General features: G+C 45.4%; 4 protein-coding genes across 27 annotated transcripts; 2 read left to right on the top strand and 2 right to left on the bottom strand.

Moving 5' to 3' along the window:
- Nucleotides 1-13204: 13204 nt before the first annotated feature.
- Nucleotides 13205-66154, bottom strand: RAB22A (RAB22A, member RAS oncogene family). Of its 13 annotated transcripts, none has more exons than XR_004969868.1 (9): nt 65866-66148; nt 64900-64979; nt 34681-34762; nt 25943-26014; nt 25749-25855; nt 25085-25194; nt 20006-20133; nt 15900-15991; nt 13205-15142 (listed from the first exon to the last, which is right to left on the bottom strand). XR_004969868.1 is itself a non-coding variant. In XM_036321499.1 (8 exons), the coding sequence occupies exons 1-7, from the start codon at nt 65899-65901 to the stop codon at nt 20036-20038; spliced, it is 585 nt and encodes a 194-aa protein (XP_036177392.1). In that variant the 5' UTR covers nt 65902-66148; the 3' UTR covers nt 13205-15991; nt 20006-20035. The 13 variants fall into 13 exon arrangements, 7 of the variants coding, with proteins under 7 accessions (XP_036177392.1, XP_036177393.1, XP_036177396.1 ...); XR_004969867.1 differs by having other exon boundaries at nt 13207-15142; nt 16486-20133; nt 65866-66147; XR_004969870.1 differs by lacking the exon at nt 25085-25194 and having other exon boundaries at nt 65866-66154.
- On the top strand, nt 65395-147643 carry LOC118662733 (putative serine/threonine-protein phosphatase 4 regulatory subunit 1-like). Of its 12 annotated transcripts, none has more exons than XM_036321491.1 (20): nt 65395-65467; nt 66473-66517; nt 93205-93337; nt 106186-106292; nt 107546-107688; nt 118040-118186; nt 126504-126611; nt 127407-127472; nt 129582-129740; nt 130237-130421; nt 131473-131915; nt 133838-134031; nt 137136-137231; nt 138057-138242; nt 138481-138642; nt 139474-139574; nt 141721-141841; nt 142625-142759; nt 145779-145920; nt 146618-147643. In XM_036321491.1, exons 3-20 carry the CDS (start codon nt 93240-93242, stop codon nt 146773-146775), a joined length of 2751 nt encoding a protein of 916 aa, XP_036177384.1. In that variant the 5' UTR covers nt 65395-65467; nt 66473-66517; nt 93205-93239; the 3' UTR covers nt 146776-147643. The 12 variants fall into 12 exon arrangements, 9 of the variants coding, with proteins under 9 accessions (XP_036177384.1, XP_036177382.1, XP_036177387.1 ...); XR_004969862.1 differs by lacking the exons at nt 65395-65467; nt 146618-147643 and adding exons at nt 66200-66340; nt 144807-145209 and having other exon boundaries at nt 145779-145911; XM_036321489.1 differs by lacking the exon at nt 65395-65467 and adding an exon at nt 66200-66340.
- A 2880-nt stretch (nt 147644-150523) lies between these two features.
- ANKRD60 (ankyrin repeat domain 60) lies at nt 150524-158953 on the top strand. The gene is made up of 5 exons (XM_036320979.1): nt 150524-150528; nt 150740-150951; nt 155252-155382; nt 156001-156166; nt 158182-158953. Exons 1-5 carry the CDS (start codon nt 150524-150526, stop codon nt 158418-158420), a joined length of 753 nt encoding a protein of 250 aa, XP_036176872.1. The 3' UTR covers nt 158421-158953.
- A 37625-nt stretch (nt 158954-196578) lies between these two features.
- On the bottom strand, nt 196579-213995 carry CUNH20orf85 (chromosome unknown C20orf85 homolog). Its single transcript, XM_036321175.1, has 4 exons — nt 213832-213995; nt 200944-201025; nt 199357-199458; nt 196579-196860 (listed from the first exon to the last, which is right to left on the bottom strand). The coding sequence occupies exons 1-4, from the start codon at nt 213897-213899 to the stop codon at nt 196699-196701; spliced, it is 414 nt and encodes a 137-aa protein (XP_036177068.1). The 5' UTR covers nt 213900-213995; the 3' UTR covers nt 196579-196698.
- Between the last annotated feature and the right edge of the window lie 27170 nt (nt 213996-241165).

Below are 241165 nucleotides of genomic sequence, written 5' to 3'. Positions count from 1 at the left end.
TGAACGCTTTTGATAACAGCAACAGCAAAATAAAAGCTATGCTACATGACGTGTTTACTATGTAACAAGCACTGTACTGAATCCTTTACTAATAGATGCAACAAACATTTAGAAATGCAATGATCAGAAAAGTTGACCTGGTTCCTACCCTCTCACTAGAATCCATTGGAGAAACAGCCTTTGAATAAAAAAACACACAAGTAAGTTACGTAACTAAAAACTACTGGGACCTTGATCGGCTTGGCCTTGAAAATGAACACTACCTCATTATTGCCATCTAAATGTTACTTCACTATGTAAGGTTTACCATGTAAAATATGTGTTAATAGTCTCCTAAATATCATAAATGAAACAAACACAAGTAGCTAACAATGCTGACTCTACATGGCAGGCACATGTTCTCTCTACTGTTCTTCCCCCTTTTCTGTATATTTGAAATTTTTCATAATAAAAAGTGATTGTTTTAGCCCTGGCTGGTTTAGGTCAGCCTCGGCCTGTGGACTCCCGGGTTTGACTCCGGTCACGTGCGGTCACGAGCCCGGGGTTGCGGGCTCATCCCCAGTGTGGGGCGTGCAGGAGGCAGCCGATCAATGATTCCCTCTCATCATTGACATTTCCATCTCTCTCTCCCTCTCCCTTCCTCTCTGAAATCAATAAAAATATGTATTTTTAAAAAGTGGTTGTTTTAAGATAATCTTTGTCTTTTAACTAGATCATCTGGTCCATTTATACTTACTATATTTACTGATATATCTGATTTATTTCTGTCATCTTATTTTGTGCTTCCTATTTGTGATGCCCTTTTTTTTTTTCTTTTCCCACCCCTTTCTTGTTTTCATTAGGGCTGATTTTTTCCCCCCATTCCATTTTTCTTCCTAATTTATATACTCTATTTCTATTGTTTTAGTGATTACCCTAGAAATGTTGACATGGATACTTACAAAGTCAGTTTTTAAAATATTTTTACTTTGCTTTCTTAAAATATAAGGACTTTGGGATACTTTAATCACCCATATTCTCAATTATATGCTTTAGTCATAGTGTATTTTAAGTTTAATCTTTTCCTTTTTCACCCCATGAGTCATTACTAAATTGTTTTAGAACAGTCAATATAACTTTAGACTCAAACAGTTACCAATTTCTTTGCTCATCTTTTCTTCTTGCATCTCAGAACTTACAGCTAGAATAATTTTCCTTGTTCCTGAAGTGCACCCTTTAGATTCTATTTCAGTGAGGGCTTGTTGGAACAATTTGAGCAATGACAATAAATAATATAGTTTTGAATTATAACCAAAAGTAGAAAATAAGCCGAAACCGGTTTGGCTCAGTGGATAGAGCGTCGGCCTGCGGACTGAAGGGTCCCAGGTTCGATTCCGGTCAAGGGCATGTACCTGGGTTGCAGGCACATCCCCAGTCGGGGATGTGCAGGAGGCGGCTAATCGATGTTTCTCTCTCATCGATGTTTCTGACTCTCTGTCTCTCTCCCTTCCTCTCTGTGAAAAATCAATAAAATATATATTTTTTTAAAAAAGTAGAATATAAATATCCATGAGTCCATACTGATATAAATAAATGATTGAATAAATAACTAGAAAAGATAAAATAATTCCAAGTAATTTACCTTAGCCATTCCTCCCTCAAGGAGGGGGTACATAACTCCCCTTAAGTGAGGATTATACTTAGTGACTTTCTTCCAAAGAGTACAGTATGGAAAGTAGAATGGAGAGACCTGGCAAATAGTACCTCTGCATGAAGTAAGTAATGTCACATTGAGAGCACGGATCCTACTATGATGTGATGAGAAGGGCATTTCACCTCTTGGTATTCCCCCTCCCCCCTCCAAAATCCCACAACCCCACTCTAATTATAGGGAAAACTTTGGAAAAACCCAAACGGAAGGACATCCTACAAAATGCCTGAGGACTCCTCAAATGTTAAGGTCATCTAAAACAAGGAAAGTCTGAGAAATTCACAATCCAGAGAGTCCTGAATGGGGTCTTGGAACAGAAAAAGGGCATCAGGGGAATACCAAGGAAATCTCTATAAAATATGTTCTTTAGTTAAAAAAAAGCATATTAATATATGAAGAGTGTGATTCATTAGTTGTGACAAATGTACTAATGTGAGACATTAAAAGTTGAGGAAACTCTACTATCTTTGCAACTTTTCTGTAACTCCCAAACTATTCTAAATTAGAAGTTCATTTAACATATTTTATTAGCTTTTCAACCTCCTCTATTGGTGTTCTCTGTAGTGCAAACTCTCCGGCTGTCAACCCCTTGGATAACCAGAGTGTGCAACATGCAACGCTTAACCACGGTGAGGAAATGGATGATTTTGTGGAATTTGTGTCATGGTCTCACCCCATTTCTGGCTTTGGAATGCTGCCACCCCTGGCTTTCCAAATCCCACCCATCCTTCATGGCCTCAATCACTCACTCACTCACTCTTTCTCTCATTCATTTACTCATCCAAGCAGAATAGCTGCCTGAGTATCCTGCAGTGGATGCATTTAGCTTGAGCTACAAAGAATCTCACTGTCTAGTGATGGAGTTGAGGAAAAAAATCACCAAAATAAATACAATCTGTGATAAATGTGAAAATAGATGAAAAGAAAGCTATGAAGAGACACTCTCAGGGCTGGGAGAAAACTTAAAAGCTCCAAGGTATTAGAGAATAGTCTTGTAAAAATAGTAAGGAAGATTTTACCAGACAGAAAGAAAAGGAAGGGTTCTCCAAGTGGAGGAATAGCATATGCAAAGGTCCTGGGGTACATGGCCTTCCAGGGCCTGCTTGAGGAAAGGCTAGGAGTAAAAATAGTTTCTCAAATTTATTTAGTTTCTGCTCTGTAGCAGGCAGTATATTAGCATATGTATCAGTTTCCTGTGTTGCTATAACAAATGACCAAAAAATCCATTAAATTACAGTTTTGGGGGTTAGAAATCCAAAATTGGGTTTTATAAGGCTAAAATCTGTCTGCGTTCTATTTGGAGGCTCCTTGTCCTTTGATTCTGGAGATTGGCCATATTCCTTGGCTCATGGCCCCTTTCTCATCTTCAAAGCCAGCTTCTTCAGTCTTCTCTCTCAGATCTGTGTTTTCATCGTACTGAATGTGGACCTGTGGGCCAGGTACTGCGGTAAGTGCTTTGTTCCTATTAACTCATTTAGTCCTCACAATATCGAGGTGGATCATTTATTCCCCACGGTGAGGATTTACAGATGAGGAAACCAAGGCCCTGAGAAGTGTAGCCAGCAAGGATGGGGGATGAAGGGTCTCCTGTTATGCTAGAGAGTCTACATTTTATCCTTTGATATCCTTGGCTATCCCAGTGTTGTTATACAGAGAAGTAACATGATCAACTATATATATTTAAAACTATTTTCTTGTTTGTTTTTAAATATAAAAGTTGTTATATATTGTTTTTAAATAAAAATATATTGCAATAATTTGAGGTTTGCAGAGAAGCTGCAAAAGTTGTGCAGAGTTCTATCTGCCACCTCACACTTACCCCAAGGTCATCCTTTTACTTCACTTTACATGACCATGGTAGCAACACCGAAACGTTATAATTAACTAACCCAGACTGTTCTGGTTGTCACAGTTTTCCCACTAATGTCGTTTTCCCACTCTAGGATTCAATCCAGGCCATCACATTGTGTTTTGCAAACTTATTTTTCACAGAGATTCTTGGGCAGCAGATTGGAGGATGGACTGGTAACAACAGCCGAGCCAGCAATGACCGAGTGCCACGAGCCAGGCACTGTTCTGGCAGCCTCATGGGTATCACTCACATCCTCGCCACCACAAGGTGATAACATCATTGTCTCTGGTTCACACAGGAGGAAAGGGGCACAGGGAGGTTTAGAAACTTACCTATGAAGAGTTAGAAAGGAGATGGAGAATAAGGACTTGGATGAAACAGACCACAGGGATAGGGTAGGGGCACAATTCTCAGAAGTGGGGCCCATAGTGAGGATGTAGAGGACACCCTGGAGAATCCCAGTGGCTCTGCCACAGGCCCTTTGCACTCACCATTCCCTCTCTTACATTGCCCTTCCCTTGGCTACCTCTACATTGTTATCATCATTGGACAACTTCTTGGAATGCCTGCTGCATGTCAGGCACCGTACTAGGTGCTGGGGTGTATGAAGGCTGCTTCCAGGTGGTGGGGGCACACGAGGTACATCTACACAGGTGTAAACAAACCTCGGGAAAGGAGTTCTATGAAAAGGTGACTGAATGGGTGTGAGCTGAGCTGGACGCTGTTCTGGAAGGCTTCCCTGATGCCAGTGACCAACGCCAGCTTCCACGTCAGTCACAGTTTCCTTCCCCACATTTTGCCAACGTGGAGTTACTTATTTATTTATCTGTTGTCTGTCTCTCCATTCGGAAGCAAATTTAGTGAGTGATCCATCTCTGATTTAAAACCCTACCTCCAGTGGATAGAGTGTTGGCCTGTGGACCAAAGGGTCCTGGGTTCGATTCCAGTTGAGGGCACATACCACAGTGGCAGGCTCCTTCCTGGCCCTGGTTGGGTTCGTGCAGGAGGCAACCAATGGATGGATGTGTTTCTCTCACATTGATATTTCTCTCTGTCTTTCCCTCTCTCTTCCACTCTCTCTAAAAATCAATGGAAAAATATCCTCGGGTGAGGATTTAAACCAAACCAAACCAAACCAAACAAAAACAACCCGACCTCCAGCACCTAGCAAGGGCTTGAAGCACAACAGTTAATAGAGGAGAATTAAGTAGTGAAGGGAGGGAAGGAAGGAAGGAAGGGAGGGAGGGAGGGAGGGAGGGAGGGAGGGAGGGAGGGAGGGAGGGAGGGAGGAAGGAAGGGAGGGAGGGAGGGAGGGGGGTAGAGAAAGGAAGAAAGGGAGGGGACCCAGGGTCATCTGGCTTTGAAGATTTGGAACTAGCTTGTATACAAAACTTTTTAAAAACCCAAGCAGACATAGCAGTTCAGAATCAGACTGGATGGGGGTTGGGGAGGTCATAGAATCAGACCTACACCACAAAGAGGGGTGCAGTCCTATGGCCTAAACCTTGCCTGGAGAGGGGGCCCCCCTCCAGTCTCAGGCAGGAGAACTTGGGAGGGGCTGCCGGCTCAGTTGAGGGTTTCAATGAATGAGGTGGATGTTGGGAGGTTTCCGGGGCTGAATAAAAAGACCAACGCTTTCCCCTTCTCCCCAGAAGCACGTTTTCTCCACTCCCTGATCTCCCTTAGTTCTTTAGTCCTGAAGGTGGATTCCTGGTCCCCATCTCTGTACCTGGCACAGACATCAGTAAATGATGCATGAAGTAAGTAATGTAAGTAAGAATTAGAGGAGTGGTATGCGGGAGATCCTTAGGACTCTTCCCCGAGCACCCAGAGGCCACATTTGCATACAAATAATGGATATTCTAATTACAAATCATTGGTATTGATTTATTAAGCAGATCCCCAAAGGATCTCTGGGAGATAATTACATTCCAAGCTCCTTAGAGGTAAGGCAGGCATATTTACCTCCATGTTCCCCCAGGGCAGTGGGAGGCAGAGCTCCGAGTAGATGTTTGATGAGGCAGGGTGTGAGAGTGTGTGGGAGTTTCCGGGGTCCCCACAGATCATCCCGGTGTATTGGGATGGGGGTGGGGAACAGGGATACATGTGTGTGGGGGTAAAACTTGTGAACCTCTTTTCCCAAGCCCTAGTGCTTTTCCACTGTGTGGGCTTCATTCACGGAGATGTGCACTGGCTGAGCCTGGGGACCAAGATACAAAAGACACGCAGCCCCCTCTGTCCCTGTTCAGCCAGGAGACAAAGCAAAGCAAGGTGGCGTCCAGCGGCCCCACCTGGGAGTGTCTGGGGGCAAGGGCTGTTAGACCTCTCCTCATCACCTCCATCAGCATCTCCCCCAGCCACCGAAATTAAATGACCCAGGAGGTAAAAGTTTAAAAAATGAAAAAGATTATGCAACCAGTGAGGAAAGGCATCAATCGGAAACACTGATCTAATTTAAAAAACGGGCTTGCTTTGCGAATACAGCTTTGAGTCCTCCCACCTCCACTGTCTGTCTGACCCTTCGGCCACTGCCAGGCCCTCTAAGAGAGATTCCGCAGCAGCCTCCAGTCCTCAGGGTCAGAAGAGGAGGTGTCCCTGCCACCTGACCTCGGAGCTCAGAGGCTGACACAGGGAGGGAGGGAGGAGGGAGAGGTATGACAGGTGGAGGCAGTTTAAGATTTCCCCATTTCCATTTTCCTGTGCCCCACTCCCAGGAACACTTAGGGCCACAGATTCTCAAGTGACTGTCATCACGTTGCTTTTCTATCCGGGGAAAAACAAAAACAAACCATGACACGATGTAGATTATACTATGCAAAGCAAAAGCTGTGTTCTCACAAAATCCAAATTGTTGCCATGGGCCCCGTCGCTTCCTGCTGGTGCAGTCTGGGCCACCTGTGACCTGGGAGTGAAGGTGAATGAACACCTGTTGGCAAGGACACCCTCCAGCCCAAGCAAGGCCCTGGGCCACACCTGTAGCTGACCCAGTTGGGGTTCTCACTGCAGCAGGGAGGCGGGAGGGAGGCGGGAGGGGGGAGGGAGGGGGGAGGGAGGCGGGAGGAGGGAGGGAGATGGGAGGAGGCAAGCTCACCCAGGGAAGTGATGCAGGGGTGGGTTACGAAGAGGGGCTTTGCTCCTGGTTAGATGCTGCCAGATGGAGGTAATCGTATGATGGGGTGGCTAGAAAGGGAGGGCAGACTCCAGCCAAACCTAACCCTCCTTCAGATCAATGGGGAGGCAGGATGGCTGATCCATTGGGGGGATGTGGACAATGCTCTTTTTGGTCGGGGCTCAGAATGGTAACAGAGGGGCCTTGTTTGTGTCTCCGCCCACCATAGTCACGGAGTGGCCATGTGTTCTGTGGAACTGCTTATGTTCAGGGAGAGAGAGCACCAGGCCAGCTGTGAGTGCCAGGCCAGCACATGCTGTTAGGGCCTGATTTTCTCCTTCTCAATGACTGTGCCTCCGTTTCCTTATCCATAAGGTGGGGAATAATGAAGGTTCCTACCTCTCAGGTTCAGAGAGGATTCAATGAATAAACACAAGTTAAGTTCATCCCATAGTGTAATCATGGGTTCATCATACAGTGAAACGCCCCTCACCCCAAACACAACACATGCAGGGGCAGAGCCTTAGGTGGTAACCCGGTGATGACATCCCATCTCCCAGATCTTTAAATGTTTTAAATCAAAGCAAATGATTCTTAAATTGTGGCAATTAGAAAAAGGAACATTGAATAAATACTGTTATTTCCTCCTATGGGAAAGGTATCACAAAAGTACCGTCTTTATCTCTCAGAAGATGAATTCCCTCATGGGGTCCTAATTTATTTGTGCTGTGATAATGCATGGTATCTGAAAGGAGTCCTAAAACCCCGCCCTGGTTTTTTCTTTTTATTTATTTTTTCGAGTCCAAGATGGTGGGCTTTGCAGTGGAAGGAGTATGCTAACATTCTACAGTGTGAATAATAAATGATGACAGACCAGCCTCCCCAAGCTGGTCCCTGGAAGGGATGGGGCTGCACTAATCTCTGGGTGGCGGTCAGCTGCAGGCCCGTCTGCACTGTTTCCAGGCCCCCGCCTCTTGAGCTGTCCTCTCCTTCACTTTCCTCCCCTGCTCAAACCCCTCTGATCCTGTTATTCTCCTGCAGCCAGAGCTACAAGGAACCTTTTGTCTTTTTCTCATTTGACTTTGCAATTTAAGTAATTTGTCTTCTCTTCATTTTGTATTTTGTGCGTAATCACAGGCATGTGTGGATGTGTTTTTTAAACTACAGCGTATGGAAAATAAAGGCAAACTTCTATATTTTTATGCTGTAATAGAGAAACAATAAAGAAATCCCTCACAGACCTGTGGGGGAAATAGTGGGCCCTCAATGTTCGTCGTTGTGCCACAGGCGTCAGATGCTAGGGCTAATCATGGAATTTAAGTATTTATTATTGGTGTGATTAAAAATATTGATTTATATAGCTTGACTACTTGTCTCCATCAGCTATTCGTAGTAGCCCCGTAAAAATCTGCACCGTTATCATTTAGCAACTAAAATCACACCCCACTCACAGAGGAGGTAGCCAAAGGTTAAGCATAGCCACTGAGTCAGCAAACTACATGTCTTCTGGCTGGACTTGAAGTCCCCTTTGAAAAATGAGCTTCAAGTCATCATTTCAGAGACTATCCCAAGTAATCGTAATGTCAGTCCACTTCTTGAGACGCGCTCTTGTAGATTGCTGGGTCACCAAACCTGCGCTCCATCTCAGTCCAGTTCAGGCCAAGGAGCCTCTCCTGGTTGGCCACAGGACTCTTCTTCCTCTAGAGGTTGCTGAGCTGGTTTTGGAGGGAAGGGGTAATCTGATACCCACATCAGCACCTCCATTTGCTGTACTCTAAGAGGCTTCAAACTTGCTGTCTTTCCAGCATCCCCATGTCATCAGCAGGCCATTTATAAAAACTGCCCCTTGGCCACCATGCTCTCATCTCCTATTACATTTGGGAGGCTAGCTTGGGGAGAAGAAATTTAAGAACAACCCTACAGGGATCCTGCTTCTCTAACATGGGAAATATGAAATGTAAAAATAAATTCAAGCATAACATTTCTGGTGGGCTATTTTATGATCCAAGGGCCCGGTTGTTAACTGGTTCAGGCTGAAAATCTCCCTGTTGACAAAGTCTCCCCTGCCCTCATCCTCCCCCCGCCATTGCTATAATGTCTGCTTGTTTTTTTGTGAGTTATTTTTTTCATTTTAAAAACAACAACAAACTGTGTTGTTCTCATTTCTATGCAAAGAAGACAAGGCCTGACCCCATGGCTAGAGCAGCTGATTGAAATGCTAATGTTAATGATAGTATACCACACCCGCCCACGCTGTGCATTAACCTTGCATTTCCATCATTCATAACCTAACACTTTTCTTCTAAAAAATGCCCTTTCTCTAATAGAGTGGAGCCTTTGTAGCTTTCCCACAAAATTCTCCACATCGTTTATTTAACAGAGGCCTGAAGGTAACATTCACACTGAGCATTAAACACAGAGAATTCTGATCCTCTGGTTGTCCTGCTTTCTGCCCCTTTAACAGTGATCTCTGTGGCTGTATCACCTTTACACAAATTTCTTAAACAGTGGTCTTTGCATTCTTACGTCGTTTCTTGGAAGATGTTCAAAGGTTGTGCTGAAAATAAAACATTGAAATGATCACAGGTCCGACGAAAATCATATTTGACAAAGTGATGCATTCTGACAAGCTGCGTCTGTTGTCCTGCTTCTCTGTCTTGCAACCTCCAGCAGTGGCCTCTGAAAGGGATGCTTTCATACTCATGATGGGTACATTCTAGAAGGCTGATGATGCTTGACTTCCAACCAACATTTCCAGTAGAGAACCCTATTTTCAGCTAGTATTATTACAAGCCAAACAACTAAACATTTTAAAAGACTCAATTTTATTTTGTAATTTACCATCTTAATGCAAATCTTGTTCTTAAGTCCGAATGGAAAAAAATCTGCCATAAAATTAAGGTTGCTTAGAAACCTGGGTCCATGGTTTATACGCTCTGCAGTGGTTGGCAAACTGCGGCTTGTGAGCCACATGCGGCTCTTTGGCCCCTTGAGTGTGGCTCTTCCACAAAATACCGGCTCTTCTACAAAGTACCGACTGCTGAGCATGGGCCACGAAGTTTCAATCACACTGTACGTGCACACCCGCACGTGGTATTTTGTGGAAGAGCCACACTCAAGGGAAGTGGTTCTCAACCTGTGGGTCGCGACCCCTTTGGTGGTCGAACGACCCTTTCACAGGGGTCGCCTAAGACCATCCTGCATATCAGATATTTACATTACAATTCTTAACAGTAGCAACATTACAGTTATGAAGTAGCCACGAAAATAATTTTATGGTTGGGTCACAACATGAGGAACTGTATTTAAAGGGCCAGAAGGTTGAGAACCACTGCTCAAGGGGCCAAAGAGCCGCATGTGGCTCTCGAGCTGCGGTTTGCCGACCACGGCAAGCAAGCAGACGGTGGCTTGTAGGAAAATAAAGCAGTTGTTTTGTGTGTGCATTTAAAATACCCCTGTTTGTGCTAACTTGTTTCTTCCTTTGGGCATAGAGTCATTCTATTTCTTAGCGTGGCTTTCGCCATAGTGTTATTTTGACAGGCTATAGATTAATATTCTCCTTCATAACATATACAGGGTGCCCCCAAAATGTATACACACTTTAACAGCTGATAACATTTAATTTTCACTCCTTTTCAGGTTTAACTGATTTGAAATAATGGATGAAGCCAGACTAAGCTTTGGACAAAGAAAATTTATTGTAAAGTGCCACTAGACTATTTTTTTTTATGGGAATACATAAAAGATAAAGTTTACGGTACAAAACTGGCAACAGTTGATGAATTGAGGGCATATAAGTACCGAACAAAATGATTCTTGATGTTTGCAGTTCCACTGCTTTGCATTATCAGCAATGCCTGAACCAGAACAGTCATCGTTTGAAAATAGGCATTGACAAAAATTATTCATTTCTGTATTCTTTTAAATTGAAAATAAACTGCATGTTAATAAACACTGACTTTATAATCATTCAAAGTGTGTATATATTTTTTGGGAGACCCTGTATTTATTTATACTCCCCCTTCTAAGAGGATTTAGGACAGCTTGAAAAAAGATGGGTCAAATATGAAAATGAAATTTAAAAGTATAGAAATACATCTAAAACAGAAAGTGGAAAAAGGTGATAGTAATGTCACTCAAGCCTTTCTCCTCAGAGTAAGCACCGCGAGCATCTTGGAGTGCATGTTCCCAGATTTAGAAGGCACGCACCGTGCAGGTGCGTCATCTGTCCTGTGTGATGGAGTCACACTCTGCACAGACTCTGAAATGTTGCCTCCTTTTCTCATTTAGCTGTATACTGGGCACAGCCTGCCATGTAAATGTGTTTGCAGCTGTTTAGGTTCCGTTTCCAAAAGTTATAAACAAGGATGCTGCCTGTGCTCATCCAGGCAGTTTGTTTACAACTCTACGGCCTGGCTTCTCCGGGTTGATGATTGTCGCTGTGGACCAAGGGCAGGGTCTTGTCCGAAGCAGGATGCACTCCAGCCACCCACCCACCCGCCGCAAAGGGGTTTTAGGTGAGGGTTCCTCTCCTTGCACCGGCACCAACAGGCCAAAGGTGAGTTCATTGCTGCTTGGACGGGCATTCATGTGCTTTAGCCTCTGTTATTTACTCATTTACTATATGTTCTTTTTCGGGAATTGCCTTTTCATGTAATGGGTCTTTTTATTTTCCTTTTGAAGGCTCTTCTTTTTGCTTTGTAGACATTCTCAGTAGATTAGAGGAACCTATTCTGTTATCAATGTAGCAAAAACGTCTTCCCCAGTGTTTGGTTCACCTTTCAACTTTGTTTATAGCTTTCTCTGATCTATCTGGTCAAGTAGCCTGATGGAGGGCTGGGGGCCCATGGCTCTGCACCAGCCCTGCCCCCTCCTCCTCCATCTCCTCCCTCCCCCACAGCACAGCTCCAGCTATGGGTGTGGGTACTATACGCAACAACAGAAGAGAGGTACTAAGAAATATACTCCCTTTGAGGCACAATTTAAAAGCCCTGCAGAAGAACATCCATCAAATAGGAAAATAAAAATCCCACTAAAAGATACCACTGCAAAAATAAATAAAATAAAAAATCAATAAATAAAAATTTCTAAATTATGAAAAAAAGAAGAAGATACCACCACACACCTGCCAGCATGGCTGAAATGGAGTACCAGGTGTTGGTAAGGATGCCAAGCAACTGGGAATCTTGTTATATTGCTATGCCACTTTAGAAAACTGTTATCTACTAAAGCAAAAACCAACCAACCAACCAACGAACCAACCTACAGATACAGTGCTCTCCCATGACCCAGTAATTCCACTCCCAGGTATATGTCCAATAGAAATCTGTATTTGGGCACCAAAGACATGTAAGAATGTTCATTGTAGTACATTCATAACAGCAAAAAGCTGGAGAAAATGCCATGCCTATCAACTTAGAATGGCTATTAGTGGAATACAACATAGCAGTAAGAATGAGCGCGAATACTATATGCCATGTTGAATGAAGCCCAACCCTAGTCCATACAGTGACTATATCAAGTTCAAAACTAATCTGTGGTGTTTGAAAACAGGGTAGTGAAGGGAAGGGGACACAGGAAAGGGCTTCTGGGATGTTGGTGATGTCCCATTTTTTGATGTGGGGGTGGTTATGTGGATAGAAAAATGTATTGAGGTGGGCACAAGATGTATGGCATTTTCTATACATGTTATACTTCAAAAACTGCAAAAAACAAGTAAAATACCAAACTCATAACAAATAGTTATTTTAACTGAATCAGCTATGGATTATCAGGGAGATAGCTTTTAAAAACTAATAATATGTAAGTGCTTACTCTTTATCCATGCTGTGATAAAATGCCGGTTATATAGATATCTTGCCAAAGTATGTAACTGCATGGGGTATGCTCTCTTATCTTCCCACTTTATAGATAAAGGCAAGGAAACTCAGAGAGGCCAAGGACTTTGTCTAGAACTGCACAGTCCAGAAAGGGGCTAGGCTGAGACTCAAACCCAAGTCTGTCTGTCTTACGTCCTCTCTGGGTCTCTCAACACAACCACAAAACATAGCCAGACGTGCTCCTATGTAAGAGGGATCTCACAGGAACAGGAGTGTGTGATGTCCTTCTGCTGGCAGTGAGTGGCCCTGGGGGATTCCAGGATTCAAGTCAACACCAGAATGGAAATTTACTGGCTCCTTTGATGAAATCCCCCAATAACAGATGATGGCCTAAAGCTTTTCTCCCATGAACCAAGCAAGGAACCTCACTGTTCCTTACCTGGAAGGGAAGCAGAATTTCCTCCCACACTGCAGGCTGCCAGAACCATACCCCATCATAGCCTCGGAAGCACGCAGGGAAGCGGAGTGGGAGGGGGGTTGTATGCGAAGATGCAGGACGCCAGGCAGATGGATCAGTTCATATGCTTAGTTTGCTGCTCACCACACGCCAGAACTATCAGAGTTCTGCTATTTCGGTTTTCAAACATAATTTTAAAGGGACTTCAGAATATTTCGTTAAGACAAATGTGTGATGTATACTATTACAAAGAAAAACAATTTGAAAGGCAAACGCATATATTTATAAACATAGTATTTTATTAAGAAAATGTTTACAACCTTCTTACAATACAACAAATTTTGTTGTGATTTAGCACGTTATCCTCTATAAAAGTTGATGATATAATATTCAAGCTAAAACAATAGTTTAAAAGTGTGCCAAATCAACCACCATCTGCAAACTATCTACCACTGGCTAAGTAAAAACAGAAAAATCTTACAACAAAAATCCAAAGATCTAGTTTCCTTTTGTCAGCATCTACAACAACACAGATATTATATGGTTTACCTATAGACTCAGGTCCAGCCCAAGGTTAAGACTGCAAAAATAAAGTCTTTAAACATCCATATAAGCTTGGCAAGTCATCATTACAATAGTTCATCACAGGTAATCAAGCAATGCGTCATGCAGGGAAGCCACGGCTATAAATCTGGGCTCTTTATAGTGCTACCAAGTGGCCTAAACTGGAAGCAAATTCATTTTATTTTTTTCATAATAGATGTTATTATAAAAGGCACAAGTATCTTACTCCTTGAATCAGGTCTTGAAAAGGCATGACATTCTTAGGAGAAATAAGAATTGCTGGTATGAGGGCTTAGCTTTTAAAAAAATTAATGTCTAGGCTCACTTCCACACTCCATATCTGCTTCCCTTCAAGACTGGACTTGGATTGTCACATCCGTTGACAAATGCTCTATTACACACTAAGCGAAGTTCTGACACTCACACTATCTCATCACCAGTGCTAGAAAACATTTTGTCACTCAAGTCATGTTGCCACTTAAGTTAGTGCTGCCCACTGCCTCTCTCAAAATATGGGAGTTCTTCACCTAAAATTAGCCTTGTTTTCTGACGGCACTGGTTATGTCTTGCCTCTCTTGTTGGATGTGGAGAGCAAGCCCTACAGTGCTTGTGGGAGGCAGCACAGAACTGTCACGTGCATTAAGGAGGTGGATGGTGCCCTGTGACTTTAAGGGACAGCCCACTGCAAAATGAGAAGAAGAGAAATAAGGTAAGCAGTCCGCTTCGATCACAGAGAAGGCAAGACATCAATTCTTAAGAAGGTCAGAGGCATGATTGACAACTACGTGAGTGACTCATAAAGTGAGATGATAGAAAGACGGAGCTGGAGGAGAGTGAAAAAGAAAATCTTTCCCAGAGCAATAAAGCTCTGTCCACACAACACGACAAATGGTTTAAAAACAGAGCTACCAATCAGCTGTTCTGACTGGCTAGCTACCCATAATTTTTCCTGCACTGAATCGACCGGTCGTTCTGACATCATGGGTATGATCCATATTAAGGAAAAGTTTCATCAATTATGTCATAACCTCATACGTAAAGTAAAAGGAGGTACACAAATTCAAGCCCTGTTTTTGAAATTTCTCAGGGAGTAAACTTGATTATTCCAGGGTAAATTTAATGAAAATATTCATAAAGGACAAACGAGATTAAGATGAAGCCCCAAAGTGAAGTCATCACTGCTGTGGGCTGACAATGTTCCAAGTAGGGGTGCGCTGCCTGTCCACCTGGGACGGCCCCACGCTCCTGCCATTTCTACAACATGACGTGGCTTTGGGGGACAATTTCAGTTCTGAGTAAAGATAAATGGCCCTATGTGCGGAATGCTACTTTAAAAATGACTTCCTCTAAGGGAGCACTGATAGTAAATAATTTGCTTCTGGAAGCACTGAAAAGTTCCTAAATTAAGACGTGGCATGAAGACTGGCATGTTTTATTTCTGTTGCATGATTAAGAACATTAAAGTCTACCATTTAAAACTGCCAATTAAAAGAGGCGCTTTCAAAAAAAATCATTGCTGTCTTAGGATTTGCCATTAATTGGCTGAATTCTTGGCACTTGAATTCCTGTTCAGGGAAGGTTATCTTGAATTTTGTTTCAATTATGAAGCATTTTGATGAGGCACTGGGCACCATGCAGATCCGAAAATGAACTGGCAATAAATGAAAACATTTTCTTGTTAAATTTAAGGCTCTATGATTTTAATTCAGTATCTACTAATGACACATTCTAATATTACTATCTAAAATGTTCAATGTAATCAAAGGAAAAGATGAAAGGTTTTTCTTTTCATTAAACTTCTGAATCCTTTTGTTTGGAAGACCCAAATATTCTAGCATATCTCTAATTGATTATACTCTATAAAGAACATAGATATTAGTTATTCCTGATGGTACAGACCCTCAAATTAAAGTTGATCTATGCTAGTAGAAGCCCTTCTTGATTTGGGAAGTAAATCATTTTCCTATATGCTAAGAAAAGAATTCTGAAGGACAAACTGAGAAATATAGACATTCTTGGTTCTATTTTTTCACTTTCTTCATTATGTCTAATGAAACTTCATCACCACAGATCTCTCACTTATCATTCTCTTGGATTGAAAAAGTGGAGGCTACTGAGAAATGTAACACCCTCCTAATATTTTTTTAGAATTTCATTTGCACAAAGAACAGGACAAATGCCCCAGCATTCCATTAATGTTTCTTGCAAATCAGATAATCAAATTGCCTGGATTTCTATTACTGGAAGTCAAGACCAGTAACTCTGCTGTCAAGAGAAATTGGCAAAGGCTGTTTCTTTCAGTTCGGGGCTGAATCCCACCCACCTCCCTCTTCTAAAACTACACAGTATAAGGTCTATCTCCTAGAAGAATCATTGCTTAGACTATTTATTTTTCTCCTATACCTTACCTTGCATCATTTTAAAATTGTTGATGGACCATGCTAATTGAAGTCAGGTATGCAGTAACAACTTGATCCTTAAAGGTACACTCCACTTCTTCCTTTAAAAAATATGAACTGTCAAGAGGTAGACCACCTCCTGGAGTGACTAATTAACAGAAGTCATGCTGCTAGTCCTAAGACAAATGTAAATAACAAAGATTGTTGACAGGGCTACACTATCTGGCTCATCACTGTCTTTTAGTTTTTACTAGAGGGTTAGGAGGAATATTTACAGCCAAGTGAGTTTGGAGAGGGAAGACAGCCTGAGTCTGGGTGTTGTCATTTCCACCCAATGTTCTAAAGTAGATCAGAGTTAAGGGACTTCCAGCAACATTCCCCCAGAAAGAAAGGATTCTCTCATTACCTATGCAGGTTCCTGTAAACACATCTGTTGTGCACGTAATATACTCTGTGCCTCTATCTTACACACCAAGGGGCCGTGGATCATGTTTTCAGTTTTAAAACGAGTGAAAAATGCTTATAAGAATTAATACAACCTCTTTTGCCATTCATTCTCAGACTATTACAGATGCCCATGACCATGAAGAAATACCTTTTCAAGCTCTGAGGCTGACCTGCCAATTAGTGCCTCGCCATCTGCATCAGACCTGCCCTTGCTGACACAGCCCGAGAAGTGCAGGCCTTCTGGTTCCATGTCCCCAGGGGAGCCAGGGAATGGTTCTCTAATGGACGTTTTCATTACTGTAGCTTCCCGTTTAATTTAGAAGGCCTCCTAGAACCTGTTTTCCTTCTTGAGGACCGAAAAGAATACAAGACTTAAAGAGAAGCAGAGAAATTAAATGTGATTTTCTTTATACATTTAAAAATGATAATTAATGACCTCAAGGAGGACCCCAGCCCACTTAGAAGAGATCAAGCTTCTCAGGCAAAAGACTTGACCCTTTCAAATTGGGGGAGGCAGGCACTTCAAACATAATCATACATGGGCAGCACAGAAGTATGTTATTCTAAAGGAACTAAATCTTCCTGTTGCTATGTGTGGAACTTATCCTGCCTGTGGCTGAGAAGCAGGTGATGGAGGGTTCATTTGGAAACTGAAGGGCCTGTATCCAGGTACTTCTCCCCAATCACTTCTTAAAGAGAAATTGAAATGAAGGGCACTTGATCATACTCTTACTTTGTTCTTTTAATCACCAAATGATAGTTAATTAGTTATCAGAGGATCAGAAAAACACTTATGTGGAAGGAGACTTCTGGAGACCAATGGTGACTAGGATTAGACACCTGCAAAGAGCTTATTTCAATTTCTCTGAGAGGAATCAATATACACTTGCAGCTAATTAATGATTTTTCTCTTTTCAGTCCCTAAAGTTTTTTTAAAAAATGCCCTGTGTCATAAGGGAACCAAAAGGTTTTTATGGATGGATTAGACCTCAATTCCTTTGAAATTTGGCCTTTTCTCTTAAGAAATAAGAACAAAGAATGTATGAAATGTGTATCAGATCATTGCTCAGTCAGGTTAACATCCAAAGTGTGTTCAAAATGAAACACTGCTTCTGACTTTAATATTCATCTTTGCATTTCATAAGCAAACAAAATAAATGAAAACCCTTTTCTCCGTTTCATTGTGTGTGAATTGTGGATCTGAGAGAGCAATCTGCTGCTGTTGTTAAGGATTAAAAAGATATTGCACAAGAATGGTGCCATGTCAATTTCTGAGATGACTGATGGAAATGAGGGGAGGAGAGGCCCAGAAACGCGTGAAGAATAGCGGCTAGTGCTGCACATGCCATACGCCATTCATTCTGTGCATAAAATATGTGGCTACAGTCAAAGAGAATCCCTCGCTACATGCTGGAAGGTGTCTGAGAAATGGCAGAGAACCGCTGCAGGGCTACCGGGATGGACCCGTTTGGGGCTGAAAACAGTCAAGGTCAAAACAGGATCAGAGGCATTTACTCACTGCACCAGTAAGGTGAAGCAAGCAAGCACTTTGTTTTTCCCTGTGCACTCAGACACCATGAAATCGTAAACACTGACAGGTTTGGTGGCAATATTGTGAAGGTCACAGATTTGCACCATCTTTTGGTAAAATAGGAAAGAAGGGGCCACACAAGCATTGCCTCTTCGGGAAGAAGTCAAGCAACCTTTGTTTTTATTTTGTTGTCGTGGAGACAGAGGCCCAGAGTGGGAATGCTAGGGATGGACCAGGGCAGTGGCCAAGTACCCCCATCCACCTGGATGTACCAGTATAGGAAATAAAGTGAAGCCACCTTCAGGCGCAAAGAGCCCAGTCTTTACAATTATTTGTTTTCTCTGAAAGCAAGATGCTGGGGCGGGGTGGGTGGGTGGGGGGGAGGTGGGGGGGCACCTATAGAGTCTACATGTATTTTAAACAAAACGATGTTAGAATTTTCACTAACTACATTCCTTCTATCGGATTTTAATAAAAAACAAGCAATTTCAAATGCTTGAGATATTCACCAGGGAGAAGGGAATCGTTTTGTACTTCATTTGAGTTATAATTTTCTCATTAAAATCTACCCATATCAAGTGGGGTGCACAAAGAAATAACAATTATTTTTAAAAGTTTTGACTGTTCAGTTTAAGGAGAGCTCTGAAAACACAATTTAGTTTGAAATTCAAGCTGTTTCATTTCCTATATAATCTTGTAAATTTCCTTCCCTTACAATACTCAAGTTGGAAGGGTGCCAAATTAGACCAGGGACAAATTTTCACCAACTTCACTTCAGTGCTTTATTTTTAGATTATATTAAAAACCTCATTAGGCTCCCTGAGGGAAAAGAGTGTTAACCACTAACAGAGGCAGGGGGGAAAAGGGAACCGGAAAGATAAGCTAAATTGTTAACAAGGAAAGCTCTCTTCAAACAGTTGGTCTGAGGCTGATGTTAAAAGTGAAAAGAAACTTATTACCAAGACCAGGTAAATGACCTGAGCTTGGAGCTTTTTTTTTTTTTTACCCCAAGGCTAGAAAGGGCTAGTCGGGCTTGTCCAAGTGGCATATGTCTATGTTATGATTTCCAGATGGGCTTCGGAAGGGGGACGGAAGGAAAGAAAGGCAGGGAAATCTTTGAAGACTTATAAGCTAAGGCTCTATGCTTTCGCACAACATAAATGTGCTTTGAAGAGTCTCCCGTGGACAGGCTGAAAATAGGGTTGGCACATGCAAGATGGGGCAAGATTAAATGGAATGAAACACAGAATTTATTACCATATTTACATAATTTATACTTTTTAAGCAATGGTCTCATAAATATGGACTATAACTTTACATAGGCTAAGCAACAGATAATTGTTTCCCCCACCAAAATATTTGGGTTAAATAAAAAATTGACAGTATTTACACTACTTTCTTTTTCCTCCTTTTAAAACCAGTTAGTCAGTTTAAACATATGCAATTTGATTTACTCCAGTCAGCTTCTCTACCACCACTACCCTGATCCTTAGAGCTTATTACAGGAGCCAATAATGAGTTTGGTGACACATACAGGACAGGGTCAGAATGCAAACGGAGGCTGAGCTGCAGGCTATTGTTGTTGTTGTGAATTTACTGTATGTATCCTGGGCTAATGTATGCAATGGAAAATGCTCTGGAGATGGATGCAATCATTTCCATCAGTCCGATAAAGAACCCATTTTACCTTCAGATAATAATCGCCATCCCTCCACTTAACGATGCTACCACATTTTAAATTATACAACTCCCTAGAACAGGGGTAATGTGAAACCAAGGAAATTATAATCTCCACGAGGTCTTCTTTTCCTCAAGAATGATGAAAGTGCTCATTTCCCTTTACAAATGTTACATAAAATCTTGATTACAAAACGACTCAACAAGTGGATCCTACGATCCATACAATTACATGTTCCTTTTCAACAAGGTCAAAAGCCAGTGATGGAGTCCCTTTGTCCCCCAGAGTCTTTACATAACACAAGTCCGAAGACTGAAACCGCACTGCTACAGTCTTCAAAGAGGAAACAGACTGGTCAATTTCTGCGACTCTTTTTTGCATGAAGCAGACCCCAGACCAGCGAGGCTCAGTCTGGCAGCAGGGCCCCCAGCCCTCCTGTTAGCTTTCAGGACCACCTACTTCATCACTGAGTCCGAGGCTGAGGCTCAGTCAGCAGCAGCTTCGCCTGGGCTCTGAAGGCTGTCTCCGGAGTTTGAAGCCCTTCCCGCCACACGGCGGGTTGGTGTCGGTGGATGGAATTCTTCGACCTAAACCAAGAGGACAGGAGGGAAGGGAATGAACCTTAACTTTCTAAATCTGCTCATTCTCAGACACAATTTTGTAGATATAACTTGGCAGGTTTCATTAAAAAAAGTTTAATAAATTTTTAATTTTGTAATGATTTTAGATTTACAGAAAAGTTGCAAAGATAATATAGAGTTGTTGATACTCCTCACCCAGTGTCCCCTAATGTTACTATCTTACACTGCTACAAGACATCTGTTGAAATGAAAAATTCAACATGAGCATATCACTAGTAGCTGAACTCCACTTTTTTCAGATGCCAGCAGTTTTCCATTGATGTTGTGTTTTGTTTCAGGGTCCAAGCAAAGATAGCACGTGGCATTTAGTAACACTTTCTTAAATAAAAATAAAAAAATTACCTGTTAATAACATCTTGTTTTGAGTACGTAACGCATGCACGTGATATAAAAAATTAATCAGAACAGATCCATCCCTCTGTCCAGGAATAGGTGTGGATAGACATATACAACACACACATCTTAACCTGTCCCCATTCCTAAACTGGGACAGGAGCAACCAGAGTGCACGGCTCTCCACCTCATTGTCTTCACGGTGTGCCCTGGGACGGTCCCAGCACAGTGCCTGGAGAGCTGCCACCTTCTAGGTGATAGCTCTGTGACACTTCAGTGTATTACGGATGTACTGTAATTAAAGCGCTCCCTTGTTGACAGATATTTAGTTTGTTTACAATATTCTGATGCTACTAACAACGATGCAAGAATATCTTTATGAACCTGAGTGCATGTGTTGGATAAACTAACAGAGTTGAAGAGCCAGGTCACGCTATTCTACTTCTGGGTGTTGACCTCGATATAGCCCCTGTAGCCCAGTGTCTGTCTAGTCCAGATGCGGAAAGGACGTGCAATTTAAATTGTGACAGATGCTGCCAAATTGTTCTCTGAAGAGGCTGTGCCACGTTGTTCTGCTACCAACCATGTATGAGAATGAACAGGTTTCACTTTACTGCTCCATGAAGCATGTCGATTTTGAGGGAAACCTGGTATCACCCATCCATCCACCCACCCCACTGATAACTTCAGGGCTGCTTCTATACAAGGCTTTCTTGACGCCTCCCACTTCCTAACTCTCCAACATCTTAGGCACTGGAATCCATCAGGACTTTGGAGGCACGCTGTCATATATTTGTTTATGCAAAGAGCTCCCTCAACTTGGATCCTCAGCCCTTCTAAGGGGAAATCCTGTTTGTCCATCTTTGTTTCCAGGGTCATTAGCACAGTTCCAGGCACTGAAGTATTCTGAAGACATGAGATGAACTGGGTGCGTGCATTCTGGGCATGGACAGACTGAGATGGAATATGCCAGCTCCTGGGTCCTTGGTTGCCATGCCTGGAGCCTCCAGCACGTCGAGCAGCCTTCAAATCAGGTGGGTAGTACCCAGCATGTGTCCACATGACTGGAAGGTATTCCCCAGTATGTCCTACCTCTACTTTTCAAATGCCTGTACATGCTGTTGTGAATAAACTGTGAATTAGTTCAAAACCTTTACTAAAGTTTCTGGCCATCACACATTTCTCACTAAATAGGTCCTGGAAGTACAGCTGGGATAACAGTCATCTCTGAAGCACATTTAGAAGGAGGCAGAGGAGAGCATCTTCCTAACCTGGGAATAGGCAGTGACTTCTCATACCAGAGCCAGAAAGTGTCAACCATAAAGGAAAACAAGGGCCAATGGGATTCTACTAAGGTTAAAAACTCCAGTTCATCAAAGGAGTGGATTCAGACATGGAAGTCAAGCCATGGACAGAGCAGAAGATTTGTCCAACACACATGATCACCAGTATGATCAATGAACACTCAGGAAAAGGAAGGCAACTGAACAGAAAAACACAGAACTTCACAAAGGAGGACATCCTGAGAGTATGTAAACATAAATAAATACCTGGAAAGGTGCTCAACTTCATTAACTGTCATAGAAATGCAAATCACTACCTGCCCACCGGGGATGAAGAGTACTCCCATTCCCCTGGTGTAAGGTCAGCAAGGTATGCATGCATACTGAACACATGCATACCCAGGACTGTTACTCTTCTCCTGGTATAAAATACACCTATCAAAATGTGTGCCTATTGTGTATATACGGGACAGGAAGCAGAATACTCACAGCGGTACCATTTGTAATAGCTCTACATTGGAAACAACCACTCAGATGCCTATCAACAGGATGGATAACCACCGTGGGCATCCTCCTGCTCTGACTCTGAGGCTGACAGATGCACCACGGAAACAAGAATGGATCATGCAATGATACAGATGAACCTAAACATGTATGAACCTAAAAGAGATAAGGAAGTCAGACACAAGAGTAAATACAGTATGTTTCAAAAAACATAAAGTATGAAAACAGGCAAAACAGATCTGAAGAGTCAGTAGTCAGGACGATGGTTCCCTTTGGGAGGTGCCCCTGGGTCTAGCTCTGGGTGCAGATGACAGGAGTATACTTTGCTTGTGAAAATTCCTTGAGCGCTGTACATCTGATGTGAGCACTTACATTTCAGGAAGAAGCAAGTATGCCAGCTACTGTGCTAACACAACTTTGTAACACCCAGTAAGCATTAACCTCAATTTATATCTGACTCAGTTTTTCTAATCTTTGTGAACATATATTTTTTATTTTTCATAGTTAAGATGAGTATGTACATGCTTGTTTTTATTTAAGGATTTTCATTGTTGGTATAATTCACTGCCTTCCTGTTTCAAATACTGTTAAGAGTAAAGAATACTTAAAAATAGTAATAATTTCAGCCCTACCCAGTGTGACTCAATGGTTAGAGCATTGGCCCTTGCACTGAAGGGTCTCGGGTTCGATTCCCGGCCCCAGTCGGGATGTGTGCAGGAGACAATCAATCGATGTGTCTCTCTCATATTGACATTTCTCTCTCTCTCCCTCCTTCCCTGCCTTCTACTCTCTCTAAAAATCAATGGAAAAAAATATCCTTGGGTGAGGATTAACAAAAAAATAATTTTAGAAAAAGTAATAATTTCAATACACATCTGACACCATACTTAGAGTTTTTAGCCTGAATTGTGAAAAACTTCTGACTGGCCTCCAGTTGTCTTTTAAGAATGCCTTTGGGTACCTGCTATTTACAATCCAGGAAGACAATAATCATCATTACTTTTTTTTTTTTAATTCTCACCTGAGGAAATTTTTCCATTGGTCTTCAGAGTGGAAGAGGGAAAGAGAGACAGAAACATTGATGCGAGAGACACATTGACTGGTTACCTCCCCAACTCGCCCCCACCGAGGCTGGGGATCAAACCTGCAACTGAGGTACATGCCCTTGACTGGGAATTGAACCTGAGACCCTTTGGTCCGTGGGCTGACGCTCTAACCACTGAACCAACCGTCCAGGGCACGTCATGACTTTTTAATGTTGACATGAAGGGACTGGACTAGAGGTTGCAAACCAGCAGCCCACAGGCGTTCTCTGCCATAGATGGGGTTGGTAGGTCTGTACAGTACTCTACAAACATTTGAGTTAGTGGCCAAATCTCAGCAGTGAAACATGTTACATAAAATTCAGATCTCTGGTTCTCTGAACTAAAAACATCAAAAAATAAAAATAAAAAAAAAGCAACCCAAGCAATTGGGAGACCAGAGGCTTACACTCTAGTGTGGCCACACTGTTGGAGTTGGGCCCTCACCACCAGCTGTGAGGCTTTCTGCCACCCGAGTCCCAGCACTCGCCCTGGGCCAGCTCCACTGGTGGGCTGTCACTGGTGGGTCCTGGTGGGCACTGAGCGCCTTCCAGCTTCAGCAATCTCGTATCTCACCAGACAATGGATCGTAATGAGTAAGCTCATGATGCCTGACAGCTGTCCCCTGCTCTCCAGCTGGAGTCTGACATGCTCAGTTAACGTGAATTCAGGTCCTGGCACGGGCTGCTCTGTCACATCTCAGCTCCAACATCACCTGCTCAGGAAAGGCCTTTCCCTGAACACCTGCAGGCACTCTTTCACTTCATCCTGTATTACTATCTTGCCATCCATGCTTATCATCTGAGAGGATCTCACTATTGCTGTGCTGTCTGTCCCTGCAGGGCAGCCTACGCTCCAGCAGCGCAGGGGCTGTGCCTGTCTCATTCTCCACTGTCTCCCCTGAGCCTGGAACAGTTCTCAATAAACATTTTGATGAACTTGAATGAAATGAATAAACATAGATACAATCTGTAGAGGGTCCCAAAGGTATGCAGCAGCCTCTCCATCTAGTGTCATCATATTAACACTAGATAGGGGGAGGGAAAGGAAGACAGGTCTTACCTTTTACTTGCCTAGTAGTAATTTTTGAGGGTTTCCTTACAGTGGAATTCTACATGCATTTCCCTTCCCCTTATTTATTTTATTCATTCTCAATGACTTTAGACGACTCACTGGAACATACAAAGAGAGAAAGAGGGAGAGGCAAGTTTCCAGGCCCTCCAGGCCCTGTGCATAATTTATTAGTAGCAACGATCTTTTTTTTTTTTTTTTTAAATATATTTTATTGATTTTTTACAGAGAGGAAGGGGAGAGGGATAGAGAGTTAGAAACATCAATGAGAGAGAAACATCGATCAGCTGCCTCCTGCACACTCCCCACTGCGGATGTGCCCGCAACCAAGGTACATGCCCTTGACTGGAATCGAACCCGGGACCCTTGAGTCCGCAGGCTGACGCTCTATCCACTGAGCCAAACCAGTCAGGGCAGTAGCAACGATCTTAATAGAAGGGTCAGTCGTCAGGCAGCAGCTCTCCAGCAATTACATGACATGAAAACCGCTGTCACTCTTACCCTCTCAACTCTCATTCCACTGAGAACCGTACCAGAAACGAAGAAGGAATTCCACCCAGAAAGACAATTCTGTTTTTCAGTTGCCCTGCACAGGAAAAAGCCGTACGGCACAGAGATACTCACTAATTTCTATAAAGAGTTCATTGATGTTTATCGCATTTTTTGCACTGGTCTCTACAAAAATCGCATGGATGGAGTCGGCGTAATCCTTAGCATCTCTCTCCATGACTTCTCTGAAAGGCAACGATTGCAAATCAGAAATGTGACCCATCAGTGCTTCATGTTATCCCACCTACCCAGTAATTCAGCAGACTGATGATGACAAAGGATGCCACAAATGGCTCATGTCTATGGTTAAACAAAACAAAAATGTACTGCTAGCAATGCATGCAGTGGAATGATCAGAGAATGGCCCCGCCCGCCAAAGTAATGCCCCTGCGTTGGGAATTATAGAAGCGGTCCACAGAAACTTCTAACAAATGTGCTTTCCTGAAAACCTGCTTCCCCTGTTCCAGTATACTATTTCATGGGAGCTAAGCTCAGATCATGTCAAGCCTGATGCAACCAACATTAAATAAATTACATACCTGTCTACATACATAACCTAATTGGCTCCAAATGCCTGAACTCTTAATTTTACTTTGAAACTTGAGGAGTCCAGCCACACAACGAAAAGGGATTTTTCAATGCCAGAGATAAAGTAAAAGCAAGATTCTTGAACTGGATATTGCTCGGTAAGAAAAGGAACACATGATCAGCATTGTAATCTCCTGTTCTAATAACTTACCTTACATCGATAAGATCACACTTATTTCCTGCAATGGCAACTACAATATTAGGTGGACCGTGTTGTCGAAGCTCCTTTACCCAATTCTTTAATGTTGAAAAGGTCTCCTGTAACACACAAGGGGAAAGCAACTGGAGAGCTAAGCAACCAAGAGGGTTTTCAAAGCAGTCTGGAAAACACAATACAGGTCTTACTTCTTTTGTGATGTCATAAACAATTATAGCTGCAGCCGACCCTCGATAGTACATGGGCGCTAAGGCACGGAACTGCAGAGAAAAAGAAACAACAAAATTGGGAAAACTGGTTAATGTTTTTTACTAGACTCTTAAACCCATTATCCCTACACAAAAGGTAATCTTTCTTCTAAGCCCAAGATGATATGATGCTTTAAAGCAAATGAGGCAGTGATTACCAAAGGCAACAACTCTAATGTAACACTGAAATGTCTCTCAGAAGATAGTTTAGAATACAGTTTTATAGGAATTAAATATAGTGCTATAAACAATTGTTTCAGCTAAAAAGGCTTTTTAATTGAACTCAATGTTATAGTTCCCAAATTCACTTATTCAATAGTCCTTTAAACTTCGACTCCTCAAACGATCAAGGAGATAAAAATCATGCTGCAAATAGCTCTCCAGAGAAGCGGCTGCACTGGGGTGTCATGAAGAAGACCCTGTCATATGAATGCTGATGGTACCCCAGAAATGAGGACAGGTCGACCCTCCATACTGGGATGAGTCTGTAACTCCATTTCTGCCTAATTCCATGCAGGTGGCAATTCCCAAATGTGGGTAAGTATATAATTTCATTTACATGAAATTAACTCTGTATACGCAGCTTCCTTCCACTCATCACCCGCTCTCTCATCCTGCATACAACAGGAAAGGAAAGGAAGGAGGGGAGAGAAATAACAGGGAAGGAAAGAAAGGAGGGGAGGAATGACAGGGAAGGAAAGGGGAGGGGAGGGGAGGGGAGGGGAGGGAAGGGGGACAGAAATGACAGAGAAGGGAAGGAAGGAGGAATGACAGGGAAGGGAAGGAAAGAGGAGCAGAAGAACAATTTAAAGGGCTAGGCTGAGTAGCTGGCCATGTCTCTCAACCAGTGTGAGACATTATGCTGTTGCTCTCTGCCCAGTCACCTGGGCTCTCTGGCCATGTGGATGTGCTGGTTTGAGTACCTCACTCAGCGACTGTGATGCCAAAATTTAAAGAGAAGATTTTACCTGTAATTGATCTTTGCCTTACACCTCAAGTTTGAAACCGGATCCGACATAGAACGGGCTCCCACTGTCCTCCCCACCTTACTCTCTGCCCTGGTGGCTAGCCCACCTCAGGTAAGAACTGTCCGCAGAGCTTAACATCTGCTGCACAGCTCACATACAGTCTGCAACTTCTCACCTAATGAGCTTGATCTCTGGCTTTTAAACTTCCATGTTCACTTGAGTTTTACAAAAGAAAGCGAAATTTTGACTGTAAACTCCATGAGGGAAGGTAGCCTGTCTGTTTACATGGTTTTCTCTCTGGGGCCTTGCGCTTGCACATTGTAGAAAAGCCAGAATTGGTGAAAACACAAGTAAGAACTGTTAAGTATGGGGTGATATCAAACTAAAGCCAGACCCCAACCTCAGTGTCATAGGAAGTTTCACTTCCTATGTGAGAAAGACCCCTGCTTCTGGACGGAAGCCTGATAACTCCTAATAAAATATGTTGTTTTACAGAGAAAAAAAACAACAACAAAAAATACAGGTTAGGAGCAAGAAAGCACTACATAGAGGGAACTGCATTCCTGGGTGGGGAAGATGGGCTGACTTCCAAGGAGAGCATGAGGGGAGCAGGAGTGTACAGGCAAGACAAAGGGATGGCATTAGCTTTCATTTCTGATGTACCACACCGCAACATCTTTACAAGGCTGTTGTTGCTTTTACCTTCAAATTTGGAAGGTAAAATTCATATAGAAAAGTACAAAGATCTTAAGTTTGATAAAAGATCTTAAGTTTTGATAAAATGACATATGTGGATGCACCCACGTAAACATCCCACCAAGATAGTAAACATTTCTACCAACACAGAAAGTTCCCTGATGCTCTTTAACCTTGACAATAACCCTTGTCTTCAAATCTACGCCATTGATATTGATATAAGCACAATGGTTTTCTTTTGCTTTTAACGGGCATAGACTATCCTTTTCCATTCTTTTATTTTCAAGCTATCTCTGTTTGTATTTAAGGCAGTCCTCTGCCAGCCAGCACATGGATGATCCTGCCTTTTGACCCATGCTGCTAAACTCTGCCTTTTAAGTGAAATGCTCAGTTCCTTTACATTTATTTTTTTTTTATTTTTTATTTTTTAAATATATTTTATTGATTTTTCACAGAGAGGAAGGGAGAGAGATAGAGAGCCAGAAACATCGATGAGAGAGAAACATCGATCAGCTGCCTCCTGCACATCCCCCACTGGGGATATGCCCGCAACCCAGGTACATGCCCTTGACCGGAATCGAACCCGGGACCCTTCAGTCCGCAGGCCGACGCTCTATCCACTGAGCCAAACCGGTTTCGGCAGTTCCTTTACATTTAATGTACTTACTGATATATTTGGTCTTACTGATATTATGTCACCATTTTGCTTTTTGTTTTATATTTGTTCCATTTCAAAAATCCTATTCTTTACCTCCCTCTTTTGCATTAACTGAATATTTTTAGTATTTAATTTTAATAATCTGTCCATTGGCTTTTTATCTATACCTCTTGTATTACTTTTTATGTGGTATGCTTGTATAACTACAATATACATTCCCCCCACACCCCCACAGTTGACTTAGAGTTTAAAAATGTACTACCTCATGTACAATACCAGAAACTTGCAAAAGTCTCATTCTTTTTATCCCACTGTCCTATGTGCTGTTGTAAAATACTAGTATTTTCAATCTACATACACTACAAACTATACAATCCAATGCTGTAATTTTTGCAGTAAATAGCCAGTAGCCTTTAAATCAGCTGAGAAAAGGGATTTTTATATATTGTTTTCTATGGGTCCGAGTTACCACTTTGTGTCACCCGTCAGCCGGAAACCCTTCTGGGGCTGCTGCTGCATCCTCCCAGCACTTACTTTTCTAAAACTGTCATTACTTTGACTCCATATTTGAAAGATAATTTGGCAGGGTGACTTTTTTGCTTTCAGCACTTTAGAGATGCTGTTCTACGGTCTTCTAGCCTGTTTGTGTGGGACGTTAGCCATCATTCATACTGTCCCCCTGTACATAACGTGTTTATTATCTCTGCCTGCTTTCACAAGCTTTTCCTCTTTAACTCTGGTTTTCAGCATTTTGACTATGATGCACCTTAAGGTAGTTTTCTTTGTACTAATGGGTATGCTGAACTGCTTGGATTTGTGAGTTGATATGTTTCACCAGATTTGGGAAATTTTCAGCCATTATTTCTTGAAATATCCCTTTTCTTCTGTCCCCGCTCCCCACTCCGGGGTCTCAGTTATACAAATGTTAGACTGTGTGGATTTGTCCCTATGGTACTGAGATTATGCTCATTATTTTCCCACTCTTCCCCTGTTCTTCTGATTGACTCATTTTTGTCACCCATCCAGCAGATTTTTCATTTCGATGTTACAGTTTTCAGTTTTACCATTTCCATATGGTTATTAGTTTTCATTCTGTGCAAGCTTCCCCATCTGTACAAAGTAGATAAGACTACTTTTCCTTAAATCTTTGAACAACTTAAACTATCTTTACCTTCTCCGAGGAGTGTGAAATTGCTGACTACTCATCGTGAGATTGGTTTTGCCGGTGGTTAGGGTAAGTCTGCCTGGGTCTGTCTTTAGTCCTTGGACATGGTGTCTGCTCCTGAGGCCTGATCCTTCTGAGGTTTCAATGGAAGCCCAAGGTGTTTACCAATCCCTCCAACACGGCAGGATTGGACTCAAACTCCAAACTCGATGTTTCCTGCGACAGACGAGCAGCAGCCCAATCTCTGCTCAGTCTTGTGGTCTCTCTAGCTGTGCCTTCTGCTGGGGGCCTCAGTGTCTTCCCCATTCATTCACAATTGGGGGTCAGGCAAAGCCTTGATGGGAATTTATAAGCAGATTTTAGGGCTTCCCTTCTTGTTGGTCCCCCTTTTCTGGGACTTGCCTCTTCTTTCCTAGGTTGCTCTAGCAGCCCTAAAGTCTGTCCTCAGAAGCCACAAGCTAAACAGACAGGCTTTCTACTCGAGTCCTAGCTACCCTGTCCCACATGGACTGGGACTGCCCTCCTGGGAAAAACTGTAAAAATGTGGCTTTCCCCCAGTGGAGTCTCTGGCTGCATCTGGTAGTACCTTCTGATAGATGCTGTTTAATGTGTTGTCCAGTTTCCAGAGAACTGTTGTCTGTGGGAGGGTGACTCCATTACAAGCCACTCCGCCATTACTGACATTGAAACTCTTTCATGTCCTTCTGTATAAAGGAAGGTGGCAGCTTAAATAGAGACTCAAAGGATGTCCGCACATCTCTGCTCCAAATCTGGCTCCAGATAAGGGTTCAGCAAACTTTTTCTGGAAAGGGCCAGGTATTAAATATTTCAGGCTTTGCGGTTCACTTGATCTTTGGTACAACTTCTCAACTGTACTACTGAAGAATGAAAGTAGTCGAGGACAATATGTAAACAAGTAAGTGTGCGGCTGTGTTCAATAAAACTTTATTTACAGAAACAAGCAGCTAGCAAGACTTAGCCCACAGGCCATAGTGTCGACTTTAGCTCTGATGATAGTAGGCTACTGCACTTTTTCCTGATTTGAAACCCAAAAACAGTTCCTTCCATGACTACGGAGACAATAAGCGAGCCTTCCTGGTGTCACCTCCGGAAAGCGTCATCCGAGTAGCATGTGAGGATTCAGGAGCTTAAACCTTTAGACTGGATGCAGTGTCTACTAGACTTTGGTTAAGCAGCTTTCTTTTATATGATCACAGGCAACAAGTACTTGAAATGTTGCGACACTTATGGCATATTTATGATACGTGTTTGTGGTGCTTTGTGCACAGCCCCCAGAATACTGTACGAATCCTTGTTAGTGAAGGATGACTGAAAAGATGTCACCTAAAACGAAGTCATTAAGGACAGAAAATAGGGACAAAAAGGTCTGGCAGGCTCTGTCTTGAGAAAATAAATTTTAAGTTATAAAAACAAGTGTCATTTAATCTGACATTTGAAAAAAAACTCAGGTTTATTACTGTACCCAGAAGCTAGTTTGCTGAATGAATGAGCCAAGCTGACTGGTTCTTCTGATGAAACTGCTTGCTGGTGCAAGGTGACAGCTTCCATTTCATTTCGGCTCTCCTGGTCCAACTTAAAAAGGATAATTTTTACAAAACTACTTGAGAATTCCACCAGTTTTCCTTAGGGCTCTCAACCCTTCTACATACAAATCATTATCTTCTGAAGCACCTGTATCATCATCACTTCATTTAAGAAGATCCGACCATCACTGGCTTTACACAACACCTGTAAAGTTCTCCAGAACCTCTTTCACTGACTTAATGAATCACTCGGCAGTCCACTGCAACTGGCCCATCAAACTAATAGACAGTTGCAAGGGTCAAAACAGGGTTCACCCAAAAGGGTTTTTATTTTACAATGACTCTGGTTCCACAATGAATCTCATTACTACAGAAAACAGAGGATAAGTAAGGAAACAGGTACAATCCATGGATAAGGGCAATCAAAGACTGTTCAGACTACAGAGATGTGCTGAAGAGTTTATCTAATGACTGGTGACCAGTATTGCACATCAGCTCTAGGTCAGGCACTGTTCGAGCAGTGGGAATATAGCAGTGAGTGAGCGAGACACAGGTCCCAGCTCTCCCAAGCTTACAGTCTGGGGGAGAGACTGCCACCAAAGGTGACTAGACAGAATCTACTTATAACTTAGAATGAGGGTCCTAAGGAGAATAAATCAAGGACACTGATGGAGAATGAACTGGGGCCCTATTAGCTGTGGGGTCTGAGGGCATAACAGTTAACTTGAAACCAAAAGATTAGTAAGGAGACCTGGCCAGGCACCCAGTGGAGGAAAGAGGAAGTTCCCGCAGAAGACTCGCTGTGTGTAAAGGCATGGTGGGCAGAGTCTGAGGAACTGAATGGAGACCAGTGGGCTGCAACTCAGTGGGTGAGAGGAGGATGGGCGAAGAGAGAAGGTAGAGCAGGCCATGCCAGGCTTTGTAGGCCACTGGTCCTAGGTTGGCTATTGGAGGTGAACTACAGGAAGATAGTGAAGGGTATTAAGCAAGAAGATAATAGGTCTGGTCTGATTTATGCTTCCAAAAGACTCCTCTGAGTCCTGTGAGAAATGATACAGTGTGGTGGGGGCTGGAAAGAGTGATAGCAGGGAGGAACACCTGGCTGAGAGCTAGAGGTGTCTGAGAGCATGGTGCTGGCAGTGGAGGAGAGAAGTGAATGATTTGAGATCTATTTGGAGCAAATGTGAGGGGGAGGTTGGAGTCAAAGATGACCTCTGGATTCAGGTTGGGGCAACATAGGTGTACGGCATTGTGGGTACTTATCTGAGAACAGCAGGACAGGAAGGAAAATCCCCCCTCCCCTGAGGTGACATGAGAGGCGAGTTTTCTAGGTTAAGGTGGGAGCGGGTATTCAAAGTATAGGAAACAATAGTTCATGGGTTTGAGGGTATGAAATTGTAGGGTACATTGGTTGGGTCCTAGAGGGTAACTGGTTGGAGGAGGTGCAAATGGAAACTCTGGCCAAGGCTGGCATATTCAGGGATTTGGGTGGCCTTGCCCAGGACACACTGCCATCAGAATAAGCTCACAGATATGTCCTGGATGAAGCTCACAGTACTTCAAACCATTTGTGATTCACTGTTACATGTTTAACTTTTCTGAAATGCAGTGGCTTGGCAACCATAGGCTGGATCCCCTCTCAGGTCTCCCAATGGGGTCTGGGTCCTACCAGCCAGTTCTCTTGACCTCTCTCTGCCTGCTGCCTCATTTACATTACCTGAGCAAGCCCCTGGCTAAGAGATGTAGCTTCAGGTAGGGGTGAGGCAGCCTTATACCTCAGAGCAACTATTCCTGGTGCAGAATCAATGAGAAGGAAGGGAAAGAAAAGGCAGGCAAACCAGCTAACTATAAAACTTAAACCCTGGAAAAAAAACAGAAAACTTAAACCCTGGCCAGTCTGGCTCAGTGGTTGGATCGTCGCTGTGGACCAAAGTATCACAGCTTTGATTCCTGGTCAAGGGCATGAACCTGGATTGCAGGTTCAATCCTAGACTCCAGTCAGGGCATGTGTGGGAGGCAAACAATCAATGTATCTCTCACATTGATCTCTCTCTCTCTCTCTCTCTCTCTCTCTCTCTCTCTCTCTCTTCCTCCCTCCCTCCCTCCCCCCTCCCTTCCACTCTCTAAAAATCAATGGGAAAATATCCTCAGGTGAGGATTAACAAAAACAAAAAAACAAAGAACATCTTAATAGGATTCTGCTATTATGGCAACAGCAAGGGAGGCATAAACACTATTAACTCTTTTTTTTGTGGTTAGAAAAAAGAGATGCTCCACATCACAGTGCGTACGGACTCAAAGCCTCGTGAACTCTATATCATAGCATGATTCTTTATGATGAGGGTGTTGCTGTATCATCAACTATATGGGAGGGGTAAACTGAAACTTGGGGTTCAGTGAAAGGGCACATATGTTATCAGTCTGAAGAGCCACATGAGTTTTTGGCTAATAGGACAGACACCACAACTGTGCCTACAGATATGTTAAGGAAGGCTCTGTGGAAGCAACACTTGGGAAGGATGGAAGAGTGATGGCTAGCAAAGGCCTAGCTGTCCTAAATACTCCATGCAGATACAGAGTACAAGGCATGGGAGATGGAGACTAGGGGCTGGATCTCAGATGAGCAATCGACACAGGGTATGACATCCAGCATTAAAACCAACAGAAGCAAGCTAACAGACAAACTTAGGACATTAAATCGGTACAGATGCATGGTGTCTACGTCCGGGACAACAGTAAGGCTGTTTTGTTTCCTCTGTTTGTTTGTGATGATTCTGTCAGGTTTTATACCACACACAGTATCTCTGCTGTCTTAGAGAAGACCGTGATGACAGACTATTTCTTCCGATTACTTCTGGTACACTTTTAAGAGCTTAAGATAGCACTGTGCATCCATCAGATGTTCTATTTGATAGTACTGTTTGAAAACAAAATTAAACAGCAGCTGAATAATGGGGTGGCTGCCAGATACCCCTTGACAGGAAAATCAGACTTAGGGCCCAGAGTAAAATAAGGCAGCAGGTAGGTGTGTGTTCTCCCACCCACCTCCCCACTCCTGTATGACTTGGGTGGGCTTCACCCCATCCCCACTCTGCACTGTGATGCCTCAGCCCAGTTCCCACGTCTGGTTCAGGCTCTTCCTTAAGCAGATAACCATCTTGGACAATTTTATCATCAGGCATTTACTAAGTACCTATTGCAAAGCACTGTGTTAGCTCATCCATTTCACTTAAATCTCAAACTTTATATGCTGTAAAGTTCCCTCTTTAGCTTTTAAAAGGCAGCTATAAATGAGATGTGCTTAGCTATCCCTTTCTACCACTAATTCTCTTCTATCTTTGTGGGAGGACGGAGCCCCAAATTACACACAATGCTCTAAGCGGGGTTTTATCAAGACCGTTAGTCAGCATTTACTTTAAGACACTAAAAAGTATAAAAATGCCCTCAGTACCCATTACCACTTTCTCCACCAGTGGACTTTGTGGTTCTAATTGAAAAGAAAAAGGCTGTCCTATGCAAATAGGAATAAATGTATCTCAGGCGCGCAGAAGAGGAGTGGGTAATGTGAAACGACAGGGACATCAATGGTTTAGTTGGAGATTTATTTGGGCCTCAGAAAAACACATAGTAAATTAAAGAGTACTTACTCGTTCTTGTCCAGCTGTATCCCAGATTAGGAATTTATGTAGCTCATTTTGGTACTGGACAGTCTTGGTCATAAAGGATGCCCTATAAAGAGAGACCTAAATGATCAGAATATAATTATTTAAAGCATGTTGCCAGCCCCAGTCGGAAACATCATTTAGACTTAACGCTCAGGCTCCTGCTCCACACTCTGTTCTCATTGTGGTTCCCTCTGGAGTATTTATGAGATGATCAGATACTGGCTGCATAGTCTGTGTCAAAATAAAGCATTACGCACATCTGCCCAACACAAAAAAGAAAGCGTTCTTTGGCTTGTGTCTGCCTAAGCTCTGTATAACTTCGTAATCCAGACAATACTCTCCCTTGTAAAGAACAGAAATTGTTATTTTAAAAGATGGTAACATGGAAGAGCTTTCTATAATAGAATTTAGTACTCTATTAAAAAATATTAGGCCATTTGGATTTGTGCTCTCCCATTCCCAAACCACATGGCCATATGTACAGCCAAATAAGAGCTAGTGTAAGACAATATTCAAGGAGCAGGAAGATAGCTGAAGAAGCCACATCCTGGTGATCACCTCTGTTTCAGTAGCAAAACAGCCCTTCAGCTGACCTAATGGGCCACATCTGAGCCTGACCTAGTCTTTGATGGGAAAGGAATGACGGTGTGCAGGCCATATCACTCATTCTGAGGGACCATTCTGCCCAGGGGCCTATGAAGTAGGAATCCTATTATTTGGAGGGGGGTGTCTCATACCTTTTGGAAAATCTCTGAGGTGCCATGGTGGCCCAGAGCACATGCTTGGACACCCTAGGGGCTCCTGGACACAGGTTTAGTCCTGCTCTGGGGCTAGGCCTGGCTCTAATACTATCTTCTACCCCCCAATGCACCCAGATAGTTCCATCTTGGGAGTCCTTTGTCCCCCAGGCTCAAAACATCAAAGACCCTGGAGATGACTGTCTCTCCTTTTCTACTGGATATTAAGCCCTTGGGGCCAAGGGCCCTGCTGCACTGTTGGAACCATACCCTGAACATCCCATTCAAACACTTCCAAATACACTGGATGTTTGAAATACTTCTGAGATTCGTGTAATAGCTACATAAACTTTAAGACAGTACAAGATGAAATCGATAGAATGGCTCTCTGAAGAATCACTGAGCTCAGCTAAGTATCAGAATCCTTAGTTTTAAAAAACTTAAATTCTGCTACAATTGAATTCCTGGCAATATTTATATAAATTATGGTTTAGCAAGCAGCCTCCCAAACAGTGACTGTGATGAGGAAGGGAAAGGAAGTTAGAAAGCAAGATCACATTTTTGGATAGGTACTATTTACTGGATATTTATTTACTGGAAATGTACCCCTAGGTATCCTAAGTAAAGTGCTTTATGCATAGAAGGTGCTCAATAAATGGTTATTGTTTTGAGAACTTCTGGCAACTCACCATGATTAAATCAGGACGTGCAGCACGATTTCTCAGCAGAGATCTAAGCATTCAATCAGACTCGTTTATTGTAAAAATTAAATGATATGATGTCATGAAAGTACTCTGTAAGTTGTAAAGCACTATACCTACACAAGGTATATTATTATTATTATTTTTTTTTTTTTTAAGGCAGCTCCAGGAAACATTTTAGTTTAGACTTTACAATTAGTCCTAAAAGCTTGCAACTCAACTCTCCATCAATTATGGCTGTGGTGTTCCATTTAAGAGTGACAACGGGTGTCCAATAGAGGCCTATTAACAGAGCCCAGGCATCCAACACATCCATTATGGTTGTGCAAATAACAAGAGAAGAAATATACTTTCAGTAGACAAAAGGCTGAGAAAGGTATATGTAACAATTAAAAGGAAACGTTTCATTATATGGTTAAAATTCACTGAAGTTCAACCTACCTGCCAACCATTTCCCCCTCAATGAAAGTACAGATTCATTAATCAGGGGAAAGACAGAATGGCAGCTGTCAAATAAGTAAAGTATCTGAAAGGATTAAACCCAACTTCCTGTCTCTGACCCCAGGCCATCCTTTCAGCTCCTCCCATGGTCACCTCAACACACCCTTCCTCTCTACACCAATGTCTTCTTGTGTCCAAAGCTCTCCACTTGGGTTTTCTTGGGTCTACATCGTTGGCTTCTTGTCCTTTGATTATCAGCATCATTCACCCACACTGCCAGTTCTTCAGGAATCTTGTCTGCCCTGTCTCAACCACCCAGAATAGCCCCAAACAGCCTCTCCTCTGACTTCTTCCACCCAGTGTGGGTGGGGATGGATGTTTTGCTTGAGGAAAGTCACATAGCTGTGTGGGCCAGTGTGAGATGATCCTATTTCCACTGGGCCACCTCTTAGGCCCCTCATCCCATACAGCAATTATTCCACATTCTTATGACTGCTTTTCAACTCTCTACCACTTTCTGCTACCCTCCTTTTCAGGACAAAAGCTCCTTTCTGCCTCTGCAGAGAAAATAGAGGTTAGAAACCCTAAATCCTCCAAAATATTCCCCAGTCAACCCTTACAACTTAAGAAGAAACAAATTTCCATTCACACTGACTGTGATTTCCTTTTCTGACTTTAGCTGAATCCGACATGTCTTTTCTTTAATTCACTCATCACCCTTCCCCTGGATCATGATCCCAGCACATCCTGCCATGGCCACTGTAGTCATAAATTAGTCACCTCCCCACAGTCTAAAATCCTTCTAATTGTTTCTGTTTCTGCCTTCACACAGACTTTTCCTTAATTCGTTTCCACCAGTTCTCCTGTGGCAAGATGCTCCTCATTCTTTAGGTCTCAGGTCAATTGCCAAAGATTACAGAAAGCTGTGTGGTCCACCCAAATGAGGCAGCTTCCCACTCCAACTTCACTCTGCAATACACACATCACCCCTTTTGTCTTCAGGGCACTACTACACTGTCTGATCAGCTTATTTATGTTTTTTTTTTTTTTTTTTTAATTTATTTGTTCAAGCTCTCACTCACCCAGGAGAAATGTAAGCTCCATGAGGGCAGGGATCTTGCTATACTTTTTTCTCATCTCCCTCCTTCATGCTATCCTAGAGTTCTGACAGAGTATTTGCTGTGTTGCTGTCCTTACTCTCACAACTCTAAGATGTTCTGGCTATGCCCTTCTTGGAGCATCGCCTATGAAGTGCAGACAGAGCTGAGATTGGAGGTGACCGTGGCTCTCTAACTGCAGCTGGCTTTGTGGCTGACTATACCCAGGGAAGTCTTTCCTGCCTGCTGGACCATCAGTTCTATCCCCTATGGTAGGCAATAGGCAAAACACAGGAGCTAGAGGGAAGAATTACCAGTCCTTCCATCACTCTTGGATTTTGCTAAGGAAGAAGCAATGCTACTAGATGGGGTTTCTTTGCTGGTGGCTCATGTGTAGAATCAGGTCTCACCTCCAGGATCCAGCCAGGTGGCTATGGTGAGATGACCACACCTCCCTCACTTTGCCACCACTGAGCTCCACCAAAGCCTCCTTACAGCAATAGACATCTCTGCTAATTTTTGAGACTCTGAAATCTTGGTCTGTCATACCTGTAGAAACCATTTCATCCTTCTTAACATTTGGATTCAGTTTGTCTATGTAGTGGTACCGCCAGGATGCAGGGTCACATATGAGATAGGGTGTTGCCTAGTTGTTTCTTCCAAATGGTCCCTAGGGAGCTCTGGGCTAGCCCTGGGGCAGAATGACTCACTTGAATTCCCTCCCATAGCCTCACATTTTTATCTGCTGAGGACAGCACTATTCTAAATCTGATTGAATTTAGCTTAGCTGTACCATCTAAACTCTCACCACCTCCTCATACTGAACGTGATAAAGACAGGGCTTACTTATTTCCACCCCACCCCCACAAAAGTCCCAAATTCCAAGTTCTCAATCAGTACATGCGGTCTGCTTTCCACAGAACTGAAACTGGTCTGCAACAACAGTTTATGTCCTTTGTTACTTGCATCCAATTTTGTAGAACTGTCTGGTTCTTCATTTTATATTTAATCTACACTTGAACCTCAATCCCTGATATAAGTTCAAAAATTGGACCCTAATCTTTAAGTGAGACTACTACAATTTTTCCCTCCCACTGTCACTTGAACTCTAGGATCACTCCTTTACCATTCAAGTTAAATGATGGGGAGGGTATGATAACTTCCCTATCTTGCTTTCTGAAAAACGGGCAATGGCTTCCTGCCATCCCAATGACATATTTTTGTTTTCCAGCCTGCCATTTACTTGTCTGATAACCTTATTTTTCACTACTCAACCATCGCTCTTCACTCTGCCTAGGCAGATCTTATTACCTCTTTAATCTAAAATCCCTACTAGCATTATTTCCTAAAGCTAGAGTGCCTTTCATAGACTTCTCCATTTTTCATGACATTCTCAAAATATAACTTTCATGCACACCAAGTAGTCATGATCTCCGGTCACAGTACGTGTTCCCAATGAAAATACTTGCCACAAAATGTTTTAAAATTTATTTTCTTTGACTACAGTGGACTTGTTTGGCTCTCTCAGAACAAGGTATGCCCTGCCCTCACATTCTAGGACCTCTCTTGACTGCAAGCCCTTTTCTTGGAGTGGCACATGGGATGCTGTCATCCCCAAAATGACATATGGTGCCTTTTAAGGATGAACAACTCAGCACATTTAAAAATTAAGAAAAGATTGAAACTTCTAAACAACTCTAAATCTCATGCAAACAATGCCTGGATCTCTAGGTTATATACAGTGATAGAAACACCATTGAGTACACCAAGATGGAGATAAAAGGTACGTGGAATCTAGTAGTTCCTTTACTGAACACACCAAGGGGCCTTCAGGAGAATTCAGGGTGGTGCCAGGAATTTACCAGGTGCTCAGTGAGAATTAGCTGAATATAAAGGCACATCTGTCTTATGTTAGAGTGGCTTCAAAAAACCAGAAGTCTTATGAGGATCCGTAAATTCAGTTACTTAATGTGGGTTCCACAGTCATGCTTATTTTTAACCCTTCCTTTAAACTCTACCATCTCTCTTAAGCTAACGAGATCTAAGGGTTAAGGTCTCACTCTGCACAATGCTTCCTAGTAATCAGTCACCACCCACTCAAACCAGAGCATTGCACAACAGGTAAGGTGGCTTGCTCCACAAGTTCATGTGCTCCCAAGCACATCCTGTAGTAGGTTCTACATTTTTGTCATTCTAAAACTTTGGGGAAAATATTTAAAATCACAAAACATTTCTTTAAATATAAATATATATATTTATATTCTTTAAATATATATATGTAAAGATAAATGTAAATGTTTAATAATGTAGAATTAGCCTCCTCTTTCCTAAGTTTGTGAATAATAACATAATATATAACCTTTTACATCATAAACAAAATCAACAGAACCGATGATGAAACTAGCTGCCTCAACTAAGTGGTCATTACTCTCAGGTACTCTTCTCTTACTTTTATACATGACCCATTTAGACCTTCTTACTGGAAGCCTTTGGTTGAGTTCCACTGTTCTTCCAACAATCACCATTCTGCACTCGTTGGTCTACTTCCTCAAACATGTGGCCTTCTACTTGACTACACGAACACAGGCAGCCAAGATGAGTACAACCCCATTCCTGCCCTTGGGAGGCTCACAGTGGGAGGACTGTTCAGGTAGCAGACATTCAATGAGACACCAAACGATAGACAGAGTTGAGGGAGCACAGAGGTAAAGCCCAATGTTAGTACCCAAGAGAGTGGGAATGCCAGGTGCAGGAGGCTCAATAACGGCTCTTCCTCCATAGACATTCATACCCCGATGCAAGAACCTATGGCTACATTACCTTCTGTGGCAAAAGGAAGCTTGCAGATGTTATTAGGCTAAGAATCTTTTGATGGATAAGGAGCCTGATTTATCCAGTGGGCCTAATATAATCACAAGGGTCCTTATAAGAGGGCCCAGGGGCAGTTAGAGCCAGAGAGAAGGGGATGTAAGATGGAAGTGGAGACTGCAATGATGTGCTGTGAAGATGGATAAAAGGACCACTAGCTAAGGGAGCCACCAGAAGCTAAAAAAGGTAAGGAAACAAAGTCTCCCCTCAGAACCTCTGGAAGGAACCAGCTTGAAGTCAACATCTTGACTAAGCCAGTGAAACTGATTTCAGACTTCTGACTTCCACTATTATCCTATACGAGAGGCCCAGTACACAAAAATTTGTGCACTCGGGGTGGGGTGGGGGTGGGGGTGTCCCTCAGCCTGGCCTGTGCCCTCTCGCAGTCTGGGACCCCTCAGGGGATGACCACCTGCTGGCTTAGGACCGCTCCCTGGGGGATTGGGCCTAAGCTGGCAGTCAGACATCCCTCTGGCAGCCTGGGAGCCCTGGGGGGATGTCCACTTGACAGCGAGGAGCAGGCCTAAGCTGCAGTCAGACATCCTTAGCGCTGCTGAGGAGGCGGGAGAGACTCCCACCACCACCGCTGTACTGGCAGCCGTCAGCCTGGCTTGTGGCTGAGCAGAGCTCCCCCTGTGGGAGCGCACTGACCACCAGGGGGCAGCTCCTGCATTGAGCATCTGCCCCCTGGTCGTCAGTGTGTGTCATAGTGACCCATCATTCCCAGTCGTTCTACTGTTAGGGTCAATTTGCATATTACCCTTTTATTATATAGGATAGAGGCCTGGTGCACAGGTGGGGGCCAGCTGGTTTGCCCTGAAGGGTGTCCTGGATTAAGGTGGGGGGTCCTGCTGGGGTGCCTGGCTAGCCTGGGTGAGGGGCTGAGGGCCATTTGCAGGCTGGCCACAGCCCCTTCAGGGTGGGGGGTTCCTGCTGGGGTCCCTGGCTGGTCTGGGTGAGGGGCTGAGGGCTGTTTTCAGGCTGGCCAAGCCCCCCAGCAGGGACCCTCACCCCATGAGGGTGTGGCCAGCCTGAGTGAGGGGGTAATGGCTGTTTGCAGGCTGGCTAAGCCCCCCAGCAGGGACCCTCACCCCATGAGGGTGTGGCCAGTCTGGGTGAGGGGCTGATGGCTGTTTTCAGGCTGGCCAAGCCCCCCAGCGGGGACCCTCACCCCATGAGTGTGTGGCCATCTTGGGGGAGGGGCTGATGGCTGTTTGCAGGATGGCCACAGCCCCCAGCCACCCAAGCTCCCAGTGGAGGCTGGCTTGAAGCAGGTATCTGGGATTTATTTGTCTTCTACAATTGAAACTGTGCTGCCATGAGCAGAGGCCACAGCCGGCTCAGGGCAGGCGGGAAGCTTGTTTCCTCCATCGCCTGGGCAACGAAGCCTCCTGCTTGCTCCAGCTCCGTGGCTGCCGGCCGCCATCTTGGTTGGGTTAATTTGCATATAGTCACTCTGATTGGCTGGTGGACGTGGCTTGGGGTGTAGCGAAGGTACGGTCAATTAGCATCTTTGTCTTTTATTAGTGTAGAACTGGTCACTATGACACACACTGACCACCAGGGGGCAGATGCTCAACGCAGGAGCTGCCCCCTGCTGGTCAATGCTCTCCCACAGGGGGAGCCTGCTCAGCTAGAAGCTGGGCTCACGGTTGGTGAGCACAGCGGCAGTGGCGGGAGCCTCTCCTGACTCTGCTGCTGACGGGCAGTAAAGAGCGAACAGTCCTGGACTGAAAGAACCCCAGACTGTGAGAGGGATGTCTGACTGCCGGCAGTCGGACATCCCCTGAGGGGTCCCGGACTGGGAGAAGGCACAGGTCAGGCTGAGGGACCCCCCCACCACATTCCAGTGCATGAATTTCATGCACCGGGCCTCTAATAAAATATATCTGTGTTCCTGTGAGCCATTAAATTTGCTATAATTTGCTACAGCAGCACTAGGAAACTAATACACTAGGGAGGATTTCAGTGAAAAGGTCAAGTTTGAGCTAAACCAGGGGTGGGCAAACTTTTTGACTCGAGGGCCACAATGGGTTCTTAAACTGGACCGGAGGGCCGGAACAAAAGCATGGATGGAGTGTTTGTGTGAACTAATATAAATTCAAAGTAAACATCATTACATAAAAGGGTACGGTCTTTTTTTTTTTTCTTTAGTTTTATTCATTTCAAACGGGCCGTAGTTTGCCCACGGATGACTAAACCCAGAAGTTAAGGAGGGAGCAGATGGGGACAAGACAGGGTTGGGGTGGGGTGGAGTGGTGAGTGCAATTAGGTGACCACAAAAGAGTCTCCAGGCATCCAGGGACAGATAGTCGATGAAAGGCAGCAAGCCACTGCACTCTAGCACTGATGAACGTGTATTCTCTGCGAGGCCCTGTTCCCCAAAGGCCAGGGCTCCACAGGCACCGTGCCTGCTGTATCAGTGTTCCATCTGAATTATTTACTACTGAATATTGTAAAAAAAATCACTCTTTTTAAAAACTTAGCCTTGTCTAAACAATAACATTAATAAAATTTTAAAAAGCCACAGGTTTTGCGGACTAGTTTTATTTTTCCTAGCAGACCACAAAATACTTAGCAATGGAAATTTATTTATTTATTTATTTTTTTTTAATTAAATCTTTATTGTTCAGATTATTACATTTGTTCCTCTTTTTTTTCCCCCCATAACTCCCCTCCTCCCAGTTCCCGCCCCACCCTCCGCCCTCACTCCCCACCCACTGTCCTCATCCATAGGTGCACGATTTTTGTCCAGTCTCTTCCCGCATCTCCCACACCCCTTTCCCCCCCAGGAATAGTCAGTCCATTCCCTTTCTATGTCCCTGATTCTATTATAATCAACAGTTCATTCTGTTCATCAGATTATTTATTCACTTGATTCTTAGATTCACTTGTTGATAGATGCATATTTGTTGTTCATAATTTGTATCTTTACCTTTTTCTTCCTCTTCCCCTTCTTAAAGGATACCTTTCAGCATTTCATATAATCCTGGTTTGGTGGTGATGAACTCCTTTAGCTTTTCCTTATCTGTGAAGCTCTTTATCTGACCTTCAATTCTGAATGATAGCTTTGCTGGATAAAGTAATCTTGGTTGTAGGTTCTTGGTATTCATCACTTTGAATATTTCTTGCCACTCCCTTCTGGCCTGCGAAGTTTCTGTTGAGAAATCAGCTGACAGTCGTATGGGTATTCCCTTGTAGGTAACTGAGTTTCTTTCTCTTGCTGTTTTTAAGATTCTCTCTTTATCTTTTGCTCTTGGCATTTTAATTATGATGTGTCTTAGTGTGGTCCTCTTTGGATTCCTTTTGTTTGGGGTTCTCCGCGCTTCTTGGACCTGTAAGTCCATTTCTTTCACCAGGTGGGGGAAGTTTTCTGTCATTATTTCTTCAAATAGGTTTTCAATATCTTGCTCTCTCTCATCTTCTGGCACCCCTATAATTCTGATGTTGGTACGCTTGAAGCTGTCCCAGAGGCTCCTTACACTATCCTCGCATTTTTGGATTCTTTTTTCATTTTGCTTTTCCGGTTGGGTGTTTTTTGCTTCCTCGCATTTCAAATCATTGACTTGATTCTTGCGCTCCTCTGGTCTGCTGTCGGGAGTCTGTATAATATTCGTTATTTCAGTCCGTGTATGCTTAATTTCTAGTTGGTTCCCCAATATAAGATCGAGGGTCTTATTAGTTTTCTTGTAGATCTAATTAAGTTTATCGGCGGCTTCTAAACAGTTCTTGAGAGACCTTAAAAGTGTGGTTCTGAACTCTATATCTTCCATTGACAATTTTGTCCTGTTTCTTTGTCTCCGCATTTTGTTATGCTTCCTTGGTGCACCCCCTAGTGGTCTTTGTTCGCAGTCTTATAGTTAAATCTTGATTGTTGTAGCTAATTCCAGGGAGGGTTTGACCTCCAGGCCAAGTGGCTATGAGAATCAGCTGTGTCAGCAGTGAGAGAACTTCTGTCCTCTAGGGAGGTGCTAATCTGGCGTTTGCCTGAGGCTATCCGGCAAATGCCTGTGTGCAGGGCTTGGGCGGGGCGGGTCGCACAGGATCAACAGGGTGGGCCAAAGAGAGCAGTTATGGCGGCTCTCAGTCCTGTCCCCAGGGGCTCTGCCTCTCTGAGTCCCAGCACCCGCTGCAAAGCTCAGAGAGAAAGCTGCACTCGCTCTGATGCCAGACAGTCCCGCTTCTCCCGTTTGAGTCTGGGACCCTAAAGACTCGCCCGGATCTGGAGCTCAGAGTCTGCGACTCCCTCCCGATTGAAAACGCCAACCGCGCCCTCCGCCGCCAGCCCGCTCCGAGCACTCCGCACCTCAGAATTTGACTTCAGCACTGCGCCTCCTCTGAGTGTCCGTATGCGTTTCTCTTTCCTCCTAGTTGTAGGACTTCCACTCAGCCAGCGTTCCTGTGGTTCTGGGTGATGTCCCTTCCGTTTTTTGGTTTCACTTTTGAAGTAGTTGTTCAAAGCAGCAAACTCCGGCGTTAACCTATGCCGCCATCTTGGTTCTCTCGCAATGGAAATTTAAATGTTCATCTGTGCACTATCTAAAGTCATCTCACAGGTGATGATATGGAAAGACAGCTAAAAGTGAGAGGGAAGGAAGGGATGAAGTTATCACTCCTGTTTTAGAGGTGAATTCTGGAAGCAGGCTGTTGGAGCCCTTCTGCTAGACACCAGGCCCTTAGCAACCAGTTCATGAAGGAGATGGATCTGTATTTTTAAGGACATTACGGGGTGGAAGTGAAAACAGATAGATAGGCAAAAACTGGGGAATACTAAGGACGGTAAGAGCAAGGACAGCCAGCAGGAACTGGACAGAAAAGGAAAGAAGGAAGAAAGATGGGGTAGGTTTGATGAGCAAGAAGGGACACTGAGGCTGGCACACACAAGCACCAGGTATTGACTGGTATAAGGGGAGGGAGAGTTCTGAAAGTCTGAGGCAGGCTTCTGTCAGCTCAGGCAACTGTGTGTGTGATGAGCTATTTCAGTTATTTCCAAATTATAATTGTATTCATTAATTTTTTGAATAGGTAATACATTCACATGCTTCATTACCCAAAATGTACAAAATGGATATATACTGAAGTGTTCCCCTCCTATCCCATTCAATTCCTCACCTTGGAAACGGATCTTTTCAGCTTCTTACGTCTCCTTTCAAAAATACTTCAGGTTTATATAAGCACATGTATATACAGTTTCCCCTGAATTCTCCTTTATTTATTTTTTTAACACAGATGGTAGCATTTACTACATATCTTTAATTTTTTTTTTACTCTATACTATACTGAGATCATTCAACATAAGTATATAAAATTTCTCAAGCTGTTTTTTCCTTTATCATATTATACTGAATGACTACATTACAATTTATATAATCAGACCTCCACTAATCAACAATATTGCAATTATTAACTCTGTACAATTATTAACCTCATGGTTTGGAAAGTATGTGAGTTTATCTGTAGGCTAAAGTTCTAGAAGTACACTTGCTGAGCCCCAGTGTATGAGACAAGAGCAGTATACTGACTGAGGGTGCAGACTTTTAAGCCAGACTGTTCAACTTTGCTTATTAGTTTTGCCACCAACTGCATATTACTAGACAAGTCAATTAACCTCTCTTTGCCTCAGTTCTCTCATTTGAAAACCAGGAATAATTTCAGTGTTTATAACACAGGGCTTTAACACTTCAGTAACACATTTACTGAAGTATAACTAACATAAAATAAAGTATACGGTGTAGGTTTTCAGTTCAATACATTCTGACATTTCACATTCTAGTGTAACTACTGCCCAAAAGAAGATAAAGAATATTTCCATAGTCCCAGAGATCCCCTTGTGTACATTTCCAGTTATTCTTGCATCTATCCCAGGCAAGCCCTTTTTGACTTCTACATCATGGGTCAGTTTTGATTGTCTTCGGATTACATGCATGTGGAACCAAAAACTATACACTCGATTGTTTCTAGCTTTTTCCACTGAACAGTATTTCTGAAATTCATCTATACAGGTGTGGGCAAGAGTAGGTTTACAGTTGTTCATATGGGAAATAATACAATAATGAATAAATAATAATACAAGAATAAACTTTCACATATTCACAACTGTATACCTACTTTTGCCCACTGCTGTATTTGGTAGTTAATTCTCTCTTATTGTGATGTGGTATTCCATTATATGACTACATCATACTTTGTCAATTACAATTTTTAAAAAAATAGTTACTGATTTTTAGAGAGAGAGGAAGGGACAGGGAGAGAGAAACATCGATGTGAGAGCGCAACATAGATAGGCTGCCTCCTGCATGCCCCCTACCAGGGATTAAGCCCACAGCCTGGCATGTGCCCTGACCTGGAATCAATCCAGTAACCTCCTGGTACAAGGAACAATGCCCAACTATTGAGACACACAGGCCAAGGCTGCCCATTCTTGGGTTGAAAAATATTTGGGTGACTTTTAAAGTTTTTGGTTGTTATGCATAAAACTGTAGTAAACACTTTTTCACAAGTTTTCTTGTAAAAATGTATTTTCATTTCTCTTGGGCAAACAACTAGGGGTAGAATTGCTGGGTCATAGGGTAGGTTTATGTTTAACTCAATATGAGGGGTCCTCCAAAGAAGTCCAATATTTTATACTCCCGAAAGAAATGTATAAATATCTAAATCCTCCACATTCTCACAAACATTTTGGTTGTCATTACTTAATTTTAGTAATTACCTAAGAACAAGGTGTGGAAGTCCACTTTATTTTAATTATTATTTTTATATTTTTGGCTGTCCACTCTTAACACTTCTTTTTCTACACTGTACTGGAGAGTCTAGCTAATACCCTAAGTAAAAAACAAAAAAAACAACAACAAAAAGGCACAAAAATTGTAAACACAGGTTTAGGGTAAAGGCAGTATGAGGTGTTAGACTACTGGGTGGACACAGATCTAAACTAGAAAAGATAGTTTAGATTTTTACTCACAAGTATCACAAGTTAGTGGTAGGGGATTGGGTTTGTGTATGTGAAGGATAACATGTAGAGCAGGCATTGGAGAACATTTTCTGAAAGGGGCCACACAGTAAATATCTGTAGGTCTGCATGTCAAGGTCTCTCTCATCTTTGCTGCTATAGCATGAAAGCAGCCATACTACAATAAGTAAATAAGTAAATAAACAGCCACAATAAGTAAATAAACGGGCATGGCTGGATTTGGCTCCTGGGTTGCAGGTTTGCTGACTCTGAATTAGACCCACAAATTATTTATAGTACTTCACTAAACAATATTTAGAATGCAATAAAACATAAACTATGTACGCAAGGTGACAAGTCAGTGTTACCAACCATCAAGCTAAAAGACAATGAAGAGAAATGCAGGTGCTCCAGGGAATGTTTATCAGACAGCTTTCTTTTTAACTTTATTATGAAATGTTTCACTTATACACAAAAGTAGAATCTATTATCCAACTCCAATAATCATCCACTTTCCACTCTGTTATTGTCATTAAAAGTGGACTTTAAAATAACTACGTCTCATCAGTTTAAGAAAATAAAAAATAAACCTAACATTTTCAGCATAGAAAAAAGAAAGAAAAACAAACAAAACCTATTGGTAATCAATGAACTCAAGAACTTAACGGATATATTTACAATCAGATTAGAATTAGTTAGAAAAAAATATATTAAAGATATGAATGAAGGACTAGAAGAAAATACCTAGACTGAAGCATGGGGAAAAATGATGGAAAATACAGTAAAGCATATGAGAGACAGAAAAAAACAAACCTACACTACAAGGACCAGTAGTCTGAGAATGTGAGAAGAGAAAATGGAGCAAAAGCAATATTGATGAGATAATTATTGAAAAATATCAAACCACAGATGCAAAGAATACTATGAGCCCAACAGGATAAATCCAATGAAAACTTCACCTACGCATGTCAAAAAGTGCTGAAACTCAAAGACAAGAAATCCTGAAGGCACTCAGAGGAAAAAAATGACACACTATCAAGAGAGCAACGCAACTGACACTGACTTCAATAAAAACAGATGAAGCCAGAAGAAAATTGGATATATTTTTTTCAAAGGTCTGAAAAACAATAACTGAAAACCAAGAATTCTATATCCAATGAAAATAGACCTGGAAAATGATTATGACCTGCCAAAATAGCTAAAATTAAAAATAACTGTGGGTGGCCGAAACCGGTTTGGCTCGGTGGATAGAGCGTCAGCCTGCGGACTGAAGGGTCCCAGGTTCGATTCCGGTCAAGGGCATGTACCTGGGTTGTGGGCACATCCCCAGTGGGGGATGTGCAGGAGGCAGCTGATCGATGTTTCTCTCTCATCGATGTTTCTAACTCTCTATCCCTCTCCCTTCCTCTCTGTAAAAAATCAATAAAATATATATTAAAAAAAAAAATAACTGTGGGTGAAGATGTGGAGCAAATGGCCCTTCCATGTATTGCTGGTGGGAATGAAAAAGAATATGCAACCACTTTGGAAAAGAGCAGTTTCTTACAGAGTTAAATATGCCTTTACACCAACTGTGGTAGCCAGGACCCAAGATGGCCCTACAGATCCTCCCACTGTGAATGGGGCTGATGCTGTAATCAACAGGCTATCAGGAAAGGACAGATAGGGTCATAAAGACATTGGGGCTTACATCTTGGGCTCATTATGAGGAAGACAGTTCCCATGTTGTGAAGACACTCAAGAGCTTTAACCCAGCTATAAACTGGATTTCTAAGTCCCCAAAACTGTGAGGTAATACATGTTCATTCTGTCTTAAGGTACTGTTACACAATGATAAATAATAAACATTAACCAGAAATTTCACCCTCAGGTATATGTACACAAGAGTAACATGTGTATGTGTCCACAAAAAGAACTGTATACAAATTCATAACAGCATTATTCATTACAATTCAAAACTAGACTCCATTTAAATATCCATTAATAAGAGGTTGGATAAAGAAATCATGGTATATTAACACAATGGAATACTACTCAGAAATCAAAACATGAATGAATCTGAAAAAGAGTATTTTGAGTAAAAGAAAGCAGCATAAATGAGTATATATGACTCCATTTATATCCAGTTTAAAATCACAGAAAGAGGGGTATGTTGGTGAGGTGAGAGTGGATACACTAGGAAAGGAGCTTTCAGCGATAATGGAAATGTTCTTTATCTTGACAACTTCAACACGTACAAGCTAAAAAATCATTGAACTACACTTTTTATTATATTTAAATAAAAGCTCAATTAAGAAAAGATGATATTAAGACATTTTCAAACACATAACTGAGCACCAGAAGAGTATATTAAAAGAAATACAAAATAGTGTTCTTCAGAACGGAGTAAATAATCCCAGATGAAAAGTCAGAAATGCAGGCAGAATATAAAGCAAGGAAAAGATTAAACATGTGGAGGAAATTGACAGGACTGTTGACTGTATACCAATAATAAATGTCCTATGAGGTCTAAGTTACAAAATTAAAATACACTATAGGAGCATAAAAGGCAGGAAGCAGAGAAATTGAATTTGAGATCCTTGAATTGCTGGAACATGATAAAAGTAATACCTTATATTAGACTTGAATAAGTCAAGGATGTTAAAGGTAATTTCTAGAGTAAACACTTAAAGAATAATAAAAGAAAGTAAGTGAGATAAACAAAGGGGAAAATATGGCATTAAAAACAAAGTTCAATCCAAAAGAACATAGAACAGACAGGGTAATTAAAAAGCCAAGTGTAAAATTATAGGTTTAAACATAAATACATTGCCAATTATATTAAAGGTGAAATTATTAAATACTCAGATTAAAAGTAAGAGGAGTTAGGAGTCCAGTAATGGTGGTGGCAGCTTGTACTGAAATAGCCCTCACAGACTTGTCAGTACTACTGGCTGGAGGACAAGGGTCAGGGCTACCAGTGTGGTTGGAAATGAAGAGAGGTCATAGAAAGGAAGATGCTGCTGAGGAAAGAGCTGCAAATCTATACACCAATTCCTCTCAAATCCACAGCTGACTCTTAAACCACACATACAATAGGGGAGCCTTCAAGGACAGCAATAGCTGGAAGGCTAACAAAAGCAACCAGCATGATTCAGTGGTTAAGTGTTAACATATGAACCCAGAGGTCACGGTTTGATTACTGGAAAGGGCACATGCCTGAGTTGTGGCTTGATCCCCAGTGTGGGGCATGAAGGAGGCAACCAATCATTGATTCTCTCTCATCATTGATGTTTCTCTCTCTCTCTCTCCCTCTTGCCGAAATCAATAAAAATGTATTAAAAAAAAAAAAAAAAGCTGAACAGAGAGTTAGCTGCTGCTGACTGCAAGAAAAGAAGAGTTGGGAGTTTGAATCCTGCCAAGTTAATAGGCCATACCTTAGAAGTAAAGAAAAAATCCCAGGAATAAGGCTAAAGGCAACACTCCAAAAGAACCATCCTAACAAAGTGTAAAAGCAAGTGTAAAAGCTTCCACAACTTCAAAGTGACTAGCCTATACTTTGACCTTCTACTAAAACAAAATGCAACACCCCTTAACAGAATATAAGAGAATCTAAAATCTCTGCAACATATCTCCTGTAGTGGATGGTATACAATAAAATAAAATAAAGTAAGATTACTGGATATGCAAAAATAATGTGACCTAAGGTCAAGAGAAAAAAGTAAATAGCAACAGATCCTGAGCTGATCCAGATGTTGGCATTAGCAGAATTGTACTTTAAAAGTGCCTCTTATACTAGTAAATATAATTAGGGCTCAAAGCAAAAGAGCCATATTGAGTGAACAGAAGGGGAATCTAAACATATAAAATATAAAAAAGAACCAAATGTAAATTCTAGAATTAAGGACAATATCTGAAGGAAAAAGATATATTAGATGTACAGTACAGACAGTAGAAGAAGGGAGAAACTGAACTTAAAGACAGATCATATAGAAATAATGTGATCCTAAGAACTGAAAGAAAAAGATGGGGGGAAAAACATCCAGGCCTCAGTCACTTGTGAGATAGTATATAACATTTATTTAACACCAGAGGCCTGGCCTGTGCCCTCTCGTAATCCGGGATCCCTCGGGGGATGTTGGGAAGCCCAGTGCTCAGATTCGGCCTGATCCCCATAGGCCAGGCTGAGGGACTCCACCAATGCACGAATCCGTGCACCAGGCCAGTTTAGGCCCGATCCCTGCAGGCCAGGCCAAGGGACCCCACCGGTGCACAAATCTGTACACTGGGCCTCTAGTATGCATATAAGATCTTTGGTTAATGTCTTCTTGCCCTCGCCGCCCCCTCCCCCCCCTTCTGAGATTCAGCAGTCTGTTCCATGTTTCCATGCCTGTGTGTTGAGCGTCTGCCCCCTCGTGGTCAGTGCGCATCATGGCTACTAGTCGAATGGTCCGACACTTAGCATATTAGCCTTTTAAATATATACTAGAGGCCCGCTGCAGGAAGATTCCTGCAAGAATAGGGCTTCCTGAGGCTGAAGCAAAGCAGAGAAGGGAGCGAAACCCGCCAAGGTGGGCTTCGCTGCCACCTCCGCCACCCCGCTTGCTTCTCTCCCGCCTCTGCCACCCCGCTTGCTTCTCTGCAGCTTCGCTCCCTTCTACGTTGTCTTCAGTCTTCGCTCCGCGCCTGTGTATGCAAATTAACCGCCATCTTTGTTGGGTTAATTTGCATACTCATCTGATTGGCTGGTGGGCATAATGGAGTGACAACAATTTGCATGTTTCTCTTTTATTAGTGTAGATATAGATGTGTGAAATTAGAATCCCATAGGTGAAGTAAGAGAACTGTTAGACAAACTATTTCAAGAAATAATAGCTGACAATGTCCCAAATAATAGAATTTCTGATCCAAGAAACTCAGTGAACCCAAAGTACAGTGGGGCCTTGACTTACGAGTTTAATTCGTTCCATGATGGAGCTCGTAACTCAAATTACTCGTATGTCAAATCAAAAAGTGAATGAGTGAGACACGTGATGCTGGGCTGATGTTGTGGCGTTCACTGTGACGTTCGCTACGCCAGCTAGTGGTGGGGTATCTGAAGCTGGTTCGTAACCCGAATTTTAGCTCGCAACTCAAAGGAAAGAATTGGCCAAGAGATGGCTCGTATCTCGAAAAACTCGTTAGTTGGGACACTCGTAAGTCAAGGCCCCACTGTATATCATGCACCTAGATATTACAGTAAATTGGTGAAAACAAAAGATAAAGAGCAGATCCTAAAACCAGCCAGATAATAAAGACACTCTTACCTATGTGCTAAGGATGATGCTAGGCCACTGAGTAGAAACCACAATACAGAAAAATTAATGTAGATGGCTCAAAGAACTAAATGCAAAGCTAATGCCACAAGAAACACATAGGAGACTATCTTTGAGACCTTATTGCAGGCAGAGCTTACTTAGAGAGGGCCAAAAAGGTATAAGCCAAAAAAGACAAAACTGATAACATAGACTTCATTAAAATGAACGCTCCTCTTCAACAGCAGACACCATTTAAAAAAATGAAAAGGCAAACCATGGAATGAAGGAAAACATTTGCAATAAATATACTTGCGAACATATTTGCAATAAATACACCTTGCAAAGGAGTTGTATTTGTAATATATAAAGAATTTAAACAAATCTGTAATAAGACAAAAAAACACATAAAAATGGACAAAAGACTTAAATAGTGACTTCATAAAAGATATGTGAATGACAAATAGGCCCAGAAAAAGATGCTTAATGTTATTAGCCATCTAGGAAATACAGATTAAAAGCCCAATGAAATACCATTTTACACCCACTAGGATAACTCACGTGAAAAAGACACATAATGGTAAGGCTATAGAACAGTGATGGCGAACCTTTTGAGCTCAGCGTGTCAGCATTTTGAAAAACCCTAACTTAACTCTGGTGCTGTGTCACATATAGAAATTTTTTGATATTTGCAATCATAGTAAAACAAAGACTTATATTTTTGATATTTATTTTATATATTTAAATGTCATTTAACAAAGAAAAATCAACCAAAAAAATGAGTTCGTGTGTCACCTCAGACACACATGTCATAGATTCGCCATCACTGCTATAGAATGACTGGAATTCTATACATTGCTGGTTGGAGGGTAAAAGGATACCAGCACTTGGACAACTGTTTGACAACTTAAGTTATTTATATATGAACTGGAAATTCTACTCCTAGTTATTTACTCAAAGGAAATGAATGCCTATGTCTACAAAAAGAGCTGTAAAAGAATTTTCATACCATCGATATTTGTAATAGCCAAAAGCTGAAAATGACCTAGATGTCCATAACCAGGAGAATGGATAAACCAATTATTATCTATTCATATAAGAGAATATACTCACCAATTTTTAAAAAAGGCCTATGCTGCATGCAACAGTATGGCTGAAGCTCCAAAACATTATTTTATGGAGAAGAAATCAAACACCAAATAGTACATTCTGTAATATTTCACATTCTGAATTTATGTGAAATTCAAGAATAGACAAATTAATCTCTAGTGACCGAGATCACATAATGGTTGCTTATTGGAGTGAGATTCACATAAGGAACTTGCTGAGGTGATGGAAATTTCTGGTGATGGTTATATGGATTATACTTTATCAAAATGAGGTCATAAGCTGCTTAAAAGATCCACCTAAATTATACAGATAGAGAAAGGTTAAAAACAAAAGGATGAGAAAAAGATGCACTATTCAAATACTGACCAAAGTTATTAGTGACCTTAAATTAATAACAAATTAGGCTTCAAGACAAAATCCATTTCTAGAGCTAAAGAGTACATTTCAGAATATTAGGTTTGCATTATTAGTAAGATATCAAATTCTAAATTTGCAGATACTTAATGTAGCTGCAAAATCGATAAAGCAAAATTGAGATGAAAAAGATAAATAGACAAATATACAAGCATAGTGGGAAATTTTAACCCACTTCTCTTAGGATTCAGGTAGTCCAAAAAACCCCCAGCAACTCTAAAAGGAAAAATAAACAACAGGATTAATAAACTTGACCTAATTCCATTCTTAGGACACACCACCTAATGGTTGTAGAGTACACAATCTTTTTAAACATATATGGAACATTTACCAAAATCAACATATGCTGGGCCACATAGAATATTCTATGAGATTTTTTAAGGATTTAAATAATATCAACTATGTTCTCTTACTTCAATATGTTATGCCAGTAATCATTAATAAAGTTAACCAGAAAATTTCCCTATGTTTGGAAATTGAGAAACACACATCAAAATGACACCTGGATCAAAGATGAAATCATATTAGAAACTGGAAAATACAATAAAGGCCAAATATGACAAACCTATAACTAACATCACACTCAATGGACAAAAACTTTAAAACCATTTCCCCTAAGAACAGGAACAAGACAGGAATGTCTGCTTTCACCCCGTTTATTCAACACTGTATTGGATGTCCTAGCTGCAGTTATTAAACAAGAAGAAAAAATAAAAGGCATCCAAATTGGAAAGGAGAAAGTAAAACTCTCATTATTCGCAGATGACATGATACTATATAGAAAACCCTAAAGACTCCACCAAAAAACTACTAGATTTAATAAATGAGTTTGGCAATGTAGCAGGATACAATATTAACACTCAGAAATTGATGGCATTTTTATACACCAATAACGAACTCTCAGAAAGAGAAACAAACAAGCAAAAAACAATCACATTTACCATTGCAATAACAAAAAAATTAAGATACTTAGGAATAAACTTAACCAAGGAGGTAAAAGACCTGTACTCAGAAAACTACAGAACGTTTTACAATGAGATAGAAGGTATAAACAAGTGGAAGAATATACTGTATTCATGGATTGGTAAAATTAACATCCTTAAAATGTCCAAATTACCCAAAGCAATCTATAGATTCAATGCAATCCCTAGTGAAATACCAATGGCATAGGAAATACCAAATGGGCAAAGGACCTAGTTAGATACTTCACAGATACTCCAAAACTTTATATGGAACCAAAAAAGACCCCGAATAGCTGCAACAATCTTGAGAAACAAGAACAAAGTTGGAGGAATCATAATACCAGATTTCAAGTTATACTACAAAGCCTCTGTAATCAAAACAGCCTGGCATTGGCACAAGTACAGGCATATACATCAATAAAACAGAACAGAGAACCCCAAAACCGACCCAAACCATTATGTTCAATTAATATTTGACAAAGGAGGCAAGAGCATACAATGGAGTCAAGACAGTCTCTTCAATAAATGGTGTTGGGAAAATTGGACAGATATGCAAAAGAATGAATCTAGACCACAACTTACACTATACACAAGAATAAACTCAAAGTAGATAAAAAAAATGTAAGTCATGAAACCATAAAAATTCTAGAAGAAAATGTAGGCAGCCAAGTATCAGACAGCTCATGTAGCAGAATTTTCACTGATAACATTGCCTAGGGCAAGAGAAATAAAGGAAAAAAATAAACAAATCGGACTACATCAAAATAAAAAGCTTCTGCACAAAAGAATCCAGCATCAAAACGAAAAGGGAACCCACTGTATGGGAGAACATATTTGCCAATGATACACTGATAAGGAGTTAATTTTTAAAAAATATAAAGTGCTCATACAACTAAACAAAAGGAAGACGAACAATCCAATTAAAAAGTGGGCTAAGGACCTAGATCAGCAGTTGCCAACTGGTGTTCTGCGGATCACTGGTGGTCCGTGAGGTCTGAAAGGTTGGCGACTGCTGAGTCCTAGATAGACACTTCTCCAAAGAGGACATACAAATGGCCAAGAGACATATGAAAAAATGCTCAATGTCACTAATCAACAGAGAGATGCAAATTAAAGAGACAATGAGGTACCACCTCACACCTGCCAGAATGGCTACCATCAATAGATCAACCAACAAGTGCTGACCAGGATGTGGAGAAAAAGGAACCCTAGCACACTGCTGGTGAGAATGCAGACTGGTGCAGCCATTATGGAAAACAGTATGTACTTTCCTCAAAAAATTAAAAATGTAACTGCTATTTGACCCAGTGTTCCCACGTCTAGGAATATATCCTAAGAAGCTTGAAATACCAATCAGAAAGAATATATGCATCCCTATGTTCATAGCAGCACAATTTACAATAGCTAAGATCTGGAAATAACTCAAGTGCCCATCAATAGATGAGTAGATAAAAAAAAAACTGTAGTACATTTACACTCTGGAATACTATGCAGCTGTAAAAAAGGATCTCTTACCCTTGAGACAACATGGAGGGACCTGGAGATTATTATGCTAAGTGAAATAAGCCAGTCAGAGAAAGACAAATATCACATGATCTCATTTATATGTGAAATCTAATGAACAAAATAAACTGACAAAACAGATCAAGAGACATGGCAGCATGCAACAGACTGATAATTCTGTTGGGGGGGAGGGGGGAGGTGAGGAAGAGATTAACCAAAGAACTTATATGTATATATGCATAATCCATGGACACAGACAATAGTATGGTAAAGAACTGGGAGTGGGAAGGGGACATCTGTAACACTTTCAACAATAAAGATAAATTTTTAAAAAGAAATTGGAAATATTTTGAATGATAATGAAATTATGATATATAAGAACTTATCAGATTTAGCAAAAACCATGGTTAAGGTTTTAAAATATAAGGAGTATAACTGAAAAGAATAAAGACTAAAAATCAGTGAGATAATTTTGCATATCAAGAAGTTAGAAAAAAACCCAGCACACTGAACAGGACAGAAACAGTAAATCAGAGTAGAAATTAATGAAATAGAGAGCAGACAAACTCCAGAGTTGATCAAAGGCAAAACTAATGCCAGAAATGTAAAATAAAAGGGCTATCAGTGTAGAATCTTAACGTTTTTATGCCAATAAATTAGAAAAAGTCAAAATTCCTAAAGAAACAAAAACAAAACCCAATCAAAACCAGTACAAGAAACCTGAATATGGATAATCTTACACCTATCAAAGAAATTGACTATTTAAACTCTATTAGATAAAGACAACTCATAGCTCAGATGGCATCACTGATGAATTTTTCTAAATATTTAAGGAAGATATAAGAGCAATTTTATACAGATCCTTCCACAGAAAGTTTCCCACCTAGTGTTATAAGGCCAACATAACCTTGATACCAAATCTGGCATGTACATTACAGAAAGGAGTTATTATTATATGACAATCTCACTTATAAACATACACAAAAATCTTAAAAAGTGATAGGAAACTAAAGCCAATGATATGTAAAAAGAACACTATCATGATTGCACTGGATTTATTCCATGAAAATTCACAATGTAACATTAACATGTGTTCAACCCAACAGGTTAGAAAAATCTTTTGATAAAACCATTATTCATGTAAAAATAATCCCAGCAAATGATGAAAAGACAGACACTTCTGTAATGTGGTAAGAGGTATGTACAAAAACCCACAATAAGCATATTTAGTAGTATGATAGTGAAAGCTTTCCCTCCTAGAGTAAAATAGGATAAAAATACCCAGTAACACCATTTCAATTCAACATTGCACTGGAGATCATACCTGATTCAATAAAATAAGAAGTAAAAAGTTAAAAAAAAAAAAGAAGTAAAAAGTTTAAGGATAAGAAAAAAAGATATTTCACAGCAATACTACTTAGCACATTAACAGCATAAAACTATATTAAAACATCAAATCCCTTGAAGTCTAATGAAAGATGTGCAAGCACACTACACAGAGAAGCAGAAAAGTTACTAAGAGAAAATAATGAAGCCTAATGAATGAAAGCATAATCTATGTTCATACATTAGAAGATTCAATATCATAAATATGTCACTTCTTTCCAAACCAATCTAAATTCAATGGAATGCCAATCAAAATTTACAGTGGCTCCTGGCCGGCATAGCTAGGTGGCTGAGCGTCAACCTATGAACCAGGAGGTCATGGTTCAATTCCTGGTCAGGGCAAATGTCCGGGTTGTGGGTTCGATCCCCGGTGTGGGGTGTGCAGGAGGGAACCAATCAATAATTCTCTCTCATCGATGTTTCTCTCCCTCTCTCCCTCTCCATTCCTCTCTGAAATAAATAAAAATATATTTTTAAAAATACAGTGGGGACGAGTGGTTGGTGTGTGTGTGAAACAGACAGGATGTTTTTTAATGCATATATGGAAATGTTACAGGTTAGAAACAGTCAAGACATTGTTTTGTTTTGTTTTAATCCTCACCTGAGGATATTTTTTCCATTGATTTTTAGAGAGTGGAAGGGAAGGAGAGAAGGGATGGGAGAGGGAGAGAGGGAAGAGGAAGAGAGATCAATTGGTTGCCATCCGCACCACCCCATTTGGGGCTGGGGATCAAACCTGCAACCCAGATACATGCCCTTGACAGGGAATCAAACCCAAGATCCTTCAGTGCGTAAGCCAACGCTCCAACCACCTAGCCACATTGACCAGGGTGAGACATTCTTGAAAAATAACACAAAAGACTCACATTATTAGACATCAGGACTTATTACAAAGATACAGAAATTAAGAAACGATGATACTGGTAGATGTACAGAGATAAAAAAAAACTAATAGTCTCTTTAAAAGATCACTGACTGTCCAGACCAGGGGTCCTCAAACTATGGCCCGCGGGCCACATGCAAATACAAATATTGTATTTGTTCCCGTTTTGTTTCTTTACTTCAAAATAAGGTATGTGCAGTGTGCATAGGAATTTGTTCATAGTTTGTTTTTTTTAAACTATAGTCCGGCCCTCCAACGGTCTGAGGGACAGTGAACTGGCCCCCTGTTTAAAAAGTTTGAGGACCCCTGGTCCAGACCATGGTGGCTCAGGGGTTGAGCTTTGACCTATGAACCAGGAGGTAACAGTTTGATTTCTGGCTTGATACCTGATCTTGCAGGAGGTAGCTGATCAATAATTCTCTCTCATCATTGATGTTTCTATATCTCTTTCCCTCTCCCTTCCTCTTTGAAATCAATAGATATATTTACAAAAAAAAAAAAAAAAAAAAAAATCACTAAGGAATAAAAAGTGCATTGGGCTCAGCCTGATTGCTGGTTGGAGCATCTTCCCGTACACCAAAAAGATTTTGAGTTCAATTCCTGGTCAATAAAACACCACGGCTTTATTCTAATAGATTAAAAAATACATAGCCTGGCTGGCTCAGTGGTTGAGCATTGACCTATGAACCAGGAGATCACAGTTCAACTCCCAGTCAGGGCATATGCCCGGGTTATGGGCTCAATCCCCAGTGTGGGGCGTGCAGGAGGCAGCTGATCAATGATTCTCTCTCATCACTGATGTTTCATCTCTCTCTCCATCTCCCTTCCTCTCTGAAACAAATAAAAATATATTTTAAAAACAAACATAGACACAAAGGAAAAATTCCTTGAAAGACATAAACTACTAAAGGATACTCAGGAAGAAGTGAATAGGCCTATATATAGTAAGGAAATTGAATCTGTAATTTTTCTGACAAAGAAAACTCCTTGCTCAGATGGCTTCACTGCTGAATACCAAACCTTTAAGGGAGAAATAACACCAATTCTACATAAACTCTTGCAATAGAGTAGAAGAGAAGGAAACACATCCATCTTCTTTTATGATGCCCTGATACCAAATCTAGAGAAAGATATTACAGAAAACTACAGATCAATATCCATCATGAACATGGAGGCAAAAATCCTTAGCAAAATTTTAGTAAATCAAATCCAATAATGTATTAAAATAATAATAATCAAGTAACATTTATCCTAGGAACATAACATTGGTTTAATATTTCAGTATTGATTATTGTAATTTACTATTTTAAGACTAAAAAAGAAAAAGCATAAAACAATTCAAAAGATGTAATTCAACACAATTCATGATAAAAAATCTCATTGTTTGAGGGGTAGGTAAGAACATTCACCACCTGATAGTGTGGGTACCTATAAAAAAAACCTGGAGTCTAGCCATCCCACTTACTGATAAAATACTGGATGCTTTCCCCCACAAGACTGGGAATAAGGAAAGGCTGACTTTCCCTACCACTCCAAAACAAAGTGGCAGAGGCCCTGGCTAATGTAGTAAGACAAGTAAAAGAAATAAAAGGCATATAGATTGCAAAGGAAGAAGTAAAATCTTTGATAATTCTCAACTGGTTTTCCACCCAGTACACTTGAGGAACACAATATGCTCCTCCCATTGGTGACTGCAATTCATTACCAAGGTGATTTTATTTTATTTTTTTAAAAATATATTTTATTGATTTTTTACAGAGAGGAAGGGAGAGGGGTAGAGATTTAGAAACATCGATGAGAGAGAAACATCCATCAGCTGCCTCCTGCACACCTCCTATTGGAGATGTGCCCGCAACCAAGGTACATGCCCTTGACCGGAATCGAACCTGGGACCTTTCAGTCCGCAGGCCAACACTCTATCCACTGAGCCAAACCGGCCAGGGCACCAAGGTGATTTTAATGGGGGCCATGTCTTACCTAGTACATGTGTATTGTGGGGGGAGGGGCCATAGACATGTATATACATACATCTGAAAAAAAAGCCTCGGCTGTGAAAATCCCTGCTAAGGATGCAACCTAAAGCTACAAAATGAATTAGGTCATCAAGCAAGAATTTGCAGTCAAGGGGGTCTACCTGGGAATCATACAACATAAAAAGGGAGGATTCAGAGGATGAGTAACCAGAGGAGACTGAAGGAAAGTCTCTATAGAGGTAAGAAGATAAGGGGAGTATGGTGCAGGGAAGGCAGAAAATTGGGGCAGTTCACACTTGAGACCCTCAAGTTCTTCCATCTGGGCCATCTCACTCATTTACATTCTTGCCAGGCCCCTGTTGACATTGGAGTTTGCAACTTTTAGAGGGGCTAACAGCAGTACTTGAAGCTTAACAAATCAACAGGCACTACCAAGGGGACAAAGAAGAGAAAAGCTCCCCCGTCCAGGGAAATTGCATATGTAAAGTACACGTGTGTGAAAGGGTATTATTTGGTGTGTGTGTGTGTGTGTGTGTGCATGGGAAGGAGGGAGAAGTGAGCAAGAAGAGCATGAAGGAAGCAAATGAGATGAGGCTGGGTCTTGCCATCGTCTTGAGCACGGGAAAATCAGACTTGTTTTTAAAGAGGCTCAGACAACAGCAATGAGAACTGGCTGGAAGTGGGAGAGCAGACCTCACAACGGTCTAGGCCAGTGGTCGGCAAACTCATTAGTCAACAGAGCCAAATATCAACAGTACAGACCTCACAACGGTCTAGGCCAATGGTCGGCAAACTCATTAGTCAACAGAGCCAAATATCAACAGTACAACGACTGAAATTTCTTTTGAGAGCCAAATTTTTTAAACTTAAACTATATAGGTAGGTACATTGTTATTAACTTAATTAGGGTACTCCTAAGGCTTAGGAAGAGCCACACTCAAGGGGCCAAAGAGCTGCATGTGGCTCGCGAGCCGCAGTTTGCTGACCATGGGTCCAGGCAAGGCAGGATGAGGGCGTCCAGCTGTGGGATGGGGAGGAGAGGCCTGGTCTCAGTGACTGGTCAGAGGAAGCACAAACAGGGCTGGGGAAGTAGAATGGGTGGGTGGAGAACGGTGTGGTGACAAATGGCATCTGATCACAGTATTACCACCAGCCACCAACATTCACTACACACTTCCTGTGCACATCCAGCATGTCACCAAATTCTCCCAACAAACCCAGGAGGCAGGCATGACTATCATCTCCCTATCCCCAATAGGAAGGCTCGGTCAGTTGTCCAGAAGTTCTCCCAGCTGGCACAAGATTGAGGCCCTGATTTAAGTCCAGGAAGGATGGTTCTTCAGGGCCATGCTCTTCCCGATTTGGCCCATTAGGGAAGACCATGAACATGGGAGTGAGGGATGAAGGACCCGAGGAGGAATACTGAGTTTTGCAGGGGATCAGGTCCTAAGGGGAAAGTTCTTTTCTTCAGGCTGGAGAAGTTAACTTTGAGTCTAACTACACAGGTGGAGCTGAGCCGTGGAAGGGAATGAGAGCAGGACACAGCTTGGGGAAGACCACTATGTACGAAGTAAGTGGGAGGAGAGGCAGGAGTGAACAAGGTTATGAACATAGGAAGAGAACTAGGAAAGACACAGAAGTTTTAATTCTAAGACATCCTGTGATGTGGGAGCCTTCCCAGATCTCCAGGGGCTGCCTCACCAGCCTCCTGGCTACCCCTCCAACATGCCCTCCCCGATGCTACTCACCACCCTTGATACCAGCTAGTTAACTTCTGCTCTTCAAAAACTATTTTTCCTTAAACTTTCTATTGAAGTATTATCCACTCATTTTTTCAATATTTAAATGTAAGAGTTGCCAAGTGTTCAATACCTTCACTGTTCCACTAAGAAATCAGTTATTCCTTAAGCCTAGGTTAGGCCCCTTATATGCTCTCACTCATTCCACACTTTCTTGTAGCACAGAAAGTGGTCAAATAAATCACTTCCTGTATACAAGTTACAGACTGTTTCTCCTACTTACAAGTCCATGAAGGCAAGCACCAAGTTTATCTACACCAGGGGTTGGCAAACTTTTTCTGAAAAGGGCAAAATAGTAAATATTTTCAGCTTTTCGGACCATAGGGTCTTAGTCACAACTATTCAGCTCTGCCACGGAAGTCCCAAAGCAGTGGAGACAGTATGTGAATGAATGGGTGTAACTGTGTGAAAGCTTTATTTACAAAAACAGGAGGTGGGCCAAAGGGCCATGGTTTGTTGATCCCAGGTCTGTCATCAGCAGCCAGTTTAGCATCTGACATATACTGGTAATAGGCACTTAGTGAACGAATAAAGAAAAAAAAAACACTTAGTGAATGAAAAAAGAAAGAAAAGCCATTATGGTAGTTAGACAGGAAAGAGTCGGTACTCAGGGAATGTGGTTTTAGTGGAATGGTGGAGGTGGAATTGAGATAGCAGTGGTTTGAGGAGTGAGCAGCAGTTGCGGAAGTAGTAACTTCTCTTTCAAGAGCTCCACAATTTGAGCGATAGGCTTGGGTACTTATACTATCTTCATAGAGCAGGCACATTAGGAGCGTGTTTGCATGCTACGAGAAAGCAGGGCTGGGAGAGAACTGATGAATAGGGGGACTTCGGGGCGCAGGTGTGTGGGCGGTTGGTCATGAAGGAGGAAGACACCTCCTGAGGCTGAGGAAACAAGGAAAGGTGGAAGGAAATAAGGGGAAAGCCTTGTACAGTATTCCCTTCTCCTGTGAAATGTGAGCCAGGACCATTTGGTGAGGAGAGGGGATTGAGGAGGTTAGGAACCCCACACTCGTCAGACTGGGAGGGCTGCAAACAGAGAGGAGTGGAGGCCCAGGACAGGGCTTCGAGCTGCACAACTACTGGAAACACACCCTTTATTTTTCTCATTTGAAGGAGCTCTCGGGTACTTCAGACCTGTGTTCGCAGGTCTGACTAGGTGTCAGGTGTGTCACTCACTGAGTCACCAGCTCTCCTTGCTATCACTTCCTGTCCCTTCACTGTCCCATGCAGGTAGCAACAGGCAGGCCCTGAGGACAATGAGGTCATGCTTTAAACATGCTGTAAACAGTTCTTTTCTGAAGGATACTGAAAGGCATTTGAATTTTGGAGAGTTGGTGGTGGTTTCATCTCCAGGCCTTCATATGTGTATGTACATGTAGTAAGATATTTCTCTACCGGGCAGATCAGCCTTTCTCTTTAAACGGAAGAAACCATTTGATGGGGGATTTGCAGTAAAAATAGCATAACAGCTCTTTAGTTTCCCAAGCCTCACATAGTACTAAAACCTATAAAACACAACTCACAGAGACAGTATTAATAGTATGATATCTGAATACCCTGAGAAGTTTTCTCTAAGTCAAACACCAATCGCTAGTCAGTGTCACTTATCCAAAGAATCAGATACCCTAAAAAAACCTTACATTTCAACATTCGTTTATCAATTCAGTAATACTACTAGAGCAAGAACGCATGAGTAGGGTTCGAGCCCCATTCTCCTACTTTTCAGGAAGTATGAAAATCATCTAAATACCTGTTGGTTGACATGCCTGAAAAGACAGTATCAGAAACCAGACCCATTTTCACCTGCCCTATTTCAAGGTGTAACTGCCGCTGAGATATAGACTGAAGGTTCTACGTGTATTCGGAACGTTAATTCATACTTTCGCTTTTAAGCCTTCACTCCTCACAAGCCAAAAGGTAATTTTCTTTAAACACAGCAATCCTCACTGTATCTTTTCCAAGACCTTCCTGAGACGACGGAACCAACGTCTCTGAGTTTGCTAGTGCGGGCAATCGAGAGGCCCGCGCCTGGGGCGCACGCTTTATGCGGAAGGGCTTCTGACACATGGCGAGATGCATATTCAATAAACTTCATCTCTTACCCTATAGTTGGGTTGATGTTCGGATCAAAGCTGTCTTCCACGAACCGCCATACGATACTTGATTTGCCCACACCTGTGTCCTGGAAGAGAGGGAGACGGGTGAGTGCGGTTTGCCTGCCGGCAGACCTGAACACGACCTTGTGTCCTAAGTTCGGGATTTCAGAAAATGCACCCCGGACACGTTTCAGAAGTTAGGGGACCCAAAGGGGAGGCTTCCATAAAGATTCACTGGGAGCCATGAAGGGATCTCAAACGTGTTGCAGGAGAGGGGTTTTGCAGTTGTTAAGGCTTTAGGACCTTTCGAAAGACCCCAAATTTCTGATTCTTGTGAACAGCGACGAACTCACTGGCTTTTTAAGTGTAGAAAGTAAACGGGGAACTCTGGCATGACTTCTGGGTCGTCCCGGACAGGTCCCGGTCCCGCCCCGCCCGCTGCCGGGGAGGGGAAGGCTCTTTGGGGAACCCTCGGGGGTGTGCAGGGGAGCAACCCCGGAAAGCGCGCTCGGAGGCGGCGCCGCTGCCCAGACGGGACGGGGAGCGGCCGCTTCACGGTCCCGCAGGCAAGGAGGTGCGGGCAGTGTCAGGGCGAGCCCGCAGGTCCCCCAACACCGCACGGCCGGCGGGGCTGCTCCCGCGGCGCCAGGACCCCGCGGGCCGGCTGCGGGCTGGACTGGAGGAGACTTGGCCAACTTTAACTGGCACCTGAGCGGGAAACGTCTTAACCAGGGGCGACGGGGCGGGAAGAGACCTCGGGCTCCAGCACGGACGGAGGGGGGGGGGGTCCCTCCGGCCAGCAGGACCCTCAGCACTGGGTGCAGGGAGGGTCCCGGCAGGAAGGCGGTGTCCCGCGCGGAGGCGGAGGGCAGGGGCGGACGGGACGTGGGCGCGCCGGGTCCCCGGCCCTCCCGGCCTCCCGCGGCCCTCCCGGCTTCCCGCGGCCCTCCCGGCCAGCTCGCCGCTACTCACCCCCAGCAGACACACTTTGAGCTCCCGCAGCGCCATGGCCCCGGAGCCTGGGCGCGGGCCCGCCGCCGCCCTAAGTTGAGGAGGGCCAGGCCAGGGCCCGCACGGGCATTCCCCGGCGCCGCCGCCGCTCGGCCCAGCCCCGGCCGCCGGGCGTGCTGACGCAGCGGCCGCCCGTTCGCCGGCCCTCGACCCCGGCCCGTCCGCCGCCAGCCGCGCGAAACCCGCTTCAGCAGCCGGGACGGTGCCTCGGCCTCCCGGGCGCCGCCGCCGCCGCCATCTTGGGACGCCGGCCGGGTCACCTGACCTCCCCGCCCACCTCGGCAGCCACCTTCGCCGCGAGGGCGGGGCCCGTCCGGCGCCGCGAGGCTCGTGGGGAGCGGCGGCCCTGGGGGCGTGGCCGGCGGCAAGGGGCGTGGCTAGGACCGTGGGCCCCGCCCCCCCGGACCACGCCTCTAGGCCCATCCCAAGATGGCGGGTAAGTGGGGTCAAGCTCTGGGGGCGCCGGGGCACCCCTTCCTCCTCAGCGGCGCCCACCGGGGGGCCCGAGACCCGCCAGCCGCTGCGCCCGCCGTGCCGCTCCCGCTAACCCCGTGTCTCTTGTTTGCAGAGGTCCCCCTGTACTTTGTGGACTTGCAGGATGACTTAGACGACTGTAAGTAACAGTTGGGGCGCCCCCGCTCCTCCCGGGCAGCGTCTCTCAGAATTCGGGGCGCACAGAGTGCGTGCAGGGTGCTACAGGCCGGACCCTTTCTGTGGGGCCCTAGGAGTGGGACCCCCAACTGTCTTGATCCGCTGGTGGCGGCCCCTCCTCACTGGGCGGGGCGGCCGAGGATGGGGAGCCTTCCCCTCGCGGGTAGGAGTTTGGTTGTTGGGAAATTTCTAACTTCCTGTCACTTTCTTTCTCTTCTTCTTCCTCCTCCTCCTCCTCCTCCCCCTCCCCTTTCTCCCGCCTCCTTTGCTCTCCCTCCCCCTCCTCCCCCTCCTCTTCCTCCCCCTCCTCCCCCTCCTTTCCTTCCCCTCCGCCTCCTCCTGTGGCTGCTGCCAGGGATGGGCGGGAAGAGGGTGTGTCCCCCCCCCCCCCCCCCCCGGGGTCTCCACTTCCTACGTGGGACTCCTCAGTGCCGGGGAGCTGAGAGGTCCCGCTCTGCGGGTGGCCCCGCGGAGTTGCGCCGGCTTCGCAGGTGTCCTGGGCACCGGCCCGCCTCCTCTCTGGTCCCTCATTGATCACTGGCGCCTGCGTCCTGCCCCCACCTGTCCTCTCATTTCCTCTCGCATCCCTGTGAGGGCTGATGGCTGGGGGAGAGGCCATCCTGGAAGGGCAAGCTCACCTGTGTGGGAAGGCAGCTTTCCTCTCCGTTCAGCAAACGTTTCTTGAGCACCTGCTTGTTCTGGACCTACATAGATGAACCAGAACAGGAGAGCTCTCAGGAAGCCCCCAGTCCAGTGGGAGAGCAGAAAATCAACTCATTCGGGCGCTCCCTGGTGAAGGGGGCCTGTGCAAATTGCCAAAGCAGCTAACCTGCTCTTCCCTTTCCATCTCCAAGGTTCCTGATAATAAGAGTTGGTGTTTATGGTTTAAATGGTTTCGGCAAGTTATCTCTTTTAGAGGGAGGCAAGTTTTAAAAAGTACAGTGCTACTCGAAGGGGCACAGAAGGCCGTGGTTAGGAGCATGGCTTCTGGAGTCAGATGCCAGAGGGGGAAATCCTGTTCCACTCTGAGCCTCAGTGGCCTCATCTATAAAATGAGCATATTAGTGATCCAAAAGGGCTTTTGTAAAGGTTAAATTAATAAAAGGTTTAGTGTGAAGCCTTGTAAGTAACACTTGGTAAATATTAGCCGCCATTATTACTATCATTACTATAGTTGTTCATATTATTTTTAGTAATTCTTCATTGTTGAAAGTATTACATATGTCCCCATTTCTTCCCCATGTGCTCCCTCCAGCCTTCCTCTGCCCCAACCCCAGACAATCATCACCCATTGTGTCCATGGGCCATGAATATATTCACACAGATTCCTTGGTTGATTGCCTCCCACCCTCCCCCGCCTCCCCTCTGAGATTCCGCACTCTGTTCCATGATTCCATGTCTCTGGATCCATTCCGTTCATCAGTTTATTTTGTTACTTAGGTTCCACATATGAGTGAGATCATGTGATACTTGTCTTTCTCTGACCGACTTATTTCACTTAGCATGATACTCTCAGGTCCCTCCATGCTGTCTCAAAAGGTAAGAGATCCTTCTTTGTTACTGTTGCATAATACTCCGTGCTATAAATGTACCACAGCTTTTTTATCCACTCATCTACTAATGGGGCACTTGGGCTGTTTCCAGATCTTAGCTATTGTAAATTGTGCTGCTATGAACATATGGATGCTTAGATTCTTTCTGATCGGTGTTTCAGGTTTCTTAGGATATATTCCTAGAAGTGGGATCACTGGGTCAAATGGCAGATCCATATTTAATTTTTTGAGGAAACTCCATTACTGTTTTCCATAATGGCTGCACCAGTCTGCATTCCCACCAGCAGTGTACTAGGGTTCCCTTTTCTCCACATCCTTGACAGCACTTGTCATTTGTTTATTTGTTGGTGGTAGCCATTCTGATAGGTGTGAGGTGATACCTTATTATTGTTTTAATTTGCATCTCTCTTATAATCAGTGATCTTGAGCATTTTTTCATGTCTCTTTGCCATCTCTATGTCCACTTTGGAGAAGTGTCTAATTAGATCCTTTGCCCATTTTTTAATTGGATTGTTTGTCTTCCTTCTGTTAAGTTGTATGAGTTCCTTATATATTTTGGATACTAACCCCTTTATCAGATGTGTGGTTGCAGTGGGCTCCCTTTTTGTTTTGTTGATGGTTTCTTTTGCTGCACAGAAGCTTTTTATTTTGATGTGGTCCCATTTGTTTATTTCTTCTCAGTTTCCTTTGCCCTAGGTCACAGTGGTTCTCAACCTTCTGGCCCTTTAAATACAGTTCCTCATTGTTGTGGTGACCCCCAACCATAACATCATTTTCGTTGCTACTTCATAACTGTAATGTTGCCACTGTTATGAATCGTAATGTAAATATCTGATATGCAGGATGGTCTTAGGCGATCCCTGTGAAAGGGTCATTCGACCGCCAAAGGGGTCACAACCCACAGGTTGAGAACCGCTGCAGGAGATGTATCCATAAATATATTGTTACTAGAGGCCCGGTGCACAAAAATTTGTGCACTCGGGGTGGGGGGGAGGGAGGGTCCCTCAGCCTGGCCTGTGCCCTCTCGCAGTCTGGGACCCCTCGGGAGATAACGACCTGCTGGCTTAGCCCTGCTCCTGGGTGGCAGAGGGCAGGCCCAATCCCTAGGTGCAGCCGCTGGTCGGGTTCAGAGCAGGGCCGATTGGGGAGTTGGGGCGCCGCCCCCTGTCATGCACAGAGCAGGGCGGATCGGGAGGTTGCGATGCCACCCTCAGTCACACTCAGGGTAGGGCCGATTGGGGGTTGGGGCACCTCCCACTGTCACATTCAAGGCTGGGTCGATGGGGAGGTTGTGGCGCCACCCGCTGTCACGCACAGAGCAGGGCCAATCAGGGGGTTGGGGAGCTCCCCCCTATCAGGCACAGAGCAGGGCTGATCAGGGGGTTGGGGCGCCTTCCCCTGTCACGAACAGCAGGGCGGATAGGGAGGTTGTGGCCCCGCCCCCTGTCACACACAGAGCTGCAGGGCGATCAGGGGGTTTGGGCGCTGCCCCCTGTCACACTGATCCCGGTGCCGGGAGGCCTCTCGGCTCCGCTTATCCCAGTGCTGGGAGGCCTCGCAGCTCCACTGATCCCGGTGCTGGGAGGCATATTACCCTTTTACTATATAGGATAGAGGCCTGGTGCACGGGTGGGGGCCGGCTGGTTTGCCCTGAAGGGTGTCCTGGATCAGGGTGGGGGTCCCCGCTGGGGTGCCTGGCCAGCCTGGGTGAGGGGATGATGGCTGTTTGCAGCTGGTCACACACCCTTCAGGGTGGGGTCCCCACTGGGGTCCCTGGCCAGTCTGGGTGAGGGGCTGAGGGCTGTTTTCAGGCTGACTGGTGACTGAAGCTCCCAACTGCTCCTTTCTTTCTTTTCTTTTTTTTTTTTTTATTCTGGGCCAGCTTTAGCTCTGGCTCCAGCTCTGAGGCCTCTGCTGCTGAAAGTAGGTATCTGGTTTTTTTGAGTTCTATAATCGAAACACTGTATCAACTCCAGCTCTGAGATCCCTGCGGGCTGAAAGCAGGTTTCTGGGGTTTTGTTTAGCTTCTATATTTGTAACAATGTTTCAAACTGCAAGCTCAGAGGCCGGCAAGGCAGGCGGGGAACGTTGGGGTCCTCCGTCACTGAAGCAAGCCAGCCTCATGTTCGCTTCAAGCTGCCTGGCTGCCAGCCGCCATCTTGGCTGGCAGTTAATTTGCATATCTCGCTGATTAGCCAATGGGAAGGGTAGCGGACGTACGCTAATTACCATGTTTCTCTTTTATTAGATAGGATGAGAGATGTCTGAGATTTTGATTCCTATGGTTTCTTCTAGAATTTTTATGATTTCACGACTTACATTTAAGCTTTTTATCCATTTTGATTTATTCTTGTGTATGGTGTAAGTTGGTGGTCTAGTTTCATTTTTTTGCACATATCTGTCCAATTTTCCCAACACCATTTATTGAAGAGACTGTCTTGACTCCATTGTATGCTCTTGCCTCCTTTGTCAAATATTAATTGAGCGTAATGGCTTGTGTCAATTTCTGGGTCCTCTGTTCTGTTCCATTGCTTTGTATGCCTGTTCTTGTGCCAGTATCAGGCTGTTTTGATTATGGTTGCTTCGTAGTATAACTTGAAATCTGGTATTGTAATTCCTCTAACTTTGTTCTTCATTCTCAAGATTGCTGTGGCTATTCAGGGTCTTTTTTGGTTCCATATAAATTTTTGGAATATTTGTTCTAGATCTGTGAAATATGCCATTGGTATTTTAATAGGGATTGCATTGAATCTGTAGATTGCCTGTAGATTGGACAGTATGTACATTTTAATGATGGTGATTCTATGAATCCATGAACATGGTATATTCTTCCACTTGTTTATATCTTCTTCTATCTCTTTTTTCAAGTCCTGTGGTTTTCCAAGTACAGGTCTTTTGCCTACTTAGCTAAGTTTATTCCTAAGTATTTTAATTTTTTGTTTCAATGATAAACGGGATTGCTTGTTTAGTTTCTCTTTCTGAGAATTCATTAGTGATGTTTAAAAAAGCATTCGATTATTGGGTGTTGATTTTGTATCCTACTACATAGTCAAATCCATTTACTAAATCTAGTAGTTTTTTGTTGGAGTCTTTAGGACTTTTTATGTACAATATCATGTCATCTGCAAATAATGAGACTTTTACTTCCTCCTTTCCAATTTGGATGCCTTTTATTTTTTCTTCTTGTCTGATCTCTGTGGCTAGGACGTCCAGTGCTATGTTCAATAAAAGTGTAAGTGCCCATCAGCAGATGAGTGAATAAAAAAACTGGTACATCTACACAATGGAATACTACGCTGCAGTAAAAAAGAAGGAATTCATACCATTTGCAACAGCATGGATGGAACTGGAAAGCATTATGCTAAGCGAAATAAAACAGTCAGAGAAAGATAAATATGACATGATCTCACACATTTGTGGAATATAATGGACAACATAAACTGATGAACAAAAACAGATCCAGAGATAGAGAAGCATCGATCAGACTGTCAAACCTCAGAGGGAAGGTAAGGGAGGGCGGGGATAGGGGGGAGAGATCAACCAAAGGACTTGTATGCATGCATACAAGCCTAACCAATGGACACAGACACCAAGGGGGTGAGGGCGTGAGGGGGGTGGGGAGATAAGGATACATATGTAATACCTTAATCAATAAAAACAAAAAGTGGTGAAAGCAGACATATCTGTCTTGTTCCTGTTCTTTGGTTTTACCCATTGAGTATGATGTTGGCTGTAGGTTTGTCATATATGGCCTTTATCATGTTGAGATATGCTCCCTCTATTCCCACTTTGCTGAGAATTTTTATCAAAAATGGGTGTTAGATTTTGTCAAATGCTTTCTCTGCATCTACTGATATGATCATGTGATTTTTGTCTTTCAAATTGTTTATGTGATATATCACATTTATTGATTTGTGAATACTGTACTGGCCTTGCATCCCTGGAATAAATCCCACTTGGTCATGGTGTATGATCTTTTTAATATATTGCTGGATGCAATTTGCTAATATTTTGTTGAGGATTTTAGCATCTATTTTCATCAGGGATATTGGCCTGTAATTCTCTTTCTTTGTAGTGTCTTTATATGCTTTTGGAATTAGGGTAATGCTGGCGTCAAAGTTTCTAATAATAAGAGTTGTTTATAGTTTAAATCATTTAGGCAAGTTATCTCTTTTAGAGGGAGGCAGTTTTTAAACAGTAGAATAGTACTGGAAGAGGCACTGAAGGCGATGGTTAGGACATGGCTTCTGGAGTCAGATGGCCAGAGGGTGATCACTAATATGCCCATTTTGTAGATGGGCATATTAGTGTTCCAAAAAGGCTTTTGTGAAGGTTAAATTAATAAAAGGTTTAGTGTGAAGCCTTATAAGAAGTAATACTTGGTAAATATTAGCTGCTATTATTACTGTCATTACTATGATTGTTCATATTATTTGACACTGTTGACCGAGGTACAGTGTAGGTACTGGGTTTACTGAGCCGAATGTTTCAGCCAATGGGCATCCTTGAATGGAAGGAATGTAGCATTTCTGTTGATAAACCACGGTGAGCTACTATGGTGAAGGTACCTCTCACCCAGATGTGATATTCATTCTGGCTGGAAAAGTGGATTTCTCGCTGTTTAGTTATCTACCAAACCACCCCAAAACATGGTGGCTTAAACCAACAGCATTTTATTATTTCTTATAGTTCAGGGGGTTGACTGGGTGAAATCTGAGGAGGTAAGAGGTTCAAATTGGCTTCACTGCCATGGCTGTGGGCCAGAGGTCTGCTGGGACTGTTTCCCAGGTCCTCAGTCCTCCAGTTGCCTTTTCCACTTAGCTAGGGTGAGCTTCTCAAAGCATGGTGGCTGCAGGCAATTGGCGCTCTTTCCTGGTGGCTAGCTACCTTCAGTCTTTTTTGTATACAATAGCCATACAAAAAGGAAGTAAGAGATTATATAGAAAAAAATTATGATGTTTTTACTTTGGTCCTGTTTCAACAAATATTGGGTTTTAGAGACTTGTAATAAAAATGGCCTTAAATCCTCTTTAGCAAACAGCTGAAGATTTGCCCCAGTTAGGAAGGAAACTACCGTTATGGCTCTGAACATACCCATGCCTTGAGTAGGGCAACTCTGGGAGCCTTCTGGAGCTTCCTGTTTGAGCAGGAGTTTGGGTTGTGGGGTGCTGTACCTTATGATCTTACAATATAATTGCTTTAATAGCCATAAAAGGAGGGCCTGTGCCCCAATCCCCCAATAATTTATGCTGCCCTGGGTCCCATCTTTACACTTTATTGTGTTGGTGTTTGGGAGGCATTATGCTGCCATGATTGACAGCAGGAACCCTGAGGCCCTGTGACCCACTTCCTTCCTTTGGCTGTGTCAGCTTGGACAGATCACTCACTCTGTTCAATTTCTACATCTGGAAAATGACATGAGAATAGGGATATGACTCATAGGAATGATGTGAGGATTAGATGAGATATAGTACACATAAAACGTTTTAGCCCAGTGCCTGGCATAATGAGTATTATATTCAGTGATGTTATTATTATTTTAATAATCATTTTTGCTAGACTTCCATATAAGATTTTCTGACTCATTGTTAACAGCTGGTGCTCAGTGAGGTAGGTGATGATGAAACTGAGAGTCAGAGAGCTTAAGTAACTTATCCCATGTGGCATAATTCACACATGGTAGAACTAGCCATCAGACTCTGTCCTTCTGACTCTTGTTCATCTTATTCCATCACACAGACCTCACAAATAGTGTCAACCTGATGGCAAGGGCATGGGTGTTGGGTTGTGTTGTGTTGTTCTATGCCTCTTGTCATTCTTGGGCGTGTTTATCTGAATGATGCCATAACCATTCCATTTTGGCCATATGTGGCTTTGGGCAGGGACACAGGTCATCCTTTTTATAACCCAATGTTCTGCATGATCTAGGTGTTCAATTAATGTTGTTACCGGTGACAGTAACGGATTAGAAGGCTTGTCTGATTTACTTTGTGATTCTTGATTAAATTTGGGTATCTTAAAAAAGAAGCCATAATGAATGGATGCCTTGTTTCTTTAAATCATTCTGAGTCTTCAGGCCATTGCAACATAGAAAAGATTTAATTTTAGAGAATTAGGTTGCTGAAGCAATCTAACTTCCTTCTCTTGAGAGCAGTGTGTGTGGATGGCCTGGTGTAGTGGTCCCGGTGGTGGACTGCATGTGGAAGGTGGAGCTGTGTGAACCCGTGCCTATGGGCATAAGGGCTTGTGAATGTCTGGGTGTGCTCACAAACATGTGGAGGTTGATGAGGAATTACTCTTGGTAAGGTTTACTTGGCCAGTTAGAATTAAGTATATGCCAGTAGTGGGTGAAAAAAAATTGAGGGGAAACTTTTAGAGATATAAAGAAACCTAGCAACAAAATATAGTTTGTGGTAAAATTTGGATCCCTGGTTGAACACACCAGTTATAAAAAGATGTTATTGAGACAGTTGGGGAGAACTGAATTTGGACTAGGTATTAGATTATGTTAAGAATTACTTACAAGAATTATTGTTGCCCTAACGGGTTTGGCTCAGTGGATAGAGTGTTGGCCTGTGGACTGAAAGGTCCCAGGTTTGATTCCGGTCAAGGGCATGTACCTTGGTTGCGGGCACATCCCAGTAGGAGGTGTGCAGGAGGCAGCTGATTGATGTTTCTCTCTCATCGATGTTTCTAACTCTCTATCCCTCTCCCTTCCTCTGTAAAAAATCAATAAAGTATATATTTTTAAAAAGAATTATTGTTAATTTTGTTGGATATAATATTGGTGTCACAGTTTTGTTCAAAGGAGAAGGGTCTTATCAAACAGAAACAAATATTTATGGATGAAATGATTTGATGCATGAGGTCTGTTTTCAAATACTGCAACAAACAATAAACAAGCAAAAAGTTGGGGAGAAGGATAACGGGAAAAATAGTAGAATACCGATACTTAAGCTGATTGTTGGGGTTTATTATACTGTTCTATTTTTGCATACATTTGAAAGTTTCCATAATACAAAGTTGGTTTTTTTTTTAAATATATTTTATTGATTTTTTACAGAGAGGAAGGGAGAGAGATAGAGAGCTAGAAACATCGATGAGAGAGAAACATCGATCAGCTGCCTCCTGCACATCTCCCACTGGGGATGTGCCCGCAACCCAGGTACATGCCCCTGACCGGAATCGAACCTGGGACCCTTCAGTCCGCAAGCCGACACTCTATCCACTGAGCCAAACCGGTTTCGGCCATAATACAAAGTTTTAAAAAAGTTTTCCATAGTACAAATTTTTAAAATCTGCACAAAGAGTTGGAAACCTGGATTGCAATTCTGAAGTTGGCTGCAGTTATTGTTGGATGCATTTAGCTTCAAAAGACAGACTCATAGAATATGTTAGTATTAGGGGAACACTGTATTTCTTTTCAAATGTTTAGTTTTTAAGAGCTATCTGTGAAAGAAGTTGGAAGTAGGTGTGAACAAATGATATCGGACCTTTGTTGAGACTAGGATTAGCTAAGTCAGAGGAATAAAGATAGACTCTTTCAATCTTAGTGCTGGAAGGAGCAGTGCATGTTTGAGCTGGAATAAAAGGCATCCTCCCAAGCAAGAAGAGTTACGTTGCAGCTGCTCACGTTGTCCCAGGTTGTGAAAATGCTCTGCTCAAGGACCACAATCAAGCTGCGTACCCCCAAAGCAGAGAAACTCTACTAATTTGAGCCTAAAACCAAGCCACTGAACTTTTTTTTCTCCTGTAAACTTGAATCAAGAGTTAATTAAAAAAACAAAAAAAAAACAGAACAAAAACCTCCCATTAAGTGAAATAGTTTGAACAGGAACAGAAACTTGAATTTGTTAATCTTGGGAAAGAGAACAAAATCTAGACATAAACTATTTTCTAAATCAAAGATGGGCAAACATTTTCTTTTATGTAAAGGATGAGATAGTAAATATTTTAGGCTTTTCGAGCCAGAAGTTCTGATGTCACCACTGAAGATGTGATAGCCTGGAGGCACCCACTGACAGAACATAAACAAATGGGCATGGCTGTTTCCTAATAAAACTTTATTTACAAACACAGGCAGTGGGCTGGATCTGGCCCACAGGGTGTAGTTTGCCAACCCCTGTTTTAAATCAAGCTGATTTCATTCTATCAGAGCCCATAGGTCTGTCAATTAGCTGAGCCAGCCTACTAGGCTGTCTTTCCTACTAGTTTCAGTTTGAAGAGCTGAGCTTTTTGCTAGCTCAGCCTCTGCTTTGTTGAGTAACCCTTGACCAGTTGCTCAAACTTCACGTCTCATTTTTCCTGTTGCTGTGTTGAGGATAAAAACATGTACCTGTTTTCTCCCAGCAGGATGAGGGTGGCAAGGAACAAAAGAGTCAGCGCAGTGGAAGCAGAATCAACTTTTGCTTCCCTTCTGAGAAATCGCAATGCATTTCACTTTTGTTGTCTGTATTTTCCATTTCCTGTGAGGCAAACAGATGATCAGAGATTCCCTGAACTGGTCTCTGTTTAAAAAGAATTTAAATGGCTTTCTACATCACAAATTTAAGGTATTTTAAACAGAAAATCTGCAACAAAACCCAGCTAATGAAAGAGAAAGTGGTTTTGACCTTTAAAACACCACTTAGTCTTAACCCTGATGGGGGGAAAAAAAAGAGATGAGGGCAGGTGGTTGCTTTCCACGTGGGAAGTGAGTCATCCATGTAACACATGTTTCTCCATGCCCTCCAGAGTGCCAGCCTGCGGAGGGCACTGGGGGTAGAAGTATGAAGAAGCCTTGGGTTCCACCTTAGAGATGCTCTTGACTGGAGGGGAGGTGACTGTGTAGAGATAGTGCAGAGCCAGTCTGTCAGAAGTGTGGACAGAGTTGGGCGTTAAGAAATAGTGACTCCATCTGCCAGGAGTAGGGAGGGGGGTGCCCTTTGAGTGGGTGATGGACATTTCAGACAGAGAGAGGTAGAGTCATAGTGAGGTCAGACACTGGGGAACAAGGGGTGTCTCCGAAGGGAAGAGTGGGATGAGACTGGGGAGATGGGGTTGGGGGCGTCCAGGGAAGAATGCCTCATCAGCCACAGGGCTTAGACTTGACCTGAGAGGCAGTAGGGCATCCGGGGATGTTTTGCTGGGATTTCTGTTTTAGGAAGTAACGCAGGCAGTGGTACAAAAACCACCACTGCTCTTGGGAGCTGACAGCCTGGCAGGGGATGCTGCTTTTCAAGAATCAGTGGCTGGAAGGGCTGGAAAGGTTGAGGTCAGTTGCTTTTGTTCTTGGGTACAAGAGCCCAGAACACATTTGCATTATTTCTATCTACTCTGAAAATGTTTTGTTTTGTTTTTTAAAAGAAGGATTTGAATGGCCCAACAATTCCATTCCTAGTTATATGCCCAACAAAACATGACATATGCTCTCAAAAAGACATGGTTATGGGAGCACTATTCTTAATAGTCAAAGGCTAAAACCCACCCAGATGTCCATCATGAGCACAACGGGTTATAAATTGTGGTTGTGTTTACACAGTGGAAAACTACGCAGTTGTAAGAGCGAGTGATCTCCAGCTGTAGGCGAGAATGTGGATGAACTTCACCAACGTAACGATGAGTGAAAGAAACCAGACAGAGAAGGGTACAAACTACATGATTTTGTGGATACAAAGGACAAGACAAGCAAAGCTAATCTAGGTGGTAAAGAGGCAGGAGAGTGGTCATTCTGGGGGTGAAGTGAGTGGAGGGAGCACGAGGGGTTTTAGAAAATGCTGCTAGTAGTTTTTCTTGAGCTGAATGCTGGTTACTCGAATGTGTTTAGTTTGTGAAAATTCATTATTTGTACCCTTTTCTGTATGAATGTTATACTTCATCCTCCCCTCCCCCAAATATTGATTTTTTAAAATCAAGGTATGAGGGAGCATAACTGAACTGTGGGGAATGAGTGAGTGAAAAGGGAAGGGTGGCAGAGAGCAGAACGGAGGCGGATGAGTGCGGGGCGTAAGGTGTAGGACAGGAGTGGGACTGGCTGCATCCAGGGCGGACCTGGCTGCTTTCCAGGAGGACAAAGGCCACCTTCCCAGCAGTTTAGTTAAGGGGTCAGTAGAGAGGTGACTTCATGCTGGTCAGCATTACTTGATAGTTTCAAATATATTGAACAGTCTGAAGATAGAGACCCACATGCACATATAGGTTGTTTTCTTTTATAACCTTCTTTTCTTTTCCAGTCTATCTTGAGGCAGCCTAGAGAAGTCGCTGCATTTTTAAGTAATATTGTTCCACTCATTAGTACAATGTAGACTCTAGCACTCCAGACTCCTCCAACTCTGTTCCCAGTCCGGTGAGTTGGCAGGAAAACCGGTGTGCAATAACAAAATGGAGCACACGATGTGCCTGGACCGCAGAGTTCCTTCCTATCAGGTAACTGGAGTAAATGTTTCCCATTGACCGTCAGTATAAAAGTCAGACTCATAAATAATGACAGGTTTTGGAAACTGTGATTAAAGCCACAAATCAAAGAGGAATTTCCATGTATGCACGGTGTAGAAAGGATGGCTGCTCATGAATTAAGTTGGTCTTTCCAGCCAGCTATTGTGTAGTGCTGGTAATAACCATCGGTGGCCCTCAGAGGTTTGCAATATGAAGCGTTATGCATTGGCCAGATTTGCTTATACAAGAGCTGATAAATCAGCCTGGGTCTTGTTAGAGAATGGCATTTCTATGGAGAAAGTTTGCCTGTGCAACTTGCTGTTGAAATTTAGTTAAGTCAACAAGGACCTGCACTGTTGCCGGCATCAGTTTTCCTCAAAGCCAGTGAAGAATCAGAAGTGTTCTTTATCTTTTAGATGGGTCAGGTTGGTCTACCCTGTTAGAGGTAGTCCCAACTAAGGAATCTGCATTTGTATTTATAAGCCTGTTAGCAAGAACAATGAGACCACTTTAAATAACACATTAATGAATGATTTACTCTGGTTCCCCCCAAATCATTTTCGTGCAGAGACTGGGTTATTGTTCATTGAAGAGTGGCTAATGAGAAGCTCTAAGAAATGATCAATTATGTAAGTTCTACATTAACACATTCCTCTGTGGTTGTTTTTAAGTACAAATTTTGCAAATAGACTAAATAACCTCCTTCTTGATGGTGACCCACTAATCCCCTAACATTTTAAGACGGACAGAGTGGGCCACATCTATCATGTTCTTCCAACCAATGTCCCCCAGTGCCGTGTCAGAGACAGATACTGGATCGAATGGATAATTGGGCTGGCTCAGGGTGGCATATCTCACCTAGAGTTATAGTGACAGAGTGACATGTTGAATGGAGAATCGTAAATATTGGGAATGCCTGGAGAAGGGATTCTTAATGAAAATGCTTGCCGGGTTAGACTCGCTGTAACATTCTGCCTCTGTCTCTACCTCTGTTCACATCTGGGCCAATAAAGGTATCTCACTGGGTATGTTTTATTGTGTTTATTTTTTCTCACCTTTTGGCTTAAAACCAGTTCTAGTGAGGCTACTTAGTCAGGGCTCGGTGGCTCATGGGAAATCTCTGACTTCCTGGAAGGAAGGGGATGCTCAGTGCACTTTGCTCCACCCTGTTCTCTCCTTCATCTGGAATGTTCTTTGTCCCTAGCCCACATCCTCTTTCTTTCCAAGATCAAGATTCCTACTTGATTTTCAGAACCTAACTCAAATGTCACTTCTAGCGAAGCATCTCCTTCTCCCTTTTCTTAGTGGGCCTGGCTACCTCCCCAGTTTATTTATACCTTTATCCTGTGGCTCTTGCTTTGGAGAATTGTGGGTTGTTATGTGTATGACAATCGTGTTCCCTTGGGAGCTTTTGGAGTCGGGGGACCATGTCATTTTCATCTCTGATCACTAGTCCTCTATTGAATATTGAGTTACGGTTTACTGTTGTCACATGAAGTTAGCCATGCAGAAGATAGTATATTTGAGGTGAGTTCGCTCTTAATAATCTTTCTATTTTTGTACTAGATCTTTGGTCCTTTTCTTGATGCAAAATGACCTATACAATTTATTTTCTTTCTTTTTACTAGATTGTGTCTGCTGTACTTTGAACCTGTAAACACATTCACTTAGCATTGTACTTAAAACATTAATTCGTACTTAGTGTTTTAAAACAGATTAGAGTTTTGTGAAAACCACTGACACATAGGCAGGTGCTCCTGGGCCCATTGTGTGTTTTCACTGGAGCATCCTCATCCAGTTTATTTTATGCCCAGTCTGCTTTAAATGATGAATATACTGACAGTGTTCATTATTTTTAGAAGGTAACCCTTGAGTAACTAGTTAGCATAGAGGAGGGTAAATCTTTGTTTTCCCTGAGTTGTAGGTCCCAGAAATTGTTTTTCTGGTGAGATTGTTGATCAGGGAAGAGCCTTTTTCCCCCTTAGTTATCTAACATCAGGGTCAAAGGATGCTAGACTCTGTTATTCTTTGCAAACTGATCAGGACCCCATTGAAGAAGATTCAGTCTTGTCTTTGGTTATGTAAGCTCAAGACTACTGCTTCAGGACCACCTGGTTTTGGTTGGACAGTAGAGGTGAGCTGTATATCTCTTAGATGGTTAGCTGGGTTTCTAAACTTGGACTGTCCCCTGGAGGGAAGATGGCAGCTATAGCTGCTGAGTGTGATGCAACAGAGTCGCTGGGATATGGGCCATTCGGCTCAAGGAAACATGGTGGCAGGTGGTGTGGGCAGGGGACAGGGTGCTGAGCATAAGGTGTGATGGAGAGGCTACCCACCCTGTGAATCAAACTGATAGTTCTTGCAAGCTTTTCTCCTGATGGTCTCTGTTGGCTTTAAATTACTAATCATTTTTGGTAAAAGGTTAGTGATGTCCTGTATAAACTTGCCAATGAACCTAACATGGGGTAGAAACTGTGAAAGCAGCTTTTACTCAAAAGTTCGTCATGGCATGGAAAGCACATAAGGGCAATCACAGTCAATGTTTCTTTTTTCTTTTTCGTATTTTAAACAATACACAAGAGGGCGCAGGGGCAGAGGTGGGGGAGTGGACCAGCTGGTAAACAGTGAACATAGGAAGTAAACATTCTGTGTGTTAGAAGGTGATGAGTTCTCTGGAAAAATAGAATGTAGATCAGGGTAAGGCGGGGGGTAGTGTGGGTGGGAGGCTTGCAGTTTCAAAATAAGGTGGTCAGGGAGGACCACGCTGAGAGAATGAATGGGCAAAGATTCTAAAGAGGAGAAGGAAGTTATCAGAGAGGATGTCTTGGGGAGAAGTCTAGGCAGTGGGAGACACCAGGCAGGGCAACAGCCCTTAGCCAAGAAAGTGACTGAATCGTTTGGGAGATAACAAAGAGCCTCATGGCCAGAGAAAGGGCATGACCGGCAAAAGGAAGAATGGGAGCTGAGGTCAGAGAGGCAAAGGTGGGTCAGGTCGTTCCTGCTGACCCGAAACCTCTCTCTGTGGGACCATCACTCACCAGGGGCTGCTCAGGCAACTGTGTAGGTCTAGATTTTAACACCTGGTGTGTCTTTCTCTCTAACAGTAGTTCTCAGCTAGGGACACAGGGCAATGTCTGGAGACATTTTTGTTGTTGTTAATCCTCACCTGAGGATATTTTTCCATTGATTTTTAGCGAGAGTGGAAGGGAGAGGGAGAGACAGAGAGAGAGAAACATCAATGTGAGAGAGACATCTATGGGTTGCCTCTGCACAGCCCCGTGATCAGGGCCAGATATGGAGCCTGCAATCGAGGTATATACGCTTGGCCTGAATTGAACCCAGGACTCTTCGGTCTGTGAGCAGGTTCTCTATTCACTGAGCCAAATCATCTAGGGCATGGAGACATTTTTGATAGTGATAACTTGGGGAGAGTGTGGGTGCTCTTGGTATCTAGTGAACTGAACACCCTACAGTGTACCAGCCCCACATAGAGAATAATCGCTTCAATAGTGATGAGGCTGAGAAATCTTGCTATCCTATATAATTAAAGGCAAATTGTCCCCTCAGGAGTTCGACTGGCAGACCAGGAGTTCGATCACTCGCTATGACATGTGCTTACCACCTGGGGGTGGTGTGGTACATGGCAGGACATGACCACCAGGTGGTGGCGGGGTGCTGAGGGAGCGAGAGATGGAGGAGTTCTGGAGGCAGAGGGGAGGTCTGGAGGCGGGGAACCTGATCTGCCCTGATCGCTGGCCAGGCCTAGGGACCCTACCTGTGCACGAATTTCATGCACCGGGCTTCTAGTATTATTATATAGTTCATCAGCTGTTGATGAATTTAGTTTGTCTTTGAAGACTTTATAAAAGGAAAATACTAAAACATCTTGGGAAGAGGTTGTTAATCTCAGTACCTGGTCAGAATGCCTTCAAAATTGCCTTAAAGATAATGCTGGCTCCGGTCACTCACTTGGTGGCCGGCAAACCCAAATATCTCTTGCATGTCCATTTTAGTAAACTCTGGCCCTTTTATTTGTAGTTCAAAAAAATTCAGTACATTGTTTCCAGGTAAATAGTAATAATATTACAGATAATCTTATGAATGTGGACTCATGTAGGATTTTTTCATTTTGAAAGGGGCTATGATGGTGAGTGACACAAGAGGAAATGATTACCTGTATATTAAAAAAGCAAGTTGATTTTCAGTACTTGGAATAAAAGGCACTGCTGTTCGCATATGAACATGATGTTATTGATGGGAATGTTTTTCTTGGATTCCGTGAATGCAGTGTTTTTCAGAAGCCAGCCATTTGTGTCCTGCTGTTCCTATTTCTGCTTTATCTATATACCACCTATATTCTTCTTTATGTCAGATAATTTTTTAATTTAAACACATTTTACAAGACTTGTGTCAGTTGTTTGACACGAAATTTCACAAAAATAAAAGACAAAAATAAAATAACATAATTAAAATCTAGACTGACCACAGTTGCTTGCAAAGATTGCAAACCTGAGACCTGCTCTGTGTTAGAAGGAGATTCACCAGTGTCCGGGAAGTGCTCATCCACCAGTGCCAAGAGCAGCTTCCTCTGATTTAATCAGAATGAACCAGGGATAATTTTCCCACTGTGTGATTTAGTGACATTGAGTAGACCTTCCATGTGTCACATGTGGGGATGTGCTGTCCCAAGCTGTCTATCCTCGGAGGCCAGGTGACAGGCTGTAGATTTGCAGCCTGGCTGGCTGGGGGCTGAGCTGCAGTCTGAGTGTGGGGCCCATCAGTGATAGCACGGAGGCTGGTTCTCTTTGTTCTGGAGGGGATTAAAGCTGCAATTCCACTTCTTAAAATAAAACAAATCCCCATAATTCAGATTTCTTACTATTTCAGATGAATTTTACATCTCTTTCCTCTCTGCCCCTCCTTCTGTACGTAATATGTATTACCAAAATTTAATTCTACTATATTCATTAGGATGATTGGATATTTTTGAATAAGTCATGTACTTTATATTGAATGTTAGAATTCATTATTTTATTTTAGCAGTTATATTATAGTCTTTGATCTGCCTTCTCTCTTTTCTGAAGCTCAGCTCTCTCATTTTTGCAAGCAGAACTGAATGAATTAATGTCTCGGCTGCTTTATAACTCACGTGGGTGCAGCTGCAGGCAGCTTGAGGCTACTTGCTGCACCTCATTTTTGTGGAAACTAGGTTTTCTCAGCTTTCTCAGGGGCTGCTAGACTCTCATGAATTGAATCTTGGTAATCAAAGTCTCCGGAGACTGATTTCTATAGAAACCAGTATTTATTAAGTGTCTGCTGTGTTCCAGGCTCATATGACACAGTCCCAGGGTTTAAAGGGCCTCCGAGTTTAGCTGCAGAGATAGAAACAGTCTACTTAGAGTTAATAATGCGCCACTTTATGTAAAACGTTGAAACCTGACAACTGTATAGTTCCAATTATTCCCCTCCGACTTTGTGTTATACCTTTTATTATATAGTACATCTGCAAGGTTATAAATTCCACAATATGAAGTTATAATTTCTGCTTTGTACTGCTTTAAGCATCATATATGTTTTGAGGAAATTAAGAGGAAAAATATTTTTTAAAAAAATTTACCCACATATTTGCCGTTTCCAATGCTCTTGATTTCATTTGAAGATAACACTTCCAAATGGTGTCATTCCTTTTCATTCTGCAGAATTTCTTTTAGCATTTCTGTAGATTACATTGACTGGCTGCGTTTAAAGGGTGCGCTAACAAGTAAATTCTTGAAATTTACATAGTGTTATTAGCCAGTGTTACCTCAATAAAAAAAATAGATAAATAAAAAATTTAAAAAGTACCCCACCAGTGGTTGAGCATCGACCCCTACACCAAGAGGTGACTGGTTCAGTCCCAGTCAGGGCACATGCCTGGGTTGTGGGCTCGATCCCTAGTGGAGGGTATGCAGGAGGCAGCCGATCAATGTTGATATTTCTCTCTCATCAGTGTTTCTATTTCTCTTTCTCTCTTCCTCCCTCTCGAAAAATTAATAAAAACATATTAAAATTGTTTTAAATAAAAACAATTTAGGATTTTTGTTTTTGTTCTTTTTAAATTTACAGTGTTTTTATTTCATCTTAATTCTGGAAGGACCTTTCACTGGATTTGAAGTTGCGGATTGACAGTTTTTTCTTTCAGTCCTTTAAATATGTGTTTCCAAGGTCTTCTGCCTCCATTGTTTCTGGTGAGGAGGCAGAGATCATGCGAATCATTACTCCTTGTATGTAATGGCTGTTTTCTGCTGCTGCTTTCAAGATTATCATCTTCGGTTAGCAGCAGTTTGACTAGGATTATCTATGTGTGGTTTTCTGTGTGTTTATCTTGGGATTTGTTGAGATCCTTGATTATGTACATTTATTTCTTTTTCCAAATATGGGGAGTTTGGGGCATTATTTTATTATCTGTGTTCTGGTACATCCATGCAATGAATTTTTGAGTTTCATTTGATGTGTTTTTATAGTTAACATTTCTCTTCTGAGATTCCTTATGTTTTCATTCATTTTAGGCATATTTTTCCTTTACATCCATAAGCATTTTTATAATAGTGGCTTTAAAATCATTGTCTGAAATTCCAACATTTAGGTTCTTTTAGGGTCAGTCTGTTTTGATTTTTTTTTTCTATTTTACCTAGTTCATGTTTTCCTGTTTTTTAATTTTGTTTATTGAGAAAGGTTGGATTGTAACCTGGATATTGTGACTATTATGTGCTATAAAATCTCTGAATTCTCCAGTATGCATTCAAAGAGTATTGATTTGTTTTGTTTTGTTTGAGTAGGTGCTTAAATTGATGGAGGTTAAATTGTTACCTTTGTCTCTCCTGTAGGGGATGGTATCCCAAATCTCAGTCCAGTTCTCTCAGCCTTAGCTGTGCTGTGGAGTTTTCCACACAAATGCATGATTAGGAGACAAGACAGAGTCTGGACTGAATTAACATAGAGGTGTCTCCTCACTGATGTTTTCTTTCCGGGAGGTCCCCTTCTTCCCATTCCCCACACATGCACACTTTCTAGTGGTTGTGGTAAACAATATCAATAATTTAATTATAATACTAGCAGCTGATGTTTTCAGAGTGCTTATGTGTGTCACATGCTATATAACTATGTCTGTGTGACTGTTGTTCTGTCTGATGTCATTTAACCTACACTACACCAATCATCTGAGGTAGGCATTCATTTTAGGGTGAGACAACAAAATCAGAGATGAGATATTTGTCCAAGAGACAGAGCTGGCTTTCACAATCAGGTATTTTGACTCAAGATCCCACACTCCTACTGATTGTATGTTTGTCTCTAACATCGTGTAAGTGAGAGATCTGGGATATACTCTTTAATTTTTCTGTTTTCTTTAGATGCTTATTTTTGCCATTGGTGTTCTACAATCTAAGCATTGATTTATTATTAATCATTCAGTTCAGAATTTGTAATTCTTCAAATTGGACAGTCATACTTTTTTTTTTTTCCATTCTGACAAATTCTTAGTCATAATCTCTTTAAGTATTGCCTCTTCCTATTTTCACTAACCCCTCTTTCTGTAATTTATATTGAATTTATTTTAGACCTTAGCATTCCATTTTTCATGTGCTTTAATTGTTGTCGAGTACTTTCCAACTCTTTATTTCTCTGTGCAGTGTTCTGGGTGATTTGTCAGATCAGTCTTCCATCTCACTAACTCCCTCTTGAACTGTGTCTAAACTGCTATTTAAGCCAGCTACTGAATTTTTTATTAAATTGTTTCTGTTTTTCATTTCTACTTGGTTCTTTCTCAAATGTGCCTGTTCCTCCCAACCCCACACTCTCCTCTTTTTTTTATTATATACTAGAGGCCCAGTGCATGAAATTCGTGCACTGGGGGCGGGGGGAGAGGTGTCCCTCAGCCCAGCCTGCACCCTCTCCAATCTGGGACCCCTTGAGGGATGTCTGACTACCCGTTTAGACAGTTTAAACGGGCAGTTCGTCATCCCTCTCACAATTCAGGACTGCTGGCTCCCAGCTGCTCGCCTGCCTGCCTGATTGCCCCTAACTGCTTCTGCCTGCGAGCCTGATCACCCCCTAACCACTCCCCTGCCAGCCTGATTGAAGACTAACTGTTCCCCTGCCAGCCCTATCACCCTCAACTGCCCTCCCCTGCCGGCCCGATCGCCCCCCAACTGCCCTCCCCTGCTGGCCTGGTCACCCCCAACTGCCCTCCCCTGCCGGCTTGGTCGCCCCCAGCGGCCCTCCCTTGCAGGGCTGGTCTCCCGCAACTGCCCTCCCCTGCTGGCCCGGTTGCCCCCAACTGCCCTCCCCTGCCAGCCCAGTCACCCCCAACTGCCCTCCCCTGCTGGCCTGGTCACCCCCCAACTGCCCTCCCCTGCTGGCCTGGTCGCCCCTAACTGCCCTCCCATGCAGGCCCGGTCGCCCCCAACTGCCATCCCCTGCTGGCCTGATCGCCCACAACTGCCCTCCCCTGAAGGCCATCTTGTGGCCACATGGGGGAGGCCATCTTGTGTGTTGGAGTGATGGTTAATTTGCATGCTGGTTGTGACTAATTAGCATATCAGGGCTAATTAGCATATCCCTCTTATTATGTTGGAATGATGGTCAATTTGCATACTGGTCATAACTAATTAGCATATCTGGTCATGACTAATTAGCATATCCTGTAATGACTGTGAGGGTGTCATGACCAATTTGCATATTACCCTTTTATTAGTATAGACTAGAGGCCCAGTGCACAAAAATTTGTGCACTCGGGGGGGGGGAGGGGGGTCCCTCAGCCCGGCCTGTGCCCTCTCGCAGTCTGGGACCCCTCGGGAGATAACGACCTGATGGCTTAGGCCTGCTCCCGGGTGGCAGAGGGCAGGCCCAATCCCTAGGTGCAGCCCCTGGTCGGGCTCAGAGCAGGGCCGATTGGGGAGTTGGGGCGCCGCCCCCTGTCATGCACAGAGCAGGGTGGATCGGGAGGTTGCGATGCCACCCTCAGTCATGCTCAGGGTAGGGCCGACTGGGGGGTTGGGGCACCGCCCCCTGTCACACTCAAGGCAGGGTCGATGGGGCGGTTGCGGCACCACCCCCTGTCACGCACAGAGCAGGGCCAATCGGGGTTGGGGCGCTGCCCCCTGTCACTCACAGAGTAGGGCCGATAGGGGAGTTGGGGCACCGCCCCCTGTCACACACAGAGCAGGGCGGATCAGGGGGTTGGGGCGCCGCCACTGTCACACTCAGGGCAGGGCTAATGGGGAGGTTATGGCTCTACTCCGTCACACACAGAGCAGGGCTGATCAGGGGGTTGGGGTGCTGCCCCCTGTCACACACAGAGCAGGGCCGATCAGGGGGTTGGGGCGCCGCACCCTGTCACACACAGAGCCGCAGGGCGATCAGGGGGTTGGGGAGCTCCCCCCTATCAGGCATAGAGCAGGGCTGATCAGGGGGTTGGGGCGCCTTCCCCTGTCAGGAACAGAGCAGGGCGGATAGGGAGGTTGTGGCCCCGCCCCCTGTCACACACAGAGCCGCAGGGCGATCAGGGGGTTTGGGCACTGCCCCCTGTCACACTGATCCTGGTGCTGGGAGGCCTCTTGGCTCTGCTGATCCTGGTGCTGGGAGGCATATTACCCTTTTACTATATAGGATAGAGGCCTGGTGCACGGGTGGGTGCCGGCTGGTTTGCCCTGAAGGGTGTCCTGGGTCAGGGTGGGGGTCCCCACTGGGGTGCCTGGCCAGCCTGGGTGAGGGGATGATGGCTGTTTGCAGCTGGTCACACACCCTTCAGGGTGGAGTTCCCCACTGGGGTTCCTGGCCAGTCTGGGTGAGGGGCTGAGGGCTGTTTTCAGGCTGGCGGGTGACTGAAGCTCCCAACTGCTCCTTTTTTTCTTTTCTTTTTTTTAAATTCTGGGCCAGCTTTAGCTTTGAGGCTTGGCTCCAGCTGTTAGGCCTCCCCTGCTGAAAGCAGGTTTCTGGCCTTTGTTTACCTTCTGTATTTGAAACAATGTTGCGATCCTGCTGGCTGAAGCCCGGCGGACTAAAGCAGGTTTCTGGGGTTTTGTTTAGCTTCTATATTTGTAATATAGTTCCTTAGAGTTGCAGCTCAGAGGCCGGCAGCGGCAGGCAGGGAACGTTGGAGTCCTCTGTCACTGAAGCAAACAAGCCTCATGTTAGTTTCAAGCTGCCTGGCTGCTGGCCGCCATCTCGGCTGGCAGTTAATTTGCATATCGCCCTGATTAGCCAATGGGAAGGGTAGCGGTCGTATGCTAATTACCACGTTTCTCTTTTATTAGCTAGGACTAGGAGCCCAGTGCATGAATTCGTGCACCTTGAAAGGAACTGTGGGCCGCAAGGCTGTGGTGGGCATGGGGTGGCTCTTGGACCATCCTCCGCACCCCCACCTGGCCCCTCCCACCACAGCCCGCAGACCCCCTGCCTGCCAGCAGCCCTGCTCCCGCTGCTGCTGCTCCCATGCGCTGATGGCACCGGGCCTGCTTGCACCCACTGACAGTGTGGAGCAATTGGGGCTGGCGCCACTGGGTGTGAGCAGGGCCGGCGCCATCAGCCGGTGTCAGCAGCGGATGCTGACCTGATTGCCCCTCAGGAGCAGGGAGGGGGTAGAGAAGCCCTTAGGGGTGATCGGGGCCGGCAGCTGCCGTTCGCACCCACTGATGGCACCGAGCAATTGGGACTGGTGCTGGGCGCTGGCAGTGGGTGCGAATGGTGGCTCCAGCAGCGGGTGCGAATGGGACCGGCGCCGGCAGTAGGTGTGAGCGCTGGGCTCAACTGTGGCGTGTGGGAGCAAAGAATTTTTAGTAACCACCAGAGGCTTGCAGTGATGACAGCAACCGGTGCCCCACCTTGGTCTGGCGCCCCCACTCACCTGCTCCACCATCCCGCTGTGGCCGACACCTGCCATGTTCTGCGCGTGCCCCCTGGTAGTCAGCGCACATCATAATGACTGGTTATTCAGTTCTTCCACCGTTCGGTCTATTTGCATATTAGGGTTTGATATAAATACTAGAGGCCCAGTGCACAAAAATTTGTGCACTTGGGCAGGGGGTCCCTTAGCCTGGCTTGTGCCCTCTCCCAGCCTGGGAACCCTCAGGGGATGACCACCTGCTGGTTTAGGCCCGCTCCCTGGGGGATTGGGCCTAAGCTGGCAATCAGACATCCCATCCCTCTGGCAGCCCGGGAGCCCTTGGGGGATGTCCACTTGCCAACGGGGAGCAGGCCTAAGCTGCAGTCAGACATCCTTAGTGCTGCTGAGGAAGCGGGATAGGCTCCCACCACCACCGCTGTGCTGGCAGCCGTCAGCCTGGCTTGTGGCTGAGCAGAGCTCCCCCTGTGGGAGTGCACTGACCACCAGGGGGCAGCTCCTGCATTGAGCGTCTGCCCTTGGGTGATCAGTGTTTGTCATAGTGACCCGTCATTCCCAGTCGTTCTGCTGTTAGGGTCAATTTGCATATTACCCTTTTATTATATAGGATAGAGGCCTGGTGCACGGGTGGGGGCCGGCTGGTTTGCCCTGAAGGGTGTCCCGGATCAGGGTGAGGGTCCCGCTTAGGTGCCTGGCCAGCCTGAGTGAGGGGCTGATGGCTGTTTTCAGGCTGGCCACACCCCCGTTAGGGTGGGGGGTCCCCACTGGGTTGCCTGGCCAGTCTGGGTAAGGGGCTGAGGGCCGTTTTCAGGCTGGCCAAGCACCCTGGCGACAGAAGCTCCCAGCCTCTCCTTTTTTTCTTTTTTCTTTTTATTCTGAGATTTATTTACCTTCTATAATTGAAACTTTGTAGTCTTGAGTGGAGCTCAGAGCCGGCCAGGGCAGGAGGGAAGCTTGGCTTCCTCCATCGCCAGGGGCAACCCAAGCCTCCTGCTCGCTCCAGCTCTGTGTCCACGGCCGGCAGAAAGCAGGTATCTGGGGTTTATTTATCTTCTATAATTGAAACTTTGTTGCCTTGAGTGGAGCTCAAAGCCGGCCATGGTAGGCGGGAAGCTTGGCTTCCTCCATCACTGGAGCAACCAAGCCTCCTCCTCTCTCCAGCTCTGTGGCTGCTGGCCACCATCTTGGTTGGGTTAATTTGCATATAGTCGCTCTGATTGGCTGGTGGGTGTGGCTTAAGGTGTAGCGAAGGTACGGTCAATTTGCATGTTTGTCTTTTATTAGATTAGATAGATAGATATACTAGAGGGCGAGTGCATGAAATTTGTGCGTGGGTTGGGTCCCCAGGCCTGGCCGGTGATCAGGGCTGATTGGGGCCTTCTGGCTGCCTGCCGGGGCCTTCCTTCCCCTGGCTGCCGGCTGCTGGCCAGGGCCTTCCTTCGTTTTGCGCTGCCCCCTGATGGTCAGTGCGTGTTATTGCCGGCAGTCGAACTCCAGGTTGGTCAAACTCCCAAGGTGACAATTTGCATATTAACCTTTTATTATATAGAATATTTTTTAAATCCTCACCCAAGGATATTTTTTCATTGATTTTTTTTTTTCTTTTAAGAGAGAGTGGAAGGTGAGGAGGAGAGACAGAGAGAGAGAGAAACATCGATGTGAGAGAGTCACATGGATTGGTTGCCTCCTGCATGCACCCCAACCAGGGCCGGGGATTGAGCAAACTGAGGTACATGCCCTTGACCAGGAATTGAACCCAGGATCCTTCAGTCCTCAGGCTGATGCTCTGTCCACTGAGCCAAACTGGCTAGGACATTATGATATCTTATTTTTTGGTCTTACTGATTCTAGGCATAATTATTTGGTAATCTATTTCCGGTTTTTCTAATATTTGTAATCTTGAGGTGCAAATTCTCATTTATTGTGTCTGCTAACTCTTCCTCTTCTTGATGGTTTGGAACCATGTATTGTTTGAAAAATTTTATTGCCTATTTATCTTCAGCAGGATTGTTTCATGAAATTTCATGCTTATTGGGTTGTTACAGTCTCTTTAGAATAGCTTCTTTTTTTTGCTTGCTAGGATGCTGACATTGGAGTAAATCTGGACAGTGACCTTCCCAGTAGCTCAGTGGGGCTCCTGCACTTTGCAGGTGGTGTAAGTCTGGACTCTACAGTCATAGGTCATGCAGGCCTGTAGGTTGTTGTTGTTGTTTTAAATCCTCACCTGAGGATATTTTTTTCATTGCTTTTTCAGAGAGAGTGGAAGGGAAGTTTGGGGAAGGGAGAGATAGAGAGAAACATCAATTGCAGAGACATATCAACTGGTTGCCTCCCACACGCACCCCATGAAGAGCGAACCTGAAACACAGGTCCGTGCCCTTGACCAGGAATTGAATCCATGACCCTACGGTGTGTGGACCGACACTCTAACCACTGAGAAACACCAGCCAGGGAAGGCTTGTGGTTTTGATTTTTCAAGAGTGACTACCCCTCCTCCCACTCCCATCATAACTGAAGGCCCCTTTCCACAACTGTTTTTCCCACATGAACTCATTTTCCCAACATCCTGATGGGGTGAGGGTGAGGTTTTATAGCCAGCCTCCATAGGACAACATGGATGCGTGGAGAGGTTAAGTCACTTCCTCTGGTCACACAGCTGGTAAGTAGTAGTTGGGGGCTCGATCCAATTCAGTAGTAGTTGAGCACTCCATTGGATGGAAGGAGGTGCCTGTTCTTAGCTGGGGATGAAGGAAAGCCCGGGCTTGAGGAGGAAGAATCTGTGTGACTAGTGCTCATTGTTGGCTAGAGGCAGTCAGAGGAGCTTGCAGACATCCATGTGGGGGTCTGGTTGGGTGTTGCCAAGCCAGGGGTGTGGGTCCCTGGGCATTGAGTTATGGAGTGGATGAAGCTGTATGGCAGGCACTTTTAAGACAAGACAAGACATGGGCATGCTTTCTGTCAGATTCTTGCTTATGGGCTCAAACTTGTTTTTCTTTTGACAATTTTAAACCTGTTTGCACAGAACTCCATGGCCGTTTTCATAGGTGAGCTTCTTTGGTCACTTGCTTCCAAGTTCCCTAGTAGAGGGGTGCCCCATCCGCAAGGAGAGGTGACTAGGGCATTGGACCAATGACACTAGAAGGGCATTCTGTTTTCTTTATGACTCTGGTCTCATCACCTTCTCCTGGATGATGAGCCCGCCCTTTGTTTTAGATCAGTGGTTCTCAACCTTCTGGCCCTTTAAATACAGTTCCTCATGTTGTGACCCAACCATAAAATTATTTTTGTTGCTACTTCATAACTGTAATGTTGCTACTGTTATGAGTCGTCATGTAAATATCTGATATGCAGGATGGTCTTAGGTGATCCCTGTGAAAGGGTCGTTCGACCGCCAAAGGGGTCGCGACCCACAGCTTGAGAACCGCTGCCTTTGGCGGTCGAACGACCCTTTCACAGGGGTCACCTAAGACCATCCTGCAATCAGATATTTACATTATGATTCATAATAGTAGCAACATTACAGTTGTGAAGTAGCAACGAAAATAATTTTATGGTTGGGTCACAACATGAGGAACTGTATTCAAAGGGCCAGAAGGTTGAGAACCACTGGCCAAAGGTGTCGCGACCCACAGGTTGAGAACCGCTGTTTTAGATGATGGTCAACTTTGCAGTCCTCAGAGACTTCAGCTGGAGAGGGCTGTGGAAGTGCACAGCAGGCTGCAAGGCCATGCCTCTGCCCAGGTGTGACTTGTCACTGTAAATGCACACTTAGGAGTGTGTTTTTCCCCTCTTCTCCTTTAGTTGGATTTGAAGACTATGGCCCAGACTGTGACAGCATGAGGGTGACAGCCTTCTTGGACATCCCAGGCCAGGATAACCTGCCCCCCCTCACTCGCCTGGAGAAGTATGCTTTCAGCGATAACGTCTTCGACCGGTAAGCTCCACTTGTCCTTCGCATGTTCACACCCTTGTTGTGTCTGGTTTAGGCTGACACTGGTGATCACTTCTCTGTAACAGTTTTGTGGGGACTCATGGATCAGGTGGCCTACGGGCTGTCTCCAGGATGCTGGGGTTCATTTATATTAGGCTTTTCCATTATTCTCATTATTGTTTTACTGACCACCTGGTAAGTCAGGAAGGGAGTGTAGGTGAAATTTCATGGTGTTTAGATAATGAGGATTGTAACTGGGCTTCTCTCCCATGTGCAGTACCCGGAGAGGGAGAGTGCATGGGTGACTGGGACACACCCCTTGGAGTCTTGCTGGCTCATCCTATTCACTGCGCTGTGCTTCAGGGACTTTGCTGCAGCTTGCCCTGCCCCATCTGATGTCACCCCTTGTGGTGCTGACTGGAATCTACTCCAGGCTCAGATTATGCCTCCTACTCTCAGCAGATGACCTTGACTCTTGTTTCACAAAGAAAGCAGAAACTTAGGCATGTCTTTCGATTTCCGATCTGCCCCAATCTGTATCTGAAAGCATCCTTCCCTCCTGTCTCAGAGAGAGTGTCTCTCTTCTTGTCCACTCCCTCCATCAGATATGCCTCTGTCTGTATCTTCCTTCCCACCCATTACACACACCCTTTCCTTCCCCTTACAGACCATTGCATGTCTCCTGTTCTGGACTCCTCTCCCTGCCACCTTCCTTCGTGCCTTCCCCCGAGGACACCATTCTGAATCTGTAAAGACTGGATGCCACTCAGAGTCTCTTTTCTTACCGTCCATTCACTCTAACTTTAAAAAATTATATTCCATGTCTTTACATCTATTAAATCATCACAGGCTCGCAGCAATTGCTACTGAATGAGTCCAGTTATTATCCCAATTTTGCAGATCGGAAAATGATGGTACTCTGAACGGCGTCTTTTGATGAGCAATTCTTAATTTAAATGTAGTTCACGATCTATCCATTTTTTCTTTTATGGTTAGTGCTTTTCATGTCATGTATAAGAAACATTTGTCTCCCCCAAGGCCACCAAGATATTTTCTTATATTGCTTTCTTGAAGTTTTATTTGTTTTACCTTCCACATTCGGATTGATGGTCCACCTGGAATTGCTTTCTGTGTTTGTGTATAATGCGAGGTAGCAGTCCAGTTTCATTTCCGTTCATGTGGTATCCAGTGGACCCAGCGCCATTTATTGAAAATGCTATCTGTTATCTGAGCTCTGAATTGCCACCTTTGTCTTAAAGGTGTCAGGTAGAGTAAGTCCTCCCCCCTTGTTCTACACGCGCCTGGACTGGGGATTGAACCCACCACCCAGGCATGTGCCCTGACTGGGAATCAAACCCGTGACCTTTCCGTGCATGGGACAACGCTCCAGCCAACTGAGCCACACTGGCCAGGGCTAAGAGATTATTTTTAGACTTTTAGAAATAATTTCACACAGAAAAGTTTCAAGAATAGAAACAATTATGGTATGTCTTTTACTCAGATTCATCAATTGTTAACATTTTGCCACATTTGAATTTTCATTCTCTCTATAGTTTTACTTTTTTTTTGAGAGTAAGTTGTAGATACTATGTTGCCTTTCCTCTAAATACTTCATTGTGCATTTTTCTAAGAACAAGGACATTCACCGTTCACTTGTATAATCACAGTACAATGATAAAAATGAGGAAATTTAACTTTGACCCAATACTATTGTCTAATATAAAGATTTCAATCAAAATTTTCCAGTTGTCCTAATAGTGTCCTTTATATCAGATTTAAAAAATATTTTTTTATTGATTTCAGAGAGGAAGGGAGGCGAGTGATAGAAACATCAATGATGAGAGGGAATCATTGACCAACTGCCTCCTGAATACCCACTACTGGGGATTGAGCCCACAACCCAGGCATGTGCCCTGACCAGGAATCGAGCCATGACCTGGTTCATAGATCAACACTCAACCACTGAGCCACACTGGTTGGGATATATATATCAGATTTTTTGTTTGGGTTTTAGGTCCAAAATCCAATCCAGCATCACATATTGCATTTAATTTTTATGTTTCTTTAGTCTCCTTGAATCTCTAATAGTTCCCAGTCTTTGCCTTTTATGATATAGTTGACATCTGTGAAGAGTACAGGTAATTTATTTTATAGAATAAACTTACTAAGAGTTTTAAAAATCCTCAATGAGGTCTGAATTTTATATAATGCTTCTTTCACATCGATAGAGATTATCAGATGATTTTTCTTCTTTAATTTTTTTTTTTTAAATATATTTCTTTATTGATTTCGGAGAGGAAGCGAGAAGGAGAGAGATAGAAACATCAGTGATGAGAGAGAATCATTTATTGGCTGCCTCCTGCACACCCCACACTGGGGATGGACCCTGCAACCCAGGCATATGCCCTTGGCCGAAATCGAATCTTGGACCCTTCAGTCTATAGGCCGGCTAGGGCTTTAATCTTTCTTTAATTTTCTGTAAAACTTCTGTTATTGTGAAATATGACACAGAGATATTGGATAAAATATACATGCAAAGTGTAAGGCATTTTTATGAAGCAAGTACCGATGTAGCCATTACTCAAGTCATCCTAGAAGTCTGCCCCCCATTCCTGACCATCACTTCCTCCTGCCCAGCAGTACCCACCATCTGACTTTATCTTCATCACATCCTTAATTTTCTTTAACTTTTAGCACCTAAATATATACCTTCAGATAATATAATTTTATTTTATTGTTTCTGAACTTGACATATATGAAATCCTGTAGGATATGTTACTTTGTGGTTTTGCATGTAGTTTGAGTTAATTCTTTTACAACAGTGTTCTGACGTTTTTCCATCTACTGTTGTTTTCTCACTATTATGAACAGTTTTGTGTCTAGGTGCACATAGTAGGCATTTCTGTATACCCAGGAGAGAACTACTGTGTGATGAGCACCCTAACCTACTTTAGTGACAGTGCCAGTTTTCCAAAGTGGGTGCATCAGCTTACAGTCCTACCTTTGTCCCACAATTTATCTGCCAGTTGGTAATGTCAGCTTTAAAATTTTCAGCCAATCTGGCAGTGTGTTTGTGTATATATAACAATATCGCTTTGTGATTTTAATTTACGTTTTTCTTACTTAGAAGTTTGAACATCTTTTCATATGTTTGTTGGACTTTTATATTTCTTTATTTTTCTTTTTTGTGACGTGTTTAAATTTTTTGTTGGGGGTGGGGAGGTAGATTGTCTGTCTTTTTCCTGTTGATTTGTACAGATTCTTTGTGTATTCTAGATTTCAAACCTTTGTCAGTTCTGTATGGTAACCATCTACCCTCACCCTGTAGCTTGAGTTTCAGCTCTCCTTGTGGTGTCCTTTTAGTGACCAGAGCTATTCATTTCCACGTAGTTACATTTATCCACATTTTCCTTGATCCTTAGCACATTTTGAAGCTTTTAAAAAATGTTGCCGAAACCGGTTTGGCTCAGTGGATAGAGCGTCGGCCTGCGGACTGAAGGGTCCCGGGTTCGATTCCGGTCGGGGGCATGTACCTGGGTTGCGGGCACATCCCCAGTGGGGGGTGTGCAGGAGGCAGCTGATCGATGTCTCTCTCTCATCGATGTTTCTGGCTCTCTATCTCTCTCCCTTTCTCTCTGTGAAAAAATCAATAAAATATATTTAAAAAAAAAATGTCTTCCTCCACCCCAATACCATAAACATATTCTTTTATATTGCTCTAAAGACTTTAGTTTTTATTCTTTCACATTTAGGCCTATAATCTATCTGATTTTAATTTTGGTTCAGTGTGTGAAAGTGGTGTCCAGCTTCATTTCTGTAATTGTCATAATACCACTTATCAAAAATGCACTCTTTTCCCAGTGTTCTAGGGTGCCTCCCCTGTTATAATCCAGTACCTGTTTATGACAGTCTTTGGACTGACCCCTCTTCTAGTGGTCTGTCTCTCCTCAGCCAACACCATACCATCTTGATTACTTTAGATTTGTAGTAAGTCTTGATATTTGATTGAGCAAGACTTCCCACCTTGTTTTTCTTCTTTGATGTGACTTGTTATTTTTTAAAAAACTTTTTTATTCATTTTAGAGAGGGAGAAAGAGAGAGGGGGAAAGAGAGAAACATCAGTATGGGAGAGAAACATTGATCAGCTGCCTCCTGCATGCCCTTGCTGGGGATTGAGCCTGAAACCCAACCATGTGCCCTGACTGGTAATCGAACCGGTAACCTTTCAGTGCATGGAATGAGCCAATTGAGCCACACTGGCCAGGGCATGACTTGTTATTCTCGAGCATTTCCATATGTTTCAAAATAGGCTCATCAGATCCTCATAAAACAAAACATCTACTAGGATTTTGATTGGGTTTGCATAGAACCTGTAGGTCAATTTGGAGACAGTTGCCCTCTTAACAATATTTAGACTTCCAATCCATAAACATGTTATATTTTTCCATTTATGTAGGTTATCTTAAAACCCTAATAAAATGTGACCATTTTCTCTGTAGAAGTTTTGTGCATTTATGCTGGTGTATTGTAAAGGAAATCGGAGACATTATATCATTCTATCCAGTTAGACTTAAACCTAATTGCAGTGTTATTATCACACTCAGCCAAATTAGCAGCAATGCCAGCTAGTCCACCAGTCCATGTTCAGTTTTCCCTGGCTGTCTCAAACTGTCTTTTTATGGTTGGTTGGTTTGTATCATGATCCAAATAAGGTCCGCACATTTCATTAGGTGGATGTGTCTCTGAAGTGAGTTTTTTGTTTTTTTTTTTTAAAATATATTTCACTGATTTTTTACAGAGAGGAAGGGAGAGAGATAGAGAGCCAGAAACATCGATGGGAGAGAAACATCGATCAGCCGCCTCCTGCACATCTCCCACTGGGGATGTGCCCGCAACCCAGGCACATGCCCCTGACCGGAATCGAGCCTGGGACCCCTCAGTCCACAGGCCGACGCTCTATCCACTGAGCCAAACCGGTTTCGGCTTTTGTGTGTTTTTTTACAGTTTTCTCCTTTTGATCTTAAACCTCTTTAAATCTCTAATTGGTTATCCCTCTCTTCTTCTTCCTACATCATTTATTTATTGAAGGGATCATTAGTCTTGTAGAGTTTTCCACAATTTGGATTTGTTGGTCATTATTCTCACAGTGTAATTTAACATGTTCCTTTGTTTTCTATAAACTGAAAAGTACATTTGGAGACTTGATTAGATTCTGCTTCAAATCTTGTTTTTCTTTATTTATTTAATTTTTTAATTTATATTTTTTCCTTTTTATTGAATTTATTAGGGTGACACTGGCTAACACAATTATACAGTGGTCAGGTGCACTATCTACACCTGTACAGATCTGTACACTGTATCATATGTTCATCACCCCAAGTCAAGTCTATGTACATACCCTTCTCCACTTTCCTCAGCTCCCCTCCCCCCAGCAATCACACCACTGTTGTCTGTGTCCATGGCTTTTTCTCTTTTTTTTCTTTTTGTGCTCAATCCCTCTACCGCCCCCACACTGCCTCCTCTGCCCTTCGACAGCTGTCTACCTCCTCTCTATGAGTCTGTCTCTATTTTGCTTGTTAGTTCATTTTGTTCATTAGATTCCACATATGAGTGAAATTCTATGGTACTTGTCTTTCTCTGACTGGTTTATTTCACTTAGTATAATGCTCTTCATCAAATTTTGTTTTTAAACACTACTTCATATGTTGTTTTATGTACTTATTACAGAATATCAGGAAACAACGTCTGGCTGCCCCACTTTTAGAGATGTTACTATTGAGCTGTGGGCACAGGTGTTGGATGCTTTCATTGTAAAATTCCTCACCAACCTTCCTCTAATGATGTTAGTGGTCTCGAATAATCACTGCTTAGGTCTGTTATTTCATTATGTGTTGGAAAGTGGTAATTTTCTCTCTATTGTCCATGATATCTGTAGTATGGCCCCATTTCCCAACCTGTTATTGGTTATTGTTGCCTTTCTTATTTTTTCCCCCTAGATAATTCTTATCAGAGGAATATTAACTTTATTAGTTATTTCATAGCATCAAGTTTTGGCTTTGATAGTCTCTATTGTATACTTATTTTCTAGTTAAATAATTTCTGCTCTAATCTACATCATTTTTTTCCTTGGAGATTTTTTTTGGGCAATTTAATTGCTGTTCTTTTTTCTTCTTGTGAGGGATGCTTAACTTTTTATTTATTTTTTGCCTTTCTTTTGTAACACCTGAATTTTACATTGTAAGATTGCTATTAAATATAAGTACTTAAGTATTATATTATTTTCATCCTTAAGTTCTGATATGTCATATTTCATTACCTTTCAGTATAAAGTATTTTAAGTGCCCATAATGATTTTCCCTTTAACCAGTGAGTTATTTAGAAGTGTTGTTTAATTTCTAAATATTTGAGGGTTTTCCAGGAATTTTTCTGTTATTTGATTCTTAGTTTAAGTCTTTTTTTAAATTATTATTATCAGAGAACATACTTTGTATTATTTCTCTTTTTAAAAGTTGTTACGGGTTTTTTTTTAATCCTCACTTGAAGATATTTTTTCCCATTGATTTTTTTTTAGGGAGAGTGGAGGAGAAGGCAAGAGGAGTGGGGGGAGAAAGAGAGAGAAACATTGATGTGAGAGAGACACATTAATTGGTTGCCTCCTGCACATGTCTTGATAGGGCTGAGAATCGAGCCTACAACTGAGGTATGTGCCCTTGACTCGGAATCGAACCATGACCCTTTGGTCTGATGCTCTAACCACTGAGAAAAACTGGCCAGGGCAAATTTGTTGAAATTTATTTTATGGTTCCGTATGCCCTAATTTGGTCAATGTTCCATGTGCACTTAGAAAGAATGTGAATTCCCATGGTTTTGAGTGGAATATCTTATAAAAATATCCATTAGATCAAGCTGTTTGAAAACTGTTCATGTCTTCTATTTTTTTTATTTATGTTCTATGTTCTGTTAACTACTGAGAGGAATGTTGGAATCTGCACCTATGATTATGGATATATCTATTTTTCTTTCAATTAAAGCAGTTTTTACTTTGTGTATTTTGAAACTTTGTTATTGAGTGCATACACATTGAGTATTGCTCTGTTTTCTTGAATAAATTGCTCTCTTTATCACTGTGTAATGCCCCTCTTTATCCCTGGTAATACTCCTTTTTCTGATTCTAATATATACATTCCAGCTTGGTTTATTGTACGTATGGTGCATTTCTGTCCACTTATTTTTAACCTATTTATGCCTTATCTTTAAAGTGTGATTATTGTAGTTGGCTGGGTATTGCTTTTAAAAAAAATGCAATTTAACAATTTCTGCCTTTTAGTTTGAATGTTTAGATCATTTACACTTGATGTTACTGTTGATATGGCTTGATTTAAATATGTCATCTTGCTATTTGTTTTCTATTTGTCTCACTGTATTCTTCTTGCTGTTTTCCTCTTTTCCTCCCTTTTTTAAGAAAAACAAATTTTCAAAAATAATTTCAGTTGATATCCATGATTGACTTATTAGTTATACCTCTTCTAAAAATATTATTGACTGTTCTAGGAATTATAATATACTTCTTTTTAAAATATATACATTTTTATTGATTTCAGAGAGAAAGGGAGAGGGAGAGATATAAACCTCAATGATGAGAGAGGATCATTGATTGGCTGCCTCCTGCATGCCCCACACTGGGGATCGAGCCTGCAACCAAGGCATGTTCCCTGACCAGGAATTGAACCACGAACTCCTGGTTCACAAGCTGATGTTCAACCACTGAGCCATGCCAGCTGGCTTATAATATACTTCTTTAACTTATCACAACATGTTCAGATAAAATTATACACTTTGCATATAGTGCAAGAAACAGTGTAAGAACCTTACAGCAGTATATTTTTACTTCCTCTCTCCATCTTTTCTGCTGTTGTTTTCCTGCATTTTACTTCTACACATGTCATAAACCCTACAATACTTTGTCCTATATTTGCTTTGGATAGTCAACCCTCTTTTAAAGCAATTAAAATGAGAAAAAATATTATCTTTGCCTTTATTTTTACCATTTTCATACTTTTTATTTCTTTTTGTAAAATGCCCATTTCCATCAGGTATCTTTTTGCCTCCAGAACTTTCTTTAACAGTTCTTATTAGTACAAGGCTGCTGCCAGTGAATTCTCACAGCTTGTTTGTCTGAAAAAGTCTTCATTTCACTTTCTTTTTTCTCTCTTTTATAGACTTTATTTTGTGAGCAGTTTTAGGTTTATAGAAAAATTGAGCAGAAAGTACAGAGTTCCTGTATTCCTTAACTATCCAAGCATGTCTAAGCCAAACAGTAGACCTTCAGCATATTAACCACACTTACCTTTTCTTTGTTGTTAGTCCTCACCCGGGCATATTTTTCCATTGATTTTTAGAGACAGAAAGAGAAACATTGATGTGAGGGAGACACATCGATTAGTTGTCTCCCACACGAGCCTGCAACCGAGGTATGTGCCCTTGACTGGAATCGAACCCAGACCCTTCAGTCCATGGGCCAATGCTCTATCCACTGAGCCAAACCAGCTGGGGATAACCACACTTAAAGTCCTAGTCTGAGGTGTTCAACATTTGGACCCCATGTCCTTACCCTTCCTTGTCTCTCTGGAAGCCCAACTCCTGCTCATCCTCAGTCTCGTCTTTCCAGCTCCCCTCCATGTTCTTCTCTGTCTTAAGGACCTTGTCACTGTTCATCACCCTTGGTGTTCTGATCTACTTATGGGCCTCGACTGTGAGCTCCTTCAGGCAGGGCCTGGAACCTTCTTGTCTCTTTCCCCCAAGCTTCTTGCCCTGAGTCTGGAGCCAGTTGGGCTGAACTCATGAATGTAACTGCATGAGTGGGTGAGGGAAAGAAGGGACAAAGACAGGAAGGCTTACTTGCACGGTTACATTTCCAGGGGACATTGTCATGTAAAGTTAAGCCATCATTTTTCTTTATAATTTAAAAAAAATCCGTGAAAATAATACTTGTTGAAACATTTTGCAATTTTAGGTGTTCAATAGTGAGAGTCCCCTCTCCTCACTAGCCTTAGGTAATGACTGGGAACAGTTCAGTGTGTATTCTTCTACATTTTTTTCTAAATGAGTGTGTGTATATATACAGAGTGGCCAGATTATTATGACCATCTGACGTTTATAGGCAAATTTCGTTCTGAAGTTGCTAGAGGGCCAGACCATTATAAATAGGGAAGCAGGTTGTTTACCACGACAGTAGAAGTGATTTTTTTCTGAAGATATGGGTAAACAGCGTGATTTAACAGCCTTTGAACGTGGGATACACACACACACACACACACACACACTGAGTGGCCAGATTATTATGACCACCCCATCTGTACTTCGTTGGGCCACCTTTTGCCTTCAGCACTGCGGCAATTCTTCTTGGCATTGACTCCACGAGATGTTGAAAGGCGATGCGAGGAATCTGACATCATGCCTGATGAATAGCACTGTCCAGTTCTGTGAGATTTGATGGTTGTGGAACCAGCTGCCTGATGACTCTTTTAACTTCGTTCCACAAATGCTCAATTGGATTGAGATCTGGTGATCGTGGGGGCCACCTGAGCAAGGTAAAGTCTCTCTCATGTTCTTGAAACCTCTCCTGCACAATATGAGCACCGTGGCATGGCGCATTGTCTTGTTGGAAGAAGCCGTCTCCATTGGGATACGCCATCAACATGATAGGATGAACCTGATCAGCAACGATACTTAGGTATGTTGTGCTATTCAGACGTTGTTCCACACGAATTAAAGGGCCCAAATCATGCCAGGAAAACATGCCCCAAACCATAACACTGCCCCCACCAGCTTGAAGGATTGTACTCATGCATGTGGGGTGCATGCTTTCATGCTGTTTCCGCCAAATTCTCTGCCATCTGCATGATGCAACTGGAAATGTGATTCATTGGGCCACATGACTTTTTTCCAATGCTCGACTGTCCAATCCTTGTGTTCCTGTGCGAACTGGAGACGTTTTATCTTGGTAACTGCAGACAGCAAAGGTGTTCGAACAGGCCTTCGGCTTCCATATCCCATACGATGCAGTGTACGGCTAATTTGCCTACGTCAGGTGGTCATAATAATCTGGTCACTCGGTGTGTATATATATGTATATGTGTATATGTATATATATGTGTATATATGTCTTTGTGTACATGTTTTGCACATATTATGTACATAAATATAATTTGTGTTAAGAAATGGACTTACATCATATGTAAAATTCCTTACCTTGCCTTTTCATTTATTGTATCCTGGCATCTCTTTAACTCAGTGCATATCCAGGGCACCTTTAAAAATGGTTGTATAGCCCAGTTGGAGTGCCTGAGTTGGTTGAGCATCGTCCTGTGCACTGAAAGGTTCCTGGTTCGATTCCCTGTCAGAGCACATGCCTGGATTGTGGGCTTGATCCCCCAGTTGGGGCATGTGTGTGAGGCAACTGATTCTCTCACAAAGATGTTTCTCTCTCTCACTTCCTCTCTCTAAGTATGTCCTCAGGTGAGAATTTAAAATAATAATAAAAATAAATAAAAATGGTTGTATAGTATGTCAAGGCATAGATATATCATAATTCATTTAAGCTTCCTTCTTTTGATAGACATTTTGATTGCAATTCTTTGCTTATATTGTAATACTGATGGCTGACACCCTCGAGGGCTTATCATGCGCTTAGTACCATGCTATGAGCTTCCCACGCATACTCTCATTTACTCTTCATGACACTTTTCTGAAGCATGCAAGGTTGTCCCTCTCTTCTCACCTCATTAGCATTGCTGACAGGAGAAGTATTGAGGCTGATGCTTCTGGCCTCTGCTCCTCTACTCTGACCTCTCCAGGTCACGGCAACATAAAGAAGCCAAATTTTCCAAAGCTTTGGTGCCCAAAGCAACAATTGCTTTGTGTCTTTAGTTCCCTCCCATCTGCAGTCACTGTGGTAGATTTGTCCCTGTTCAGGGCTCTCCCTCACTCTTTCCTTGCTTCCTTAAGAGGGCAGGTCCCCTGTGACCACTTGAGGCTGGATGCAGATCTGTCTATCTGTGCTATGGCCCTAGAAGCAGATTGGGGATCTTGGTTGCTTGATTTCCCAGGGGAGGCTGACATGAATGTGGTCCAGTGAAATGTAATTAGGGACTTTATAGTGTCTGTTTCGACTTTCCCAAACCTCCTGGCTGCCAGATCTCGACCTTTCATCCCAGGGGTGGTATAAGTCTCTCTACGGACAGGCTGGAGTTGATGGATTTCTTCCTTGTAGTATGTGGGCCAAGACTGCCTCTTTGAATTCCACATTTCTAGCCTTTTCCTAAAAATCAAGGTGGGTTTTCACCTTTAGCTAGTTCTCCAGATGAACAACCAGAAGTGATGTTTGTTGATCCTGGATTGTCAGGTAGACAGAGGACAGAGATAGGCAAGCAGGGGCCCCTTTCCATTTGCTAGTCCCTCTTCTCGCTCACCGAGTCCTCCAGGTCACTGTAAGCCACTGCTGATTGCACTGAATGTCCTTCCTCCATGTCTTTATATAAAACAGCTTTATTGAGGCATATTTTTCATGCAATAAATTTCACCCACTTAAAGCGTCCAGTGAGACGAGTTTGGGTAAATGTACACAGTCATGCAGCCATCAACGTGGTCAAGTTTGAACATTTCCATCACCCTCTTTTTCCCCCCTTTGTGGTCAGCCCCTCCCTCCCTCACCACAATTGGCCCAGGCAACCACTGACTTGTTTCTGGACACTAAGGTTTTTAGAATTTCATATATATGAAATCATGTAGTATGTAGTCTTTTCTGTATGGCTGCTTTTTTTTTACTTAGCAAAATGCATTTGTTATTTGTGCCTTTGGTTACCAGCAGTTCATACCTTTTTATTGCTGAGTCATATTCCATTGTGTGGATAGCCCTTGTTGACAAGCATTGGAGCTTTCCATTGTGTGGCTATTACAAAAAAATGCTAATATGGACATTTGTGCACAAGTTTTTGTGTGGATGCACCTTTCATTTCATTTGGGTAAATAAATACCCAGGAGCGAATTGTTGGGTTGAGTAATAAATGTATGTTTGACTTTTTGAGGAACTCTCAAATTGTTTTCCAGATCATATGTGCTGTTTTGCATTCTCTCTGACGATGTCAGTGTGTTCCTGTTGCTTTATATCTTTATATCTAGTACCAGCACCAGGTACTCTCACAATTTGAGTTCTTGTAGTGGGTGTAGTGTTACCTCATTGTGGCTTTTTTTGGTCTTTGTGTTTTGTTATGTCTTTACCTTAATTTTGAAATATTTTCAGAAGATCTGCAGGATAGTGCAGAGAGTTTCTGTGTAGCTTTTGCCCGGCGCCCTCTAATGTGTTGGTTCTCAACCAGCGGGGATTTTGCTCCACTGCCCTGCAGACATTTTTGGTTGTCACATCATGGGGTGAGGATGCTGCTGGCACCTAGTGGGTAGAGAGCATTTCAGACTGAGGTGGCCATCAATGTCTCTTTGGGCTTTTCCTTCTGCATTTATTGGTCACTTAATCCCCTCCCATGTCATGGGGCCTGTCTCCCAAGTCTGTCTAGGTCTGAAGAATCAGTCAGAAAAGGAGTAGAGGGTTTCCCTTGTCCCAAGTGGACAGTTTGGACCTCCAGTGACCACCAGATTAGAAGACACGGTCCCGTCCCTGTAGGCTATTGACCCACATTGGAATGATCATATTTGGACGTTCCTGGACACTTCCTCCCCTCCGGATGGAGGTCACAGACTTTCCTTCGCTCCCTGGTTGTATGATCTGCCTGTAGCCCGCACCCTAGCAGTCAGTGTTGTCCATGTAACTGTTGTATCATTTCTCGTCTCTACAGTCAGATTATTGCCAGAGGGCTACTTGATATCTTCAGGGACTTCGGTAATGATGAAGAAGACTTCTTAACGGTCATGGCAATTGTGGTCAGATTGTCAGAAGATGCAGGTTTGTACAAAGAGTATATACTTTTGTGTTTTACTTGCTCATTTCCAAGAAATTGTTTATAACCAATGATAGCTGACATAAAAAATAAAAAACCCTGTTTATTAATCAATAAATTTAAAGCAATGTCTACCCATGAATGGATTTTGTCATGAAGAATGGGTGTCTTGTTTGGCATCAGATGATCCTTATTTTCAGAAAATGAGAATGACTAACGGCTATGAATGCTCTTTGCCCTGGCAGTTAGGCCTTTTGTATTTCACGAGTTCTGCCAGACTATTGGTTGCTAAGAAATAGCCAATCAAAAGAAGGATTACAACAATCCAGTCATTACTCTCCCTCACCTCTGATCTTTGTAGACTAATCTTGATTTTTCTTTCTCTTTCTACCTCCACGATTGCTATTGTGGAAGAAAAGCACACTGCTGTATGGTAGACACTGAGATCTAACCCTCGCCTCGAACAGATGAGTCAGATGACTGAGTAGTGGGTTTGCCAGTACTGACGACTAAACCCCCCATTTATAATGACTGGTGGACAGCTTCAGAAAGTTTTAGAAATCTTAGATTTGCTTTAGGTTTTGATCATTTTAACTGAAAATGGCAAAATAAGCCTTCCATGTAGTTCCCATATTAGTTTAAAATATTCATAAGACTATGACACAATGTTTTTAAAAAGGCCCAAGTGGATGTTTTGAGTCGTTAAATGGATTCTCTTTATAAATGAGTCACCATTTACAGCACTGAAGCAATTATATATTTGTGTTAAATTTAATGTGGTATATTGGCGCTCAAGCTGCTCTTTTGTTTAATGTTTTGCCTTAGAAATAATTGGGATGCGTGGATTGTGGGGGAGTGCATTTATGAAAGAATTATTTATAATGTATACATTCTGGCTGGAATTTAAATAAGCACAACCCATAGGTCTGGCATATATGCCATTAGTTGTAATGGCTTTTGGACGCTGGCCCAGGATGCAGACTTCTTGCACCCTCCTCGATTTATATATGGCTTGTTATAATAGAGTTGTCATTCTCTCTTCTTTTTATGTTTTTATATTGCCATATAGCTTATTAGCTTTTTAAGCCTGTCTGTAGCATAAATACTCTGAATGGGAAATGATCTTTAAACTGCATTTGTCTAATTTTTTTGATAAAGTATTTTAGTAAGAAAAGCTAGAAACTATCAGTATGTACTAAATAAGATGCTTGGTGTAGTCTTATATAATTCTTTTCTTTGTTGTTTTTTATTGCTGCAGAGCCCACAGTGCGGACTGAGCTGATGGAACAGATTCCTCCTATTGCCATTTTTTTACAAGAAAACAGGTCAAATTTTTCAAAGGTGTTCTCCGAATATCTCATACCTATTGTAGTGCAGTACCTCACTGATCGAAACAATCAGGTATGAAAAATTGTAACCTTAAGATCTCGATAGCAGATTCTCTCTTGTCTTACTTAACTGATCTTCGTCATTCAGAAAACAGCTTCTTAGAGTGAGGTGATTTGGGCACAAAATATCTGTTTGTGCCCTGTCCCTCTAATCACCTAGGAAGGTAGACGACACCTGTTATTATTATTATGAGATGCTTCTTTTATTTTTTTTACTTTTTATTATGGAAATTTCCAAACACACATAGCAGTAGAGAGAATATTAAAATGAATGCTCATGTACTGTTCCCCAGCTTCACTATCATTAGCATTTGACCAGTCTTTTTTCATTTCGCTTACCAACATAAATCCAACCCAGATAAAAGCAGTTCCCAGACACTGTATCATTTCAGCTATGAATGCTTTAGTATTACACTCTGAGAAATATAGACACTTTAAAAACATAATGACAGTGCCATTATCACAAGTGTAAAAATTATCAGTAGTTTCTTAATATCATCTGTTATCTAGTCATTGTTCAAATTTCCCCAGTTTTCTCATAAATCTGGTTTTGCAGATAGACTGTTCAAATCAGACAACACACACGTTCATACTTGGATTTGGTTGACATGTCTTTAAATCTCTTTTCATTTATAAAGGTCTCCCTCCCTGTTTCCCTCTGCTATTTGTTTGTTGAAGAAACTGGGCCATTAGTCCTGTCAGATTTCCCGCACTTGGGATCTGGCTGATCTTGTCCCCATCGTGTTGTTCGAGATGTTCCTCCATTCTCAGTATTTCCCACACTGTAGGCAGTTTACAGGCTCTGTCAGACTTCCTTATCGTACAGTGAGCACATGTTCTGGATGCTGCTGTGTTTCCTCCAGCATCAAGTCAGGGAGCAGAGAGCTGTGTAGTCGCTGGGTGCAGGTGTTGTCAGCCTTCCCTGTTCATTATGAAATCCCCATCAACCAGGAGCAGTCATGGGTGATCATTGCCACATCCAGGATTTCATTAGAGGCTGTAAACTTGTGATGCTCAAATCCCATCATTTCTTCTTCATTTCATAGCTGGGTTTCTTCTATAAAGAATTTCTCCCTCAGCTATTTGGTAACCCTGAAAATCAGTTTGTCCAGGGAAAACAGTATAAATGCTTTATTTCCCCCTTTATTTATCAGTTTGTAGAATAATTAGTTGGTGTCCTAATAATCTACAAAGGTTACCAATTAGGTTTTAAAAATTTGTTTGATTATTGTTATGAACCTGTGAATTTTAGCATATTAGATGTTTCCATCCATTGCAGCCATCCTTTTTGATGACCAAATTATCCTAGCTTTTTAAGAAAATAATATGTTTTCATTGATTTCAGAGAGGGAAAGGGGGAGAGAGATAGAAACATCAATGATAAGAAAGAATCATGGATTGGTTGCCTTCTGCACGCCCCACACTGGGGATCAAGCCAGGCATGCTCCCTGACTGGGAATTGAACCATGACCTCCTGGTTCATAGGTTGACACTCAACCACTGAGCCATACCAGCCAGGCAAATTATCCTAAGTTTGATCAGAGGGAGCTCTGTAAGGTAGCCCCTGAATCTTCTTGACGTGACAGGGCAGACTTGGATAGCTCACTTTTACCTGCAACTGGCCATTTCTCCAAGATGCCCTGGTTCCTTTAAGAGGGAAATGATAAATCCCATTTACCATGGTAACAAAAAAATTAAGATACCTAGGAATAAACTTAATTAAGGAGGTAAAAGACCTGTACTCAGAAAACCATACGATGTTGGAAAAAAGAGATAGAGGAGGACATAAACAAATGGAAGAATATACCGTGTTCACGGATCAGTAGAATCAACATCATTAAAATGTCCATACTACCCAAAGCAATCTATAGATTCAATGCAATCACCATTAAAATACCAACGGCATATTTCACAGACCTAGAATAAACTCTCCAAAAATTCATATGGAATAAAAAAAGACTCTGAATAGCCACAGCAATCCTGAGAAAGAAGAACAAAGTTGGAGGGGTCACAATATCAGATACCAAGCTATATTACAAAGCCACTGTTCTCAAAACTGCCTGGTACTGGCACAAGAACAGACATATAGGCCAATGGAACAGAACAGAGAACCAAGAAATCAACCCAAGCCATTATGCTCAATTAATATTTGATAAAGGAGGCAAGAGCATACAATGGAGTCAAGACAGTCTCTTCAGTAAATGGTGTTGGGAAAATTGGACAGATGCATGCAAAAAAAATAAAGCTAGACCACCAACTTACACCATACCCAAGAATAAACTCAAATGGATAAAGGACTTAAACATAAGACAGGAAACCATAAAAATCTTAGAAGAATCCATAGGCAGCAAAATATCAGACATATGTTGTAGCAATATCTTTACCAATATAGCTGCTAGGACAATGGAAACTTAGGACAAAATAAACAAATTTTACATCAAAATAAAAAGCTTCTCTACAGCAAAAGAAACCAACAAAAGGACAAAGTCCACTGCATGGGAGAACATATTTACCAATGTTATCTCTGATAAGGCTTTAATCTCCAAAATTTACAGGGAACTCATACAACTTAACAAAAGGAAGATAAACAATCCTATCAGAAAATGCGCAAAGGACCTAAATAGACACTTTTCAAAAGAGGACATACAGAAGGCCAAGAGACATATGAAAGCATGCTCAGAGTCACTAATAACCTGGAAAATGCAAATCAAAAGGGCAATAGGGTATTATCTCACACCTGTCAGAATGACAAATCAACAAACGACAAGTGCTGGAGAGGATGTAGAGAAAAAAGGAACCCTCGTGCACTGCTGGTGGGAATGCAGACTGATGCAGTCTCAGTGGAAAACAGTATGGAGTTTCCTCAAAAAATTAAAAATGGAACTCCCATTTGACTCAGTAATCCCACTTCTAGGAATATATCCCAAGAAATCAGAAAGGATATATGGATCCCTATGTTCATAGCAGCACAATTTACAAAAGCTAAGATTTGGAAACAGCCTAAGTGCCCATCAGCACGTGAGTGGATTAAGAAACAGTGGTACATCTGCCCAGTAAAATACTACGCTGCTGTGAAAAAGGAGGAATTCTTACCATTTGCAGCAGCAGGGTTGGACCTGGAGAGCATTATGCTAAGTGAAATAAGCCAGTCAGAGAAAGACAAATATCACATGATCTCACTCATTTGTGGAATATAATGGACAACATAAATTGATGAACAAAAATAGAGTCAGAGTCATAGAAGCATCGAACAGACTGTCCAACCTATGAGGGAAGACAGGAGATGGGGCGGGGGGGGGGGGGGGGGGAGGGGCGGGGGGAGTAATTCTAGTTTCACAAAACTAGAATTCTAACTATATATCTTTTCATTTGCCATTTGGCAAATAAAAAGATATATAGTTAGAATTCTAGTTTTGTGAAACTCTTATAAAAATACTATATCCTCCTCCCCTACCCCCCAAAAGAGGGATATGATAATAGGAAGCCAGAGTATGGATACTGGGATGCTCATTGCTATGAGATTAGTCATTGCTTCTAGTGACAGAGCAATTGATTTTTTAAAAAAATGAAAATTCCTCCTAAGGCTATATTGATATTTCCAGTTCAAAATGTAAATGTAAGCAAAAACTCTAGGTTTATAGAGTTTTTACTTATTTGATTATATATGTGTGTGCATATATTATTTTTTACACAGTACGAATCTTGCTTCCTAATGGTATTAACATGTATGTGTGTGTGTATCTAGAAGGAAAGTACTTGTGTTATTACTAAGCCTACGGTAGAATTACTGGCTGTAGTTTAAGATTTACTTGTTCTCAGGCCATCTGCCCTGGAGACACAGTCATGTGAGTAGTCCCACATTTTCAAGTCACTTGCATCAACCCTTCTCGTGGTGAATCTGATATGCATTTAGGCTCATTTGTTTTCATTTTTTTATTTGTAGGAATTGCTTTAGCATTTACATTTTGATTTAATTTAGACTTATAATTAGTTAAAATGTTTTTATGTGATTCCACAGGAAAAGCTGTAAAACAGACTCAGTATATTCAGAGAAACCTGACTTCCATTCTGATCTCCCTGCCTGTCTCTCCTGCCCCTGTAAATGTCTTAGGAGTGTCTGATAAACCATTTTCAGTAGGTTTTGGTTTATTCTTACCTTTATCAAACACACACACATAACTGTAAGCAAATTCACATATGTCCTTGTCTTCTGCCCCATCTTGTTCCTCCTCTCAGCTGCAAGGTGGTTGCTGTGTTTGCTGCTCCGTTCCTTGCTTTTCCCACTAGGGTGTCCTGGGGGTCAGCCCATAGCAGTCCAGGGAAAGCCTCCTTATTCCTTTGCTCTGGCTGCATAGCACTCCAATGAGCACATGTACCATTGTTTATCAACAGACATTTGGGTCATCTCTCCTTTTTGCCACTTTAAAATTATTGCAACAAATAGCCTTACATCATTTCTATCTTTCAGTTTATTGTGGGAGTGGGTTTCCACAAAGGCTAAATATATTTATAGTTTTTTTTATGATATGCTACGTTTTCATTATTGTTATTTTCAAGAAATTCTACAGTGTGGACTTGTATTTCTTCCTTGAGCCAAGCATTTTAAAAAGAGTAAATATTTACTTTTAAATGTTGAACAGTGTGACAGGATTAAATGTAGTTTCAAAGAAGGAAAAAGTCTCCCTATTTCCACTCTCCTAACATCAGTATTTTGATTAGTTTTGCATTTTCTTCTCTAGGTGCTTACATTTCCCCCACACAGGTCTCATCTGATGATTTCTTCCATTCATTCATTTCTTCAGACAGGTTCTGAGTGCCCATAAGGAGCAAGGCGCGAGACTTCATACTGGGGATAAAGAGAGGAGTAGGGTATCCCCTCTTCTCCATTCCTGTCATCTTTAGACCCAGAAATGTGATGAAATCATCTCCCTGAACATGCCTCAGACTCTTTACAGCTCTTGGGCACAGCCCACACTCCTTCATGGCTCACCTGTCCGCATCCTGCCACTGATGCCACATGCACCTACCAGTCCCTTCATTCTCCTTGATCCTCCCAAATGCCCCTCCACTCCTACTCTCACCAGTCTCTGCCTCACTTTCAAAGAGACTGGCCCTTCCAGATGTCCACAGTGTGGGCCACTGGGAGTACCTGAGGGTCCCTGATGAGTTAGGGTTCTCACTTCAGCAAAGATGCACATTTTTTTACATGGGGGAGTGGGTATTCCAGGTCCCACCCAGCATCAGATCTCAGGCCAGCTTGTCTCTCTGTTCATCCTCAGGTATCTTTCTTTTTTTTTTTTTTTAAATATATTTTATTGATTTTTTACAGAGAGGAAGGGAGAGAGATAGAGAGTTAGAAACATCGATGAGAGAGAAACATCGATCAGCTGCCTCCTGCACATCTCCTACTGGGGATATGCCCGCAACCCAGGTACATGCCCTTGACCGGAATCGAACCTGGGACCTTTCAGTCCGCAGGCCGACGCTCTATCCACTGAGCCAAACCGGTTTGGCAATCCTCAGGTATCTTTCATTGCCATTGAACATGCAGTGACTCGTGTAAGGCATGAAATTAACAAAATTGGGCATATTATCAATATTATCACCTTGACTGCTGCTATTTAACAACTCCCATTGCTGGACTCCCCCTGTCACACACCATGCTCCAGGATTAGCCAGGATTCTTGTTTACTCTTCTGAACCTCCCTGTGAAGTGTGGGTACCCTTGCTAATTCATCCTTGCTGTAGAGGTGAGGAACCTGAGGTACAGAAGTGTGCTTGTGTGTGTTGGGGAGCAGCGAGCTGGAGGAGGAGCCCAGGGTTTCGCGTCAATCTCACTAGGCTCATCTGTTGTGTGTTTTAGGATTGGCCAGATTCCACTGGGTATTGTAACCGATACTTTCTCTCCCATTTTAGATTCTGAGCCCCTGACTGTACAGCTAGGTCTTACTTATCTCCGGGGCCTAGCTTAGGGTCTGCTACCTGCAGATATTTTCAGTAAAGAATCATAGGACTGAATCAGCTGTAAACACTCCACATTTCTTCAGCTGTCATGAGTTACTTGCCTTGTGTCTCGGGGGCAATGGATGTTCCATTCCCTGCTCAAGTCTGATGTCTTCATTTCCTCTTTGCTTCCATCTTCTGTCTCATAAGCTTGCTTATTTTTCCAGGCTCTCTCATTGGCTTTTCTCTTCTGATTATTATTATTTTTAATATATTTTTATTGATTTCAGAGAGGAAGGGAGAGGGAGAGAAACATCAGTGATGTGAGAGAATCATTGATCAGCTGCTCCCTGCCCGCCTCCTACTGGGAATCGAGCCCATGCCCACAACCCAGGCATGTGCCCTTTACTGGAATCAAACCCGGGACCCTTCAGTTCGTAGGCTGACACTCTGTCCACTGATCCAAACTGGCTAGGGCTCTTTTGATTATAATCATGCCTAAGTCTCCTTCATCTTTTCATCCTTTGGCCTTGACCCTGGATGCACTATCACTACTTTCCCTCCTGCAAGCTTCTCAAACGAGGAGCCTCAGCAGCCCCTACCCCTGAATGGGCTCACAGTCGGGCCTCAGCTACTACACTGCAGATGCTCCCAAAAGCCACAGACTCAGCTCACCTCATTGTGAAATCCAGTGTTTTTGTTTTTTTCAAAAATAGTTTCATTTTCTAAAATATCATGAAATATTTTAATCACATGAGAGGTTTGTATAATAAACACCCATATGCCCACTGCTGTTATTTGACAAGTATTAACATTTTGCAATTTTGCTTCCAACCCTTCTGTTTATAGGTTACAGATATGGTTAAGACTGCTTTTTGCCCCTGACTCCCACTCGTCTCCCTCCCTCCCCTTCAGTAGAAGAACTGCCATCCTGAGCTCAGGGTGACCCTTCCTCCCGGGATTTTAGAATCTCACTGCTGTGTAAGCGGCCCTGATGAGACAGTGCCTTGTTTGGGGTGCCTTAAAGCCTGACCTAAGTGGCATCAGGCTGCACTCTCTATTCTGCCACTTGCTGGTTGGTATTTCTCCATGTTTAAGATCTATCCACATTGATCCAAAAGCTCTTGGTTATTCATTTTAACTATGTTATGGAATTACATTTGTCTTTTTCCCCACAATTTATTTTCTCTTGGCTTGATATGTTTGTACCATTTGTCACTGTTAGGCACTTTGGGGTTTTGAAGACCCCTTTCTTGGATGCCCACCAGGCATTTCATGGCTCTGCCCTGACAATGGGTGAAAAGTGACCAGGACGTGGACTCTGTTCCTCCTGGGCTGGGATCGTCCTGACTCTTGCCTCTCTGGGCTCTGACACTGGTCCCTGAGAAATCCTAGCCAGCACTCATCTGGGGCACACTCACCCGAACCCTGGTCTGAGTCCTTCTGCCTGTTCAGTCATTCACCACACGGCCACCCTGCAACATGGCACTGTTACGGTCCACTGTGATGGAGGCCAGAGCAAGGCCCCAAGGTGGTAATTCCTGCACCCAGATGCCCATCTAGTAATGGCAGAGTGCTGGTTGGGATGCAGTGTTTACACACACCACTGTCATCTGTTGGGCTCTTAGCTGCCCTTCCTCCTTGCCTGCGTCGTCCCCAGTCTCTGCCCTGGCCTCCCCGACCTTCCAGGGTGCTTTCTCGTCTTTTTCTCACAGTGCCAGGATTCCCTCTGTCTCAACTGCTTCTGTGGGCCTAGAGCAGTGATGGCAAACCTATGACACGCTTGTCAGAGGTGACACGCGAACTCATTTTTTTGGTTGATTTTTCTTTGTTAAATGGCATTTAAATATATAAAATAAATATCAAAAATATAAGTCTTTGTTTTACTATGGTTGCAAATATCAAAAAATTTCTATATGTGACATGGCACCAGAGTTAAGTTAGGGTTTTTCAAAATGCTGACATGCCGAGCTCAAAAGGTTTGCCATCACTGGCCTAGAGAGACCCATCTGCGGTGGCAACCTGACTGCTGTCCCTTACCCATGTCCCTGGGGTGCGTGCGTCCTGACCTCCATCTCCATAGCCCACTGGATGGCTCTCCCCGGAGATCCATTGCACCACGTGGAGCTCAAGACTCCAGCACCTGCACCTTTTTCTTTCCCCTCAGTCTTGGTTCCTCCCTTATTTCTATTTTGGTTACTGGTGGCCTAAGGTAAAAACTCCAGAGTCACCTTAGATTTTCTGTGATCATCTTCAGTGATGACTCAGCTCTTTTCGCTGTGTCTCTCACACCTATCCTCTCCTTTTTGCCCCTGGCCCCTGGATCCAGAGCTGGGAGCATCCCTGCCTGGGAGCCCCTCACCTGCTCCCAGCTTTCAGAACCCCTTGAGGTTTCTAAACTGTTATACTCACTGAAGCTGAGTCTGACCTTATTCCTCCTCTGCCAGCTCTCGGGGCTCCATGTGGCACCAGAATAATCACCAGGAGTCTTAGTGGGATACTGAAACCTTTTCCACTCTGACCTCAGCTGACGCTTCTGCCTCCCGCTCTGCCACTTCACCCAGGCCACCTCACTGCTCTCATCTGGGACGTCTCACACATCTGCAGAGGTCCTGTCTATACCTTTGAGCACACTGTTCTCTCCGCTTTCCTTGCTTGTGTATGAGTGCCCTGGGGCAGCCGCAGCCACAGGCTGGATGTTAAAACCACAGGCGTTGGTCCTTTCACGGCTCTGGGGATCTGAGTCCAAACCGCACTTGCTTTGGAGGCTCCAGGGGAGGATCCTTCCTGCCTTGTCCGGTTTCTGGCGGCGGCTGGCTTCCTTGGCTTGTGGCTGTATCAGTCCCATCTCTGCCTCCATCTTCACATGGCCTTATTCCCTCTTTTGTCTGTCTTCTCCTCTTGCCTTTCCCTTGTAAGGACCCTTGTGATTGCATTTAGGGTCCACCCCAATAATCCTGGATGACCTCAAGATCCTGAACTTAATCACATCTGCAAAGACTTTTTCTCCAAATAAGATCCCATACAGAGATTGCAAGGATTTGACATGGATATAACTTTTTGGGGCCACCCTTGACCCTTGGCAGGCTTTGAACTGCCTTTGCCATCTGGCTCCATGTCCACTTACGGCTCCCCCTCATGGTCTGGCGTGTCCTCCCAGCTGCCCTCTTGCCTTTTGAGCCATCACCTGGGATTGTGTCCCACAGGGAGGCAGCTGACAGGTCTGACTCCTCTGCTCTGTGGTCCTCTCTTGTTCTCTGCTCCTGGCATAGACACTCACCAAGTGCTCGACACCTCAGAGTTATTGGGGGCATCACTGTCACTGTCACTGTCTCTAGTTGGACATGCGGTCCCGTCACCTTGCCCGGTGATATTGCCTTTTCTCTGTTCTCCCCCACCACGATCACTGCAATCACTTCCTCACTGACCTCTCTGCCCTCAGTCTGTCATCGCCTCCAATTTTCTTGGTACACACACTGCTGGAAAGATCTTCCAAAATACTTTTTCATCCTGCCACCTGTTCAGAAAGTTAATGCTGTGGCTTTAGTCTCAGAGGCTGGCTCTCTGTAACCGCTCTCTGTTCCTCATCTGTTACTCCTTATATTTCTGGTCCTATCGCTGTTCTTCTGCCTCAACATAGGCCTGGAGCAGCATATTCTGTGACTGGCTCTATCAATTGGAATTTTCTCTGCTTTCATTTCCCCAAAAATATCATCTCTCCAGCATCCTAGGTTCCCTCCGAGTTCTCGTGCTTGCTCACCCCAGGCCGACTATGAAGTATAGCCTTCTGCCTTCCTCTTCTCTGCACTGAGTCCTCCTGTTCCTGTCCTCCTCTGAGACCTGCCTCCTGTTGCAGCTGACATGATTCACACCCGGGTGTGGTGTCCTAGGGTTTTGCAAAGCAGTGGGAAGCTGCACTCCATGTCATCAACCTGCTGCCAGGTCCTGAGGGTACACAGGAGGACAGAGGACAAGTCAGACATGGCCCCCAGCCATGTCTGGGTGGGAAAGACAGACGGCATTGTGTCATAATACAGAAAAATGTGTGTATCTGTGTGTGTGTGCATGTGTGCACGTATGTGCATGTGTGTGCATGTGAGTGTGCACATGCACAAGTGCACATCTATATAGTGCAGATCTGGGACATGAGCCATGAGAGGAAAGTGTGAGGTGCTGTTAGGGTACAGATGAGGCCTGACCTGATGGGAAGGACGTTGGCCTGAGAATATCGAATGGCAGGAGCCAGTCGGGCTGAAGGAGTACATGTTCTAAGGTCTCAGGAAGGAAGTATGCCTGAAGGTTCCAGAACCATGGTGGAGGGGAGGCAGGGCCAGCTGGGTGCTCTGCTGAGAAAGCTTGGTCTTCATCCTGAGAGCACTTGGGCTCACTCTGTGATTCCCTTTGCCTTTTTCCTCTTCTAGGTTAGAAAGTCAAGCCAGGAAGTGCTCTTGATTCTTCTGGAGCAGGATCTGATTTTCCAGCACGATATTGAAAACAAAGTGTGTCCAATCCTGCTGGCGCTCTCTGCCCCAGACAGTGACGACGAATGCAAAGCAGAAGCCGTGAACGTAAGTCTGTCTGGGGAACGACAGACCCATGCCTGGTGGCTGTCCAGTGGCTGGGCGTGTGTGTGACTTGAAGTGTCCCATGTGTTCACTGTTGGCCAGCCCTGTTCTCATAAACAAGGTGGCTGGTGGTTTGGCCTCGCTCAGAAAGTTCACCGTTCAGATCTGAGTGGTTTGAAAGTGACTATGTCACCAATTGCTTTAAGAAGGCAAAGCATGGGATGTTAGTGATTTGGGCAGAGTTGGGGCAGCTGGCTTCACTTTCTGCTGGGCAGGATGCTGAGATTTGTAGGTGAATTCTTAAACCTGCTTGGATCATGGACCTGGTCTCCCAAAGTAAGGAACCCGGTGTGACATGGGAGATGATTTTAGGTGGTATCAGGACAATTAAAACCTAGTAGGTATGTGTGACTATTTTATTGATTAGGCAAGACAAAAGTGGGATTGTCACTAGGTAAGAAAGAGGCACTCTGAAGAATGCAGTTTGGGGAATGCTGTGTTAAGTGTTTGTGCTGATACCAGGTAAAGGTGTTCAATTAAAGGACTAGGAAGTTAATTTTGTAGTATCCTTGGGTTTGTAGGATTCTGTATGCATTGTGAAGTGATTGTCAATCAGGGGCTTTCTGCTGGCTTCTGGAACCCTTATTCATACACAGGCTATTGAGGAGTCAGTACCAGTGGTCATGGATTGCCTGAGACCAAGACTCCCCAAGGAAGGTCACCCAAAGCCATCGTGTTTTCTTAGCTCCTGTCCCCACCGCTGCCCCCTGACCCATGCAGGAGGTGCTGCCCAGCATGGCCTTTCTATTTGTGTCCTAGAAGTAAACAGCTCCAGCATTTTAGAAAACATCCTACCCAAGGAGGTAAAATCAGAAGCCTCGGTTCCGAGTGCAGTAAGGTATAGAAGGTAGCTGTTTTCTTGGTTGGAAAAGAATGACGTTAGAGAAAGGAACTCTTCTCTTTGTCACAGTGTGGAAGCATTGTACACCATGGAGCCAAAAAATTGTATTAGAGCATCAAAACATCTGGCAGTTATTCTTCATTTATGTAAAAGTTTTCCTCAACTCTGAGTTAGAGGTCTGGCTTTTTAAACTAATTTAATATTTTGCATATCCCATATGTTTATAAGATGAATCAGGCTGAAGAATAATTGATTATTAAAATTCAAATTCTCCAGGGTTTTCTTATAAATTTCAAGTTTCTCTCTAAGAAATTAAATTTGTTGTGCGAAACGAACCTGGATAATATCATTAGTTGGGGTATTTGGCAGTTGAGTAGTGAACTTTGCCAACTCAATCTTCTTTTTTGTTTGAAAGTTGGTTAGGCGAGTTTCCAAGGTTACGACTGACAACCAAATATCTTATCCCTAAAGACTGATAATACCATGAAAAATAATGCTAAAGGCATTTTTGCATGAGTTTTATTTTGTTTTGTTTCCAACCATTCCATTCTTGTCAGCAATATTGTTCTTCTTTTTTTGTGTGGTGAAAATATTTGGAAAATATAACAAGCCTTCAAAAAGCTATCTCCACAAATCACTTGCAGAACAAATTAGTTCACATAAATTGTATTTTTCATTCCAACTGAGTTGCTGATATCATTATTTGAATGTCTAAGCATTCAGATGTGGCTGCAGAGAACAAAAGCGGTCTTGAGCCCTTGGCAGGCCAGACACATCTGTGATTCGAGTACTTGGGGTGGGGGCGGGGGGGACTGCACTTCGCTCCCCATGCCGCCCTGTGAGGTGGCCTGGGTCTGGTCTGGCCCATGCCTGCTTTGGTCACATTCAAAAGCTGTTCTGTCTTCCTTTCCTGGAGCCCCGAGGCACAGGAGTCTTGGAGGGGCTCACTCTTTGGACACCCAGAGTTGTGGAGCACATTTGGGCACTGTTTCTTTTGACTAGAAAAGTGTGTTCAATCTTTGGACCTTTGGGTGGAGAGTAGATTTCATTCTTCAAGGAAAAGAAGACCATGTGTGATTCACAGAGCCCTCAAGGCAGGCAGGGTTTTTAGTTAGCTGCCCGGTGAGTCAAATGCCAAGCACTGTGGGCACTGATGTGTGCTTGTGAAGAGGTGACATGTGGGAAGAGAAGCGAATGGGACTGCTCTGATGCCCTTGTGTTTTAGGGCTCTCTCTGCACCATGTAGTGTGAGTGATGCTGTGTCCATGTACATAAACACACTCTCAGGTCAGTGCCGTTTTACAGGAAGTGCTGTTCGCTCCCAGGAAACATCAGGCCTCCATAGGTAAGTGTGTGCTTCTGTCCATTAGACTTTTCATTCTCATTGGAAGTTGCACTCTGGATTCTAATGCCAGCAACCCCAGTGCATACGTGATTAGGAAAATCAGAGCAGCCAACTAGATGCCTCCTGGGCATTCTTGAGTTGTACAGAACAAATGACATGTTTCCTACCTCCTGGCTTCTCACACATGCATGCATTTTGTCTTGTGAAGTCTTTTTAGCTTTGCCAGGACATGGTAGTGATGCCCCCCTTCATGTGTTTGGAAGGCTTGCTTCATATCTGTCTTCTCCCACCCAGCAGCTGAATTGTGAACTTCCTTTGTTTGTTTATTTCCCCTTCCAAATGGTGAACTTCTTAAACACAGGTGTCTTTCCACCATCGGCACCCAGCACAGTGCTGGGCCCAGAGTCAGTACTAAGTAAATTTTAAAAAAGTGATTTCAGAGAAGAAGGGAGAGGGGGAAATAGGAACATCAATGATGAGAGAGAAACATTGATTGGCTGCCTCCTGCACGCCCCACACTGAGGATCGAGCCCGCAACCGGGGCATGTGCCCTGATCGGACATCAAACCTTGATTCATAGGTCGACACTCAACCACTAAGCCACACCAGCCAGGCAGTAAATGTTTTTAAATGAATGGATCGGTATAAACTGGAAGCACTGTATCCTGTAATTACATCTAGACAGCACAAACAGGCCACCAGAGACCAATTATAATTCCTCATGCTTGCAAGAAGGCCATTAGCATTCTGAGATTATAACTAATTGTCAGAAGCCTATTTTTCTCTCCCAACACGTTTTCACATTAAAGCTTCCTCATTTTTTGTCGTCATTCCTATTTTTAAGCTCATTTTTATTTGCGCATTTACTTAAAAAGAATGTTGTGGTTATGTGCTGTAAAGAATAGTTGGCTCCAAGCAACTAAGTAAAGATCGTCATTCCATACAAGTGGTTCCCAAGGCCACAGGACTATCATTTCTGGTCACTCAGTGTGCTGACTTTTAATGATTCAGGATCGGTTTTGTACAGGTAGTAATAGGTCATGTGGGCGGGGTAGATGGGCACGGTGGAGAGACATACTGGGCCCCCTTGAGTTGCCCGTTACCCTGGATACAGAAGCCTGGTGTTCGGCAGCTCTGCTTTGCGTCAGATGAGAGACACGTGTCCTCTGATTCGGGAAGACACAGTCTTTTCCTCATTTGTGTTGTGGGGACAGTTTCTCCTTCTCCACCTTCCCCTCTTGTCTGCTGGGTACAGATTCCAAAGCCAGTGGGCTGCCAAGTGTGGCCTTCAGAGACAAAGTCCTCCGCCCCCTGCCTGCTGCCTCCCATCTTCCCTTCATTCCTTCCTTCTTCCTTCTTTTTCTTGGGGGAGTGGAAGATTTCTTAAAAGTTTTTTGGGGGAAGGTAGTTTTTAATTTTGTTTTAATTTCAGACTGGCAGAAAAGTTGCAGGAATGAACTCCTGTATACCGGTTATCCACCTTCTCCGCGGGTTATGTGCAGCGCCATTTGTTTTATCGTGTTCTCTCTCTCTTTACACATGCAGCCACAATACACACACGTAGATGAATACATACACAGGTGTATGTATTTTTTTCAGCCATTTGAGAGTAAATTGGAGACATTGTGCCCCTTTCCTCCTCAATACTTCAGTGCATACTCCTAAAAATAAGAACATTCTCTCTTTTACAACCATAGTGCATTGATCACAATCAGGACAGTTCATGTTCAGATGTCATTTGTCCAGGATCCAGTCCAGGGTCCCACAGTGCAAGCGTTTCTTTGGTCTCCTTTAATCTGGAACAGATCCTGCGTCTGTCTTTGAATTTCATAACATTAACCTGTTGGAAGAGTACAGGCCAATTCTCTGGTAGAATGTCTCCCAATTTGAGTTTGTCTGATGTTTCGTCATGAGTAGATCCAGGGTCTGCATTTCTGGCTGGATATTATGGGAGCGATGTGTACGCATGTGTAACATCAGGAGGCCCAAGACTTCAGTTTGTCCCGATTTTGATGATATTAACTCTGGTGACTTAATAGATAGAGGTGGTGTCTGCCAAGTTTCTCCCATGTACTACTTTCCACTCTAGAAATAATGAGAGTTACTTTGAAGCTATGTAAGTATGCTTTTCATCAACCCTCACCCCCTAGTACTAGCACCCAATGATGGTTCTAGTTGACATTCTACTATGAAGCGTGTTCCCTTCTCCATTATTTGCTAACATTTTGTTGAGGATTTTCACATCTATATTCAAGAGGACTATTGTAGGCAATTTTCTTTTCCTATTATGTTTTTGTCAGGTTTAGAATCAGGGTTATCGTGGCCTCAAAAATTGAGTTGGGAAGTATTTCTGTTCTCCTATTTCCTGAAAGATATTGTTTAAGATTGGTGTTATTTTTCCCTTAAATATTTGTTAGAATTCATGGGTAAAACCTTTGTGAGATGGTTTTGATAATAGACTCAGTTCTTTATGTGGGGCTATTGAGATTTGTCATTACATCCGTGTCATTGGGTAAGTTGTATATCTTAGGGAATTTAATTTTATCTAAGTTGTTAAATTTATTGGGGTAAAGTTGTTTACAGTATTTCCTTATCTCTCTAATGCCTGTAAGATCTGTAGTGTTATTCCTTTCATTTATGATATTGATAATTTGTGTTTTCTCAATTTTTTTTTCTTGATCATCTTGCTAGGGATTTATCAATTTTATTAATACTCTCAAAGAGCCAGTTTTTGGCTTTGTCAATTTCTTTATTGCTTATTTTCTTTTTAATTGATTTCTACTGTTTATTATTTCCTTTCTTCTAATTACTTGAGTTCAGTTTGTCAGCATTTTTCTAGCTTCTTAAGGAGGATACAGTAATTTTAAGCCTACCTATTCCATTTAAAGCTACACATTTAATGTTTATATTTTTGTGGTATATTGACCCTTTAATTAAGACATGACTTTTAAAAAATCTCTGATAGTAATCAGTATCTTGTAGTCTACTGTGATATTACTATCACCTCTCCATCATTGTTATGCTTACTATTTGTCATTGTATGTTTATGTTCTTTTTTTGCTCCCAACCTGAAATGTTTTACATTTAAAGTGTTCCTGCTTTCATTAGCATATAGTTGAGGCTTGCTTTTATATCTAGTCTGACAGTTTCTGTCTTTTAATTGGAGTGTTTAGTCCATTTATGTTTAATGTAATTATTGGTTATATTTGGATTTAATTCTGCCATTTTGTTATTTTTTTTCCATTTATCTCCTCCATTTTTGTCCCTCTTTTAATTCTTTCCTGCCTTCTTTTGGAGTAGAGTATCTTTTTAGTACTGTGTTTTAATTTCTCTATTGGAGATTAAAAAAAATATATAGTACATTGTAATAATGTAGTTCCAGCCATTTTCTTTCCTCCTCTGCTCTTTTTTTTTTTCATGTATACTATAACATATATATTACATTATGAACCTGATATCATGGTATCATAATTTCGGATTTAAACAATTATATCTTTTGAAGAAATTACAAAAAGAGAAAAAATGTATAGCCTTTTATCCTCACATTTTTATCATTTTTTGTGCTTTTTCTTCCTTTTCTGGATCTGAGTTTCCATCTGGTGTCATTTCCTTTTGGCCTAAAGAACTTCTTCGAGTACTTTTTTAAGTTTGTTTGGCTGATGATAATAAATCTTGTTTTTACCAGAAAATGTCTTAATTTTGCCTTCATTTTTGAATGATAGTTGTACTGGATATAGAATTCTGGGCTGGCAGGTTGTTTTTGTTTTTTCTTGCAGAACTTTACAGACCTCCTGTTGTTTTCTAGAGAAGTCAGCTCCCATCCACACTGTTCTCCTACATTTAAAGTGTCCTTTTTCTCTGGTTGCTCTTGAGATTTTTCTCTCTTTTTTTGCAAAGTGAATGCTTATCCTGCTTTGTGTGCGTTGATGCCTTCACCTAATTTGGGACGTTTTTGATTCAAGTACATTTTTTCTGTGCCTTTTTTCTGTTTGTCCTTTCAGTCTGGGGCTTAGATTATACCAAGTTGGGGTGCTTAATATCATTCTATAGGTCTTTGTGGGTCTCTTTTTTCCCCCTATCATTTTTCTCTCTGATGTTCAGATTTCATCATTTTTATCAACCTATCTTTAAATTCAGTGACTCTTTTTGTCCTGTGCAGTCTGCTGGTAGGTCCATCTATTACATTTTTTATATCAGTTTGTTGTGCTTTCCAGCTCTAGAATTTCCATTTTGACCTTTTTTATAGTTTCTAATTCTCTGTGATATAGAGATTCCCTATATTTTCTTTCTTGTGCATGTGTGTTCCTTTTACGTGTTGAACATATTTATAATAGCTCCTTTTAAATCCTTACCTGGTGGTTGAGACACTGGGATCATCTTAGTGTTGATAATGTAAAGTTCCCATTAACTGCTTTAAAAAAATTATGAATCACTTTTTACTATCAATACATAGGAAGTTATTTTTAATTGAACACTAAACAGTATAAATGACACACTGCAGGGGCTCTGGATTCCCTTTTATTTCTCCAAGGTGGTTTTTTATGTAGTAAGCAGTTACCTTGTCTGATCTCCAGCTCCCAACTGTCTCCTCTGAGCAGCACTAAACTCTCTGCTCAGTTTGTTTAGTTTCTTGCTGCTGCTTTTTTGCCGGTTCCTCTGGGAACTACATGTGTAGTTTAGTAGTCAGCCACAGAACTTACTTGCAGATCTTTCCCATTGCAGTTCACCTTTAAATGGTAGCCTCCCCTCCATTTTCTGCCTTTTGGTTGCTTTCCAGTGGTTTTTTTTTTTTTTTTTTTTTTTTAATGTTTTTTTTCTTTCTTTATGGTTCTGTAATTGTTATCTGCAAAAATTTTATGTCTGACCAACCTACTGTGTTATTACCAGAAGTCTTGATTTTTTTTCTAGTTTTCATTTCTTTGATTAATTTTCCTATCTTTTCATTCATTATGGCCTTGTTTTCATTTTAGTCCTTGTGTGTTTTTACAATAGCTGTTTTCAAGTCCTTTTCATGTCGGCTAGTTCTAACATCTGGTCTTCGTTGGGTTTGTTTCTACTAACTGATATTTATCATGAATATGGGTCACATTTCCCCATTGTTTCTCATGTCTATGAATCTTTTATTGCCTATAGTATGTTCTTGATGAAACATTGTAGAAATCTGGATTCTGTTATTTTTCTCTGAAGAGTGTTAACTTTATTCTAGCAAACAGTTTAGATTCTGTTCCCCCTGCAGCATTCAGCAGCTGAAACTACTTAGTTCCTTTTGCCTTCAGGCTACTGCTTTTCTTTGTGAATCTGACCATCTCCCCTGTGCCTGCACAGAATAGAGTAGGATTTAATCACAGATTTGGGGGGCTTTCCCTTTCTTAGTTCTCTCATTCCTTCTTCCCAAGATTTCAAACCTCATGTGTCAGCTGCTTTGGCAACCTCGGTCTCTGTTCTCTGACTTATTAAACCAGTTATACTGTAGCTTTTGCTTGAGGTCCAGCTACTCTGCATAGCTATGCAGAATGAGGATGCCCCAGGCAAAAAAAAGCAACAGCAATGCACATCTTACCCAGGATGGTTCCCTTCTCTCAGGGGTCTGCTCTCCTTTAGTTTCCACCAACATTTGATCACTCTCCAGTGCCTACAGGTCACTTTTGTACTGTGTCCAGCTACTACTGTATGTCCCTCCTCACCACTGTTTGGTTTTGGTCACATTACTTAACATCTTTGAGTGTTAATTTCCTCATTTGAAAAAATGAGGCTAAATAATACCTTGTCATAGGGCTTGGGGAAGGTAAAACGAGTTATTGCACATAAATTGTTCACTTTTGTGTTGGGAACACAGTGGGTCCCTCTGATGGTAACCCTTGAGCTTTAGACAAACTCTTATCTGAGTAAAACTTGAGAGATATTTAGCCTTTTATTAATCATAGAACTTGACGGAACCCAAAAGAAGGTGTTTTCTGTTTTAACTTCTTGGTTATTTTGGTAATATTTTGAATACTAGCTTTTGGAACCTAAGTCGTGATGTGCAACACATAAGCTTTGGTATTTCAAGTGACTGATTTTCTTATTTTTTATAGATCATCTGCAAACTGGCTTCAGTGCTGAGCAAGAGCACAGTGGAACGCCTGCTGCTCCCTCGATTCTGTGAATTATGTGGTGATGGGAAGCTCTTTCAAGTTCGAAAGGTGAGCACATATTAGTTTCAAAACTTGAAAAATTCAAAACGTTAAAAAATTCAAAATCCATGCTTGTAAAGTTTCTGGACTTCCTCAGTAGACATGGTCTGGAAGGAAAACATGGCCAGTGTGAACTGTGTGAGGAAAACATCTGAACAGCGTTGCCAGTTTTTACTGCAATTAGGGAATGCAGAGCGCCGGGGGATGAGATTGTGTCTGAGTACGCCTGTTGTTCGCCTGTTGTTCTCAGGAGCAGGGAAGTGTGAGGGGACCTTGCTGACAGTGACCCAATGCCTTTGCCTCGGCGAGCAGAGCCTTTCATTTTCTTGGGTGACTTGCCCTACCTTCCAACTCCTATCCTACCCCGCCCTCTTCCCTTTTCTTCGCTTGTCACTTGGTTGTCAAATTCTTCCTTTTGAAGGCCAATGCTCCCCTCACTGCACAGCCTCATCTTCCCTCTGGTCTCTCCTCATGACTCATCAACAAGAAGATCGGTCTCATTTGGTCTTATTTACCATGCGGAGAATATGAAGGGTCTCTTTTGCTCTCTCCTAACCAAATGCATTATGTATTGAGATCAATTAGGAGCCAGAAAGTGCTAGAATTTGGTACTCTGTTGTAAATCTTCAGTTTCCAATGCATCGTAGGCACCTGGGCGGTGCTATGTGGGCGATGGGCTTAGTGAGTGCTTGTTAGCTGCCTCACTAGAGGAGTAATTGCTCTCAAGGTCCCTGCATGTTAGTCTGCACAATTTGTTAAAACAAAAAAGATGAGAATAATGGGTATGCCTTTTGCCTTTTTAAGGTATGTGCTACAAATTTTGGTGATATTTGTCACGCCGTTGGACAAGAAGCAACTGAGAAATTTTTGGTACGTGAAGTTTTGCCAATTGTAATTGCTGATGCACTTGTTAAGGCACTTTTAAAATCCATCATAGTTTTGTGTCTATGAGTCTTTTTCTTTGGAATGGCAGCTTAATTTTGCATTCATCAATTTCAAAATTCTTGACTTCTGAAGCTAATGTTTTTCATAAGCACAAGGCAGCTGGTCTGTGGAACAGAGTGGAAGCACCCCTTCCTCCTTCCTGTGGGCCTCTTCTGTTCCTCCTCCCTGCTCTTTCTCGAATGTTGCTCTACCACGTCACTCCTCGGCTTCAAAACCCATGAGATTGTTTCTTGGTTTCCATGGTAACATCCAGACCCTTCTTGGCCTTTCAGGTCCCTTTACAAGTAGCTTTCCTGCCTTACCTCCAGTCACCTTCCTCAGGCCTGAACACTGCCCTGGCCTGGGTGCTGCTCCCCCTGGGCCACGCATCTGAGTCATGGGGAGGGCAGGAACGGGGAGGACCCAAGGGTTCATATTTTTTATAAATTCCCTCACGATTCTGAGACACAGTGGGGTAAAGCGCCACTTCATGAGCCAGCCAATGACTCTTCTGCTTGTTACTGCCCCTCTTCCAGCATCGTTCCTACCTGGTGGGACCCTGCTCCCACGGCAGACGGCAGACCCAGCTTGAATATGCATATGTCTCAGTCAGGTCCTTTCTGACCTAGACTCACCTGCCCCCCCCTGTGTCAGAGAGTTCATTCCTCCCTTTTCAGCACCCCCAGGACAATGAGTTCCGAGGACTTGTGTGTTCCTCTCCACACCCATTCTGGTCTGGCTGGTTCGGGATCTTCACCCTATCACGTTCGCCCTTCTTGCTTCCAGGTGCCTGCCTAGGCCCTGGCCCCTGGAGAATGCTGCGCAGCACATGCTTGCCTCTGTATTTGACAGGATATACTAACTAAGAGCTGAAACTTAATCTCAGAAAGTATAATCTTTAAATTGATTTGTAAATTTAAGTTCAGAAGCTCATTTTATTTTATTTAAAGTATAAGCCATGTCTCCCTGGCCAGTGTGGCTCAGTTGGTTGTGTGTCATCCCATACATTCAATTCCCCTGGGAGATCAGGACATATGCCCAGGTTGTGGGTTTGGTCCCTGGTTGGAGTGTGTATGGAAGGCAACGGATCAGTATTTCTCACATCAATGTTTCTCTCCCTCTCCCTCTCCCTTCCCCTCTCTCTAAAATAAATAAGAACACATTTAAAAAAGTATAAGCCATGCCAACATAGTTCTGACCCCAAAATAATTCTTAGTGGGCTGTCGCTTTGAGTCCATAGGGAGTGTTGCCCTGCACTTGGTGTGTGTGAGGGAAGCAGCGCACTCCTCTTCCAGAGGCGGGTGTTTCTGGGCTCGCTTATGCACGTTGTGGAGCTTTTTGCGGATTGTTTTATGTTGAGATATTAAAAACAAATCGTATTTTTAGACAAGATCGGCACGTTCAGGATGGTATGGCTATAGACCAAAGCCTTATTTTTAAAGGCAAAATTTTAAAAGAGGATATAATCATGACCTTCATACAGATATAAAATGAAGATGTGTCAGTGGTTTTATTAAACTCATGTGTTGATGAGGGAACCAGTAAGATACGACAAGTGGTTTCATGGAAAAGTTAAAGTGCCACACATGGCCAGACCCTGGAACCCTGAAGTGACCTTACAAACTGGTCGTATCCAGGGAGGTAAGGTTTGCATGTCTCTGGACAGTTTTTAACAATTTATCTTCTATCACTAAATACCTCAGTCAGAGACCATGTGCCTGGATGGGTGAGCTTGTTGGGATAGCCACTGAATTTCAAAGTCGTTCCTAGTATTTCTTTATAATCACATATCGAAGATCACTTGTTCTGCCTCTAGGGTTTTTTCCTCCATTACCTTGTTAAATTTAACAAGTCCTTTACTGGAATTAAGAGGTAAAGGAAATGTTGCTTTATTCTGCTTGTCATAATTTCTATTGGTTTCAAATGATTCCTTTTACATTAGTATATATTTCATTTTTCTTTGTCATTAATTTATGGATATGCCTTAGCTGCATCAATAAAACAGGCTCTCTGGGTAACCAGATTTGAGTAGCATGATTTTATTTGCTTTGGTAGATCCCAAAGTTCTTTGAGCTCTGCTCAGATAATGTGTGGGGGATGCGAAAGGCCTGTGCGGAGTGCTTCATGGCGGTGTCCTACAACACATCCCCCGCGGTGCGCAGAGCCCAGCTGTCCCCGCTCTTCATCCGCCTGGTCAGCGACCCCTGTCGATGGGTAAGCATGGGCCTTGTCTTGGCATCTGGACTTGTGACTTTTCAGTCATTGATTGTCACATTTAGACCTTGTGAGGCTTAGGGCACCTGATATCTCAAAAGTTTTGGTGATGTTAAGAAAGTGCTCCCTCTGTCACATTATATTGAACAAATCTCATAGAAATGAGAACTGAGAAGGGAAAGAGCAGAACTGTGAATTGTTACTTCTGTTCTGAGCTTAACTATGCTGCAATGATTAAGAAGGTCTGTTCAGATGCTTTATAAAGTCCAGAATTATTTGATGTGGGATTAATTGCCTGGAAGGTTAAAAACTACATGATAGTGCCAAATTTTTCCTTATTTTCTGTTGCAAATTGTTTGTTTGGAATTTAAGGAAAGCAGTAAATCCGCTCAGGCATACTTTGGCAGACAGTGAGTGGCCTGGTGATCTGCCCCCGCTCAGCCTGAAGTCAGACCTCTCAAGTGCCACATTCATGCGCTGTTCTTTCTGGTTTCAGGTACGCCAGGCTGCCTTTCAGTCCCTGGGCCCCTTCATTTCCACCTTTGCAAACCCCTCCAGGGCTGGCCTCTATATTCGAGAGGATGGCACCTTGAGCATCAGGTCATCAGCTCAGAGTGCGGGGTCCAGCTTCATGTGCAGGTCAGCTGGTGCCCGCAACTGTGTTGATGCCACCTCAGCCTGGTAAGCTCCAACCCAATAATTACTAGGATCCCGCTTCACCTTAAGCGTCCACCTAAAATTCTAGCAATTATCTCCTCTGGAGTTTCAGTAACAGTGACCTTCTGGGCAAGATGGAATATTAGAGCTTTAATTATGTAAAGAAGGAAAAAGTAATTGCAATAATGGTTTTGAAACATGACTACTGGGTTATAAATAATGAAGCTACTGTGTCTCCTAAATTTAGATAAAATATTCATTGAGAGCAGTGATTAAATAACCTATAAAGAAAATTTTCTCTTACTTTTTGATTAATGAAGTTCTTTGGATAATGTACATGGGAAAAATGTACTTTTGTGCCATAGAATATTACATGCCCATAACGGTGAGATTCCTGACCCACTATCAGTAGACTCTATACTGTTTTTCTAGTAAATTCTAGTGATTGATCTTGGATTTGTTAAATGTCTTTTCTCCAAGGATGGTGGGTGCATACTAACAAATCATTGGAGGTAATAACAGGAGTCTCTCCATTGGTAACATTACACGGAGTGTGAGAGCAGGTAGTTCACATCCCAGTACCCATTCTTTGTGAGATGGGTCACCCTCCTCCACCAAGACTCAAGGAGTCCCTGTTGTAAGGCCTGGGGCAGGGCTTCCTCATCTAGACTTTCCAGTGGTTAACCACCAGCCAGCACTTGCCCACTTCAGCCCGGTTCATTTTCTCATGCCTGCCCCCTGGTGGAGGTCCTAAGAAGCAGTGAGCGCAGGTCTTGCTTCTGAAGGTGTGCCAGCAGAAGCTGGGCTCTTCCCCACCGGCGTATACGCGTAGTGGAGGGATTGGCTGCGATTGCATGTGGCATTTTCAGTGAACATCATTCTTGCAGTGGGGCAGAGGGGACTGCTTGGACATCTCATCCTCTTGTGACACTGTTATCTTCTGGGAGACACAGCAGGCTGGGCGGCCAGGTCAGGAGGAGGACCGGGCTTGTGAGCATGTGGATCCTGTGTTTGCCTACTTCACTTTCAATCTATTACTTGGTGCTAAAAGTTTGCCTTCCTCAATTTAACCCAGTTCAACACAGCCAGGGCAGATAGAGCCACATCCGCCCATGGGAGGCCCATCAGGGGGCACCAGTGGTTTCCTGCACGTCAAGAGCTCCTGTGATGGCCCGATGGAAAACCCAATGGAGGACTCCGGCCTGACTGGAGCTGAGGTGACCAGTGCCTTCTCGAAGCTCCCTGATATTAACAACCTCCCCATCAGCAGTCACCCTGCACCTGATTCCTGGGCCTGCCCAGGGAGTCCTGAGGATGCATTCGGTAATTTCCTTTATTGGCGAACTCCTCTCCCTGACATAAGCCAGGACTTGGAGTTGCTTCTGAGTGCAGCTGGGCCGCAGGAAGAAGGCCGCTGTAGATCTGAGCCTGTGTGTGGCAGCTATGTGGCCAGGAGTGAGATTCAGAAAGTCCTCGACAGTTTGCAGGAGCACATGATGAACGATCCAGATGTTCAAGGTCAGTGTTGTCCACAGTGAAAGGGGAGACGGCTGGCGCATTTCTGGGGTGTGCGTCACATGGGCCTGTGTCTTGTTGCATTGTGCATGTACTTATCTTTGGTGACATTGTACACACATCTCACTACAGCCAGAACCTCAGCATCTCCCTGCAGGTAGCCGCAGGGGTCCTGCCTCCTTGCAAGCAGCGTGCAGGTCTGACGTCAGTTCTAACAGGAGCGAGAGCTCTTGGGCATATCTGTAGCAGTGGGGATTTTATTAGCTCCTCGGCCACTTTTACATCCTTTGCTGTGTTATAATGCCTTCTAGTTATGAACAGTTATGGCTGCTGCTCCTCTTGGGGCGTTAACTCAGTCCTTAGCTAAACTTTGAGGTCTGTCTCAGCAAGGAAAAGGACAGCTTCTTCTTTGGGGTATTTTTCATTTTATGACTAGTACTCCCACTGAGCGTCGAATCAGGGAGCCAGGCCCTGCAATCCATATCCATTATCACGCCTCTTCTTTCTTGAAACATTGCTATATTTGTATTCTTCCCTGAGTTGGGGAAATTGGAAAAAAACAACACTTGCTGCTGTTGCCGGGCAAAGATTTGTGACGCTTTCGGGAAAGGAAATGTGAAAATCCAGTTAGCCCTATGATTATTCTTTGTCTTTAAATTGATAAAGGAAATTAAGTCAGTGTTTGCTAAAGGAATGAGCACATGTTACATATCACTTCTAATAGCCGTAGACAGAAGTCTGCATTTGGAAAACGTATTTCTAAAACTCCATTAAACTCCGTGCTGGGACCTGGCTGGGTGCTGGGGCAGCAGTGAGGACACTTGAGGCCCTCATGGTCAGGTGGAAGGGACTGTAAACAACCTCCTTCCATGGCAGGGGCTGGGCCAGGAATTTAGGGCAGGAAGCTGGTTATTCTTGGGGACAGAGGAAATGTCTGGGAGGAGACCTTGCAGAGCAGTTGACATTTAACAAGGGCTTTAAAGGGCGGCTAGGAATCCACCATACAGAGAAGCTGAGTGATGAGTCTCTAGGTTCCTTCAGGTCCCTGGAATTATTTTGTAAAATCTTACATGTACATGCATACTTAATTTCTTTATAAAAAGGACCCATAAGCTGCTTTAGTGCGCAGAGGGATCTGTGACCCCCAAAAATTGAGAAATAAGCGGCACCTTAGGTATTTGTAATTGGAGATGTGGCTCGGGCCATGGGGAGGGCCTGGTGGGTGGCACTAAGGAGGTGGGTCCTTGTTCTGGGCACGGCAGGGAGCCAGCTACATGCTCTAAGCATTTTAATGAATCTTGGGGTCTGTTGAATTTAACCAGTAGAAAACAGAATGCAGGAAGTCTTGTGTGTGCATGTTTTGTGACATGGAAACAATTGTGTTTACAGAAAGGTATGTGGATATGTCATCTTGACTGTTATGGGACCTCAGACAGTCATGCTGTGGACAGAAAGCATGAGCCGAGCAGGGTGAGCAGGACCTTGACTCGCGTGTGGGCACATAGCCGGATGGATCCTGCACGTGTGTGCGCTTGTGTGCACCTGTGTATGTGTGGCGGGGACGGCAACCACCCTGCTTTATAAATGAGGGTGCAGAACCCCCCTCCCTGAGTCAGTGGGCCTCTCAGACATCGGCATTCAGTAACATTGTATTGTCTTCCTGTGAAAGACGATGGAGTCGAGCTCTGATTTCCCAATTGAGGCACTTCAGGTTCAGATTTGATGCTGTGTGTGTGGCTGACATTTAGTTGGAGTCGTTAAGGTTAATGGTGGTAAACATCACAGCCTGACTGAGTGCTCATTCTGGGACCCCAGAGCATGGTTATTGTAGGGACAGATGTGGGGAAAGTGAGTGCATGTGTGGTGTGCCCACATCCACAAATCAGATAAAGTTGCTGAAATTCTCAAAACTTCTCTCCTTGCAGCTCAAGTTCAGGTGCTATCAGCTGCACTGAGGGCCACACAGCTGGACTCTGTGAGTGAGCCCGAGCACCCGCTGGCAGACAGTCTGAGTGCAGTGTCCCTTTCAGATCCCAGGCCGGCCTCTGACAGCTGGCTGGCTCCGTCGGCCTCATCCCTGCAGAGTGAGCCCTCTGTGGCCAGGATATTACCAAGCACAGTAAGTCTCTGGCCTCTCCCTCAGCCACTGAGGATGTGACAGAAATCTCAAAGCTGCTGTCTCTCTTATTAGTAGGTCCTGGTGGAGATGATAAATGGCAGGTTTAATTTTATTCTTAAGGTCATCTTTTGGATAACTAGACAACCAATCAATCAGGTGATTGATAACCCTGACTCTCCTCCACAGAGACAAGGTGGGGGACCAAAAGGACCTTCCCTCTTCTCCAAAGATGATGAGACCTGCTTCTTGGGGGAGGGGTTAACCAGATCATGGCTCTGTTTCACTGCCCACCAGCGGTTAGATGTTTGAGTAGGAGTGGAAAGTGAATTCCTACAGCCTCTCTAGGTTGAAGTTGACAGAGGCCTTAGAAGTTGATCACAGCCTTCAACCCTCACCTTAGAGACACTCTCTCAACACACAGTCACTCCTGCAGTGGCACCAGCATGCTGTGTCTGCTGGAGAGGTTTGGGTGAGCCCACAGACCCCACCTCTCTTCCCTGTAGTCTGGAACCAGCCCTGCGAGACAACTCCCATCCTGGGAGAGTGCCTCGTTTCTTAGTTCCATCTCTCCAGAAGCTTCCTAGCTGCTTTTGGTGGGAGGCTCCAGTACCTCCCTAATTCCCACTAAACTTACACTTGGACCACCTAGAACTGGGGTCCTTCACAGGTCAGGTAAGACTAAAGAACTAAAATTAGGGAGGGGCCCATGATCAGTGTCATGGGCACGTTGGCACCTTCTCATTTTCATGCGCCTTAATGGAGGCCGGAGGCCAGAATACCAGTTGTTTCTCATTTCACATAGTTTGTAACTTGATTTTAGCGATTCTACTAACGTATCACCTCCCTTACCCACTAGGCCTGCTCCAGTAAAAGCAAGACAATAGACAAATTTAAATAGCTTAAATATAAAATGTTTAAGAGTTTTGTTAAGGTTACCCCTGATTAGTAAGAAATAAGGTGATATCCTATTTTGCTGGTTTGTTTAGAAAAACAGGCAAGAAAACTCATGTTACCCTTATTGAAATCAGATGTGTTAGGTAGATAGGAACGTGTGGTCCTGTTTGCCTTGGTGGGACTGTGACAGTCTTCAGGCTTCCCTGTCATATATGGAAGTGCACAAAAGAAAAAAGAACCAGTTCCTTACCCTGGCCGGTGTTGCTCAGTTGTCAGAGTGTTGGCCCCACACTGAAGGGCCTTGGGTTCAATTTCTGGTCAAGGGTATGTACCTGGGTTGTGGGTACACTTCCTGCCCAGGTCAGGGCATGTGGGGAGGCAACCAGTTGATGTGTCTCTTTCACATCAATGTTTCTTTTTCTCCTTTTTCCTCCTTCCCTCTTCCCCCTTCCTCCCTCCTTCCTCCCTTTTACTCTCTGAAAAAGCAATGGAAAAAATATCCTTAGGTGAGGATTAACAACAAAAAAAGGAATTTGTTCCTCCATGTTGGCCCTTTTGTGAGGAGGGTTTTAAAGGGCCCCTGTCTTTGGTCCTTGGTTTGTGATGTGGAACATCAGGAGTCTTGAATTTGCAGGTTGACTCTTAGGTTCCAGTGGGATCTGTCAGGATGTTTCCAGTTGTAAAATAAGGAAAAGGAAGTGAAAAATGCAAAAAGCTTACCCAGTCAGGGCTGTGTTCTTTCGAACAGTGAACTGGAGAGGAGCTGAGGCTGGGGGCTGGCACCTCAGCTCCAAAACTTGACCTTATTCCACGTGTCCACTCTGCCACCTTGGCTCGCCAACTTAGTCCCCAAATGCCCAGTGGGAGGAGGGGCCTCCTTTTTCTGACCTGTCACTTGACTGTGAGGCGGTTTTCCTGGGGAAATGACCTCTCAGCACCTCTGGGGGCTGCCTGGACTTGTGGTGGTTACGGAAACCTAAGCTTGGCTCCTGAAATAAGTACCGTACTTACAATTCCAAATGAAGACTTTGGAATAAAATTAATTCCTGAAAGAAGAAAAATGATTTATTATTTATTAATCTATGTGAATTTATTAAGTTGGAGAAATTGAGGTCTTAGGTTATCATACCAAAGTGTTTCTGTTTTATCACGCCCTTTATTAAATAAGCAGTATATTTCAGTGGAGACCTTGGGGATTGAAGGTTCTGGTAGCGTGTCTCAGCCAACAAAGCGTCTATCGGTATATTAATCGACTCTCCTGGATCATATATTGAGCTGATTTGTCAAAACCTATTAAGCTGGCAGGCAGGGTGACATTTCCATGCAAGAAGGGAACCCATGTTATGGTTGGAGCAGAAGGTCAGGCCCATCTCAGTTAACGTTAGTCAATGATCAGAGACCAATATGTCACCATTGAATGTTCTTGCACATCTTAATTGTTAACCTAATGTAAGGGTTCACCAGTGTTTGTACATGTGAAAATCCAGAACAGCTCTCCGAGTACACGCTCCTCATCAGTCACATTTTCACTCAGATTAAATGAGGCTACCCAGTGCCTCTCCATCCTCTCAGGCCCAGCACCGACGCACTCTCCAGTTCCTGGGCAGTGCTGGATGTGTGTGCTTCACCGTTTCCTGAAAACCTCGCCCCGCTTTCAGGAGTGGTCCATGACTTAAATGTGCAATTGTTCCTTAAGGGCTGTGGGTAACCACACTGGAGGTCCTGGGGCTTGAAGAATGATAAACACAGCCTCCAGTTGGTGCATGCTAGTGTTAGCCTGTCTTCTGTAAGGGCCTCAAGCAGTTTTGTTTTTTAAAAATATATTTTTATTGATTTCAGAGTAGAAGGGAGAGGGAAAAGAGATAGAAACATCAGTGATGAGAGAGCATCATTGATTGGCTTCCTCCTGCATGCCCCACACTGGAGATGGAGTCCACAACCCAGGCATGTGCCCTGACTGGGAATCGAACTGTGACCTCCTGGTTCATAGGTCAACACTCAACTACCAAGCCACACTGGCCTACCCAACATCATATAGAACTATGCAAATGTATTTTTTTTAACACCTGAGAGAGAGCTTGACCTAAAGGGAAGCTCTGGTCTTGGTTTGCATAAGTCATTCCTGCCATTGAAAGAGGGTTCCTTGAAGCGGGCAGTAGGGCAGCTTCCTCCACAGGGCCAGTTGGTAACATGCCCTGTCCCTTTTGCAGAATCCAGGCGAGCCCTGCCATGGAACCCGTGACCATCTGGGGACCCAGCAGAGGCATGACCCTGTCCCACTTGAGGAGAATAAATCTAAACTACAGGTTTGTTCCTTGAAAAGAAAGCAGCTTAAAACTTTACATTTCTCCGGGAGTTAAATTTAAGAATGAACACTGGAAGCAAATATTTTTCTTCCATCAATATTCATGACATATCTTAGTTTACAATCTGTGGTGCTAATATTTCCTCTCATGTAAAAAAAATAGTAAACTCCAAAGTAGTGTTTAAAATCTTGTGAGTAATCTAGAATAGTATTTTAAAGTAAATCAAACAAAGAAAAATTTTGACATCTCTGTGCTAATATTTAATGTCTGTTTATACAAGTCATTTTGTTTCTTCGTGTGTGAAAAGTTTTTGATGGCTTTTTTTTATCAAACTGTGTTTGGCTTTGTTCTGTCTTGTGGATTGGCTTCTTGTGCCATGTGAGTTCTCTTAAATGCTTCTAATTTTTGTATCCCACTGCCCTTTACAGAGATAAAGGTAAGTGGGCGCTGTCTCATGAAGGCAGTATTCCATCAGTTGGAAAGAAGTAGTAATGATTGAGTATAGGGGCTCAGGCCCAATGTGCTGGGGGCAGTTATAAGAAAAGATAGTTTCTGTTCTCAAGAGCCATGTGCACCAGACAAACCAACATTCACTGTTCTTTATGACATCAAACATTGGCTGAGTTTAGCAAAGGTGAGTGTGGACATTAACTTCAGTCCAAGTAGAAAACTGAGAACAAGAAGTTCACCAACTTGAAGCTTCAGGAAGGCCTCTTGCGTTTTCTGATTTTCTGTTTTTACCTTCAAGTTCCAAACTCCTTGCTTTTCGTGTCTTCTCTTTCTTTCCAGCAAGCATGATGGTTTCCTTTCTCTCCTGTTTCCCAGGATATTATTCCTCAGCCCCTATTGGATGAGTATGTGTCGATGACCGACCCAGCTCGAGCCCAGACTGTCGATAGCGACATAGCCAAGCACTGTGCATACAGCCTCCCAGGGGTGGCGCTTACGCTGGGCAGGCAGAATTGGCACTGCCTGAAGGATACATATGCAACGCTCGCTTCAGACGTGAAGGTAAGAGTTGCCCGGGAGCACAAGTGAGTCATCTGACGAGGAAGAGGCGGGAAGCTGCAGCTGGGCTCACGGCCTGAATTTACATGGTCGTGGCTGCCACATTTACAGATCTCGGAGGAAAGAAAGCTTTAAGTGGCCAACACCTGGCAGCATCAGTTTTACTCCAGAAATAGCCCTCACCTTTTGGTAACGTGGCGCTCTGCTTGCTTTCTGTGGCTTCTGTCTGCTGTGCACCCAGTGGAAGGTACGTCGGACCCTGGCCTTCTCCATCCATGAGCTGGCTGTGATTCTCGGGGATCAGTTAACAGCTGCTGACCTGGTACCCATCTTCAATGGATTTTTAAAAGACCTGGACGAAGTACGAATAGGAGTTCTTAAACACCTGTATGATTTCCTAAAGGTAGGAAGAAGGATTAAAGAAACACAAAACAAACCTCCCCTCTTCAAAACAGTTTTTTAAACCCTGCATGTGTAGAGTACCAGAGGAAAAACAACAGCACAGGTGTCGGGGTTTTCAGTTCAAACATCCTGTCCAAAATCTTACAGTGGGTGTTCTTTCAGTGATGGGTAGGTGTTTTTATAGCTCTCCTCCTAGCTCCCTGCACCTCAGAGGTCCAGTTCTGCGAGGGGTGTGGACAGGTAGGCCAGCGTGCTCCCTGAGTCAGTGGGGGTCTTGCCCAGCTCTAAGCCTGGCTGGAATCAAGCTCACTCTGCATGCAGGGCTTTTCTGCAAGACGTTGCTGCTTCCCTGCTTTTTCCCCCCTAAAGGAATGATGAGTGCAAAAATAAGAATTTAAAATGGCCCAGAGAAACGAATTACTTTCATCCCCGAGATGAGTTGCCTGGAAGGACTTTGGTGCCCAGCTTAGGGTTTCCTGTGGCACAGGAGCCAGCGAGCAGGGCCCACTCCCGGGAAGCAGCCATGGTGCTACTTCATGAACACACACAGATGGGGCTCCTCGAGGCAGGAGTCCTGCAGGAGTAAGAGCTAGGAGTACTGAGGACACCCAGGTCATGCAGGAGCCCAGGGAGAAGGCTGGAGGCACTCAGGGCTGCATGGCGTCTGTTCACAGCAGCGTCCACACAGCCCCACTGGGTGGTCCAGGCAGCAGGGGAAGGCACAGTTCTTGCTGGTGACAAGCGTATAATCTGAAGTAAAATAAAACAGTATATGTGGGCTCATGTTGAGAGATTATATATTTTTATTTATATATACATTTTTAAAAAATAGTTGCTTCATGAAGACAAGAGGAGAGAATATCTTTATCAGCTTCAAGAATTTGTAGTGACCGATAACAGCAGGAATTGGAGGTTTCGATATGAACTAGCAGAGTAAGTAAAACCTGTGTGGGGCTATGAGAAGGCAATTAGATGGAATAAGTCTTCATTTTCCTACCTTGTAATTGATTTCTAAACTAGCAGTAATAGTGTTCTTTGGGATAAAGAGATTATGTTTTTATTAAGGGATAAACCAAACTCCAAAGCTCTAAGTTACAAATACCTCTGTCTCCGGGGAGACATTCATTTTCAGATGAAGACAGGGCCCGAGTCACTTTGGAATTAAAGTGTTCTGCTGTTCTATAAAGCAATTTATTCGAACCAAATAAAAGATGAATCACCCACTCTTCAGTATTTTCCTATTAATCGGAGCAGTTTTTTGCCAGCGCTTTCTTGAACATTCTGAGTGTAGCCCTCTCTGCAGGGCACAGTGTGGTTTAGGCACTTCAGCTTCCAAAGAACATGACGCTGCAGTGAGAGATATGAAAAGGTCTAGCGCAGATGAGACGATTATTAAATAAAACTGTCCCCCAAGGTGGCTCAGATCTGTACCTCATTTTGTGTGTGAAGGAGTTATTTAATTCCGTCTGTGCTGGCGAAGGGAAAGGGAAAGGTTTTAGCGATTCTAATAGAGTGAAAGCATCACTTTAAATAATTCTCCTTCCCGAGGTGCATAATGTGATTTCCGCAGTATCGAGTGGATTTGTTTGTGGTGGTGGTTGTTTGAGTTTTAGTTTTCACCTTGTCGAGATTTATTTCAGTATCTTTAGTTTTCATTTTCCTTCCTCTCAACTAGAAATCTCTCAAATAATTATCTTCCCTGTAGAAACCCATCAAGCTTTTGCAGCTATTCAGGATATGATTTGGCCGATGCCGGGGGCAAACTGAAAGATTTTCTCTTTGCTGTGATCTTTAATCATTATGCTTAATTTGAGCGATTGAGGTTTTAGTCATTATGCTATGTTCCCGGCCTATGTTCTAAGAGAACAGAGACAAAAATAGGCCCAAGTTTTTCATGAAAGCATTGTGCCCTCTAGCGGCAGTGTGCGGAAACTCCGCCAGGTCCGTCTGGGGGCGGGCTGACCGGCTTTCCAGGGCTGGGGCTGGGGCTGGGAACTGGGTGGGGGCCGGAGAAGGGGGCGCGGCTGGGGATGGGGACGGGCTGGCGTGCTTCCCGGGGACGGGGACGGGGTCAGGGGACCGAGGATGGGCTGACCTGCTTCCCGGGGCTGGGTACCGGGGCCAGGGGACCCGGACCCGGACAAGACCGGTTTGGGGATGGAGCTGAGGTGTGGTGTGGCTCGGCTAGCATGGCCAGACACCATTATCTCTTGAGCGCTGTCTCCCATATCTGCCTTGGTTATTGAAGCCAAAGCCACTGATAAGAATTCTGTGCTTCTGTGCCCATGATACTGGTATCATTTTCCTGAAAATAGTGCTTTTTGATATGAAAATATTCACCAGCACTCCTGGCTTCTGGTTCTGACTTCCTTCAATCTCTTTTTCATTTCCTTTTGTTGCCAGTGTGGAAATAATGCCATTTATTTTCATAACCTTCTCCCCATCCCCGTGTGGAAAACAGTGAGAGCTCTGCAGTAGATTTCCCCACCAGCCCGAGGATGAATTCCCCCCTTCGAGTAAATCGCTGTTATTTCTCTCCAAGCGGACCGGCTGCGTTTGAAAAGCTCTGCAGAGCCGGAGCCGGCCAGCAAAAACAGAAATTTAATGTGCAGCTCCAGGATCACTGTGGAGGCAGTGAAATCTCATCAGAGTGTTCCTTCGTCTGTTGATCTTTGGGAATTTCAGTGTTCTGGCTATTTTTAGGTTATCTGATTTTTAAAGTTTTATGTGCTTTCCAACTGATAACCTAAAATTGAAATAGTAAATCCCTATTCATAAATTTCTCAACCCCTGTTTTACCAACTGTAATTTATGTCCTTTTTATTTGATTTGTTTGTGTGTGTGAGATGAGGAATTCAGGTTTTTCCCCACTGTTCTTTGCGTGGCCATTTCACTCAGTGCTCTGCGTTCGGCATTTCCTTCACCGGAAGACTCCCTCGGTCTTCATTGCCCTTCCTCCCAGAATGGCTGTTTTTTGGGTTTTTTTTTTTTTAATGTATAAGATGAAGTAAGAATAAAAAGAAAGAAATAAGATGAGGTTTTGCCTCCCAAAACAATTTCTTTTTCTTTTAAATTTCAGGCAGCTGATACTAATTTTGGAACTCTATAATCCCAATGAGGTTTATGATTATTTAATGCATATTGCCTTAAAGCTGTGTGCAGATAAAGTTTCCGAAGTGCGGTGGATCTCCTTCAGACTAGTAAGGAATCATGGCTTTTTCTGTTTATGATTTTTGGAAATACTAATATGTATGTTTCTTCCATTTTTAACTCCTTTATTTTTTTTCTGGGCTTAATTTGTCAGTTTACCTGTGAAACCAGCTTTTATATTTTAGAATTAGGAACTGTATGATAGTTTTATCAGTTTGTAAGATAGCCTTTTTGTTAAGCTGTAAGTTTCAGGGATGGAAATTGTGGGTAAGTCATTTTATAAATGAAACCCTTTAAATAGTGGCTTAGTGTTTCTTTTAAACCCGGGTTTGGTTTAATCTACAGCATGAATTTATAGAAAAGTAATTAGTAAACAAAGTAGATCCTATTTGATATGGGTTTACACCAGCTGAAGACTGGGGTAAAGGGGGAGAATCTCATTGGAAAATATTATTGATTTACTAATGGTATTAAAATTTCATAAAAATGACATGTTCTGAAAGGTAATGATTTAGCTATTAGGCAAGGGTACATTTTCTCAAGTTTGGAATTTTAAGATTAATAATGTATTTTTTCAATGCCAGTCCCTTGTTAAATTTTATTTTAACGAAGGGCTTTATGTGTGTGTGTGTCTGTGTATTTCTATATATTTAAACATCTTTTATCCGCTGTGTTCTAATGATTACTATAACAAAAATTACTTTCTCCCATGCTTATAAATTTATTTTAAAGATGGAAGGGTACATAAAAATGTCTAGTTTCCATTTAAAGTAGTATTCATAATTCAAATAGATGGCAGTATTTTATATTTGCTCTTCTGATTTTTTTCACAGGTTGTGGCAATTCTGCAGAAATTCTATTCAAACAGTGAAAGTGCTTTGGGGGTAAATTTCATCAATGAACTCATCCTAAGGTTCCGGCACTGTTCGAAGTGGGTTGGAAGGCAAGCTTTCGCTTTCATTTGCCAGGTGAGCCTGGCCTGGGGGGAATTGCCCTGGGCACACAGTTGCCATGTGTTGCTATCAGGTGCCCCAGACGAAGAATCCAGGCCTGAACTTGGGGATCAGTGGACCAAACCCCCTTATCTCACAGCAGATTGGAACCAGCCCAGTCAGGCACAGTGACTCAGGGTTTCCCAACCTGGACATGTACTTGTCTTGTAGATATTGATTGAGCACCTACTATTTGCCAGACATGCTCTTGATGCTGGAGACAAGCTCCTGTCCTCCCAGCACCTTCCATCGTGAGGTGAGGGCCAGACCCAGAGCTCTGCTCCTGCCATGTCCAGTCCAGGGCTGTGTGCATCTCTGCCCTCACCGTGGCCAGCTGCCTTGGAAGGAAGGGGGGTAGTGAAGGACAGAGCAGCAGGTTAGGGCAGAGACTATTTAATATTGTTTGTGTGAAGTTCATGTCAGCCTGTCCAGCTCCTCAACTCCCCCTCTCTGCTTAGCCTCTTGGACATGAGGGTGTGATTCACGTTTGGCTGGGGCAGGTGGCTGCCGTTTCTTGAACGCCTCTGTGTGCCAGGTGTCTAATCCTCAGGAATAAGATCTACTGTGTGTTGAGTTTGGTACATCCATTTAAGACCGATTTTTAGATGAAGCAGTTGAAGCCCAGAGAGGGTAAGTAACTCGCTCAAGATCACACAGGAAGTATTTTCAGCTAACGTGTTATTTTAAAAGTCTTAACCTTTCTTTATGCACATTTTCGAGCATGTATGAAGGTAGAGGGACTAGTGCAGTGATGGCGAACCTATGACACGCGTGTCAGAGGTGACACGCGAACTCATTTTTTTGGTTGATTTTTCTTTGTTAAATGGTATTTAAATATATAAAGTAAATATCAAAAATATAAGTCTTTGTTTTACTATGGTTGCAAATATCAAAAAATTTCTATATGTGACATGGCACCAGAGTTAAGTTAGGGTTTTTCAAAATGCTGACACGCCGAGCTCAAAAGGTTCGCCATCACTGGACTATGTAATGAATCTTGGGAACCCGCCACCCAGCTTTGTCAGCAATACAGGAAAACCATGATTGGACTCCACCTGACCTCAGGCCCCAAAGCCCCCTTCTTGCCCTCCTGACTTCTCCCACTGAAGGACTCACCAGGGCCCCTGTTGGGCTGGAGGGGCATCATAGGGGTACTTTGGCCATCACTTTGAGAAATGCCAAATTCATAGGCTTGTAAAGAAGTTGGAGCTCCAAATCATTTTTGGAGAAAGGGTGAATGAGGTATTTTTGCTTTTATCTTTAAACTCGTGACCCAGTGCATGGATTTGTGCACATTGAAAGGGAATTAATTAGAAGGTGGCCGGCGGGGTGGGACTGGGTGAGACAGGCTGGACACGCCCTGGAGCCAACCTCCCGTGGCCCCTCCCCGGTGTCTGCGGAGTCAGCGGGGTCTCTCCGGCCAGTGGGGTCCCTCAGCATGGCCTGGCCTGTGGGGATCAGGCTGAATCCAGCTCTCCAACATCCCCCGAGGGGTCCTAATGTGCGAGAGGGCACTCTGCAAAGTTGCTGTTGTACAGGGTGTGGAACACAAACACCAGTGCGCAGTGAACCAGATTCGGGGCCGATGGTGCCCCAGCAGCAACATAGCCCACGGCCGAAGGTGGAGTCACGCAGCCCTGTGAGGAACTGGGCTCCCTCCTCTCTGGTTTTGGGGTGCGTCACCCAAGAACCGCTGCTGCCAAGTCACTGCAGCTTGGCAGCTCCTGCATTGAGTGTCTGCCCCCTGGTGGTCAGTGCACGTCATAGCAACCAGTCGGACAGGCGGAGAGACACTTAGCATGTTAACCTTTTATATACATAGATTCTTCATCTCAGATTTAGAAACTGCATGATGAAACAAAGTAAAAGATGCCAAAACAATTTTGTTCAAGAACAAATTTTTTTTGCACTTTCATTAAATTCATCATTAAACATTTAGAAAACCCACAGTAATAGCAGCACAAGGAAGGGGTTCAGCCAAGACGCCTTGCTAAGGGTCATGTTGATTATTACTAAATTTCAGCCCCAGGGAGAGAGCACCATCTGGAGGTTGAGGGCCGACTTAGAGCCAAACCACCAGCTGGAAGCCTTGGGCCAAGCAGCCTCTCTGCATCGCCTTTGCACCGGTGAAATGGGGGAGCAGCTTCCGTGCCTGCCTCCTGGTGTGGTCCCGAGGCTTTGATGAGCCGCTGCTTCTGAGTCACCGTGCATGTGCCAGCACCTGGAGGACACTCAGTACGTGGTAGCTGCTGCAGTTCCCAGCAGTGGGAAGATCTGTAGGAGACAGATCTATAGATTCCGCACATCTGGTTTGGAATCTCCACCCTGCTGCTGCTTGCTGGTCACTACCACATTGGACCAGAATGTCCTCATCTATAAAACTAGGCCGCCAGGGCTGGCTGTGAGAATTAAACGCGCGAACACTGGTAAGACTTCTTAGGTGGAGAAGCAGGGAGCAGATGCTGGTGGTGGTACAGGAGCCTTGTTTACAGAAGCCAGGTACTGGATGGGGTCGGTGGTCTGGCTGTCACTTGACAGGCTTGGCCCCTGCCCTCAGCGCTTGGGCTCCAGTGAGTGATGGAGGTGAGGACTCTTCACCCTTACTGGTGGTCACTGTGCTAGCCTCTGCAAGAAGGATCTGCCATCCCCACCACCTTGCCATTGTACAGATGAGAAAATGGCCCGGGAAGGTGAAGCAAGGCCACAAAGGCAGTAAATGACCAAGTCAGGTTTTGAACCTGGACCTGACTGACTCAAAGCCTTTGCTTTCTCCTCCAGATATTGTACCACTTGTACCTCCGTGCTTGGTGAGGAGTTACAAAATGTTAACTGTGTTTCTGACCAGATCAGTGGTTGAGAGTTTTAAGTTAAGACACACATGCCCCTCAGACCCACAGGTTCTGAAACTGCTTCTTTGGGATTACAGAAGTGGGTGTTTTGAGGAGAACCGTGCTGATCACCATTGAAATGTCAGTTCTTTATCTTTTCATCGCAGGCCGTGGTGAGTGAGGAGTGTATCCCTGTGGACCAGTTTGTTGAACACCTACTCCCCAGCCTTCTAAGCCTTGCCTCAGACCCTGTGCCCAATGTCAGGGTGCTGCTCGCCAAAGCTCTGAGGCAGACACTCTTGGACAAGGGTACGTGCACCCGCTTTCTGAGCTTATACATCTTAAACTCGATCAGGTAGCAATGAGGTTTCCTCTCTAGGAAATCGTGGCAAGTCATGTGATAGCACACTTCCGATTTATGATATAAGTTAATACATTCACTTTCATGTATATTTTATGTTATTCACAAAAGGACTGAGGAAATCAACGTGGTTCAGTTTTTACATTTAATCAACATGCTAAAATGCAAAATATTACATAATCTAGAAAGGAAGGAAACTGCAAATTTTGAGTTGTGATATACAGATTATGAAAGGTAGCAAATTTAAGCCTGAACTACAGTTAGGTTTTAACGGTCTGGTCTTGTAGTCAGTAAGAAAAAATATATTGCTCAGCCTGGTCAGTTATTTTCACCTGAACAGGACTTAGTGTAAGATAGGGGCCTTGGATAGTTCACTTCTACTGGAGGGAAGAAAAAATAATAGTGAAAGTTTTTTAGTTATAATTTTCTAAATATGCCTACCAATTCTTAGGAGCATATCTTTAAAATTTAGTATATAATCTTTGATTAAAGCAATTTGATCACTTTAAAGGACTTATTTATATGATAATTCTTTGAAAAATGATGTATTGTCCTAAGATTTGGTTTAAGAACCCCCAAAGTAGAAGATGTTTTAGAACACAATTCATGGCACACGTGATTCAAACTCATGGTTTCTCTCTCTAGCGTACTTTAGAAATGCCGGCCACCCTCATCTTGAACTCGTTGAAGAGACCATCTTAGCTTTGCAGTCAGACCGGGACCAAGATGTCTCCTTTTTTGCCACGCTGGAGCCAAAGCGGGGGAATCTTGTGGACACTACCATGCTAGAGAAACAGAACTGAGCTCTGGGATCGCTCACAACCGCTCCTTCTGTACTTGGGGCACATCTCTTATGTAATCAGACCTGCTGAGGGAGGGAAACTTCTGAAACTCTGACACCACACAGTCAAATGACCCCTTTCCCACATGCAGTCATGGGACTGCACCTGGGACCGGTCTGTGCCATGCTTCTGCGCCCCACCTACCTGATCCAGGGTCTGAAAGGTTCTAGAACCAGGTGGTTAACTGGGTGTGGGGGCCTCCACAGCCTCAGGTTACTTGTAAGCAGTTGTTTTCTCTATGATAGACTATATTATTTAAAGCCTCCCCAAATAAAGTAGTTTATTAGAAGTTTTTCAGTCTTTAAAGACTTGCACATTTGGCTGCCTTATGCTTTCCTATAAAATGTAGTTTATGGTATTATATTTTATTTTTAACTGAAATACTATACATATGTAAATAACTCTTGACAGGAAGAAAAGATATTAATGTAACATTAGCCTCCTATCATTGAAGAAAACAAATACATCATTTAAATTTATGCTCTACTTTGAGTTGTGGCAAATATAGCCCAATTTGTTTACTTTTGAAAAATGTGATAGTGAAAGAAATCTACTAAAGGATGATTTGTGGCAGGCAATCTTTTGTATGTTTGTTATAAACTTCTGTTTGGAACTTTTTTTCATCCCCTCCCCTTCTTGCAGGACTGTAGCCATAAAGCAATGTGTTGGTCTTTGATAGAGGCATGTTGCAGAAGGAATTCATTTTTAGGTGGATATAGTATTATATGCTTAAGAACTCAGGAAGGAAATTGGTCATTGAGATGCATGGACATTGCCTTTATACTTAATGCTTTAGAATCTTAACAAAAAAAAAATAGGAAACCAGTTCTGATCAGTCCATATACTTGCCCACAAATGCCAGTGGTTTGGGGTGTTAAATGATGATACTCTAATACTTTCAACAATAAAGATAAATTTAAAAAAATAAAAAATTATGATACTCTTCAAATTGATCTAAGTATACAGAACTTAGATTTCATGCTTTTACAATTTGAACCAAGAAAGATGCTCTAGAATTTAAATAGGTTTTCTTATTAGTAATTCAAGGTTCTATAAACATTAAATTAAATAATGTATGCTCATGTTACTGTGTTTCCATGTGTATCTTCTCAAAGGTGGGCATAAGGGAAGGAAGGGGCTGCCAGAGAGGTCCAAGGGCAGCTGCCAAGGGCACATCAGCTGTGTCCATGCTTCCCTTGGAGCTGTCTTTTCTTTGTTTTAAATAAAATATCTGGAACCACATATTGAATTTCCAGGTGTCCAGGATCCTCTCCCCTTCCCCAGTTCCATGGAGCTGCTGCTTTGAACAGAAGGGGAGGCATTTCTGGCACCAAAGAAAACAGGATGCACTTGTGGGAGTCTCAAAGTGTAACCGGGGTTGCGTTTTGGCAACTTCAGCAAAAAGTGGGTTAATAAATCAGAGGCTACATATTAAGAAAAACAAATAACTTCATTTTGTGTTCAATTCTTGCCTACAGTAAGTAGATGGAGGTAGTGTTTTGCTTCAGTAACAAGCGATTTTTTTTTATTGCCTAGAAATTGAGATTGCTATGTTGTTCAAATTTGTTGATATAGAAGCCAGAGTAGAATTATTCAAGTGGAATCTTGTATTCTGTGAAGAGCTTAATTTTCCATTAAGGAAAAAAGATTAGCTTCTGTTTGTGTTGTGATGTGTGGAATTCGCACGCTGAATCAAATGTGCTGGTAGACATTCTAGAGACTCTGTAAATAATTCAGCCTTTAATGTGTCAGTTTATATGTTAACAGTTTTCTATGATGTGACTGTCTTTCCAAGGCAAAGATTTTTGTGTGTGTGACTAATTTCGCTGCAAAAAGTATGCTTAAAGCTTATATTTTATTCTTTTTAATTTCATTTTTATAACCATTGAGCTTTCACTATGATTGTTCTGGTTCCTGTGCCTTCTGTTTTTCCCCATCATTAGTTTTTTTAAATCCTCACCTGAGGATATTTTTTCCATTGATTTTTAGAGAGAGTGGAAGGGAGGGGGAAAGACAGAGAAAAACATCAATGTGAGAGAAACACATAGATTGGTTGCCTCCTATATGAGCCCAGTCCACAGCCTGGGCCAGGGAGGAGCCTGCAACCAGTATGTCCCCTTGACAGGCATCAAACCCGGGACCAGCTGACACTCTACCACTGAGCAAACTGGCTAGGGCCCCCATCACTCTAGCTCAGGGGTGGGCAACCTTTTTGTGAGTGTGTGCCAAAACCAGCAAAATCTCTGATTCAAAATTCTGCGTGCCAACCCTAATTTTTTGAGAACATGTTACGCCTACTTGATATCTCTTAAGGTGTACGTATGTGAAGAACCTTGAAGAAATAATAAAATTATTCGAGCGACAAAAACACAGTATATGATGATGAAAAATACATTTATTTTTAATGTATACATGTACACTGATAGTCCGACAGAAAACTTTATGACTCAGTTTGATATTATCAGTGGGACTTTTGCTGCTGCATCACTGATGACAGAGATTTTACATCAGGTTTATATTTCGTGACCTTCAGAGATATGCACGAGCTACTACTTTCATCCGTCAGGCTACTCCTATTATGGGACTTAAAATGCATCACTGAGAACAAAGATTCACAAGCGTATGTGGATGAAACCAAAACACTGGTCGGATCTAGGAAGGCAGGGAGAGTTTAAGGCAGAGGCATAGAAATTGCTCTTCCCCTTTCTCGTCAATCCATGTCTATGGTCTTTATGATAACTTGCTATGTAAAATTATTTATCTAAGATGCACCTACACTGAATTTATCTGAAAAATAAAGTCGATATTAAGAAAAAATTGTAAATGGAAGATTATAAGAGAGGGTTTCGCGTGCCAGCAAAAGTTACTGGAGTGCCATGTTTGGTACGCGTGCCGGGGTTGCCCACCTCTGCTCTAGCTCTTCGTGTATGAACTGTTCATGGGCCCAGGGGTGGAGTGCTTGGGATTTGACCATCACAAGTGAGCTTCCTATTTACTTGAATGCTGGGCCTCCTCTCTGGTGAATTAATGGAAAAGCACAAGATGGTTTCATAAGATCGAGCTCCCTTGAAAGCTATTCTAACAACAGAGCCTTTGCCACATGGACAGTGCCCCTTGTTGAGTGTTTTTATCAGCACCTTTCTCACTCCAATAATTCCAGAACATTTCAGAATTGGTGGGTTTTGATGCAGCTTTGCGAACTCATGAAGGTCTGTCTGTCTCCCACTTCCGGAGTGGCCACGTGCTCCCCTACTCTCGCCCCCTAAATCTGCTGAAAGGGGTCATATTTCTGCAATGTTTTTGTTTTTTTATTTATGCTAGAAATACGGTTTTTAAGCAGGACTAAAGACTGCCTGAAGCTTGATTTAGAGCCTTGTTCAGCATAATTCCTCCGGGTAGTTGGTCCCCAATTAGCAAAGATTGTATTTTACAGAGATAGAGAGGCCACAGTTCCTAGCAGCGGTCAGAAGCTGCCTCGTTTTCCAGGTGAAAGGAACTGACACTAAGAGCAGCTTGCAAGCTTGGCGATGGAGTGGGGACTTGGTGGGAGCTGGGGGGCGGGGGCGTGGCGATGCCTCTGTGTTGATGTCAGTAAAGCTTCCCATTGTCGTAGGGAGCGCCTGTGCCCTCCGCTGACTTAAGATCGTCACGGCCACGTGAGCTGCGCCGCTGTTTACTGCGGGGCCTCAGGCCCACAGAGGGGGCGGCGATGACGCGCGGCCTCTGAGCTAAGCGGTGACGCACGGCGGGGACCGGGCGGGCGGCAGAGGGGGCGGCGGGCGTTGGGGGAGAGCGGACGGCGAAGCCGCAGGGGGGCGCCCTTCGCCCGGACTCTGCCGCGGGCCAGCGGGGCGGGCGGGGGCCGGGCTCCGTGGGCCCGCGGCATCTCCCCCTCGAAACCCCTCGTCTGGGGCCGCACCCACAGCCTGAGCCACAGCGGGGACCCGCAGGCCGTGAACATGGCGCTGGACTTGGCCCCAGACGTCTTTGTCATGCGGGTGCTGCTGGAGGAGACTGGGGAGATGTTCACAGTGACAGACTGCCATGGCGACATGACGGTGCAGGAGCTCAAGGAGCAGCTGGACCTGGCAGCCGGCATCCCCTTGAACCTCCAGCTGCTCCAGTACCTGGACCAAGGTGGCCCCTTCTCAACCCCTCCCCTAGCCTTGCATACTCCCTGGCCCCGGACGCCCAGTCCCCTCTGAACCTGCTGACCCCAAAGGGAAGCAGCCCAGTGAGGACCCCCAGGTGTCATAACACACCCAGCCCCCTGGAACCCGCAGGTGGAAGAGCAGTCCCTGGCCACACTGGTTCTCCCAGTCCCAGACAAAGTCACATCAGACCTCAAATCTCAAGACAAAGCTTGTCCACAGGACGACCCCACTCCACCAACAGCCCTATCTCTTAGGGTTCCAATCCCAAAGCAAATCCTGCCCATGCCAGGAACCCAATCCCAAACCGTCTGCCACAGCAGGACCCCCAGCAGCTCAGGCCCTCAAGCTCCCCAAGTCTTCATCAGGGACCCAAATCCCAAAGCCAACAGTGTCCACACAAGACTGCAAGCCCTAAAAGAGCCTTCCACAGTGGAACCCCATAACCCAGGGCAGACCTGCTCGCAGCAGGACCCCAAACTCAAAGCAAACTCCAAGTCCCTGTGCTGGACACATGGACATAAGAATCCCAATCCTCCAGCCAGCCATGTCCACACAAGGACACCAAAGGCCAAAACAAACCTGCCCCCAAGCCCAGAACAAACCTGTCTGAGACAGCCCCAAACCTCCAGGCTCACCACAGATGCCTCAGAACCCCACATCCTTCGGAAACTGTTCATGCAAGGACACTAAAGAGCGAAACAGCCCCTGTTCACCTCAGCACCCCAAATCCAGAACAGACCTGCCCAAGCCGGAACCCCAAATTTTCAGGGTAACCATGACTGCCTTAGAACCTTGAATCCTCTGGCCACTGAGTCCACACAAGGACACTAAAGCTCAGAACAAGCCCTGCCCACATTGGGACCCAAAACCAAGAAACTTGGCCAAGACTGAACCCCAGACCCCAGGCTATCCAAGTGGCCATCAGAACCCCGAATCCTCCAGCGACCGTGTTCACTGGTGAGCGCTGAAGCCTGAGACAAACTGCCCCCTTGAGGACCCATATCTGTGGGCAAACCATGCCCACGTTTGAACCTCAAATAAAGTCCCTAAGCTGCCCCTGCCTGCAACAGACTCTACCCAGATCACGACCCTAAGTCAGAGCAGACATGCCCAATTCTGAGCCCCCAATCTCTAATCAATCATTTGTGCATCAGAACCCCAATCCATCAGCCATTACTGTGTTTGTAAGGATGCCAGACCCTAAAACAAACTTCCCACATCTGGACCCCAAATTCAAAGCCAACTCTGCCCACAGCTGAAGCAAATCCCAAGTTCACCATGGCTGAGTACACCAGAATCCAACCCCAAGCAAGTGTCCTCATAGGGCTCCAAAGCATGAGACAAACTCTGACCATAATAGCACCCCAAAATCAAGTCAAATCTACCCATATTTGCACCCCAACTCTCCATGGGAACCATGTCTATATCAGCACTCCAAGATTTAAGCCAACCATACCCATGTAAGGAAGCTGAGGTTCAAAATAAACCTCGCCTACTGTATATGAGGACCCCAAATCTTAAAGCCAACTCTGCTTGTACTAGTATGTGAAACCCAAATCCCTTAGCCAACCTAATCTACATCAGAACCCCAAATTCTAGACCAAATCCTGTCTGTGTCAGACCCCCAAATTTCAGGGAAGACCTGTTCAATTCATCACCCCCAGTTGCCACACTACCCAGGGCTACATCAGAACCCCCAAATCTTGGGACAAGTCCTACAGATGCAAGGACTGCACATCCCAGAGCAGATCCTTCCTAAAATAGAAAGTAAACCTTGCCTTCATCAGAACCCCAGATCTCAAAGCAAACCCTGTCCACCTTTGAACCCCGAGCACTGGCACTAACCCAGTTCGTATCCAAACCCCAATCTCAAGCTGTGTCCTTGTCCCCATCAGGAGCTCAGAGCTAGCCCAACAGGAATCAACCAGCATCCGAAGCTCCCTGTCCAGACACATCCACGTGAGAGGCACCCAGTGGAGGGGAAATGCCTGTGCCCAGTCTCTTCCTCTCCACCAGCCTCCTTCTGTCAGCCTGAGGACCTGGCTGGCCTGTCCCCATCCCTACGATATCTAGGATAAGAGGATCAAAGCCCCCGGCCTCCGTCATCTCCCCACCAGTGGAGATCAACGCAAAAACTCTTGAAGAAAGGGAAGATCTGAAAAGCTCTGTGGCTGCAGCACAGAGGGTGTGAGTGGGACACTGCAGGCACACTGCAGTGACGCTGCAGAGGCCAGGACGATGGAGACAGATCAGAAGCAGCCCGGGTGCAGCTCCAGGGCAGCTCTCATCTTCATCTGTGCTCTGAGCCCTCTCAGCCAGAGACTTCTCGGAGCCATGTCCCTCCCTCGACAGAACGACTCGGAAAGGCGCTGTGGGTGCTGAGGTGCCTTCCTGTGTATCAGTTGTACTAGAAGAGTATCGGGCAGATGCTTTGGGGCATTTCTGAGGCTTTATTCAGAGGGATAGAGCTCAGACCCCGTCTGTATTTAACATGTTAAAAATGAGGTGAACTCTTGAAGGACTTCGAGTTCCAAAACAAGTAATCCGAAAATTACGTCTCCTGAACTACCAATGTCTGGCCCCCTTCTGTGAATTTATTTCTGCTGATGAGCTATGCTGAGCAGTAAATTCAAGAAAGCGAAGTCACAGGATTGTGACTTACCGCCGATGTCACAATCCTGTCCCTCAACCAGCACTTAGCGAGTGTCAGCAGCTTGACCTCTCCCTCGGTTGTGGTCCTTCCTGTGGACGGCCAACAGGAAAGAGAGAAGGTGGGACCGCGCTGATGGATGAAATGTGGGCCCCTGCCTCTATGTAACCAGCCGATACCTCTGTGCCCACCTCCAAGGTTGCCAAGGGGTCAGATGAGCTAATGTATGTGAAAACCTTGAGAGACACAAATCTGAAAGGGGTGAGCAAATCCGCAGACCAGGGTCGCCCTGACGGGTCTGCCGTCAGCTCTAATAATTTATTTAAGCGGGTGATAATTAGTGTTTGTGTAAGCTGGAGTCGCTGCCTGCCTGCGAGGAAGAATGTGCTCTGATTTCTTCCCGAGGAGCTGCTCAGCATGTGTGACTCGCACACTTGTCGTTCGCAGGGAAACACAGCTTTACTCAATTTCTTCAAGGTTGATGGGAAGACAGGTTGTCTTGCTTAGTCTAATTACTGATTATCCTCTGTGTTGGAACCACAAACAAGACCCTAATTAACAGATTTGCCAGCCACCACTTCCTGTTTACATCCACCATCCGGAGTCGCTGGGAACCAGAGATGCCGGCAGAGCCCAGAGGGACGGCGCCCAGAGCTGGAAGGGGGCAGGTCTGGTTGGAGTCCTGGCTTTGCCATGCACTGGGGGCCTGAGTTTGCTTATCAGCAAACGAAGGTGACAGGCCTCACTTGCCAGGAGGATTACATAATGTGGGCACTTCTGCCCTGGCCAATTGAGCCAATTGGTTGGAGAGTTGTCCCATACACCAAAAGGTTTCAGGTTCGATTCCTGGTCTAGGCACATACTTAGGTTGTAGGTTCGATCCCCCCGGTCTGGGTGCGTACGTAAGGCAATCAATTGATGTTTCTCTTTCCCATCAGTGTCCCCCCCGCCCCCTTCTCTCTAAAATCAATAAAAACATATCCATGGGTGAGAACTAAAAATAATAATAATAATAATGTAGGTACTTCTTACAGGTGTGTAGTAATGACTTGATCATGAAACCAAAAAAAACCCAAACACTGGTGAATTCCAGCAGGAGTAAATGATAATCCAGTCCAAGTAGAGATGAGACCAATGTGTGGCATTGCTTATGGAGAAAGCAAAGATCCAACAATGTTTGCCATTGCTGCTACTTACCCAGCGATGACAACAGTCTCCAGGGTGTCTTAGTTTGACGTCTGTAACTGGTATGACTGCACTGTGCTGTGCTATATGTAAAGGATAACCTAGTTACTTCAAGTTTTCACTCTGTTTGTAGAGTTTGTGACTCGTGTTTTTTGCAACAGGATGAGTTATAATTACAGAATTTTATAAATAGTTGCCTTGTGGTTTTTTAAAAATATTGTTTGTTTTTTTTTGTTTGGCTTCTCTTTGAGCTGAGCCACATTAATTTCCTGAAAGCATTAGAGGCCACAAACAGGTTTGTGTGGAGCCATCCCATGAGATTAGTGCTCAAGGTTCTGAAGTTATCTTAGTGATACCCAAGTTCAGATCACCTCTTAACTAAACTAACGTAATAGTTTATCTTGAATACCCATTTTTTTTTAAGAAAAGAAAAACTGATTCTTCGCAGGAATTTTGATGGATGACACTACCCTGAGGTTTCACGATGTCGTCCCTGGCGGAATTATTTCATTACATGTCTGGCGTTATGATGGATGGACGGACCTGGTTCAGGCGGCTGTGGAAGGGGATATCAGTAAGGTGTTTTCATGATTCTTTAAATGGATATTACACTTCATGAAGCAGTTGTAAATAGTGTGTGTGCGGGGGGGGGGGGGGTGGCTAAGGGGGAGTCACCCAGTCTTTAATGTGAGTATCTGAGTAGAAGTTTCAGAGCAGGGAGAAAAGATAACAAGGACTTACGTCCTAATGATCAAATCCTGGATCAAGTGTTCCACTCACTCGCTGGGTTTGTGATTTCACTGTGTTCACTCACTTTTGACTTATAACCCACTCGTGCCCCCAAAAGAATCTGGACAATGTGTTCTCTAGTCACGTGTGTACTTTGTAAAGTTGGAAACCTAATTAACCGCCAGTGCAGCACCCCGGGTGCCCTGGAGGTTCTCGGCCTGGCACACGGGCAGGTGCCCTGTCCTGGCGGATCTGCCTTTCTCTGGTACACAGCAGGCGCCTACTGTTTGCCAAGCCATGGGGGGGGTGGTGGTGGTGGAAACCAGCTTGTCCACCCAACGGTGAAGATGAATCACTCAGACACAAGGGGGCAAGTGTGTGTTCTTTCTAGAAAATAAGCTCGATGAATAGGGATGAGCTGTGCTGGGCGGCCACCCACGCTCACGCCACTCCGTGCGTCTTGCCTAGCTGTCTTGCCTTGGAGTGAGTGAGGATTCTCCGTACCGACCCCCAACTTTGCACTACCTGGGAGAGAAGCAGTGGAAGAAGTGGATAGCTCAGAGGGCCTTCGTGGCCTTGTACATTGCCTCGCACAGAGGCCACGTGGAAGCGGTGCAGTATCTTCTAGAAAAAGGTAATTGTGAGACACAGCGGAGTATGTTCAAGAGCTGGAATCCTTTGTGAGGAGGGAGGACAGAGTGGTTTGTCTTCCTGGTTCCTTCAGCAATGGTTTCCTGGTCTCAGGTCTTGTCAACCATCCATCACGGTCCCTGACCGAGGTGTCTTAGGACATGTTAACCAGAGGCTGGTCCCCTCTCTCGGCCAGGTCTCCAGGGAATCCTTTCTGCTGTGGGAGAGCAGCAGAAGGGGCTTCCTGGCTCCATGTCCAACCAGACACCCTGGGGCGTCCCCAATGCCGGTGTGATTCGCACCCCAGCTGAGGTTGGGTTTCTGCCATGGACTAGGGGCCCCAAGCTGGCACCGTTCTCTTGGTGGTTGGCAGTCCCTTTCCTCCAAGCCTTGAGCTAATCACCCCAAACCCTCTTTCCCTCTTTCCTGCTCTCTCTCCCCACCCCCAGCCTTAGCCTGCATTGTCTCTGAATTAAGGGCTTCTTAGGAGATTCTGCAAGAGTGGGCTTCATCTCCCTGGATGTAGGACATTTTTGAGGAAAGAGGCCCACAGATTGAGGTGTCGCCCATTAAAGAACAATGCACAGTAGTTGCAGCCAGGCCAGGCCAGGCCAGGCTTCCTTGGGAAAGGGAAGCGTGTGACAGGCAGGGTCGTTGGTCAATGGTTGGAAGCTCAGAAGGGGGCCTCATCCAAGGGTCTCCCCTGTCAACGCCCCCAGATTAGACCCTTTCTTTCCCACCTGTGGCCTTGACCCAGCCTCCCTCCACTCAGTCTGCTTCCTCCCACCTCCAGCAAGCAGGGCAGGCAAGCACCCGGATGGAGAGAGCTTCCGGGCTGTGTCCCCCTCCCCTGCCTTCTGCACTCCGCCTGTTGTGAGATGAAATATGGGCTTTTCACAGCCCAGCAGTCCTTTAAGCTCATAAAACGTCATTCTCCCTCTGATGGAACTGTGATGTATTTGAAAGCGCCAGTTAAAAAATTACAGCCAGCTTCGCAACGTTCTCTGTCCTTTGCAGACGGCCGTTGGGGAGAGGCGATCTGGCCCAGGCTGGGCGTTAGGAGAATTTGTTTAATGAACCCTTTACCTCACTGACCAGCATGGCTCATAGAAATGGGCTCCCCACATGTCAGTTGCATGGAATTAAAGTGCCTGGTTTTCTGTGTCACGACATTTGTTACCCAGAGTTTGATTCCATTCAACAAGTCCACGTTGGACACCCGTCACTAGCCCATCCACCTGCAGGGGGCAGTGAGGGGTGTGGTCAAAGCCAAGTCTGTCTATGAGTCAAGCCCATCGTCCGTCTGTCATCGCCTGGCCGATTGGCTTCCCCAGGCATTGCTCTAGGTGCTGGGGAGGAAAACAGAACCACTGTGTCTTCTGCCCTCGTGGAGCTTATGAAGGGAAGTCAGCACATGAGTACAAGCAATGAATTCCATGGTTGGTGTGCACAGTGTGTCTTATACACAGGAGCTCGGGGTGCTGGGGAGGGAGGGGTTTCCCGGCGGAGTGAATGAGACCTAAGGAAGGGTACTGTGAGCCCAGGGGCGAGGAAGAAGGCTGAGAGTGTTGTTGGCAAAGGGCACAGCACATGCAAAGGGCCAGGGGCAGGATGGGGGAGCAGGGTATATTTAAGGGGTGAAGATGCAAGGCTGGTATGATCCGAGCGTGCAGGGTGGGGAGGAAGAACATTGTGGGGGTGTTGCTGGAGTGATAAGGGGGATGGGAGGGGAGGGGAGATAGAGCAGTAAAGACCTAGAACACTACCCCAAGGGCAGTGGATGTCAGCAACGGGATTGGAGGAGGGTGATTGGCTTTTTGAAAGGTCATTGGCTGCGGTGGAGGAGCAGCGTGGAGTTGAGGCCATGCTGGGTGCTGGGGGTGCATTGCCCCCTCCCTGAGACCTGGTGCTGAGCATGGGAGCAGTTGTTAATTTCCCTAATATTCCTTTCATAGCCTCAGCCCCTCCATGCTTCTCTTCCTGGATGTGCCTCCCTCAGGCAGCTTTCTTATTTTACAGGAGCCAGCTGTCTGAGCCGCTCCCCCATGGGCAGGACACCCCTGCACGTGGCTGCGTTCATGGGCCATTCGGAATGTATAGGCCTCCTGCTCCAACACGGGGCCCCCGTCTACGCCAAAGATGCCAAGGGGATGACCCCCAAGGACATCGCCCACCAGCTGAACCGCAGGCAGGATGAGCAGCAAATGTTCCTGTCCACCCAGCTGCCCAAGCCAGGGGCGAAGGGCCCGAAGACCTGAGCCAGGCTCGTCAGGGAGGCGAGTCTGGGTCTGGCCCCAAGGAGAAGAACACGGCGGAGCTCCCACGGGATGTTTTCTGGGCAAAGCTGAGCTGGGCCACGTTTGCAGAGCTCGGGTCCACGGCGACCCTTGGTGAGCAGGAAGGCAGGAAAACATGGCAATTAATCTGAATCAGATAGTAAATTATCTGTCCTGGTTGCAGATGACCTGCGGAAGGAGTGATAGAAATAGGTGAGCTGTGTTCATTTTGTAACCCATTACGGCCCTAATAGGCTCCATGCCAGCCTTTAATTTTAGGCTGTTTGTACGCGGTGCCTGATAACGCCACTCAGGGTGATGAGGGCCAATTACCTTGTCCCGCGTCCGGAGGCTGTCTAATGCACCGGTGGCCGGAGTCCCAACAATCAGCAGAGCAGCTCAGCTGTTAGGCTACAAACGCGTGTTGGCAAATGCCGGCAGGCCCTGTGCAGTGAGCTTCAGTTTGTAAAGCTCACAGAACCGAAGGCTCCCACAGCTAGTAATGTTCCAGAAGTTTCCCTGAGCCCTCCTTGAGGGGTCTGAGGCTTGAGTCGGGGCGGGGTGGGGTCGGGGGAGAACTTGGTTCTCCAAACATGTTCTCCACAGGGCGCCTGATTTGTTGAAAGGCAGCACATTGGCATTGAATGTGGAGGTGGTGGTGTGAAAGACGGTGACGAGCTGGTAGAAGGAGCTGGCACCTTCTTTCCGTGTGTCCCATCCCCAATGGCCCCAGCACCACCTCCCACCAGCTTTCTCCTTTCTTGCTGGAACCCAACTCACTGCAGGACCTTATGGGGCAGCGTCTATGCTTAATTCTAGGTTCTGTGCCTCACACAAGATACAGACCTGCTGTGTGGGTGAGGGAGCTGCGTGGGGGAGACTATAGGGAAAGGTGAGGTCTGAGGCAAACTGACACACACTCCCCTGTCTGAAGAGGGCGCCATGGCTCAGCTCCGACAGAAATGTGGGTCAAAGGCAGCCAGAGCTTTCCAAGCTGTCTAGAGCTGGAAATCTGACTTTTTGATATAACTTCTGGTTTTGAGTGTTGACTTGAATTTTTTGAGGCTTGCGATATGGTACAAGGGGAGAAGAAGAATTGAGGCACACCCATAAGACTGCCCTCTGTTGTGAAACCAAGTCGTTTCACAGAGGAAAGTGGTAGAAACAACGGGAGACTCATTGGGACAGTCCTGGCTCTGAAGCCACAGGGCGGGTGGCCCTGGTCCTGCCGTGCATGTTTCTCTAAGGCCCTAGATTCTGCTGCAACTTCTGGAATCCCTCTCGGGCGCCTGAGTTGTGTTTTTAAAGTGATGGAGATGGCATGGAGTCCTGGCGCCCTTCCTTCTGACTTAGGTCCCAACAACGGGATTCAGCTTTTAAGTTAATTGGCCACATTTCCTGCTGTCATAGCGAGTAAGAGCTGTGTTGATGGGGCCCTACACTCCGCAGACGGGGCTGTACCCAGCTCAGCAATCTGTTTGACAAATAATAGTCAGGAAAAAAATAGAGTTTAGCGTCAACTATGTCAAAACCGAGATTTCGTTTTTGGCAGGCTTTCTCCAAAGTCATAGGCAGATATTAAATAACCCCATTGAGCAGGTCAATTCATTTAGCTAATGAGGTGTGTTGTGTGTTTGGCAGGGAGTGGGGGGGGGGGGGGACTTGAGCACCCTTTTAACTTAACAAGTGGCATTACTCAAAGTCACGTTTGCCTGGAGCTTTGCTCTATTGTCTTTGTTTTAGGAGAGCCAAGCGCCTGACAATTGTCCCCAGAACTTTGGAGGCAAGCACTCTATCTTCCTACGGCCCCAATTCAATTAAACGCTCGGCCAGAAATTGGGCAAATTCTCAACTCTCAGGTGACCTTTTGCTCCGTCGGTGGCAGGGTCATTTGAGCACGCCTGTAGGTCCTAAGGACTCTTCATTTGAGACAATCTCAACATCCTCTCTCATATTCAAACAAGCCTCATCACAGATAAATAAAGTATGTCCATCCCATAGAAGAGTTGATTTGCCATTGACCACAGTCATGTCACATTTGTAGCTATTTCATTAAACATTTTTTTTGAAGGTGTTTTCTGGTCATTCTTTGGAGCCAACAGAAAAAACATTTGGGGCTGGGGCATCTCAAACACTTGTGTAGGACTCTAGAATCCATTTAGGCCCAAGGCCGTGGGGACGGTGGTTAGCGGTGAAACAGCGGGGGTTTGCAGGGGCCAGGTGGGCCTCACGGCTCCGAGGAGAGAATGGGCTTCCTTTGGGAAAGGAGCTGGGCCAGGCTTCTGGGTATAAAATCCAGCCCCCTCCCTTTATCTTGTATTTCCTGTAAGCCTGGGCTCTCAGTCACTAGAGCAAGAAACTGGGGGGCTAGTGTGGAGATGCAGAGTTTGGGGTCAGTGTGGACCCCAGATCACATCTTGCTGGCTCTGCCCTGTGGATAGAAGATGGAGGGTAGTCATGGTGCCTGGTCCCTAAGAGTGCTGGGAGGGCCTAGGACAGTGATGGTGAACCTATGGCACGCATGTCAGAGGTGACACGCGAACTCATTTTTTTGGTTGATTTTTCTTTGTTAAATGGCATTTAAATATATAAAATAAATATCAAAAATATAAATCTTTGTTTTACTATGGTTGCAAATATCAAAAAATTTCTATATGCGACACGGCACCAGAGTTAAGTTAGGGTTTTTCAAAATGCTGACACGCCGAGCTCAAAAGGTTCGCCATCACTGGCCCAGGAAGTAGGACGTGCTCAATAGGTGCGAGTTGTGACCATCCGAGAGTTTGGTGGGATAACCTTGCTGAAGTCAAAGGCTAAATTCTTGGTGTTGGAGAGAGAGGGAAGATAGGAGAACCACTTGGTGCCTTTCTTGGACTCTCTTGTTCCTGTCACCACAGAACGGATGACCTGACACTTTGAGGCCAGTGCCCCCATGAGAATGCCATGGAGTGCCCGGGATTGCTTGGTGGCCACAGGAAGGCGGCTTCCTCAGCATCTCTGCCGTCAGGGACATGGCTCATGAGTGTGCCCGACGTCAGCCTGGAAACAGTCCTTGGAACTAGGAGCCCCTCTGGAGGGATGAACCACTCACTCTAAGCAGGTGCAGCTGTGTTTCTGCTCGCCTTGGCCGCCAGGATGCTCAGAGCCACGATCAGGCCCCACCTGGAGCAAATGCCCACTCCCCCTTGAGTGCGTTGTAATGAGTCACTCTTCTTGTACGTGTTTAGTTATAAGTTGCCCCCAATCCTCCTGAGGTCAGTGTGAATTAGGAAGAGGTGACACCAACTGTGGTTCAGAGGGAGCTTTGAACATCTTTCCCACATCTGGTTTGGCTGACCCAGCTTCCAGGCCATCAAGCCTCTGGTCCCCCCCCCTCCACCCCCCCCGCCCATTGTCTCAGGGGCAGCTAAACACAGATCCTGAGCCTTATTCTGCATCCTAGCTATTGGCCTGGTCTCCAGCATCCTTCAGGCCCTGGATGCGGGTGCCTTGGCTGTCCCTCTGGACCTCGGGCCTCCTCCACGAGGTGTGAGCTGAGCTTGGGCTCTGACCTCCAATTCTGCCCTCTGCCCCAGACCTGGACCCTCTCCCTGAAGCACAGTCACCAGCCAGCGTTTCCTGGAGAGGTGGAAGGGCTTCCCATGGCATCTCAGGGGACTTAGGTGGCTCCTGACACCCATAAGTGACACAGAAACCTAGGGTGAGAAAGTCCTCTCCTTTTCTTTCTTTTTTTAAAAAAATATATTTTTATTGATTTCAGAGAGGAAGGAAGAGGGAGAGAAAGACAGAAACAGCCATGATGAGAGAGAGTCATTGATTGGCTGCCTCCTGCAAGTCCCCCACTGGGGATCGAGCCCACAACCCGGGCATATGCCCTTGACCGGAATCGAACCTGGGACTCTTCAGTTCGCAGGCCGACGCTCTGTCCACTGAGCCAAACCGGCCAGGGCGAAAGTCCTCTCCTTTTCAAACCGCTCCCAGTTCCTTTAATTCCAACAAGAAGAAAGTTCTCCATTTGGAACTGGTATGCTAGACCCGCGCCAGTCTCTCTTTTAAAAATACACAAATAGAGCCAACTGCAGGCAGCTGTGTTTTGCTGGGAGTTAGTCCCATTGCCTTGCGTCCGGTATATCTGTGGTCCAGAAGTCTACTCCTTTCTTCACTCCTAACCAGTGTGTGACTTCTGGGCAAATGGTCGCCTCCCAGGACCTCAGCTTCTTTGTCTATCACGGGCCCCATCACCTCCCTGCCAACCTGGCTGTTGGTGAAATAAGACAACCAAGGTGAGCTGTGCCCTCTGGACCTGAAGCCCCGACGGTGGCCCCCCGACCTCCCGGGAGGGCCGGGCCCTGCCAGCTGCTAGATCCGTTTGGAATTGTCCGTTGCCACCGGCTGTGCGGCTCTGGGCCAAGCAGCTGTATTTCTCAGAGCCTCCCTTTCCTCACTGGTCACACTGGTAATAAGACCTGCCCCTGTCGTTGCTGGAGGGACCCAGTGCCTGGCACAGAGCAGACGCTTGACAAACAGCAGGCATTGCTATTATTATTATCACTACGGCCACTTAATTTGCTTCCAGTGTTTACTCGCCGGGAATCAATAGTCTCCCGGTTCGCAGAGAGCCTCATCCATCCTCAGCAAACCTTGTACCATAGGCGTCTCCATCCAGAACGGCTCATTCCCAGCTTGGGGGATAAGTAATGTCCCTGACACTTGCTGATTTTTTGCTATTAAGTACAGAGCTTCCTCGGCAGCTTTAGAAAGTCGTTTTGAACTTCAGACGCCAGGGTCAGCTCTGCAGGAGAGGGAAGAAAACCTCTCAGGCGAGAGGAAAGTTCCAGGCCCTGGGCTGTGCCTCTGCAGGGCGCGCCCAGTTCGCAAGCACCCGGCAGAGGGCAGAGAAACCCATTAACATTTAGAAAAGGCCGGTGTTTGTGTTCATCGCAAATGTCACGGATGCCGCAGTCTGCGTCACAGTCAGCGCCCACCAGGCGCCCCCGCCTGGACCCCTGAAATGGTCTGGAGACATGCGTGCTGCACGCACTCTTTTTCTGGGAGGACTTTCCAGCGCTCCTCACATCCTGAGAAGGTCTGCAGCGCCCCCTGCCTGACGTTCGCGAACCTGGCTCAGCACAGGGAGGCCAACCTCACCAGCTGTCAAGCCGAATAAATAAACCCGTGCAATGTCACCTACGCATGGGGTCGTGTGCATTGTCTGTGTGCGATCGGAAAAATGATAAATACTGATAACCCAGGCGCCGGGGAATCGGCCCTGTCCCACACCGGGGGAGGCGTAGACGCCTTTCTGGATGACGGCCCCGCAATAAGGCTGCCTTTGTAAAGCCGCGCCGCAGAGACAAAGCCCCAGCACATAACGAGCCGGCGCGGATGTTCACGACAGCTGCTCATGGCGGCAAGTGCCTGGCAACACGCCAATGCCGCCGCGGGAGGATGCTGGACATTCTGCAGTTATTACACACTGGCGTGGTTTGTGTGTATCGGCCAAGGGACGGCTACCAGGGCTGTCTGTGATGTGTCAGCAAGTGAAAAACAGCAAGTTGCCCAGGAAATGTGTGTGAGCTCATTGAGTTACAGTTTTAACATGGAGGCAAACCTCATAGATGTGCATCGAAATTTATTGGAGCAAAAACAGAATAATATCAAAGATTTTCAAACTCTCAGCAATGCTGACTTCAGGGCGGGAGGTTGCTAGAATGGTTGGTCACAGCTAGTGTCTTATTATTATTATTATTTATTGTGGTAAAATACCCACCCGTATAACATAAATTTGCCACTAATGGCGTTTAGTACATTCACAATGTTGTGCAATCCCCACTACTGTCTAGTTCCAGAACATTTTTATCCCCTAAAAAGAAACCCTGGGCCCTCTATTCCCCTTAATCCTGGACAACCACTCATCTACTTCCTGTCCCTATGGGTCTGCCCACTTGGGATATCTCATGTCAATCAGGTCCTGCAATGTTTATCCTTTTGTATCTGGCTTCTTAGCATAATGTTGTTCTGGTTCATCGTGTTGCAGCACATGTCACCACATAACTCTTTTTATGGCAGAATAACATTCCACTGTTTACCCGGTCACCAGCTGGGCACACCTGCATTGCTTCCTTCCACCTTCTGATTATTATGAGTGCTGCTGCCATGAACGTGGGTGTACAGGCATTTGTCTGAGTCTCTGCTGCCAGGTGTTTGGATAAATACCTGGGAGGGGAGCTGTGGAGTCCTCGGTAATGCTATGTTTAACACCATGTCTTACATTTGTAATTGAAATACACAAAAAGGGGAAAGAAGGAAAGAGAGCCCCCTCGGCGAGCTCTCCAAAGTCTGAGACACGGATCCCAGCTAGATGTTTACACGCATTCTCTCCTTCTGCCTTTGCTATGTCCTGAAGTCAGGTTTTCCGCCCTGAGCACACAGGGAGGGACTGTTAAACACAGGACGCTGCGCCTCACTTCCCAGAGGCCCTGGATTCATAGGTTCCAGGCAGAGCCTGAGATTTCTGAGAACCTCCCGGGGATGCTGCCGCAGAGTGGCACCGAGCATGTTCTAGGCCATGTCCATTTCTTCACCGAGAAAACAGAGGCCCAGAGAAGTCAGCAACTTGCCTAGAGTCACACAGCACGAGAATGGGGCAGTAAGGATGCCTGACCACAGACCATGGTTTTAACAAGTGCCTGACAGTATTAAACTTGCCTGATTACCGACCACTCTCCTATTCCAGGAGCGAACCAGCTTGCCTGGGAGGACTTCCTGGTGGCTGGACATCAGTTACCTCCCTAAGGCCCCTTCCCCTGCTCAGAAAGCGCAGAAAACGCCAGCACTTGTTCTCACAGCACTGCGCAGGTGCTCACCCAGAGCCCAGCCAGGACAGGCCAGGCGGCTGGGACCAGCAGGCAATGCAGAGGAAGGGTGGAGGAGCAGGTCCTCGAACCCCACCGACGCCTCCTCTGTTCCTTTCAGAGCCCCAGCCACTGTCAGGACAAAGCTGAGGGGGTCCTGAACAAAGTCTCCCACCCTCAGTCTTCCATTCAGATGGAAACCCTCCCACAAACCCTCCCTAGGCCTGAGGGGGGAGGAGGGGACTCGGAGGCTCTCGCTAGGTGGCGCTGCTGCGCGCGGTTGCTTGGTTGATTCAGGTGGTCAGGAAAAGCGGCCACCAGGTGTCGCAGCGAGACCACGGATCAACTCTCGCCCCTGAAACTTTAATAGGACTTGGGTACATCTGTCCCCCAGGTACAAATTGTAGACCTGTTGCATTTATTAATCTTCTCCTCCCATTTAGACCATTCTATCCCCGAGGACTTTCCAGTCTTGGTCCTTTTATGCTCTTTTGATCTTTGTAGACTATAGCATTTTACAAAAATATTTAACTTTTTGTGGATAGTATTTTCACATAAAGTTAATAGTGTAAGATTTCAGAAATGAATACTATCTTTCAATTCAAAGACTCCTTCTGCAGGGGCTCATGGTCTTAGGGTGAGGATGAGAGCCAGCCAGCTTGAGATTAAATTCCATTTATTTTAGCCCCCCAAAGAGAGGAAAAGTCTAGGACCTTCCTTGCAACTCTACTGAGCATTTTAATTAATGTTTCTATCACTCAGGAGGGGATGCAACAAGAACAGCAAGACAGGATTTTGCTAATTTAGGTGTTTTGAAACTCAAGGTTCTCTACGTTATTTTTCTTGAGTGAAATATAAGCAATAGCACGTGGAGAAGGGCTGAGACTTAAAATGATTACTATTTCGACTAAATGACATCTTCAAAGAACGTCAGGACTTAGCCCCATCTTTCAGCAAACTGCAGTATATGGGGTGTCCCAAACTGCAGTATGTGGGGTGTCCCAAACTGCAGTATATGGGGTGTCCCAAAATACACACTTTAACAGCTGATACCTCACTTAATTTTCACTCCTTTTTAGGCTTAACTGATTTGAAATAATGGGTGAAGCCAGACTAAACTTTGAACAAGGAATATTTATCCTACAGTGCCACTAGACTATTTTTTTGGGGGGATACATAAAAGATAAAGTTTATGGTACAAAACTGGCAACAGTCGACAAAGAGGACACACAAATACCGAATGAAATGATTCTTGATGTTTGCGATCCCATTGCTTCACATTATCAGCAGTGCCTGGGCCAGAATGGCCATCAGTTTGAAAACGGACATTGGCAAAAAAATTATTCATTTCTGTAGATTTCTTTAAATTTTGAAAATGAATTTCACGTTAATAAACACTGGCTTTATAATCACTCCAAGTGTGTATACATTTTTTGGTACACCCTGTATTTTATGCCTTGTTTATCTGACACATAGTGTAGGAATTATATTTAAATAAATAAAAAAAAGTGTTTGATCTGGTTTTGCAGGTGCTATCAAGTGTCTCATTTGCTTCTTGTAAGGACCCAGGTGAGTCGATGTCACTTCCTTTGAAAAGAGATGAGTCTGTACTATGAAGCTTGGAGCATTGAACGTGAGTCAGACACAGGTGACAGCAATGAGGCGAGGGGTCGGCCCTGCTCCCACTGGTGCGCCCACCAAATACAGTAATTGAGCTCACGTGCTAAGAAGCACCCCCAGGTTCTGGGCTGCTCCGACTGGGGGTCAGGGATGGTTTCCGGCTGCCCGTCCACCCCGTCGGCCTCCCCTCCCTGTCTCGGGGAGTCACCAGATCCTTTGCCATTCACTGCTATTCATCAACGGCTGCCTTTTGCAAATCTCAAAAAGTCCAGCCTGACCCAAATAGAAACCGTGATCGCTCTTCCACGGTAGCCCCTCCTCCAGGTCAGGGCCGACCCCGTTTGCTCGAGGCTGTGGGTCCGTGTGCCTTTGTCACTGGCCCCCATGCCCCTCCACTTGCCCAGCGGTTTCTGGTGCTTTGGGGGCGGTGGGAAGCGGAGGGCGGTTAGGGGGCTGCATGTTACTTTCCACAGCTGCCGCAGGCCCCAGGTCAGGGTCCCCAGGCCATGAGAGGGTGGGGGAGACCCCCACTTGGGACCCTCCCGCAGGTCTCCTAAGACCGGCCTCCTCCTCCCTCTGGCTCTCCATGCTGTTCACCCCGGCCGCTGATGAAAGCTTTTCTACTTGGAGACTTTAAAAAGCTGTTGATCGTAGAAAAGTTTAGGCACGCAGGAAAGATAGAACAAGCAGCTCCATAGCCGCTAGCCTTTGCCATGGCCCCTTCCTCGCCACGGACACGCCTCCCCCCAAACCCTTTAGTCTGCCTCTCAGAACGGAGGCATTTCCACTAGACACGGCGCCCTGACAAGTGAACAATAACGTCCAGGTAGCACCTGTGTTAGTTAACTAAGTGCTTAAAGAAAACGAGCACAGGCTTAGTGCTCCAAGTAACACGGATTTATCTCCTTGCGGTTCTGTAGGCCAGAGCCCGAAATGGGGTTTCAGACCAAAGCCCAGGAGTCAGCAGGCTGGTCCCTCCTGGAGGCTGTAGGGAAGAGTCGTTTTCCTGCCTTTTCTGGCTTTTCGAGGCGCCCACACTCCTTGGCTCACGGCCACCTTTCCAGGCCTTGACACCGGCACCTCTCTGACCTGCGGGCCCTCCTGCTTCCCGCTCAGAGGATCCTGGGGATTAGATTGGATCCGGATAATCTCCCACCTCAGGATCCTGAATCAACTGCGAAGCTACGTTTGCACAGAAGGGAACAGCTTCGCAGGCTGCCCCTGCGGATGCCGATGCCTTGGGCCACTTCCCAGCTGATCACAGCATCGAGCAGCCAGTGAGAACTCACATCTCCCCCGTTGCCCCGCGTGTGTGTTAGAGCCAGCGATTGCACACCGGGATCCCTCCCCTTTAGTCGTTGCATTTGGTTGTAACATCTCAAGTCTCTCTCCCTTTTTTGTGTGTTAATCCTCACCCGAGGATATTTTTTCCATTGCTTGTTAGAGAGAGTGGAAGGGAGAGAGGAAGGGGAGAGAGAAACATAATGTGAGAGAGACACGTTGATTGTTTGCTTCCCCCATATAATGCAGTGGCTTTAAGCACACTCACAGAGTTATGTAACCATCACCTCTGTCTTGTTCCAAAATATTCTCATCACCCTCTAGGGCAGTGGTTCTCAACCTTGGCTGCACATTAGAATCACCTGGGAATCTTTTTAAAATCCTGATTTCTGGGCCTCATCCTCCGGAAATTCTGTTTCTTTGTTATGGGGTGGGGCCACAACATTAGTAACAAAGAAACAGAATTTCTAGAGGATGAGGCCCAGAAATCAGGACTTTAAAAAGATTCCCAGGTGATTCTAATGTGCAGCCAAGGTTGAGAACCACTGATCTAGGGCAGGGGTCCTCAAACTTTTTAAACAGGGGGCCAGTTCACTGTCCCTCAGACTGTTGGAGGGCCGGACTATAGTTTAAAAAAAAAACTATGAACAAATTTCTATGCACACCGCACATATCTTATTTTGAAGTAAAAACAAAACAAAACAAGAACAAATACAATATTTGTATTTGCATGTGGCCCGCGGGCCATAGTTTGAGGACCCCTGCTCTAGGGAGTCCCCTACTACTCATTAACCAGGCACTCCTCATCCCCCCCAACCCCCGCCCAGCCCCTGGCATCTACTCGTCTTTCCGTCTCTGTGATTCTGGACATTTCATATCAATAGAATCATACAATTTGTGACTCCTTGTGTCTGGCTTCCTCACTCAGCATCACGTTTTCAAGGTCCATCCATGTGGTAGCATGAGTCAGTATTTCATTCCTTGTTATGGCTGAAGAATATTCCTCTGCCTGGATATTTATCCATTCAACGTTTGATGGTCACCTGCCCCGTCCCCATTTTTGCTTTTTTGAATAATGCTGCTGTGAACATTTGTGCACAAGGTTTTGTGTGACATAGGTTTTCAGTTCTCGTGGGTATATACCTAGGAGCGGAATTGCTGGGTCATAAGGAACTCTGCGTATAATCATTTGGAGAACGGCCAGACAGTTTTCCACAGGGGCTGCCCCAGCCTACAGTCCTGCCAGCAGTGGGAGAGCTTTCTGGTTTCCCCACCATTGTCTGCCTTTTTGATTAGAGCCACCCCAGAGGGTGGGAAGTCTTATCTCACGTGGTTTTGTTCCCATCCACTCTTTATAAATTGCTACTCCCTTCGGAGCCAATTATTTCCTGGGGCTGTAAAGCAGTGATTTTTCTCATGGACAGAAAATTTCATTTGCTGGCATTCTCCTGTATAAAAACAAACCACAACCTTTACTTTTCTTCGGGGCATATTTTCGTTTTCTGAAAGGCAGTTCCAACTGAAGGGCAGGGAAAAGGCTCCGTTCTTGATCATTATGGGTGCTGGAATATTTATATATTCAATGTGTTTCAACCAACTACTATTACTAATTATTATTATTATTATTACTACTCGGGTAATCTCAAATTTGGCAACGGGGTGATACATTAAAAAACAGGTCTAGTGTGATGTAACTTACATAACCCCAACTTAAAACTGTTTAAGTGTACAATTCAACGATCTTTAGTAAATTTCAAAATTCATGCGATCGTCACCACAGTCCAGTTTGAGAACATGGGACTCGCACTAGAGTGTGGTGATTCGTGTGCTTTTCCAGCTAACTTCCATCCCAAGGCGGAGAGAGAGAGAAACATCAATGGGAGAGAGAGACACATCGACTGGTTGCCTTCCGCACGTGCCCCAACAGGGGGTAGGGAACGAACCCAAAGCCCAGGTATGTGCTCTTGACCAGAATCAAACCTGTGGCCCTTCAGTGTGTGGGCCAAGGCTCCAACCACTGCGCCACCGGCAGGGCGTGGCCACTGTCTTCCTATTCTCTAGGACAGTGGCTCATTGAGCCGCTCCCACACCACTTGGAGACCCCCTGCTCCTCATGCCGTCCTGGGGCTGCCCCTGGCTGGGCTCCAGGACCCTCTGCTGTTCCTTCTTGCCACCGCGGCTCCGGGAGACCGACTCGTGTCCTCTCTGCCTAGACACTCTGGGCAGCCATAGGCTCATGGGGGTCTTGTCCCCTCCCCCTGCCTCCCCCTTGCAGAGAAACTGTGCCCATCTCGGGGATGGGAGGGGCGGGAGGGCAAGTTTTCCAGGAGGCTTTCCCGCCCATCTGACCTGCTCCCAGCGCTGCGCCCCCTGAGCCCCTCCCTTCCTTGAAGGCTGAGGTCTTTGACACCCCAGAGCCGAGGACTGTCTCTGGTTCTCCTCCCTTCCGAGCAGCCTTCCTTCTCGGAGGCAGTGGCACCCACGGCGTGGCGCCCACAGGAGGAGGAGAGTCGAGAGGGAAAGCGAAGAAGGGAAAATATCACTTTAATGCAAATTTCATTTAAGGCTCAGAGCGCCATTCCTTTGGGCTGGTGGCAAACGGAGCTTTGGTCAGTCTTATGAACTCCGCCCCTCTGGGGGCACGGTTGTCGTCATCGCTGATCAGATACCGGGGGTCCCAGGACACCTGGTCCTCACACGACCTGATGGCACAGGGTGTCTGTGCCTGTTTGGGGGGTCACGAGAGTCCTTGGCAAGGCCAGGAGCCCTGGTGTCCGGAGTTGCCCTTCCCAGGCCAAGACGGGCTGGGATGGAGTAGCAGCTGCCCCTTCCCGAGTTTGCCGCAAACCCTGCCACTCCCTATCGCCTCTCCCACCCAGCCCGCCACCCATTACTGGACGTGCTGGGTGCCTGAAGGCAATTAGCACTAGATTCATAGTTCAGGCCTCTCTCCTCCCCACCTGAAGGCATTTCTGAGTTGGCTTAAAGAGAGGGGGAAGCGAAACACATGGAGAAATCAAATAATGTCATATTTTCGTAACTGCTGCTGCCGTGACCTGCTGTGATTTATTCTGAGAAAGGCTATAGACTGAGCCCGCCCTCCTGCAGGCCTCCTCCTGGAAGCTTAGAATTGGAGCCAGAGGATGTGATTCTATTGAACTTTTGCCGGAGCAAGTTCAAGAGGGAAGACCTTGACCTCTTACATTTGCTTCCAGACCCCATGGCCCTCCGTTGGGAAGGAAAAAAAATCTTTCTGGCATCTTTTCCTATTTTCTTTTTTAGCAAAAGTTTTGTTAAATCCTTGGGAACAAGAAACCCTAACATCCTGCTTTTATTTGTCCCAGCGAAAGATAAGGATCTGAGACCCTGATCCCAGCGCGGTCAGACCCGTTCATGCAGGGCACGCCCCGCCCCTCCTCCCAGAGCCTGCGCCTGCGCCTGCCGGGTTAATGCCGAAACCTCTAGTTTGTGGAAGTTTCTTTCCCAGGGAGTCCTGGGGTCGTGGCCAGCCCAGGGCAGTTTGGGACAAAGGGCAGCAGGCCCCAGGGGAGGGAGGGAGGGGGAGAGGTGCCGGTGGCATCAGAGGGCCTGGCAGGCTTGGGCTTGGTCGCTTGAGTGCTGATGCTGGTTTGCCCTGTGGTGAGGCAGAGCCATCCGTTTCGGGGCGGGGTGGGGGGCACTGTGGTGCATGGGAGGCATCGCCAGTCACCCCAGGGGCACCTACACGCAGAAGTCAGAGCCCACCTGCAGGCTGCTCCTGGCCAGCACTGACTGAGTTGAGCCCTGGTGATAGGCGAGGTGGACAAATCAGTTGGAAGTTAAAGCCAGCACAGGGTGTGCTGGTTAGAAAGCATTTCAGTTTATGGCACACGTGGGAGTGGAGCAGAACCTCACCACGGCACCAGGGTGCTGGGGTCATGAAATCTCGAGGCAGCAGCTGCCAGAGGAGCCGGCCAGACGCTATGATGGGGCAGACACAATGATGGGGCAGCGGCCTGGGCAAGTCCATGGCCGGCGGTGTTAGGCCGTGAGGTTGAGGCCTGAAAGTCACCGGCTGCTCTGGCTCCAAATTGTGTGGATGCTGATGAGAGGGTGCCCAGCCCGCTGGTTCTCCCCTGGCTGCCGCAGCTCCATCCTGCAGCCTCAGAATGGAGCCCCATCCCCTCTTCCTCTCTCACCCCTACATCCAACCCGCCTCCAGGGTCAGTGGCAAATCTCCCCACCCCTCCTCCCCCAGGCCCGCCACGGGCTCTGCAGAGTCCCCTCGTGGCTCCCTGCTGCCCTCATTCTCCGCCCCGCCTTCAGCATGATCTTTCACACACGCCTGGGATGGCATCTCTCCTTGGTTTCAAACTTTCAGTGGCTCCCCATGGCTCCCTGAATAAAGTCAAAACGGCTGACAGAGGTTCCAAGGCACCCCACGGCCCACCAACTTCTTGGGGATCCCCTACTGGGCCACGTTTCTTTCCTCGGAGTCTCAGGCACCAGCCATCTTCCATTTTCCTCTTGCTTGAGGCCCTTCGCACATGCTGTTCCCTCTGCCTGGGGTGCTCTTCCTGCCTCTCCTCATCACCTCCCGTCTGCAGCCGCATCACTGCTCTCCCAGCCTGCTCCTCACCCCTCGCCCGGCCCATTCCCGGGGCTCGCACATCCTCCTCCTGTGTCCCTCACCGAGGGCCGCTGCGGGGGCAGGGACGCTCACTGAGCTTGGCACTGTGTCTTCCTGGGTGGCAGCTACAGGGCGGGACCTCAGAAACCTGGTGCGAAGGGACAGTGGCCAGGCACAGTAGCACCTGTGCTGCTCCGGTTAGTCTGCGCCGGCAGGGCACACCCCGCACCTGGGCTGGGCTGGATGGTGCTGGCACCTGGCAGCTGCTGCTGGGGGTGATGGACATGTTGGAAGGTGAGACTGGTGACGGTGGGCCATCTCCCAAAATACTAAGACCATTGAATTGTATACTTTCCGAGGGTGATCTCAAGATCTGTGAATTATAGCCCAATAAAGCTGTATTTTTTAAGGCATTCGGCAATATTAACAAGTGAAAGGCTGTGGCAGGAAGAAGCAATTCGGACAGGATGCAGGCCACTTGTCCTCTAAGAGCAGCTGGCCCCACAGGGGAGAGGTGAGGGGGAGGCTGGGGGTCCGGGCTTGTGAGTGGGTAGGGCTGATGAGACCAGTGGGACAGACAGCAGGCAGGCCGGGGTGGGGGGAGCGGAAGGTGACGAGTTCAGGGTGGTTGTGCTGTGTGTCAGGCCAGTGGAACATTCGGAGGCAGCCCCCAGAGGCACGTGGGGCCTGCACTTCCCAGTCCTAACCAACCTGGGTGCAAATGGGGCTGTGCCCAGAGCTCAGACCTCGGAGACCCGCCCTGGCTACCTGCGGCCCAGGAATCCCCGCCCTTCTCCAGGCAGGCATTTCTGGGGAATCCCAGGTTGTCCCACTGTGGTCCTGGACGGGCTATTGGTTGGGCGTCACTGCCCTCTGCTGGTGTCCCTGGGCACAGCCACAGCAGTCACCGTCTCCAGACTGCCCGCCAGGGGAGAACCAGCCCCCAGGCTCCTGTGATGCTGTCAGGAGTACCCCAGGGGTGCTGACTGGTCCCAGGGTCTTACAGAGCCTTTAGGGAGGCCAGCACGCAGCTTGCCTGTTCTCTGTCTGACTCGGGATTTCTTGTTACTAATCACTAGGCCTCTAGCTCTCTGTGCTGCTCCTTGCTCCTGCCGGGAGCTGTGCTAAAACTGTCACACCCCACACTTCATGGGCTGCCTGCACCTACAAGGTGGGGCTGCCACCTCCACTCTTTACAGGGAGACCTTCTGAGGCCCAGGGGCTCAGGGAGGAGCTGGGCTCAACTTCATTTGTCCAGTCCCAGAGGGGCCCAGCCCCTCACCCGCCAAGGTGAGCAGTGGGGACGCCCACATGTCAGTGGCCATCATGTCCCTTCCCCTGAATCTGCACCTCTTACTGCTTTCCTCTCACGCTCAGCACCTGCTCCCCCCACGTATCCCTGCTGTGCATGCATGTGTGTGTACCTATGTGCCCGCATGTGCTTGTGTTGCACACATGCATATCTGGGTGTCTGTGCACATGTGTGTCTATGTGCACTCATGCATGCTATGATTGCATACATGTCTTTGTGTGTGTGCGTGCATACATCTGTGTACATACTGTGTCTGTGTGTGCACCCGAGTGCATGTCCGTGTGTGCATGTGTTTTACCTGTGTGTATGCCTGCTTCTGTGCACATATGTCTGCATTTGTGACCACTGGAGAGACTGCAGTGTGGCTGGAATAGGGGGGCAGGAGTGTGGCCAGAGAGCGGCTTCCTTTCAGCAGGCCCAGCAGGCCTCGGTGGGGGCCATGTGGGAGAGAGGCATTCCCACTTGGGTGCCAGGTAGCTGCTCTGGGTGGGCAGGTGGCTCAGTGCCACTGGCCGAGACTGTCTTCCAAGGGCCCACTGTCTTCCAAGGCTGGTCAGGCCTCTGAGGCTGCTGGATGCTGTCTCCTTTGGAAGCAGACCTTCTCTGGAAGGTTTTCCATGTGTGACCCCAGATGGCGTGGGGACTTTTAAGCCACAACAGGGAGCAGCCCGCAGGTTGGCATGCCTCCAATGTGTCTTCCCAGAAAACCCACCGTGGTCCGTGCCTGGGGAGCAGCGAGGAGCTCTGACGTGGTGACTGGAGCTCTGGCTGTTGGGCAGCAAGGATAGTGTTGGTCCCTGTTCAGGAGGAAGCAGAAGTTTCTCTCTGGAGAGAAGACTGGCAATGCTATTTCCTCCCAGTGTAGCCTCCACGAGGACCCTAGACTCAAAAAGGAAGGTCCTGAGACAAAAGCAGGGAGGTCAGGAGTTGTCAAATCTCCTGGGTCATTTCTGGGAGAAGAGGCCCCCGAGGCTCCCCAGTTGGGGGTGGGTCCCTGAAGACCCCGACTTCTCCGACGTGGCACTAATCACCCCTGTTAGTGACCAACTCTCTGGGCCATTATTTGTCAACTCTATTCTCAGTTTTTTTAAATATATATTTTATTGATTTTTTACAGAGAGGAAGGGAGAGAGTTAGAGAGTTAGAAACATTGATGAGAGAGAAACATCTATCAGCTGCCTCCTGCACGTTCCTTACTGGGGATGTGCCCGTAAGCAAGGTACATGCCCTTGACCAGAATCGAACCTGGGACCCTTCTGTCCGCAGGCCGACTCTCTATCCACTGAGCCAAACCGGTCAGGGCTACTCTCAGGTTGTTTTTTTTTTATATATATATTTGTGTCACTCTCTTTTAAATCAGTCAGGAGACAATGGTGGCAGGAAGCTTCAGCTTATGTAGTCTTTGAAGGAGAAACTCTTTCCTAGAATCAAGTCTCAAGGAAGTCCCTGGTTGGTCTGTCTGGGTCACATGTGCAGTAGAATGGAGTCTTCTAATTGGCTGGCCTGGTTCATGGCCCATCCCAGTACATGTGTTATAGGTAGAGTACCATGATTGACACATAATTATATATACATGGACCACTGGAGTGTGGGAAATGGTTTCCTAAAGGAAAGAGTGTTAAGCAGAAAGAATGCATTTTTTAATTTATTAAATTCTTTCATAATTAAAAAAAGGCAACATCTCTTTCTTTCCCTTCATTGACCTAGTTTGAAAGCCAAACTTGAGTGTGGCTTTTTATCTAACTCTGTGAACTTTCACAACTCTTGTGATATATGGAACTTAAAACAAAACAAAATTAAGGTAAAAAAGAAGAATTTGACAATAGTTTTCTAGCCACTGCATTTCAGCTTTTAGCCGCCTGTGCACTAAATGAGTAGATATCATTAACTCAAAATGTGGCCCCCAAATGGGTGTCCTCTGCCGTTATGTTCTGGGAATTAGGTGCCTGGAGACACATTACCCCAAATATCACTGGGGACAGTAAATGGACAAGACCCATTCCCCCCAGGGCTGGAAATGAGAAATGTATGGCTGGTCATTAAAAGCCTAGTTCAGGATATTTTTTTTCCATTAACACAACTGAAATTGTGCTGAAAGCTAAGTTGTTATCTCTGGAGGTGAGAGAGCTTCAGGTAGGACTTGGGGAAGAGGTGCGAGTTTTAGCACCTAAAGTGGCAAGTTTGTGGGAGTCTGAGGGGGAAGGGGGGCCCAGCCTTGCTGCCTGTGGCCACCTACAATCCCAATGGAGGGGTCTTGGCCACCTCCACGTCCCTGTCACCTGTGCATTCCTGGGGTCCGGGAAATTTCTGTTTGTCTAGGGTGGTCTGAAAAGGATGGTCTTTGGGTGAAATGTGGTTATTTGTATCCTGGCTCCTCTATTCCAAGCGCTGAAACGGACACCCATGAATTCACTGACAACAAATACCACACCTGCCTGAATATAGGGTGTCTCAAAACAGAAGGGGATTCTCCTCACTTTGCCAATAAGATCCAAAAAAGAGAGCATGTTGGCCAAGAGGTAGAAGAAATTGTTAAATGCCCACTTATAATGCTTCTGTAACTAGCAAGCTGCGTGTTTAAAAGCACTTAATTCATACAGCTGGTTGCCTCTTTCACATTTGAGGAATCTGTTTTCTACCAGCTCTCCCCTTGGGTCTGCCTCAGTGTTCTGGTCATCACCGGGCCTTCTGGGGTCCAAGCTTTGCCACATGAGCTGCCTGAGACATGGACTTTTCAAGTCCCCTCTGTGAGGCCATCGCCCACATGTGATTGGCAGGCATGTTTGCACCATGTTCATACAGTGTTCCCCCTTTATACCGTGGGGTAAGCTGGTCATCCTCACAGTTCCACCACTCACTTCACTGCATTTAAAGGGATTTTAATAGACTCATGATGCTAATTTTCTAATGCTGTGGAACGCATTAGCATACCATTAATGGCTTAAAACACAGCCATTTATTATCTTACAGTTTCTTTGGTCAAAAGTCTAGGCACAGCTTAGCTGGATTCTCAAATCTCACAAGGCTGACGGGGGGTGAGGGGAAGGGAAGAAGAGAGAGAAAGAAAGAAAGGGAAAAGGCGCGAGAGAGAGAGCCTTTTACCTCTAAATCATCTTTTAAAGGTTACTTTCCCTTTTGAGTAAAGTCAACTGATCAGGGACTTTAATCACACCTGCAAGACCCATTCACCTTCACCATCCTAATATATAAAAAGCCAGTATATATCAACACTGAAACAACTGAATGAACGACTGAACAGCAGGCTGCGTGGGGTGACCATGCCAACGGGGGGGGGGGGCAGTGAGGGGCAACCAGGCCAGCAGAGGGGGGCAGTTAGGGACAACCAGGTCGGCAGAGGGGGGCAGTTAGAGGTGACCAGGACAGCGGGGGCGGGGGGGGGGGCAGTTAGGGGCAACCAGGCCAGTTGGGGGGGCAGTTGGGGGCGACCAGGTAGGCAGGCAGGTGAGCAGTTAGGAGCCAGCAGTCCAGGATTGTGAGAGGGATGTCCGACTGCCGATTTAGGCCCGATCCCCGGGATCAGACCTAAACTGGCAGTCGGACATCCCTCGAAGGGTCCCGGATTGGAGAGGGTGCAGGCTGGGCTGAGGGTACCTCCCCCATGCATAAATTTCATGCACTGAGCCTCTAGTATAGCATAATCAAATGAACAAGAGCCTCTCACCTTTGCCTTATTCTGTAGGTTAGAAGCAAGTCACAGGTCCTTTCCACATTCCAGGGAAGGGACCACACAAAGGTGTAGACACCAGGGGGCTGGACCAAGGGTCATCTTAGAATTCTGCCTAGTGATTCGTTTACAATGAGGACCAATAATCCACCTCCGTGAAGACACTTTCTGGCTAATGACCAAATCAATCATGGGTTTCTCTGTCCTTTCCTATTGAACATCAAGGTAAGGCTCCCAAAGGAGCATTTATTAAGACCCTGTTTTGAGATAAGTCTTTCTCAAATACAGCTTTGTTGTTAAAGATAAAATACTTTGGGGCAACTGAGGATATGAGAAACTCCTCCTTTTCTGAACAGGTTTTCCTCCGCAAAGTGAAGAGGGTGGCTCAGGAGAGCACAGGGAACGGGGTGTCTACAGTGGGAGACCGACTTCTCCTCCCCAGCAGGATGCTGGCTCAGCCCCGGTCCCTGTGAGGTGAGTGTGCTGGGGTGAGTGTGTTGGTGTGATGGCACCCCACCCCTCCAAGCTCCGAGCTCCTGAGAGCAATGGGTACTTGAGCCCCCTTCCTCATCCTGCATGCCACCACCCTTCTCCAGCTGGGTGTTGGAAAGTCAGTGAAACTGGGGATTTCACCTACAAGGGGAGGGAGTTGGGGCTACAGGGAAGACTCCGGATGCTTCAGAGCAATGGCAGCAGCTTGGGCCTTCCTGGGTGAGCTCAAGTGGTCCACACCCTCTCAGCCTCAGTTTCCCCACTGAGAGGGCAAGAGCTAAAGCATCCTGAAGATGCTGGTCCAAGAGTCAGAGCCTCGCCGAAACCGGTTTGGCTCAGTGGATAGAGCATCAGCCTGCGGACTGAAGGGTCCCAGGTTCGATTCCTGTCAAGGGCATGTACCTCGGTTGCGGGCACATCCCCAGTAGGAGATGTGCAGAAGGCAGCTGATCAATGTTTCTCTCTCATCGATATTTCTAACTCTCTATCTCTCTCCCTTCCTCTCTGTAAAAAATCAATAAAATATATTTTTTAAAAAAAAGAGTCAGAGCCTCTTGTCTTGAGGGACACAGTGGGTGAAGGAAGAGCAGGGTGGCAGGCAGGTCTGGGGGCTCCTGCTCCCCTGTGCCAGGTGAAGGGGGACTCAGGGGGGACTGGGTGGGAGAGGCACCCTCCCACGTTGTGCCATAGGCTTTGAATTCTCTGTGAGCTTCCAAACCAGGGCAAGGTCTGAATCACATGCTATGAAAGCAAAGGCTGTCACCTGCCTTTTACAGAGATGCCGGCTCAGGGCTAATGGCTTTACACCCACGATCAGCTCAGGTAGTCCTCCCAGCACACAACCTCGATGGCTCTACGGAGCAGAAGAGGAAGCGGGTCAGAGAGGGTGTAGCATTTGCCCCAAGAGGCCCAGATGGTAAGCAGCCCCAGGAAAGGACCACAAGGGCAGGAAAAGGCTGGGGGGAGGGCCACAGCAGGGCGCAGCATTTAAGGGGTTGCCAGAAACACGTAGTAATCAAGATAAATGATAGTTTGATGCAATTTTAAAACATCAGAATTAATGTAAAACATCCATGATAAACAGAATATCAAAGCTTTAAATAAAGATGGATAGCCCCATTAAAGCTCAGGGCAAAGGGAAAATCAGTAATATAGAGGCTGTTTTCATTTACATTGTGGGTGTTTTATTCAACATGGATGTGTTTGCACTGATTCTGAATTTTAAAAATATTTATCTTGAACACTGTTTTCTTTGACTCTCAAATTTTGCTCCCCAATTCACCCCACTGCTGCCCTTGGGGGAGCAGGTCTCAGGGGCTAGTTAATATGAAAGGAATGGGTTTTGACATTTCCTGGGGGCACCAGAGCCTGGGCCACCTGAGGCAGAGCCACTGGCCTCTCTGCGTCCCGTCCTTTCTGGTTTGGGGCGGTCCTTAGCCAGGATCCACCCCCATCAGCATTCCCGGCCTGTCAGCCCTGTGTTCTCTTCTTTACGGCGCGAGGTAGCCCATGTGAGATCCCAGTGCTGATGCGGGAGCAGGGGGAGACCCCAGCGCAGCACCTGCCTCTGCAGGGACCCCCCAACGGCCAGTGTGGGCGGTCAAGTCCCCACGGAGGCACCTCTGCTCATGCAACTCCACGTCTGCCCAGAAGGGGGCGGCGTGGGCACATTCATTCTCAGCCTGCAAGCTGGGGGTGTTTCTTCCCACTTTTGTCACTTTCCTTCCTTCCTTTCCTTCCTGTCTTCCTTCCTGTCTTCCTTCCTGTCTTCCTTCCTGTCTTCCTTCCTTCCTTCCTTCCTTCCTTCCTTCCTTCCTTCCTTCCTTCCTTCCTCCCTTCCTTCCTCCCTTCCTTCCTCTCTTTCCCTCCCTCCTCCTCCTTCTCTTCTTCCTCCTTTTTTTTTGCGAAGGGCCGACCACCTGACAGCCAGCAGGCCTGCTCTGTCACTCCTTGGTGACAGTCCTTTCTGGGGAGGGAGGAGCCGCTGAGTTGTGTTTTGGTGAGCAGCATTTTTTCCTCAGATTTGCCCTGAAAGCAGTTCACACGCTCACCTATAGAAAACACGTATGGCTGGTTCCTCTGTGCCAGGCTCGTTACAGTCCCCTCTGTCGTGCTGTCTGCCGAGCCAGGGCTTGTTGGACCTGCTTCCGTGCGGGCCAGCGCTGCATGAGGAGCAGGTCTGCAGGGTGTACCTGCCCGCACCTGCCACCTGCGGGCTCTGTGCAGTGAGAGTGGGAGAGAGGGCCTCCTGAGCAGGTGGGGGTGAGCCTCAGGGGCCCAGGGTGGTGCTTGGCCTCTAATCACACTTCCTGCCCCCCCCCCCCCAGCAATATTTCTTGGTGCTGTTTATTAAGCACCGACTGTATGCCAGGTGCACTGTGAAGGGCTTTGTGGGTTTACTTTATTGGATCTTACAGTGGCACCATTTTTCCTACTGTCTTCTGGGAAGGGGAGGAAGAAAAAAGCCCAGCAAGAACAAGCCACAAATTAGTGTCGCCACACCCCAGGGGGTCACAGGCGTGTTGCCTCAGGCTGGGCCTGCAGGTCTCAGCTAGCTGTGTCCTATGGGGTCCACTCCCCGCTCCCGGGTGACAGCGGGAGCCTGACATTAAGTCTCTGAACTCGGCCTCGACAAACAGCAGTCACTTCTGAATCCGCTCCCCCGAAAGGTCACCAGCCAGGCACCCACAGAAAACCCAGCCATCACTGCCACCTGCCTGGTTGCCTCTCTCCACCCCCCTCATCTGTCTGGCCTATGGAGCCATCCCAGGCCAGAGCCCACCATCCAGGTCCCCCTGTCCTCGCAGGACAGCCACCCCTCCTCCTGACATCGCCTTCTGCCCCCCTCAGGTGGGGGCAGTGGGAGGTGCTCAGGCCTCTGTCCTCACCCCCAGGGGCCAGGAGGCTCCAGGGCCTGCCCCCTCCCCTGCTGCTGGGGCCACAGAGGAGCTGAAGCCCGGGCCCTGGGGAAGGAGACCACAGCAGTGCAGACCTCCAGCCGGGCTCTTATCCCACCACCAGTTACTCCGAGGTTTACAACAGAAATCACAGAGCAGCTCCTGCAGCCTGCTCCTTCCCAGTCCCAGCCTCAGCCGCCACTGTGGGCTGGGAGGCCGGTCTCCCGAGCTGCAGGGGGGCCCAGGGAGGAAGCGCTCCCAGACCTGGGACCCCACAGTCACAGTATAAGAGGCCAGCTGCTTTGCTGGGAGGCTCCTTCCAGGAAAGGCTGTGCAAGGCTCTGCTTTCGGGGGACCCTGCCTTAGACAGGTTCCCGAGGCAGGCAAGGCTGCTGGCACTCAGGGCCCAGTGCTGGGCAGGCTCCTGGCTTTTCCTGCTGCATGAAGAGGGTCCTGAGCCCACGGGTGGACTCTTGGGGGCTCTCGCCGCCACTCCTGGCAGGTGCCGTTGGTCCCTTCTGTTATAGGTGAGGGTGTCCACATCACACCGGTAAGTGGTGGAGGGGCTTGAACCAGGCCAGCCAGCTGCTGACAGGGGAACAGCACAGGTGATGAAACCGGGCTGCTACTGTCTGGGGCAAATGCTAAACTGGACAGTGAGTGTCACCTGATCTGTGATCCCTTCTTGGTGAGGGGTGGCTGGTACTGGAGGATGGGGTCTCTGTGTGTGCAGAGGCCCATGGGCGTCCCAGGGCAGCTGCGTCTGCTGAGCTGTGTGTCTCCTGGGAATGCAGAGAAAGAAAAGGAAGGAAAGGAAGAAAACAAACCAGGTCCCTCTGCACGTGCTCCCCTCCCTCCCTCGCCCCTCCCTCCTCTCTCCATCTGTCTGTCTGTCTTCCGTTCTTTGCAGGTCTCCCTCCCATCCTCCCCTGTCTCTCCCACCCTTTCCCCCCCTCACTCCCCGGGGGACGCTGGAGGTAGGCCTGCACTTGTGCTCTGTGCCCACCGTGGGCTTGACCTCTTCCCTATCAATGGGAAGGGACAGGGTCATTTGCTTATATCACCTCTGCCTGCTGTTTGCCACAGACACTGGCAAACTTAAGAAAAGGGGACTTCTGAGCTGACACTGCCTGACCCTTGCGGAGGGCTGGGCTGCTGGGTCTGGCTGGGGGGGCGGGTGCGGTGGTGATAGGGGGCCTGGAAGACCCTATGGGCAACATCTGGGGCCCTTCACAGCCCCTCCTGGGCCCCTCCTGGGTGTCTGTGAGTCCGAGGAGGGGAGTGGGTGCAGCTTCTCCGAGGACTGGGTAGCAAACCAGTACGTTTGGGCTCTTTCCCCCCAAAGCAGACAGCTGCTGCCTCTGCCACCCCATGTCCTTCTCCTGAGCTCCATGGCCTGAGCTGGTGACACCATCCTCCCCTCTCCCTCCCAGGCTCGGAGGTCTCAATGGGCCCTCTGCTGCCTGGGCGGGGCGGGGCTGGAACAACAGAGGCCGCCCACACCTGCTTGAGATGCTGGTCTCTGGGGCGGAGAAGGCGAGTTCTGTTTGCACAAGGAGGAAACTGGAACGAGCATTTGCAGTTCACCTCCTGTGTGTTCAGTTTCCTTAAATGGCACCTGTGCATCCCAGCAGCTGGAGGTTTGGAGCCACAGGCTCACCCACCTGGCAGCTTGCAACCTGGAGCCGAGGCCTGGGACTGCGTTGGAAGGTTTGGCAGGAAATTAAAGTACCCGGTGGGTTTAAGCATTTATTATTTATTTTTAACTTTTCTAAAAGTGAAATAGAACATGACACGGGAACGTGCACACATCAGGAGTGTCCAGCTCCATGCATTTCACATCCTGAACGTCCTCATGGCACCATCCTCTGGGTTCATTAGAATGTGGCCAGCTTACCCTCCCCACCACGTGTGCCCAGTCCCCACCCCCACAGTGACCTCACCACTCTTACTCCTCCCCGCACGCCCCGGTCTGTGTGCGTCTGCACGTTACAGGAATGGAGTCACGCAGCACCTTCTCTCTTCTGTGTGGCTTCTTCGGCCGCATTCTGCGGGTTTTTTCATATCTGATCCCACCTGAGCAGTGTTTCCGGAGCCAGGAGAGATTCTGCTCGGCAGGCCCACTGGGTGGTGAGGGTGGCAGCAGTGATAACCAGATGGCCACCGGCCACCACGATGCCTGTGATCCCCGCGGGGAACAGCAGCTCAGGGCCAATCACCGGGAAAAGAACAATTTAATGCTGAGAACGTACAGGAGATGGTCCCTCAGAAGAGAGGCCCATCCTAAAACCAGACCTTGATGAAGATGCATCTTCATCTTCCTCCGTTATCTGCGGAGAGGAAACCTCATCGAGACCTGCCCAGGGACACAGAAGCTGTTGGGCTCCCTGGCTGGAGTTATGAACTCAGAGGCTGGGGATTCGAGTGAAGATGAAGACGCATCTTCATCAAGGTCTGGTTTTAGGATGGGCCTCTCTTCTGAGAGGCCATCTCCTCTACGTTCTCAGCGTTAAATTGTTCTTTTCACAGGATAGTGGCGTTGGTAAATGGTGTGGTCCAAGGCTGGGCAATTTTTTCTGTAAAGGCCGGATAGTAAATATTTCAGCTTTGTGGGAGCTGCAGGCCCTGCCTGTGTGCCACTAAAACTTTATTGACAAAAAGGAGCACAAGCCAGATGTGGCCACCCCTGAGTCAATAGATGGAGGTGGTGGTGAACTATTTTAAATGCTCCTTCCTTGCAAAAATGAAAATTGAGCAATGGCAGCAGCCGCTAGTCCCTGTGCTAGACATTGCTAATGCTAATGAAGACGCTGTGCCCCTTCGGAGGTAGGCATGGCTCGGGCCTTGTTCTGGGCAACGGGATGTGAACAGAAGTGACATGTGTCACCTTCGGGGGTGGTGGCATCTCCAGGTGGCATGCACTGACCACACCACAGCACCCATCACAGACCACACTGCCTGCCAGCACCATCACCTCCACGAAAGTGTACGTCACGGTGTCCTATGGCCATCGTTTATGACTTCCACATTCTCATTGGCCAGTGTGGGAGGCGACGCTGGAATCAAAGATTTCATTTTTGAATGTTGAGCTGAGATGCCTTTTAGACATCCAAATGGAGGTGTCAGAAAAGCAGTCAAAAATACTAGTTTACTCTAGAAACTGTGAACTGGAGATGGAGAAAGGGCCTGGCAGAGCACTCCGACCTCACGTGCATGGCGTGCTGGGGCTTAGCTTTTATTGCTGCTCCAGTAAATGGCCTGCTTACCAGCTCATCGCTCTGCAGGCCAGCAATACAATGGGCTGTGCCGTCCTCTGCTCAGCACCTCACAAGGCCAAAGCCAAGGTGTTGGCTGGCCAGAGCTCCCGTCTGGCACCTCTGGGGGGATCCTCTGTTGGCTAACTCTGGTTTCGGTGGAACCCTGTGCATGTGGCTGTCAGAGTGGTCCCTCTTTCTGGGCTGGCTGTGGTCCAGGAGTTGCTTTCAGCTTCTGGAGGCTGCTATCCTCCTTGTCGCATGGCCTCCTCCATCTTCAAAGCATCAAGGACAAGGGGTTTCTTCATGCTTCACCCCCCTGCCAGCCTTCTGCCTTCAGAACACTGTCCATTTTGAGGGGCCATGTGATTATGTTGGGTCCCTGACACACGCCATCATCAGGGCAGTGATTTCTCCTGAGTCACGGGTTCTGGGGGGTGGGAGCAGAACCCGGCCAGGAGGGGTTTGGGGTCCTGGCACAGGTAGGTGCACTCTGAGCAGCAAGGGCGGCTCCTCCTTGCCCTGTGCACCCAGGCCACCTTCCATGTGTCTCTTGGCGGGAATGTTATAGTCAGACATCAAGAAGCAAAGTTTGGAAAGGAGAGTCTGTGGATGTATGGGGAGTGTATATTTGTGGGTGAAGGACAGCTATACTCCAAGGGACTGTTGGGGACTGCTGGACCTGGCCCCCCTGACCGGGCAGCCTCCACTGTGGATGAAATCTCTCCCGGAGCAACCGGCTCTGTGGTGGAGACCACGCCATCTTGAAGGGGAGAGTGGCTGTTATCAGAAGCTTATACATCCCGGCATCTGCAACCACAACACCCAGGGATCCCGGATCTCAAGCAGTGCAAATATGTGGACTTGGAGGAGCTCTGCACCTTCTCATGGAAAGGTCAGATTTCACCTAGGGAAAGGTGAGGTCTGTGATCCAGGCTGGAGAGAGAAGCACGCACAATGGGAGCTAGAGGTTCAGGGGAAGTCTGCGCCCCACAAAATCTGCAGCCATTGGGGCTAGCATGATTGGCAAATGTGGAAGGGGATCTGCAGGGCTGCTGGCAGAAGGGAACTCTAAAAATCAACCCATAGCTGGACTGGGTGCTAAAAGGCAGCCTGAAATTTTTTCCAGTGTGCCGGCTGCTTAGTGCCAGGGGAAAAAAAGATGCGCATAGAGACGTTCACAGAGTTGCATGCAGTGCGGGAAGGAGAGAGCGAGCTACATAACCAGACACCCAGAGAAGAGAGATCATGGGAAGACAAAGAAACAGCTCGCATATGAAAGAAAAGGAGGCATCACCAGAAAAGGAAGAAAACAAAATGGAGGCAAGCAATATGTCAGAGAAAGAATTCAGAGAAATGGTCATAAGGTTGCTGAAAAGAATGGAAGACAAATTCAACAATATGTGTAAGAACCAAGAGGAAATGAAGAAGAACCAAGAAGAAATGAAGAATGACATCGCTGCTATAAAGAATCAATAGAAAGCATTAACAGTGGACTAGAAGAAGCAGAGGACTGCATCAGTGAGCTAGAAGACAAGGTAGGAAAAAATATCCAAGCAGAGCAGCATCTAGAAAAAAAACTTAAAAAAACAGGAGGAGAGCCTAAGGGAACTTTGGGACAACAAGAAACAAAACAACATATGCATAATAGGGGTGCCAGAAGGAGAGGAAACTGAGCAAGGAATAGAAAACCTGTTTGAAGAAATAATGACAGAAAATTTCCCTGATATAGGAAAGAAAAAACTCGCACAAATCCAAGAAGCTCACAGAGCCCCAAACAAAATGAGCCCCAAAAGACCGACACCAAGGCACATTATAATTAAATTGGCAAACACCAACAACAAAGTAAGAATTTTAAAAGCAGCCAGAGAGAGGTCCTACAAAGGATCCCCCATCAGACTAGCAACTGATTTCTCAACAGAAACACATCAGGCCAGAAGGGAATGGAATGAAATATACAAAGTCATGCAAAGCAATGGTCTGAATCCAAGACTACTGTACCTAGCAAGGCTATCAATCAAAATTGAGGGTGAAATCAGGAGTTTCACAGACAAAAAAGGATGAAGGGAGTTTATTACCATCAAACCAGCAATGCAAGAAATGCTAAAGGGTCTGCTGTAAGAAGAATAAATAGGAAGCAAAGAAGGAACACAGGCATAAAGAATAAAAATGGCGACAAACAAGTACCTATCAATAATAACTTTAAATGTAAATGGATTAAATGCCCCAATCAAAAGACATAGGGTAGCTGAGTGGGTAAGAAAACATGGCCCATATATCTGCTGTCTATAGGAAACCCACCTCAGAAAACAAGGACTTACACAGACTGATGGCGAAGGGATGGAAAAAGGTTTTTCAGGAGAATAGAAATGAAAAAAAAGCTGAGGTAGCAATACTTATATCTGACAAATTAGATCTCAAAGTGAAGGACATAATAAGAGATAAGGAAGGCCATTTCATAATATTAAAGGGAGCAATCAAACAAGAAGAAATAACTCTGGTAAACATATATGCACCCAAATACAGGAGCACCCAAATACATAAAAAATCTTCTGGAGGATATCAAGGGAGAGATTGACAGCAATACAGTCATAGTAGGCGACTTTAATACCCCAGTATCACCATTGGACAAATCCTCTAAACAAAAAATCAGCAAAGAAACATCAATCCTAAATGACTCACTAGATCAGATGGAATTAATTGACATCTTCAGAACATTTCACCACAAAGCCACGAATATACATTCTTCTCAAGTACACATGGGTCATTTTCAAAAATAGACCATATACTGGGTCACAGGCAAAGTCTCTTCAAATTCAAGAAGATAGAAATCATATCAAGCATCTTCTCAGATCACAATGGCATAAAACTAGAAATCAACTACAATAAAAACAATAAAAAAATCAAACACCTGGAGGCTAAATAACATGCTATTAAACAATGACTGTGTTACCAGAGAGATCAAAGAAGAAATAAAAAGCATCATGGTGACAATGAAAACACAATAATCCAAAATCTATGGGACACAGTGAAAGCAGTGTTGAGAGGGAAGTTCATAGCTCAACAAGCCTATTGCAAGAAACAAGAAACAATGGTAATAAATTACCTAACTCTACTACTCAAAGAGTTAGAAAGAGAGCAACAAGAAAAGTCCAGCGTATGCAGAAGGAAGGAAATAATAAAGATCAGAGAGGAGATAAACGAAATAGAGACAAAAAAAAATACAAAAGGTCAACAAAACCAAGAGCTGGTTCTTTGAAAGAATAAACAAGATTGATGAACCTCTAGCTAGGCTCACCAAGAAGCAAAGATAGAGGACCCAAATAAACAAAATCAGAAGTGAAAGAGGTGAAATAACAATCAATCCCACAGAAATACAAATGATTATGAAAAAAATACTATAAACAACTCTATTCCAACAAAAAGGATAACTTAGATGAAATGGACATATTCTTAGAAAAATACAAGCTCCCAAAACTCAACCAAGAAGAATAAAAAAACCTGAATAGGCCAATAACTACTGAAGAAATTGAAACAGCAATAAAAAATCTTCCAGCAAACAAAAGCCCTGGTCTGGATGGCTTTAGAGGGGAGTTCTACCAAGTATTCAAAGAAGAACTAAAACCTATCCTACTCAGACTATTCCAAAAAATTCAAGAGGAAGGCACATTTCCAAGCTCTTTCTATGAAGCCAGCATTACCCTAATCCCAAAACCAGGCAAAGAAACCACAAAAAAGAGAGAACTACAGGCCAATATCCTTGATAAACATAGATGCTAAAATCCTCAACAAAATTCTAGCAAATCAGATTCAGAATACATTAGAAAGATCATACACCATGGCCAAGTGGGATTCTTCCAGGGATGCAAGGATGGTACAATATCCACAAATCAATAAATCATCACATAAACAAACTGAGAAACAAAAATCACATAACCATATAAATTGATGTAAAAAAAGCATTTGACAAAATCCAACACCCTTTCTTGATAAAAAGTCTCAGCAAAGTGGGAATAGAGGGATCATACCTCAACATTATAAAAGCCCTATATGACAAACCTACAGCCAACATCATACTCAATGGGAAAAAAACTAAACCCATTCCCCCTAAGAACAGGAAAAAGACAAGGATACCCACTTTTACCACTGCTGTTCGACATAGTACTAGAAGTACTAGCCATAGCGATCAGACAAGAAGAAGAAATAAAAGGCATCCAAATTGGAAAAGAAGTAAAACTCTCCTTATTTGCAGATGACATGATACTATACATAGAAAACCCCAAAGACTCCATCAAAAAACTACAATACCTAATAAATGAATTTGGCAATGTAGCAGGATACAAAATTAACACCCAGAAATCTATGGCCTTTTTATAAACCAATAATGAACTCACAGAAAGAGAAATGAAAAAAAAACAATCCCATTTACTATTGGACAAAAAAAATTATGATACCTAGGAATAAACTTAACCAAGGATGTAAAAGATCTGTATCAGAAAACTACAGGACATTAAAAAAGAGATAGAGGAAGACATAAACAAATGGAAGAACATACCATGTTCATGGATTGGTAGAATCAACATCATTAAAATGTCCATACTACCTAAAGCAATCTATAGATTCAATGCAATACCTATTAAAATACCAATAGCATATTTCAAAGATCTAGAACAAACCCTCCAAAAATTCATATGGAATAAAAAAAGACCCTAAATAGCCACAGCTGTCCTCAGAAAGAAGAACAAAGTTGGAGGGATCACAATACCAAACATCAAACTATATTACCAAGCCACGGTTCTTGAAACTGCCTTTTACTGGTGCAAGAACAGACATATAGACCAATGGAACAGAATAGAGGACCCAGAAATTGACCCAAGCCATTATACTCAATACTAGAGGCCCAGTGCACAAAAATTTGTGCACTCAGGGGGGAGGGGGGCTCCCTCAGCCCGGCCTGTGCCCTCTTGAAGTCTGGGACCCCTCAGGGGATGACCACCTGCTGGCTTAGGCCCGCTCCCCGGGGGATTGGGCCTAAGATGGCAATCAGACATCCCTCTGGCAGCCCGGCAGCCCTCGGGGGATGCCCACTTGCCAGCAGGGAGCAGACCTAAACTGCAGCTGGACATCCTTAGTGCTGCTGAGGAGACAGGAGAGGCTCCCACCACCACCACTGTACTGGCAGCCATCAGCCTGGCTTGTGGCTGAGCAGAACTCCTCCCATGTGAGAGCGCCCTGACCACCAGAGGGTAGCTCCTGCATTGAACGTCTGCCCCCTGGTGGTCAGTGTGTGTCATAGTGACCAGTCATTCCCAGTCCTTCTGCTGTTAGGGTCAGTTTGCATATTACCCTTTTACTATATAGGATAGAGGCCTGGTGCACAGGTGGGGGCCGGCTGGTTTGCCCTGAAGGGTGTCCCAGATCAGGGTGGGGGTCCTGCTTGGGTGCCTGGCCAGCCTGGATGAGGGGATGATGGCTGTTTGCAGCTGGTCACACCCCCTTCAGGGTGGGGGTCCCTACTGGGGTGCCTGGCCAGTTTGGGTGAGGGGCTGAGAGCCATTTTCAGGCTGGCAGGTGACTGAAGCTCCCAACCTCTCCTTTTTTTTCCTTTTTTTAAAATTCTGGGATTTATTTACCTTCTATGGCTGTCACTGGAGCTGAGAGCCAGCTTTAGCTCTGAGGCTCAGCTCCAGCTCTGAGACCTCGGCTGCTGAAAGCAGGAATCTGGGTTTGTTTGGGTTCTATAATTGTAACACTGTTGTGGTCCTGCTCGCTCCAGCTCTGACGGCTGAAAGCAGGTATCTGGAGCTTGTTTAGCTTCTATAATTGCAACATTGTTTCTTAGAGTGCAGCACAGAGGCCGGCAGCGGTAGGCAGGGAACCTTGGCTTCCTCCATCACTGGAGCAAGCAAGCCTCCTGTTCGCTTCAGCTGCCTGGCTGCCTGCGCCATCTTGGTCGGCAGTTAATTTGCATATCTTGCTCATTAGCCAATGGGAAGGATAGCAAAGTTACGGTTAATTACCATGTTTCTCTATTATTAGATAGGATTTGACAAAGGAGTGCCCTGACCACCAGAGGGCAGCTCCTGCATTGAACGTCTGCCCCCTGGTGGTCAGTGTGTGTCATAGTGACCAGTCATTCCCAGTCCTTCTGCTGTTAGGGTCAGTTTGCATATTACCCTTTTACTATATAGGATAGAGGCCTGGTGCACAGGTGGGGGCCATACAATGGAATCAAGACAGTCTCTTCAGTAAATGGTGTTGGGAAAATTGGACAGATGCATGCAAAAAAAATGAAATTAGATCACCAACTTACACCATACACAGAAACAAACTCAAAATGGCTGAAGGACTTGAATGTAAGATGGGAAACCATAAGAATCCTACAAGACTCCATAGGCAGCAAAATTGCACACATGTTGTAGCAATATCTTTACAGACACAGATCCTAGGGCAAGAGAGACTAAGGAGAAAATAAACAAATGGGATTACATCAAAATAAAAAGCTTCTGCACAGCAAAAGAAACCATCAACAAAACAACAAGAAAGTCCACTGCATGGGAGGACATATTTGCTAATGTTATCTCCAATAAGGGTGTAATCTCCAACATTTACAGGGAACTCATACAACTTAATAAAAGGAAGTTAAACAATCCAATAAAAAAAATGGGTAAAAAAAAAAAAAAAAGAAAAAAAAAAAAAAATGGGTAAAGGACCTAAATAGACACTTTTTGAAAGAGGACATTCAGAAAGCCAAGAGATACATGAAAACATGCTCAAAGCCCCTAATCATCTGAGAGATGCAAATCAAAACAACAATGAGGTACCACCTCACACCTATCAGGATGGCTCTCATCAACTAATCAACAAATGACAAGTGCTGGAGAGAATGCGGAGAAAAAGGAACCCTCCTTCACTACTGGTGGGAATGCAGACTGGTGCAGCCACTGTGGAAAACAGTATGGTGTTTTCTCAAAAATTTAAAAATGGAACTGCCATTTGACCCAGTAATACCACTTCTAGGAATATATCCCAAGAAACCAGAAACACCAATCAGAAAGGATATATGCACCCCTATGTTCATAGCAGCACAATTTACAATAGCTAAGATTTGGAAACAGCCTAAATGCCCATCAGCAGATGAGTGCATTAGAAAACTATGGTACATTTACACAATGGAATACTACTCTGCTATAAAAAAGAAGGAATTCTTACCATTTGCAGCAGCATGGATGGAACTGGAGAGCATTATGCTAAGTGAAATAAGCCAGGCAGTGAAAGAAAAATACCACATGAACTCACTCATTTATGGATAATAAAGAACATTATAAACTGATGAACAAAAAGATAGATACAGAGGCAAAGAAGCTTGGAACAGACTGTCAAATTACAGTGGGAAGGCTGGGGAATGCTGGGGGGTGGGCAAGAGATCAACCGAAGGACTTATATGCATGCATATAAGCACAACCAATGGACACAAGACCCTGGGGGTGGGGTGGGGTGAGGGCATGTGCCTGGGGGTAGGGGAGGCCGAGGGAAGGTCAATGGGGAAAAAAAGGAGACATATGTACTACTATTTGTAATACTTTAAACAATAAAATAAAAATTTTAAAAAAAGAAGCCAAGTTTATTTCCCAATTAAAAGAAAATTTCCTGACAGGCAGACACACCCACACACCCACAACCACACTCACAACAGTTCTTCCACACCTGCCTGGTTTCTCCGGGGACGCCAGCCCTCTCTGGGCGCCTGGGTCCCGGCTGCAGCTTACCCCAGTCGTCGTTCGCATTCGGTCTCATCAGAACCTGCAGCACGCACGCAGACACTGGTTTTTACCCACGTGATCACCTCCGGACACTAACGCCAGTCAGGCGTGCAATTCCACGCAGCAAGTGCAGGCCTCAGGGTTATTCTGGGCTCCATTTGCTTTTTGTTGTTGGTTTGTGTTTTTGTTGTTGTTGTTTGTTTGTTAATCCTCACCTGAGGACATTTTCCAATTGGCTTTTAGATAGAGTGGAAGGGAGAGGGAGAGACAGAGAGGGCGAAATGTCAGTGTGAGAGAGACACATCAATTGGGTGCCTCCCGTATGTGCCCCATCAGGGCTGGGGATTGAGCCTGCAACCGTGTACGTGCCCTTGACCAGATTCAAACCTGGGGCCCTTCTATCTGTGGGTGGATTCTTCATCCACTGAGCCAAACCCCGTGAGGGCTGGGCTCCATTTTTTAAGTTCTAATGAATGGCTCCGGAAAGAGCTTAAAGTTTATTTTTTAAATGGGGTATGGAGGGAGTCTAATTGATGTGTGCAGGTTTGTTGTTGCTAATTCTCACCTGAGGATATTTTTTCCATTGATTTCTAAAGAGAGTGGAAGAGGAAGAGAGGGGGGAAAAGAAAGAGAGAGAGAGAGAGAGAAAGAAAAGAGAGAAACTTCGATGTGAGAGACACCCATCGATGGGTTGTCTCCTGCTCGTGCGCTGACTGGGCCCGGGGATTGAACCTGCAGCCCAGGGACGTGCCCTTCACCGGGAATTGAACTTGAGACCCTTTCATGCATGGACCGACGCTCTAACCACCGAGCAACAGCAGCCAGGGCGATGTGTGCGTTTCTGAAGGAGCACCAGCTTCCTCTTGAGTGATGGCCAGCTCTTACGATGGCAGGTGCTGAGAAGTGTTGTAGCCTTCATCAAAAAGCCAAGGACTTTATGGCGGTGGAATAACTATCATTAACAACAACAAAAATGGCAGTAAAAGCAGCACCAGCCACCCTGGGCTGAACCCCTTGGCCAGGACAGCCGGCTTACCTGATATTTTATCACCCGAGCCTTGTTTTATCTTCACCCTGTTTATCAAGGGTCTGCCCCCTGCTGCCAGGGCTGGACTGACATGCCCCTGGCAAACCCTTCCCATCCCAGTCCCCGTGTATTCTCACGCCGCCCTGGGAGGCTGGGTGTGTCCCATCGCACAGCTGAGGGAGCAGGGGTCGGAGAGGTCCAGGCACTGGCCCAAGGCCACACGGCCGCAAAGGGGAGCGCCTGGATTTGAATTCGGTCAGCCCGCTCAGCCCTGCTCCTTACCTGGCCCACTTGCCTGAGGCCTCACCTCTCCCCCGACTCAGGGCGGATGACTCGCCCTTGGCGGACCTCTGAGGACACCTTTAAACTGGGACTGTGGGTCAGAGGGATTGCGAATCCTTTCTCCAGCTTTGTCCCCCAAACTTAAGATGATGTGTCACCTAGGGAAAAAATAAAATAAAAAATGGAACCGCTTTCAAACGAGCAGGCGCTGCCATCCCAGAGGAGCTGCCTTGCACACCTGAGGCCTCACACCTTTGGGGTGTGAAAGCCACCTTTGGACTGGGCCGAAAGCAAGCTGGGCCGGAAAGCACTGTTTGCAAAGATAATAAGAAGCAGATACTGTGACTTCCAGGCGGAGAGTGAAAACATTGCTTAGAATCAGCGGCACCGTGTTGCCTTTTCTGCACTAAAAGCAACGCCTTCCTGCTGTGGATGGAACTGTCCCCTCCCCTCCCTTCCCTTCCTCATCAATACCCACCCTTTGTCTCCTCATCAGAACTATTGGGTTTCTGCCCGAGTCAGTGCCTGTGGAATAGCTGTTCTTATTGATCTCAAGTAACTGCCGTTGCCTCTGACTCGGAAAAGCCCTTTTGTCTCTAGGCGACTCCCTGGCACTCTGGCCCAGCTTCTGCGATGTGAAGGCAGAGCTTCCTGAAGCGTGTTTTGGGGTGTTTCCCTGGAAAAGGGCTCTGCTCCTTCTGAGGAAGCGGGGCGGCTCCGGGGAATGTCCCAGAACCCCGAGCCCTTCAGAGCCTGTGGAGGGGCTCTGGGCTCTCCTGAAAGTGACGGCCATCGGTGGGTCACTTTAGAAATAACCTGGATTTGTTATCTATTGCTGAGTAACGAATCCCCCCAAACCTAATGGCCTGAAACTCTCTGTGACCTCACAGCTCCCGTGGGTCAGGAATCCAGGGGCCTCTGAGCTGGGGCCTCTGGGCCAGGGTCTCTCACAGGTGGTGGCCTTCACAGGCTCCACTGGGAAGGATCAGCTTCCCAGTTCATTCACAAGCTTGCTGGTGGGTGGGGCTTGCTGGTGGGTGGGGCTTGCTGGTGGGTGGGGCTTGCTGGTGGGTGGGGCTTGCTGGGGGTGGGGCTTGCTGGTGGGTGGGGCTTGCTGGGAGGTTGAGGCCTTTGCTGGCTGTTGGATGAAGGCCCCACTCAGGCCCTCATGAGCTGCTGGGCGTGGTTTCCCTTCCTTCCTTCTTTGTCGCGTGGGCATCTCCATAGAGGACAGTGGGGCCTTGACTTACGAGTTTAATTCGTTTGGTGACCGAGCTCGTAACTCAAATTACTCATATGTCAAATCATTAAAGTGAACGAGTGAGACACGTGATGCTGGGCTGATGTTGTGGCTTTCACTGTGACATTCGCTGTGGGGTATCTGAAGCTGGCTCGTAACCTGAATTTTAGATCGCAACTCAAAGGAAAAAATCGGCCGAGAGGTGGCTCGTATCTCGAAAAACTCATTAGTCGGGACACTTGTAAGTCAAGGCCCCACTGTATCTCATGACACAGCAGCTGGCTTCATCAGGGAGAGTAGGAGGAGGGGAGAGGGAGAGAGGGGAGAAGCTTCAAGATGGAAGTCACAGTCCCTTGTAACCTAGCCTGGGAAGTGGCCTCCTGTCACCTTTGCACACTTTCTATGGAAGAGTCACTGGATCCATCCACACTCAGGGCAGGGCCTGCACATCCACACATGCTTGGTGATAAACCTGAACCAGACCGGACAAGGGGTTCCTTAGAGTCTTGATTCCATTTAGTGTCAATATTTGAACATTTTGTTACAAAAACCTTAATGGGTTTTTATTTGTGGGGTGGCTGCCCCAGACTTTGCCAGAGGGTTATGTAATATGCAGGTGACATGCTTTTTAAAATCTACAACTTCCTAAATTCTAGACACTTCTGATCTCACATCTTTGGACACTGAGGTTACCCAGGTGTGTTTGAGTGTGTAAGGCTTGTGTTTTCCAGTAGTTTTATTCGATCCTGTGATGATTTTCTTATAACTCAACCTGGGAGTTTCTACTCTGTCTTGGGCTGCAATGTGCTTGTGACAGAATCCATTCTGAGTCCAGGCCGAACTCTGTTTGGCATCATTTCAGAGGCCACTCATTCTGAGCCCCACTGGAGGCTCATCGCTGTGATGTCTGTTACCATGGTGCACACGGGACCGCCAGCCTCGCCTCGACCTTGGGAATGTGGCATTTTACAGCGTGTAGTGACATTTATCCCATTTAAAACCCACAAAGAGGTTGATTTCCATAGATTACATGTCAAGCTTGAAACCGTCCAGGGTGATTGAATCTTCCAGTGCTGTCCACGCGATTCTCTACCAAAGCTGTTGGTGGGGCCCTGCTGCTCTGTTAGGAGCCTGGGGTGTGGCCAAGTGCCTGGGTTGGGGCTGAGTCTAGGGCGGTAGGTGCAGGTACGAAGGAGCCCCACCCTCCGCTCCCCAGAGACAAACACAAACCAGCTTCCCAGGCGGCCTGCACACTGCACGCCCCTCCTCTGGGGATGTGGGGAGGCCGCAGGCTTTCCCTGTAGCTCCTTCCACCAGCTGGACGCCCTCCCCCTCCCCCGCCCTTTGTAGGACCTGAGCAGAGCCAGGCAGGGAACAAGGGGTTGATGTCCGCTTCCCCGAGGGGAAGGAGAGTGGCTGGTTGGCCAGCCCAGCTGCTGGGTTGGATGGGGTGGCGGGGGCAGGTAAGCAGGAAGTTTCATGCAGACCCTGGGGGGAACCTCCTGTTCTGGAAACTTCCGCTCACCCACAACGGGCTGTTGACATTGCAGATCTCCTGGGGCAGAAGAGTCACTCTTCCTGAGGACAGGCCCAGAGCACCCGGTCCACAATCTCATTACAAAAGTGGAGTGACAGGGACTGTAAGCAGCATTGAAGGGCCTGGACAAGCAACTTTAAAATTAAAGCACACTGTTTTTTTTAAAAGCCGTACCTAGAAATTCCCAAGGTACCCAAAGAAAATTCAGAGAACCAATGCTGTCTTATTTATTACAGTAGCCAAGAATGAGTGTTATGAGAATGTTCTGGAAGGGGGGTATTGATGAATTGACAATGTCAGAGGGCTATTCTGTGTTCTTTGCCCTGGGAGCTTTCTTTCCTGGGCGTGGGCGCCGGTGCCTGGCGGTCCGCCCTGCGCTGCCCCAGCGGCCGCGTCCAGGGCTGGACTCAGTGGATGCCCTGCTTCGGCCAGCCGAGCTCCCTGGCATAGGCGCCCTTGCAGCTCCTGATCTCCGATCCGTACTCCAGGCACTTGTTCAGGCCCGGCACCCCTGACCGCCAGCCGATGAAGCCCTGCGTGGTCTTCGGAACCGGGGGCGAGGGGAGGACCTGGGAGGGAGATGCAGCGGTCAGTCACCTGGGCAGCGGCATGAGGAGTGTCCACGGAGGCCCCCGACCCACGCTAGGCCTGGTGTGGAAGGACGGCAAGCGAAGCCAGGGCCCGGGAGGCTCAGGCCCAGCCAGGTGTGCGCCCGCAGTCATGCTCACAGACACGTTCCTGTAGCTCGTTGGACTCCTGTCCGCCAGTACGTGATTCTTATTTGATAAAGGAACAAACAGCGGGAAAAGGAAGGTGCAGAAATATCAAACACCGCCCTTCATAAAATCTGTGACGATATTGCCAGATGGGTTTCTGGTAGTTATAAACCTTCCGGCTTTGGTTAGAAGGGTTTATGATGTGAGTACACACACACACACACACACACACACACACACACACACCCCCCAGAGACCACAGGGATGAAAAGCAATTGAACTTAATTAAAATCCAAAAGCAAAACGGGATTCTATCTGAAAGGAAAAGCCCCCACGCAATTTCAACTGTCACTTCCTTGGACAGACTTGAAATTTTTGGAACGTGAGGGTAAATGTTCAGGCAGTTCCCTCTCCCTGTGAAGCGATCGTCTGTCCTGCTCTCACGGGTGATCTGAGTGGAGAAAACGGTGAGAAATTTGTTCCCACGGAAGCACTGAGATGAAGAGGTTTAATATGCTGGGGTTATGAGTTCACGCTTGGCTACAGCATCTTGGCGAGGCGTGGTGGGAGGGGCGGTCCTGGTGGGCCAGCTGCCACTGGTGGGTGAAGCCCTTAACATGTGTTCTTGATGAAGCATTAAAATTAATCTCCTGAGAGGCCACAAGCAGGGAGGGTCGTCCATAAGCGCCAGAGGATCGCAGTTTCCCGCATCAGCTAGGGGGGAGCTGTCCCAGACCGGCCCTTGGGAACATGCAGTCCTGCCTTCAAGCCTCCCTCCAACTTGTAGGAGAAACACAACTGAAAACCTGCCTTGGTTGCAGGCTCCATCCCTGGCCCAGGTTGGGGGGCCGTGAGGGAGGCCGTGATGTGTCTCTCTCACATCAATGTTTCTCTCTCTGCCTCTCCCCCTCCCTTCCGCTCTCTCTAAAAAAATCAATGGAAAAATATCCTCGAGTGAGGATTAACAACAAAAAGCAAATAAAAAAGGAACACAAAAAACCACCCAGGAGGCCACGCTTCACCCACCAGATTGGCAAGGAAATGAAAACAGCACCCTAACAAGGGCATCCTGGGAGAGCAGGTTGGTTCATTCTCTGTGAAGGGCCATGTTGCCGTTGTCTCCGAAAGTGGCCCCCTTCATCCTGAGTTTTCATCTTCTCTTCCCGTCAGGACACAGAACTGCTTTTTCCGCAGCTGAGCAGAGGGCAGACCCCAAGATGAGAATGACGGGCCCATGACGGGCTCCAGGGACCTACGGAGCTGAGCAATTTCTAGTCTCTGACCACCTCCACAGCTGACTGGCCTCCATGGGAACACCTTCTCAGTCTTCTCCCCTCTGGGGTAGCCCTGACACTCATCAGCAACCAGGGAGATCTCACGCCCTGCTTTCCATTGCAGATTGGGTTCAAATCCCAACTGCTCCTCTGGTACCTGAGGTCCGGTGGGAGCTGGCCCTGCCCACTTCTCCATCCACAGCCCTTCCTGCCCCACCCCTCTCCCACCCCAGCCCACCAAGCTCCAGACACATCAACATCCCTTGCTGCTCCTGAAACATTGCAACCTTTGTTGTGCCTCAGGGCTTCCGTACATGCTGTTCCCTTTTCCGGGAATGCTTTTCCCTGGGCTGGCTCCTTGCCATTCTTCAGTCCTCAGCTCCGCAGGGGCTTTTCTGACCACCCCATCCCCTGTATCCTCCAACATCACCTGCCTGTTTCCTCCATGGCATCTAGCACAGTGTATAACGATTTTGTTGATTTTCTTGTTTCACGTTGGTGACCCCAACCCACATGTGTGAGCTGGAGTCTTGCCTTCTAGTTCATCGCTGTTTGCCCAGCCAAGCACCTGGCCCCTCCTCACAGCCTGCAGTCACTGGCACGCTCTAAAAGTGCTGGGCACAGGTCTAAGTCCTTCCCAGCATCCTCTCCTGGGCCCGACGCCACCCCTGAAGTAGGTGCTTTCATGAGCTCCCATTGTGCAAGGTGGAAATAGAGATACAGAGAGGTCAGGCCACTGCCCAAGACCCCCAGGAGGGGAGTGGCTGAGTGATCTGACTCCAGAGCCCCGCCTTCCCTGCCCTGCTTCCCTGCACCCCCTGTAAGTGTTGGATCCAGCCCCTCATTGTCTTGGCTCCCCTCTGCCTCTTCAAAGCTGGATGCAGAGTGTAGAGCAGCCACCTGCTGTGCGGGTGTGGAGAGGGCCTGGAAACGGCACCCCCACCTGCCAGGCACGGCTGAGTTCTTACCTTGGGCGGCTGGCTGTCTGCACCTGCACCAAACACATGCTGGGTGGGGTGGGGGGGCGGTTCTTGCTCACATCGGGAAGCAAGTGTTTAAAAACAACTTTGCAAACCTTGATATATTTCTCCACGGGGGTCACCGGCCGGATGTGGAACCTCTGGGGAAGCTCGATCCTGGGCTTTGGGGCGGGGGGTCCATCTTCACATTCGATCAACTGAAACACAATCCCAGACACAGGACACCCCAGACTGAGAGGGTGGATGCGCCCTCTTCATCGGCCCCTAGAACTCAGCGTTTTACAGATGACAACGCCTGTCCCCACTGCAGCTAGAAAGGGGCAGCGGGGCCTTGCAGGCCGCTAACTGTGGTGCCCCCGCTCGCCCTGCAGTCTGCTCATCATATTCCCGAGGAGTAGTTTGAGGGGACTTCAAGATTATGGGCTCAAATTAAAAAATGCCAACCAGGCTCAGGACCAACCTTTTCAGACAAGAGCCATCCATTTCTCCTTTTAATTTTTGTTGTTATATCAGTATCACCTGAGGATATTTTTTTCATTGATTTTTCAGAGAGAATAGAAGGGAGGGAGAAGGGGAGAAGAGAAAAAGAGAGAGGGAGAGAGAGGAACATTGATTAGAGAGACACATCGACTGGTTGCCTCCCTCACGTGCCCCAATGGGGGGCAGGAAGCCAACCTGCAACCCAGGTACTTGCCCTTGACTGGAAACTGAACCCGAGAGCCTTCGGTGCTCGGGCCAACGTCCCAACCACCGAGCCACTCTGGGCAGGGCCCCCATTTAATTTTTAAAGCAATTTTGAACTCTTCAAGAATCCAATTTAAATTACATATAAAGAATATTAATATAGATTCTTTTTATGCATATTATATTAATAAGAACTCATTTTTGCCCTAGCTGGTTTGGCTCAGTGGATGGAATGTCAGCCTGCGGACCAAAGGGTCCCGGGTTTGATTCTGGTCAAGGGCCTGTACCTTGGTTGTAGGCTCCTCCCTGGCCCGGGCCCTGGTCAGGGCTTGTGCAGGAGGCAACCAATAGATGTGTTTCTCTCACACTGATGTTTCTCTCCGTCTTTCCCTTTTTCTTCCACTCTCTCTAAAAGAAGAAAATCAATGGAAAAATATCCTCTGGCGAGGATTAATAATAACAACAAAAAAACAACAACTCACTTTATGCATAAAATTTCCAATTGTACAATACTCTTAAGTATTCAACAAGCTCATTAAGAATGGCATCATTTCAAAGCTAGTGGGGTGGGCAAGTTACAAATGGGGTTGACGCCACCTTGACTCAGGATCGTTCTGAATTAGGTGGCGCTTATTTGGTTCTGCGACCCTCCAAGGACATGCGGCTTCTTCGTGTCACAGCTGGAGAGAGCTCAAAAGGGTGAAGCCTGGTGGCCGCCACCCCAGTCTTCGTTAATGGGCATAAACAAGCAACCCTCCGCACAGGGGTTGTTGTGCGGGTTAAATACGCTGCTTCGGAGGCAGCACCTAGGACCTGCGGGGCACATAGTAAGCGCTCAATAAATCCAGGAAGGGAAGGACCCTTCAGGTTTCAGAGGTGGCAGTCTTTGCCGACCACATGCTCTTTAATTTTATTCTTGCAAATTATACACTTCATAACCATTTATTCTTGGAAATGATTGATTCTATTACCTCTGGACTCATAAAATTTATATTTACCTCCTCAAGAGGGGTTGTTAAAAATCCCCAGTTCTGGGCCCAGTTTTGCTGTGCTTCGGTCTCAGCCTTCAGGCGGTATCTCCTAAAAAAGAAAGTTCCTAAGGGCTGGACAATATTCAGCAAGGTTAAAGTAGCAAATCCCAAAGGTTCACAGGGGAATCTGGCATTTGTCAATGTGCAGGCACTGACGAGGTTCTGTGCCAGGAGGGATCCTGTCACTGAGACCCTCACAGGACTGTGAGGAAGACTCGTACCTGGAGAGCCAGAGGTGCTGGCTGGATGGCACAGTGGGTGCAGACAGGAAGGGGGCTGACTGCCTCAGGGGCCATCTGGGTACTTAATCTTGGAGGCCTCTGACCCACAGTGATGAGCATGTGTTAAATCATTAAGGAAGTTCATAATAAGTACCTTTGTTCTCAGGGCAAGGACTGGGATGGGGTGAGTGAGGCACCTGGGGTGCAAGATGTAAGGAGGCACCCACTCCCAGGTTCCTGCAAGGGCACAGCCAGCACTTACATGACCTTGAGCTTGAGCCCTCCTTAAACATCCACCCAGCTGCCTCACTGGTCCCATCCTGCTTTTACTTCACATTAAGAAGCTGAGTTGACAGTAGAAAATGATGGCGGATTAAGTGGAAACTATACTGACACTCTCCCAGGGCCAAACTGGAATTTCAACTAAAATACAGAAAAACCATCCTGAATAATCAACTGAAGACTAGCTGGAGAGAACCCTGATACCCAAGGATGGAAAGTGGAGACCACATAGAGACTGGTAGGAAATTTGAAGGTGCAAAAGGGCTGGCCAGGCTCCAACAGACAGCAGCTGAAGTTCTGGAGGAATATCTCAGCTGTTGCGGGTTCCACTGAGAACTCTTGGGTCTAAATCCCAAGTTGGACTCCGCAGCCCAGAGCACCAGAACTGAGAAAGGTGCCCACATCACATCTGGCTGTGAAAAGCAGTGGGGTTGCTGTCTGCCAGGGGGCGATGGCTAGAAATGCAGGCACCCTCTTAAAGGGCCAATCACAAAATTTCATGTGCAGCCACTCACCCTGAGCTCCAGCAGAGGGAGGAGAGAGTGGAGTAGAGCAGTGTGAGGAGCATCCAGGGTTGAGGGCTCTGGGGTTAGAGCTTGGAAGTCAGCCACTATGGTTTCCTGTGCTGAGTCATTCCCTCATACTGCAGACATCTTTTCTGGGCAGACCTTTACTATCCAGGCAGCTTTTGCCTGGGGACAAGGTAAGAAATTGCTCTAACCTGTTGGAAAACCTCTCACCCCGCCCAGTGGAGTTTCTGAGGCTCATTTTTCCTCATAAAGGAAAAAGTCATGCAAGTTCAAGAGGCACAGAGAGTCCCAAGCAAGAAGAACCCAAACAGGCCCACACCCAGGCACATAATTAAAATGCCATAAATTAAAGACAAAGAGAGAATCTTAAGGGCAGCAAGAGAAAAGCAAACTTACCTACAAAAGAGCTCCCATATGGTGGTCAGCTAATTTTGTATGAGAAACTGTATAGGCCAGAAAAGAATGGCATGGAGTATTCAGGATAATGAAATGTAAGGATCTAAAACCAAGACTACTATATCCAGCAAGGCTATCATTCAAAATAGATGCTGAAGCAAAGAGCTTCCCAGACAGAAAAAGGCTAAAGGAGTTTATCACTATCAAGCCAGCATTGTAAGAAATACTAAAGGGACTGCTATAATAAGAATAGAAAGAAAAACCGAGACATAAAGAATTAAAATGGCAATAAATAAGTACCTATTAATAATAATTAAATGTAAATTTACATATGCTCCAATCAAAAGACATAGGGTAGTAGAATGGATAAGAAAATATGACCCAAATATATGCTGTCTACAAGAGATCCACCTCGGAACAAAAGACACACACAGGAAGAGAGTGAAGTGATGAAAAAACATTTTCTATGCAAATGGAAACAAAAAAGCTGGGGTAGCAATACTCATAACTGACAAAATAGACTTCAAAATGAAGGCCATAACAAAAAACAATAAAGGTCATTACATAATACTAAAGGGATCAACCAACAAGATTATATATCACTGGTAAACATATATGCACCGAATATAGGTGCACCTAAATATATAAATAAACTTCTGGAGGACTTTAAGGGAGAGACCAACAGCAATACAGTCATAGTAGGGGACTTTATACCCTGCTGACTTCACTGGATAGATATTTCAGACAAAAATCAACAAGGAAACAATGATTCTAAAGGATACACTAGATCGTATGGATTTAATTGACATTTATAGAACATTTCACCCCAAAGCTGCAGAATATACATTCTTCTCAAGTGCACATGGGAAATTTTCAAAGATAAACTACATGTTAGCATGCAAAATAAGTCTCTACAAGTTCAAGAAGACTGAAATCATATCAGGCATCTTCTCACACCACAATGACATGAAATTAGGAATCAACTATAGTAAAAAGATTTTAAAAACCTCAAATAGATGGAGGCTAAATAGCATGTTTTTAAACAACGAATGGGTTACCAATAGGATTAAGAAAGGAGTAAAAAACTTCCTGGAAACAAATGAAAATTAACACACAACAACCCCAGATCTCTGGGACACAGTGAAAGCAGTACTGAGAGGGAAGTTCATGGCACTACAGGCCTATCTGAAAAAAAAAAATTATAAACTATCTAACCCTACAACTTAAAGAATTACAAAGAGAACAACAAGAAAATCCCACAATAAGTAGAAAGAAGGAAATAATAAAGACCAGAGTGGAAATAAATGACATAGTGACTAAAAAAAATAAAAAATACAAAAGCCATTGAAACCAAGAGCTGGTTGTTTGAAAAGATAAACAAGATTGATGAACCTTTGGCCAGAATCATCAAGAAACAAAGAGAGGAGACCCAAATAAATAAAATAAAAAATGAAAGTGGTGAAGTAACAACTGACACCACAGATATACAAAGGATTGTAAGAAAGTACTATGAACAACTATATGACAACAAGCTGGACAATGTGAATGAAGTGAAAAACTTACTACGAAAATACAATCTTCCAAAACTGAATCAGGAAGAATCAGAAAACCTGAATAGGCCAAGAACAGCTGAGGAAATAGAAGCAGTAATCAAAAAACTCTCAGCAAAAAACCCCTGGTCAGGACAGCTTTACAGGGGATTTTTACCAAACATTCAAAGAAGAAATATCACCTATTCTTCTCAAACTATTAAAAAAAATCCAAGAGGAATGAACACTTGCAAGCTCTTTTTATGAGGCCAGCATTGAATTAATTCCAAAACCAGAAAAAGACACTACAAAGAAAGAGAATTGCAGGCCATATCCCTCACAAACATAGATGCTGAAAACCTCAACCAAATATTAGCAAATCACATCCAGCAATATATTAAAAAAGATCATACAACATGACCAAGTGAGATTTATTCCAGGGATGCAAGGCTGGTACAATGTTTGCAAATCATTAAATGTGACACATCACATTAACAAATTGAAAGACAAAAATCACATGATCATATCAATAGACGCAGAAAAAGCATTGGACAAAATCCAACAACCATTTTTGATAAAGATTCTTAGCAAAGTGGGAATAGAGGGGTCATACCTCAACATAATAAAGTCCATAGATGATAAATCTACAGCAAACATCATACTCAAAGGGAAAAAAATAAAACCATTTCCCCTAAAAACAGGAACAGGATAGGGATGTCCACTTTCACCACTCTTATTCAACATGGTACTAGAAGTCCTAGTCACAGTGACCAGATGAGAAATAAAAGGCATCTAAGTTGGAAAGGAGGAAGTAAAACTGTCTTATTTGTGGATGGCATGTACACAGAAAACCTAAAATCTCCACCAAAAACTCCTAGATTTAATAAATGAATTTGGCAATGTAGCAAGATACAAAATTGACACCCAGAAATCAATGGCATTTTATACACCAATAATGAATTATCAGAAAAAGAAACTAAAAAAAAAACAAAACAATCTCATGTACCACTGCAACAACAACAACAACAAAGTTAAGATACTTAGGAATAAACTTAACCAAGCAGATAAAAGATCTGTATTCAGGAAACTACAGGACATTGGAAAAAGAGATAGAAGAAGCTATAAACAAGTGGAAGAATATACCATATTCATGGATTGGTAGAATTAATATAATTAAAATGTTCATACTATCTACGGCAATCTGCAGATTCAATGCAATCCCTATTAAAATACCAATGGTTGGGAGAAACCAAGATGGCGGCATAGGTAAACACTGGAGTTTGCTGCCTCGAACAACCACTTCAAAAATACAACTAAAGACGGAACGGACATCATCCTGAACCACAGGAAGGCTGGTTGAGTGGAAGTTCTACAAGTAGGAGGAAAGAGAAAAACATACCGAGACTCAGAGGAGGCACAGTGCTGAAGTAAAATACTAAGGTGCGGAGTGCATGCAGAGCAGGCTGGCGGCTGAGGGCGTGGTTGTCATTTTCAATCAGGAGGGAGTCTCAGGCTCTGAGCTCCAGTTCCGGGCGAGTCTCTAGGGACCCAGACTCATACGGGAGAAGCGGGACTGTCTGGCATCGCTCAGAACCCTAGGGCAGCTTTCTCTCCATGGGGCTTGCAGCGATTACTGGGACACTGAGAAGCAGAGCCTCTGAGGGCAAGACTGAGAGCATCCATAATTGTTAACCCCGCCCTGTTGATCCCGTGGGACCCGCCCCACCCAAGCCCTGCAGGGAGACTTTTGCTGGTTAGCCTCAGGCAAAAGCTAGATTAGAACCTCCCTAGAGATCCAGGAGCCAAGAAGCCCTGAGGTGAGAGTGGAACCATAAAAGACACACTCAGGGGGAAGACTCAGTGAGCACCAAAGCCCTATTGAAGCAAGTCTAGTCCCAGAGGGGTGTCTCCAGCACAGAAGTTCTCCCACTGCAGACACAGCTGATTCTCACAGCCAGTTGGCCTGGAGGTCAATTCCTCACAGTGATAACTACAACAATCAAGGCTTAATTACAACAAGACTGTGCACAAAGCCCACAAGGGGGTGCACCAAGAGTGTCTACCTCAAGTAATTGGGAAACTTAGCACACAAAGGCACTCTATCGACACAGCGAAGCATAAAAAATGCCAAGACAAAGAAACAGGACACAAACAACAGAATTGGAGGAAAGCAAACTGTTGGAAATAGAGTTCAAAACCACACTTTTAAGGTCTTAAAAGAACTGTCTAGAAGCCGCAGATAAATTTAATAAGGCCCTCGAAAAGACTGGTGAGACCGCCGATAAATGTAGTGAGATCCTCAAGAAATCTAATGAGACCCTCGATGTTGTGATAAAGAACCAACTAGAAATTAAGCATACACTGACTGAAATAAAGAAGATTATACACACTCCCAACAGCAGACCAGAGGGTCGCAAGAATCAAGTCAAAGATTTGAAATACGAAGAAGCAAAAAACACCCAACCGGAAAAGCAAAATGAAAAAAGAATCCAAAAGTACGAAGATAGTGTAAGGAGCCTCTGGGACAGCTTCAAGCGTACCAACATCCGAATTATAGGGGTGCCAGAAGATGAGAGAGAGCAAGATATTGAAAACCTATTTGAAGAAATAATGACAGAAAACTTCCCCACCTGGTGAAAGAAATAGACTTCCAAGTCCAGGAAGCGCAGAGAACCCCAAACAAAAGGAATCCAAAGAGGACCACACCAAGACACATCATAATTAAAATGCCAAGAGCAAAAGACAAAGAGAGAATCCTAAAAGCAGCAAGAGAAAGAAAATCAGTTACCTACAAGGGAGTACCCATATAACTGTCAGCTGATTTCTCAAAGAAACTTTGCAGGCCAGAAGGGAGTGGCAAGAAATATTCAAAGTGATGAATACCAAGAACCTACAACCAAGACTACTTTATCCAGCAAAGCTATCATTCAGAATTGAAGGCCAGATAAAGAGCTTCACAGATAAGAAAAAGCTAAAGGAGTACATCACCACCAAACCAGTATTATATGAAATGCTGAAAGGTATCCTTTAAGAAGAGGAAGAAGAAGAAAAAGGTAAAGATACAAATTATGAACAACAAGAGAGACGGAAGATGGCGGCGGTATAGGCAGACGCGTCCCAGGTCCTGTCCCGGAGCAAATGGAGTGAGCAGCTGAAACTAATATCATCCACCCCGAATTGGCAAAATTGCTCAGCTGGTGAGACGGTTTGCAGCCGGGAAGAGCAGAACTCCCCTGGAAAGGTAAAAAAAAACAAACAAACCAGGGATTTGGGCAGGAAAGTTTGCCAGACCTCTGAGCCCAGAGAGCCGGAGGGAGACCGTGTGGCAGACAGCCGCGTCCCTTGGGACAGGCACAGCCCCTGACAGGGGAAAGGAGAACCGCAGGATTCCTGGCGCCACCGGGGGAATTGAGAGCTGGGTTCTGTGATCACAGAGGACTGAGCCTAAAGGGGGCAGCCTGAAGAGCTGACCAGACCATGCAGTCCCGGTAAGAGAAGAGCTTACAGAAACCAAGCCTTCCCCGCTTCCACGGCCGGCGTTTGTTTGTTTGTTTTCACTGAATCCTGTTCATGGGACATTTCGAATACAGACACTCACCTGTGCTGAAGAAAGGGAGAGTGTGCGGAGGAGTGGAATCTGGGGAGAGACTGAGGAGAGAAGGGGGGCCGGGAGAGGTGGCAGCGAATTGAGTGCTGAGACACCCCTGAGCCCAGGACTGGGGCAGCCATTCTCTCTGGAGAGTGAGACTCCTCCCCCCAGCCCCCAGGCAAGGAGCACAGCCACACCCAGATTCCACCCTGTATGAGATCAAGGATTAAAATAACCTGATCAGTCCCTGGGAGTTAACAGGGTCTGGCCTATAGAGGGATTTTCAATCCCAGCAGCAACACAGCGCCGGTAACTATTACGCAGCCAGCTCTGGGCAGTGAACTTCCACTGGACAGAGAGGTCCTATAGCCTCAGAGGCCAACCCCAGAACACTGCCACCCAGAGGCTGACCCACAAACTGAGTCTTTGCTAAACACAAAATAAGGCAGTCTGGGAAATGCGGCTTGCTTTAAAATAAGGACTGTGGTTTACAACACAGAGGAACAGTGTATCGCAGGGAAACTCAACACTCTCCTGAATACCTGGCAGGTCTAAGGCGAGCCACACTGAAGAATAGAAAAACCGAAGGACCTTCACTACTGCAATTTTTTTTTTCTTTTTTCACCTTTTAACTAAGAAACCAATTTTTTTTTTTTTCTTCTTTTTTCCATCACCTTATTTTACCCTTTTAATTACTACCTTCTTATTTTTAACCAGTATTATTATTGCTACCATTTTACCATTTTTTTTAAAGTGCCATTTTATTTTCTCTTTATTTTATTTTGGGATTAGTGTTCTCCATTCTATTTTCATCGTTATATTATTGGTTGTTTCTAGTTTGCATTCATCTCCAGGGAGCTGTTGCTGGAATTTGTTGGGATTAATGGCTGTTCTATAGGAGTATTCTCCTCATATAAAAAAGTCTCTTCCCCTCTTCCACTTCATTCTCTCTTTCCGCTCTTTTTTTTTTTTCCCTTTTCTTTTCTTTTCTTGGTTTTATTTTCCCCCCTCCTTTTTCCCAATTTCATTTTTGCACTCCTTTTTTTGGTCCCTACTTTTCTTTTCTTTTTTCTCTTCCTTCTTCCTTATCCCCTAATTCTCTTAATTCAGGTGGTCACCTTTATTTGGGGTTATTAATATCGTGAATATATTTGTGTATAGTGCCTGGTACGTGGTGCCTTGTTGTGTTGTATTTTGTGCCTTTAAATCAATGCAGCAGATCCAAGCAACAGCATCCTCCTGAGCACCACACCCTCTGCTGAGGAACAGCAGCTGTACGTGAAACCTCGCCCCACCAGCCAGAAGAGCCACCACAGCTGTGAACAGCACCCACCAGAGGAGCTGCTGCCATCTGAAGAGCAGCTGCTACCGCAACCGCCCGAAGAGCAACCACAGACCAAGGAGTCACTGCCACCCAGGGAGCAACCACTGAACGACTCAACGTCTAGATATGTCAGTGAGATCAAACATGGGTAGACAAAGAAACCCCCAAAGGAAAGAGAAGGAGGACTCTCCAGAAAAGCAGCTAAGTAATACAGAGGCATGCAATATGACAGAAAAAGAATTCAGAATAAGGGTCCTAGAGTGCATAAACCGGATGGAGGAAAAAATCGACAACCTCTGCAAGAAGCAAGAAGAAACAGATGAAAAAATCGATAACATATGGAAGAAGCTAGAAGAAACAGATGAAAAAATCAACAACTTAAGTAAGACCCAAGAAGAAATGAAGAGTGATATAGCTGCAATGAAAAACTCCATTGAAAGTATCAACAGTAGACTAGGAGAAGCGGAGGACCGAATTAGTGAATTAGAAGACAAGGAAGCAAAACACACCCAAAATGTACTGCAGTTGGAGAAAAAAATTAAAAGACAGGAGGAGAGCCTAAGGGAGCTTTGGGACAACATGAAACGAAACAACATACGAATAATAGGGGTACCAGAACAACAGAAGGATGAACAAGGATTACAAATTATGAACAACAAATACACATCTATCAACAAATGAATCTAAAAATCAAGTGAATAAATAATCTGATGAACAGTATGAACTGGTGATTGTAATAGAATCAGGGACATAGAAAGGGAATTGACTGACTATTCTTGGGGGGGGAAGGGGTGTGGGGGTGAGGGAAGAGATTTTACAATAATCGTACACCTATGGATGAGGACAGTGGGAGGGGAGTGAGGGTGGAGGGTGGGGTGGGAACTGGGTGGAGGGGAATTATGGTGGGGAAAAAAGAGTAACTAATGTAATAATCTGAACAATAAAGATTTTTTTTTAAAATATATTTTATTGATTTTTTACAGAGAGGAAGGGAGAGAGATAGAGTTAGAAACATCGATGAGAGAGAAACATCGATCAGCTGCCTCCTGCACATCTCCCACCGGGGATATGCCCGCAACCCAGGTACATGCCCCTGACCGGAATCGAACCTGGGACCCTTCAGTCCGCAGGCCGACGCTCTATCCACTGAGCCAAACCGGTTTCAGCAACAATAAAGATTTAATTGAAAAAAAAATACCAATGGCATGTTTCACAGATCTAGAACAAATACTCCAAAAATTTAGATGGAACAAAAAAATACCCTGAATACTAGTAGCCACAGCAATGTTGAGAAAGAAGAACAAAGTTGCAGGAATCACAATGCCAGATTTCAAGGTATACTACAAAGCCACTGTAATCAAAACAGCCTGGTGCTGGCACAATAACAGGCATATAGATCAATGGAACAGAACAGAGACCCCAGAAATTGACCCAAGCCATTACCCTCAATTAATATTGGACAAAGGAGGCAAGAGCATACAATGGAGTAAAGACAGTCTCTTCAATAAATGGTGTTGAGAAAATTGGACAGATATATGCAAAAAAAAAAAAAATTAAATTAGACCACAAACGTACACCATACACAACAATTAACTCAAAATGAATAAAAGATTTAAATGTAAGTTGTGAACCATAAAAATCCTCCAAGAAACCACAGGCAGCAAAATCTCAGCTATCTCTCATAGCAATATGTTTATGGATACATCTCCTAGGGCAAAGGAAACTAAGGAGAAAATAAACAAATTGGACTATATATACTAATAAAAGGGTGATATGCTAATTAGACTAGATGTCTTCAGGACATCCATCCAGACGTCCTTCCGGACAAAGCCACGGTGGCGGGGGCTGAGGGAGAGATGGTTAGGGGCAATCAGGCCAGCAGAGGAAGGCAGTTAGGGGCAATCAGGCAGGCAGGCAGAGAGGTTAGGGGTAATCAGGCAGGCAGGGGAGCAGTTAGGGGCATCAGGCAGGCAGGCAGTTGAGTGATTAGGAGCCAGGGGTCCCAGATTGTGAGAGGGATATCTGACTGCCGATTTAGGCTGTGGGATTGGGCCTAAGCCATTAGTTGGGCATCCCCCAAGGTGTCCCGGATTGGAGAGGGTGCAGGCAGGCTAAGGGACGCCCCCCCCTCCTTGCACGAATTTTGTGCACCGGGCCTCTAGTATTAAAATAAAAAGCTTCTGCACAGTAAAAGAAATCACAAGCAAAATGAAAAGAGAGCCCACTGTATGGGAGAACATATTTGCCAATGATACATCTGATAAAGGGTTAATCTCCAAAATACATAAGGAAATCATACAGCATAACAAAAGGAAGAAAAACAATCCAATTAAAAAATTGACAAAGGACCTAAATAGACACTTCTCCAAAGTGGACATACAGATGGCCCAGAGACATATGAAAAAATGCTCAAAGTCACAGATCATTAGAGAGATGCAAATTAAAACAGCAACGAGGTATTGCCTCACACCTGTCAGGATGGCCATCATTAATAAATCAACAAATGACAAGTGCTGGCGAGGATGTGGAGAAAAGGGAACCCTAGCACACTGCTGCTGGGAATGCAGATGGTGCAGCCATTATGGAAAACAGTATGGAGTTCCCTCAAAAAATTAAATATGGATCTGCCAGTGATCCCACTTCTAGGAATATATTCTAAGAAACCCAAAGCACCAATCAGAAAATTAAAAAGCAAAATAAATACATGTTTGCACACCCACTCTTTGATATGAACTCAACTCAGCTTCTTTTTTTAAAAATTTATCTTTGTTGTTGAAAGTAAGAGAGATGTACCCCCCCCCCCCAATCAACCCCTTCAAGCCAACCCCTCCCCCCACCCAGGCCTTTACCACCTCATTGTCTGTGCCCATGGGTTCAGACAGTGCAATTTACACTAGCTAAGATCTGAAAACAGCCCAAGTGCCCATCAGGAGATGAGTGGATAAAAAAGCTGTGGTACATTTACACCATGGAATACTATGCAGCAGTAAAGAAAGAAGGCCCTTGCCCTAATGGTTTGGCTCAGTGGATAGAGCGTCAGCCTGCGGACTGAAGGGTCCCGGGTTCGATTCCAGTCAAGGGCATGTACCTTGGTTTCGGGCACATCCCCAGTGGGGAGTGTGCAGGAGGCAGCTGATTGATGTTTCTCTCTCATTGATGTTTCCAACTCTCTATCCCTCTCCCTTCCTCTCTGTAAAAAATCAATAAAATATATTTAAAAAAAAAGAAAAAAAAGGAAAGAAAGAAGGCCCTCTTACCCTTTGAGACAGCATGGACGAACCTGGAGAGTATTATGTTAAGCAAAATAAGCCAGTCAGGGGAAGACAAGTATCACATGATCTCACTCATATGTGGAATGTAAAGAACAAAATAAACTGATGAACAAAATAGATCCAGAAACAGAGAAACATGGAACACTGTGATGAATCTCAGAGGGAAGGTGGGGGTGGGTGAGTGAGTGGGAAGAGTTTAACCAAAGAATTTATATGCATAACCCGTGGGCATAGACAATGATGTGGTAAAGGCCCGGGTGGGGGGAGGGCTGGCTGAACGGGTTGATGTGGGAAAAAAGGGTACATCTGAATTACTTTCAACAACAAAGATAAATTTTAAAAAAGAAGCTGAGTTGAGTTCATATCAAAGAGTGGGTGTGCAAACATGTATTCATTTTGCTTTTTAATTTTCTTTCCTATTTTGGAATCAATACCTACCCTCCTGCCCCCCCTGTCCTAACCGTTTCAGAGGCCCTGGCCAAGTTTGTTGTCTTGGTCCCTGAGCACCAGCAGCAGAGCTGTCACATGGGCCAAAAATAGGAGCCATACATAGGATTTTAAATTTTCTAGTATCCACATTAATACCAGTCAAAGTGAACAGGTAACTGAACTTTAACATCACTTCTGCTTTGGTGTGAAATCTTCAAAGTCTGGTATTTTACTTTACAGCTCATCCCCATTTGGAACCGTTCCGTTGCAAGTGCTCAATGGCCACTTTGGACATTGGATAGACAGTGTAAGTGATTCACTGGCTCTGCTGCCATAGGAAGGGCCATCTGATTTGGTGTCTTGAAGGGTAAGTAGGAGTTTATCTGGTTGAGAAGGGAGGAAGGGGCATTCTAGGTAGTGGGAACAGAGCCTGCTATGGTAGTATCACCTAGTGGGGTGCTTGCATCAAGACAAAGATTTAAACAATCAGTAGTTGTGTATTTTATGCTAAATAATGTTGGCTTTCCATTTTCAAGAGTGATGCAAAGGTTTTTTTTTTTTTTTTTTTATAAAAATAAATGGATTAAATGAAACAAAGTCAGTTTAAAGAAAAATAGTAATGACTATTATAGGGTAAAAATGGTAAAAGTCACATCGATGATAAACAGGATAACTGAAGTTTAAGAGGCAAACATTTATGGTTTGTTGTTACTAAAATTTACTTACTGGCATCTACACTGGTAACTTCCCATATTGGTTAAAACTTCAAAGAGATGGGATAATGTTTAGCAGTCAGAGAGAATGCCAAATAAAACAACCATTACACATGTCTGCTGAATATAAATCTGATAGAAAATGGATCTATTCTTTAAATTAAAATCTCTTATTACTTAAAATACCAGGAAAAGCAAGCGAGAATATAAAGTGTATATGTATTTCTCATTCAAAAAGAAAAAATATGAGATTTTTGTTTTGTTCCCCTCTTAAAAAATTGGTAAATCTTAAAAATAAGAACACATCTAAAAATAAGGACACATCTTAAAAAGAAGAACCAAGGCTTTGCATGGTTGTAGAGCCCAATGCGCAATCTTTCAGGCGAGCCTAAGAGAAGGGGGAGAATGAAAGGCCCTTTGTTCGACTACGTGTCCCTATTACTGCCCTCTTTCCTCAAGGCCCCTGACCACTTCCAGGACATGGCAGAAACTGGGAAACTGAGGCCGCCAGATGTGCACACTCCAGGTGAGAACGGCCCAGCCCACCGGTAACCGGATCCCCGACGTTACCAGATCTGGTCCTGGGCCACGAGGTTCATGCGCTCGGCCTCTGCGATGCTCATTGGTTTCTGCGCCATGGCCCCTGAGGTCTAGGTTGTCCTGTATGCTGCTGCCGGTGCTCAGCGTCTTTCGTCGTCCAGGAGACCGGTTGCCGAGCAACGCGAGACGCGGAGGCGGAGCCACATCTCGCGGAGGTGGGGCCATGGCCCCGCCTCCGCCAGCCTCTGTGCTCTTCGCTCACCTCCTGCCCACCTGCCTGGACTGGAGGCAGCAATCCCCCTCCTTCTCTGCGGAAAGCCCTGAGGAAACATCAAGACCTTAACCCCGCCTCCTTTAAGATGTAGGCCTGCAGTGCAAGTACACACACCGGCAGGCGCACCACGCCTGTGTGCCAGGCTTAACCACTTCTCTCTCGGGGAGCAACCCCTGCAGCCACGCCTGGATTAGGGAGCGGGACATTCCAGCCCACTCCCTTGGCGAGGGCAGAGCTTGGCTTTGCCACTTTGCGAACTTCGTGCCCGGCTGCCTGGGCCCAAATCATGCTGGAGGTTTGTCCGCATCGCTGTGCGTAGCCGGCAGGTGTTCACTTCCATTCGCTTCCCTTCCGCTGCTGCCGGAATTGGAGCTGAGTGGCCACCACGACTATGACTATTCCTGCACGGCCTCTGGAGAACATGTGTGCGCATGCCTGTCGGCAGCCACTCTATAGCAATCCCCAAACGGAAGTCACAGGTCAATCTCCTCCAGACCCTGCACCGCACACTCTCTTTCATGCCCATCCACAACGACCCCCCGTCGTTGGGGTGCTAACTGGGGTTAGTGGACTGACACGTGGACCCTCAAGGCTTCTACCTACCACGTTGTCATAGGCCTGGAACCGGAAAATGGGTCTAAGATTCAACAGTAAGTGAATCCATGGCAGGGGTTTGAGGAACATGGTTCTGCCTGAGCCGCCCTGAGACCTGCAGGTGTCCAGCGTCTGTAGGACTGAGAGCAGAGGCAGCATCTCCCACCATCTCCATGGCCGCTCTGCCGGGAGGTGGAGGTTTTCATCTTCCAATGGGGTATCCGTGGTTCTTCCTGGGGTGTCTCCCTCCTCCTCTTTCTCCCACCTCCCCCCTTACTCACAGATCTGTGACTTTACAGGGTGTTTGGGGATGTGTTTTACTCTCGTAACAATGTTCTCCAAACCCAAGGTACCTGATGCTCTTCTTGGCTCTTGGAAAGGCTGCCTGGGGTGGTCCCAACTGTCCACTCAGCCCAAACAGTGATGGGGTAGGCAGAGGCTGGAATGGAGCCGGATGGGTTAATAGTGAGTGGAGAACACACCAGCCTCAGGGCTGGGCAAGTCTCGGGCTGGGCCGGATTGCCACAGGGTGGACAGTGTGCAGGGCTTTTTTCCGGCCTTTTCGCTGAAGTCGCCATCCCTACACAGGAGGGAAGATGTCCTGGGAGGACTGTGAATAGTGAGTGGCTGGCTGGGAAGAGAGGAGGATCCACCAAGTGGGAAGGCAGCGTCTGATTCTCCCTCAGGAGGCTTCGGAGATGATTCGTTAAAATGATTGATTAGGAATAAACTCATTCAAGAATGTATCTATAAGCCAGACCCTGAAGGCTCATTCACTCTGCAAATGTCTGCTGACTGCCTCCGCCATGCCCGGGGATCCAGGAGGGAACAAACCGGCAGACTCACTGTCCTCCTGGGCTGACCCGTCTGCAGGGAAGACAGACGTTTGCTCAGCGAAGGAGGCTGGTGGGGGCAGAGGCAGGTGAAGGGGTCGGAAAGGACTATTTATTTTTATTTTTTAAAATAATACTTTATTGTTGAAAGTATTACCCATGTCCCCCTTTTCCCCCACTGACCCCCTCCAGCCTGTCCCCCCCCCCCTCAGCCTTTGGCACCCTATTGTCTGTGTCCATGGGCGATGCATATATGCACACAAAGTCCTTGGTTGATTACCTCCCACCCACCCACCCTCCCCCGCCTTCCCTCTGATTTCCCCACTCTCTTCCATGCTTCCATGTCCCTGGATCCACTCCGTTCATCAGTTTATTTTGTTACTTAGATTCCACATATGAATGAGATCATGTGATACTTGTCTTTTTCTGACTGACTTATTTCACTTAATATGATACTCTCCAGGTCCCTCCATGCTGTCTCAAAGGGTAAGAGATTCTTCTTTTTTACTGCTGCATAGTATTCCATGGTGTAAATGTACCACAGCTTTTTAAAAATATATATTTTATTGATTTTTCACAGAAAGGAAGGGAGAGGGATAGAGAGTTAGAAACATCGATGAGAGAGACACATCGATCAGCTGCCTCCTGCACACCCCCTACTGGGGATGAGCCTGCAACCAAGATACATGCTCTTGACTGGAATCAAACCTGGGACCCTTCAGTCCACAGGCCGACGCTTTATCCACTGAGTCAAACTGGTCAGGGCTACCACAGCTTTTTTTCCCACTCTCTACTGATTGGCACTTGGGCTGTTTCCAGATCTTAGCTATTGTAAATTGTGCTGCTATGAATATAGGGGTGCATACATTCTTTTTGATTGGTGCTTTGGGTTTCTTAGGATATATTCCTAGACATGGGATCACTGGGTCAAATGGCAGATCCATATTTACTTTCTTGAGGAAACTCCATACTGTTTTCCATAATGTCTGCACCAGTCTGCATTCCCACCAGCAGTGTACTAGGGTTCCCTTTTCTCCGTATCCTCACCAGCACTTGTCATTTGTTGATTTGTTGATGGTAGCCATTCTGACAGGCGTGAGATGATACCTCATTCTCATTTTGATTTGCATCTCTCGGATGATTAGTGACTTTGAGTATCTTTCTATATAAAACCCTAATATGCAAATAGACCAAACTGTGGAACAACCCAACAACTGGCCACTATGACATGCACTGACCACCAGGGGGCATGTGCGGAACATGGCAGGCGTCGACAGCAGGTGGTACAGTGCAGAACATGGCGGGTGTTGGCCACTGAGGGATGGCGGAGCAGGTGAGCGGGGGTGCCAGACCAAGGTGGGGTGCTGATTGCTGTCATTGGGGTGAGCCTCTGCTGGTTACTGAAAATTCTTTGCTCCTGTGCACCTGCTGCTGGTGCTGGCCCTGCTCGCACCTGCTGCTGGCGCCAGAGCCACCACTCATACCCACTGCTGGCCCCGATCGCCCCTCAGGGCTTCTCCACCTCTCCCTGCTCCCAAGGGTTGATCAGAGCAGTAGGCCCCACTTGCACCCATTGACAGTGACAGCCACGCTTGCACCCGCTGTTGACACCAGCCCCAAAGGCTCCACGCTGTCAGTGGGTGCGAGCAGGTCCAGTACAGTCAGCATGTGGGAGCAGCGGCAGCGGCAGGAGCAGGGCTGCCAGCAGACAGGGGACCAGGGGCTGTGCTGGGAGGGACTGGGTGGAGGTACGGAGGATGGGCCGAGACCTTTCCCTGTGCCCACTGCAGCCTTCTAGCCCACAGGTCCTTTCAACGTGCACGAATTCGTGCACTGGGCCCTTAGTTTTTTCATATGTCTCTTGGCCATCTGTATGTCCTCTTTAGAGAAGTGTCTATTTAGGTCCTTTGCCCATATTTTAATTGGATTATTTGTCTTCCTTTGGTTATGTTGCATGATTTCCTTATGTATTTTGGATATTAACCCTTTATCAGAAGTATCAATGCTAAATATGTTCTCCCATACAGTGCGCTTCCATTTCATTTTGCTTATGGTTCTTTTGCTGTGCAGAAGCCTTTTATTTTGATGTGGGCCCATTTGTTTATTTTCTCCTTAGTTTCCTTTGCCTTAGGATATGTATCCATAAACATATTGCTATGAGAGATGTCCGAGATTTTGCTGCCTGTGGTTTCTTCTAGGATTTTTATGGTTCATGGCTTACATTTAAATCTTTTATCCATTTTGGGTTAATTGTTGTGTATGGTGTAAGTTGGTGGTCTAGTTTCATTTTTTTTTGCATGTATCTGTCCAATTTCCCAACACCATTTATTGAAGAGACTGTCTTTACTCCATTGTATGTTCTTGCCTCCTTTGTCAAATATTAATTGAGTGTAATGGCTTGGGTCGATTTCTGGGGTCTCAATTCTGTACCACGCTGTTTTGATTATGGTGGCTTTGTAGTATAACTTGAAATCTGGTATTGTGATTCCTCCAACTTTGTTCTTCTTTCTCAAGATTGCTGCAGTGATTTGTGGACTTTTTTGATTCCATATAAATTTTGGAGTATTTTTTCTACTCTATGAAATATGCTGTTGGTATTTTTTAAAATATATTTTATTGATTTTTTACAGAGAGGAAGGGAGAAGGATAGAGAGTTAGAAACATCAATGAGAGAGAAACATTGATGAGCTGCCTCCTGCACACCCCCTACTGGGGATGTGCCCTCAACCAAGGTACATGCCCTTGACAGGAATTGAACCTGGGACCTTTCAGTTCGCAGACTGACCCTCTATTCACCGAGCCAAACTGGTTAGAGCTGCTGTTGGTATTTTAATAGGGATTACATTTAATCTGCAGGTTGCCTTGGGTGGTATGGACATTTTAATGATGTTGATTCTACCAACCCATGAACATGTTATATTCTTCCACTTGTTTCTATCTTCCTCTCTCTTTTTTCAATGTCCTGTAGTTTTTCAAGTACAGGTCTTTTGCCTCCTTGGTTAAGTTTATTCCTAAGTGTCCTAATGTTTTTGTTGCAATGGTAAATGGGATTGTTTGTTTAGTTTCTCTTTCTGAGAATTCATTATTGGTGTATAAAAAAGCCAAGGATTTTGGGGTATTGATTTTGTATTCTGATACATTGCCAAATTCATTTATTAAATCTAGTAGTTTTTTGGTGGAATATTTAGGGTTTGTTTGTTTTTTAGGTACAATGTACCTTTTATTTCTTTTTGTCTGATCACTGTGGCTAGGACTTCCAGTACTATGTTGAATGAGAGTGGTGTTGGATTTTGTTGAATACTTTTTCTACATCTATTGATATGATCATGTGATTTTTGTCTTTCAGTTTGTTTACGTGATATATCACATTTATTGATTTGTGAATATTGTACCAGCCTTGCATCCCTGGAATAAATCCCACTTGGTCATGTTGTATGACCTTTTTAATATATTTAGCTGGATGTGATTTGCTAATATTTTGTTAAGGATTTTAGCATCTATGTTCATGAGGGATATTGGCCTGTAATTCTCTTTCTTTGTAGTGTCTTTATGTGGTTTTGGAATTAAGGTAATGCTGGCCTCATAAAAAGAGTTTGGAAGTGTTCCTTCCTCTTGGATTTCCTGAAATGGTTTGAGTAGTATAGGTGTTATTTCTTCTTTGAAGGTGTGGTAAAACTCCCCTGTGAAGCCGTGCGGACATTGGTGGGCTTTTGTTTCCTGGGAGATTTTTGATTACTGCTTCTATTTCACCAGTTTTATTGGACCATTCAGGTTTTCTGATTCCTCCTGATTCAGGTTTGGAAGATTGTATTTTTCTAGGAATTTGTCCATTTTATCCTCATTTTCTAGCTCGTTTGCATATAGTTGTTCATAGTATTTTCTTGCAATCTTTTGTATTTCTGTGGTGTTAGTGGTTACTTCTCCACTTTTGTTTCTGATTTTATTTATTTTGGTCCTTCATCTTTGTTTCTTGATGGGCCTGACTAACAGTTTATCAATTTTGTTTATTCTTTCAAAGGGCCAGCTCTTGGTTTCATTGATTTTTTTGTATTGTTTTTATAGTTTCTATGTTATTTATTTCTGCTCTAATCTTTGTTGTTTCCTTCCTCGTACTTGCTCTGGGCTTTTTTTGTTGTTCTCTTTCTAGTTCTTTAAGTTGTAGGGTTAAATAGTTTATTGCTGATTTTTCTTTTCTTTTCTTTTCTTTTCTTTTCTTTTCTTTTCTTTTCTTTTCTTTTCTTTTCTTTTCTTTCCTTTTCTTTCTCCTTTCTTTTTTTCTTTTTTTTTAAATTAAATCTTTATTGTTCAGATTATTACATTTGTTCCTCTTTTTTTTCCCCCCCATAACTCCCCTCCTCCCAGTTCCCGCCCCACCCTCCGCCCTCACTCCCCACCCACTGTCCTCATCCATAGGTGCACGATTTTTGTCCAGTCTCTTCCCGCATCTCCCACACCCCTTTCCCCCCCAGGAATAGTCAGTCCATTCCCTTTCTATGTCCCTGATTCTATTATAATCAACAGTTCATTCTGTTCATCAGATTATTTATTCACTTGATTCTTAGATTCACTTGTTGATAGATGCATATTTGTTGTTCATAATTTGTATCTTTACCTTTTTCTTCCTCTTCCTCTTCTTAAAGGATACCTTTCAGCATTTCATATAATCCTGGTTTGGTGGTGATGAACTCCTTTAGCTTTTCCTTATCTGTGAAGCTCTTTATCTGGCCTTCAATTCTGAATGATAGCTTTGCTGGATAAAGTAATCTTGGTTGTAGGTTCTTGGTATTCATCACTTTGAATATTTCTTGCCACTCCCTTCTGGCCTGCAAAGTTTCTGTTGAGAAATCAGCTGACAGTCGTATGGGTATTCCCTTGTAGGTAACTGAGTTTCTTTCTCTTGCTGTTTTTAAGATTCTCTCTTTATCTTTTGCTCTTGGCATTTTAATTATGATGTGTCTTGGTGTGGTCCTCTTTGGATTCCTTTTGTTTGGGGTTCTCCGCGCTTCTTGGACCTGTAAGTCCATTTCTTTCACCAGGTGGGGGAAGTTTTCTGTCATTATTTCTTCAAATAGGTTTTCAATATCTTGCTCTCTCTCATCTTCTGGCACCCCTATAATTCTGATGTTCGTACGCTTGAAGCTGTCCCAGAGGCTCCTTACACTATCCTCGCATTTTTGGATTCTTTTTTCATTTTGCTTTTCCGGTTGGGTGTTTTTTGCTTCCTCGCATTTCAAATCATTGACTTGATTCTTGCTCTCCTCTGGTCTGCTGTCGGGAGTCTGTATAATATTCGTTATTTCAGTCCGTGTATGCTTAATTTCTAGTTGGTTCCCCATCATAACATCGAGGGTCTCATTAGTTTTCTTGTAGATCTCATTAAGTTTATCGGCGGCTTCTAAACAGTTCTTGAGAGACCTTAAAAGTGTGGTTCTGAACTCTATATCTTCCACTGACAATTTTGTCCTGTTTCTTTGTCTCCGCATTTTGTTATGCTTCCTTGGTGCACCCCCTAGTGGTCTTTGTGCGCAGTGTTATAGTTAAATCTTGATTGTTGTAGCTAATTCCAGGGAGGGTTTGACCTCCAGGTCAAGTGGCTATGAGAATCAGCTGTGTCAGCAGTGAGAGAACTTCTGTCCTCTAGGGAGGTGCTAATCTGGCGTTTGCCTGAGGCTATCCGGCAAATGCCTGTGTGCAGGGCTTGGGCGGGGCGGGTCGCACAGGATCAACAAGGTGGGCCGGAGAGAGCAGTTATGGCAGCTCTCAGTCCTGTCCCCAGGGGCTCTGCCTCTCTGAGTCCCAGCACCGGCTGCAAAGCTCAGAGAGAAAGCTACACTCGCTCTGATGGAAGCCAGACAGTCCCGCTTCTCCCGTTTGAGTCTGGGTCCCTAAAGACTCGCCTCTATCTGGAGCTCAGAGTCTGCGACTCCCTCCCGATTGAAAACGCCAACTGTGCCCTCCGCTGCCAGCCCGCTCCACGCACTCCGCACCTCAGAATTTGACTTCAGCACTGCGCCTCTTCTGAGTGTCCGTATGCGTTTCTCTTTCCTCCTAGTTGTAGGACTTCCACTCAGCCAGCGTTCCTGTGGTTCTGGGTGATGTCCCTTCCGTTTTTTGGTTTCATTTTTGAAGTAGTTGTTCAAAGCAGCAAACTCCGGCGTTAACCTATGCCGCCATCTTGGTTCTCCCTAGCTTAAAGGTCTTTTTTTCTTTTTTAAGTATGCTTGTAACACTATGAACTTCTGTCTAAGAACTGTTTTTGATGTTTCTGAGAGATTTGGGATTGTTGTGTGTTCATTTTCATTTGTTTCCAGGGAGTTTTTTATTTCTTTCTTGATCTTGTTGGTAACCTGTTCATTGTTTAGTAACATGCTATTTAGCCTCCATGTTTTTAAATGTTTTGGGGTGATTTAATTGTAGTTGATTTCTAATACCACACCACTGTGATCTGAGAAGATTCTTGATATTATTTCAAACTCCTTGAACTTGTAGAGACTTGTTTTGTGTCCTAACATGTGGTCTATCTTTGTGAATGATCCATGCACTTGAGAAGAATGTATATTCTGCAGCTTTGGGGTGAAATGTTCTATAAATCACAATTAAATTAATCTGATCCAGATTAATTTAGAGTCACTGTTTCCTTGTCAAGTTTTTGTCTGGAAGATCTATCCAATGAAGTCAGCGGGGTGTTAAAGTCCCCTACTATGATTGTGTTGTTGCTGATCTCTCCCTTAAAGTCCTCAGCAGTTATTTTAAAAAATATATTTAGGTGCGCCTATATTGGGTGCATAGATGTTTACCAGGGTTATATCCTCTTGTTGGATAAATCCCTTTAGTATTTTGTAGTGACCTTTCTTGTCTCTTGTGATGTGCTTCATTTTAAAGTCTATTTTGTTGTATATGAATATTGCTACTTCAGCTTTTTTCTCTTTTCCATTTGCATGGAATTTCCCCCCCCCCCCCCATCCCTTCCCTCTCATCCTGTGTATGTCTTTTGTTCTGAGGTGGGTGTCTTATAGATAGCATGTAGTTAGGTCATGTTTTTGTAACCACTCAGTTACCCTATGACTTGGGTGGGTTGGCTAGCCTGTTGAGCCCAGTGTCCTCATCTGTAAAATGAGCTTATAAGGATCCTAGGAGGCTGTGAGGAGCGAGTGTAAAGTGATGCCTGGAAGGTTGTGCTCACGAATAAAGGGCAGCATCACCTGAGCAATAGCAGCAATAGCATGCTGGTTGTCCAGGCTCAGGGGCTCCCAGCCCAAGGCAGTGGGGAGATGGAAATGGGGCTTAGAAAGAACCTGTGTTTTGCTTTGAGGATGCCTGTTTTGAAGACCAGGCTGTGGCTGGCCAGTGGATTGGCTGGAAGGCGGATTTCTTCTTTCTCAAGAAGTAAGAGAGGAACCACAGTCATACTGTCAGGGGCTGCTCCCTGGGGCTCACCCTGAGCAACTATCATGGTGCCAGCATTCACCTGGCCCGGCTGGGTGCTTCCTCACATTCTCATGTCATGGAGGAGGGATTCATTTATGATCATTTTGCAGAAGGGAAATAGGCTCAAGCAGCAGGGGGAAGAGAGAGGATTTGAACCAAACCCCAAAGCCCCCATTTTATGTAAACCCTAGGCTTGGAGGGCGCCCTCCTAAAGGGCAGGACCCTGCAGGAAGACGGGGTCCACGTATCCTGGTCTCCCTCTCTCTCTTCACTCGTGAGGATGCCCCTTTCCCTCTGGATTTCCAAGTGGCTGGAGCTTGGGGGTGGGTGTCGAATCTAAGCAGTGACTGGTAGCCGGGGAAGGAGCTCAGGTCTGGCTTTCCCAAGGCACTATCTGCATGAGGCAAAGTTTCTCCTCCTAGTGACACTTGGGAGTGACATCAGGGCCTGCTGTGGTTTCAGGTGGCTGAGGGCAACAGAGGACCCAGGTCAGGTAGAGCCCTCCAGACACTAGTTCCCCCAGCTCCCTGGAGACTCCTTGCTGACCAACAGGCACAGGCTTGCTTCACCCAAATGTGCACAGAGAGGACTCGCCATCCTGCTGGGTGTGTGCTATCAACCCTGAATTAGCACAACCGCCAGAACCTTCCAGCAGCAGTGCTGCCAGATTTGGCAATAGAAACACAGGAGGTCCAGTTAAGCTTGAACTTCCGGGGGCACACTCACACTACACTCTACTTACACAAGAAATTGTTTGTTGTTTACCTATCCAATTCAGCTGGGCAGCCTGCCACTCATCTGACCCCCTACCCTCAGTGAATGTCATCACTGGTGTATGTCCCCTACTCAGCAAATTAACACATTTCTGTATATAAAATTCTCGTTATTTCTAGTGGCCTGTTTTCTCTTTGACTTATCTGTAGCCTTCACCTTCTCTCCTGGGTCTAGGGGTGGATCCTCCTCATGATACTTGGAATCCAGATGCAATATCTTCACCTAATACTTCTGTTTGTTTTAAGTGTCACTGGGCAAGGCTCTCGAGCAGGACGCGCTGAGGGGAGGACTTGCTGATTGGATGTGGGGAACGAAGACAACATTCACAGCTCCAGAGGGTGCGCCGTGTTCCCGGAGATGAATATTTTTGGCCCTCTCTCAGTGTTCTGGGACAGTTTTTCATTTTCCTTTCTTCTTGCTGTTGCTTTATAAAACATTTAAATGGCGGGAGCCAACTGCTGCTTTTTAGTTTTGAAGCTAAACAGTTTCCTTTTTATTCTGTGACTTTTTTTAAACCACGCGCAGCACGCTTTGTGCCCGAGCGCGCCTGCCAGCCAGCGCGCTTTTTCACAGCTGGGCTGGCGCTTATTGCCTTGCGGAGGCTGGAGCGCCAAGTGCCAACCGCCGGGGAATGCTCTGATGGCTTCACCAACCTCCAGCGTCAGGAGCCCAGCAGCTCGTCTTTCCACGGCCAGTCTGCCTCAGTCACAGCGAAAGAACTCTTCTTTCACTTCACAAATAGTCTCCCTGCAGCGCCTGAGAGACAAATAACTTCAGCTCTGGGTGTTGCTGAAGGAAGGAGCGAGTCCCTCCCACAGCACCCGGAGCCCGGGGAGTCTGTTCTCCATTTGGCCTCCTGGGCAATTATCGCCCCAATGAGAGGCCCCCACCCGGTTGCGGTTGCAGCTTGCCCACTCTCCCTGCCCCTCGCTCCTTCCTTTCCAGCCTGTCTTGAGCCAGTTCTTGGGGAGTCAGAAAAGCGCATTGTCTGTGGGAAAAGAGGTCAGTTTGAATGCAAGCAGCCATGACCTCCAGGCGTGGCCAGCCCTCGCCAGCCCTCGCCAGCCTTGAGTGTGTGAGGAGGTAGGCCCCTGAGAAGCAGAGGGTGTCCTGAGCTTCCACAGTTTGCATCTGCCACGGAGCCCAGCGCTGGAGAACGGGCCGGGTCAGAAATGCATGTACCTGACGCCAGAGGTGTCGCCATGGAAGGGTTTGAGTGTAGTTTTCAGTCACACATACCCAACCTGAGCGGGAAGGGAAGCTAACCTATATTATCCCAGAGCTAGTTCCTTCAGCTGCACTGGGGATGCAGGGGCCTGCGGCTTCCCTCTGAACCCTGGGCTGCAGAACCCCTGCATCCCCAGTGCAGCTGAAGGAACTAGCTCTGTTCCCAAAGATGACAACATCCCTTCCTTACTCACCCAGTGGCACTAACCTCTCACATCCTCCATTTGCTGAGGCCTAAGGTGAAATGGCTTTGAATGGCCATTCATTCATTCGTTCCTTCAACCAATAAACATTTTTTGAGTCTCTTCTGTGTCCTGGGCCTTGTGCAGGGCCAGCAGGGCCAACACAGGCCTGGTTCCAACCTTAGGACGCTTCCAGTCCAGTAAACAAACAAACCAGGAGATTTGCGGGTGGGGACAAGTGTTATAAAAACATAAAGTGTACGATGGGGTGGGGTCAGGGAGCTCTCTGGGCAGGGTGGTCACAGAAGGTGGCATCTGAGCAGGGACCCAAGTGAGGCAAGGAGGCCATCATCACTGGAGACAGCATACCACACACCCCCATGTCCAATGCCCCTCTAAGTACATTCTCTGATATCCTCATTGCCAATTTCCAGGTTTGCCTGGGGGCATCAAGGAATTCAGGGCCAAGACCTCATGAGAGAGAGAAGGAAGATTGTACTCTTGAAATCTTTTTCAGTTCATCCCCTTCAATGCTGGAAGTGGTTCTGGATAGCAGCTAGTTTTACTGTCCTCCCCTCTGCCCCCCAGCCCAAACCTGGCCAATCACCAGACTTCATTCTTCTGGCTGCAGTGATTGGTTCAACAGGAGGACATGCGACTCAAGCAGGGCCAATCGGAGTCCTTCCCTGGGATTTTACAGAGACTCCAGGCTGGGATAACAAGAGCTTTCTTTTTGTCAATCTGATGATGATGATGATGAGATCTGAAATTTATTAAGCACTTACTATATAGTAAGTACTTCCCACGCATCACTGCATTGACCAAGCACAATAGCCCCAGGATCATTCTTATCTTGCAGAGGCAAACACAGAATCAGAGAAGTGAAGCCACTAGTTCATGGTCTCACAGCTATAAAGACAGAAAGCCAAGATCCAATGTGCTTAGCAATCAACGTGGCCAATCACAAGAACCCACTTAGGCCTCTTAGATGGATAATAACCAGGAATGTGTTGTTTCCCATGTGACACTTGAAGCAATCCTAATGATTATAAGGGGAGTGAAGAGCATTGCTCTTTTCTGTCCTCCCAAGGCTTGAGTGAAAGGCTCTGCAGGTGAGCATTAGTTGGGTCTTAGGAACCTATTCTGTGTGAAGCTCCTGGTAGGGGTGATCTAGAGTCTGTCTTGTTCTTGCACCCAGACCCAGCCGGCTGGCCAGTGCCTGGCACATAGTAAGCCCTCAGCAGACATTGTTTGGTTGAGTGAAGGCTGTTAGCCGTTCTGTGGCTCAAAGCCTCACCCAGGGCATGAATGGCAACCTGAGCTACTAGGAGACGTGGTCCCCAGATCTGGGTCAGGACCCGGTGGGACTATGCAATCTGATCTAAAAGGCAAGTTGATGGTGCGGATTGGTCTCTTTCAGCATCCTTCATACTGGTGTCTGGGGAGACGTCCCTTTGAGGCTCCTATTGTTCACTTCCAGATAACTTCATATGAAATGGATTTTAAAGGAAAGCGGTGGGGGTCGGGGGGTGGGGGTGGGGGGAGGGCTCTATGAGACCCAGAAGGCTAAGTTGGGAATATCTGCTTTTTCAGAGATTTTGCTGACACTGTGATTATTGAGGACCTGCGCACCTGTCTGGTCTTTCAAAGCTGGTCAATATGCAGGCAGCTGCCCTGCTCCCAGCTCTGGACTGTCCATCCAATCACAGGAGAGGCTTAAGAGCTGCTTTCAGATATGAACCTGGGAGACTGTCAGGGGGCGCTATCCGCAGTCAGGCCCCCGTCCTTGAGTTTATTTCCCGTGACTGCCAGGGCGGGCAGAGCGGAGGACGAGCTCCTGGAATGTTTTCCATCTCGTGACACTGCTGGCTGTGGAGGTGAGATCCTGGGCTCCTGGGTATAGACAGGGTTCCCCAGGCTCACGGGGAGGCTGCAGGTCTTGCGGGGTGAGAGGGCACTGGAGCTTCCACGAAGGAAGGGAAGCTCAATGCTGAAGACCCAGAGCCCTACTGACCACTACGAGAGCCCCGGACATCCTGCGATCGGCTTGGGCTTGTCCTAGCTGGGAGCCTTCGAGCGTGTGAACGCCTGCCTGGCAGCCTGACGAGCTCAGGAACTGACAGTAACCACGTGGGATGTTCTGAGCATAAAAATGCCTATGGGAGCAGTGATACTGGGAAACCACGTCCTGGCGATGGAGTTATCTGTACCTTGAGCAAGCTCCGCCCATTGCTCTTGTGTGTCTAGGACAGTGACAGCGAACCTATGACACGCGTGTCAGAGGTGACACGCGAACTCATTTTTTTGGTTGATTTGTCTTTGTTAAATGGCATTTAAATATATAAAATAAATATCAAAAATATAAGTCTTTGTTTTACTATGGTTGCAAATATCAAAAAATTTCTATATGTGACACGGCACCAGAGTTAAGTTAGGGTTTTTCAAAATGCCGACACGCCGAGCTCAAAAGGTTCACCATCACTGCTCTAGGATAACATACTTCAAACGCAGCCCAATCTCTCCTCCACGCCCCCAGGGACAACCACCGGTGCAGGCGAGACGACCCAGATCCTCACTGTCATCTTTCCCCGCAGACCTCTGCAAGCTGTGCGTGTTCAGTGTTGCCTCTCCAGTGCCCACTGACGCAAGAGAAACGTCTCTCTCCACCGTATGTTTTCCCCAATCCTTTTCATCCAACCCTTGCTTTGCTTTCTCCCACCCCCTTAATCTACCACCACTGGATTTCATGTGCCTTTGTTATGTCTTCTCCTTTGATTCTAGTGCAGGGGTGGGCAAACTTTTTGACTCGAGGGCCACAATAGGTTCTTAAACTGCACCGGAGGGCTGGAACAAAAGCATGGATGGAGTGTTTGTGTGAACTAATATAAATTCAAAGTAAACATCATTACATAAAAGGGTACGGTCTTTTTTTTTTTTTAGTTTTATTCATTTCAAACGGGCAGGATCCGGCCCGCAGGCCGTAGTTTGCCCACAGCTGTTCTAGTGTATGAAAATAAATGACAAAACTGCTATTCCTTGGAGCATTTCATTAGTCCTTTGAGATTTTGCTTGCAGGTCTGGCCCTCAGCTCTGGCTCAAATATTGGTCTGCAATTTCCTTTGTTGACAGAAGGTCTGTATTCAGGTTGCTGGGGCCTGTGTTCAGGTGGCTGGGGCCTGGAGAATGGCCTGTGAAGCCGACTGGAGGTCCAAGGACCCGTTGGGAGGTTGTTAGTGATTCCTAGGGAAGTGCTGATGAGTCTTGGGCCAGAGAATTGGCATTTGGGGTGGTGGGGGCGGGGCTAAGAGTTAGAAATGATGGGATATGGGAGAAATTGGGAGGTTGGATTAACCAGACTTTACTTGAAATTGTTAGATATTCAGCTCAAATCTCAGATAAAAAAGGGAATTGTTCAGCTCCTATATTTGAAGAGTTTGGAGGCGTCAGCTAAGGCTGCAGCCAGGAGTTTGAGCAACGCCATCCTGACTGGTGTCCTCCACCCCTTGGCTCTGTGCATGTCCCTGCTGGCCTATCTGAGGCAGGTTCTCTCTGGGGGTGGCCACCAGCAGCTCCAGGCTGCAGGCTGGGGGGTGGGTCCCACTTTCCCCATCACTCCTGCACAAGTCTCCGGACTCTCTCTGACTGGACTGCTGGGTTGTGTGCCCATCTCTGGTGGGATTACCATGCAACGCAGATGGCATGAGCTGATTGACAGGCTGGGGCCATGTGTCCACTCTAACACCTGGTTGGTTCCTGGACACACAGTCAAGGAAACCTGGCAAGTGTCCCCTGCCAGGGTGTGGGGCCCAGTGGAGGTGGGGGAGGAAATCGATATCGCAGGTGACTCAGCGTCTTGCTGAGGTGTGGCCAGCGCCTGGGGCGGGGCCGGGGGCCATGAACTGAACCTGCGGACAAGGGGTGGTGGAGCGGCTACCACGGCAACGACATTTGGACCAAATTAAACCAAAATAACCCTCTGGCTCTGCCCAACACTATGGGTCTGCTGGTCTGGCCTTCGCTTGCCTGTAACTCCACTCTCGCTTCCACTTTATCTCACTTGAGATCTTGTCACGCTGCTCCCTGCTCATTGCGCCTCATTCAGGGGAAAGGGAGGGAGCAGCGCCATCTCGCCTTTCATCTCCCGGGACAATCGGCTCATCACACCGATAACCGGGACGGGTTTTACAGGAGACAATTTTTTTGGCTGGTGAGTCAGTTGTGGGGTGATTGTGGGAGCCCGGGTTCAAGGATGCTGTTAGGTGGGTCAGGGCGGCTCTGGCCATGTGGTTAAATTGTGAGGCTCCCTGCCCACCCAGTTTGGGGGGCTCCATCCGCCTCTGGCTCTTTTCTGGGTCTTCGACCGAAACTGGATCTCCCGGTGCTCATGTTCCTCGCCCTTCAAGACTGCCCTTGAGTGCTTCGGGTCACGGGGTGTCCCACTGTCCTGGAGGCCCCTCTGCTTGTGGTGGGTCCCTGTCTCTCAGCGTGTGCCCACGGTCTCCTCTCCAGTGAAGGGCACGGGCCCAGAGGACCCCTGGACGCTGCTGTGTCTGGACTCTGGTCTCTAATAACAGCCACTCACACGCAGGAGCCTGGGTAGGAGCCCTTCCGCTGAGCCAGGCGGGGTTACACATCTCCATAGGGGATCTGGTGGAACGGACTTCGCTTTCTTCCTCTTTCCTTAGAACAGCGGTTCTCAACCTGTGGGTCGCGATCCCTTTTGGGGTCGAACGACCCTTTCACAGGGGTCGCCTAAGACCATCGGAAAACACAAATATAATTACATATTGTTTTTGTGATTAATCACTATGCTTTAATTATGTTCAATTTGTAACAATGAAAATACATCCTGCATATCAGATATTTACATTATGATTCCTAACAGTAGCAAAATTACAGTTATGAAGTAGCAACAGAAATAATTTTATGGTTGGGGGTCACCACACATGAGGAGCTGTATGAAAGGGTCGCGGCATTAGGAAGGTTGAGAACCATGGCCTTAGAACCCAACTCTGCTGTCTCTTCCTCCAGGAAGACCACCCAGGCCAGATGCCCGCCCACCTTCTGTGGCATCACATCCCTTCTCTCATCGTGTGCTTTCCAAGTGAATTCTCAAAGTTGAGTTTTGCTCCCCGCTGACCTCTCAGAGTCCAGGACAGTGATGGCGTTCAGTTGGCACTCAGTAACCAGTCGCTCAGCGGATGAGAGAACCAGGGCGAGAGGATGTCAGCCTGCTGTTCTTGGCACACACTCATGCCCAACGGCTCCAAAGACCAGCGGGGCGGCCATCAGTGGGCATGGAAGAGGGACACGGCAGGAGCAGAGCAACACTGTCCGTGCACAGCGCTCCTCCTCCCTCCTGTGGGGTTTCACGCTCCCAGAGGGGAGAGCTGCAGGCCCGGGCGGTGCACACCCTCGCCGGGCCCTCCCACACCCGCCGAGCCGTGCGGCTCAGCCTTGCACACTACCTTGCACACTAACCCCCAACTTGAGTTCCTCGGCTCCTGTGGTTTAAATCAAGCTCTCTGTGTCATTTCAAAGAAGTTTTTTTTTATTTTTTTTTGGTGGGTATATTTTATACAGAGCAGATTTTCAAATCAAAGAGAGAGAACATTTTTCCTCCCTTCTTTTTCCCGTGAAAGGCAGGGGGTCTAAGACATTTTAATAGCTTTCATATTTCTCGCTCCAAATATATTATTTCAGCACAATAGTTTCTTTGCGGGAGAATTGCTTAAATGATTCAAAATGGATTTAAAAATATATTTCAAGTTTTAATTTTATGCACAGAACATTAATGAGCGGAGTGCCGTAGAGACTGCCTGTCACTTTAACATATTCACAATATTCTCAACACAGATGTTATTCCATCCAAATCCATTTGGAGGGAAGAAACCAGCACATTTTTTCTTGGGGGATGTCAAAAAATATATTATTCTTGAAGCTGTATTTTGATCCCAGAATTCTGTGCAAAATACCATGGGGAGGGGCAGGGCTTGTCAAGTCCCTTGGACACCAAACTTGTTGAAAATCAAGAAAGGAGAAGCGGGCCAGATCTTTCGATTTAGTTCACATTTTTTGTGTCCTCTCACGAGGACTTTGAGCTGCGGCAAACGAAAGGGGAGAAGGTGGAGACTTCACTGAGCCGAGTGGTTGACGGGCTTTCAACATTGTTTTATCAGCAACCAGGGGGAGAACAGATATTAGATTTGAGGCAAAAAAAATAAATGTAGAAAGAGCAACTCTCACTGGTTTTATTCTCACCCAAGGATCTTTTTATTGATTTGAGAAAGAGAAAGAAGGGAGGGAGGGAGGGAGAGAGAGAGAGAGAGAGAGAGAGAGAGAGAGAGAGAGCGCTCTGTTGCAGGTTCTCTGCAGCCAGAGCTGCTTCTTATTCCAGCCTTTCCCACTTACTCCTGCCCCTTCCCACGGGGTTCCAGCCAGATGTCCGCTCGCAGGAGGGTGGTGGGAAGTGCTCCCCTCGCAGTCCCAGCCCTGCAGTGTGCTCCGTATCTGAAGGGTCCTTGGGGCCAGACTCAGGCTCGGGGAGCCGGGGCTCCATCCTGCCAGCCCTGGTTTCCCTGTTCAGGGAAGTCAAGTTCCCACGGGACCAGGGCCCGCACCCACGTGGCCTCAGCCACTTTCTGTTGAGGGTGCTGCCATATCTTAGTTCTTGGAATATAAGAAAGAGACGTTAAAAGGTCCCGTCCCCTTTTTAAAAATAAAATAAATTTTATTTTGAAAAGTAGTTAGGCATGAGATAGAAATCCGGCCTCAGTGCTCGTAGAGAAGGATAAATGCCCCAGGAAAGCTAGGGAACTGTGACAAAGGAGACGGGTGCTGGGCTGTGCCCCTCCGGACGCGGCTGTGCTCTAAAGACCTGTAAACCAGCTGATGTCCGGAGACGCAGCAAGTGCCCTGATTCTCAGGAGGCGTCTGCAGGGAAAGTCACGGTGATGGTCAGTGCAGGGGGGGACCCTGGACAAGTAGGGGGAGGTGAAAATGGGACCCCTCGCCCACTATATGCAGAAGGTCATTCTAGAAGGATTAAAGGCTTACAAGCAATAAAATAACAGTAATAGTATTGCAGGCAATTTATGATACGCTCTACACAGTCTAGGGCAGGGGTGGCAAACTTTTTGACTCGAGGGCCACAATGGGTTCTTAAACTGGACCGGAGGGCCGGAACAAAAGCATGGATGGAGTGTTTGTGTGAACTAATATAAATTCAAAGTAAACATCATTACATAAAAGGGTACGGTCTTTTTTTTTTTTTTTTAGTTTTATTCATTTCAAACTGGCCGGATCCGGCCCTCGGGCCGTAGTTTGCCCATGGCTGGTCTAGGAGCTGGGAGGTCTTCCCAACCAAGGATGGAAACCCAGAAGCAATAACTAAAAAGATGGATTTAAAAAAAATTATGTTTTTATTGATTTGAGAGAGAGAGAGAGAGAGAGAAAGAGAAACATCGTTGACTGACACCCATACACACCCCAACTGGGGATCAAACCTGAAACCTGGGTGTGTGCCCTGACCGGGAATTGAACGGGCAATCTTCCAGTGCCCGGGATGATGCTCAACCAACTGACGGATTTTTTTGACTTTAGGAAATTAAAACGTTTCGCATGCCAAAGATAACACACACGCAATCAATATGGGGGGGGGGGGTGGGGATATTTGTAACCAAGATGTCAGACAAAGGGCTAACTTCTATGTAACACAAACATTCAAATAATCCAGATGTTTTTAAAGTAAAAAGTGAACGTCTTTCTCCTGCCCCCAGCCCCTCCCTGGGGGGGTGGGAGGGTCACTTTTAATGTTCGTTGCATTTCTTTCTGGACGCTCTTTCTTCTCCATCATGTCGCAAAAGGAATTAATTTCCATTTTCTGTTGAACCACAGTGATGGGAAGCTGAGCTGGATTTTATTTTTATTGACTGTGCTCTTTCCCAAGCCTTTCATTTGCATCCCACCTACCCTATCTCTATCTCTGCTAAATGTATACACTTTAAAACATACTCATTTATTTAAAAAGGAAACTTTAAGTCATTGCCACAAGTGGGAAGCCAGCAGTATCTGACATACGCAAAAGTCGGTTATAAAAGTCACAAAAGCCGATGGAATTGAATCCCAGTTGGACTCTGTAGCTGCCTGTCTCCGGATTAAAAAGGGCGGTGGCAGAATCGGGGACTAGTCTCTGGCTGGCCCCTCACAGAGACGCGCCAGGCCAGGCGGGGCCAGAGGGAATGACTACAGAGGAATAAAGTGCCTGTGAGCTGTGAGGCACCACCTGGCCCCTCCAAGCTCACCCTGTGGCTTCCCTTTGACAGTGTCCCCTGTACGGACTGCTGGTTCCTGGCCCTAGACGGACAGGGAGAAGGCAGCGGCCCTTGAAGTCAGCACAGTCTGCAGTTGAGTCTGGTCTTCCAAACACCGCGTTTATCTTAAATGACTGTGTCCTCCCAGGAGGCTCAAGGGGAGGGGAACGTGCCTCGCCGCCCACCGCTTTTCCCAAGCCCCGTGCAGTTTGTCTAAGGCTTGAACTTGTCATCGCGGTACTTTGAGACGCACTGAGATACTCGGAGGGGGTGGGTGGTGGCCGAGGACAACTAAACACGCTTGCCTTAAAAAAAAAAAAAAAAAATACAGGAAGGAGGAGTAACTTGGTGACGTTTTCAGAGGGGCTGCCAGCCACAGCTGGAAAAGACATTGCTTGTTTCTGCGAGTCAGAAGAGAGCAGAGCATCTGATGTTGAGGTTTTTTGGCTCCATCTTCTTTTCACCTCGGTGCTTTTCTTCCAGACACGGAAAGGCTAGTCTTTTTGACAAGCTGATGGAGAAGGCAGCACCTCGGTGACCCCAGGAGAAACTGGAAACGATGTCTGATGGCAGGGAGTCCAGATACTCAGTTTTAGGACGAGCTTTTAGAGGCAATCTGGCTCAAAGTTGCTCTCCCGGGGCGTCCTGTGCAGGCTGGTGCTGGGACCAGGGCGCGTTGTGAACGGAGGCAGCTGCGAGGCCACCCTGGCCATGGTGGGGAAGGAGCAGATTGTGTCACAAACAGGAAATTTCCAAAAGCAGCGCTTCCTCTTGGTCTTCCATGTGTGCTCCCCCAAAACCCAGAGAGAGGGCAGTGTTTCCAGGGCCACGGCCCTGCGGCGTTCTTCACACCCTGTGATCACTCATTTCTGTGTCACTATTTGTTAACATCTGTGTCTGCAGCAGCTCTCCATAAAGGCCGCTCGTCTGGGGCGGGCAGCGAGCTCCCTGCCTGGCACAAGGGGCAGGAGGAAACGAAGCCTTGCACCCAGGATACAAGTGTCCGCCACGAGGGCTGTGCCAGACCAACACGTCACTGCAGCGAGAGCGCAGGCTGTCCTGGTTTTGGCGGAGGCTGCCCTGGGGGCGGCGGGGGGTGGGGGGGGGGGGGGGGGGGGGCTCTCCCAGACTGTCAGGATCAGTGCCAGAGTGAAGCTAACTCCGCTCAGGCAAAGAAGGGGGGAAGGAATGAAACTTAGAAAAGAATTCGCTAGCGGGACAAGAACTACAAAACCATCTGAAGGAGGTTCTTTCTCACACAAGCTCCCCTCCGAGAGGCCCCGTTCACAGCCATCAGCAGAATGATCACTGGGTCATGGGCAGGGGCTAGGAGGGTGACTTTAGTGCCCGCTCACCCTCCCACTCACTCGAGTTGAGGTACCCAGAGGGGTTGATTTCTTGCTATGAAACCATAGAGGAAGGAGGTTTGAGAAACATTCAGAAATGTTTAGAAACGTCCTTACCCCTGCATTTTTGTTACATCTTTATTTTCATAAAATAGAGTGTTTTATAGTTTTACCACTCATTCCTCCTGCCTCCTGGACGCGGCTTCGTTTCATGGCAGCTGATGGCCCCTGGTGTGTGCTCTCACCGCTGGGCCTCACTCTGCTCAGCTGTGAAATGGGGCCCCGCAGGGTCCCGGAGCCTGGGGCGGCTACGCCTTAGCTGGGCTGCTGCCACCAGTAACCGAGGGTAACTGACGACAAAAGTGGCTTCTGGGAAGGAAGTTGTTGGAAGGGAGGAAATCCAGAGAAGACGCAAGCTGAGAAACAGAAACCTGAAAATACTCAGGCTTTCTGTTGCAATTAATAGCGCTAATGGGTCCTATTTATACTGTCTTGGATAGCAAAGGTGTAACCCGTTACCTTGGGTGTGCCTGTGTGTGCCGCCTGCCACCATACCCCCTGCATAGACCAGGGCGCCCAGCTCAGAGAGGTTTAGCTACTTGCCTGCGACTCCACAGCGAGTGAGTGGTGTACCCTGACCCGCTTTCCCACCCTCTCAGCCCCAGGCCATCCCGGAGGAGGGAGGTGGTCCAATTTCCTGAAGCTGGGAGCTCAAAGGGGAGATTTATTTTGCTTTAAAGAAAATTGTAAAAAGGCAATGTTTGTGGCTGTAGATTTCTATTTGCTGCATGAGCCTTTAGACAACTGGCTTACAAGTCCAGGGACTGGTTACAAAATATGGGGGGGAAAGAGAGATCTTCTCTGTGCCCGGGTGGGTGGGCAGGGAAGGGTGTGGTCATGGAGACCAGTGAGCCTGCAGTGAGGGGCCAGAGGAGCCTTTCGGAGAACGTGGCCAGGTAATGAGTGCTGGCGGAAACCCAAGGAGGGCAGGCCCTTGCTGCTGGGCACAGAGAGTGATCACGTGAGTCCTGGGGAGGGAGGGGAGGCTGGAGAGGGAGGGGGAGGCTGGGGAGGCTGGATGGGGGGATGGGGAAAAGTTGGGGGTGTCTCTGAGGGCTGTGGTCCAAGTGCCATGCTATCTAAGTCAGCCCCTGAGCCCCTGTGAGCTCAGCAGAAAAGCGTAGGGACTTCTGGTTGCATAAGATCCTCATTAACCGCTCGAAAGTGCAAACCTGAGTTCTGAGGGGCTCGAAAGGAAGAGCTGTGTCTTTAAACTCACCCGTGCTTTCCCTCAATCTCCTGGATGCTTGCAATGTGGAGGGGATGGGGTGATTCGGACCTGGTTTGTGGGGAACAAGCTGGCCCGTCCATCTAGCAGTGGACAGGTGAGGCTGGCGCTGGGAGGAGAGCGATTTTGACAACAGGGTTGATGGCCTGGGATGCTTTTGGTTGGAACTCGTGACTTTCCCCCTGCCTATTAAACAGGAAACGAACATTTTGAGCAGATTCCAGTCCTCAGCTCCCTAAATGTATGGGGACGTCCAGTATTGGGGCCACTTTGCTGTGACATAGGTGGAACTGGGGGGGGGGGGGGCGTGTTTCAGTTTTAAAAAATGGTGTTCGTGGCATCGGGTCTGGCCTGGAATGGGCTCATTTGGGCAGGTCTCAGCACCGACAGCACCTGGACTGATGAGCACGCGGTGTGTGCGCGTGGAAGGGAGGGGCTGCGGAAGGAGCGAGCGCACACAGAAGAGGGCGCGGACGCTGAGACGCAGTGTGTGAGGGCTGAAGGCTGCGTGCACACCAAGTGGGGTGCAGACGCTGCCATGGGTGACCGTGACGAGATGGATGCTCTGGTGAATGCCCGCCTGCTGGGAATGTGATAAAGCAGAGGGAACCCTCTGGAGCAGGCGGCCACTGTGAAGGATCCAGGCCTGGCTGCTCCTGGGTTAAACCAGCTGAGGCCAGTCACCACTCCAGTGGCCCCAGTGGTTCTGTGGTCACCCCCAAGAAGGACACTCTTGGCTGCCCATTTCTGTGAGGCAGGAGGATGGGCACTCCTCCTCCTACTGGGGGCTGAGAAGTCTTTCCCCAAATGCTCAGCCCAAAATACCCCAGCGGAATGGGACATCTCTCTCCCTTCTTCCAGCTCTTGCTGCCTCCCTCCTGCCCTCCTAGCACTTACGTAACTAGAGTACAGGGGCCACGGCAAAATCTCACTAGAGGGTAGGCTCATGTGAGATGGCAACTTTGTCTTATTTATCAGTCTACACTGCTCTTTGTGGGGCCTGTTCCACTCATCTGTCCACTCACCCATCATCCATTCATCCACCCACCCATCCACTTAACCTTTAATCAACCCATCCACCCACCATCTGTCCACCCTTCATCCATCCATCCATCCATCTATCCATTCATCCAACAAATACAATTCGAGGACCTACCGTATGCCAGGCACTGGACATGACATTAAAAGGAAAACAACAGAAATTATTTCTGGTGGACCCCTAGCACCTGGGGTATAGGAGAGGCTTGGTAATGTTTGGTAATTACAAAAGAAATGATACGATGCTTAGGAAGTACCTCCACGTCCTCACGCTATGGCTCATGAAGAACTGGTTAAAAAAGGGGTGATGAAAATTTGGGAGGTAGTCACATCCCTTGGACACAACAGGGCAGAGCAGCTGCACCTCTGAGGCTGCGATCAGGTTCTGGGAAACAGCAGAGCCAGCAGCGAGGCACTTCTTGCCCCGCCTGCCCAGCTGCCAGTGCGCGGCTGAAACTCTGGGGTTTAGAATAATGAATTCCATTCCAACTTTGCTGGTGACAGAGCAGAGGTAGAGATTTCAGGAAAGCACATGTGAGGGCTGAGAACGGAGGTGGGCAGATTGCCAGAGCTGAGTGAGACAAAGGAGAGGTCTGTGTGAGGGGCTGTCACTTGGGGGGAATGAATAACATCCTTGGTGGTGATTAGCGAACCACAATGAGCAGGGAGGAAGGAGCAGAAGGGCAGGTCTTCTGCCTGTGGGCAGAGCAGCCCTCATTTGCCACCTGTGGTGAGCCCAATGACATTGTTTTCAGAAGCAGGACAAAGCTGGAATGTTTCCCTAATGAATTATTTTTTTGCTGCATGCATGTATAGTTTGAGTGTGTACATGCATGTGTCCCCAACTCTGTGTGTGTGTGTGTGGGGGGGTGGTGGGAGCACGTGCGCGCGTGTGTACAAATATGGGCAGTGTGGCAATACAAATGCAGTTAAACGTCTCTGTGTGTGTACCCTGTGCCTTTGGATATGTGTGTAGGTCTGAGTATATGATGTGTATCTGTGTCACAATGACTGTGTAAAACACATCTCAAGAAGCAATGTGGACTAGTGTCTGAAAGATTGAATGCCAGAGAGACCTGGGTTCAAGCCCAGATCTAACACCAGCTCTGACATCTTGGCATCTGATCAGACCAGTCTTTGCCTTAGCTTCCACTTCTGTAAAGTAGGGCTAATAGTAGTACCAACTTCTGTGAGTTGCTGTTTGGATAAACTGAGATACTCTATGTCAGGTTCTTAGAATAGTGCCTGGTACATAGACTAGCAGATGTCTTCAGTGCCCTGACCTAGGACCTCTTGTTTCCTCTATATTTTCAGCTGTGTCTGCTGTCAGTCCATGAAAGCTCTGACCAGCCTCACCACTGTAGCATCTTTTTGCAAGGTGTGCCATGTAGCTGTAAGTAATGCCCCTGCCCTAGAGATGCCTTGATGCTTCCACCACTGGTGGGGACCTGCTTATCAAGCATACATTCAGCCTGAGAGTGCAGAGGAGTTAACACCCCAGTGAAGACCCTCAAGCAGTGGGGAATGGGAGTTGATGATGAAATAAGTCTCCAGGTGGATCCTTGGGTAGACAGTTCTGAGAGGTGTTCTTTCAGTACTTTAAGGATGTCATTCCATTGTCCTCTAGCTTCCATTGTTCACAAATGAGATATCAGGAGTAATTCTTATCCTTAATCTCTACATAAAGTATCTCTTTTTCTCTGTATACTTTCAAATTTTTCTCTTTACCTTTGGTTTTCAGCCATTTAAATATGATGGGCCAAAGTGAAGTATTCCAATTATTCTTTATATTAGTCTTGTTTGGAGTTTTTAGAGCTTCTTGGATCTGTAAGTCTATGTTTTCATTCAAATTTGGGAAATTTTTAGTCATTATTTATTCAACTATGTTTTTTGCTTCAGTCTCATTTTCTTCTCTTTCAGGGACACCCACCACACATACATTAGACTGTCTGATATTTTTCCACAGATCCTGAGGTGCTGTTCATTTTCTTCAATCCACTATCTGTTCTTCAGATTAGATCATTTCTATTGATCTATCTTCAAGTTTATGAACTCCTCGGCCACATTCAATGTAGTGTGAAGTACCATAGGGAATTTGAAATTTTAGTCATTACAGTTTTCAGTTCTGGGATTTCCATTTTGTTCTTTTTATAATTTTCATTTTGCTGTTGAGATTCCCTATTTTGTCAGTCATTTAGACCATATTTTCCTTTAATTATTTAAATATATTTATAAAAATATTTAAACATATTTGTTTTCTGTACTATCAAACATCTGAACAATCTTGTACAGGTCACATGGGTGGGCTCTGATCCTACAGCATTAGAGTTGTTATAAAAAGAGACACCAAAAAAACTCATTATTCTCTCTCTCCATACAAATGTATGAGGGAAACGCCACGTGAGGACAAAATGATGGCTGTAAGTCAGGAAGAGGGCCCTTACCTGAAATCAAATTGGTTGGAAACTTGATCTGGAAATGTCCAGCTTCCAGAACTCTGAGAAAATAAATGCCTGTTGGCTAGCCCCCCCCCCCCCCACCCCAATCTATGTTTTTTGTTAAGGCAGCTTGAGTAGTCTAAGAAACTATTATAACTTTAAATAGTTACCTTTTAGATTAAATATGTGCAAGAAAAATATAAGATAGTATTTTCATTTGTCTTCTCTGAAACTTGTTCTTTAAAAAAAAATATAGATCCTAGTTACTGACCTTTATCGTTTTCTTTCTGCTTAAAAAAAAAATCTTTCAACATTTCTTGCAGACCCTGTTTGCTGGTAACACATTCTCTTAGTTTTTGTTTATCTGAGAAATGTCAACGTAAGAAACATTCAAACCTGTGAAGAATTTTTGTGAGTTGAGTCAAACTGTCGACAATTGCCGGAAGCAAAATCTCAACAGATTGAGAGAATGCTCTGGAGAATGGCAGTTTTGTGCCTTATTTTATACATTACAATCAAAAGAGGAGATGTAAGTGGGTTATATGAAATCCATTGGTGCTAGATTAGGGAGGAGAAAGAAAGTAAAGTGGGGAGACTCAGGAAGATGGCGGCGGTATAGGCAGACGCGTCCCAGGTCGTGTCCCTGAGCAAATGGAGTGAGCAGCTGAAACTAGTAACATCCACCCCGAATTGGCGAAATTCCTCAGCTGGCGAGACAGTTTACAGCCGGGAAGAGCAGAACTCCCCTGGAAAGCAGATCCAAGCAACAGCAACCTCCTGAGCACCACACCCTCTGCTGAGGAACAGCAGCTGTACGTGAAACCTCGCCCCACCAGCCAGAAGAGCCACCACAGCTGTGAACAGCACCCACCAGAGGAGTTGCTGCCAACTGAAGAGCAGCTGCTACCGCAACCGCCCGAAGAGGAACCGCAGACCAAGGAGTCACTGCCACCAAGGGAGCAGTCACTGAACGACTCAACGTCTAGATATGTCAGTGAGATCAAACATGGGTAGACAAAGAAACCCCCAAAGGAAAGAGAAGGAGGACTCTCCAGAAAAGCAGCTAAGTAATACAGAGGCATGCAACATGACAGAAAAAGAATTCAGAATAAGGGTCCTAGAGTGCATAAACCGGATGGAGGAAAAAATCGACAACCTCAGCAAGAAGCAAGAAGAAACAGATGAAAAAATCGATAACATATGGAAGAAGCTAGAAGAAACAGATGAAAAAATCGATAACATATGGAAGAAGCTAGAAGAAACAGATGAAAAAATCAACAACTTAAGTAAGACCCAAGAAGATATGAAGAGTGATATAGCTGCAATGAAAAACTCCATTGAAAGTATCAACAGTAGACTAGGAGAAGCGGAGGACCGAATTAGTGATTTAGAAGACAAGGAAGCAAAACACACCCAAAATGTACTGCAATTGGAGAAAAAAATGAAAAGACAGGAGGAGAGCCTAAGGGAGCTTTGGGACAACATGAAACGAAACAACATACGAATAATAGGGGTACCAGAACAACAGAAGGATGAACAAGGATTAGAAAACCTATTAGAAGAAATAATATCAGAAAACTTCCCTGAGGTGGGGAAGAAAAAAGTCACACAAGCCCAGAGAGTCCCAAAC

The sequence above is a fragment of the Myotis myotis genome, unplaced genomic scaffold (genome assembly GCF_014108235.1).
Source record: "Myotis myotis isolate mMyoMyo1 unplaced genomic scaffold, mMyoMyo1.p scaffold_m19_p_9, whole genome shotgun sequence".
In the NCBI taxonomy this organism is placed as follows: Eukaryota; Metazoa; Chordata; class Mammalia; order Chiroptera; family Vespertilionidae; genus Myotis; species Myotis myotis.
Note: the sequence above shows the minus strand (reverse complement) of the source record. Positions and strands in the feature narration are given on the sequence as shown.

Excerpts from the sequence above, each read along its gene's own strand:
- RAB22A (XM_036321499.1), bottom strand. The coding sequence starts at position 65,901 with ATGGCGCTGCGGGAGCTCAAAGTGTGTCTGCTGGGG. Across the intron at positions 34,763-64,899 it reads AACATCAACCCAACTATAGG|GGCATCCTTTATGACCAAGA; the intron begins GTAAGAGATGAA and ends CTCTCTTTATAG. Across the intron at positions 26,015-34,680 it reads ATACAGCTGGACAAGAACGA|TTCCGTGCCTTAGCGCCCAT; the intron begins GTAAGTACTCTT and ends TTTTCTCTGCAG.
- LOC118662733 (XM_036321489.1), top strand. Across the intron at positions 129,741-130,236 it reads TCAGCGACCCCTGTCGATGG|GTACGCCAGGCTGCCTTTCA; the intron begins GTAAGCATGGGC and ends TTCTGGTTTCAG. Across the intron at positions 138,643-139,473 it reads ACCTGTATGATTTCCTAAAG|TTGCTTCATGAAGACAAGAG; the intron begins GTAGGAAGAAGG and ends TTTAAAAAATAG.
- ANKRD60 (XM_036320979.1), top strand. Across the intron at positions 155,383-156,000 it reads TGGAAGGGGATATCAGTAAG|CTGTCTTGCCTTGGAGTGAG; the intron begins GTGTTTTCATGA and ends CGTCTTGCCTAG. Across the intron at positions 156,167-158,181 it reads GCAGTATCTTCTAGAAAAAG|GAGCCAGCTGTCTGAGCCGC; the intron begins GTAATTGTGAGA and ends CTTATTTTACAG.
- CUNH20orf85 (XM_036321175.1), bottom strand. The coding sequence starts at position 213,899 with ATGGCGCAGAAACCAATGAGCATCGCAGAGGCCGAGCGCATGAACCTC. Across the intron at positions 201,026-213,831 it reads GTGGCCCAGGACCAGATCTG|GAGATACCGCCTGAAGGCTG; the intron begins GTAACGTCGGGG and ends TTTCTTTTTTAG. Across the intron at positions 196,861-199,356 it reads CCGTGGAGAAATATATCAAG|GTCCTCCCCTCGCCCCCGGT; the intron begins GTTTGCAAAGTT and ends TCTCCCTCCCAG.